The sequence below is a fragment of the Silurus aristotelis genome (assembly GCF_946808225.1).
Source record: "Silurus aristotelis genome assembly, chromosome: 5".
Lineage (NCBI taxonomy): Eukaryota > Metazoa > Chordata > Actinopteri > Siluriformes > Siluridae > Silurus > Silurus aristotelis.
In genome coordinates this window covers 11,084,336-11,372,693 of record NC_139578.1, presented here as the reverse complement: position 1 = coordinate 11,372,693, position 288,358 = coordinate 11,084,336, and the positions used below count along the sequence as shown (strand labels likewise).

Genomic DNA, 288,358 nt, shown 5'->3' with positions numbered 1-288,358 from the left:
TCATGGTGTCCACAAACATTTGTCCGTATAGTGTATTTTTTGCTTTATTGAAAATATTTTAAGATATTAAAATTGTGAATAAGAAATTAGTATATCCGTCACTCGCATTCATAAGATATTGATAGGGTAAAATAGTTTTAAATAATCTGTATTTCTTCCCATCCTAAAATATAGGACCACTTAAAAACCATGGACACACATTTGTTTTGTTTTGCTGTTTTCTTTTAACCATGGTACTGAGTTATTTTAGAGAAAATGTTCTGTGCAGAAACATTTCATGACTCAACGGTATTAGCCTGGTATTATTTTGCGAGTTGTTTCTAAGCACCTGTGACAGGTGCTTAATCAAATCTATTTAAACAAAACTATCTAAGTGGAAGTATTTTCTTTCTTTTGGAAAACTGAGGATTTTTAGTAAAGTATGGAAGCATGTTCATGTTCCATGCGCGTTAATGGCTTTTTTTTCCCCAGCACTTTATTAAAGCCTCAGGCCCATTTTGACAGACATTTCTCAGTGTCTACCATCTAAAACAAACACATAGTCACTTAGTATAAACACGAAACAAATGATTGTTTTAAGTTACTTTCCTTTAGTGAAAAATGGTGCCTGTGTTGCATATTCTCTTAATATCTAAAGTGCTTTGAAGATTCTCCTGGTTTGAATACAGTTTTTGAGGTATTTTGAGAACTGTCTGTATCTCTGATTGTAATGCTGCAGGAAAACATTCCCATTACACATTCCAGTGGCATAACAAGAACACGTTTTACCCAGCTGCGTGCTTTTGGCTGCAGCGACCTCCTGACTACATCATTAATCATACTTTTGTTTTCTCTAATCAAATCTTCATTTCTTGTGTACTTTTATGGCGTATATGTGTATGTTAGTTTGTTGTCAGGAATTCCAAGAATGTGATTCTTTCTTAGGAGATCAGTATTGCTGTTTGAGTAAAATACACTATTTCCTTTGGATTTTAGAAATATCCCCAAGCAAACAAACAAAGATATGAGACAAAATTCATTTTGTTCAATAACTGAACAGTTTTCAAAACATAACTCAAACAAGTTCAATGATTGTAATCACTGGCATGTTTTTTTTATAACTTTTTTTCAAGATAGAGAGAAAGAAATCTGCCAAAAATCACAATAAAAAAAATAAAAAATAAATAAATCACAATTAATAGTTTATTGTGCCTCTTTCTCTTCACTAATAAAAAAATACCCTAGATTGAGCTGATTCAAACTGATCAGCAGATCAGTGTTGCAGGATGGAGCCTTGTCATGGACCAGTTATTTCCACCATAAATTTTCTATTGGATTTTGATCCAGACTGGTTGCTGAGCATATCATTTAGTTGATATGCCTTTCCTGAAGAATCTTCCACCAATAAAATGACCAAAGTTTCAGTGTACACCTGTGCAATGATGTTATGGTAGTGATTTCCAGCTAGATTTTGTGTTTTCCCTGGTCCTTTACTTTTTCCATTCATGTTTATATATTTCGATCGAATGCGAATAGTTCCATCGTAATTCTCTTGACTAGTGTAGATTTGTGGTTCTTTGCTGAATATCACTTTCATCCAACCTTCCAGACTTATATAACCTTGTGTTCTTTTGTTTAGTAGTTAGTACTGACTTTCTTTTGGCCCCATCAATAGGTAATATTAATCCTATTTCAATCAGTTTCTTGCCGTTTTATCAGAGTCATACATTTCGTTTCATACATTTGTTTAGTTTGTTTTGCTTTTTTTTCCCCAAAGCATATTGCATTGAGTTTTTAATCCTGATTATTAATTATCTTCCTTGGTCTACCTGTATGCTTTCTTTTTATAACCTTCTCATTTTGTTTATACACAAATTTATATTGTTTGCACAGCTGACTGGAAACGCATCTAGCTAACACAATTAGCTCATTAAGGTCTATAAAACCTCAAATTTAAGTGCAAATGTAAGCATATTTTGATTTAGATTTGCTGATTTTTTAAAAAAAGGGATTTTTATTTATTTTTTTTCTTGAACATTTTGCGAATCTCAATTTTTTTTAACTGACCTGAAAAATGAAATATTCTATTCATTAAAAGCATCAAATTGAATTTGCTTTAGGTATGCTTTATGAAAACCATAATGTTTATGTATTAAACAAAAACGATTTCTACTTTGCTTATGTGTTAAGCAAAAATGATTTACTATAATAAAAAAGGTGGTTTCATAATATTAGCCTGGGGTGTGTTTCGGCAAGAAGTGTATATTCTATCTGATGTCATGTTCCACAAGACAGTGTGTAAGACAGCAATTATAATGAAATCATAATGCCTATATTTTTCAACACAGAGACAGTGGTGCAAGTAAGATCAACTACATGTATGCTCAGTATGTGAAGAACACCATGGAGCCACTTAACATTCCTGATGTCACAAACCTGATGTCTGACCAGCGGTTTCCTTGGACTGTGAGTAAACACAAGAAAAATTCCTCTGGCAGCTGTTTTATAAAAGGATGATAAGGATCCCAGTCTAGGGTCACAAATTTTCCCACAGTTATATAGCTCTCTTGAAACTCTTAAGAGACTCATCGTTTCTCTTAAAATTCTCCTTTAATTAATGGCAGAATTTAACTTGCGTCTTACTGAACACTGCTTACTGAACCACTCTCTTTCCAGAGTGACAACCCTGACTCCCCAACCTACCATGTAAAGAGTTTGTTGTGCACACCAATTAGGAATGGGAAGAAGGATAAAGTTATAGGTAAGTCTGATTTTAGTGACCATGTTTCCTTTTCTGCCACACAGCTTTAATATATAACACAAGCTGAATACTAGGATTATTATTTACCACAAACATATTTATGCATTGTCGTGTATGATATGGGCTGCATCAATCGATTATTTTAGTTAATCGAGTAATTGGATAAGAAGTACTTTTTCTTCATTAAAGAGCAATACTGAATATATATATATATATATATATATATATACGAGAAAATATGACGTTCTCTTAAAATTAACAGGTAATTTGTTTCCTTTTTGGAAAAATTATATTTTCTTTGCTGAAACTGCATACATAAATATCTGTGAAAACTAAACCCGTTTACTGTATTTAATTAGATCAAAATTCAAATACATAAATTATAAAAAAAAATGTAAAAAAGGTAAACGCATTGTACATCGTTTTCTTTACGTTTTAGTTTGAAATTATCCCAAACTTTGGAAACTTTCTGTCGTTTTCTTTGGCCTGAAACTTCTCCTCGTCCCTGGCAGAACTTTTCATTCAGCAGCATCTTCCGTGTTTACCATGGAATCGTTTCAGCTCTAGTTATATACAATATGCCTTTTTAAAAACAGCCCAAACAAATTCAATTACTAAAATTGTAACAGACAAGCTTTTCAAGTTATTTTTTACCTTTAGACCTCTACAGTGTCTTCTCATGCTTTTCAAAGTGACATCATTAGCAAGCTTAAAAGACACCAACCTATTGCTGTGTGCATCATATGAAACCCACTTCCCTTCAGGGTCAGTCCTGAGCAATAAAGCCCCTTTTGTGAAGTCCTGAATAGGTTTTAATAGCCATCATTAGCAATCATTTCCTTTTCCTTGGAAATTCCATTTCCATGGCTGCCAAGCCATTAAAAGATTTGTCTACCTCGTTTGCTATGTTGCTCTGTGTGTGTGTGTGTGTGTGTGTGTGTGTGTGTGTGTGTGTGTGTGTGTGTGTGTGTGTGTGTGTGTGTGTGTGTGTGTGTGTGTGTGTATTTTGTGTGTTTGTGACTGGGATTTATGCGACATTATATACTTTTGTCAGATTCTAGCAATTGATAAATACATTGTTTCATATATAAGGAATAAAACATGACATGGTTTTGCATTATCACACCAAAGTTTAAAATGATTCAACACATCCAACACATCCCCAAACAAGTGTTTTATTCCTCTTATAATACAGCAATTGGTCAGTGGCTTTTAAATGTTTATAGTAATGTTTATCATGTTGAGGAACATCTGCAAGTTATCATTTATCCCAATGTGGCAGCTATAAACAGTCATCCACTGAGCAACTCCTCTCTTTCTCTCTCTGTTCAAGTCAACAAGAAGAACACACATTGTCTGTGAAGTTCTCTATCCTGAAGGCTTTGCCATAAAGAGAAACTTGTGAACTGATACCTCTTGCAACTTTATCTTACAGACCGCCTCACCATTTGAATGATTATATGGTTCTCTGTGTTAAATACGAATGTTTAATAAGGCATTTAGTATTTAAGTATTTAGCCTAACATTCTTTAGAGATTCTGCTCAGACTAACTACACAAGGTCAGGGCCATGCTGGTATAGAAAACAAATCAACACCTCCTGACTAATTCAAGAATATTTAATTCAATTATCACTATTTATTATTAATCATAACATTACATACAAAATTATACCTATCATTCACACAAAGGTGTTTGCCAGTTGGTCAACAAGATGGATGAATCTACGGGGGAGGTGAAAGCCTTTAATCGGAATGACGAGCAGTTTCTAGAGGCCTTTGCCATCTTTTGCGGCCTTGGCATTCAAAACACTCAGATGTACGAAACTGTGGAGAGGGCCATGGCCAAGCAGGAAGTCACCCTTGAGGTCAGTGCAATTTTTATTGTTGGTTAGAAGTAATGAAAGATCCAAAAATGCAAACATAAAACCCAAATGAGGTTAAAGGGTAAATATTATTAATAGCTCCTTGTATTCAATGTTTTTGCTACTTACATTTTATCTTGAAGCATTTCAATAAGTAACAAAGCATTTCATTTCACAGAGAAGGCCACACCCTTTCACTATATATTCATCTAATCTGATTATATGCTCCCATTCACATTCAGCCCACGTAATGCCTTCTTCCTCCTTCTTCACTCCTTGCGCACTCCTCTGATCCCTCCATTCTGGAGCTGTCACAGTCAGAGGTACCCTGGTGACAAGTACTCGCTTGCAGCTGACAGAATGGAGGGCTGAACTTCAGACCTTGTCCTCTCAATCCTTCCATCACACCGTTCTTCTCATGGTGTTTCTCCATTACTAATGGATCCGCGCTGCAGCAGTTCGTAAAAAATAAATAATGGTCGGTGTCAGTGGACGAAGAGCAGAGGAAGCTGTTATTAAACATTTTGACAGTTTTGTCAGACTGAACTTGTTAGTCAGGATAGTCAAGGACAAGCATGCTGGGACTCCAAAGCAGAAGGTCCAGTGTTAGACTGTAGTGTGAACAGGATCGTGGAAGCTAGGAAACAGTTTTATATAAATACACTATATTGCCAAAAGTATTGAGTTACCTGACCTTTCCTGCTTTATGTGGTTTTTTTTTAAACTGTTACCACAAAGCTGCAGGCATTTAATTGTACAGGATGTCTTTAGATGTGCTATAATAACATTTCGTATTCACTTGAACCCAAACCTGTTTCAGCATGGCAATGCCCCTGTGCACAAAGTGAGCTCCTTGAAGATCTGGTTTACATACTTTGAAGAGGAAGAGCTTGAGTAGATTTTAAGTAAATTATATAATAAGAAATATGGAAATGTGTGTGTGTGTTTCTGTGTGCTATGTTGTAAATGTTTCTCAGGTTCTCTCTTATCATGCCTCCGCTGGAGAGGAGGAGACTCGGGCGCTCGAGGTAACTGCGGTAAATTACAGTTTGTTTATTTAATTCTCATTTTCTTTATGGCTTATTAAAAAAAATCAAGCAGCAAAACCTCAGCATTCATTTTCCAGAAATGCTGAATTGGTTATTTTATTATTATTCATTGTTATTAACTTCTATTATTATTTTCTATTTTTATTTTTTATATTTGCACAAAAAAAAAAAACATGTCTTTGCTGGATATGCCACAGCATGCGTCCTACTGGCAACTGTTTAAAATGAATGTTTTTTTTTTTTTTTTACATTATTTTACATTATTACAGAGGTCCATTCCAGAAAGCAGCATTTGTTGTTTAGCCAGATGAGAGTAACCAAATCCATCCAAATGTAAGAATTGGATGGAATAAGTACCAGTTATGCCTAAAGATCAGTAAATGATTTATTGATTTCCTCCAAAAAAAGTTATTAAAATGAATAAAATCTCAAATTTTTAACATAGTGATATAGGTTTTTATTTGACACTATTGACAGTTGCTCTTGCTGTAAATCGAACACAATTCTATTTGTGTTTTTTTTACACGTCATTAATTAAAAAAAAACAGATCGCTGCTGGCCTTGGACAGGTGACTGTTGAATTGGTTAAACATACCTACATTTCAAAATACTACTTTGGCTACTATGTTTTTATAGTAATATTAAACACAAGGCTGCAAAATGATAATCCTGAGCATTAGCTGTTAGGAGTTTGTTGCTTTTGTCTTTCCTTTTGGACATAATCATTATTTATTTTTGCATTTCAAATAAAATAAAGAACATAATAATCTAATCTCAAAACCTTCTGTTTTACGACTTATCAAGGCTTAAGTATTTTTTTTTTTTGCATTAGTAAACAATAGAACAATAGAACTATCTGATATTTTGTTTTTGAATCTGACAGGGCTTTCATTCGGCTAAATTAATTCCAGGCTTGTGATTGATTTTCGTTTTTTTAAGCTAGATTTAAATGTCCATTTAAAGCGTCATACAGTATACCGATTCATGCCACAACTCATAGTTTATCAATGCCTGATAAACAGATTGTTTGATTGAATGTAATTGACTTTACTGGTAGGTCACAAACTAAAAATAAATAAATGTTACTTGCAATGTGCATCATTCTTAGAAACACACACATGTGCGTGTGTGTTAATATGTATCTTTGTGTACATTTTGTTCAAAGGCTGCCACTGTCCCCTCAGCTCAGTCTCTGAGGCTCCTCGACTTCAGCTTCAGTGACTTTGACCTGTCTGACACAGAGACCACCCAGGCCACTATTCGCATGTTTGTCGACCTCAAGCTTGTGCAAAACTTTCAGATGAAATACAAGGTACATGTTCACACACATTAACACACAGAACAAGATCTAAATCATCATTCTGGAGAAATCAGTCATATTGAGATGTTAATGGCACACAATGGTACGATTTCAACATACTGAATATTTAACAAAGTAAAAGTGCTTCACTTGGAGTTTTCCAATGTTTTGCATATCAGGTACAAAGTATGTTTTGTGGTCCAGTATTAAAAGAATGCTATCCATTCATTAAATGTCAGGACTGCAAAATAAGTGCTTTGGCTCAGAACAGAAAGTTCTTGCGGTATTTAGAAACATAACCGTCTACTTTAATTTAGTTCATGATCGGCAGATGAAGTCCATCCCTCTGGCTATCTGAGCATAGGTACAGTAAAAATGGCTGTGTACTTGGCTCTCCTGAACAAACTCCTTTTATGGTGCTTGATGCCAGCAGAGACAGCATACAGATGGGGCACAAAGACAGGCTTTTTATTGATTTCCTAGGCAGCGCATACTCTGAGTGTAAACAGGTACTTTTTTAACCTCTCTGGCATTGAGTCCATATCAATCACAAAAATCTCTGCCAGCTGTGACTGACCACCTGCCAAGAGCCAACCAAACCATGTAGATTACACACACTGGTACTGGGTAGTAAATATATCATATAACTGAAAACAAAGATTTTTCATCCAACATTAGACTTACTGCTTGACTCATTAAAAAAAACTATATCATGAGCCTTAATAGTTTTTAATAGTATACAGCCCAACAAGCACCAGTCTACAAAAGTAAAACCTACAAGACTGGATATGCCACAGCTTGTGTCCTACTGGCAACTGTTGAAAATGAATTAGTATTCCCGCCATACCCGCCAAGAGCAAACCAAACCATGTAGATCCCACACACTGGTACTGGGTACAGAACTATACACAAACGTAATGTACTGATATTTTCTTGAGGCACTAAAATGATCAACTAAACTTGATGCACATACTGCATCACATGACAGCACAACACTCTAGGAGGCAAACAATATTTGACCTCTTCTGCCTACACAAGTTTAGAGTCTTTGTACCAGCAGTGACATTGTTGGAATTCTGTACCACAATCTTCCAGTGTTTAATTTTGTTCAGGTCAAAAAGGACTTTACTAGTAAACCACTTGTGGGCATGTAGTTTTAATGCATGTAGTACTGCATATTTTTGCTTGTTTTTTCCTTACAGACCTTCTATAATATAGGGCAGTGGTCCCCAATCAATCAATTGGTACCGGGCCGCACAGAAAAAATACATAACTTACATTATTTCCATTGTATTTATTATCTGATTCTGAACAATGTTTTATTTTGGAAAATTATCAGATTCTCTCTGCCACATCTGTCTATGACTCACTCTTGATGCATGTCAAGATGCTTTCCTTGGTCACATGTCTTACCTACATCCTCTACCTTTTTAAAGAGGCTGCTCCGGCCGCTAACACATAATACGTTGCCGCTAAATTGAAACCCCTAAGCTAGCAAAATGAACAAAAAACAACAGAGTGGATTCACGTTTATTATTATTTTTTAGAAAATACCAGTTTTTATCCCATCGTATGATTTTATTTTGTTGTATTTATCCAACACCCCTTAAAGGCCGCTCCGTGAAAATATTGTCTGAAATTAAACTGGTCCATGGCGCAAAAAAAGGTTGGGGACCGCTGATATAGGGCATGCTAATTGTTCTTAAATTTTAATTATATAAGTAAATTATAGGGAGTGTTGAGGGGACATTACAGAGTAATAAAAGGCGCATTTAACCAAGTCAATGTACTCTCCATTCAAAAGGTAATAGAAAGAAATATTTTTTTTTATTAAAAATGCACCTCTGTGGCTAAAATTAATTGGCACATAGAGCCTTCATAGCAGGCAAGGCTTCAGGGGTCTATGGGATTTGATCTAGATGTTGAAGGCATCAGACAAGGTCGGGGTTTGTGGTTAACCAGCCTATTTGGTGCTGCATGGAGGTCTTGGCTAGGGATGTAAGACAGGCAGTATAGGATGGTGGTCCCTATTTTTCTTATTTTTAAGGGAACCAAACTTTTTTTTTATTGTATTCCTTGGCCTCCTGAGATGCTGATAATTTAATCTAGGATTCAAAGAAATGGTATAGAATCATCCAAACCATGGAACAGTGGGCCAGTCTACATGTTTTGTGGATGTGGCTAATAGCTGTACGATTTGATATTTTTATGTGAGTCACTGTGGAAGTATGGGGTATCTGTTTGCTGATGATCCTGTCTTTTTATTCAATCCTCCACATTTTTATCATGTAAAACCATTCAAGATGGTTGTTGGACACCTTGTTCCTAAACTTGCATATTGTGTTTATGTTTTCATATCAATCCCTTGCCAAGGTTTAAGAGGTGTCCCGAATGGGAGGCTAATGGTAACATTGTTATTGTTATTTGCAGATATTCTCTTGACATTATTATACTAAACACAGTTAGCACAGTCAGGTTCCTGAAAACTACATAAAGGAGTGGAGAAAGGTACGTCTCTGGTGTATTTGGACATGCTGATTCTCATCCCATCCATGATTCATTCATCAGCATGCCCAAATCCACCAGAGACATACCTTTTCTCCACTCCTTTATGCAGTTTTTTTTAGAAACATGATTGTGAGACAAAGACATGATTAGAGCAGTGTCCAGTATGGGCTCTTGACCTCAATTTGAAGAGAATCCCTGACATGCAATTGAACATCCTGAAGTTAAAGCACAAGACACAGATTAGAACACAAGAATACGCTTGAGGTGATTCGAATTAATGCCTACTGTATAACAACAGGAAGACAGAAATATAGTAGAAATTTTCAGGGAACCAACGAAGAGTGGTGTATATGTAACAACAGAATAACCTATAATCCATAAAGCATTCTAATTACAATTTTTTTTTGTGTGAAAGCAAACTTAAATATTTATTTATAATTTATTATTTAAGCTGCTTTCTCTTATTGTCATACAGGGTTAACGCAAGCATTTGATAAATGAAGGCAGAATAATTCGATTTACAATTTTCTTGACAATTAAATTATAAGAACTAGGAAATTCAATTTGTCTTATTCCGATAATGATGTGCAGATGATTTAAGATCTGCTGCCATCATTAGGGTTTTTTTGTTAGTGAATTTTTAGTGTGTCTTGCGTCTGGATCCTACCCATTACTTATTTCTCTTTACAGAGCATGTGTCAGTGGATCCTGAGCGTGAAGAAGAACTACAGAAAGAACGTGGCCTACCATAACTGGCGGCATGCCTTCAACACTTCTCAGTGCATGTTTGCCATACTGAAGTCAGGGAGGTTACAGGTCAGTGCCGTTAATTGATGACCCAAGCAAAAGGTCATGGGTTATTTCCTACTGGCGTTGAGCATAGCATGAAACAAAACAGTTACCTTGTCTGACACCTATTAATATGAGTGTTTGTTTGTTGGATGTACCTAAATCCATCACGAGTAATACAGACACAGAACTGTTCACAACATAATCTAAATGGAAAATCAGCCAATGCTTATTAGAGCTTGCGTAATGCATATGTCCATTCAGCCATGTGTTTTAATATAGAAACTGAGTTCACTGAATCTAAAAACTTGTCATGACAATAATGAGCTAAATATAGTTAAAAGTACCAACTGTACTGGAAAAAGTTTAACTTGTGACCAGAAAAAAACAATTATTCTATCTTAAAACTGACAGAACAATCTAAGTGATTTGGAGATTTTGGCACTGATGATTGCGACTCTGTGCCACGACTTGGACCACAGAGGTGTCAACAACTCATACATCAAGAGGTATGTTTGTTTTATTTTTTTTATTAGTGTCCAGTTTATAATAAGCAGAACTGACTGTAAAAAGGAATGGAAATTCCGTTCTTTTAAGTGTTGCTTGACTTGTTCACTTGAGGGGGGAAAAGATACCAGGAACATCACAGGGAAAAACAGAAAAAGAAAGCATTCTGACTGTTTATTGTGTTGCTAGGAGTGACCATCCTCTTGCCCAGCTCTACTGCCACTCCATTATGGAGCATCACCACTTTGATCAGTGCCTCATGATCCTCAACAGTCCAGTAAGTAGAACACTTTCAAGGTGTTGTTGGTAATACATAACACCATGCGATTACGTTTAATTATCTATCAGATACTTTTATCTGACTTCTTGTATCTCATGCTGTAGTGCAGTTGAAAAGGAAAGACCATCATCGAGGAACAATCGGGGGTTGTTTTAACACAATTATATACCACAAGACTAAAGCTCTATACAGTAATCTCTTGCCTATCGCAGGGGTCACTTCCCCCACCCCAAGAATCAATCCGCAAAGTAGCAACCTAGTATGTATACAGTACAGTATACAGAATACCTGTATATCTTAAGACTTTATAAACCATCCAGACACTTTTATAAACCTTTCCTCTGCTCTTAAACACTTTCAATATTCTGAAGCCTACGTAATTTTAACATAAAAAAAATGTATATGGGTACTCACCAGTGAAGATATGCGTACTCACCAGTAATGATGAATGAAGGTGATGATGATGAAATGATTGTACTGCATACCCAAGAAGAGCATTACAGCTTTTTTGGAAGCTTATTTTTTTTAGGCTAGAAAATGCTTATTTTACTACAGAAATAATTAAAATAACTCTTAAAAATGCTATGTTCCAGGTAAAAACCTGCGTTACTGTAAGACTGCGAAAGCTGAACCGCGATGTAGCGAGGGAATACTGTATTGGCGTATTTTTTTGTAAAAGAAAGGCAGCTACAGTATTTTACCCGTCTTTGGAACTGTTTAACAGTAATTAACATCACTCTGCAATTCTAAGATAAAGGTGATTAACCAATGCAAAAGCCAACATTTAAAATTATCGCATGTGTATGGTAATATAAATGACTTTATCAGGCAGGGTGATACACAGTTATACACAGCTTAAGGAGCATGAAAAACATAAAAAGTCACAATTGAACAATGTGAACAATTGTGGTATTTGTAATTACTTTTTTTTTTACTTGTTCTCACCAGGAAACAATAATACCTTAATGGGTTATCATTTAATGATTTACTAAAGCAATCAGCAAACGCTTTGGCATTCTGTAATATTAGTATTACAAGGTTCTATTGCAATTACAACGTTGCTTTATTAAGGTTATGATTTGATATGTTTTTCCTAAAACTAATATGTATCCATTTTGCTTTCTCAGGGCAGTCAAATTTTAAGCAGTCTTTCACTGGATGAGTATAAAACTACACTGAAGATGATCGAAAAAGCCATCTTGGCCACTGACCTGGCCCTCTACATGAAGTAGGTACCAGCTATCAGTCACAAAGTGAATAAAAATAACCTTTCACTAACAGTGAGCATTGTGAATAAATGCCGTTTGTTTAACTGTAGTTAAATTGGCACTACAATACACCATAAATAGAAAGGAGTCTATAGTAGAGACGAAGACCTTTTTGCATAATTGTGTTTACAGCTAACATGATCTCATATAGTCCATTAACATGTTGTAGGGTTTGTTTGGAATGATCCAACAGAGGTTTATGTTTAGTTTATAACAAACCAAACAAATAGCACCTACACTAGAATAAAGATTGTATTCCAGTGTAATATTACATGCAAATATTTATTTTCTGTTGCTCTTTTTTCCTGTAGTTAAAGGTCTTGTTTAGTTATTTGTGGATTGGAATGTAATAACAGGGTTTTTCTTTACTACTCCAGGAAACGAACAGAGTTCTTTGAACTAACAAAGAACAGCCAGTTTGATTGGGAAGATGGTCATCACAGAGACTTGTTAAGGTGACTCTATGTGTAAATCCCAGAAAACACATATATACTGTATATATATATACACATACATACATATACATGCATTATACATATACCCTATTCTAAAGAGCTAGTATTTTTTTTATATTGCTGTCACACATTAACAAAGGTGTTTTTATACACTGCAGGTCCATGCTGATGACTGCATGTGATATCTCTGCCATTACTAAACCCTGGCCTGTACAAAAGAGGGTAAGAGCTTAATAAAGCAGTCATGGGCACTGATTAGACATTATAGCATGTCTAAACACAGCAACATTGTAACTGACAGTCACTTCTTAATTTTGTTTCTCATTTGTCTCACGCTACCTTTCTTTTCTCTCTCATTTGTCTCACGCTACCTTTCTTTTCTCTCTCTCTTCCTCTCTCTCTCTCTCTCCCTCTCTCTCTCTCCCTCTCTCGCAAATACACATACATATTTACAGCTCACAAAGGGCACATTTTTTTATGAATAAACAGCAAAAAGTGTAGTACTGTAATCCCCGAGATAAATGGACGCCACCCCAAAAATGTTTTTTGTTTAATTATTTAAGCCGTTAATTAAAATTCTTATAATAAATTACCTTATTTCAGCATAAAACAATTCACTATGTATATATTTTCAGCATCACCACACCACACTTTCGTAAAAAAAAAAAAAAAAAAAAAAAACACTGCATGTTCTTTGTCTCTTGTGTAAATGTATGATATTTAAATTCAAATTTTATTTGTCACATACACATTCATACAGAGTATGACATACAGTGAAATGCTTTATATACGCTGTACAGTATTTTATTTATACAGTACTGTACTGTATTAACATTTTACTTTATTTTATAATTAATTATATGTATTGTTATTAATCAATTTCATTCTTTCAACATAAAACTCCATAAAAACAATTCCCTATACGTTTTTTGGTCTGTTGTGCTATCCATGAGAAACTTAGTTATGTGGCAAATGCAATTCCGCGATAAACTGGGGGCGGCGGAACCATGGTAAAGCGGCAGATTACTGTATATTAAATATATTTTACAGTATGCCCTTTATTTCTCACGTATTTGTGACAGTTTAAAAAAATGTTAACAAGTAGAATTTATCATAAAACCATCATAAAAAATAAATGAAGTCATGCTCAGAAACACATTTCGAATGAATATTAAGCAATATGTAAAATAATATAATCTGCAGTTATATAAGATGCTTATGTAAGGTTGTGTGTGTGCGTTGGGATTTGCGTTTGTAAAAGAATAAGAACAAAACATGTAAAAAATAATCATTAAATAATTTTGAGACCTGCATGATTTGTTACTTTTATGTAAGAATGAAAGAATTTATTGAATTTTTTTAAGTTACATTAATTGTTCACATTCTTTTATTTGTTTTGGAACATCTGCAAGCAGGCTTCTGCCATGACTTTTGATTTATAATAGGTATAAACAGAAATCTTTGTCTCTTAAAAAGAAAAGTTTTAACTTTGTCTTTATGGGTTTGTGTGGGATGTCTGCCATTGTTGCTAGGTTCATATGAACCTTGCAGCATTATTATTGTCAAAGGCATGGTGTTGTAGACAATTAATCAGTTATTTGAGATAGGAAACTCTGTAAAAAATGTGCACGAGTACGAAAATAGGAATATCTATGCTCGCATAAAAATTGGGGTTGCACAAAAAGTGACCCCCTAAATATAAAACATCTAAAATGGTTTATATGCTGTAATTCGTGTTAAGTGGAGCCTTTGTGCAGAGTGCATCAAGCTGTTTTTACAGACAGTGTGTACTTGTAGCGCTGTAGAACTGTAAATCAGTGCAGATCGAGAGAAGCACAGAGAAAAGAAAGGGCTAGAATCTCAGTGCTATGAGAGAAGAAGAAGGGAAATGACTCTAGCATAAAGATGAAGGTTTCTCTCAAGAGCTAACGTCCTGTTTGTTTTTACCACATCTACCACTTTTATCTGTTTGTCTTTGCAGATAGCTGAGCTTGTTGCCACAGAATTCTTTGAGCAAGGGGACAAGGAAAGAGAAGAGCTGAACATTGAACCTATTGTAAGTTGCCTTCCCGAATATTCGTCACACTTTCCGAACAGCAGGGCCATGTCAGAAGCAGCGTTCGATTTCACAACTTTTAAAGAGTGCCATTGTCTCTAATAGGATCTGATGAACAGAGAGAAGCGTGATAAGATTCCCAGCATGCAAGTGTCCTTTATCGATGCCATCTGCACACAGTTGTATGAGGTATTCAACTTTTTTAACAAGCTTTATCAAAGTTTATAGAACTTTCAAAACAATGTTTTTATTGTGTGTTTTTTTTTTTGTTGTTTTTTTACGTTTATGTTTTGTAGACACTGACCGGTATGTCAGATTACTGCTCCCCTCTACTGGAAGGCTGCAGGAAGAACAGGCAGAATTGGAAGCTGCTTGCTGAACAGGCCGAGGAAGCAAACTTACTGAATGGAGGACTTTAAACGTCTCATCCCAGTCAGTCCACGATCAAGTTTAGCCCTTTTCCGTTACCTCCAGGTCCTTCCTCATACCACCCACCACCCACTGAAGCTTTAAGCAATTAATTATTTCTGGTTATAATTCCTGCAATGAATTCAGTTCACCAACCACTATAGCGCAAAGTCTTATTTTACGTAGCTGAATCATATTGGTTCCATATTGGCTTGGGGGAGGTGAGGGAACACAACACTAAAGCAATACTCAGACATACTCGAACTCACCTATATATGTTTGTTAATTCAAAATAATCACCACAAGCCTAATAAAGAACAGGCATGATAAGTTATGCTTTGTGTATAAATCAGATTTGGAGGTTAAAAGTTTCTTCCTGTCTGGTCACTATAACTGTCAGTAATGAGTGTAATTGGGTATTTAAAAGCAAACGCTTCATTCTAGTCACTGGTTAGGTTTTAGTCAAATATCTATTACTTGATGAACCATTTTAAAGAATCTTAGAGTAAGGGAGCTGGTGAGGGGAAAAAGATTACGATCTTTTTATGGTCAATGCATTTATTTATTGTTTGAGTCTCATGTCAGGATTTTCTGTAGCTCATTCACTGAAATGAAGATGCAGAGGTATAAAAAAAACATCATCACAACAGCGCACCATACAATGAAGCTAATATACTCGTCCACGTCAAACACACCCACTTCAGATATGTAGAAGAATGTCATTTTTCCTCCACATTGTGTTACTGTTTTCACCTGTCATTTGTATATTTATTAACTTTATACCATGTTGTGAGAACTTGGTTACTTGTAACTCTTGCAAAAAAGTAAGTAAGGGAAAAATAAAAAAAAACAAAAAAAATTTTTTTTATTTTTATATATATATATATATATATATATATATATATGTATATATATATATATATATATATATATATATATATATATATATATATATATATATATATATATATATATATACATTTGTGTGCTTTATTTGGGATATAATTGGCTGTTGACTGTTGAAAGTAAAACATTTGTTATTAAGGTGTTATTGTCCAGATGACACGTAGCATATTCACTTGAAACCACCTTTAAGACTATTTGAGCTTTTGCGTGCATGTGTGTGTGTGTGTGTGTGTGTGTGTGTGTGTGTGTGTGTGTGTGTGTGTGTGTGTGTGTGTGCGCGCGTGCTTGAGGAGAATGCCTAGTTCAGCATGGTATTTTACAGCCTGAAAAATCTTATGAAATGCATTGATCTTTTTAAGGGATTTGATGTACTCTGTGAAGATGACTTGATGTTCTTAACTTGTTCAAATTATCTGTGATAAGTTGAGGCAGTTCCAGTTTTTCTTGGTTGCTTTTAAGCATTTCTCAAAACGATTTGTACAAATACCACGCAAAGCCTGTTTCTCAAAATCATTAGTTTATCTCTTAAAAGTATTTGTGTGAATAAACAGATAATTGGCATCAGAATGACAAGTATTTTTTGCCATTGTTCACAAACAAGATGGTCAAATTGTTCAGTCATGTCTCATGTTTCAGTATTTCCCAATGTAAACTATGATTAGGATTACAATGATTGAAAATGCACAAGGCTGAATTACTACTGTATGGCAGATATGAATTTCAACAGCACAAATTTACAAATTACTGTATGTGGGATATTGATTGCAAGAGACTGTACTGTATTAGTGTTTGTTTGTTTTCTGGTTCATCCATTTTCAGAAATCGTAATTCTGTGTTTTGCTCTGTTGACAATTGAAGGTTCACAAGATTCACATTTGACCTGTTTCAGAGAACTAGTTGCTCATTGGTTGATCTTGATGCCCTGCAGTCTCCTTCATTAGTCATATAAGACACATTTACAAAATAAAGTATAATAGAAATCTAAGCTTGACTGTTTAAACCATTTTGCATTTAGTGACTTATGCGATGAACTGATGGTGAGATGTTTTGGGGGTTAAGACTGTTTAGGTGAGAACCAGTATAATATTAGATTACCGTAGATTAAACTTTATTGTCATTGTGCAAGCTCCATGTACAGAGCTAAAGAACTACGGTTAACATCTAACCAAAAGTGCATAAGTGGCCCATTTACAATAAATAAATAGCATTGCGATAAATAAGGGTATGGGGTCCAGATGTACAGAAGGTGCAGTAGGTAATAATATATGTATGTATAGTAATACACAAAGATTGTGCATAGATGTTGAAAGATCACGTGCTCAAATGTCATGATATACTTATGTACAAGTATAAATGTTGTATGATACAGTATATACCAAATAAATATGGGTGGAATATACAGTATTGTGCTGATAAACAAGTTATGGATGGAGCAAAAATGCATAGAGGACAAACAGTGCAAAAAAAAAGAGTGTATTTCGACATTGTATGATGCATAGCTGTTCAGTAACAGTCACAGTAAAAAAAAGCTATACTTTAGTCTGTTTGTGCACCTCAGGTACCTGGAGCGTAGGGTAAATAGTCCATGATTGGGGTGAGAGGTGTCTTTGATAATATATTTTGTTCAACAAGAAAAAATTATTGATAATGTAGGAAACAGCAGACAATTGTACACAATTATTTAAATAAATGTACCAAAACCTTTGTAATTTGTTTAAGCAACAAGAAATGCTTTTATGATGTGCACATGGTGTTGAGGTTGAACAAGAAGTTTTGAGAATTTGAAATCTGATTCGAGAAACTGCCCAGAAGCAACTAAGAAAAACTGGAACAGGGAGGATATTGTCTTGTGGTTAAGATGTTGGCCTTCTGATCAGAAGTTCTTGAGTTAAAATCCGAGAACCACTATGCTGCCACTTCTGGGCCCAACTGTTCATTTGCAGAAATGAGATGATTGTTAGTCACTCTGGATAAATGCTGTAAATGTAACTAGGCCAAGGAAATTAGCACTGATAAAACATCCTACAAGCAGGAATGAATAATACACGTGCTTTAGTCCACTTGGCAATCGCAAAACTGCCTTCAGCATGCATTGGAATGTGACAAACAGAAAGACATTCCACATTCCAAAATCTGGAATAGGCTTTTCAAGAAGAACGGAAGCTGTTTTAATAGCGAACTAACTCTGGAATAGGATGTTCAACAAGCATATGAGTTGGTGAGGTCCACATACCTTTGGCTGTATACTATATTTTTTATATTTGTCACAGGATACAGAAACATCAGTAAGTGATTTGGTATATTACTACCTGCCACTGTTTGTCATGTTTTGGCTTCCTCCAAAACATTCTTACCCGAAATGGTGAGTTGCATAAAGGTCTGTAAGGGTGATTCAAACCTACCGGTATTATCTTTTCAAACTAGCACCTACTAAACAATAATAAAATTAATAAGAACCCTCAGTGATTTGGTAGACTTGAAGTATTCCATTACAAGTTATAATTTACTAATTCCAGAATTAGTAAATTATTATAATTACTTGAGTAAAATGTGGAGTATGTGATTTGAGCAGTACTTGAGTATTTAACTAATTAAATGTAGGCCAAACAAGTCTTTTAAAAAAGACAAAGTAATAAAGTAATCTTTTAACCAGGTCTCTTTAATTAACAAATAGATTAACAGTTTAATGTAACAAAGTAAACAAACTTTTAGATAAAAAAAGCGAAATAAAAATTTAATCTTGGCAACACCGGGATTTGAACCCACAATATTGGGGGGACCTAGTGATGGGTAAACCAACAACTTAGCCACTAAGCTATCCCTTTCTACTTGCACAAGGAGTCAAGAAGCCTAATGAACCAACATGGCTTCCTTTCCATCCTTCAACACCATGTAACTCATTAAAAGTAGGCCAAACAAGTCTTCAAAAAAGACAAAGAAATAGAGCAATCTTTTACACAGGTCTCTATGATTAACAAATAGATTTAAAGTTTAATGTAACACAGTAAACAAACTTTTAGATAAAAATAAAAGCGAAATTAAAAACTTAATTTTGGCAACACCCAACCCCCAACCTTGTGGGGACCTACTGATCGGTAAAAACCAACACCTTACCCACTGAGCTATCCCTTTCTACTAGGACAAGCAGTCAATAAGCCTAATGAACCAACATGGCTTCTATTCCATACTTTAACAGCATGTAATTCATATTAAAAGTAGGCCAAACAAGTCTTCAAAAAGACAAAGAAATAAAGCAATCTTTTACACAGGTCTCTTTAATAAACTCTTTAATTAAAAAAAGCAAAATAAAAATTTTTACTTAGTCTTCAAGGAGTCAATAAGCCTCATGAACCAATATGGCTTCTTTTCCATCCTTAAACACCATGTAACTCATAATAAAAGTAGGCCAAACAAGACTTTAAAAATACATAGAAATAAAGCAATCTTTTACACAGGTCTATTTAATTATCAAATAGATTTACAGTTTAATGTAACAAAGTAAACAAACTTTTGGTTAAAATAGCTAAATTAAAATCTTCATTTGGCAAAACCGGGATTTGAACCTACAAACTTGTTTACAGTTTAATGTAACATAGTAAACAAACTTTTAGATTAAAAAAAGCAACCTTGTGGGGACCTGCTGATCAGTACACGAACACCTTACCCAATGAGCTATCCCTTTCTACTAAGGCAAGCAGTCAATAAGCTTAATGAACCAACATGGCTTCTATTCCATACTTTAACAGCATGTAATTCATATTAAAAGTAGGCCAAACAAGTCTTCAAAAAGACAAAGAAATAAAGCAATCTTTTACACAGGTCTCTTTAATTATCAAATAGATTTACAGTTTAATTTAACAAAGTAAACAAACTTTTAGATAAAAAAAAGCTAAATTAAAATCTTCATTTAGGCAAAACCGGGATTTGAACCTACAACCTTGTTTACAGTTTAATGTAACAAAGTAATCAAACTTTTAGATAAAAAAAAAGCAACCTTGTGGGGACCTGCTGATCAGTACACGAACAACTTACCCAATGAGCTATCCCTTTCTACTAAGGCAAGCACTCAATAAGCCTAATGAACCAACATGGCTTCTATTCCATACTTTAACAGCATGTAATTCATATTAAAAGTAGGCCAAACAAGTCTTCAAAAAGACAAAGAAAAAAAGCAATCTTTTACACAGGTCTCTTTAATTAACTCTTTAATTTAAAAAGCGAAATAAAGATTTAATCTTGGCCACCCCGGGATTTGAACCCACAACCCTGTTGGGACCTGCGGCTCTGTAAACCAACAACTTACCCACTGAGCTATCCCTTTCTACAAGTCCAAGGAGTCAATAAGCCTCATGAACCAACATGACTTCTATTCACTACTTTAACACCATATAATTCATATTAAAAGTAGGCCAAACAAGTCTTCAAAAAGACAAAGAAATAAAGCAATCTTTTACACAGGTCTCTTTAATTAACAAGTAGATTTACAGTTTAATGTAACAAAGTAAACAAACCTTTAGATAAAAAAAGCAAAATTAAAAACATACCCTTGGCAATATCAGGATTTGAATCCACAACCATGTGGGGGTCTTCTGCTCGGTAAACCAACACCTTACCCATTAAGCTATCCCTTTCTGCTAAAGGCTTACAGTCAATAAGCCTAATGAACCAACATGGCTTCTATTCCATACTTTAACACCATGTAATTCATATTAAAAGTAGGCCAAACAAGTCTTACAAAAAAGACAAAGAAAAAAAGCAATCTTTTAAACAGGTCTCTTTAATTAACAAATAGATTTACAGTTTAATGTAACAAAGTAAAGAAACTTTAAGATAAAAAAAAAAAAACCAAAATAAAAATTTAATCTTGGCAACACCAGGATTTGAACCCACAAACTTGTGGGGTCGTGCTGATCAGTAAACCAACACCTTAACCACTCAGCTATCCCTTTCTAAAAAAGGCAATGCGTCAATAATCCTAATGAACCAACATGGCTTCCTTTCCATCATTTAACACCATGTAACTCATTAAAAGTAGGCCAAACAAGTCTTTCAAAAAAGACAAAGAAATAAAGCAATCTTTTACACAGGTCCCTTTAATTAACTCTTTAATTAAAAAAAGCGAAATAAAGATTTAATCTTGGCAACACCATGATTTGAACCCACAACCATGAGGGGACCTGCTGATCGATAAGCGAACAACTTACCCACTGAGCTATCCCTTACTACTAGGGCAAGCAGTCAATAAGCCTAATGAACCAACTTGGCTTCTATTCCATACTTTAACACCATGTAACTCATTAAAAGTTGGCCAAACAAGTCTTTTAAAAAAAGACAAAGAAATAAAGCAATCTTTTAAACAGGTTTTTTTAAATTAACGAATATACAGTGGAACCTCGGAGCTAGCGACCTCAGCGCTCGCGACCTCGCATGCTCACGACTTTCATTCCGACCGGCGACTCTCATTCAGATCGGCTCGTTAGCAACCGTGAGCTGCTCAAAATGCTAGTTTTAACATTTCTAATCAAGGTTTATCTCATTAAAATTGTCTAATAATTAAGTGTTATGGAGTGAAATAGTGTTATTTACTCATTTAAATCGATTTCGTATAGTGTTCTTTGGGTTTTTACTGGGTTGGAAGAGGCGTATCAAAAGGTCGCGAAAATTCGGAACTCGCGACCGGTCTTGGTCCCTAACCCTCGCGAGCTCCTAGGTTCCACTGTATTTACAGTTGATTGTAACAAAGTAAACAAACTTTTAGAAAAAAAAAAGCTAAATAAATATTTCATCTTGGCAACAACAGGATCTGAACTCACAAACTTGTGGGGACCTGCTGATCGGTAAATTAACAACTTACGCACTGAGCTATCCCTTTCTACTTGGGGAAGCAGTCAATAAGCCTAATGAACCAACATGGCTTCTATTCCATAATTTAACAGCATGTAATTCATATTAAAAGTAGGCCAAACAAGTCTTCAAAAAGACAAAGAAATAAAGCAATCTTTTACAGAGATCTCTTTAATTAACTCTTTAATTAAAAAAAAATGAAATAAAAAGTTTATCTTGGCAACACTGGAATTTGAACCTACAACTTTGTGGGGACCTGCTGAATGGTAAACCAACAACTTACCCACTGAGCTATCCCTTTCTACTCAGGCAAGCAGTCAATAAGCCTAATGAACCAACATGGCTTCTATTCCATACTTTAACACCATGTAATTCATATTAAAAGTAGGCCAACAAGACTTTAAAAATACAAAAATAATGAAGCAATCTTTTACACAGGTCTCTATAATTAACAAATAGATTTACAGTTTAATGTAACAAAGTAAAAACAACTTTTAGATTAAAAAAAAAGCTAAATACAATTTTCATCTTAGCAACAACAGGATTTGAACCCACAAGCTTGTGGGGATGTGCTGATCGGTAAACCAACAACTTACCCACTGAGCTATCCCTTTCTACTAGGCCAAGGAGTCAACAAGCCTCATGAACCAACGTGGCTTCTATTCCATACTGTAACACCATGTAATTCATATTAAAAGTAGGCCAAACAAGTCGTATAAACAAGACAAAGAAAAAAAGCAATCTTTTAAACGTTTTTTTTTTTTAATTAACAAATAGATTTACAGTTTAATGTAACAAAGTAAACAAACTTTTAGATTAAAAAAAGCTAAATAAAAATTTCATCTTGGTAACACCCCGATTTGAACCCACAACCTTGTGCAGACCGTTAAACCAACAACATACCCACTGAGCTATCCCTTACTACTAGTGTGTGCAGTAAATAAGCCTAATGAACCAACATGGCTTCTATTCCATACTTTAACACCATGTAATTCATATTAAAAGTAGGCCAAACAAGTCTTTCAAAAAAGACAAAGAAATAAAGCAATCTTTACACAGGTTTTTTTTTAATTAACAAATAGATTTACAGTTGATTGTAACAAAGTAAACAAACTTTTAGAAAAAAAAGAATCTATAATAAAAACATCACCTTGGCAACACTGGGATTTGAACCCACACCTTGTGGGGACCTGCTGATCAGTAGACTAACACCTTAACGACTGAGCTATCCCTTTCTGTGAGGGCAAGGAGTCAATAAGCCTAATGAACCAACATAGCTTCCTTTCCATCATTGAACACCATGTAATTCAAATTAAAAGTAGGCAAAACAAGTCTTTCAAAAAAGACAAAGAAATAAAGCAATCTTTTACACAGGTCTCTTTAATTAACAAATATATTTACAGTTTAATGTAACAAAGTAAACAAACCTTTAGATAAAAAAAACAAAATTAAAAACATCCCCTTGGCAACATCGGGATTTGAACCCACAACCATGTGGGAACCTGCTGCTCGGTTAACCAACACCTTACCCAATGAGCTATCCCTTTATACTAAGGAAAGCAGTCAATAAGCCTAATGAACCAACATGGCTTCTATTCCATACTTTAACACCATATAATTCATATTAAAAGTAGGCCAAACAAGTCTTCAAAAAGACAAAGAAATTAAGCAATCTTTTACACAGGTCTCTTTAATTAGCAAATAGATTTACATTTTAATGTAACAAAGTAAAGAAACATTTAGATTAAAAAAAGCAACCTTGTGGGGACCTACTGATCGGTAAACGAACAACTTACCCACTGAGCTATGCCGTTCTACTAGGGCAAGCAGTCAATAAGCATAATGAACCAACATGGCTTCTATTCCATACTTTAACAGCATGTAATTCATATTAAAAGTAGGCCAAACAAGTCTTCAAAAAGACAAAGAAATAAAGCAATCTTTTACACAGGTCTCTTTAATTAACAAATAGATTTACAGTTTAATGTAACAAAGTAAACAAACCTTTAGATTAAAAAAAACAAAAATTAAAAACATCCCCTTGGCAACATCGGGATTTAAACCGACAACCATATGGGGACCTGCTGCTCGCTAGACCAACACCTTTCCCACTGAGCTATCACTTTATACTAAGGCAACCAGTCAATAATCCTAATGAACCAACATGGCTTCTATTCCATACGTTATTCATTCATTCATTCATTTTCTCCCGCTTATCCGTAACTCGGGTTGCGGGGGCAGCAGTCTAAGCAGGCCCCCGCCTTCGACTGCTGCCCAATCCTCACAGCACCATCCCTTACGGTCCCTCCTGCAGGTGGTGAGCCCACGGGAAGGTGGCCCCACGTCACTCCGACGTCACGGACCTTAATATTTCCCTCGTAAGGGACCCCCGAAGCATAGAGGGTTAAGGGCCTTGCTCAAGGGCCTAAGAGTGGCAGCTTGGCGATACCGGGGCTCGAACCGCAGACCTTCCGATTGGCAACCCAGCGCCTTAACCGCTGGAGCCACCACTCCCCCCCTATTCCATACTTTAACACCATATAATTCATATTAAAAGTAGGCCAAACAAGACTTTAAAAAAGACAAAAAAAATAAAGCAATCTTTTACACAGGTCTCTTTAATTAACAAATAGATTTACAGTTTAATATAACAAAGTAAACAAACTTTTAGATAAAAAAAAAAAGCAAAATACAAATTTCAGCTTGTCAACACCGGGATTTCAACCCATAACGTTGTGGGGACCTGCTTATAGGTAAACCAACAACTTACCCACCAAGCTATCCCTTTCTACTAGTGCAAGGAGTCAATAAGCCTCATGAACCAATATGACTTCTATTCCATACTTTAACACCATGTAACTCATATTAAAAGTAGGCCAAACAAGACATTTAAAAAAGACAAAGAAATAAAGCAATCTTTTACACAGGTCTCTTTAATTAACAAATAGATTTACAGTTTAATGTAACAAAGTAAACAAACCTTTAGATAAAAAAAGCGAAATTAAAAAAATCTCCTTGGGATCATCGGGATTTGAACCCACACCACCTGGGGACTTGCTGCTCGGTAAACCAACACCTTACCCGAAGAGCTATACCATTTTGCTTGCATAAGAAGTCAATAAGCCTCATGAACCAATATGGCTTCTTTTCCATCCTTAAACACCATGTAACTCATATTAAAAGTAGGCCAAACAAGACTTTAAAAAGACAAAGAAATAAAGCAATCTATTACACAGGTCTCTTTAATTAACAAATAGATTTACAGGTTAATGTAACAAAGTAAACAAACTTTTAGATAAAAAAAAAAAAGCAAAATATAAACTTTATCTTGGCAACACCAGGATTTGAACTAACAACCTTGTGGGGATCTGCTGATCTGTAAATCAACACCTTGCCCACTGAGCTATCCCTTTTGGCTAGTGCAATAAGTCAATAAGCCTAATGAATCAATATGGCTTCTTTTTCATCCTTAAACACCATGTAACTCATATTAAAAGTAGACCAAACAAGTCTTCAAAAAAGACAAAGAAATAGAGCAATCTTTTAAACAGGTCTCTTTTATTAACAACTAGATTTACAGTTTAATGTAACAATGTAAACAAACTTTTAGAATAAAAAAAGCTAAATAAAAACTTTACTTTGGCAACACCAAGGATTAAACCCACAATCTTAAAGGGACTTGCTCAATGGTAAACCAACATTTTAGCCACTGAGCTATCTCTTTTGAATGGTGCAAGCAGTCAATAAGACTAATGAACCAACATGTTTTTTTTTTCATACTTCAACACCATGTAACTTATATACCTTTGGCAGTCGTTGGTAACTCGGACTTCGACCGATCCGGTATGAAATTCTTATTCATGATCCGCATATTCGATTTGGCACATGTTTTTATGATAGATACCCTTCCTAACACAACCCTCCCTATTTAACCGGGCTTGGGACCGGCACCAAGAGTGCACTGGCTTGTGCAACCATAATGGCTTCTTTTCCATACTTCTACACCATGTAATTCTGTCTGGATTGCGGCTAATTGGATCCAACTCCACCACAACCTGTGCTGTTAAGAATTCTTGACAATCCTATTAAAAAAACTATGTAAAACTATTAAAACTTTACTGCAAAACTTACTCCATTACAAGTTATAAGTCACCAATTCCAGTATGACTTGAGTAAAATGTAGAGTATGTATTTTAAACAGTACTATCCAATCTAATCTGATAGATCTGAACTATCTAATAGTTTGTCTACTTTGTAACATTAATCTTTATATATATTTGTTAATTAAAGAGACCTGTGTAAAAGATTGCTTTATTTCTTTGTCTTTTTTGAAAGACTTGTTAGGCCTACTTTTAATGAGTTAAAGGGTGTTGAAGAATGGATAAGAAAACATGTTGGTTCATTAGGCTTATTGACTGCGTGCACAAGTGGAAACTGGTAGCCCAGTGGGTAAGGTGTAGGTTTACTGATTAGCAGATCCCCATATTGTTGGCGGTTCATACCCTGACTTCGCCAAGATAAAATTCATTCCTCTTTTGAAATCTAATAGTGGGTCTACTTTATGACATTAAACTGTAAATCTATTTGTTAATTAAAGAGACCTGTTTAAAAGATTGCTTTATTACTTTGTATTTTTTGTTTGGCTTACTTTAAATATGAGTTACATGGTATTGAAGTATGGAAAAGAAGCCATGTTGGTTCATTAGGCTTATTGACTTGCTGTACAATTGGGAATTTGTAACTTAGTGTGTAAGGTGTTGGTTTTCCGTTTAGCTGGTCCCCACATGGTTTGGGGTTCAAGCCATTGCCAAGGTAATGTTTTTATTTCTCTTTTGAAATCTAATAGTTTGTCTACTTTATGACATTAAACTGTACATCTATTTATTAATTTTAGAGACCTGTTTAAAAGATTTTTTTATTTCTTTGTCTTTTTTAGAAGACTTGTTTGGCCTACGTTCAATGTGAGTAAAATATTGTTTGCTTAACAGTCGAGTGGTAGCTCAGTGGTTAAGGTGTTATTTGGCACTGTACTCTCTATTCAACTACAATTGTGTATGTACTTTTTAATCAACTATATTGTAATTGACAATGCCTGTTAACGATTACATTCTGCACTAGGTCCAGTGACTGTTTACTCATGGGTTGAATGATGAATGTTAAATGAATTGAATGATGTTATTGTGTTGCATTACTGATCAGAAGTTTGGGGTTTTACAACCCAGCATTGCCAACTACGGTTTGGCTTACAATGATCGAAAATGCTTAAGTCTGAATTACTACTGTATGGCAGATATGAATTTTAAAAGCACAAATTTACACATTACTGTATGTGGGATATTGATTGCAAGAGACTGTACTGTATTAGTGTTTGTTTGTTTTCTGGTCATTCATTTTCAGAAATCGTAATTCTGTGTTTGCTCTGTTTGCCAATTGAATATTCACAAGATTCAACTTTGACCTGTTTCAGAGAACTTGTTGCTAATTGGTTGATCTTGATGCCTTGCACTCTCCTTTATTAGTCACATAAGACACATAAATAATATGTAATAATAAATAATAATAAAGTTGAATAGAAAACTAAGCTTGACACATGATGACAACTGTTTAAACCATTTTGCATTAAGTGACTTATGCGATGAACTAATGGCGAGATGTTTTGGGGGTTAAGACTATTTAGGTGAGAACCAGTATAATATTAGATTAGATTAGATTCAAATTTATTGTCATTGTGCAAGCTACATGTACAGAGCCAATGAACTGCAGTTAGCATCTAACCAGAAGTGCATAAGTGGCCCATTTACAATAAATAAAAAAATAGCATTGCGACAAATAAGGGTATGGGGTCCATATGTACAGGGGTGAGGGTGAATAATGTACAGATTGTGCAGTAGGTAATAATATATGTATATATAGTAATATATAAAATATTGTGCAAATATTGTGCATAGATGTCAGGAGATGACATGTAACAGGCTCAAATGACATGATATACTTATGTACAAGTATGAATGTTGTATGATACAGTATATACAGAATAAATATGGGTGGAATATAGTGTAGTGTGCTGATAAACAAGTTATGGATGGTGCAAAAATGCATAGTGGATAAGCAGTGCAAAAAAAAAAAAAAAAGAAGTGTATTTTGACATTGTATGATGTTTAGCTGTTCAGTGCAGTAACAGCCACAGAAAAAGCTATTCTTTAGTCTGTTTGTGCACCTCTAAAGCACCTGGAGCATCTGCCTGATGAGAGAAGGGTAAATAGTCCATGATTGGGGTGAGTGGTGTCTTTAATAATACATTTTGTTCAACATGAAAATTATTTTGGTAATGTAAGAATCAGCAGACAATTGTACACAATCATTTAAATGAATGTACCAAAATATTTGTAATTTGTTCAAGCAACAAGAAATGCTTTTATGATGTGCACATGATGTTGAGGTTGAACAAGACGTTTTGAGAATTTTAAATCTGATCTGAGAAATTGCTCCAAAGCAACTGAGGAAAAATGGTTTAAATGTTGGCCTTCTGATCAGAAGGTCTTGAGTTAAAATCCCAGCACCACTATGCTGCCACTGCTTGGCCCATAACCATCAACTGTTCATTTGCAGAAATGAGAGGCTTGTTAATCATGCTGGATAAAAGTGTCTGCCAAATGATGAAAATTTAACTAGCCCAAGAAAATCAGCACTGACAAACCATACTGCAAGCAGAAACGATTAATACAAGTGCTCCTGCTTTAGTCCACTTGGAAATCGCATACTGCCTTCAGTATGCATTGAGATGTGACAGACAGAGACTTCCTTAGTCTTCCTGACAGTGTTCGGGGCTCAGACACACTCTCCCAGTTCAAGTGCAGATTAAAAACGTATCTTTTTAGCAAAGCATAAAACATATGTCACATATCATAAACTTTATGCTCCAAAACATCTGATCACATGCACATTATCAACTTGTGCTGTTAATATAATGAACAGCAGCTACGCTGATTTCTCTTCACTGCTTCTCTTTCTCTCCCAATCCCGAGGCATCCTGATGTTTGGCCAGCTCCAGTCACGTCCCACCTCATGAAGATTATGGACCTTTAAACAAGTAGATGCCAAACTCGCAAACATCCCGAACCATCTAGGGACGTACGAGTGCCAATTGGATTTGACTACATTTGTGGAGTTTTGACATTGGACCTCCTGAAGTGTTTAAAGGCTCTGGCATGGAGAAGCAGTTGTTGGATCAGTGATGATCACAAATGTTGAGCTATTTTATGAGTTGCTCAGTAGCTCCTAGTTTTATAATTATAAATTACTGTATAAGACTGTAGAAAGAACATTACTTATAATCACACACTTCAGTGTTCTGTATTGTTGAAAGATTTATGTTCAAACTCTTGATGTCTCCCAAATGAGGATGGGTTCCCCTTTTGAGTCTGGTTCCTCTCACGGTTTCTTTCTCATAAAATCTAAGGGAGTTTTTCCTTGCCACAGTCGCCACGGCTGCTCATCAGGGATAAATGCACACCATTCACCTTGACTGTTGATTTCTGTAAAGCTGCTTTGAGACAATGTCTGTTGTGAAAAGTGCTATAGAAATAAACTTGACTTGAGACAGAGGACATTCCAAAATCTGGAATAGGTTTTTCCAGAAGAACTGAAGCTGTTATAATAGCGAACTATCTCTGGAATAATATGTTCGACAAGCACATCGGTTGGTGAGGTCCACATACCTTTGGCTGTATACTGAATGTTTCATATTTGTAACAGGATACAGAAACATGAGATTGGATATTTTACTACCTGTCAGTTTTCCATGTTTTGTCTTCCTCCAAAATCCTTCTTACCCAAAATGGTCAGTTGCATAAAGGCCTGTAAAGCTGATTCAAACATACCGGTATTATCATTTCAAACTAGCACCTACTAAACAAGACTGAAATTCAAAAGAGCCCCTACTGATTTGGTAGACTTGAAGAGCTTGAGTGGCTTGTTGTGTTTTGTAACCCTGCCAGATGTCTATTCAGAAGCTTCACAGTACAAGCAGCACTCTTGTCCTTTCTCATGCTGATCAGGTCAGCAGGTGTCAGGGTACCTGGGCTTTCATGTGTATCAAATGAAGAGTTCAAAGAGGAATGTGTCAAGTCTGTCAGCTGAACAACAATATTTTTCTAATACCTAAAGCAGACATGATGGCAGCAAATCAAACTATTTACATTGCGTGGACCTGATGGACATTTATGAATCATATCTCCAATTAGTTCTGTCTCATTGAATATGTATTAATCTGTAGTTCAAATACAGGAATCACTACATATCTGATTATGCTGATTAATATCCCACAAAATTTAAAATCATGTTCAAATCTCAAACTCTAACAATTCATGACCTTGCACAAGAAAGGCTTTACAGTGCATTAACATGATTATGCACTTTAAATCCAAACCTTCCTATAAAGTAGCTAAAAGAAAACTGCATAAAGTTCAGATATATACTTGCAGTCAGTTCTGTAACATTTAAAGATGACAATGTGCCTTTGCAAGGTATAAAAACATGACCATATCTTGATGTCATTATCAGTACTATGGTAAAATAATGTTCATACAATCAAAATGTAGAGATGATAACATCTTTATTTTTATAAAGAAAAAGACAGTAGAAAAAGGGGGAACCACACAATAGTTATTCCTGATCTGTGTATGTTGTACTGAGAGACTGGTGCCACCTATTGGCCATCTCCGGTTATCACATTAAAGATAAAAGCAATGTAAAAGAAAAAGAAAATACTGAACACTGTTTTAAACCAGGGCGTTTTATTTTTTATTTTTTATTTTATTTTAGAGACAGCCATAAAAACCAAAACAGGAAAAATCTATTTGGAAAGAAAAAGACCAACTATGTACAGAAAACAAACAGTCAGAGGGCAGAGGAAATTGTTACATGGAGTTTGTTCTTTTGTAGGCCACCATACTATTGACCTTATGGATGGTTGTAGTGAACGAGCGAAGCCGAACCTCCTCTGATTGGTCAATAAGCTGAGGCCCAGACTCCTCCCACTGCTCAGGGACCTCCAGATCCTTATCTGTGTAGATCAGCAGGTCGAATGCACCTGTCACGGGTCAGAGGGTAAAAATCATGAGCAGTCGCAAAGGAGGAACAACTGCAAAGGAGAAAGGTCTAAGATATTAGGTCAATATTTTTGCTTTAGGTAGAGAAGACACCAGCAGCACGACCCCATGAACTGTGCAGTTTAAGGATTATTCAGATCTACAGTTACATAATGCTGAAGGGATTTATTACTGTAAATTCTTCTGCAAAGTAATTTGGAAACTGATTTAATGTCAAGCTGAATTACTGATTTTAGACAGTTCTTTATTTGCTTTTTACACACCTGTGTGCACACAGCTTAAGGAGATTGCCATTAATATATTGTGATGTTTTTAAAGATTGTTCAGAGAGATTCAAACAAGAATGTGGTGTTGCCAAAAAATCCAGAGATACGGCAAGCAATGATATATGGATTTTACCTTTATTTACACCATGTTGACCACTTTATTTATGGCAAACCACCAAAAATACGTTTCTTAACCAGGATTTTTTTATTTTTATTATTTCTAATAAAAAGAATGTTTCAGTCTTCTTGTTGTAGTTGTTTTAAGTTGTCTAGGTACACATAAAAGAAATAATCCAAATCGTGAATCGGTCAAACATTCTGAAAAAGAAACCCGAGATTTACATTGTTTTCCATATCGCCCAGCCCTAATAGAATGTTTTAGCAATAATTATTCACTGGGACCGTTTCACAGGACTAGTTTAATGAAAAATGTATTTGCCAGGGTTGGATTAGATGAACTTCAGGTGTTCTGCACAAATTTCTGGCCTTAACCCAAATGAACACCTTAGCGATGAACCGGATGATCTCCTGACATCAGTGCCTAACTTCAATACTTTTGTGGCTAAATGGGTAAATCCCAACAGCCACTCTCCAATAATTGAACAGTGAGCCTTCCCAGAAGAATGGAGGTTATTATAACACCGGAAAGCCAGGTGTCTACAAACATTTGCCCTTATAGTGTATATCCGTTAAACATTATTACTAAGGAGACTTCTGAGATTATTTTTGGATGTCTTACAAGGAAAACAAAGGGATCTAAACGGTGTTAATGAATCTAGTATTTCATCAGTGGTGTACTTACAGGCTGTTTCCAGTAAGGGCAAGAAAGTGACTGTGGCTGTGATCTGTCTGATAACGGAGCGGATTTCTTCCTGGATGGCTTTCATTGATTTCTCTCTGGGAGCACTGAAACAAATGCACATGCAGAAATGATCACTCATGCAGGGCATGTATATTTTACACCAGAGCTGTATGCAGGTGACTTTAGTGTGCTGTACAAAAAAAAAAAATAATAATAATAATAATAATATATACCGATCGGGCATAACATCATGACCACCTGCCTAATATTGTGTTGGTCCTTCTTTTGGTGGCAAAACAGTCCAACATTAAGAGCATTATCTTTTTCAGCAATTTGAACTACAGTAGCTGGTTTGTTAGATCCCCACGTGCATCAATGAGCCTGCTGCCAGTTCACCACTGTTCTTTCCTTGGACCACATTTGATAGGTCCTGACTAATGAAGACCCTTATGTACCTCATACTTTACTGATTGAACTGGTCAATCCACCGATATTGTACATGTATATAAATACCAATGATATTGCACTCGTGCATGTGTGTGTATGTGCAGTGCAGCTGCAAAGTATTCACAGTGCTTCACTTTTTCCACATTTTATGTCACAGCCTTATTCCAAAATGGATTTAATTCAATATTTTCTTCAAAATTCTACAAACAATAGCCCCATAATGACAATGTAAAAGAAAATCTTTGCTGATTTATTCAAAATAAAAATAAAACATTTTTGAAAGTGCCATGACACTTAAAATTGTTTCCACTGATCATCCTTGAGATGTTTCTACAACTTGATTGGAGTCCACCTGTGGTAAATTGGACCAATAGTTGATTGGACATGATTTGGAAAGGCACACACCTGTCTATATAAGGTCCTACAGTTAACAGTTCATGTCAAAACACAAACTAGGCTATGAAGTCCTAGCAATTGTCTTTAGACTTCCGAGACAGGATTGTATCAAGGCAGAGATCTGGGGAACAGAAACTTTTCTGCAGCATTGAAGGTCACAATGAGCACAGTGGCCTCCATTATACATAGATGGAAGAAGTTTGAAACCACCAGGACTCTTCCCAAACTAAAGGGCCTTAGTCAGGAAGGTGACCAAAAACCCAATGGTCACTTTGAAAGAGCGCCAGCATTTCTCTGTGGTGAGAGGAGAACCTTCCAGAACAACCATTTCGTCAGCACTCCACCTATCAGGCCTGTATGGTAGCATGGCCAGACGGAAGCCATTCCTCAGTAAAGGGCACATGACCCTCAGACCATGAGAAACAAAGATTAAACTGTTTGGCCTCAACATCATGGATGAAACTAGGCACCGCTCATCAACTGGCCAATACCATCCATAAAGTGAAGCATGGTGGTGGCAGAATCATGCTGTTGGGATGTTTTTCAGAAGCAGGAACTGGGAGACTATCCAGGATCAAGGGAAAGATGAATACAGCAATGTACAGAGACATCCTTGATAAAAACCTGCTCCAGAGCACTCTGGACCTCAGACTGGGGCGACGGTTCAACAGGACGGTTTTTCAACAGGACAACGACCCTAAGCACACGGCCAAGATAACAAAGGAGTGGCTACTGGGACGACTCTGTGAATGTCCTTGAGTGGCCAGTGCAGGTACTGATTGGAGGGCTAAAGGTTTAAGCCCCGGTATTGCCAAGCTGTCACTCTTGGGTCCCCTGAGCCCTTAACCCACAGTGTTTTAGACGTGCTGTAAAATGCCCATCCCCATGCTCAGACCCCTGCTCTCTAACATCGCTGGGACATACAAAGGAATAATATCACTGTGCTTTAAAGTACATGTGATAAGTAAAAAGCACATTTTTTTCTTTAGTTCTATACCTGCTCTCCTTAGCTGTCTTGTCACACTCTATGTCAAACTGCCATCTCTCCAGGACTTCATTTGTCTCAAGGCACGTGATCACCACCACCAGCTTCTGCACCGTGCAGTCAAACAGCCACTCTGCCAGGACAATACACAAAAACAAACCATCGTAAATAGTGACAAATAATCCGATTATATCAGAGAAATCTGATTTAGAAAAGCCACAGACAATTAGAATGATATTGTCTAATGAGTGTAGCTTATGCTGAATAGGCAAACCTTTGAGTTGTGACACCACATTGGTGAGGTAGTTCTTCAGTTTGGGGTCCGTGGTGAGCTGGAGACTCATGTCATACTTGGTGACTCTGGTGAAGGTTTCTGCAGGATAGATGCCTCGCTGGTATAAAATGCTGTTGATCCCAAAAGCTGCAAGAATGAGAGTCGTAAATCAATCACAGCAGAATATCTGATCCAAGTGTACTTCAAGTTGTAGGGGGAAAATTTTAAATTTATTATCTTGGCAAAAAAGATCTGAAAGGAAGGTTTCCTTTAGAGCAGACAGGAAGTGAATGTGAATAACCAGACACATGGCTCTCACAGCCACGTTGTACAATCACAAATGCATCAGATTTAAAGAAATGCACCAGCGTCGGTTAACAAATAATAGAACGACTTTGTACGTGTGTATAAATCAATCTGATCATGATGTAAGAATGCTGTTTTACATGAACGACGAATTTCCACGGACCAGCTGGCAAACTGGGTGAATATAGGCTTTATAAGAGCTACGATTTAGCTATGCCGGGTTTAATATGATTAATAAAAAAATCATATACCAAGCATTTAATTCTTAACTAAAAAAAAAAACGAAATGTACTGAAATATATATATATATATATATATATATATATATATATATATATATATATATATATATATATATATATATATATATATATATATATATCTGTCACGTGGCCGTGAACGGTGCATTCCAGATTTCTGAGGGAAGCTAGTCAGCTAGCCAACACTCCAAAAATTAAAAAATAAATTAATAAAATTATATTTTCACTTACAGAAGAACTCAGCGACGAGCTCAGCACTTCCTTTCAAAGTAATTCCCTGCAAGGTTTTGGACATTTTGTCGTGTTTTAGTGCTCTTCTGTGTGTATGTCGTTCTGCAACAGCAGCTCACTTGTTTTCGTTTTTTTTTTTCCCCTTTTCCTTTTACCCGCCGCCCAGTTTGAATTTTGAACTTCTGCGCATGCGCACAACCAAAACGTCACGTGTCTCGCTCACGCGGAATCCTTTTTGAATTAGTATTGCCAATGCCAGTACAAAAACTCAACACGGCACATTTCTACACTCATTTAAAATGGCAGCAGCTACTATATCATTTGTGTCAAACTCACATCTGCCCCGATGTACAATTATATCAAGATCATTTAAGTAGATCTATTATTATTGTTATTAATGGCCCGGCGATATGAAGAACTGATAACACACAAACTACAGATCCCATAATGCAGCGCTTCAGCTGCCTTGCCGAACGCTAGGCTACCTGGGAACATTCCAGCGTCAATCAATTCAAGCTTCTGTTGATGTATACAACCCTATTGTACAGTTATTGCGAAACTAGAACCTCACAATGGCGAAGAGAAAAGTTGATTCTGAAAACAGAGCCTTTCAAAACCGATGGGAGGCTGAATATATGTTTACTGACACTGGCGGTAAACACGTGTGTCCTATTTGTGGAGTGAATGTGGCTGTAATTAAGGAATTGAATCTAAGACGCCACTACGAGACAAAACATCAGGAGAAGCTGAAAAACCTGAATGCAGAGCAGAAGATACAGAAAGTAGAAGAGTTAAAGAAGAATCTGACATTTCAGGAGATGTTTTTCAGCAGAGCAAAATCACAAAGTGAAGCTGCTGTGAAAACAGAGGAGAAATCAGAGGCACATTAGCTGGTTATTTACTGAGGGAGAGTTTCTGAAGAGTTGCACGATGAAGCTGTGAGACGTCTGGTGTTTGACAGGAGATATTTTTATGGAGAGCAAAATATTTTAGGTTATTTGAAGTTGAAGTTTATATTTTTTTAATGGCATAGGAGCAAAGAAATCTGATTGTTTTGAATCTTAACGTTTACTTGAAAGCACAATTTTTATTTATTTTTTCAGGGTTTTTTTTTTGCTGCATGTTCATATTTCTAACTTTGTATAATTTTGACAGGATATATTTTTATGGAGAGCAAAATATTTAAAGTTATTTAAAGTTTAAGTTGATTTTTTCCTGGAATAATATTCCTGTCTGATTTTTATTTATATTTATGTGTTTATGTGTGTTCAATAAATGTTTATCCTGTTCGGCCCACGACCTAAAGTGTACTTTGAGTTTTGGCCCCCTGTGCAATTGAGTTTGACACCCCTGTATTATATAATCAGTTTGAGTTAAAAACAAACAAAATACAAAACATTTTATAAACAGACAGACTTCTAGTTAAGATAGAACTTTATTAATCCTGAAGGGGTTTTTTTTGCTTTCATTGAAACTGCTTAAAATTACAAGAAAAAAAAAATATATATAAATGAAATAAAATTGAAAAATAAATAAACATTATATATACACAAGATGTATTCCAAAATATAAAAAGGTGCTGTTTTGCACATAATATGATATTGCACCTAGTATGGTATTGCAGAGTCAAGAGTCAAAAGGCTTTTATTGTCATTTCTACTATACACAGTGGTACACAGTACACAGTAAAGACGAGACAACGTTCCTCCGGAATCCTGGTGCTACACTAAACAACAACATAGAGCTACAACACAACACAAGCTACATAAAGTGCATCGAGTGCAACCTAGTGCAAACAGTGCAGACGAAAAACAGTGCAGACAGACAACACAAGACAACACAAGACACAAAACCCATTATAGTGCCGACCAGTAAACCTACTGTATACTTTGATTATACAGTACTGTGCGAGTAGAACTGTAAAAACTATACCCTGGCGTGAATATAAACAAACACAATGTAGTGCAATAACAGAAGCAGTCAAGAGGTGCAAAAGACAGCATGTACACAGTATAGTATAATACAGTCAAGGTGCAAAAAACAGCATGTAAACAGTATAATAGAGTCAAAGGTGCAAAAGACAGTATGTAGACAGTGTAATACAGTGAAAGGTGCAAAAACAAGCAGGTAAACCATGTAGTACGGTAAAGTATAAATAATAAAAAATAAATAATGGATTGAGATGAGTAATGAGTGTGTTAAGTGATAAGTCCAGGTTGTACAGTTCAGTAACACACATTGTGTGTGTGTGTGTGTGTGTGTGTGTGTGTGTGTGTGTGTGTGTGTGTGTGTGTGTGTGTGTGTGTGTGTGAGTGAGTGAGTGTGTGAGTTCCCTTTCAGTTCTGTGTATGATGGCTTGCAGGAAAAAACTTGCACAGTCTTGATGTGGCAGCCCGAATGCTTCGGAACCGTTTTGCTGATGGTAGGGGAGTAAAAAGTGTGTGACTGGTGTGTGGTCATCCACAATGCTGTTGGCTTTGCTGATGCAGCGTGTGGTGTAAATGTGCATAAAAGAGGGGAGAGAGACTCCGATGTTCTTCTCAGCTGTCCTCTGTAGGGTCTTGCGATCCGAGACGGTGCAGTTCCCAAACCAGGTATTAAATTAAAGTAGATTGCATTATTGTGAAATTTTAATAATGCCTGTGTTAGCTATTGAAATCTCCTGTGGTGTTCTATAGTTATCTTCAGTGTTCCCAGTCTAAGGCTGAATGTGCTCGGAATGTGCTTACTGAACGGAAGGTCAGGAGTTCAAGACCCAGTATCACCACGCTGCCACTCTTGGGCCCCTGAGCAAGGCCCTTAACCTTTTGTGCTCCAGGGATGCTGTATCATGGCTGACTGTTTGCTCCGACTCCATCGCTGGGGTAGAGAAAGAAAGAATTTCACTGTTCAGTAATGTACAATATGAAAAGTAAAAAGCCGCTTTGCTTAAAAAAATATAGTTTTCTGACCTAAAGTGCAGCTATTTTTGGTTTAAACACACACACTAAAACAATTCACCATTGACGTATTACATGTATTATTACAGACTTATGTTATTATATGGAAAATTTATTTGCACTAAAACAAATCTGCCCTAGTCGGTGCTGCAGTGTCACTGTGTCTACTGTCTTATTTTAGCTTTGATTATCACAGGTGTGCTATTTAGTAGTGTCCTACTTTGTTTTGTGTAGTTCTTTGTTATGTGTGTTGTAAAACATGTAATGTTGTTTCATTTCACTGTACTGTATACGGTTAGAATGACAAGCCTCCCACAGTCCATGTCAAGTAGTTGTGAAACAGACAGTAGCATGAGCTTGGGGTCATACCAATGATCGTTGAGCTGTGACATAGTGACAAACCCCTTAAGGTCTTGACCAGGGGTCACCAACATGTGTGTTATTTCGATTGGTGTGTATCAAACTGGTAGCCCTTCACAATAATCGGTACCCAAGAAGTAGCTCTCTGTTTCAAAAAGGTTGGTGACCCCTGGTCTAGACACTGAACTAATTTGTAAGATTCATGAAACATCTTAGGTCCCAGAAAAGAAATGCTGTTCTTGCAATTATTGCCATTTACACTGCTGGGGTGGAATTGCAAAAAAATATTTAAAAAAATGGCAAAGTATGCATCATTTGTACATAAATGCTATAGAATTTTCCTTGCATACGCGAAGTTTTTTTTTTTATTATAGAGAGAAAGTTTTTATATTATTAGAGTTAAAAAATAATAGTCCATTACACAATTAAAATCAGGTGTGTCAAAAAAATTATTTAACATTGTTTAAAAGATTATACAGTATATTTAGCAAATGTTCAAATCAAATATACAGGCCAAGTATGTTGAAATTCTGTAAATAAATTTGCAATTTTGTTTTACTTCTAGCTGCATTACCAAACTGTAGCAAATGTACTCATAAGCACAACATACAGTACTGTGCCAAAATCTTGCTCCACCACCTGCTTTCTTTTTTTAATTTTCAGAACAAAATGGCTTCTATAGACAAAAGACTAAATAGCCCCAACACCTTTTTTTGAACTAATCACATCACTAATCACAACTCTTTTTGGGAGACTGTGCTGAAGTTTTCTGAAGTAATTCTTAGGAATATAATACCAGGCTTCTTTCAGCATTAACTAGAGTTGTTTTTTAGTTTTAGGTTGTCTTTTCTTTCTTTTTGTGTTCAAGTGATCCCATAATGCCTCTATAATCTTTAGGTCTCGCCTCTTTGGAGGCCAGTCAATTACTATTTTATCAGCTGTTTTTCTCTCCAAATATAATTTCAATGCATTAGCAGTGTGCTTGGGATCATTATCATGCTCTTATCCTGTTTGTCAGAAGGAATGGAATGATGAATTAAAGCCTGTCTCCACCATGTTTCACTAAAGGCAGCACTCGTTCTTCCTTTTCACTCCAACTCTTCCTCTGCTTTTTCACTGATCTTCATTCCAGTCTTTGTGAGGTTTAGCATATCTTATCCTTTTCATCCTATTCTGGAAAAAAAGTGGTTTCTTGGCTGCTACACTTCAACAAAGACCATTCCTGATAAAGCTTCTTCGGACTGTAGAAGGGTCAATTCCAATGAAGCTGCCAGATGCTAAACCAGGTCCTTTCTGGACATCTTCTGGCCTCTCAAAAAATAAACTTAAAACTGTGTTAAATCAGTTTTTACAACATTACTTTGCCTAAGAGTCCTTTTTCTGTCCTTGACCTCTTCTGATTCTTTAAAACAGCTTGAATACTACATACTACATGATCAACTAAATGTTCCACAAACCGGTACAAATTTACTTTTGTGCCCGAAGCAATACGTTTATGTAACAAATCCAGTTGAATTAGATGAATTATTATTTAATTTAATTTAATTTAATTTAATTTATTTTTTTATTTTTTTATTTTTTTATTTTTTTATATTTTTATATATTTTTTTTTTTTTTTTTAAGGTATTAACATTTGTATGTGTGTGTTCTGATTGTGTGAAGCATCATGACAGCTTAAATTAATTGCCCCAAGGGGATGAATAAAAAAATTACTTAAAATAAAAGTGTTTATTTATTTTTATCATTTAACAAATAGAAAGTAATGAACAAAAGAGAAATCCAAATCAATATTTGGTGTGACTACACTTTGGCTTTATTGTTTACACTTACAGACTTTGGACACTTGCACAAAGTCGGGGATTTTATAGAATCAGAGTAAGCTGTATGATTAACCGATTATTCCATGCAATTGCCATTGATCATTAATTAAATAAATAGGTTAAAACTTAACTGTTAAGTCAAACAGATACAGCTGTGTCGGAGGCATAAATCTGAGTAGGGAACAGCCAAACTCTGAGGGTGTGGAAGACAGGTCATACACTATAGCAACACTGACCACAACAACAGGACACACGGTAATTATATTGCATCAGCAGGTCTCTCTCAGGCCACGATTTCAACTAGGGTTTCAAGATTTCAAGATTAAAAAAAATTAATAATTTCTGAGGATTGTAGATGCAGCAGTCAGCCAGGGAAACTTAATGCAGCAGATGAAAGACACATCATGCTTCCCTTTGACATCGGAAAAATGCCCAGCAGTGCCATCAGCAAAGAACTGGGGGAAACCAGTGGGACCCAGGTACACCCATTTACTGTTCGGAGAAGTTAGGCCAGAAGTGGTCTTAATGGAACTATTGGCTCGAGAGTGGTACAATAATGAGTGTCAGCAGGCAACAGTAAAGCACAGTGAAGGTTCCAAATATATTTACTTTGAAAAAAAAAAAGGAATCCCATTTATATCTCATGCCCATGTAAAAAAAATATAATTTGTTTATTTAAATTGGTATTTATTGTAAGCATAAACGTAAACATGAGCAAAATTGAATAACACTAGTGTCTATTTTGGACACAAGTGAACCATGAACTACATATCTCCAAATTTCAATTCATTTACATTGTGTTACCTTTATTGTCTGGTCATCATCTGGTGCATGCATGCATCAGGCTTTTATATGTTTAACTTTTACACCATATGTTCAGTAATCTTTGGGACAACTAGAGCTTAGCACTCAGTATCAGCTGCATCACACGTTTAGCTGGATGTTTACTGCATAAACTCCCCACTGAAACATGACCAGTTCATCTGCAGCCGAAACACTACACATCATTTGGCTGCCTTTTGTCATTGAACTATTTTCCTGCTTGTCACAGCTGGACAGCTGCACTTCCATAAAAGTCTAAGCATCTGGCTGCAGTCTCTGTAACCATCTTTATAGCTTGTGTAGAATTTCCCTGAGGCCGATGGGTCTTCTGACAGCCCATAAGAGCGCTATAAAGTTACTAGAAATTACAAGTTTTATAACAGGTTTTTAGAAAGTCATTTGTATTTTTTCTGTAATTTCCTTTTATTGTTTAGAGTTGGGTTTACAATCAGGACCATTTTGTTTATTATGTAGCCCTTATAACCTCCATGCCCACGCAATAATGAATCGTGTACACATTCTGTCTCGTATCTAATTATTCCTTTGCAAGTTAATCCGAATTAAATTGACACACTAGCTTGGCCCAAGTATGGTGTTTCCATATGTTTCCATTCTGTGTAGGTTTATATTATTCCTGGAAAGAACTAAATGACCGTTTCATAAATGCTAATGGTTTTTACAAACACATCTGAAATGCTCTAGGGATACAAAACTGAGGGGTGTTGGGGAAATTTTTCCCTCACTTTACCATTTGGGCCTTTCTTTCATTTATAAATGATATGAACTGATCATTCAAGGCTGGGTACCATTTATTCTGCAGATACCAGAGGCAAGTACAAATTAACTATAGTTGTAAGCAGCTGTTGTAAGAAAGCTTGCTCCTAGACATATCAATTATTTTTTTTATTAAAACAAAATTCAAGAACCATGCAAATTTCCACAATTTAATTAAATAGTAAGTTCTAGCATTTAACTGAGCTATAACCTAAAAGAAAGTTGAAATAAGTTTAAATAAGCTTCAGTATGGCCAAAAATGATGGATCATCTAACTTTTTTCGGTGTGATTATAGTTATTTTAAATTCACATTTTTTTCAACAAGTTCTTTACAGAGTCTTTAATCCAGCAGGCAAATGGCAGTGAGGCAAAACTAATCTTTTTCATTGGCTCTATGTATAGTGAAAGAGATCTAGTGTGCAGCTAAAATGGCATTCATTCATCTGATGTCAGAGGTGTATAGCCAAGCACAGCTGATTACTGAGCTTACTCAGTGTACCTCCACTCGCCATACTTTAGACGGCACTAGTCAGAGATATAAATAGCATATGCATGTCTAATGGACAGGTTTGTGTGTACAGGCTTACCAGGTAAAATCAACAGACAGTTAATTTGGGAAAAGAGACTGAACTGCATAGTCCTCATTTTGGAAATGCAATACAAAATACACAGAATCTTATATGCAGTAGATCTCTGTCTTTCTGCTGTTCTGTTTTTGCATGTGCACCCACAATCGCATTGGCCCACCATCTCAAGAAAAACAACAGGGTTTCTGTGTAGCTGCAAACAGAAAAAAACAGTAATGTGGGTGTTTGGGGGGGATTCTTCCCTATGGACTTTACTGAGTCTCCAAGTACTCCTGACCATGACAGCATGCTTTTGCTGACTAAAATCCCAGATGGACACCTAGTAGAATTCAGTAGCAAAACAGGCATTATAGGTCTATGCCTTCAGTTCATTCTGTGCTGCTTATTAACAAAATTTCTACATGACCTGTTCAGGTTTTACACCCTTTTTATGTATTACAGGTTTCATTTAATATGATTTTTTTGCCAATTTTCCGAGCCATTATTAAGGTCAGACAATTGCACCCCACATTCTGCAATTTCTTTGGTAATAATGACACATTGCATTAGTATACTTCTAACTGTCTGTGCTGATGCTAATAGTCAGTTTCTTTTTTCATTTCTATCTATCAATCTATCTATCTATCTATCTATCTATCTATCTATCTATCTATCTATCTATCTATCTATCTATCTATCTATCTATCTATCTATCTATCTATCTATCTATCTATCTATCTATCTATCTTTGTCTGTTGTCTCTCTTTTAAACCTGGTCATCTAGCCAAACTCATTACCCAACCTAGATGTGTTTTGGTCAGGGAGGTGACCAAGAACCCAATATCCAATCCAAAAGAGTGTTAGAAGCCCTGCACAGGGCTTATTTAGTCTTTCCTAATTTAATCTCTGCATGCAAGAGAGTACATGCGATGCAATAAGATGATCATGCATATTTAAAATACTTTTAAGGTTGGTGTGTCAAAGCAAAAAATATATTTTTGATTATTTTCAGCTGTATCTTGAAATTCAGCCACTGGTTTTCCCAAATTGTTACCTGTAGTATGTTACACAGCTATAGCATCCAAATGCCTGTAAAGGAGTGTAACTAACAATGGAGCTAAAGGTTTTAACTGACGGTATACACAGTCATTTGTCTTACACCTTTTTTTATTTTTTTTAGGTAAAAATGGGCTATGGAGAAAACGAATGATAACTTATCTGTTAATGGTGGTAATATATCCATCCTAATGCTCTTTTTTTTTTCCACTGACAGTAAATCCATGCCAAATACACTTTCCATTTGGCCATTTGCCAAGGGCCATCAACTAGCTTCCTCTCTACATTTGCACACTGCCACTCACTCTTAACTGCCTATTACTTAAAATTCATTATGTCATGACCTGTAGTATAAGATCAGTGTGGTAGCCTCAATTTTATGGCTATGTCGTCATTCTCCAACATGTACACGAGCCACTGCTGGGAATTAGCTTAGGGAAGCTCTCAGGCCTAGAAGTTCATAGAGCCTGTTGGTTAATATATAATGACAAACATAAAAGTGGTAATAATCAAGAAACACCGATATGGAGGCGCAAGCTTTAAGAGCTTTTCTGAACCTGACTAGAGCCATATGTCACAGTGAACTATGAGTGTTTCCATCTGGTAGAGAGGCTCTTTGCTTTTAAATGAATCATACCGAACCTTTAAGCCTCTGAATACATTGAATATAAACTTTATTTTCTCTGTGTGTGTGTGTGTGTGTGTGTTTGTGTGTGCATGTGTGTGTGTGTGTGTGTGTGTGTGTGTGTGTGTGTGTGTGTGTGTGTGTGTGTGTGTGTGTGTGTGTGTTTGTGTGTTTGTGTGTGTGTGTGTGTGTGTGTGTTTCTTTTGACCTATTGCTATGCCTGAGTGGAAAATAAAACTTTTGACTTAAAACGTGGCTTTGTTTTGATTGAACTTCAGCTCCTCGTACAAAAAAGAGAAACATGTATCATGTCTTTTTTTACAGCTCAATATCTAAGCAGCTTGTCAGAACTGTCAGTTGCTTCATTTTCGGGTACTGTCAGTCAACCCACTTATGGCACAGATTAAAGTTTTAGATTGATTGACAGGGTTAAGAGTCTGTCACAAGCCAAAGTCTGGTCCATTCAGAATACTAAGCTCAAATTCAGCACAGTCACTTGAGATTTTATTAGTTTAGGGTCAGGTGGGGATTGTGGTCCTTCCCTACCATTTTCTGTACATGTATGCCAAAAAGAAAAACAGGGCACACCTAAAAATAAACAGGTCAATAAATGTATTGGTGTACATAAACACATGCAGTTTTTTTTAGGTGAAAACTAAAGCACATGGTCCTGTTAATTCAGGGGGCATGCTAGCAAAACATGCTGTTGTTGATTTGAGCCACCTGGATAACACATTAAGCTGTCGCAGTGCAGAGGCACAAGAGTGGCTCTCAAGCAGCTGTGCACAGAGGGGGGAAGAATGAAACAATCACTAATTGATCGCATGTAGCACTAGGAAAAATAGTCATTGGGGAACAAAAATCATTTATCAATTTGAAGTAGAAGCAGATGGAACCTGATTTAATCTTTCTGGTTCACAGAAGCTAACTCATATACTGTAATAGATGTCCAATAATGACAAATCAGGCCACTAGAGATGCTTTGCTGTAACTTCAGCTAGTGATTAAAGTGGATTTCTGTCAGTGAACATGATGACCACAGTGACAGCAATTATTTTAGGATTAATTAATCAGCAGTTGAATACACTAACATGTAAAAGTAAGTACATTGTAAAAAAAAAAAAAAACCAGCCAGCATGATAAAGAAGTGTCCATCGAACAATGACACATAACTATTTGCTTTCTTTGTATGTGTAAACTATGCTAAACATTTAAAAAATGTGTCAAATGCACACAGTTCTGTTTTGTTCTGTACGCTGCAGTGTTACAACTTGCCTCTTAGACAATATACGGTAATATGCTTGGAAGGAAATAAAGACTCTATACTCAACATTATTTAATGTTTAAGTGCAGCCGTATCTCTACAAGATTACAGCTGAGCTCAGATGTGAGAATGAATTCAATACTTCTTTTGGAAGAATATACACACTTGCATTCCAGAGTCACATTTCCCAGGACTGGCAGGTGTAACAGACTTCCATGTGTCCTGCTCACTCACTACTTAAAAAAAGGCCATGAAAATTCACATACCTCCCGACTGAAAAACATGCACACAAAACTTTTTCTTTAAGTTGCTAAGACAAGGGGACATCCTGCCCAGACATGTTGGACATCCAGATAGTTGCAGTGGTGGTTGCAGTAATTGTAGTTGGATGTAACTGTCAGGCATTACTAAATTATTATTTGCCACTGATGTCTACATTGAAACATGGTGTTCTTGGTACAATGGCTTTATTAAAGCCAGTTACACCGCATTTCAGCAGGGTCTTAAATACCACTTAGTATACTCTTATAATAAATACATTAGTAACAAATAAAAACTGCGTATGTTTATTCTATTAAGGTATTTTTCTCTTCTCCATTTTCACTGCATTAATAAGCCGTTTTTTTGTCACAAGTGATTTAAGTTGTCAGCCTACAAGGAAACATGTCAATGTCTTAGTGAGAGAAGCCCAATGCCAAGTTTACATATTGTGCTGTTTATGGCTCAGCCTGCTGGGACAAGATTTTCTGGCTCATATCTGGCCTTACAACCCATTATATGCTTTTCCTCCTCTACTGCTGATTGCTCCCACGTTGCATTGAATTCAGCAGAGCTTTTTAGGGCTCAAGGCTCTGTGATAGCCAGGTAAAACATCGATTTCTACATTTCCCAAATTTACCACTAATTCGTTTGCTTTTAAAGATTGTCCCTAAATCTTGTTGAGAAGTATGTCCTTTGACTTTTTATAGGCTATGAAATGTCAAAAATGGCTGAGCATCTCTTAATCTTTACCCTCTTTAACACACACAAATGTCTATTAATGTGGATATGAGCACCCTTCATTTGTCCCTCTGCCATTCCATTAAATGCAGGAATAGTTTGCAAGATGATTTAAGAAATTTCTAGCAAATTTGAATGGACACACTACAGTATATCTGGAACTAATTGTGTAAATTATACTATTATTAGAATATCTTATCATCATATTTCAATTCCCATAAAAATAAAGTATATACAGTCATATGCATTCGAACGGCTATACCACTGATTCCATGCAACTGATATACGACCTTCAAGTCAAGTGTTACCATTCTTTATGGTTGCAGTCACAGCTGTTAATGTTTGTGAAGTGATTAAACAGAAAATGAGATGTAGAATACTGGTAAAGATTTGCTCATTGTTCTATTTTGTTTTGAGCTCAAAAATCCGGAGAGAATGGTGATGTCAGATTAATGGAAAAGGGAAATTCTGGTCTTGAGCATCTCAGAACAGCAGGATAGCCTTTATGAATGTGCTGAGAGGCCATCTGGCAGCCAGTTCGATACTGAGCGAGTCAGGAAATAGAGGGAGGATGCCTGAAATGTCTTATATTATTGCATATAGAAATACAACTATGCCTGAAGTTGACTTTAACTGCACATTACAAAAGTAACAAATATAAAAAAAAAATCTCATTAAAATGAAGAGGATGCGTTTGAATGTAAGACACATTACTGTAAGCACATGTTGTAGATGGAAAATAGGAGGCGTAAGAACAGGGCTTTGAAGGGTTTTATTGTTTTAACATAGATATGGAAAAATACAATAATACAACGGAGTCCATGTATCATCACAAAATGCACCACTGCACTGTAAAAAAAAAGGGAAAAAGAGGGAAAAAATGAAGTGTTTTTGTGACAATGAATTGATTGTTCCTTTGGAGTTATCAGATTTGGTTAAAGTTAAGGAAAAACTCTGAGCTTAATCTATGAGCTTTTAGTTTCGAATCACATGTAGCTTGATCTATCAGTCGAGAAAGACATTATACACCTTAATCCTGACTTTCAGCAGCTTATAAGGTAAATGCCAAGGCTCCGTTTCTTCTCGGGTTTTCATGAGCAAGGTACACGTAATGAAATCTGTCCAGTGTTGTCAGACTTATTTGGAAACACTAGCTAGAGGAAAAACACGATAAACTAAATAATCCATATTGTTCACATTCATTACATCCACTACTTTGTTTCACATGCAGATTCTTAATCAAGGCTGATTTAATGAGGTGTTTTAGATGTGTCAGTGAAGCAAGCTGAAAAATCAAATCTAAAAGGTGTTTCATTTAGTGTAATCATCTGGCATGACTCACTGACAGCCTGCATGATTTCCCAGCATCACTTCTTCATATCAACCATTCATTTTTTTACCAACTGTGGTGAAAAAAAGTTCTGTATCATTTGTCAACAACAAGCATGCAGACATGCTAAAAATGAACACTTGTAGACCTGCTAGTCCATTTATACTGTAGGAAGTTTCCCACATAGATTATCGACTGCCTGATCATAGGACATTTTGGAAGTTATTTTATTACCCAAATGATGGCCAGCTTTGGTCTTTTATACAAAACAGTTTGTTTTCCTAAATAATTTACAGCTGATATTGAAATGAACTCATGCATTGACTGTAAATAAACTTTTTAGATCAAGAGGGGTGACCACAAAGAGGTGGCTGGTGGACAAGCTGGTGAACAATCAGTTGATCAACTTGAGTAAACATATGGAATAAAGGTAAAATAACCGGCATGTGGGATTTATGGTAGAGTTGGGTGGCAGCTGTAACTAGGAGTATGAACAGCTGCCTATTTATTTCTACTCTAAATCACATAGTTGTTAGGTGTGTTACTGTAATTAATTCGTTCTGATTGAAAAATGTTGGGTTGTAGGTCCACTTGTATTAGAGCGATCTAGGAAGCACTGATATCCTTTACACACTCAGAACAACAGGAAACACAAAGTAAGCATTTGTCAATTGGTTGATATGACGTTGAATGTTGTTGTTGTTGTTTTTTGTAGTAGTAGTAGTAGTAGTAGTAGTATTAGTAGTAGTACGTGGTTATATTTCATCTCGTTATCACAAGAAATCCTATGAAAGACCTGAAAGAGGAGATAAACCTAATTTCCAAGTGCTTCTGCTCCACCCGCTAGCGCGCGCCGCCTCTGACTGGAACGCGCACGCGCGCGCACACACGCTTCTACATATACACGAGCGCACATTGGCTTCAGTGCAGGCAACCAGCGAGCTGTGCATATGTGTGTGCGCGCGCGGGCGCGTGTGTGTGTGTGTAAGAGAGAGAGAGCAGTATGTAGACTTTCATGAGCCACTTTGAGGTTCGCAGTGAAGGCGAATGGTGTGAGCGGCGAAGCGCGCTGAAGAGGCGGCCATGTTAGTGCTCGGGGTTCTGGCCGGGTTCTGCCTCTGCAGCGCGGCCGCCTCCGGTTACGGCAGATGGACGCAGAACTTTGGCGCGAGCTCCAACGAAGTGGACAAGCCCGGCTCTCAGCCGCACATCATTTTCGTGATGGTGGACGACCAGGGCTTCAGGGACGTGGGATATCACGGGTCCGAAATTAAAACGCCGACACTGGATTGGCTCGCGGGGAACGGAGTCAAACTGGAGAACTACTACGTGCAGCCGCTGTGCAGTCCATCCCGCAGTCAGCTCTTGACCGGCAGGTGAGCAGTGCATCCACTCTCCGGAATGTCAACTCGGACATCCTGACCTGCTGTGTTTTTTAAGTTCATTGCATGCTGCATTATGCATAATGACAGTATCTGTATGGATACTGGGGCACTTCTGCACCTGTACACAGCAGTTACTGGCAATGATTTATTGCCACAAATCTGTATAAAGCATGCCGCGTGCACTTTTTACAGTTAAAATCTCTTGATTGCAACGCATCTACACTTCAGTGTCTACATTTTACAATAAAGTCATCGATGCTGCACTATAACTACTAAAATATACATCCATGCATGTATATTAACATATTCACAGTGAAGAATTCTGAACTACATCACTGAAATCTGTACTAAAGCATGTATATATAAAAGCAAAGGCATGAATTATATTATAGCACTGAAATCTGAAGCATGTGTATGTATTACAGCAAATACATCATATATAGACTAATGTATTGAAATCTGTACTAAAGCATGTGTATATTACAGCCAAGACACAATTTCTGAACTAAAGCACTAAATTCTTAAAGCATGTGCATATTACAGCAAAATCCTAATTTCTAAACATAAGTACTGACATCTGCGCTAACGTATATATTACAGTAAAAACATCATTTCTAAACTAAAGAATTTAAATCTGCACTAAAGCGTGTACATATTAAAGCAAATGCACGATTCTTCATTACAGTACTGAAAGCTACACTATATTATAACAAGCAAAAGAGAAAATCTTTTTTTACATATCAGCTATAGGGAATACTACACATCTTGTTCTATGACACAAAAATGCTGTCATTCATATTGTCCCAATGGGCTAATTTCAGATTGCATCTGCATTCAGGATATCATTTGCTCAGGATTTCTCTTCTTTGACCTCACCGAACAGTTGTGCACAGAACAATTGTGGCCATCAGAGCAAAGTTACACAATATGCCACAGCATGAATCATACAGAAAACCAATTCACAACCCTTGATTTTGCTACATCTGACAACCAAGATTCTTTCACCAGAATCTGTGCTGATATTGCAGTAGACATGATAGAAAAACACTGGAAATCTTAATGGAAATCACCCCACCTTCGAACTCATTTTGCAGCACACATTTCCAAGCCTGCGTGCCCTCAGGTCAAATACATTCATTAAGTAAGGAATAAAACATGACAGGCTGTAGTGTTGTAGGGAAATATTCCACCAGGGGGTGGTGTAATATGGCCTGCAGTCTCATATCACAGTCATTGGCCAAGTATTCAAAATTTATAAATTTAATAATGAACAAATCTTTACACTTTTAACCATTTGTTCAGTCTAAAGATATCCAGTTTTTACATTTCTATTCAGAAAGTCTAACGACTATACTAAAAGACTCGACTTGAGCCAGGACCACACTCTCTCTTTCACAGCACTGACATTCACACATTTACAATTGGGGCAATTTATCGTTCTTTTGTCTGCTCCGATTGACCTCTGGGCATGTTTTAAGGAGGTGGTAGAAAAACAGAGAACCTCAAAGGAAACCCACAAAGATAAGATAGGTTCAAGGGTCAAGGTTTTTGTTTGTTAATGCCACCATATGTGCAGGCATACAAAGGAAATGAAGTACCGTTTCTCTTCTCACTCAAGTGTTTCCATTGTCAAGGGAATATAGAAAGTTTGTATAGGCAGTCAGTGCAATATCAGCAGACAGTGCAATGTAGAACAGCTTGTGCAATAAATAGACATATATAAGTGAATGTGTAAGGTGCAAATATACATCCTAGTATATGTAAACATACTGAAGTTCTGAGTATAAAGGCATTTTTAAGATATTTTAAGGTGCAAGACAGATAGCAGCAGTATGACAGTAGTAGAAAAAGACTGTAACATGTAATAGTGTAACAGTCTTTTTCTACTACTGTCATACTGCTGCTATTGGTCTTGCACCTTAAAATATCTTAAAAATGCCTTATATCGAATTTGTACATGTAACGGTTTTTAAATAGGTGTTAGAAGTAACATAGATAAGAAGTACTTTATATCTTGAGGGCAAATATATGAGGGATGTGGGAGAACATGCACTGAAAGACCACACAGCCATGACTCTTTCCGTAACTGTTAAATAAACCTACAGAAATCTACACCATTTAAAGCATTTAAAAATGTTCTTTGTTAAACAACAACTTTAAAAAAAAATCAATTTAATATTAAGCTTTAATTGTATGGAGCAGCCTTCATAAAAAAATCTCTTCATACAATAAATACTGTTGATCGCTAGAGTTAATCAACACTGGATCCCATCTGATTCAATAGTTCAAAAACACTTGGAAAAAAAATCACATTGGATGGTTGAGTGAATTCTTTAAAGACCTCCACAGGTCAGGAAACTTGCCAGGCTTTTGCTTTGAAGGTAATGAAAAAGAAGCTCCACTTTCACAATCCTCCATAACTAAAGAATAAGCAGGAGGGCCTAGTGGTCATGTTGAAAGCTCTTGTGACTTTAATGAAGTCTCCTCTAAGATAAAAGAAAGTGCCTGCAGGGTACAAGATATTTGGAATAAGTGGTGCTATTGTGTGGCTGGGTTTGCTTTGTGCTGAGGAATATTGAAGAGGTCCTTCCATCAAGAACCAACGAGCGAACTTTAATTTACTTTTATGTTTGATATAGGCGCCAACCAATATCAGCAGGTAGCCAGGTAATGTTCTGGGATACAAAGAATCCAATAACCCAAAGTGAAAGTATAGTAGAATGTCATTTAAAGAAGTTTGAAACAAAAACATCTCTAGGTTACTTATGTGACCCAGGTTCCCTGAGGGAAAGAGACATTGCATCAACAACACTTTGGGAATGCTTCCGCATTGTCCACGGTCTGAATCACGTGTGTAATCTGTCCAACGGAGAGGCGAGACGTCACCGGCAGGGCTTGAAGGAAGGCTTAGACAGGGCCTCCAAAACAACGGGCAAGTCCCACACAGGCCCTCTGGGGTGCGTCCCGGGTCTCAGCCTCCGGGTGGTGGGTAAGAAAATCTGTAACCAAGGGGTTCTTTCCCAGCGGCTGCTCAGCAAGCGGAGCACAATAAGCCGTGATGGCAGACACGTAACCTTTCAGGGTTGGAGACAACCCTGCGGCAAACTGCTCCTTTAGGAACATCAGTACTGAATCAGTCGGGCAGTAAACTGGGTCCAACTGGTGATGCTCGCACCTCACAGAGAATTAGCGCTATTTAGCTCATGGAGGGAGCTCTGTATAAAGATGCACAATGCCCCTTCCTTGCAAAATCCCCAGACAATCTCGTGTCAGTATTTCTTGGCCGAAGCCCTCCTATTGAAGATGACGGTCCTCAGATCCATCACCCCACGGGACTTTGACCCAAAGCGTCGCACAGGATCCATTGTGGGGATCTGTTTCTGAACCTCCCGGTGCCGGGAGGTGCTTTTTTGTGTCTAGAGCCGGAGCTATGCCCTGGTGCAGCTCTATGGATGTCCTGAGAGGCGGCGAGCCCTTCAGGTCCACTACGGTACCGGGGCGGTACTCGCTGGAGCTGGTTGTGCCCTAAAGCACTGAATGTGGCAGGGTTAAAAAGCCTGCTCCCTGGCGTAGGCCCTGGCCACCAAGCCCATCCGTACAACCTCGGTTTTGGTGGCCAGGGCCTACGCCAGGGAGCAGGCTTTTTGAGGGACCTTGAGGGCCTTGAGGGACGATACCACACCTGGGGAGAGATAGCCTGCCAGCGTCTCATCCGGGGGCATTATCCTGTAACCGCACTCATTTAGCCCTACTACATTTGTGCTTTTGTTCACAGTCAGAACGATTGCTTGCTTTTATTTCTTTCTATATTTTTTTCTAACATTTACCACTTACCAAAAACCTGTAAGGGGACAAACACACAGAGCGCTTCCTGAGCAAACAGAAGCTAGCAATGGCTCCACTGCTTGTTTCATAGCTTCTTGGTCGTGACGTCACCGACGCCTCTCCGTTGGACAGATTACAAACGTGATTCAGAGCGTTGACAACACGGAAGCGTTCCCAAAGTGTTGTTGACGCAGCTCGAGTTCCTGAAAGGGAACTCAGAATTGCATTACACAAGAAATCTTGGATGCTATGAAAAATTACGTTATTCCATTAAGCCTTAAATCAAGAATTGTGAAAATGTTTCAGCATCTGCAATAAACAAATGAAAAAGAGAGTTTGTTTGGTGCTTGTGGACATGGCAGATGTTGAAAAATGCTGATATACGTAAGAGGGTCTTTCACCCTGTCTGATGGAAAACATGGTGAAAGGCAGTGTGTGTCATTTCAATCCCAAATAAACATCTTTCCTATCAGCTTCTTGATGATTAATGTACAGGATGATTAAATGTTGATTAATTAGAACTAGAATGGCCAAAAAGCATCTGCAGTGCCCTACCAAAGTTCCTGTTGAAGCAAATTTCACACTTCCCATGGCAGACAAATAAAGGTTAAACCGTGATTAAAAGATGTTATTAATAGGGGTATTGCTGAGAGAGGGGGTTCTCGTCTGATTTGATTTTGAAACTTGATTCATGAAATCCAGTTGGTTGAGAAATATGTTTTTGTCTAATATTTCTGATATGTTGAAAATGTAGTAATGTAAGCCTCATCTCATCTCATCCGATTAACATTTTATCCTTGTTTAAAAGTTAGTTATTTTATTCATTGATTGCATTATTAAGACTTTAATATAAATTTATGGCTAGCAGCACCATAAGTGGATACTTGTCTATTATGCCCATATTTAGACATTCCCCCAAATTGTAGTATGAAACAAAAAAATTGGTCTAGAATGTCTTTCAGGGTTGTAGCATTACAATTTCCTTTCACTGGAACTTAGAGCCCCAAACATGTCCCAGCATGATGTCCCTGTGCACAACGTTAGCTTTATGTAAACATGGTTTTACAACTTTGCTGGGAAGAACTTGAGTGGCCTGCACAGGACACTGACCCCAACACCTCTGGAATGAACCTGAACATCAATAGGCACAAAGGGGGACTAAATCCAAACACATATGTACTTCAACAAGCACATGTGGATGTGATGGTCAGGTTTTTAAGTACTACTAAATACTTAGTATATTATATTTATTTAAAAAAAAATGTAACGAGGCGTTTTTAACAAATAACAATATAAATTCAATAAGAATACCAGAAATTCTCCCAGATACAATGGTGGAGTGTGTATGTGTGTTTGGATTGTAGCTGACATGCTACAGTGTTTGAGCCACGTTACTGGAAGAATAGGAGGTGTTCCTGTCGTTTTAGCCATCACTTGGTCAAAATTATTATTATTATTATTTTTTTTTTAGTTGCACTCACAAAATAAGCCGTGCTATGAACACCTTTAGTAATTAATGGATAATTGCTATGTAATAACATACATCCAAAGACATTTCAAAGCCCAGTCTACATTTAAAATAATTTTTTTTTTTAATCTTTCAAGAGAGAGTGATCTAATAATTTATTTTTTCTCACTTCAAATGATGACGTGATTGTATTGTATTGCACGGTATCGACTTTACAACAACAATATTCAATGTGTTTCCAATTTCCGCAGTTTCTGCTATACTTCAGTCATTTGTTGAATTCAATACACGAAGCAGAGCAAAATGTCTGTCTTTCATGACTTAACTTTGCAGTAATATCGTAGTACATTAGATCACATTCTTCATGGGTTAGAAAATCGTTGAGGATTATCGAGCAGTACCCAGGAAGATTGAATGATCTGTTACGAAGACTCAGAGGCTTAAAGAAGGTGTGACTGAATAACATTTGTTGTAAGGGAAAGACTGAGAGAGCGGTTTTTGTTGTGTCAGGGTCTGCATGTGATTAAGTGGAGAGCGGAGTTTTATATGCTTATTTAGACCAGATGTAGGGTGAACACTAGTGAGAAAGAACATAGGGCTGGCCGAGGTTTTAGCACAGATTGGGTAAGATTTTTTTCAGAGCCAGTCGCTTTGGTGGTCAAAAGACATATGTCCTGGGGATCACTTTGATTGCATACAAGGAGAGCGTTTTGGTTTTACTGGGTGTGTGATCGGCTGGAAGTATGCTCCAGCGGTTACGTCAACACGCCAGCGGGACAAAGTGATTTTAAGCAATGACAGTACTTTGACAGCAGCTTTTAACAATTAAAGCTCTTGGATTGTTGTCCACTTCTCTGTGGCATCTCTGACCACAGTTATAAGTCCATAAAAAATGATGAACTATAAAATTTACTAATTTTTACCTTAACCTCTTTCTCAAACACACACACACACACACACACACACACACACACACACACACACACACACACACACACACACACACCATTTTTAGTCCTTTTTCAAAACACATTAAGACATAACTTGAGCTAATGAACCTATATTGCTACAGCTGTATTGGTCAGTGACCTTACAGTCCAGAGGGTTCTTTTGCAGATTTATGGTATTGTAAATTAAACTTAATGTCGCATAACTCGTTGGCTCATGTAGCTGCTGGCCTGTTCAGTTTTACAAGCGTCTTCATGGCATCAAAACCTATTTATTCATGCGATATAGGTTTGCTGTATTTCTGTATAATAATGCTGTATTAGAAGAAAGTTACAAGAAAACTGTAAAACTTGGAAAGACAATCCTAATTAATTATTAAAGATGAAGCGGAAACCTTTTACACATTGAACATTATGTGCCTACCCCGAATTGCTTACACCTATCTGACCCTAACCCTATCCCTAACCCTTAGTGTTCTGTTTTTGTCATAATTATTAACGGACAAATCAGTTCCTTCCGTTAAACCATTTCTAGTTTGTACCTTAACTTGATTCTATCATCATATTCACCTTTTCATCTATCAGCATATTCACCTTTACCATCTTTTACAATTATTTATTTAGTTAGTTATATGGTTTCTTGTTTGCGTTTGTGAAAAGACAATGCTATGAAAAAAAAAAGCAGATTTGGATTTTTGATAAAAAAAAAAAGGGTGAAAATGGTAAATGATTGTATATTGGATTTTTTTGTTAAGAAACATATACTTAAACACTATGTTTCTAGTACATAAAAACTCAAATTAAAAGGGAGCCAGTCACACTATTTCTGTACATGACCAACAAAACACTTAGTGGATTTTGTTTGTCTTTCAAGCCTAGCTATATCACTGTTATTCGATTCATTCAATTTGAATTTTCAAACGTAGTTTTTAGGTTTATTAATATAATATTTTTCATATATTTTGCATCAAGTAGTGTTGTCTTACAGCACTAGGCTTCCTGGCTTGATCTGACCTTGAATTATTGGCCTTGTGGGTATTCTGTGCATGTTCTCCTTATGTACATCCCAGGAACATGCTTTAGATAAAGATAAATTGCCTCTGGATATGAATGTGTATGCATTGGACCACCTTTCCTTCTAGTACATATTCCCACCTTTGCACTAGTATTCCTAGGACAAGTTCTGCATCCACAGGATCCCAGAACAGGGTGAAATTGTGAAAGAAGACGAATGATCTTTTGTATATGAAGTTTGGATTAAGCAGTCCTCTCACAGAACCCCTCATTCTTAATTAGTTTGGATGGAGTGTGTCACTACATCATAATTCTTTTTAGAGATGGCCAAGTCCACACTCGAGGACATTCGACTTGTGCCGAATTTATCTTGGCTTTGTGTTTTATTACACAGTGATCCGTTGCCCCTTTCTGAGGTCTTCGGTACCTTTAAGCAACATGGGATTTTCCTTTCCTCCAACTCAGCAGGCTGCCTGTTTTTGCTCCTGAAAAACATCCACATAGAATGAAGAGTACCTATGACTAATTCTTAAAAAAAACGAATTCTCATCTTTTAATTTAGAACATATACGATAGAAATATGCTGATATGTGTAAGTGTTGTTGATGTTGCGTCTCTACATTTGCCACAAACCGTAACTTCTGTTCTCACATATACATGAGACCACCCACTTTTTTAAACAATCTTCGAAATTGCAGGAAGGGCAAGGACTAAGGATGTATATACCCCTGAGATTATAGAAAGCCACTGTGTTCTTCCAGCTCTCCAAATGTTGTATACATTTTTGACTCCTTCCTCCAGATGTGTGCCTCAACATAATCCTGTTCCCAAAGACTACAGACAGTTCTATTGATCTCCTAGCCTGTTTTTTTTTTTTAATTGCTCTGAAATGCATTGTTAGTAGGAGGCTATTTTACAGACAGAGATTTGCCTTTATGCATGATGTCAATTCATTTTAATGGACCATAGGATAACTTGCACCCTTTATTCATTATCCACTTTGTTTATACTAATATAATGACTTTTTTCATGTTGAAGCAAAGCTACATTATGAATGAATTAGAGAAAAAAAGAAAGCAAATTAAATACTTTGTCAATGAGTACACAATGATAAGAAAAACTGAAATAGGTAACAAAATGAGCAAGTCCTTCTTTATGATTGTGCAATTTAAGCTCCTTTATTGCAAAGTGTCTCATAGCCTGTTCAAAATCTGCATATCTTGCATTACCATCACCCCTACCCATACAATTTCAGTGTGAGTTGATGTTGTACGGGCTTACTGTATGGACAGTTTAGAGCCAAAAAGAAAACCAGCCAAGTGTGTTGGCAGGATTTCTAATAAAAGAGCCCAAGTTTAAACACATCCAGTGTGAGGATGTGTTTTTCTAACTGAGTGTAAAAAAAACCTCTGTGGATACATCTACAGTACATGCAGTCACAGACGTGCACTTTTAAATGCCATGTCTCTCAGTATATCTAGTTTTCTGTATTAGCTCACAAGTATACAGTACAGGGCCTAAGATACATTCTAATTGTTAATAGAAAGTGTATGATCAGTTTGTGTTTGCAGTAATATAATATTTACAGTGTAGAATTTATAGTTTATTAGATATTAGATGTACAGCTCCACCATGTACTACTCCCAAATATTTTTGATTCTCTTCAAAGCGCAAGACATAGGGAATCTATAAATTACCTAAACCATGGGATGGAAGCCAGCACAGCTGTGGTGTGTGTGTGTGTGTGTGTGTGTGTGTGTGTGTGTGTGTGTGTGTGTGTGTGTGTGTGTGTGTGTGTGTGTGTGTGTGTGTGTGTGTGTGTGTGTGTGTGTGTGTGTGTGTGTATGTGTGAGAGAGAAAGAGAGCGAGAGAGAGATGTTTTTACAGTAAAAGAACAGCAACCCGTTTCTTCACATCCATACTTTGCACAGCTCTAAGAAAACACATCAAATAAAAAAACTTTTGCAGGATATTTATTATTTTGTTTCAAATTCTCATTAAATTGATCACAGATTTTAAACATTTTAGGTTGATTTTTATCTAACGTCAAGCAGCAAACTGACAGCCATGCGTGTCTAGTCTTTCATTCCTCTTCTCACTACATACTTTTTCTTTTAGTTTAGACTGTAGTTGAATAATTCATAGTAGGAATCGAAAAATATGCACTAAAAGAAATACCATGGAAACTTTAAGGGATTAAACCGAGCTGAATGTTACCGACCTGCTGTTGAGCAAACACACAGAGGTATAGATAAGAAAAAATCGAACAGGAACAAACAGAACCAAATAGAAGTTGCTTTAACTGCACAAGTCGGAAATGTAAAATGTTTAATTCACAAATGCATCATGCTTGGCCTTAAATGATCTTTTAAGTAGCATTCTAAAAAACGTAAACACATTACATTTAACCTTTTTATACCTGTATATATTATTATTGTACCTCCACGTGCTGTATATTTACAAGAGATCGTGTTATCCCATGTAATGCGGTTAAGGGTTGTCGGTAGCAGTGTGGGAGCAACTCAAATCACATCTAGTTCATTAAATAACTACTACACCGTGAAGGGTGAGATCGGTTCTTTTGAATATCCTATGTAGTACAGAATAATTAACAGGGGTTAAAATGGTCAGAATGTCCTGCAACAATCTGTTGAAACAACTGTACTTTGGCAGTAGTTTATTAAAACAAAGATATCTTTATTTTTAAATGTTTCCTTAATATACTCAAAGGAAGAAATTACTACAGGGGTCTTGTGTCTTTCAGCGATGTAGTTTAAATGTTTTACTTGGCAAAGTTTTGTTTTACAGCTCCAGAGTCTGGGTCAATTCTGAGCTTAGGGTACAGTCGGAGTTATTTCAGGTTGTCTGTGTGTGTGTGTGTGTGTGTGTGTGCGTGTGTGTGTGTGTGTGTGTGTGTGTGTGTGTGTGTGTGTGTGTGTGTGTGTGTTTTGCTGTTCAAGTGACCAGGGAGTATTCCGGTCTTGTGTTCGGTATTTCCCGGGATAGGGATTTACGCTCCACCATAACCCTGACCTGGCGAACTGAAGACTGTCTGGACAATATCATGCAGTTTATTTTCAGTTTAAATGGTGCATTAATAATTATTCATATCTTTGTCCAACATGTCCCCTTGAAACCCCTTTCATTTCTCCTCAGCAACATGTGTGCTTGTTGGTGTTATAATTACTGTTTGTTATTGCTCACCAAACTAGAAACTAGTAGATTGTGAATTCATGCGATTATTTCCATGTTGTTCCTTACTCTGTATGTGGCCACAAACCCTGCGAGAACAACTAAAGCTCTTATTCCACTCCCTACCTGATGAGAGGATGCCTGTTCATTGGGCACTGACAGACGGGGCGAGGGGGTGATGTAGAGAGGGATAGATGACAGAGATGAATGGAAAGGAGAAAAAAAAAATGATGGAGCCTGGTTGTCTGGGGACTCAGAAAGGCCGACAAGAGGCACTAATACTTCTTTTTTCTGTGTTTTCCAAAGAGAAAAACAGTAAAAATTGTTGAGGTAATTTTGAGAGTGTTTGCCAGCTTTATGTTAAATAATTACATTATTATGTTTTGTTTTTTTTAACTACATGATAAAGTAATACCCAAACCCTAGGCTAGAAACAATGAAGGCTAGAAGAAAACAATGCATATTAATTACTGATCATTAATTTTAACATGTCGTTATTAGAACATTGTTTTAGCAAATGTATTTAGATTTTATGAGGGACTTAATGTAGGAAGGTTACAGCTGTTGGCTTGGTATTTTACTATAAAGGTTGTTATATTTGCCTTGAAATTCTTAGTGACGTTTCCTAATTTAGGCAAAGTGTTAAATTACGTAAGATTACTTTGGTAAATGTAGACAGATTCACATTTGTCTAATGTGTGTTTGGTATGATTTAATTGTTGACATTCAAGAGGCAACATTTATTGTATAGCATTTAGCTGAAATTAAGTTAACTGACTTATGTTCTTACTGTATATTGAAGCTTATCATAAAACTTGTATTTTGTAACCTTGAGTGATCTGTCAACTTGTTCAGAAGTCATTAGAAGTTAGCAATACTTGTTACTTATTAAAAAATACCCAGCGATTTAATAGAGAAAATCTTTAGTTTTTCTTCTTTTTTCTTTTTTTTGGCTGCTCCAGTTAGGTTTCGCCACAGCGAATCATCCGTATCCACACTACTCTGTAATCTACATCTGCCTCTTTCAAACCAACTATCTGCATGTCTTCCCTCACCACATCCATAAACCTCCTCCTTGGCCTTCCTTATAAACCTCCTCTTTTCTTGGCAGCTCCATCCTCAGCATTCTCCTACCGATATACCCCATGTCCCACCTCTGCACATGTCCAAACCATCTCAATCGTGCCTCTCTCACTTTGTCTCTGAAACGTCCTACATTTGCTGTCCCGCTAATAAACTCATTTCTAATCCTTTCCATCCTCATCACTCCAAACAAAAACCTCAACATCTTCAGCTCTGCTACCTCCAGCTCCACCTCCTGTCTTTTACTCAATGTCACTGTCCCATACAACATTGCAGGTCTCACCACAGTCCTATAAACTTTCCCTTTCACTCTTGCAGATACTCCTCTATCACAAATCACTCCTATTTCTCTGCTCCACCCACTCCACCCTGCCTGCACTCTTTTCTCCACTGCCCTCCCTCTCATTCGCACACATGAACTCTGTCTAACTCCTACTGACTTTTCTACATCACATACCTTCACTTCTCCAGGCTCTTCTCAACCTGCTCCCTACTCTCACCACAAATCACAATATCATCCACAAACATCATAGTACACAGAGACTCCTGTCTGACGTCGGCCATATACCTGTCATTCACCAGATAAAATCTTTATTTATTAACACATACTAGACTCCAAAGTTTTATTTAAGATCATAAAATTGTCTGTGTGTATTTTGTTTTGTTTGTTTATGGTATTCATCTTAGTGTTTTGTCTTCTTAGTAACTGAGGAATGCATTAAACATCAGGCAATGCACAAACACAGCAACTACTTTCAGACAAAACAATAAATGAAGATACTTTAAAAGATGAGCTTACTCCATAAAAAAAAAAAAAACATGGAATTTCAAGAAATACCACCTGTTGTCTTGATATAAATGATATGTGTGCTATGTCTGCAGCTTTTCAGATTCTACCCATTAATCATAGATGCCTAGATATGACTGGTATAGATTTGTGCAGATTTTACTGTATTGTTAAAGTAAAGCAGTACTTGTGGAAGTTAATCTTAAAACCATCATTATTCTTAAACTAGAAAATTTTTAATTTTGAATATAATTTGAGTATATTTGTTTCTACCATAGGTATCAAATCCACACTGGGCTCCAACACTCAATAATCCGCCCCACCCAACCCAACTGCCTCCCATTAAATAACGTCACGCTGCCTCAAAAGCTTAAGAATGCAGGATACGCCACGCACATGGTTGGCAAGTGGCACCTCGGTTTCTACAAGCGTAGCTGCATGCCTACACAGCGTGGCTTTGACACCTTTTTCGGGTCCCTTCTAGGGAGTGGTGACTACTACAGCCACTACAAGTGTGATAGCCCTGGAATGTGTGGCTTTGACCTGCACGAGGGTGAAGAAGCTGCATGGGAGCAAGACCGAGGCATCTATTCCACACACATGTATACTCAAAAGGCTGTACGTATTCTTGCATCACACAACCCCAGACAACCTATTTTCTTGTATTTGGCATACCAGGCAGTGCACTCGCCACTGCAGGTTCCCGCTCGCTACCTTGAGCGCTATAAATCCATCCCCAATCTGCAACGACGCAAGTACGCAGCCATGGTCAGCTGCTTGGATGAGGCTATGCGCAACTTAACTCTTGCACTCAAACGCTATGGCTACTATGACAACATGGTCTTGGTGTACTCTTCTGACAATGGGGGCCAACCTATGGTAGGTGGCAGTAACTGGCCACTAAGAGGTAGTAAAGGGACCTATTGGGAGGGTGGTATACGGGCAGTGGGGTTTGTGCACAGCCCCTTACTTGTAAAAAGAGGTACATGTAAAGCCCTAATCCACATTACTGACTGGTACCCAACCCTGGTAACACTCGGTGAAGGTACACTTGATGAGAATCAAAATCTGGATGGCTATGATGTCTGGGAGTCGATCAGTGAAGGGCTTCCCTCTCCACGTCATGACATTCTTCACAACATAGACCCTATCTACGCCAAAGCGAAAAATGGCTCCTGGAAGGCTGGATACGGAATCTGGAACACAGCGGTCCAGGCAGCACTCCGTGTTGGTGACTGGAAACTCCTGACAGGTATGCCAGGCTACAGCGACTGGGTTCCACCACAAACCTTTTCCAACCGGATGTTGAGCAACCGCTTGCACAGTGAGCGCGTGCGCTGGGATCGAGGCAAGACAATTTGGCTCTTTAACATCACTGCTGACCCTTTCGAGCGTGTGGATCTGTCGAGACGCTACCCACACATAGTAAAAAAGATGCTTCTTAGACTTATGCAATACAACAAGACAGCCGTGCCATGCCGCTACCCACCTAAGGACTATCGGTCCAATCCGCAGTACAACGGAGGGGTCTGGGGACCTTGGTACTCTGATCTTGATGAACAGGACAACGAAAATAATAGCATTCTTTCCAATAATGTACGGAAAATTCAAAAAGAGAAAAAAGCTAAACATAAACGGAAGTGGAAAAGGAAATCTGACAACTTCTCGGTGCTCCATTTGCAGTGACTTGTTTTTACTTTTAAAGACTCCAGTACTCAGGGACTGATGGGCAGGCTCATTCTGCTCACATGATTTTTCACTGACAGAGTTTTATATTTAGATCACTTTACCTCTAGTTAGTTGTTTTAGATGTAAGCAAAAGGAATCAGTGGTTAGGCATCTGATTCTTATGAAGAAACTTACTTAAACACTGTTGTTCTTTCAGCTTAGAATTGTTACTTAGAGCAGAAAAAGAAAAATATCTATATTTATTTTTAGCATTTTATTGCATGATTTTGTTGCCATCGTATCATTTTATGACTTTTAGGACTAATAACATGTTCAAAAGAAATACAAGAATATTGTGTTCCAAGCCTGAGCATACACAGTTTAGTTCCAGAATAAAAAACCAAGTGAGGCTTTAATAAAAGTTAAACTGATTAAAAAGTTAAACTGATCAAAATGTTATGGTCGAATACACTTGATGTTTCACACACATTTAGAATTTTCCAGTACTGTCTTTGTCTTTCATTTGCTCTTTTGTATTGTGTGGTCCAGTACCATTTGAATGTAAAGCAATAAAACAAATAAATGTAAACTCGAAATCTTTCCTTCCATCTAGCGTGCTGTCCCTCCTCATCCTGTTTAGACATGTTCCATCTGTTGGACCCATGTGTGCTTATATTTAGGGATGTGATACTTTACCATTGAAAATGTTTATCATGCTTTGCAGTATGAATGGATTGTCTTGGGTCTACTTGCACAGGAAATATTACTATTCCTTAAAATGGATTCTGACATTTTGGAAGAGAACAGATGCTGCTCTGTGGCAGTTTCATTGCAGCCCCACAACTACTAATAACATAATAATTTCTAACAACATTAGTTTTATACATTTCTGACTGCCCTTTATCTATCAACATATGTTTCCTTTGAGATATAGTAAATGTATCTAGTTAAACAGGGGGAAAAAACTTATTTTTATTAACAATGTTGAAACTTTCAATAATATTATGTACTTAAGCTTATGGGACACTTTACTACCACTTTACCACTATTTGCCTAGCACATTTTAATCTTACAACTTGATAATAAATATCAAATTGCTGCCTGGTTACATTAGTCATGTAATTCATCCTGAATTAATTATTTATATTTTTTATATAATATAATTATATAAAATAATATAAAATAATATAATTATTTATATAATTTATATAATATAATTATTTATACTCTGACTTTTGTGAGCAAGTACACTGTGACTTTGGTTGCTAAAAGAGAACGCCAGAAGTATTTGTATTATTTTACTTTCAGGTACTATTCTGTTTTTAGACCTCTGAAATTTCTGCTGAGGTGGATAAAGTACACAAAACGTGTACTTGAGTTAAAGTAGAGATACATTCGGTAAAATATTACGCCAGTAAAAATAAAAGGTCCCCCATTGAACTTTCACTTGAGTAAAAATACACAATTGTTTGCCTCCAAATTTACTTAAGTATCCAAATACTATGATTTATTATGGCTATAATGTTTCTATTATCATTTTCATCACAAGACTCTTTCTTGCTTAATTAACTCAGTTTATGTGAAAAGACTCTAATGTTACGCTTAGCACACCAATCTACAGTATTAATAGAATGATATTAATGAGTCAAAGACTTTTTGATAGCTATTACAATTATCATGAGCCCAAAACCTTCTTTTCTACTATATATTAAAAAAAATCGTCCAAATAAAGCCTTACTAAGGGTGTAGTGGCTAGTTAAAGTCAGGAGTTTCTTCCATCATTTATTCCTCTCAAAATGTTCTGCTTGCTGTTGAACTGATGCTGAACTGTATGTTTGTGTTAAGTAGATACCACCAAGAGCATTCAATACAAGTTCCTTTACCAGTTCTTTACCAGTGCATTGACATGCAAAAAAAAAGCTTATTAATTACAGTAACAAATCACATTTACTTCATTATTGTTCACCACTGAGTTTCTGAATGTCTGTAGACTCTTGCAGAGGTTACAAGAAAATAATTCTAGCAGGCAAAGAGCAATATTCACTAAGATTAATATATTGCAAAGCAGAAGTCAGAGGTGAGTGCACGTTTTTCTCATCTTTCAGTCAATTGGCTTATCAGCCTAGTAAATACATTTTGTTTGGTCTGACCACTGAAAAAAGTTGTAGTTTTAAGGTCATCAGCATGCCAAACATTGCTACAACTGCTAAAAACAATTTTTTGAGTAAAACTTTGTTTAAAAATTACAGATATACAGATATTCATGTGCCATGAGAAAACAATCTATAAAGTACATCAATAATGCAAGCTCAGTTATTTATACAATATTTACACAAAAATTTTACACAAAAAATAAACAATAATCTTTAAACATGATTTATAATGATCTCAATAGTCACTATATGTAGGTAAAGCCAATGCTCTTCAACAAAGTGTTTTTCAGAAGTTGTGCAAGAATCACTCTTATGGCTAGTAAACAGAAATGACTTGAATCTCTGTCTTCTGTTTGTGTTTAGTTGCCCTAAAACATTGTGTGCTTCCTACTTAACACTAAATGGTTTAGCTCCAAATTATCTTTCCAGTCTTCTAACATGCTACAATCCGTCACGCTCCCTGAGATCTCAAAACTCCGGACTTCTAGTAGTTCCTAGAACAGCAAAGTCCAATAAAGGTGGTAAAACATTCTCACATTTGGCTCCTAAACTCTGGAATAGTCTTCCTGACAGTGTTCGGGGCTCAGACACACTCTCCCAGTTTAAGTGCAGATTAAAAACATATCTTTTTAGCAAAGCCTACACAAAACACACGTCTCACATAATAACCTTGTGCTCCAGTACATCTGATTACATGCACATTATCAACTTGTGTTGTTAATATCATGAACAGCAGCTACACTAATTCCTCTCCACTGCTTCTCTTTCTCTCCCGATCCCGAGGCATCCTGAGGTTGCTCCAGCCCCAGTCACGTCCCACCTCATGAAGATTATGGACCTTTAAAGAAGTAGATGCCGACCCCGCAAACATCCCGTACCATCTAGAGAAGTACCAGTGCCAATTGGATCCCACTTCATGTGTGGAGTTTTGACACTGGACCTCCTGAAGTGTTTAAAGGCTCTGGCATGGAGAAGCTGTTTTATGAGTTGCTCAGTAGCTCCTAGTTTTATAACCACAAATGACTGTATAAGACTGTAGAAAGAACATTACTTATAATCTTACATTCCAGAGTTAATGTTATTTCTCACTCTCCAATGTTCTGTATTGTTTAAAGAGTTATAATCACACTCTTGATGTCACCCAAATGAGGAAGGGTTCCTCTTTTGAGTCTGGTTCCTCTCAAGGTTTCTTACTTATAACATCTAAGGGAGTTTTTCCTTGCCACAGTCGCCATGGCTGCTCATCATGAATAAATACACACCATTCACCTTAACTGTTAATTTCTGTAAAGCTGCTTTAAGACAATGTCTGGTGTGAAAAGCGCCATAGAAATAAACTTGACATGACTTGACTTGTAGTAGAGAGGCGCAGTGTTTCTGTATAAAAAAATATAGTTAGCTTTAATGATATAATAATAATAATAAAAATAATTTGCCAATAAAGTACTTGAACTGTTGTTCCTGTTCCAACTCTAAATATTGGAGTATGCCTTCCCAAACTTATTAAATATACACATTAAGTCTGCATGCAGGCATTACTCATGTTGAGCTATTCTACAAGACCTCCCATTCAGGTGCAAAAGATGTACAAAGCTGTAAAGCTTTTGTGGTTTCTGGATGACAGCTCAACCTCATGAACTGAGGGTTAGCACACATTTATCATCCATTTGAAAAAGCCAGATTCGTTTCAGAGGGAAAATATTAATGACAAATGTGGGTGTTGGTTGCAGAATACATGTGGAATGATGTAATGTTCCTGTTGGAGAACTGTATCTATTAACAAGCTCGCTCAGAAGAATTGTGATCCTGATTACTCAGGAAAAGCCATGCCAGCATTTTACAAACCTAACTAGAAAGAATTTTTATGGGCTTGTTTAAGAACTATCCATCACCAAGCGTGACATTTCAGATGCATTAACACAATGAAAAACAAAACAAATGACTTTAAAGAAATTCTAAAGGGAATTGGTTCAAGATTCAGTTGTCACTTTCATTAAAGTTCCCCATGTTCACCCCCACCGCAAATAAACAAAAAAAGAAACATTACCCCTTCAGGAACCATACTGCAAGGCTTTTTCTTTAATTAAAACATTAAAATAAAAAACACCAATATAAACACTGAAAGATTCAATCCAGCATCAGATCCAAATGCAAATTTACAGCCAAAAACACACGGAAAATATTTTCCACAGGAAAATTCACGAGGTACTTTTGCCTTGAGGCGAATCAAAACCTGGCCATCTCCTATGAGGTAAATCACTTAGAGTAACTAGTGTAAGTGGTTCTGGTAGGTATTCAACATCATTACTTAATCTCCATCTGTTCAAAGTGAGAAATACGTTCTTAAAATAAAATAAAAATGAATGTACATATTCATTTAATTTCCATATGAACCCCTTTATTAGTTATATATTCTATTTTTCTAATATATACACATCAAGATATCAAATGTAAAACAATTATATTAGGATGTATGATTTTTTTATTCCACACATTATCAGACAGATTGTGTTGTTTTTAGGATGTTCTGACACATATAAAATACTACTTCTACTATTACTACTACTACTCATACTACTAAAGACAAATTGATGCTTGCTGACAGAAAAGTTAATTGGCTTCAGCAATTAATGCAGTACTGAATCAGCACCTCTGTCAAACGCTTCATAATCACTTGGATTCAAGGCATGAGAAAAGGTGGAGTAACATAAAATGACATAAAATTCATCATGACACATCATAATGGAATCACATGATGGAAAACCAACAGCTGGGTTTGACCCACAGTATGTGGCACCAAGCGTTATACAAGGAATTCAGATTTATTAGGTTTGCCTGCTCTGTATTTTTTCTAATGAAACATAAGCCTATTTTACAAAGTCTTATTGCCACAGAAACACTACTGCCACTCCTTACAAGATACACAAGTCTAAACAGTCAGTGGTTTCTTGAACAGCTAAATGATATTAAAAGCCTCGCCCAATTTCTAAACTCTAAGATTTTACTGAATGTTTCACTTCTTACGTTTCTCAGAAACGTGCTTAATCTTAAAAAGAAAAAAAAAATACATTATTTTACACAAATCAAATAAAATTTTATTTGTCACATACACATACATACAGAGAACGACATGCAGTGAAATGCTTTGTACGATTGTCCGGAATGAGGGAAAAGGATGGGATGAGGGATTACTTTTACACAATAATTGATGCATTTTAGATGATGCATTAACTCTAACAGAAGCATCAATATTACCCTTACTAGATTACCCCGGGTTTTATGAGCATTTTTTGCACTTTCTCCATCTGTTACAGTTTTCCTGAAGATTTGAAATGAAGGCAAATTGTGTGTTTTTGTGCACATTTTATGGGAATGAAAATGCAAAAGTATAAATGGTCCAGGTAAAAGCTGAAAAGTTAAAAATCGGGCCTTCCCTCATGATGCCCAGCTTTTCTTAAAAAGTCTATCTCGTAAATGTCCTCATAAATGTCTATCTGCCAGTAAATCTATTTTCCTTTGTTGGCCAATGTGGAATAAACAAACAGTTTAAATATAATCTACACAAATCTATTTGAGCTTGTGCAGTATGTGACAGATGGTTTGCTAGCTCTGACAATGCCCCCTAGATGTCCCTGGTTTGGCCAACTCGAATTCTGATTGATTAAAGCAACAGACTTTATGCAACTGGCTCCAGCACTGCTGATTGTAAAGACCTCTTTGCAGATTCCTTTGACCCCGGCAACACATAATGTGATGGCTGAAATGTAAATGGATAGAAACTTAAACCTAAATATTCACTTGGTTGCACTGGGCCTAGAAGCAGCACAACCGATACAAAAGCTATGAAATGAAGACTGTTGGGAATAATTGAATACATATTCACAGACAAAAATATATTAAAACGTAAGTCGGTTTAGGCTAGCAGAGAAGGCCTTGCCAGCCCAGATGGCCAACCACTGATTATATATATATTATATATATATATTGCTGTAGCAGTCAGACCAAATTTAAACATGCCTACGTAATCTTGCCAGCCTTTTTATTTCAGAAGATTTCATTGTAATTCACTGCAGCTGTCTCGGAAACACAAACCTCATGTGAAGTGAAGCTGGTATGTACCAAAGCTCCAACCACTTAATGCACCAAAAGACTTGCAGACAGACACACTCTTATCCACACATGGAACTAAACCACTATGCTTTCTACAGTCTCTGATCTTTATTTTCTGATTGTGTATCTAGCTTTTCTGAAAAACCAGTCACTGCTGTACATTTGACATATTTTCTACTATAGGGCATAGAACTGACATTGGATACTCATTTGCATATATACACAATTCTATCAGAAGTAAAGTCATATTTTGAAGTAAAATCTGGTTATGGACAAAGTTATAAAGGGAGATAAATCATTAATGTCATTTCAATGGTCTCTGTGAATGCATGTTTCTATGTATCATAGACATTTTGACAGCTGGAACATGATTTCAGACTAAAACACAACGCACACCATTTTATACAATAAACTTCAAAATGAAAATAAACAAAAACAAAAACCTATACTTGCCATTTCTTATTATTGCATGACAATACCTGACAGTCTAGGCAGGGTTACAAGTTAGCCAGGCTAATCGCTAAATAAAAACATGTCAGTTTTGTTCAAAGTTTTCTGCTAACTGAGATGTCAAAGAATTCTAATAAACCCCAACTATTGGTAAACACCTGATTTTTTACCATGTTTGGCTCTTTTTCTAAAATCCATATACAACAATATAAAAACTGATGATTTTTGCTGTCTGCTAAGCAAAAAGTACATGCGTATATTTCAGCTTATTTTCTCTTTCAGGAAAATTACATATGTCAGTTGCCCTTGTTGCCGTTAAACCTTTTACACAAAAAAGGTTATAAAGATTATGAGTAATAGGTTAGAAAAGTGAGTAACTTGGCTGATGTAAGAATGAACCCACACCCACACACACACGTGCATATACAGGTGGTGGGTAAGAGTTTAAAAGAATTACATTATGCTATAATTATTACAGCTCCCATGACCAAGCTAATGCCAGGACCGACTGATTCATTCTAATGTCCATGAGCTTCTGATATTGAAGGTGTGTGGGCCTGTATGAATGTGTATGCATGTTTGTATGTGTGACAGTGGAGAAAATTCATGCTGAGCAAAACAGGATTTATGAGGACTACGTTTTGCTGGATTACCCTTGTTTCAGTTCCAGAAGCACGACATGGGAATATCCTGCAGTGAGCAATTTCTCCCATGCATAACTGGAACTCTCCTTGGCAGGTGGCCTCGATTCACCCCTTCTCACTCTTTCTCATGTGGTATCTTCTCTCCCTTGCTTGTTATATATTGTTCCATGGATTAAAACTTGTTTTAATTTGTTTCACTAAACACGAACATCAATCCCAGACTCCTAGAAAGTTTCAGACTGCATTACTGTAGGATTCTTCTCTTCCACTTAAAATATATTAGGAGAAAGAGAAGTAGAAAGAGAGCCTGCTGCCAAATCAGCTGAAGTTCAGTGCATAATGCCAACAGGAGCATGTGTCATCACACTGCAAACATTTTGTACAGTCAGCCACTGTTCTACTGCATGGACACAGACAAAAATAACAGACAAATGTATCCTAGAAGAGAAGAGAAGAGAAGAGAAGAGAAGAGAAGAGAAGAGAAGAGAAGAGAAGAGAAGAGAAGAGAAGAGAAGAGACAGTAGAAGTAAAGAGAAGACAAGACAAGACAGTGGAAGAGAAGAGATGAGACGAGACAAGACAGCGGAAGAGAAGAGAAGAGAAGAGAAGAGAAGAGAAGAGAAGAGAAGAGAAGAGAAGAGAAGAGAGAAATTTGTGATGAAGGTGTGGCAGAATGGGTGGTGGGATGGATTGGATGGATCGTTCATGAATTTCCTTTCTGTAATACTTTCAAAATGGGCATAGTATAGACAATGAGTTACAGATACACCCCCCCCCCCCCCAACATCTGGTCTCTATTCACTTCTTTTTCTACAAAAAGTGCAACCCAGGACATTATCAAGCCTAAAATGGGGGTTACAACTTTGGTCAGGTACATAGTAAGTCAACACAATCCTCTAAACAATCACATTAATATGTAACATACAATGAATATATGCTCCTAAGATTAAAAAAAAAAGTGTTTCATGTTTTCAGGCTTAATCTAAATAAACCACACCCATTCCATCCTTCTTTTTTGTGGGAACCTTTTTTTTTATGAAACCATGATTCATTCCAACAGTGTGAATAGAGAGGATCTGCCCAGCTGCTGTTTTTTTTTTTTTTTTTTTGGGGGGGGGGTTTACACACATAATCAGCTGGGAAAGGTTGTTACTTATAATCCCTTTCACAGGAAACACAGAATGTCTTGTGGAATGATGACATTCTTATTGAAGTTTCAAATTTCAAGGATTTTTAGGGTTTCTTATCAGCCTATGTATGAGTGTGAGGTGGAGCACAGTGGAACAAATGGAGCACAGTGGAACAAATTGCTTATTTTGATCTTTCAGAAATAACTGGTTTATGGTGATACCTCGAAGTATACATGAAATGTGAAATTCAGTATTGATACATAGGTTGTTCTGAAAGTAAGATATGATATAATAATTTTTTTTTTACTGATCATATTTAAGTAAGACTAGTAAAAAAACAATAAATGATGTTATAGGGCACAAAACAGCACAAAAGTACTTTGTAAGCTTAGATAAGCTTTGGCTCTTATACAAGCTTAAGCTCCAGTCTGACATTTACAGTTATTCTTGGCTGTCAGAGTTTTCAGCTGAAACTCCAATAGAATAGAAGGAGAGCAGCAACAGTGGCTTTTTACACAGATTACCAACATGAATATTGCGAGAGGAAGGAACACAACCATTTCCTACTAATCTCCAAAAACATTTATTTTTACACAATTTTTAAAATCATTACCATTAGTTTTATCAATATCTCCAAAAAGGTGCATATTTTAGCTATTTCCTTTTTTAATGGTTATTTAAATCACATGATAAGATTATGCCTTTTGCAACCAAGGACCCCTTTAACTGTAAAATAAATCCCATAAACACATTTTATTTATTTTATTTTTATAAAAGCATTTAATTCAAGTGTTTAGTCTAAACAGGCTAATAACACTAATAATTTAATGAGAATTATAATAACTGATAATGGTGGGATGGGCTTTGCAGGACTGTTGCAAAATCTAAAGAATTTCACAGACCCCTTGACTATGCATCACAAACCTCACTGTAATAAATGTCTTAGGACCCTTTTCTCCCATTTTTTTCTTTACACTCTTTCCTGTATCCAGTCATTCAGTTCACTATCACTATTAACACAGAAACCACAATTGTTTTCACTAGAGTATCCATTATTAGCTATTATTTCTTATCATTTTGTGTCAAATTATCTGGTGCCAGAATTAAATATTTAGTCGAACAGTCATGCAACTAATTTATGCAGGTCAATATTGAAGCTCACATACTCAGGTGTGAAGTTTGGGTATGATGACCACATGTCCACATAATTTGGCCAGATAATGTATATACGTTTCTTTCGGCTTCTCCCATTAGGGGTCGCCACAGCCGATCATCTGTATTCGTGATCCGCATGTTCGATTTGGCAGATGTTTTACGCTGGATGCCCTTCCTAACGCAAACCTCCCCATTTATCCAGGCTTGGGACCGGCACTAAGAGTGCACTGGCTTGTGCAATCCTAATGGCTAGGTTGGCCAGATAGTATATAATTTGCTGAATGTCTTTATAGCCATAATATATGGTTGTTGAACATAAGCTCTGTACTGGAAGTACTGCATAGTACAATACATTCTGGGATTCTGTGGTGTAGCCAGAGACAGTCCAGGTAGGAATACAACCTAGACTGACTCCATTACAGCACATTATACACACATTTACTTCTAGCCAATCCACCTTCTGGCATATTGAGTCCACCTCCATCATTAAGTTCATACTGTCCTCCACCATCACCATCTGCTACACTGCTGCCACTGCTAAAGACAAAGGCAGACTGCTGCATGTCATCCACTCTGCTGAGAAGGTGATTGGTATCAATCTTCCACCTCTACACAACCTGTACACATCCAGGACCCTGAAATGGGCAGCTATGATTGTGGCTGACCCCCCTAACCCTGGATACAAACCATCTGCAACTGACCTCATCAACAATACCAAGGTCCCACCATCGTCTCTTATCTGCCTCCATAAACACTAACATTAGTGTAAACCTCACACTGTCATCTCATATGCATTACATTAATGTAATCAACAAGGACTATTATATCACAACCCTGCACTTTTAGACTTATTTGAGAAATATGATTATTTGCACTGCCTTAATTTACATACCCTGCATAAATTGTATAGTTAATGTCTTAATCTTTATTAATTCTTAATAATTTATTATATAATTTTCCTAGTTTTTAAAAAATTTTCAGATTTTTTAATCACCAGCCCACCATGACAAATTTTATTGTACATGTAACTCATGATACTTGGCAATAAAGATGACTTTGATTTTGACTTTTAGGACGAAACCAGAGAACCTAGAGGAAACTCAGCTAAGCATACAAGAACATGGAAAAAACTCCACAAAGTGAGCCACTGAAAACTGAGTGTACCTTAAAATGTACACACATAGATAGTGTCTGTACTGTGAAATCACAAGTACATATTTTCACTTTTTAAGTGGGTGGCACAACTTCTGTAGGTTTCCAAGAATATGGAGTCGGACCAGGTGCACTCTACTTCCTTTACTCCCCTTTGGTAGTCGCTGCACTATAAATCACTTCATATTTGCATAAACATTTTTCAACACCTTAGCCTGTTGCTGGACCGTCCACATCCTTTTGTATCTGAAAGTCGCATTGAAAATGAATCTCCAGTTGCCACATGCATGCAAGTAACTCAAACGTGGGCATGTCTAGTGATGCAATTAAGTTCAGAATAAATTATGCAAATATGGATCGACTTGTATCAACAGCTAATGGGCCCTTGATCTGTGTTATACTGAAATGTAGTCGCGCCACCCACGTTACTATTGCAACTAGTGTGGCAAAAAAAACACCTACTGACGTCTTTATTACACGGAACGTGGTGCCAAGGTGTGAACGTAGCACGAAGTCGAATGCTTTCACGAGCACCTCCCGTGTTCGCCGCAAGGGGGAAGTGTTGTATAAGCGGATATTCAGGTTTTTTATTACCGAAGCAGGAAGAGGCGAAAGCGGATCATTTACGTCCGAGCAGCCGCAGGAGCAGAGGTGCAACTGTCGACGCTCTGAACTTCACTCCGAGCGCGAGCCACCTGCAGAACACAGCCACAGCACACGTGCCCTTCGTGCATCGCTGAAACGCCGGACTTTTCTCTTTTCCTCCTCAACATTCAGGCGTTTACTTTCATTTTGCCAAAAGGAAGCGACGTGTTAGACTTGATTGCTGCTCAGATTTCTCCTGGCTGTCTCTTTTAGCATGGCTGCGACCACCTGTACCAGGTTCACCGACGAATATCAGCTCTATGAAGAACTCGGCAAGTAAGTTCCGCGTGCACTTTAAATCACATAGTTAAAAAAAACCTTTGCACATTCTCTTGTGTTGCTGATTTAGTGTTTGTGCATGCATTTTCTTTTTTCTTTTCATGCGTTGCATAGTTTTACTTTCAACCCCCTGAGCTGCAATTTGCATTTATTTGTACTCTGTGATTGCACAAGAACAACAACAGAAAAATTATTTGTGTGCAATTTTTTGCAAGTAATACACTTTTTAAATACTTTGTTGGAATCTCTCTCTTTTTTTATTTATTTATTTTTTTAAATATATAATGTAAACTCCGACCTTCCAAACAGCTGCACGGTCTTACTGTTTATTGGATTATTGCCCCAAGCACTAAATACTCCCCTGCTGAATAAAACATCAAGCCAAGGGCTTTTCCAAAACCCAGGCTTTCAACCAATCAGCATCAAACAAGCGCTGCTGTGCTGCATTCTCATTGGCCAGCACTGAATGAAGTAGGTATTAATGTATACTGCAGTCTACATTAGCCGATCTAAGCGACAGAGCAGAATCAGATATACCCAACCAGAGATGCCCAAACTAGGGCCAAGGCCAAAATTGGTCAGTGATAACCCTTTGATTTTACCTGTTATGCCATAGCTAAAAGTCTAGGGGGGGGAAATGCCCTTAATGCAGATGTTCATTTCCAATTCAACACAACATTTTGTACATCATTACTGGTTAATAAATGTAGAGAATATAATTGAATTTGGTTTCTTTTTATTGAATGTACACACATCTATTGTTCAGCTTTCCCAAAGTATGGTAAAGAGAACATTCATGCATTATTTACATTCAACCCACGGACCTCAAACAATCAGATTTTTGGCAATTTTGTATTAAAAAGTTTGAATACCTCTGGGTTAAACTACCGTATCTTTCGGACTATAAGCCGCTACTACTAGAGAAATAGTTGAAAAAGGAAGAAGGAAGACAGTGAACAATGACTTTCTTGGTCGGCTACTGTTTAGATACAAGCCGTTGTAACGTGTTGAGTCTGGGTGAAGGGAGAGCTCACTAACTCCAGTTGCAACAGAAATCATATAAGTACAGACAGGTTTCCAAAACTCGTGCTTTTTTATTATTCTTGGCAACAGCGTTGCGGGTTAGTCAAAGAAACTTAGAAATGAGAATCAGAAAATAATAAGGACATATTCCTCGGTCTTGCACACATGCAGTAATATGCGGCGGCAGGCTATTCCCAAAATGCTGCTCTGCTCTTAAAGGAGCCACAACATATTTCACTGTCTTTCGTTAAAACCTGTGTAAAGTTCATTAGTTTCAATGTAGACAATTTCAGTGGGTGTGGCTTATATATGGGTGCGCTTTATAGTCCGGAAATTACGGTATATAAATGTCACATCTCCAATTTTGGTAAAATAATTCAAATAAAATAGTATTGTTTCTCAGCAAAGAATAACCTCAAGGGTTTTTCTCCAGGTTTTCTGATTTCCTCCAGAAACTCTTGTGTTACTGTAGCAGTACAACATTACATATCATAACTCTAAATTAGAAGTGTTTTCCAAGACATTAGAATCTTTACTAAAGTACCAATGATTGCAGTTTAAATTATTGCCTAGAAGCACAGATCCATCTAATGTCTCCGACTAGAGCTTATTAAATGCTCTATCTATCTGCATTAGCTCACAGTATTGCACTTTGTTGCAAGCTTCTGTTTTCCATTATGAGATGGGACTTCATCTAGACTATTATAAGCCTACTTATCTATGCATCAAGCACTAGATGTGGACTCCCCCCCCCCCCCCCCACTGCTAACCTTCACATCTGCGAGAGGGTGATTTGTTTAGAAGAGTAAAAAGACAATTATCTAACATAAAGTTCAAATAAAAGTGTACAGTCAAGAAGAACCCCCAAACAACCTGCACATATTTAACAGGAACATCATTAATGTCAACAGGAACTTCAGGCAGTCAGAATATTTGTGCTCTGGAAACGTATTTCCAATCATAGACTTCTTTTTCAGCACCAAATTGTTCTTCATGCTTCATATGCACATATTCAGTTATGAATGTAAAAAATATTCAATAACTATGTTATTAAAAATCTGTATATAGTATTATAACTGTAGCCATATTTACATGATCAAAGTTACTTATTTCACTTAAGTGTCTAATTATGCTTTTTAATGGTACGTTTATGGGGGAAAAAAAGCTTTTTTGTGAAGAGGGAATTTCATAAGCTTGTATAATATGATATTTAATGGCATGTGTTTATTCAATACTAATTGCTAGCGTTTCAGTTAGGATCAATTAAGCATTTATAAAAGCAATTCAAAGCAGCATTGCTAATAGGATGGGGCTCTGTGAACAGCATAGCACTGGTTTATTCATTAATTCATTTCAATTCAATTAACTTCAAATTACTTCAGTGCTTGATTTAGGGAAGTGTGAAAATGAAATATATGAAATAAAACCTGTCATTGTATGTGCTACATGCTATAAAGGACAAATTAAACATTATATTTATATTGGCATAATATTTATTAGGAACGCCATAAAATAGCCTTATCTTGATTATAGAGCATTTTTGAAAGCTTTGAAAGTCTATTGTTTGTAAAAAAAGATAAAAAAAATACAATAGGTCATTCTTTTAATAAATAATGGAAATGTAATCATGGACAAATTGACTAAAAAATCACTATGTGGTGGTATTGGAAAATTATCAATGATCAAAGCATTGCCGAATTAATCGACAGAAACGATAAAAAAGAATATAAATAAAATGAAAAAATAAACTGCTAGTACTAATACTACCACTAATAATCAATTAACCAATCAATCAAATAAATAATAAATAATTTAATTAATAAAAAACTGCAGCTATACTGCTACACAAATAAATAAATTAGTTTGAATGCAATTGTGATTATATTTATATATATATACTTTTGTGAAATCACATTTAATTGTCCTGGAAAAGATGTTTTCAGTTGTTTTTTTTTTTTTTTCATTGTTACCTGCAGTGTCTATAATACAAGTGTACAAGTGCAAGTAATTGGTGAATAAAATTAGTGATGGCTACTTATAAAAGGTACAAGTACACATTATAATACCTCATACATGTAGAAAGAATGTCCGCTGAATAGAGCAGTCTGTAACATATTGGCTTGATTGGTTTAAATGAATACAAAACTTTGTATAATATCTAACTGTAGCTATATATACACAGTCGAACCTCGATAGTTGGCGACTTTTCATTTGGAACTGGACTAAAAGTAACTCGTGTAAATTCTGATAGTTTGTGAGAAGCTGCGAGTGACTTGAAAGTCCGAAATAACATTTCAAAACAGAGTTTGTACTAATAAAGAAATGTTTGTAAAACTATTCATTTAAAGTAGTAAATAAAACATTTGTCAAGTAATACACAATTTTTTGTTGAGTTTACAGAACAGTACATATGCAATTCCCTACAAAACCATCCACTCGCCATTTTTTTTGTTACTCGCGAGGGGTCATAGAATGTATTCTTGTTCACCTTCTCATTTACAAGACGATTTGAGAGCTTGTTGAGGTATTATAAATGTTTAAAGTAGGTCTTTGCCTTTGTTTTTACAGAGGAGCCTTTTCAGTGGTGAGACGGTGTATGAAGATCTCCACTGGACAGGAGTACGCTGCCAAAATTATCAACACCAAGAAGCTGTCTGCGAGGGGTGAGCTCTATAATCTGATCATTTAAAGCGTTCAATGTTGAGAGAACTTTGAATCTAAGTGACAGGCTGAAGTATGTGTGGGTTTGTCATGGGCATGCTGTACGTCTTTTCTTCAGTGTAGGTAGGTAGATGGGTAGATAGGTAGATAGACAAACAGACAGACAGACAGACAGACAGACAGACTTTACTGATCCTGTGATGGAAGCTATTGCATTACTGCAGCAGCTTATACAAACATAAAAAAAAGCAGGATGTAATTAATAATTGTAATTAATAGAAATAATACAATATTGCATTTCTATTATGCTACATCATGCATTCATGCAAACTGACAATTCAAAAAGAAAGAAAAGAAAATGAAATGAAATGTGCAGATTGTCAGTGAATGTTGTGTAAAGTAAAATAACAATGAATAATGGAATATGTATATAACACTTATCACTGTACTGAGAAGCATAATGATCAGTGGTTTTTAATATAATTGTCTTGTCATATTTACCAGAAAACAAACATGAGGATTTTACATAATATTCGCTTAATGACCTCAATGATAATTCTATTATAAAAAGAAATGCTGTAATAAAAACTGAATCGCACCTCAGACTGCAAACAGAGACGCGATGGAAATGATATGCTTTAAAATGGCACTGTTTTGCTCACCACGTCTTGGCCCACGACCCAGCACCCACGCTGTGAGCTGTCTGGCTAGCTTCCTCACCTCTTGAGTGCATAGTGACTCAGTTTGGCAGGCTCATGTTGAGGCTGGGCACTAAATTTCTGTGTCTTTTCATGTGTGTCAGGGCTTTCACTGGCAGCTGTTTACCGTCCAGAGTATGAGTGTGTGAGAGTGTGGGACGGCTCTGATGCCTCTCTGTTGACTCATATTGAATCTTTAAAAGAAACGGAGGTCCTGTGTGCAAGGAGAAGGTGGCGCATCTGGTTGTTGTTTTGCATGAGAAGATGTGGTTGAGTGAGTAGCGTGTTTGTGTGTGTGTGTGTGTGTGTGTGTGTGTGTGTGTGTGTGTGTGTGTGTGTGTGTGTGTGTGTGTGTGAGAGAGAGAAACCTGAACACCCAATAAGTAGTGATGTATGCTGATTTACCTGTCATTTGTTAGTATAGGGAGTTAGAGCTGAAGAAATGGAGAGAGAGAGAGAGAGAGAGAGAGATCATGAAAGGAAAATGGAGGAAGATGTATAGTCAGAAATGGAGAGAGGAAGATAGAGAGGAATATATAGAGAAAAATGCAGACTGATAGAGATGCAGCGAGAGAGGGATATGAGAAGAGACGGAGGGAAAGTGGAAGATAGAGAAAGGATCATAGACTATGCATGGAGAGAGGGAGAGGGTAAGAGAGATCTATAAAGGAAGATGAAAGAGAGAAAAGGAGAAAGAGAGATAGAGGAAAGGAGATGGAGAAAGAAAGATGTGGAGAGACTGAGAGATTTTTTTAAGGAAGATGGAGAGAGATGGAGGAAAGGAGATGGAGAAAGAAAGATGGGGAGAGACTAAAAGAGATGGTTTAAGAAGACAGAAAAACAGAGATGGAGAAGAGAGATGGAGGGATGGAGATGGAAAAAGAAAGATGCGGAGAGACTAAGAGAGAGATGGATAAATGGAAGATGTAGAAAGAGAGAAGGACAAAAGAGATGGAGGAAGGGAGATGGAGAAAAAAGATGGAAAGAGGCTAAGAGAACTGGATAGAGGAAGATGAAAAGAGGATGATGGGATCTGGAGAGAGAGTGGGGCATGGAGAGCAGGGCTGCACGATTTGGGAAAAATTTTTATGTGCGAATATTGTGGTCTATTTCCCGATATGCGATTGCATTATAATAAATGGTGTTATAAATGGTTACGTGTTGGCGTCAAGAAAGATGTAAAGATGTGCGTTACTGTGAGTGGGTGTGTACGAGGAAAGGAAAGCGGTGGGCAAAAGTGAATGAAAGAGCAAAGAAAGCGCTGTCTGTTGAACCATCGCCTGTCGTCTCTTTCCTCCACCCCGAAACATGTGAGATTTGTTACAGATTTGTTATATTGCCATTTGATGAAGCAACTTTAATTTAGCGAATCTTGCACAGTTCCTCTCTCTGCTCAGTGTTGGTGACCTTAAAGCTAAAATATCGCCATATAACAGATTGGCGATTATTGGCTACCAGTTCAGTGTCGGCTGCTTGGCATCCATCCTCACCTGGTCTCTGCGCGGCACGCCGGAAAGTCACATGACCACACGCCACACGTGCACTGCCTAAACTGAGACTATCAGATGGTTTTTTTTGTTTTGTGCGAAAAATCTGCAAACTGTTCTCAGAAAGTGTGTCCACACAAGCACTTATTTATTTCATTAAATCGCAACGTTTGCCGTCATATAATCGCATAAGCCGACATCACGATTGCGATACAATTAATCGTGCAGCAGAGTGACTGAGAGGGAGAGATTGAGAGAGAGATAAATCCCTTTCTGTCATATGTTGAAGGTCAGCTTAGAGACTCAGAGGAGGGGATTCCCCTTATTTCCCAGCGCTGTGCTCTGAATAGAAATGAAGCTCAGAAGCAGGCAGGGAAATTTCTCGTGTTGATTTTAAAATGACCTGAAAGCACCAGGAATGGAAATTTTTAAAAAGGTCTTTTTGGTGGTCATTGTTCTGGTATCTCTTGCTTACATTTTTTTTTTAAACAGGGAAACTGATGTTCTGAATCCAAGCAGTAGAGGAAAGTGTGTAGAAAGTCGTTTTTGTTAAGTGATTTTGCCTTAAACCACATGAATAGAACTTTTGAAAGCCATTTATGTTCCTCTTGCCTTAAGGGAGCCCAATTTGGGTCACCACCTGAGAATGGTGACTGGAATTGAGAGCAGCTTCAATAATTTTTGTTAGCCTTTAGGGTAAGCCGACTTGCTAACCCAGACTACTTTTGGGTTCTTTGGTATAACTTAAGAAGATTAATCAATTCTGGTCTCTTGTGAATTCTTTGGGTCTCACAGGGCATGTCGATGCCCCTGTGCTTCGATTGAATTTAGTCTGTAAGGCAATTTTAGCTCCATCAGTTCCTTCACTAAATCTGTTTGGTTTTAGTGTACAGGTTTTTTCCCTAGCTTTTAGCGAGGACAGAAGTTGGATGGATTTACAGTTCAGTTTTGAGCGCCCCTCAGATTTAACATCCTCTAATCAGCCCAAAGACTGCCGCTTCATTTGGTCTCTTGCTCAAAATCATTAAGGTGTTGTCATTGTCTCTTGGTATCTGCTTGGAAGCAAGTTCATTTTGGAGAAAAAGGACGATCCAGTGCTCTGTGTGCATTGTGAAATAGTTTCGTATCTTGACCTCTCCTGGCACAAAGCAAACAAACAAAAAAAAAGTGTAGCATTTTGCTGTCGGCTAGCGCACTTCCCCACAGTGAAGTGGGTGGCTGTGAATGAAATTCACACATCTTATGTTGCATTATATTTTTTGTGGTTCTCTGTTCTGTTTTTTCCATACTGAGCTTTCTGGAAATTTCTTCCATGCAGAAATACAGGTTGTTAGTTTTCAGTCTTTTGTATCTGTAGAAACATTGGAAAAAATAGACTTTTATGGTACTTTGTGTTTGACTACAGGGTCACGAACAAACTCAACAATGCTTGTGATATGTTTCAGTCTATGTCAACATGTCAGTGAAACACAGGGGACTGGCAGCGTATTCGGACAGTCGAATTTGGACTGGCTGTGATTACATCAAAGTATGGTTGAAACGATTTCTCAAGTAATTCAAATAAAAATAAAAAAATAGGCAAATTATTTGGGCCAATTCTGATCTTATTTCTTGCAATTCTGAAATTTTTTTCTTGCCCTTTTTTGGCTTTTTTTTTTGTTTTTTTGCCAGTCGAGCAGCATCACCACCCCTGTAGTGCCAGAAAGCTTTACACATTGAAAATGAAATGGGCTACGATCAATAGAATCGCATGGTATCAAACTACGCCTCTGATCCCTGGAGAGAGCTCTGTCTAACAATCAGCTCTAGAGGAGATGAAACAAGACAGATGAAGTAGAGGAGCATCTCTCTCTCCATCGTTCATACACCAACATCTTTAGGCCCACAACATGGTTACTGGGGGATGCACCAGAAATTTTGGATGTTTACGAGAAATCAAGTCGGAATTTCTAAAAAGAAATCTGAATTACGAGGAGTAAAAAAGTAAAAATGACGAGAAATACGATCGGAATTGCGAGAAAAAACTGTTTGAATTAAGTAAACTAATATGCAAGGTAAACTGGTATGCAATTTTAGCAATAAAATGTTGCTGAATTAAGATTACAGTAAACTTTGAGTGCAAGTCAATAAAAATACAGAAAGTCATCCTTAGTGTTGATATTTTTTTCGAAGAATTCAAATTAAAAAAATCAAACAAACAAAAAACCAACAACAATTTGTCAATTATATGGATCCCACATGGCTACTCTTAGCACACACCTCCTTACATAACATTCTTATTAGCCTTTGCTTAGCTCATTAGACAGGAAACCACAGCTGGACGCAGGCATGAACGAATAAAAGTATTATTATGGCAATGGCTGGTGGACTCCTGAGATGTAAAGCTGCTCATTTTGTTCCTTAGAGGAATTCCATTGAAGACCATTGTCAATTTTTCTTTTCCTCACAGGCAACCACAGCATAAAACAGCTCACCATTATTCCAGTTTATCATCCTCTACACACATGAAGCTCAGGGGAATAAAGACCAAAAAACAACGTCAGAATGCTAAGCTTGAACAGTAACAAATGTCCTTAACACTCATGTAGTTATTGGCATTTCTGATTACTAAACAAACTACCTGATGAGTCATATCTGTGCATTCTGGCTTGCTCAAAAACTCATCTGTGATGCATTACATTAACCCAGAGCATTTTATTCCCCACGAGTAATTTACAGGTTGCTTTTGGCAGAAGAACAGAAATAATGACTAATTGTTTAATCAGCTGCTAACTATGTTGGTTTCCGTATAAATGTGCGAGACCACAGAGCTCTTTGAGCTTTTATGTGATAAAAGCCTCACAGTAAATAGCATAAATAATTCGAAATGTGTTTGAGCTGTTTATTCACAAACATCTGCTAGGAGACTAAAGCTAGCAATATAGTTTTGCTACAGTAAGGCACAAATTTTTTCTGAGTTCTGAATTTGCTCAGATTTTGAGCCGACTTAATGTATCGCTAGTACATCATGTTTACTGTCGGTGACATTGAGGCCTGCCACACAGTACCCCCGTGGCTAAGCACAGCATGAGCTGGCTAAAAATAGCTCTTTAAGGCGAGTGAGCGCGGCGAAGTGAAAGACACTGATGGATATATACAGGGATTTTGCTTGAATTCTCTCTGAAGGAATCCTTCATGCCTTGTTCTCCGTCTCCCTATCTTTCTCGATGGCAGATCACATCTGTTTGTGTGAAGACTCGTGTCTGACAAGACAGCCTTCAAACAGCGAATGCAAAAAACATCTTTTGCTGAATTTCAAAGGATCAATTTGTGAAAATAAAAAATGAATAAAATGTTCAGATGCGACACAACATTAACTGCACCTTCCTGGATTATTTTTAAGGCATGAAGCAGTTCCTTATCATCATTTGTCTCTCTTTGGTGTTTGCCTTTCTATTTGTGGAGGTTGAGTCTATGGAGAGATCCATTCAGCCTGCCAGATGAGGGAGGGAGAGCAAAAGAGAGGGAAAGAGAGAAAGAGACGGAGGGGTAGATAGAGAGATATATATTATATAACCAGGGATTTCTCTCATTCACAAATTTAACAAAGTGAGAACACGATCACATATGCTTCTTTATTTCAGTCTCGTGTTATTTGTGTTGCTGTTGAGCACGTTGGTATATTTTTTGTTGTGTTTACTGACAGAAATGTGGGTTAAGGATCTGTACATGAATTAAACTTTGAATACCTAATTATGTATTTATTGTGGAAAATCCAATAATCGTTGTCAGAGCTTGGGTCAAGACATAGGACATAAAACTTTAAGACACAACATTGTTAATTGGGAAAATATGCATTCAAAAACAGGAAAATTAGAATTTTAGAGAATGAAGGTAACAAATAATTCAAGCACAGTTCTGGAAGGTAATGTGCCTAAAACAGAATAAAAGGTATGTCAAGGTCGAAAACGGTACACTCGTGGGCAGAAAAATGGAACAGGCTCATATAAAAATATGAACCTTTTAATGGTCTTAAAACAAGACCTTAGTAAAAAAAAATACCAAGCATTAAACAAACAGATACAATAATTTATAATAGATATAGATTTTTTTTCTAAGTAGGAAGTTTTGGGGACAAGGTGAGGGAGGAGAGACATGGGGTATATCGGTAGGAGAATGCTGACAATGGAGCCACCAGGAAGGAGGAAAAGAGGAAGACCAAGAAGGAGGTTTATGGATGTGGTGAGGGAAGACATGCAGGTAGTTGGTTTGAAAGAGGCAGATGTAGAGGACAGAGTAGTATGGAGATGGATGATTCGCTGTTGCGACCCCTAATGGGAGCATCCGGAAGAAGAAGAAGAAGATATTGATTTTTCTTAGATTTTTTAAAAATTTGGAAGTGTTATGGGTAAACATTCAGACAGCTATTTACAAGGTCACTTTTGAGCTTGTAACAGTTGATAAATCTTTTGAAAAATGTTGTGAGGCCAGATGTGTTAAAATTTGCGTTAAACATTTTACTATTATCATGATTTTGCTGTTTGTACAATCATTCTAGATAATTGCTTCATTAGGTGTTGATCAATGCACACATTTCATTACATGTCGAGTAGATGATTCTTGAAATTGAAAAGTGCTGAAAATAGAAATAATAATATTTCATCTAATCATTATCAAATGATTTATCAGCGCTATGTGTTAGATAATGAAGTAAGTCCACAGAAATGGACGAATCACAATATATCAAAAAGTCAAATAAGTCATTGGCATTAATTCAAGACCCCTCGAACTAAAAATATGCAAGCTCTAATTCATAATAATGTGTGTCTGTTTAATGGTCATGTTGTCTGCATTGTCAAAAAGTTCAACGTTGAAGAAAATATAAAAAAAATTTAACCTAAAGCAGGTTGATCATATATCTTTACCATTTAAACACACACTTGGATCACAAGCTAAAGTTCAAACAACTTGAGGGTTGATCCCTCGAGTGTTTAGTTGACATCCTAATTTGCACAAGTAGGCCAGTGGCCCTGAGGAGAGTTTTACTTGGCTTAATTAGAACCTTTTTTGTCTTTTAGAGTATCAGTCCTGTGAGGTCCAAAGATATTAATCCACATTAAAATCAACAATTATCTCCACCTTAATTCTGGTCAGGATTTCTCATCTTGCACTTGTCAGGGAGTGCAACTGGAAGGACCCAAATGCAGGATGCAGGCAGAGAATAATGTTTTAATGAGTAGAGTAGAGAAAAGTACAGAGCGTCAAAATGAGCAACAGGATAATATAGGAGTGAAACAAAAACAGTGAAAACTGTCGAGGGTCTGAACACAGGCAAAACAAACAATGATGGGCAGACAGAATCAGATCCAATAACAGTTCCAAAAGGTCAGCCACAGCAAACAAAGCAATATAGGGCAGAGCAAAAACATAAACCAACAGACCTATCCAAAGTCTAAACCGGTGAACAAGGTCAGGCCGGCAGAATAGGGAACAGAGGAAGGGATAGGGATAGGGACCAGGAAAAGGTGTAGGCGGCAAGGCAAGTATATACTCAGGGACACGAGGAGCCGGTGAGATAATCTGGCAGTGAGGTAATGTCTTTGGTGTGCTTAAATATTGGGCGGCGCGAAAAAAACGCCAAGATAGCCACCAACACACAAGTGCACGCCGTGAACCCGGAAATGTGCACCACGAAATCAGAAGTAAGTGCCGTGAGCCCAAAACATCCTGACCGTAGACCCAGGCTTTTTGGCTGACGTGATGAAGCTAAGCGACAGCCTGAGGTCTGAGGCTGAGCAACGCCCTCTGCGGAGGTCTAAGGCTGAGCGGCCCCCTTTTCAGAGGTCCGAGGCTGAGCGGTGCTTTCCGTGAAGGTCTTAGGTGGAGACATGCCTTCTGTGAATGTTTGAGGTGGAGAGACGCCTTTCGTGAAGGTCTGAGGCAGAGCGACGCCCTCTGTGGAGGTTTAAAGTTGACCAACGTCCTCTGCGGAGGTCTGAGGTGGAGCGACATCCTCCCCAAGGCATGGGAGCGGCCCGATGCCCTAAAAGGAGCGGTACAATGCCGTCAGCTGTCCTCAGGGACCGGTCTCTGATAAACACCCAGGCTTTCTGGCCGATGTGATGAGGTCTGAGGTGGAGCGATACCCTCAGCGGGGCTAACAAGCGCTGCAACCCCTTGGTGAGGCCTGCGAATGGAGCAACGCCCTCGTCGGGGCTCGGGAGTGGTGCGACGACCTCGGCGAAGCTAACAAGTGCTGCAACTTCTTGGTGGGGCCTGCGAATGTAGCCACACTCTTGGCGGGGCTCAGGAGCAGAGCAACACCCTCAGCATGGCAGGCAGGCTGGGAGACATTCTCAGCAACGCAGAAGGACCAGGAGGCGTTCATGGTAGGGCTGGCTGGCTAGACAGAGTGCTTGGCAAAGCAGACTGGCCAAGGGGCATGCTCGGGTGGGCAGATCTTGGTTGAAATCCCAGGTTGGATGCCTCCTGAGGCTGTGCGACGCTCTGAGACCCCACCCCACCACTGCCACTAATTTGTAATGGATTATTTTTGGAGGTTATGAACCCTTTAATTATCTTAGGAATTTTTATGGTTTTATAAAAAAATTTTCAAAAAAATTTTGGTCATTATTTATTTATTTGTTTATTCATTTATTTTAAGATTTGGTCATATGAATGGACACGCTTGTGTAAACGATAATGCCGCAAACTAACACCTGGTATAGTGTAGCCTAATTTTGTGGCAAGATTTTACACCTGTGAAGTAACAGTGTCCACATTTGTCTTGGTTTTAAGAGGCTACAAATTTCAAACACAATATATATAATCTCCCAAGTTTTCCATTTTTTTGTGCAGACTTTCCTCTATTTTTGTGTGATCCAGTATAGGGAAACACTGCTTAATGGGTATTTAAGACGTTTAGAGTGATTTAGGGACAAGTTTTCACATATTCAGGAATGGGCCATAATTACAGCTTAAACTGACACAAACAGCTCAGGACACCTGGCTCTCAGTCTTTAGCTCACAAGATGTTGCTGCCCATTAGACAATTACATGGTGTTGAGTCTGCTGAAGAGTTGAGATGTGAGCGAGGAATGGGTAAAAATGTCGTCTCTAGTAATTACACCTGTCTAAGATAAATAGCAGTGAGAGGCTGGGGGATAAGGAAGTACATAAAAAAGAAGCAGAGATTTAAAGATATTTGTAATCTTGTAATCATATGTTTAGGTCATTATGTTGACCTTTCTAATATTCTCTGATCATCTTTCTCGTCACATGTTTGATCATAAATGGTGACGTCATTTGAATATAAAACGCAGCCTGTTTCTGTGTAGAGGGATGTTTTTGCTCTCAAGGAGCTGGTAGCAAATTATTTAAAGGAAAAAACCCACCGTGACTTGCATAACATGATATTCATTGTTTGAACCCCGCGGCTTAAACAGCGGCTAATTTATGAATTTTTCCTGGGTTTTTCACCCAGGTTTCACAAACTTCAAGCCAAAAAACTGAGCGACATAACATTAGACCAATGAAATTTCCGAACGGAAATGAAAAAACGAACTTCACCTGTTTTCTGAGCTGCAAGGCTTTGGGAGAAAAAAATGTTTTTTTAAACGCACGATGATGCCAAAAGATAAACTCCCAAAAGTGAGAACTCCAGAGAGAAATAGTTGTGAAAGGAAGGAGGAAGACAGTGAACAATGACTTACTTGGTAGGCTACTGTTTAGTTACAAGCCGTTGTAGCGCGTTGAGTCTGGGTCATGGGATAGCGCGCTAACTCCAGTTGCAATAGAAATCATATAAGCATAGACAGGTTTCCAAAACTCGTGCTTTTTTATTTTTCTTGGCAAAAGCATTAAGGGTTAGTCAAAGAAACTTTGAAATCAGCATCAGAAAAATAATGACATAATCCATGTCTTGCACACATGCAGTAATACTGGAAAAATGCAGTGGCAGGCTATTCCCAAAATACCGCTATGCTCCTAAAGGAAGCGCAACATATTTCACCCGTTACACTGTGTTTAACGTGTCTTTCGTTAAAGCCTGTGTAAAGTACATTAGTGTAGACACCTGCAGCTTATAGACAGGTGCGGCTTATTTATGTTAAAAATAAAAATATTTGTAAAATTCAGTGGGTGCGGCTTATATATGGTGCGCTTTATAGTCCGGTAAAAGAGTGATATCAGTACATTTTAAATTTTAAACTTATCTACAACTATAATGTCCATCTAATATATAGTACTAATGAAATGTAAACTGAGTTTAAAAAAATTTATTGTTGACAATGCAGAAGTGATTATACAGGTAGTCCTCTAGTTACGAAGGAGATGCATTACGATGACCCCCATCGTAAGTCAAAAATATCGTAACTCGAAGATGGTACTATGACAGCCTGTCCTGCTTCATGCTGATTTATAATTTTCATTTTCTGCTGTAAACTGCTGGCTTTGTTCGTTTATTTTTTCACTACAAGCATTAGACATACTTCAGTTTAAAACAGAAAAACAATACACACTGAGACAACTTTACTCTGTCGACCACTAGCGAGAGTGGGGCATCTCGCAGGGTGAGAGATATGCTCATCCCATTTGCGCATCCAACTTATCGTACGCTGCTTCATGAAATTCTTTATATTTTTTTAATTTTGTTGTATCGCTATCGTCATCGTGAGATTGAAAAAGTCAACCATCGTAACTCGGACCATCTGTTTTTGTAGCTCGTTAGATATTAGATCTTGTCTTTTGATTATTTATTACACCTTGTTGAATACCCATTTAAAAATATCAAGACTGTTACCATATATATTAAATATTAGATCTTAAAACAGAGTACAATTTAGCTTTGTCTTTATATGAAAAAACGAATCTATAGTCTTGTACTCTGTCAAGCTTCATCACTACTCCAACTGTACATTCCAATAAAACAGATAAGGATCCAATGTTTCAAGTCTGACACCAGTAATCATGTGGGGGCCATTTTGTATATTGTTTTTAATGCAGATTGCTAAATAGTCAGGCCAAGTTTTCCCTATAACTTACTGTGTAGCTGCAGTGCATTCTGGAACTCTAAAGTCCAATATTTGCTTTTGGATTTTTCATTGCTACATAAGGAAGTTTTAACTGCAACATTTTGCTGTTGTTCTGTATATTGTAATTCAATCATATTGAATTGACATTGTAACTGGGCCAGCAATGTTGTCTTTTTAAATTCATGGTGGGTCACATTGGCTAATTTCTGACAGATAGGGCAAAAAATACAGCACCATTTAACAAATTAGCACCATTTAAAGATTTTTTTTTTTTCCCCAGAGCTGAGAACAGCTCTCACTGTGGTCTCATATCTTTGAGACTTATTTTGTACATCTAAATTCAATCTAGCACATCTGCAATCAACACCCCATTGGGGTACTTCATTATTCATCCTATTGAATGAGTAGTTTGACTGTTGCTCAGCATGCATGAAAGCCCCATAATTAGGTTATTAACACATTTATATTTTCATTTATGGCATTTAGCAGATGTTTTTATTCAGAGCGACTTAAATAAGTGCTTTAAAGTCTCTATTAAGAAATACATTCTGACACTAGATTACTAAGATTGAAAATAATTAAAGTGTAAATACTCTGTCAAAGAATACAATATGCAGAACACACACGTAGCAAGGTACATAGTGCTAATTTAAGTACTTCAGGAAGACGTAGGGTTTTGATCATCATTTGAATACTGCGACTGACTCGGCCGTTCAGGCTTTGGGGGGAAGTCCATTCCACTACTTTGGTGTCAGAACAGAGTTGAGTCTTGACGCATGCCTTTCATTGTACTCTTTAAGACAATGGTCCCCAACCCCTGGGCCGTGGACCAGCACCGGTCCGTGGGTCAATTGTTACCAGGCCGCACAGAAAGAATAAATAATTAACATTTTTTCCGTTTTATTTATTTTCTGATTCTGAACGATGTTTTATTTTGGAAAATTACCGGATTGGTAATTTTGAAAAGGTTGGGGGCCGCTGCTTTAAGAGATAGTACAGTGTACAGGAACATAGCACAGCCAATACATTTGCACACAGATTTTATGTTTGATCTAGGATTAGGGTTCACCATGTATCTTTGCTAGAAAAAAAGTTTTTATATTTATATTATATGTTATATGGCTTTGTTTAAGCTTACACTTAAAGTCTGGTCAGATAATTGTGGTTTGCTAAAATGTTCAGTGAGGCCAGATATCAGAGTTCTACCTCCCTGATTCTAATGAAAGGAGCAGAGGTCCAATTGAACTTTTGTGGATCTGAACGTCACCCAAAATAATCCTAGCTGATCCCATGCCTGCAGGTCCACTGGGTTTAATGTATACCCAGCACACTCAGAACAACCCCCCTGGGTAAAAGCGTGTTTGAGACACCTTTAGGTATGACGTGTTTGTATAATAAAATCTGTCAAAGCTGTAATAATAACAAATATAACTGTATGATTTCCCTACAAGAACACACATGCCTTTATTTTATGGAAATTCTATAAATTTCCATAAAAGTCTAACTTGAAACATCACATGTTTTCCTATTTAAACATTTCTGATTTGCTTATTGGTCCTATTCATGGTTGACAAGACTAGAACCCAGTGTGGTCTTTAGCTGTTCTAGCACATCTGCCTCAAGCTTTAGCACTTGTTGCATTTTGAGATGCTTTTCTCCTCACCTTGGTTATAAAGAGTGTTTATTTGAATTCATGCAATTCTTTTCACAACTTTGATCCAGTCCAGGCTGTTTTTCTCAGACCTCTCTCATCAACAGGACATTTCTGCCCACAAAACTGTTTTCTAATAGATGTTTTTTGTTTTCTGCACCATTTGGTCTAAACACTGTGTGGGAAAATCTCAGGAGACCAGCAGTTTCTGAAATGCTTTAATCGGTCCATCTGGCACAACCATTCAACCCACATTCAAGTAACAGAGATATAAATCCCCCAGTTTCTCATGTTTGTTGTGAACATGAACTGATGCTCTTTACTTGTATCTGCACATTATTTTTGTGAATAAGCAGCTGTACAGGTGTTTAATGATTTAATTTAATTTTTTTCAAGTCTAAATTGCCCAAGTAAAACCCAAGGACACATTGCATCACTTTTTCCTTTGCCATCTGTTGTCACAGTACACTGATTGTATCTGATAGCTGTCTCCTGACATTATCTTTTTATACACCGGCACGTTATCTTGCATTATGATTCACTGAAGCGAGATTATATCTGAAAGATTAATTTATTCATTCATTCATTTATTCAAATGTGCCTTTAATATTTTTTTTGGGTTCTGGTTAAGGCACATTACTCATGATATATGTGGCACAGACCTGAGGTGAAAATTAGCCTGGTCACTTTCAGGCACAAATCATTTAATGTTGTGCTGATGATCATAATCAATTTTTACTCTACAGTAAAAAAAAAGCAGCATGTTCCCTAGGCTTGGCGAGATTGTGCACATGTGGAAAACTAGCAGATGTTGTTTGATTTAGGCTTCACTGATGCTGAAGTTGTTTGCATTCAGGCTTTCTTTTTGTGCTGTGTACTTGGTCAGCAATGCTGCCTGGAATTTAACTGAAATCTTATTGCTGTGGCAGCCACTTGAAAACTTCAAAAATTCTCATTTTAAGGGCTGAACAATAAACCAATCTTTATTTTATTATTTTATTATTATATTTTTTTTTTTGTAGTTTAAATTATTCCTAGCTTTAATTTAATTTCATTAATTCAGTATTTAATGTGGGCACATTTATGGAACACTGTTATAGATAATAAAAAGAAAAATCTATTTATTTTCAGAAATATAAGTCAAATGACAAAAAAGAGAGTATGTGCAATGTTTTAAATAATAGATTTCTGACAATGGCCTACACTTATTTTTCAAGGAGCAGCAATGTCTGAGACAGTGCAGACAGGTGGCTACCTGAATGGAAACATGTTAATAATCTGCAAATTCTGCGAGCCATAACCTGTACAGATGTTAGCATTTCATAGCTCAACATCCAGAGGAAACATGTACATGGAAACTGTTAAGTAGCTGAGGTGAGCCAGAATAGCTAAAACGTTGGATGTTTTCCAGTAAGAGCTAAAATGTCACTATGATATATGTTAGGTATCACTTTTTTGTGATAAATCCATGCAATTATTGCTGCAGGCTCTACTAAACTCCTTCAGAAATGTGAGGTAATAGTGTCGCTAGACTCGTACATGAATTAGCATGAGCCTTGCTAGCTAGCAACAAACCTAGCATGTTACTGAAATACACAGCATGTGTCAGCTCCCTATTCTAGTAGTCAAAGCACTGATGTGGAAATCTGTGAATTTTAAGAACAGTCTTAATCACAATCATTTTTACAATGCACTACAAAAGCCAGAAAGCATTAATTAACTCGTAGAAGTAGAAGAAATTGTTTTATATCTCAGGTAAAAAAAAAACCTGAGTTTCTTATGTGTATGATGATGAGACATTTCAATGTTTGGTAGGGACTAAAGAGTTTATTTATTTAGTCACACCTACATTCAGTGGCCCACTGTTGAGCTCTGACCTCAACCCTAACGTACACCTTCGGGATAAACGCCGACTTCACCCCAGTGCTCCTCACTCTACATTATTCGGCTAACATTAGTGTTCTTGAGGTACTGTTGATTGATCAAGGTAGTGTTCACTTCAGTATAGACTCATTTTTTGTAAAATGTAATTTTTAAATAATGCTTTCCTTAGATTTAGAATATTAAAACATATATTTTTTTTTAGTTTTTGGATTTAAAACAAAGTGATTTTAAATGTACATTTGTAAACGGAGAACATAATGATTTGTACGTTTACTTGAGTAAACCATGACTATGGTAATAGTGGTTTTTACTGAAGTCACTGGGTTTTGTACTCTTTCTACCAATGCTCATTTTGCATATGGATGAGGTCAGAGGATCAAGATTGGCAGAGCTGGACTTGACTCCTGATGCAAATATACCTCATGACTTCCCAAAAAAATTTTCTCCTTGTTTTGCATATCAGGAACATCAAATTACTTGCTTTCACATTCGTTTTTATTGCAAGTGATTTTTCTATGCTGGTTTCATGTAGCCTAACCTGATTATACATATATAAGTATAGTATATACTGTGCATCCTTAATACACGTGGGGGTTACATGTTATGCCCCCTCGTGAGCAACAAAAAAATTGAGGTTTTGACTCTCTCCTTTAGATGGTTTCTTTTTCAAGGGGAATTGTACATGCACTGTCAACTCAACAGAAATTGTAAATTAATTGTCATAAATGTTTTATTTACTACTTTAAATGAATAATACAATAATTCAATTGTTTTTTAAAAATGTTTATGTAATTTATCAGTACAATTTATCAGTTTTAAAATGTTACTCTGGACTTTCGAGCCATTCACGTCTTCTCGCAAACGATCAGATTTTTCGCGTTACTCTTAGTCCAGTACCAAATGAAAAGTCGCCAACTATGGGTTTTAAGTATTGAGGTTCCACTGTATAAGTATATTATAATGTGTTTTTTTTACTCTTTATTTCCAGTATGGTATTTGTTGTAGAAAGACACTGCATGGCCTAAGCCTATAGCTTTAAAATAATAAAGCCAAGTCTGTATGCAAAAGAGTTTATTTACATTTGGTGTGAGATGTTTACATAAATGAAAATCTGCACTTTGAATAGAGAAACTAGTGCACTTGGGTGGTGTTTCATTTTGTGCACAAACTCTCTTCTTTACTAAAAAAAAGAAAAAACCCTGTTTGTCATTAAAACCAATTAGATGCTGTTTTAAATTCAGAAGTAGATCTAAATTCAGAAGTAGATCTAAATTCAGAAGTAGATCTTTCAGGTGTGCAGAACGGCAGCTGCAGCTGCACGGCCTGCTAGACGCTTCAATGGAGCAGTGGAGCAAAGCGTGAAAGATGATAAAAGTTTATGTTTGAAGAAGGAGAATGTGAGAGAAGTTAGATGTATTACACAAGCGTATTGTATTTTGCCAATATTTCTTTGAAGCTGGCAAGACTAATGATTCATGCTTAAAAAGTTGAAAGGGTTATGATTTGTCTAGAATGGCACATGATTGTGGTTGTAACAGTGCAAATGGGAAACTTCTAACCAGGGCTGATTCAAACTGTCTAAACCACCACATTAGCAGGTTAGATCAGGTGTGACGGTAATCAAGCATCTCTAGTTTAAATGCAACTCACTGATGTTGGAGGTTTTTTTTCTTTGGGAGGAAGCAAGAGAGGATAGAATGTGTGTGAATGCCTATATCTATGTGTATATGTGTGTGTACAGTATGTGTAATATATAAAATCTGACCACCCCTGTTGTTTTATTTATCCTTTTTTATTTTAGTGTCTGACTGTAATACTGCTACCTGACAATGTTTAGATTTGTATGTTTTATTTATTCAGCATTATTTATGTCGTGTAGATAAAGATGTTAGGTGAAGATGAACGTAGATGCATTATAAATGATGACATTACATCAGTGCATTTGTTCTTATACAAAATGGTTTCATTCTGTGGTAACTGCTTTTTTTTGTGGTGGGCTTGCATGATTGACTTCATATTAGTTTTATTCTAAACAGATTTTCTTAAGCTGCTGTTACCTACATTATATGGGCAAAAGCATTGAGACACCTGACTTTTCTAGCCATATGTGGTTCTTCCTCACACCTTTATCATAAAGCTGGATGATTTTGTGTACATTAGCATAGAATTCTTCATGTACTGGAAGTTGGACATCCAAACCTGTTTCAGCATGCTAATGCCGCTGTGCACAAAGAGAGCGCTGTGAAGATATGAATTTGGAGTGGGAGATCTTTAGTGGCCTGTTGTTTTCAGTACCTGGCTTTAATAAACCTTCACAACCACACTCCACAATCAAATGGAAAATCTTCCCAGAATAGTGAAGCAAATGAGGACTCGCTGTGAAATGAGATGTTCAAAAAGCATATGAATATTATGCACAGTTGCCATGACACAAACGTTTGTCCATATATTCTATCTGTGAAATGTTATCCTTTTGTTAATTTTAATTTTTTTGAAGGAATGTCTCCAGACTGGTGATGTATTTATTGTTTCTATCGTCTGTAAAGTAACTATATATTCTATAAAGAAATTAACTTACACATATCAATCTTTGACAATATTAAAAGCATTGCATTGTTTATTACAAACTTTTAATTGTAACTGTTCGCAAGTCAGTGTGTTATACACACTTTTCCAATTTGTTTCTGTGAATAAAAGATCTATCTAACATTAACGGAAGGAGACTCCAGTGCCAGTAATTTGTAACAGTTAAATGGGTGGTTGTTTCTTTAAAAAAAAATGAGGGAATGTTTTAGAATGGAAGAAAAAAGCAAAGGTATTTATCATTGCGGGATGAACAGACTTCAACTGCTTTCGGGCATGTAATAACAGACTAGCTTGTTTGTAAATGTAACTAGAAGAGAAAAATAGGATTGGATGTCATATGTTATATAGAATATATTATAATATTTAATTTGAAGGTATACACATTTGTTATAACGCTACTTATCTAATTTGTCTAAATTCTTGGGTACTTAACTACTGTAAATACATTGAAACCCACTACTGCTTTAAACATGATCACAATCATGACGACCTATTTTACTAGCCCTTTTTGTTTTATTTCTTTAAGACGGATAATACAATGAGGACCGCAATGTCTATATCTATTGACCAAGCTGTACTGATACCTCAATGACCACCTTCCTGAATGTCTGCCAGTCTATTGTGTTTATTCCGGGTTACCATGTTTTGTTTGCTTAGTGACTCATGTTAAGTCCACTTTTCCAGCCACAGTGAGTCCCGCCCTGATCAAGTTAACTGAAAATGTGGTTCAGGAACCTTCACAATTCACATATTATTGTGCACAGTTTTCCTGTGTAATCGGTTATAGCGGTAGAGGACATTGATTTTTAGAATATGAAAAAATAAATGAACAAGCAACCTCAAATATTTCGCTTTTTTGCTACTTATTACATACATACATACTTACCGAGGTGGGAAGTAATAAAGTACAAATACTTTGTTACTATACTTAAGTATTTTTTCTGTTATCAGTACTTCTTACTTTCCTTCATTATAATTTTACTTCAAATTCGTACATTTTCAAATCAGGCTCATTACTTTACTTTAAATCAATTTGGTGACACATGTGCCAATCTGGCTGATTGTGCTCTCATGTGCTATATGACTGATGATACCAGAACATTTGGCTTCGGCTCTGGTCTGGCTGCCTGAAATCTGTGTAATTTCCCTTTGTGTGCTTAAAACCTTTTTTGCAATCCATGGAATTGAACATGAAAACTGAATATTTTGCCATTTCTCAGCATGAGTTTGTTCCCTGCCTTTAGAATCTCGGGTGTGAAGAATGGTTGGTGTGCTCTTATGAGGTACTGAACAATGATTCAGTGATGACTTCTTTCTCCTTCTCTTCAGTCATTGTGTTTATAAAATGTCAGATTTCTCATATGGACCTTGAGGTCACATATCTATTGTATATAATTACTGTCCTGTAAAAATCACTGAACAAGTCATGCAGGGATGACTCCAGCAAACCAAGCCTTGAACATCGAAAACACAGCGCACACACACACACACACACACACACACACACACACACACACACACACACACACACACACACATTCTCCTGGTCACCAAGTTTACTCATACACTAGGCTCACCTAAAGATGCACCACTTTCGCAGTGTTCAGCATTGGTTTATGAACAGCTTGGCTGAACCTGCGTTTGTGAGGTATTTCTGAGTCAGACTGCCAACGCAAGTGTAAACATGAAGCCCTCCACTTTAATCCCTCCTCCAGCTTTCCTTTTTAATACACCCTTTAGATCTCTCTGGCTTTCCCTGTGCGCACACATGCACTCCTTCACACGTACACACTTCTGCCCTTTTGAGCTTCCCCTCTAGGGACACACACACACCAACACTCGTATGCACTTCCACCCTCCTGTGTCCCCACTTAAGCACACACACACACAACCTCCGCTCTCCGGAAACCCCTTTAGAAAACAGTTATGCTTGCACACACACACACACACACACACACACTGTCCATATTGATTCCACATCTGGCCTTCCTCCTCTGTGAACACACAGTCTGGTTCTTAATGGAGATGTCTGTAAACTCTGTAGTCTGTCTGCCTTAAACACTCTTCACAGAAGCTTAGTTTATACAAGCATATCTGAGATAATAACAAAAGCCACATAATGGTACATAGAATATAATATCTAATCATCGAATACTTGAAGTCATAATATGATAAAAAGCTAAGGGAGTTAGTAAGCTGCAGAGGAGTGTGTTCATTTTAACATCTGCTGTATGGGACCATTTCCATTCCATTGGTGGTCATGAGCTGGATAAAGTAGGCATAAAAGCTTCTATTTGGATAATAGCACTGGGAAGGCAGAGCGTGCCATTAATAGATGTAACCATTGGTAATAGTCTTCATCACAGTTTCTCATTGGTGTATTTATTCATTTGGTCATGGAGCTGGAATTCCTTCATGTGCTTTTTACAGCCCTCTGTTTTCCATTTCTGTGTAGTTAACAATGACAAATTTGTTTCCACATTCATCACACCATGAACGACTCATGTGAAGGTTTCCTTACACATGTGTAACCCTCCCTCCTGACCCCCTCCCCTTCCACTTTTATAAGTGTACATACCAGACAGCAGGAAACACAAGTGTGGACTTGCGTGGAATCCAGGTGCAGTTGTCAAAAATCCAAAAATGTTATAGAAACATAGAAGGATTACCTTGTATGGGCCTTGAAACCTTGGCTCAGCTCACTTTTTCTTGCGTACTGTCAATTATCTGGCTCAGGCAGGTTCTCATGCTTCGCAGGTTGTAAGTTTGGTTGGCTTCCTTGATCAGGTGTTTGAGGTGTGCTGTGATTTTGTTCTTGCACAAGGCAATTATTTTTAAAGTTCGTTAAGAGCTATTATGGTACTGACAGTAATACCAGATGAATTACATTTGAATTAATTATAGGACTATTTATTTTATGCTATAAACTTTGTCATTATTTCTAGTGAGGTTTAAGTGAGATCTTAGTGTGTAATGACCTGATTAAGAAAAAAAGGCTGATTGAACAACTTGTTTGGCAGCTTGAAATGTAATATCATTACACAATCCCTTTAATGGGTTACAATCTACTGGATGTATGTACTTGGGCTACACAATACGTTGTGTGATAACTTGTTAAATAATGCAGTTGCTCTAATGCAAGATGTAATATATATGCAGGCACACACTGAAAACGATATATCCAGCATACATGTTTAATGTTCTTTTGAGGCATGACTACAGCTATTAAAATGAATAGCAATATTTAATTAAATTGTATGTATTAAATATTAAACAAAATGAATGTACATGTAGACACACAACAAATAAATATATAAATTTTATATGGATGGGTGGTTGGATGGATGGATAGAAAGAACATCCCACCTTCATTCTTCTGGGCTGGGGTTTCACTATAATGTAGAGTATGGTTGTAGAGATTTGTGCTCATTCAACCAAAAGCAGTGACTCAAGATCTTCCACTCAAATCCATGTAAACCATAATAATCATGGAGCTTAGCTTGTGCACAGGGGCCTAGTTTAAGTAAAGGGAAAATGTAATGTTACTGCTGCCAGAGACATCCTGTACTATTGTGTGCCTCCAAACTTGTGATAACAGCTTGGGGAAGAACCACATATGGCTAGAAAGTCAGATGTCCACATCAGCCCCAACACTTTTGTCTATATTGTGTATGATATATATTAACATGCAAAGGATAAATAGTGTGGCTAAACCTCTGAACACTTCTTGTTTGTTAACAAGTGGATTATATTACTTAATCTTGTATGTTTCAAAGATCTCAAAGGAAAACCAAGCTGCAGGTAACCGATCAAATCTCTTTCTTGGAAAAGTTAGTCAGCCATTGATATTTAAGGCCAGTTAGACCCACCTATAAAATTATTTGTGTGAGCAGAAGTATAATTTAGAAGAAAAGCAGCTTCTGAATGTGGGAAATGATTTGAGTTGTACACATTTATATAACATGCTCAGATTATATTTGCCACCATGCACACCCCAAATAACAGTCATGTGCCCAGTCTAGTTTTTGATATCTACACTTTATCCATTACTTTATCTACCTTTTTGAAGTGATAAAATCATTCGATATAATTATAGTTTTGGAATATATGAGGTATAATATTAATATATACTAATAGATTTAAACTAAAAACTCCATGCATCTCATCATCTTAAGCATTCATTTTTATGGTGGGTCTGGAGTTTGTTCTGGGAGCACAGAGCAGTGAGACTGGACCACACCCTTGACTGGACGCCAGTCCATTTTAGGGCGCAATGCACATTTACACTTTAAAATGCAATTAAGAGTTACTAGCCCACATCGTTCTAAATGGTGGGAGGAAACCTGGAGGAAACCCACATTGACCTGGGAGTAAAAGAATCTAACTCCCACAGGTACAGACATTAACCTGGCCTCAGGCTCACAATATGCTATGCATGTTAGTTAACATTCTTCAAAATAAAGCATTCATTATCCATTTTCGAAATGTTGTTTGCTTTTTCTCACATACACACCCATAACACTGGTGTAAGTGAGGAATTGAGCACTCACTTGTCTTACAGCTGGACTTTGTCAACATGCCAAGGTACACACACACACACACACACACACAGGCACACACGGATACACACCGTCGTATATATACAGAGAAAGGTGGGGGGATGAAAAGGGGACTTCAGAAATCCATAGTGGAATAATCCTTCGTCGTTGCTATAGTGACTGTCAGACAGTCCGCTGAGCCATGACATCATCCCAGCTTCTTACAAGCAAACATGCTCAAATCTATGACTATTGCCTTTATTACTACATTGTTGTTTTCTCTGCAAGCATTGGTGTTCGTGTTCAACATGACCGGCTAGGAATAGGGGAACATTTTTTATAGATTTTAATTCAGTTATTGATAGTTATTATTAAGCCAATACTGCAAAGTATTAGTGAAATTAGAAACGATGTAAGTTTTTTTTCCCCACTCTTACACAAGTATTACATAGGATTCTACATTGAGCAGCTATGCTGAACCCCATGACCTCCACTAGAGTATAACATGGTGCTTCATAGTCTCTCTAGTACACAATGTCTCATAAAACGATACTTGACATTTAATTACAAGAAAACTGCATGACCCTGGGTGCAGGCTCCAAAATGTTCTACTTACATATGCCACATTTACATACACATAAAAAATAAAAAAACAGGCAGAACACAAAATGGCAAAATATTACGCTTTACTGGCGTTGAAAACAAATCCATGATCAGAAAATTTGCAAGATTCCAACAAGTAGATAAATAATGTGGGTAAGAACATCGACAGCTTTTTACAGAAAGAAAAGTCAATGTGATCCCGTTCAAGGTTGATGAGATTTAAACAGTTGAATATTGAACTTTGAGCTATTTAACTTTAAAATGTATTTGATTATTTTAGTCATCATGATTTTACTTTTACATACATGCAGACTAAGTGCAAGATCCCATTAGTTACAGTCTTGCTCATTTCCTGACTGATTAGTTTTAGAATTTAGAAGACTAAAAGCAAGGACATGATTTGGTAACATTTATACATATGAACATCGAAAAGTATGGTGTAGATGAAGAGCTTTTTTCTAGCCTCCCTTTTGACTTGATACATACATTTATTTATTTTTTACTTTCTGAGTAAATAACAGTTAAAACAATTATTTATTTTTTTTTGTACCAGTCTAGTGCTTTCGAAACAAAAGAAAAAAGATGATATGCTAGTGGACAGGGTGCTTTCAAAAGTAGAAGGCATAATAATTGTTTTCCGATCGAGTCTTTACTTATTAACTGGAAATTAGATCATGAGAGCTTTAAAAACTTCTACCTATCAAGGTGAATAGATTAAAAAGGGCAGTGGAACTAATAATAAAAGTAATAATAAGTCTGCATGTGTGTCACACAAATGGCACAAGGACGCACAAAAAAAAAATTCTGCAAAGGTTTATATAGCATTTACACATAACAATAGAAAAGTATGGTGTAGATGATGAGCTTCGTTTGCCTGCTTCGTTAAAAAAAAATTTAGCTGTGTCCAATGTGTGGGGAAATCTTACATTCCTTCCGGATGAAAAAGATTACGGGCAGGCAAATCATAAATCCATTAACTACCTCTCCAGCAAATGAAAGCCCTTATTGTCCTACCCAGTTCCTGGTTTGGAGGCCAAATGAATTAGTAAAAATGTGGTCATGTGTGAATGAAGGTGTAATGAACAAATGATGTACATTTAATATAGACCCTGGAAAAGCAGTCTACTTCCCTGTAATGCCAGGAAAGATTGCAGTTACGTAAGCAGTCTTTATCCTCTGCTGATAATGTCTCTAGAGATGAAGCCTTGTGGCTTTAGCAAAAAAAAAAAAAAAGGCCTGAAGTATTTGTACATTGGTTGGTATGTTGTCGTGTTCCCTTATTGCAATTTAAGATGTTATTTGAGTCTTCCTCATTTTGATAAATGGATTAGATGCATGTTATGCTTTCATTAGTTATATAACAGTTTTTTGTCTTTCGCTGTTCTGTGTTTTGTTACCTTCAGTCACTGCTTCTGAATTCCTGATAATATGCCATTTAACAGTACTGAGAATTATACCATATGACCAAATGCATATAACCATCACAATGTTTTGTTATTATTATTATTATTTATTTATTTATTTATTTATTTCATTTATGGTGTTCAATCAGCTGAACAAATAAATGAATAATTTAGGTCATCTGTTATATATTAAAAGCGTACTAAATATGTATTTCTGCAGGACAATTGTGAATTAAATACAGAGGTCAAACAATTACATCTTAGCGAGAGGAAATGCCTTGAATATAATTCAATTTTCTAGTACTTCCTTGTATAGTATTTTAATAAAACAAATACAAGAAAGCTTGAAATAATCTTGTTTTATTCGTAGTAATTTATGTGCAGACATTTTACTCATTTAAACATTTGTTTCTAAACTGAAGCCAAACTGTTTGCTTCTTGAAATTAGTAATAACGTCCAGAAATAGTTTAAATGATCTTATATTTGGGTAATCATGGGTAATATTGTGGTGTATGTACATCTACTTATACCACCTCGTCCATAACCTGTTATGGCACTATAAATGAAAACTTTTATACAATTAATAAAAAAAAAGTATACATAGAAATTACTGCAAATATATATGATATAACATTATTATGCACTATGTGGACAAATATATGGTTACACCTGGCCATCATAGCCATATGTGGTTCTTTTTTATTAACCTACCACAAAGTTGGATTCAAGCAACTGTAGCAGTATAGATTGCCTTCACTGGAACTAACAAGCCCAGGCATGTTTCGGAATAACGATCTTCCTATTACAACGCCCTGACCACCACCCAGTTGATCACCTTTTCGATGTATTGCAGCCCAGATCTCCTCTTCAACAACTGTGCTGTAGTTGTATGAGCACAAATCCCCACAACCACACACTAAAATCTAGTGTGCAGCCTTCCTAGAAAGTGGAGGTTGTTATAACAGCCACTTGACTTGAGGTGTCCAGATCTGAAAGCACCACCTTAATTTATCCAAAGAATGTGAATCTTTATAATTATATGAAAATAATTAATTGATCTTATAGATACTGATTAGACAGATGAAAACAATATCTCTGGCTTTCTGTCAATGTGTGTGTGTGTGTGTGTGTGTGTGTGTGTGTGTGTGTGTGTGTGTGTGTGTGTGTGTGTGTGTGTGTGTGAGCATTTTATGTTACAGCCTTATTCCAAAATAGATTGATTTCATTATTTACTTAGAAAATCAAAAAATCACATGTACTTAAGGATTCACAGCCTTTGCTCAATACTATATTGAAGCAACTTTAGCACAAATTACAGCCTCAAGTTTTTTTTACTATAAAGCTACAAGCTTGGCATACCTATATTTGGGCAGTTTCTCACATTCTTTGCAGAACCTCTTAAGATCTATCAGTTTGGGTGGGAAGTGCTGTGCACAGTCATTTTCAGGTCTCTCCAGAGATGTTCAATCGGGGTTCAAGTCTGGGCTCTGACTGGGCCACTCAAGGACATTCACAGAGTCGTCCCGTAGCCACTCCTTTGTTTTCTTGGCAGTGTGCTTAGGGTCGTTGGCCTGCTGAAAGATAAAATTTCGCCAGGTCCAGAGTGCTCTGGAGCAGGTTTTCTTCAAGGACGTCTCTGTACATTGCTGCATTCATCTTTCGCTCGATCCTGAATAGTCTCCCAGTTCCTGCTGCTGAAAAACATACCCACAGCATGATGCTGCCACTGCCATGCTTCACTGCAGGGATTGTATTGGCCAGGTGATGAGTGGTGCCTGGTTTCCTTCAGATATGACACTTGGCATTTAGGCCAAAGAATTCAATCTTTATTTCTCATGGTCTGAGAGTACTTCAGGTGCCGTTTGGCAAACTCTAGGTGGGCTGTCATGTGGCTTTTACTGTTGAGTGGCTTACATCTGTCCACTCTGTTATACAGGCCTTAATAGTGGAGTGCTGAGGAGATGGTTGTTATTCTGGAAGGTTCTCCTCTCACCATCAGGTTCTTGCTCACCTCTCTGACTAAGGCCCTTCTCCCCTGCTCTCGCTTTGTTTGGCCGGGCGGCCTGCTCTAGGAAGAGTCCTGGTGATTCCAAACTTCTTCTATTTGGAGGCCACTGTGAAGGTCATTGGTACCTTCAATGCTGCGGAAATTATTTTGTACCCATTTCCAAATCTGTGCCTCCATAAAATCCTTTTTTTTTTACACAATTCCTTGGACTCCATGGCTTAGTTTGTGCTCTGACATGCACTGTTAACTGTGGGACCTTTTATAGACAGGTGTGTGTTCCAAAGTATTACATAGAATTCTAATGTAATAAGTCTGTAACATAACAAAATTTGGAAAAAGTGAAGTGCTGTGAATACTTTTTGGATGCACTGTGAAACACCTACTAGTGATACAATTTAGTGTCTGAATCTTGAGGATGAAACTCGAAGTGTGACAAGTACATGCCGAAAGAAAAAGCGGTTGGTTGAATGTCTCTTTGATTTCTGATAAAACAACAAAGGATGGAAGGAATAGGTGGAAAATTACTGCTTCCTCTATTTCCTTATTAAATAAAGCACATTTAATTTGCATTCAGGCTGTCCATGTTGTCATGCCATGTTTTCCCTAGCCAGCTCCTTCTTTATTACGCTTGAAAAAACATTTTGTTCCTTTTATCCCAGGGTCTTGTTTCCGTGTACACAAATCGGAAAGCAGAATGTAGTAATACTCACAGGACAATCGAATGAGGACATTCACAATCTACAATTCATCCAAGTGTTTATTGTGATCATTTCCATATAATGTAATGAGCAGTCATTTGAGTCAACAACAGTGCAAAATATTTTTACTGTAAAATCGAGCAGTCGTGGTTTTGGGGCCAATCAGAAGCCCAAAAGCTTAACCACTGAGCTACCAATTCCCCATATACTGTTTTGTGGGGAAAAATATAGTAGTTTGCTTGAATGTTTTACAAGCTGTGTATATGATATATATTTATGAAAGAGATTCAATACTTGTCTAATAAAATGACTGATAATTACTCCTGAATATGAAGAAGTTTGTAGTGCCCCCCCTCCTCCCCCCACTCACTTTTTTGTTTTGTTTCTCAATCGAATTTGTTCAATGGTGGGGGAAAAAACAATGCCATGTGTGAGTCTGGGGCTCATTTGCATAGGCTTGGTGCTATCAGATGAGGATTTGCATATTCATATGTGGGGGAGGTAGCCAAAATTAGAGCAGTTAAAAAAAGCTCTTATGAAAACCCAAGAAAAAAAGAGAAGTGGATAAACTTGTAGAATGTTGAGAGAGAATGAGAGGGACTGAGGAGAGACAGTGAGGAATTAAAGGGATTAAGGGAACTTGAGGAAAACTAAGGGAGATGAATAGAGAGAGAGACAGAAAGAGAGAGAGATGTGAATTGATGCTGCAATTTACAAAGTGCATAAGATTCATACTGAAATAATGGATGACTGCGATTTCATAAGCCTCAAATTTGGGTTGTTCAGGAAATATCAAAGATTCTTCATCCTGTACAAAGTGTAACACAATAAAGGACCTGTGTCATAAAAAGCATAGGAATGTGTGTAGGGGTAAAATGTGTGTGTGTGTGTGTGTGTGTGTGTGTGTGTGTGTGTGTGTGTGTGTGTGTGTGTGTGTGTGTGTGTGTGTGTGTGTGTGTGTGTGCTAACAGCAGGTGGTCTTTTCCTATTTATGATCATGCTGAGTGTTTTGTATGCTTTTTTCTCTCCTTGTCTTCTGTGCCCAGGCAGTCAGCCTCATTTCCATAGAGAGACAAACATAGCTAATATTTCTGTCTCATACTGTATATCTGTATTCCTGGAAGATGAATGAATCTCCCACAATGTGCCAGTGTATATTTGTCCAAGCCGATATTATTATATAGGCATCTCATATGCAGTCACAATCATGAGGTTACAGTTTTGTGTGAGCACAGGGATTTCACCCTTGGAGACCAGACGATAAAGCCTTAGAAATATTTAACACCATTCCTAATGAGGAGCTAATGGTGTTTAATTCATTCCCATCCAGGTTTTTTCCTACAACTCCAAAGGCTAAAGACATGTAATATGCACTATATGGACACAACTTTGTGGACACCTGACTTTTTCAGCCATATGTGGTTCTTCCACAAATTGTTAATGCAAAAAGACAGAGGCGTACACATATTGTTTTACACAAACTAGTGCAATTTATTAATCATACTGTTAATTGCTCAACATTTTCTGCACATTCTCTCACTGTTCATTTTATGTTTTTTTGATGTGCGTGTTTGGATTTGCATGTTTGTGTGTGTATAAAAAAAAAAATCATATCTTTCCATATATGTATGTACTGTGTATGTATATGCAAACATACAAACTTCAGAGTGATATATTTTAAGATGTTTGAACCACTTAGTCAACTCAGATGAAATAATAATAATAATAAAAAAAAGATGCATTTGACCCTATAAAAGCTATTCTGTGGGGGTAACTGTTATTAGGTTGCAAATTATAAATTGTAAACGAAAATCATTGAAAAATCTTCAGAAACCGGAAAAAATATAATGCTCTTTTCTTATTTAATGACATTCATAACAGGAGCTTAATGTTGCAAGGCGGAGACTAAACATACTTGTGGTCCGCCACTTAATATGTTCCTGAGGGAAGTCGGATTTCATGTTCTGCACGTAAAAAGGATTGCATTTGGCAATGTGTACCAAACTGAAAGACCTGTACCAAAATATTTTGGTACAGATATGTGTACCGTTACACCCCTAATATTATTATTATTATTATTATTATTATTATTATTATTATTATTATTATTATTATATATTTTTTTAAGTCTAAATAATTGCCATCTTTCTAAATTAGTTTTATTCTCTTTCTTTCTCCCTCTCTCTCTCATTCTCTCCATTTCCCATTCCCTCCCATCTCTCTCTCTCTCTCTCTCTCTCTCTCTCTCTCTCTCTCTCTCTCTCTCACACACACACACACGTACACGCTTGGCTTCTGAATGGAGTTATTTTTAGCTCTTTGCATGTCTACAGATGTGAAGTGTGTGTGTGTGTGTGTGTGAGAGAGAGAGAGAGAGAGAGAGAGAGATGGCAGGGGATTTGTACAGATCATTATTTTAAAGTCTTGGACATCTTTTGTCCACTGATACACTGATTAAAACAGCCACATTTTCCACATCAGTGTTCTTTGTGAGCATTTCTGTTCTCTACTATGTTTTTTTTTGGTGAGGAATTCAAGTATATCTGTGAAAATAATCAAGTGTACTTCAATTCGAACTTAAAGCCCCACGGAAGATTTACATCCACTACCCGAAAGCAGCTCAGAGATATGCACAAACACGCTGCTGCCACACGATCCTATTAGTGGAACACACAGTATACATGTACGTGCAAATACTCACACATTGCTATTCTGTATTCAATCCAGACCGTTTTTGTTTTTCTCTTTTCTCTTTTTATTAGCCTGTCCAAAAATGCTTGTTCCTTTTTTCTATTAAAGAAAACAAATAATTCCTTTTGCATACTTACACAAACATGCCTACTTTCCTTAAAAAAAAAAAATTATGGGAAGTATTATACCTTTTTTTTCATTCATTGCATTGCTGAATGACAGTTAAAGCTTCACAAGTTTAGTGATAAATCACACATTATTTGTGTGTCTTTTGTCTTAAAATTATCACACCAATTTGAGAGCTGACCCAGAAACTATCCTAAGAAATGCTCATGGGACTGAATGTGTCAAGCTATTGTATACTAAGTGCAGATGAGAGCGGACAGACAAGAGACAGTTCTTACTATTAGCTAGAGGTCAGCCGATTCATCAGTTTTGCCGATAGCTGGTTGCTGAAACTATTGGAATCGGGAAAATCTATACTGATAGTTTTTCAGGTTGCCTCTGGAGTGACTGAGAAGGTCCACGGTCACGGTAACAATAGTGGCCTTTAGAGGCGAATCACTGAAACCACTTGCTGTTTGTTTTTACACATGGGACAGCATGCTGCACGGAGAGTGCAATATTATATTTATAACTTGTACTTCATTAATTATATTATTTATATTTATTAATAAATGCAGTGCATTCATTCTATCCATATTTTAAGTTACAGCCTTATTCCAAAATAGATTATATATTTTTTTATATATACTGGACTAGTTTCCGGACTATTAAGCGCACCCTAATATAAGCACACACTGAATTTTACAAAGTTTTTTATTTTGGACATAAATAAGCAGCACCTGTCTATAAGCCGCAGGTTCCTACACTGAATCAAATTAACTTTACACAGGCTTTAATGAAAGACAGTGTCTGTAACACGGTTTGTATCTAAACAGCCTACCAAGAAAGTCATTGTTCACTGTCTTCCTCCTTCCTTTCACAACAATTTCTCAGTTTATCTTTTGGCATCGTCGTGCGTTTAAAAATCACCATCGGTGAAGCTTTTCTCCCGATGACGTGCAGCTCAGAACACAGGTAAAGTGCGTTTTTTCATGCCCGGTTGTTTTCAGCGTGACGAATGATTCGCATTTCCTGTTGACAGTCCGATTGAGCGGCAGGTCAAACGTCAGAGGAACCACATCCATATTTATGATGTGGTGCGGCCCGATTCAGTGGGAGCGTGATTTTATTGTTTTATTGGTTCACCTGAACCCGTTCGGCAATTTCATTGGTCTAATGTTATGGGGCTCAGTTTTTTGCCGGCTTAAAGTTTGTGAAATCGGGAAAAACCCAGGAAAAATCCATAAATTAGCCGCTTCATTGTTTAAGCCGCGGAGTTCAAAGCGTGGGGAAAAAGTAGCGGCTTATAGTTTACGGTAAAATACGGTAGCTGTCCTGTGATAAGATATTCCTATCTAAGATGTGGATTTTTTCATACTTTTCTAAACCTGTTTGTCTCTGTTTAATGGCTTTTTGACCTGGTTACTGAATTGTGTACTACTCTAAGCAAGCAAGTTCTGATTCTTTTCATTGAAAAATTAATGGTTTGGGGATTTTTCTCATGGATTTTTAGGGGATGTTTATAGGAGGAATTTTTATATTTTTAGTAAACGAATTTTTCAGAAATCAATAAAAAAGTGATCTTGGTGGATTAACTTTACTTTCCATACATTGTCTGTAGTTATTAATTGGCCTAGGTTATGTAAGTCAAGTCAAGTCTATAAGTTTATTTCTATAGCGCTTTTCACAACAGACATAGTCTCAAAGCAGCTTTACAGAAATTAACAGTTAAGGTTATTGATGTGCATTTAAGAGGAACCCGACTCAAAAGGGGAACCCATCCTTATTTCATGTACAGTAGATTTTTTTCTGTGGTTCATTTTATGTATATGTTTTATAGCATTAATGAACTGTTTCAGTGTATGTTTGCATATACATAATTAAGAATATGTATGCCATATACATAGTTTAGTTATTGAATCTGAATTTGGAGAGTCATTTTTCTGTTTATCTCACTTTTCACTATTTCTCTCTTCACAAATGGGCAAATAGTCATACAGCTGTTGATGTGCGTATAAACACACACACACACACACACACACACACACACACACACACACACACACACACATACCATGCCTCACCGCGTTTGCAGAATGATAAGTGGCACATTGCCATGGAAACATTTGTCTATTTATAGTTTCTGCCAGTATACAGTAACAATTGAAATCATTACCATATTCATGAACACACGTCACCTTTTTTAGATCTTCAGATCTTCAGTGTCCACTTTTACTTCTACTCCTCCTGTAGTTAAGACGGCCTGCATTAGTCCTTTAGTTCCTCTCCTTTTATTCATGCCTCCAGGCTAAGACAGACAATGTTCTTGGGAATAGCAACATTTATAGACCTTAAACTAGATAATGTTTAATATGATTTTTAATGAAGGGGACTCCTAGTTTCTGTGGGGTTTTTTTTTTTCTCTCGCCATTTTTAAAATTGCTGCCTGCTCCTTTTTTCCAGATTTATTTTTTCTGCTTGGTTCGGGAATGATAATTGGGTTTATGGCACTGAAAGTGATGGGTGTGTGGGAGAACATGAATATGTTTTTGTCCTGTATTGTAATGTGAGAATATTTGGACAGCCTTTCAATATAATTTTTGGTGGTGGATGAAATATGTCAGTTCTTGTACTTGAGTAAAAGTGCAAATCCACTGCTTAATTATTATTCCAGTAAAAGCACACCTCTTACATTTTCACTTGAGTAAAAGAACAATGAACTACTTGTGTTTGAACATACTCCAGTATCAAACGTAAATGTACTTATCTATGAGAACTCTATTGTATGAATTGATGCATTACAGATTTCCATTCCTCTGCACGTTATACCTTCAGTGAGGGTTCCCTTACTCCATGCAGATTCTTGAAAGAACCACAGAGTTACGGTTGAGGTTTCGCATGAATTCGCATGGTTTCGCATGAACACACAATTCATGTATTTATTTAAATGTAGCAATAAATGTAGTGGAGTAAAATGTAGGATATTGTGCATTAAAATATAGTGAAGTAAATGTTTCCCAAAATAACGCACTGATAGTTCTCCACATATATTGCATTGTTTACACTGTAAGTCATTTATATTTATGGTATTTGGCAGACCCCCTTATCCAGAGTGATGTACTACTGAGCAATTGAGGGTTTTGAACTAGTGACGATCCGATCCATAGTTCAATATCTTACCACTTCCCATAAGTCTAGCATTTTAGAATCTCTAATACCCATTATACATTATATAATTTTGGGCTGAAACAGTCATGGTGATCCCTTTGGTCATGGCTCCTAAACGGTTGTCCTACGTCATACTGTGACAGAGGTTCAACCATGGCCATTGCCATGGTCTTGCAATCAAAGGTAGCTAACAAACATGTTCTGACAGTGACTGAAATTCTACTGACTAGCCAATATTAAAAAATTCCAACTTTATTGTAGCCTATAATTGAATAAGTGCCATCACCATGCGGTCTACATACATGTCGTACTCAAGTTTATTAGATCCGTCTTGCACAATGCAAATTGTAACAATAGTGTATGATTGCTGAATTTTCACATTCCGTTAATAAAATAATTCATTGTCTCTTGGATAAGAAAGATTAGTAACTCTTTTTTATACACTTTGGTTTTAGTGAAAAAGAAATTGTCTTGAAAAGAACTGAATTGTTGTTTATTATAGAAAAAACTGCCTGCAGGCGGTTCTAAAGAATGGCCAATTGAAAAGGAGCCATAAGAAAAGAGCTGTTAGAGCTTTTTTTTTTTGTTGCTGTTAAGGCTTTTAAAAGTGCACAGGATTGTATCTAGCATTGGGAAATTAACCCAAGATTGAAGAAAGTGATTGTTTGAATGGTGGGGAGGTGGCACTTTGCTTTAAGTTGTTGTTTGAAACAACATGGGCTCCATGATAAGAGAAAGATCCTAGAAAGATCTTACTTGGAAAAAAAAAAAAAGAAACAAACAAAAATTGGCCAGATTAGAATTCTGAAAAGATAGATTCATTCTTGGCAAAGAAAAGGATTGTATATTTACGTCAGACAATGAGGAGGCCTACTGATTTTTTGGGAGTTCTATTTTTCCTCTGGTGTTAAGTATCGTAACCATGTCAGAAGGTCATGTCTTACTTATAGGTCATGGGTCCTTCAGCAGGATAATGACTCTAAACATACCTTTTACAAGCAACCAGAAATGACTAAAAAGAGACTATGGGCTGTTTTGAAGTGTCTCACTATGAATTCTGAATCCTGTTGAACATCTGTGGAAAGAGCTGAAATAAAAAAAAAAAAAAAAAAAAAATTGAGCTATTTGCTCGAGAAGAGTGTTATGCTTTAAACATGTGGTCAAGAAGTGTCGAAATCTTACCCCGAGCCACAGAAAGCACTCAACTGCAGTTATTGCCTCCAAAGCCTCTGCTGAATTTGGGTAATATAGCAAATTCAATATTTTTCTCAGTGCCACTGGGGTTCTTCTCAAGTCAGAACTCAAATGCAAAGTTTTTATTTTATATGAAATAAAAAAAAAAAACGTTTGTGCCAAATAATTCAAGTTTGGTTTAGTTTGACCTTGAGTACCTGATCTCAGAGAAGCCTGTTGTTTTGGGAAATAAAGTGTTGCAATACACAGTACAGTCTGTAATACTGAAGTTTGAGTGTAAGGGCAAGTGTTTGTGCTCCAGGAAGTTTTGTGTTTGTAATTTCAGATTCATACGGAGTTTACATTATAATATTTATTTATCGCTTATAAAGCAAACCCATATACAAAAACAAAAAAACTTTTAAATCACCTACAACCTGAAAGATTAATAAGATGCCAGGTTCAATGAAAGTAGGTTATAGTGTAATAATAATAAAAAGAAAAAGATGAAGAAGAAGAAAAAGCTACAGTGTGCAGTCAGGAACTGTTTGATGGCAATGGCAGTCACAAAAACTGTTTTTTTTTTTTTTGTTTTTTTTTTTTGGGTCTCGTAATACTGCATGGTAATTTTTCTTTTTTTAATAATGTACATTAATTGTTAATTTTTTTCAATAATGTATTATGCGTAATATATATTATGTGACACTTTGTTATAAGACTATACATAATTGTATTATTTTGTGCTGAAATGTTTTTTTTGCTAACCTCTTATAATTATGTATTATAGTCCTCTTAAATTAAACTGTTATAAACAACTGCATGAATCTTTTGAATGTGTCGATTTGCTCATCTGTTTAATCATGAAGAATGCACTTCATTAAAAAATGCCTCAGTGTTGCCTGATGGTTGACAGGTCTGGAAAATCAGTTTTTTTAAATGAGTAAACTTTACTAGAATTAATACATGCTACACTATTAAAGCTGTTCACATTAGCAAATGACTGTAGAGATCTGATTTCAGCCCTACATATGCTTATATATTGAGTTATAACAAAAGTAAATTGTTGATCATTAATCATTCAAGTTTTTCTTTAAATACAGAATATATCTGGTATGTAAGTTTTTTTTTTGTACTGTGTTTATGTGGGTGTCACTGTCCAGTATTGTACCTAACAACACGATGTTCGTTGACGAGGCCAGTTTGACATGATTGAAAATAGACGCTCTATTTCTCGCATTCTCTCTCCATCATTTGGGATATTTGTGAACTGGGTCACTTTTAATACGTGTAAGATCTAGATCTCGATGTCGCTCATGGAGTCTATAACAATGACTGAGAATAATAATGTGAAGACACAATCATGAGATGCTATCAGGAGATAATTATAAGAGTTGATATTCTTCTGGCAATTAAAGCATTGTATTCCAAGCAGATGCTCTAAGCAAGTCACTATACACTGTGTATGTTGCAAACAATCCAGACGTTAAAAATGATCTAGGGAGATAAGATCATAAGCATACAGACATATTTTTATATAGGTATTGAAGTGCGTCATTGGTAGTAATATAGTGAATTATAGAGAACATACTGTATAACGATATATACAATATACTGTATATTGCCAACATATTAAATTGTACAAATTGTGTACTGTAGAGTTCATAAGAAACAAATTCAGACTTAGCAGACTTGTTTGTTTTCATTCTACAGTCTGTTGGATTTAATGTCCATGTTAAGTGCAACCACATTCAATAAGGGTGAGAGATCTAAATATAGACCATTGTGTGTAATCCGGCTATGCTGCAGATTACACCTCATCCCTTGTGAGGACAAATAAAATGGCTGAATTAGTTTTAACTGGATTATGACTGTCAAGGGGGAATTGATTGGATAGAAAATATAGTGTTGTGAATTTCCTTAGGCACTATTGGTCAGAATTACCGCTTAGGAATGGAAGAGGAATGCCTCTGTGAGGAACTTTGATTGGTTAAGGAAACGTGGAAGTAAAATCCTATTGGTGTTTTACTGCTCTGAAGTCTGACACTGTGATCATAATCTGGATTATGGGACTCCAGAGTTCAAGGTTTACATCTTTGTCTTTTATTTTATTTTCAACCTTTGACAGTGGGCGTGGAAATAGAAATCAATTCATTTTTATTTGTATAGAGCATTCAACAATGAACATTGTCTCAAAGCAGCCTTACACAAATAATGTGGTGATAAAAATTAATAAGCTGTTGTTAATGAGTGGAAGTCTGTCCCTGATGAGCATTTAACAATTTTAATTCAATATCCAAATTTAAATAAATGTCATCTGTTGCTTCCTGGGTTTGATTCAGAGGCAGCGAATCATCCCAGCCATTTCAAGGCCTACACAAGCTATTACACAAGCCATCTCTGTGCCAAATAGCAGAGCCAAAGGACAACGGAAAACTCTTTGTATTATTAGTGAGGTAACCAAATATGAATACATACATTGGGATTTAAATACCAAGAGGAGTATGAGGGAAAATTTGTTTTGGTGGCTTTAAAAAAAACAACGAAACATGCTAGAAGGATCACGCAGCATCTGCTTGAGACTGGGATCTTGTGGGACACAGCAAAAGAAGGTAAAAATGTTTCACATCCGTGTGGGTGTGACACAGGAAGCTAACAAGATGTACTTATATCGGGCAACTAGTTTGTTTAGACTTTGTTCTATAGAAGTCAGTTTGTTAGAAAATATCATGAGCAGGTACTATGCTAAAAAATTACTTCTTAAGATCTGTGTACTGTCTGTATTTTGTCTATTTATTTCTTTAACTTTGTCTACAGCCCACAAGTCCATGTTGGTCATTTACTTTTACCAGCTCCCTCACTTTGACACTGGTTAATATATGACTCAGCTCGACCCAAGCAGCTGTAATAGTTATTAAACATTACTAAACGGAACAAGTGAAGGATCCAAATAGAAGAGCAGTGAGTTCATTTGTAAGGCAGACGTAGTAATTGTGCACTCAAATGTAGGAAATGATTCTTGTTTTTTAGTAGAATCTGCAGCTCATTTGAAGAGCTGCAGTTAGTCTGGCTGACCTTGGACTTGCATTCCAAATTCTGAGACCTGGCTGATCATGATTTTGATTATAATCATGATTTATTATTTTGATTATTAAAATTACTGGTTCTGGACTTTACAATAAACCAGGTATTCCCAAGATTTCAATCTCATGGTGGTCTGGGTCTGTTTATTTCAAGAGCTTGACATCTCTATGGTTTTGGGAACAAGAACTGCTGCTTTAGTGTAGCTAACAGAGGTAAAGGGGGTTTATAGGGTTATAGGGGAATCAAATTTATACATTAGAAATGTCCCAAGTTGTGCACCTTATTGACATTGATTCCTTCCAAAGGTTAAAAAAAAATTATGTAATTCCTTTTTTCATGTCCTGAAATATTTGGACTAGTTTTCGGCCTGGTTTTTAGATCGGCTAAAACCTGACAACCCTGGATAAATATAACTAGAGCATCTCACACACTGGAAACAGACTGTATTGGAAACAGTCGAACAGTAAGTACTGTCCAAAATGAGCTGCTAGATTGTAGGCTTGTTGGTTGGATATTGTTGAATCTTAGCTGCCTATTACAGGGTCACACGAAAGAGAAAAGCGTGCACCATGATCGATTCTTTTTTAAGATGCACTTAACAAACGTACATGTTCTTGAAGCTTTGAGCCTGTGGAACCTCAAAGAGGCCTTGTTGGGACGTGCTCATCAAAAGCGCAATTACAATCAAGAAAGAATGTGAAATAGTATCCATGCCATGTTAAAGTGACTGGCCATATTTACATGTATTTGACCTCAAATGTTTGTGACGTATTTCTTATTTAATGGCTGTTTCTATTTCCATAGATCACCAGAAGTTGGAACGTGAGGCTCGCATATGTCGTCTGCTGAAACACCCCAACATTGGTGAGTGTTGTCATGCACAGAATACATTTGCTTTTTCAGATCCAGCTCAGAACAATTAAATATGCATTTACACATTGGACATTGGTCCTAGCATAAAAATTAAACAGCGACAACAGATTTGAACCTCTATGTTAAAAGCACAAGAATAAATTTCCCTTTAATAAAGAGGTGTAAATATATGGCATCAAAGCATCAATGAGTAAGATAGGCTAATGATCCTTCCTCACAAACAGTTGCTCAGCATAATAAAGGCTGTTGGAATATACCATGTTTTGCAATATACCAGGCTCCAAACACAAAACGCTTATTAATGCTTTAAAAAGTAGACAGTGTATAGGCAGTATTGAATAATATTAGTGGATTGATCAATAAAAAGCAGTCTGTAATTCTAGATTTATTGGAGGAAAAAAATTAAAGCTTTGCTGATGTGATTTATTATTGCCTTGCTTTTATTTGACATATTATGAGATTATGTATGGGTATATATATTTTCCATTTTTCACTCCACACCACATATAACCAGCTGTAATGAATATCAATCAGGCCTAGGCTAGGCACTATAATGTTCGACATCCTATATCAGGACAGGTTTTCATGTGAAATGCATCTCACTAGTTCCACATTAGGCTTTGCAATCAAGAGCCAAATTATTTAATATTATAATTGCTATTAAAAATCAATATTGTTTTACAGCAGCGTCTCTTCTCACAGAGATTCTCCCAAATTGTAGCAGTTGCTCTCCCTTTTTTCCCCATTATAACAGTTGCTGGGAAAGCCTGTCTCCCATAGTTGCTATGGAAACTAGAGCGAGAGAGAGACATGGTGAATCATTGCTGTGAGGAAATGCTTAAGAAATTGAGACTAAGGGGATTCCTCTTTCTCCTTTCTTGGTTTTCTTTAGCTCGCCTATCAAAACTCCATACAACCATATGCAGGTTTATTTTTAATTTAAAGCACTCAGTATTTTATTTAAACATTATTAATGATTTCACCAGCTTGAGTAGGATAGTGTCAGGACACAAACACAAGACTGGGCGCGTTACGAACCGTAATGCGGGTATATTTCGTAATGCGTGGATAATCCGTAAAGCGGGTAGGATCCGTAACGCGGGGATAGTTCTAATAAGGAGTAGAATCCTTAGAGTCGAAACCAGGAGCAGGAACCAGCAGGGAATGCTGGCGGTACGGAGTCCTGTAGATCACTGTGGCAATCATGTAGATCCGACAGCGAGTGGGGTCGGAATGGGAGCTTATGAAGGGGAACGCTTTCGGAAGGACTTGGGAGTGTGACGGCACCTTCGGAGGAGCCTGGAAGCATGCCGTCGTCTTGGTAGGAATTGTGAAGTGTGACGTCGCCTTCGGAGAGACCCTGAAGCATGACAACGCCTTCGGAGAAACTTGGAGGCATGACGTCTCGCCTTCAGAGTACCTTGGAGGCGTGACGTCTCGCCTTCGGAGCAACTCGGAGGCGTGACGTCGCCTTCGGAGCAACTCGGAGGCGTGACGTCGCCTTCGGAGCAACTCGGAGGCGTGACGTCGCCTTCGGAGCAACTCGGAGGCGTGACGTCGCCTTCGGAGCAACTCGGAGGCGTGACGTCGCCTTCGGAGCAACTCGGAGGCGTGACGTCGCCTTCGGAGGGGCTTTGAGGCGGAGGGATTAAGGGCCGCGACGTTGCCTCCAGCAGAACTTGGGACCGCATCGTCGTTTCCCGAGTGTCCTTGTAGCGCAATGGCGTTTCCGGAGGGTCCTTTTAGCGTGGCGCCATTTTTGGAGGGTCCTTGTAGCGCAACTTTGCCTACGGGAGGATTTTGAAGCACAACTGCGCCTTCGGATGAGCCTGGAAGCATGGCGTCGCCTTGGTAGGAGTTGTAAAGCACGTCGTCTTAGGAGAGACCTTAAAGCGCGACAACGCCTTTGGAGGAACTTGGGACCGCGTTGTCGGTTTTAGACGGATTTTGAGGTGCGGTATCGCTTTCAGAAAGGCTTTGAGGCGCGGTGTCGCTTTTAGAGGGACTTGGAAGCGCGATGTTGCCTCCAGCGGAACTTGGGACCGTGTAGTCGCTTCCGGATGGGTCCATGTAGTGTGACAGCGTTTCCAGAGCGTCCTTGTAGCGCAGCGGTGCCTACGGGAGAATCTTGAAGCGTGACTGCTCCTTCGGAAGGACTTGGGAGCGCAACGGTGCCTCCGAAAGAGCCTGGAAGGCAGGCTGGCGATGACTCCAGGGGATCTTGGAAGCCAGGCGGTGTCCGCTCTGGGGCTTGAAGACTGGGGCTTGGGTTGGCACCTCCTGACGTCAGCCATCCGGTCCGGGGCCTTCCCAGAACTGTGGGGGGCTGTAGCGGAAGTCCGCTATTGTCATCCCAAACATCCCCATTAAATGCACGATGAAATTGGCATACGAGCCAAAATCGCCTCCGTTTGCTCTCTTGCTGGCCCAAGAGAGAGCATCCCAGACAGGAGAGAGATGAAGATCTTGGCTTGTTCGGTGGGGAATTGGGATAACTGTGTCCCGATGTATTTGCTGGTACTTCCGCAGCGGAAGCGGAACCAGGCTGCTGATCCATCACGGTAAAGCGATTCCTCCTTTTTTTTCGGTTTAGGTCGGATCTTCTGTCAGGACCCTGACCACGCAGAGGAAGCGGAAGTAACTCAATCATGTTTTATTTAACTTTCAGCACAGAAACGCAAGACTGGGAGCGTTACGAGCGGTAATGCAGGTATAGTCCATAATGCGTGATAATCCGTAAAGCGGGTAGGGTCCATAACTTGGGGATAATCCGTAAAGCGGGTAGGATTTGTGATTCGGGGATAATCCATAAAGCGGGTAGGATCTGTGAGGCGGGTAGGATCCGTAACGCGGGGATAGTTCTAATAAGGGGTAGAATCTTTAGAGTCGAAACCAGGAGCAGGAACCAGCGGGGAATGCTGGCAGTACGGAGTCCTGTAGATCACTGTGGCAATCATGTAGCTCTAACAACGAGTGGGGACAAAACGGGAGCTTATGAAGGGGAACCGGTAACGAGTGACAGGTGACGGCGATTAGCACTGGGAGCGGCTGAGAGAGAGCCGCGGAGTGGCAGGAGAATCCCTGACAGATAGTTTGTTGAAATGGAGTGTTTAAAATTATAAGAAAAGGCTTTTGTCTTATCTGTATTTTGCAAAAATATTTCCTTTTGATTTTGGACTTCTTTACTTTTTTCACACTTTGTATGAATGGTATTAAATTGCTTTTCATTGGACATTAATCTACACACAATACATCCTGACACCATGGGCATGTTTTGCACATGTATTACAAACAACAAAAGAAAAACCAAGAGTCCCTTATTTAGTATTCAGACCTATGACTAAGGCACTCCACATAGAGCTCAGGTACATCCTGTTTGCTTCGATTGTGTCTCTAGAGCTCAACTAAATTCCTGTGGCTAATTCAATTAATCAGACATGATTCAAAAAGGCACCCACCTGTGTGAATTTGGTACCACTATTCACATTGTAAGAGGTCAGACCCAAGCCATAAAATCCAAGGAACATTAAGACATTGATAGGGATATGGGGTTAAAACACTTTAAAGCTTTGAATATTCCTATGAGTTCTTTTATCAGTATGAAATGTAGGAGGTTTTGAACCAGGTTTTGAGTCAGTTACTGTGATCAAAACCGACAACCATCCCATAGACACTTATATTAATAAATTCGAGAGGCAAGATGGATGCTAATTTGGTAAAGTTACACGCATAGAAATGACTGTCAGTTTAGTGAAGCATGGTGGTGGTAGCACCTTTTTGTGAGTTGCTTCTCAAAATGTACTATGCATCCAAATTTTGGAAGGTCTTCTTTAAAGAAGCATCCATAAGACCTGACTGGGATGATTTTACACTTTTCAGCACAGTCCATCCATCCATCTTCTCCCGCTTATCCGATGCCGGGTCGCGGGGGCAGCAGTCTAAGCAAAGATGCCCAGACTTCCCTCTCCCTAGACACTTCTTCCAGCTCTTCCGGGGGGACACCAAGGCGTTCCCAGGCCAGCCGGGAGACATAGTCTCTCCAGCATGTCCTAGGTCTTCCCCAGGGTCTCCTCCCAGTGGGACGCGCCCGGAACACCTTTTCAGCACAGTGACAACCCAAATTATGAAGTGAAGACAATCCTAGTGTAGCTTCTCTGAATGTACTTGAGTGGCCTCGCTAAAACCCAGACTGAGCACTTCCCATGCAGTCTGATTGAGTGAAATTCCTCAAAACTTGGTTTGCAAAGCTTGTTGAGACTTACCCAGGAGGAAACTAAGGTGTGACTGCTGCCACCGGTGCTTTCACAAAGTACTGTACCTAAAGTTGGTATACTTGTTTTTGAGTTTTCAATAAAGTTGAAAAATTTCGTCATTATGGGTTATTGTGCAGTGAGTAATGTCCAAAAAGGTACAATAGAAAGACTATATAATAATAATAATAATAATAATAATGATTATTATTATTATTATTAACCATCCCCAGCCACTCTCGGTGCCGGTCCCAAGCCCGGATAAATTGGGGAGGGTTGCGTTAGAAAAGGGCTTCCAGCGTAAAAACGTGCCAAATCAAACGTGCGGAGGATCCGCTGTGGCGACCCCTAACGGGAGAAGCCAAAAGAAAGTTATTATTATTATTATTATTATTATTATTATTATTATTATAATAATGTCATCTGCTTTTGAAATTTAATCTATAACCTGAAAAAAACCTAATGTTTCAAACCCGCTATATATAAAAAATGCATACAGATGCTATTTTTATGGTTGTTTATTGCTCACCTTTTTCTTTTTTAAGAGACAAGCGATAACAGTGAAATATTTGACTTATATGGAGGTTTTTGTCAGGACGTAATAAAGATGGATGTGTTTATGTAACCTTAAAGGGTGGTTTGAAGATGAAATATAGAAGGGTCAGGGTATAGTGTGGGAATTGAAATTGGTCTAATGAATGAGAGAGTCTGTCATAGACGTCCGTCTGTAGGGCGCTATCTTTCTCGCACACAGGTTCGTGCACACACACGATGAGACTAAATGATTTGGAAAGCGGGTGTGTCTGTATCCTGTGTAAAATCTAATCAGCCTTCCATCTCTCTGCCCCTTACAGTGAGACTCCATGACAGCATATCTGAAGAGGGATTCCACTACCTTGTGTTTGATTTGTAAGTAATTGTGTGTGTGTGTGTGTGTGTGTGTGTGTGTGTGTGTGTGTGTGTGTGTGTGTGTGTGTGTGTGTGTGTGTGTGTGTGTGCGCACGCTTATCATGGTGGCTAGTAAGAGTGTACATACACCACACTGGCATGTAGTTCAGGGTCGGCTCCTCCTCTTACCAAATATAACCAGAATTAAGGGTCTGGCAGCCTGCTAATGAACACTGTCGGCAGTCTGGATGAACCCACACTAATTGGGTATGTTTGTGCGCGTGTGTGTTTCCAGGTGGTATGTAAAGAAATATAACTGAGCAGCTAATCAAGTCCCTTTTTGGACAACTATTCACCTTCAACTGGTTGCTGCCCAGTGCAATACCTCCCTATTTCTTTATTTAAGTTCAACACAAAACACAACACAACAAACCTGGAAAACCTGGAATTTAAAAAAAACCCTATATAAAGAGTCCATGATGAGGATAAATCCGCTAAACATACATTGTGCCTCTCTGTGAAACCATGTATATTCGCCCTGTTGGCAGTCATGTGAAATCTACTTGTGTTGAACACAAGTAAGTTGGTTATTCTCTGCCTGTTGTCTTTGGACAATGTTTTCAGCACTAACATAGCCTCAGAAATGCATAACTAATGCAGACAAAATTGTTTGCCTTTTTATGATATATGCAGTGACCTTTAGAAGCAAGAATAATGCATTAAGTGTGAGGGTGAATGTAGCTCTTATGTGTGAATTGCATTTTGCCTTTTTTTCTGTCAGTGTTTCTATGGAATTCTGACTGACAAAGTACTGAGATTTGTCACTACAGGTACCTCTTATTAGCTAAAGGCTTCACCTCGTAAATCTCTTGCTGTATTTCTATTCAAAATATATTTCCCCCCATTATATTCTATGTAAAGCTGTTTCTTTAATTTTGCACGACAGGTAAAAGATCACATTGACCAAGACTTGCATATTGACGAGTCGATTGACATGCTTCACACTGCGACAATCCAAATGCCAGCAAATGTTTTGGCCTTTACTGAATCTGTATATCGATATTCTCTCCATACAAACGTTTGTTTCTACGTCCTCTTTCCTTTCACACAGGCTGTCTTTGTCCGTGCCCCTCAGTTGTAACAACGCAATCTTGTCTTGTCTATATTGTTATTGTGGTTTCAAATATTTAGACTCTCTTTTAACAAGGTTGGTGTGATTGCTTTAAAAAAAAAAAAGAAAATGTAGCCAATTAGTACACACACTTAGTTAAGCATGAAAAACCTCTTTGTTGCCATTCAGTGTGTCTCAGTGGTGCACGCTTTCACTTGCTTAAAAAGCTCATATGCTAGTACAGCTAATTAACTTTGCATGAATTATAACTGAATCACTTTTAGACTAATAGTTGTGCTGTTGAAACATCACACATTGATGCAGAACAATGGTGGGATTTCCATCGTAGACAAAACTTACATTACATTTACGCCATTTAGCAGACGCCCTTATCCAAAGAAGGGTGATAGAAGGGTATCTGCAAGAGTGAAAGGGAAAGTTTATAGGACTGTGGTGAGACCTGTGATGTTGTATGGTTTAGAGACAGTGGCATTGAGTAAAAGACAGGAGGTGGAGCTGGAGGTAGCAGAGCTGAAGATGTTAAGGTTTTCGTTGGGAGTGATGAGGATGGACAGGATTAGAAATGAGTTTTTTCGAGGGACAGCGCATGTAGGACGTTTTGGAGACAAGGTGAGGGAGGCGAGATTGAGATGGTTGGGACATGTGCAGAGGATGGACATGGGGTATATCGGTAGGAGAATGCTGAGGATGGAGCCACCAGGAACGAGGAAAAAAGGAAGGCCGAAGAGGAGGTTTATAGATGTGGTGAGGGAAGACATGCAGGTATTTGGGGTGAAAGAGGCAGATGTAGAGGACAGGGGGGTATGGAGAAGGATGATCCGCTGCGGCGACCCCTAATGGGAGAAGCTGAAAGAGGAAGAAGCAGACGCCCTTAACCAGAGCGATGTACAAAAGTGTTTTGAGTCTCTATTAATGAATAAATCAACACTGGTTCGCTAGATTACAAACTTAAGATGCCTTCAGCTTTTAATTAAATTTATTATTATTATTTTTTTATATATATAAAACAAAGACAAAGCAAACCGGGAAAAGTGTTAGTGTTTCAGGAAGAGGAAGGTCTTCACCCATCATTTGATGCTAGCCAGTAGCTCCGCTGATAGGACGTCTAGGGGAAGTTCATTCTACCACCACGGTGCAGGACAGAGAAGAGCCTTGAAGTATACTTATCTCTTACCCTGAGAGAAGATGGTACTAGTTTAACAGTGCTAAGAAGTGATTAGATCTCCTTGGTAAGATGGTGCTGGTCTATTATTGGCTTTGTTTTTTTGCAGTGTGTTGAATCTGATGCATGAAGCTACCGGAAGCCAGTGAAGCAAGCGCAGTAGTGGGGTGGTGTGGGAGAACTTGGGTGGATCGAACACAAGTCGCACAGCTGCATTGCGGATCATTTGCAGTGGACGAATAGCGTTCAGAGGAAAACCTGCCAGCAGAGAGTTGCAGTAGTCCAGTCTTGAAATGACAAGAAACTGAACAAGCATAGAACTGGTCTAATACTTCTAAAGTTGTATTGAAAGAACCGACAAGTGCAAGTCATGTACTTCAAGTTGCAAGTCAAGTTACTTTCCAAGTCTATATATATATTTTTATATATATATATATATATATATATATATATATATATATATATATATATATATATATATATATACACTATATACTGTGCATGCATACCTATTAGTATTTTTAAACCATCATATATGCAATTATTACGTGTGCTACAAGACTGTATGCTAGTTTTATTGGGGTCTCTTAATTTCTTTGAACCACAGAATTATGTTTAATTTAGTTTAAGCTGGTTGTATACTGTTTACTATGGAAATGGGACTTATCTGTATTTTTCACTTTTTACTTCATTCAATCAGTAATAGGCAACAATTTTGGATAAAAAATCCTGAAATATAATAAAATTATTAGTGCCGAGACCAGTCAGGTCAAAGATGAGGATGGAAATTGGTATGAAATTTCAGCTGTAGTTAGACAATACCAAACCACTCTGAAATATTGCTATATTTTATCCACCTCAGGCTTATACAAGACAAAATTAAAGCACATTTGGTTATGCATCCTTTCAAGCAGGTAGCGTTACCATTAACCGCCTTGTTCATTTCTGAACATTTATGTTGTACCCTGCACAGTGTGGGTTTCCTCTTGGTCAAGTGACTTTCCACCACCCACAAACATGCTAGTAGATAGATTTTACACTTAGATTGTGTGAAAGTAGATAAATATTGCTTTGTCAATGACTGGATTCATGTTCTGCCTCTCTGCATTCCCTGATGCATTGCATCTATTATCTGAATAAAGTGGCTACCACGTGATACTAAAGATGAAGTATGGCCGCTATTAAGAATTTCACGTGTTCATTCTAATACGTTTCAGAGTCACAGGAGGGGAGCTGTTTGAAGATATTGTGGCCAGGGAGTACTATAGTGAAGCTGATGCCAGGTCAGTCGTTTCACATGATGATAATGCGTGGTTTATATATACTACTGTTTACATAAAATAAATGAATTACTGACAATGACTTAAATATATTATTTGGGTCTCTTATGAAGAGTTCCAATGCTTTTCAAGCCCAGGAAATGACTGTGTTTGCTCTTGACTAGACTAATAAAATGTCGTAGTGATTAACACCTTGATTAAGCTATATAAAAATGTGATCTTCATATAGAATGTGAGCAATGACTGCTAAATGTGTGTTTTTGTTGTGTATCTTGTTTGCTGTGCACATATCCTTTCATACTTTCTTGTCGTGAGCTGTACCCTAATGTTCGTTTTATGCCTAGATAATATAGATAGAATTGCTTAAAGGAAAAAATTTTTTACTCTACGCTGTTTTATATCTGTTAAATGTTTTGTTCTCATCGTAAAAAGTCTGTATGTTGTATTTCACTTAAACAACCTTGCAAACGAAAGCATAGATAACCAAATATAAAACGGAAGGATTCTTTTTTCCCTTCACGTTGTTGTTCCCCTTTTGTTTGTGGGACATTCTGTCATATGTGTAATTGTGCTTGCTGAACTGTACTTCTCCTCTTTTGCTTTCCTGCCATGTCTTTCTCTTTCTCAGTCATTGCATACAGCAGATTCTAGAGAGTGTAAATCATTGTCACCTAAGTGGTATTGTCCATCGAGACTTGAAGGTTAGTATGACAGGACGGAATGTATGAAATCCTGGCTTGGCTCTCCAGATGAACAATTAACAACCACTTTGAGATTGTGGACGCTGTGCTCTTTTAAACTCACTTCACCCACCTTAACTTCTTCTGGTCTGCATTTTGGGGGGGTGTAGAGGAGGGGAAAAAATAAAAACAAATGCAAAAAAATTTGCATGTAGCGTCAAAGAGACATGCTCTAACCAGTGGCTGAGAGGTTTGACTCAATGGGAAGTTTTGATGGAGTAGTTTGCAATCAGAATGAGTGGTTTTAGCAAATATTTAGCAAGTAATTATTAATTGAATTTGAAAATCAATATCCTAATAGGGTCAAGCCCCCAGCCACCCTCTAGTGCAAACACCACTTCTGCTTTGGGATCAGGGAAAGCAGGACGGCAACAACAAGGATAGCAATAATGGCTGGAAAATAGGGTTAGCTCCACTATTGGCTGAGTATTTAAAAATTATTGCAAAAAAAAAAAAAAAAGTCTATTAAGTACAATTCTTATACACTATAAAACTGAAAAAATCAAAGCTCCTATGTGGTCAGCTACATGACGTCTCTAGCTTCCCTGGTCTCAGTGTGAACGCAGAGTGTGTGTGAGCTCATGACTAACCCACACCCCCCTGGTGTTTGCATGCAGTCATTGCATTCAGCAGATCCTTGAGGCTGTTCTCCACTGCCACCAGATGGGAGTGGTCCATCGCGACCTGAAGGTGAGTAGATGCACTAGGGGGTTTTCAACACCAAATTCCTTTCTTTTTCTTCTTCAGGCTATGCTCTCATAAATCAACTATGGGACTTTTTTCTGGGGAGTTCTTTATGCCCCAGATACTTGGTGTTCATTGAGGTCACTGATATCTTGTTAGTTACTAATCTTAGAATGTTTATTGTTCTAAAGCATGCAAAATAGCAATTCAAAAAAAGTACTGAAATCATTTAGAAAGTTAAGCACATAAAAAATAATCCATGCCCTTTTCCATTGATAATTACATTGTTTTTAGTGATTTCCTCTCTAATCAATATCTAACTTTAGTTAAATTCACAAAACGTTTTCATTTCTAGCTTAAATGGCCTATTTAAAAAGAATACAATAAACCTGAAATTTTAAAGTTTTGTATGACCCGAACTAAGCGGCTAGGAATTAATAATAGTGTATGCAAAGATATATCTTTGCCTAGTGCATGATAATGTTATCTTAGCCGAAACTACAACATTGTTCATCCCCAACACACCAGCCCCAAGGTTCTGAGCCCTGAACATTAATTTGCTAATCAAATGAGCCAGGTGCAGTTACGAGTATAATCCTCCTCCTGCATTTAGAGTTCAGATTCTGTCATACGATTAGTCGTCCCTACAGCGTTTCCATGGCAAACACGCAGAGGGTTGGGTGTAGTGGTGGGACGAAGTCATTTGAGACAAAACATTTAGGGAAAAGAGAATATTGTTTACAAAGCGAACCTGATTTAGTTATCCATGTTTACGCAGATATGTCTGGATGGTGGTGTGTTACGTTTGCAGCACGTGCACACACGCGCACACACAAACACACACACACACAGTGCAGTTACTTTTATCCAGATTCATCCATTCTTGTTCAGTGAAAATTAAATAATCACACAAATTTATTTCATTTTCTACTTTGACCCCACACTACTTTAAGGATTTAAGACCCTACTTTTCACTGCTTGTAAACCCTTTTACACTCAGGTGTTTGTGGTTTATTTGTTTAAGCTCTTCCGAAGTAGAAATGGGGATAGTTATGGAGATAAAGGTACACAGAATAAATTTTCCATGCCAGTAAAATGGGTTGTTGAAAAGCCATTGTTTTACTTAGCACAAAAGCAATTCTGTGCACATGTCTATATTTTGGTACACTGCTCTATAGATGTGTTCAGCTGTTTATGACATAGACACATTTTTAGAAAGGTAAGATTGGTTTTGTAGGTCAGGCATACTGTGTGAAGGTGTTTACCCTGGCTTGCAGTGACATGTCTGCATCCCTCAGCCCCAACCCTATACATATGTGAAGAATGAGTATAGGAACACCATCGTGGTTTGCTAAGGTTTTTTTTTTTTTTTTTTTTTTGAGAGCATGTTTTCTTTTACATAAAAGCTTTTGTATAAAATACTATGTGTCCTTGATTTAAAGTAAAATTACTGGTGTTGTATACCAGATTTAGTCTGAGCTATCTGGGTTTAAAAGGTATGCAAAAGCAATGGCTGCACTGTTGATGCTAATGTAGCAATGGCTGCGTTAACATTGATTGCACTCCCTGTAGCATGTTAGCACTTTATTAGCGCACATGTTTCTGCATGAGTCACAGAGAATGACTCCCCACCTAACTGCTCCTGAATGACCTCATCTTTGGAAACTTTTGTTTGAACATTAGTTCGGCCTCTTTTTGTACTGTAAACTGTACCTGGATGCCATAAGTTATGTACAATCTCAATTAGATATTATTGAAATCAAAGCTGAATGCCACACTTATTGATTAGCTAGCAATTTTAATGAATTATTACTTCTGAAAATAAGGACACGTAAACAATAGTTACAGTGTTCTATTGGTTATGAATGTACAGTATTTAAATGTATGAATAAGCCTAATTTCAATGCGCATTCTTAATGGACACATCTGTGTTTGAACAAAGTTGCCAAATTGGGCAAATCATAGATTTATTGGCATTAAAGATTTTCTGCAGTTAAAAACTAAAGCTCATCTATTGCACGTTTGTTGCATTTGAATTATGGTAACAATCATTCGTTATATAAGTACTTTTGTACATTACTTTTGCACGTTTTAAGAATTTGTGAGAATTTCCTGTATTGTCTGTGTATACATATGTATACACATGTATATCTGTATTGTGTGTGTGTGTGTGTGTATATATATAGCATACACTGTTTGTTTTGTTCATATTTCTTATTGGGTTGTGCATAAGTCTGTCCAGGTGACACAGACACTGTATGAAAAATAGTATTGTGACACCTGACTTTTTCAACCATATGTGATTCTTCCCTGAACTGTTATCACAAAGTTGGAGGCACACAATTGAGTAGGTTGTCTTTGAATGTGGTAGCATTACATTTTGCATCACTTATGCTTTACATGGGTTTGGAGGTGAAAATCAGCACCCTTGTGGTTGAAAGAGCACAAATCTACAAATCTCCACAACCACACTTCAATATCTAGTGGAACATTTTCCCAGAAGAGTGGAGGTTATTATAACAGCAAATGTGGAATAAATGTAGAATTTTATATTCAAAAAGCACACTTGAATTGCATGGTCAGGTGTCTACAAACTTTTTTCCATATAGTGTATATTAGATAGGTGATCATACCATTAAATTTGTTTAATATCATATTTCTGAAGCATATTTCATTCACAGCTTCAGCTCATATATATATATATATATACTTAGACTTATTTGGCAGCACCTGTGCATAACTCTGAAAATCTGTTGAGAATGACCTGGCTCAAAAATGATTCTCAAAAGAAGAATTTGTGAGAATGCATTCCAAATCAAGCACCATTAGGGTTAAGCTGTTGGTCATGTAAACATGTAAAGCCATGGTGGGTGGGAGTATTATTCATAGTCTAAAACCCTGATTTATATTTTCAATTTAAATCAATATTTTGGGCTTGGCTATGTTCTTTGACACGTGCAAAATTCGTTAGAATTCAAGAATTCTATAAACATTTTTGATCCAGGTCTTGTAAAAGACAATCTCAACACAGTGGCAAATATACAGTAAGACACTCTGGACCCAGGTCATTTCTAAAAAACTTAATTATTTGCTTTTGCACTTAAAGCCAGAGAACCTGCTTTTAGCCAGCAAACTCAAGGGGGCTGCAGTGAAACTGGCTGATTTTGGCTTGGCCATTGAGGTGCAAGGAGACCAGCAAGCATGGTTTGGTACGTATCTTTCTCAAAACAGATCCATTATGTTTATTTAAATTCAAATTACTCCTTGCTGAATTCATTGATATCTTCCTGTCATATGTATACAATTGTGGCAGCAGTGTATACTGTAAAATCATGCAGATAAAGGTCAACAAGTTCACCTTCACCTATTCACATCATCTGAATGGAGAAAAATGTGATCTCATTAACTTTGGCTATGGTGTAGTTGGAGTTGCCAACTGAGCATTATAAAAATATTTTGGCATGTCCAAACACAGAAGACTACAGTTTGAGAGAGATAAATTGGCTCACCCTGATAGTAGTAGAACCAGATTTGGGTTTCTGCTGTTGTAGTTCATCCACCTCAAGATTAGATGTGTACACTTTTCTGTTCTCCACTGTTGTAAAGAGTGGTTATGAATTACCATATCCCTATTATCTCTAATTGTTCTAGCTGTTGATTCGGCTGTGAACTGCTTCTGACTGGATGCTTTTGTGGAAGATTTGTATGTAAACATTAGAGACACTGAACCCACCTGCTAAAAAAAACAGTATATCAAAGTCAATGAGATCACATTTATCCCTATTCTAATGTTTGATGTGAACTTCAAGTGATGCTCTTGACAAATATTTGCAGTGTATTCATTACATGTAGAAATTGAATGAGCATAAATGAGTAGATATACCAAAGTTTACCTAATAGAGTGAAATGTGAATGTCCAGTATATTACAGTGGTAAATATAAGCATTCTTACCACATTAGTGCTTTTTTATAAGTTGAGCTGATTTTGTTTTGTTGAAATTGGAATCGGTTCATATACAGTTTACAAACGCTTAATATAAAAGTTTCTTTCCTACCTTTTCTGCCCAGGTTTATTCTGTCTCATGCACTATAGTGTTTGTCACAGTATCAAATACACAACATGGTGGTGACTGTTTGGTTAACAATTGCATTAATTGTTTAATATAAATCTGTGATGCAAACACATGAACCGAGCACGTCTTTCAGACCCACCCTGAGCAAAGAAGCAAAGGGCTTTTGATTGAAAATCTCCAGTTATTATATATTCCAATAACATAATGCACAGCCCTGGGTGTCACAAAGCAGCCAACTCTTTAATATACAATGAGGCAGTTAATACTTAAAAGGAAAAGGCTAAGCCATAAAGCAGAAGCCTTTATGTGGGTATGTGACATTATGGCTACCTTATGTATACCTACAGTATACTTGTTTCTTATGGCTTGAAGGAACATCATTTCAGAATTTGTTAAAAGAATTATAAAAAAAAAATATGTGACAGAATTTTGTCGACTGTGCTAATGGTGACTCAAATTAAATCTTAGCTATTAAGTCAGCACGACGTATTGTGTGATTATTCTTTCTCTCCTTTTTTTTCCATTTTCTTATTGTTTGCCTTCAGGATTTGCTGGCACTCCTGGTTACTTGTCTCCTGAGGTGTTAAGGAAGGAACCCTATGGGAAGCCTGTTGATATGTGGGCTTGTGGTATGTATTTTATACATCTGGTGTATGCCTTCTGTCATATATACACTCCAATATTTTTATCTCCCTTTTTCTACACTCAGTGTGTACATGATAACAGTCAAAAATCAGCAGGCATTTATAGGCAGGCAAATGATACTAACTTAATCATAGACAATGTGACCTAAAGGTTACACTATCCAAAAGACAGTTGACTTTATATCCCTTATCTTTCTATGATTACACAAATACTGGAAGGTCACAGGCCCTGTGACTAACAAGGTGGCCTTTCACATGTAAGTTCTGTTATCAGTATTTCGTTCAGTCTTTGCCGGTCACCTGTTAAACATTAGACAGTGCAAACCTGCTCGGAATGTGCTATCTGCATTACAATTTTCCTGTCCAAAAGTAGTCTTTAGGATTAGAATACTAAAATAAATTTGTAGACATTTGGAATTGATTTAATAAACGTTATTTTTTCCTTCCAAAGCATTTGGACAGACATTGTGCTTTTCTTATCTTTTTATACTAGATATATAATGTATATATGTATTAGAACTGTAGCTATCAATTATTTTAATAATCAAGTTTTCTACCAATTATTCCAACAATTAATCCATTAATTGATTCAGAGGTCATTTTTCTTTATTAAAGAGCAATACTAAGTATTCAAGAGAAAATAAGACCGGTATCTTAAAATAAACAAGTAATTTGTTTGCTTTTTAGAAAAATTTACATTTTATTGCTGAAATTGCATACAAGAATATCTGTGAAAACTAAACCCAATGAGTGCATTAAATTGCGAGATTACATTAAAAAGCAAAAACAAACATATAAATAAAAAATCTATTTCAGAGCTGAGTTCTTTACAAGGATCAGAGGCTTAGTTTTCTGGCTATACAGAAGCTTTCTGGCACTACAGTGGGGGTGATGCTGCCCGATTGGCGAAAAAAACCTTGGAATTGTGAGTAAAAAGTCGGAAAAAAATTGCAAGAAATTAGGTTGCAATCGCGAGAAATTGCGGAAACGTTCTTACATGTGAAACATCCCCTCGCTGTTTTCTCTCCATTTTTTTTTTATTTATTTTTTTATGTATTACCTGTCCAGAGCGCTTCATAGTTTAGTGTGCCAATAATAATGGTCCGCAGGGAAACACAATGTCTGTGTGTAGTTAAAAGTATTAAAAAAAGATTTTTGTATTCGAGGTTCTCTGGTTATTTAAAGAATCGTTTCAGCCCTAGTATGTATGTATACATGTATATATTAGGGCTGTTAATAGATGAAAATATTTAATTGTGATCAATCGCATGATTGTCATGGGTTAACTCTAAATGTACAACAAAAAAAAAGGAAATCAGTAGAACAAATGTGATTAAAAAAAGAAATTCTTTATTAATTTTTTTATATAATATTAAGGATTAAGGCAGTGCTAGATTATTAATGGAGAGAATAGAAGAGCAAAAGGTACAGCTATAAGATCACAGCTTTCACAGTCTTGTATCTTGTGTCCTCAATCTTATTCGCGAAGGACTGGTGTGACTGCAGGCTTTCATTCCACCCGAGCAGTAATCTTGTCCCGCCTGATTCTATTTATTTAGTTAGTTGATTTACTGTCAGTCTTTAAATGACAGTTTGGCATGATACACATTATTCAAATACACATCATTCACCTTAATTCTCAAATTCTGTAATGCTGCTTTGAGACAATGTCCATTGTAAAAAAAAAACGCTTTAGCAATAAACTTGACTTGACTTGACACACGGTCCCTTTGGGGAAAAGATTAAAGAATTCCAACATATACACTGCCTTCCAGAGTTATAATATATATTAAATCAAAAAAGTTAAATTATTTAAGGAGATGCTTCAGATAAGATAAGTAAAAAAAATAAATAGGTATCACACGTCATTTGTTCCAACTTTTTTTTCAGGATCACAAAAGCCAAATCAGAAATGTAGGTTTATGAATAGCTGTAGGTATGTATACATTAATGTGTACATGTAGGAAGGTATATATTTGTTTATTTTCAAATATAGTGTAAAAGATTTAGTTCATGTTTAAAATTCATGTTGCAGTCAAACTTTTTCCAAGTTCCCCCCCTTGCCAGTCAAAGAGGTCCCAGGCTTTGTGTTCAGGTTCAGTTCATTTTATTTGTATCGCGCATATAACAATGGACATAGCCTTAAAGCAGCTTTACAGGGATAAAGCAGGTATCAAGTTGTATATAAGAATGTATAAGTGTAGTGCTTATAGCTATATAGTTTTGATGACTCTTGATAGGAATTCAGTTATTGCATGTTATGAGATGTTCCCAGATAGGACTTTTGTTTTTCTTGCAGGTTTTATTACTTTTATTTTAAAAGAAGGATTTTTTGGGGTCTGTTCTAACCAGTAATAAGCTATATAGAGTACCGGACAAGTTTGCATGTGTTATCATCAGCATAGTTAAATTGGTTTAAGGGCCTTGCTCAAGGGCTCTGCAGTATGAGCTTGGTGTGGGTGGGATTTGAACTCATGACCTTTCAAATCAAAGTCCAACAGCTTAACCACCGAGTTCCACTTCCCTTTACGTTGTCACACTGTCAAACTCAACATTTCTACAAAGACCACGCACCTGTATAGCTATTAAATGATTTGCCTATCTGCTTTAATAACCATATCAGAGAGTATCCTTCTTAACATCTTAGAAGAACGGCCTAAAGTGCACTTTGATTTTCTCAATCTTAACGTATTAGTTCTATTCCACTAGCTTTAAAGTAATATGTCCAGGTGATGCCTAAACAATAAGGATGTAGAATAAAAGGAATAGTGTGACCTAGCAGCTGCGTTTTGTTGGCTGTTTTATAGACTGGACGTGTGTGAAGGTCCTGATCAAGGAACTTCACCAGTTACAAATCTTGTATTTGAATCTACATGAGCACAAATCTCCATAACCTTATTCCAAAATCTAATGGAACATCTTTTCCAGAAGAGTGAAGGTTATTCTAACAGCAAATAGAGACTACATGTGGAATGGGATGTACAAAAAGCACATACCAATATCATGGTTAGGTGTCAACAAAGCAGTCTACAATGTATATTAAATGGTTCTGTATATTGGCTAACTGAAAAAAATAAAAAAGAGTCAGCATGTGTTTGTGATTCTGTGATTCAGGTGTGATTCTATACATCTTGCTGGTGGGTTATCCTCCATTCTGGGATGAGGATCAACACAGACTTTATCAGCAGATCAAGGCTGGTGCCTATGATGTGAGTTGTCACACACAAACATACGTGCGCCATATGTTCAGCAATAAAATACGTTTGGCAATTTCTAAACGTTTAGATAAACTGATACAGAGACGGGTGAGATCGGGAGCAAACACTATTTTTCCAGCTCGACTGTTGTAAACTGTATTTCAAGATTAAACATTTTTCCCCAAACCTCTTCACTTTTCATTTCCTGTAAAAGGTTCCTCTTTCATTCTGCAACTGTTGGTTTTGCTTTCCTAATTAAATTTAAAGTGCTTTTTGTTGCTGAATTTCTTTTAAACAGTCTCTGTTTGTGGTTTGCCACTTTCATATCTGTTGCGTCTGAAGACTCCTGTTTTTAGTGTATAGGCTCTGTACAGTGTATACACAGTATTAAGTTTGGGACATTATTAGGGATTGGCACTCTGTACGTGGACCTTTAGTACATGTACTTGAAAAAGAATGTGTAATGTTACAGAAATACACTATATGGACAAAAGTATTGGGAGACCTGACTTTCCCAGCCATATGTGGTTCTTTACCAAACTATTATCGCAAAGCTGAAGGCACACAATTGTATAAAATGTCTTTGGATGCAGTAGAATCATTTTTTTACTTCACTTCAACTAGGAGACCCAAACCTGTTTTAGCATGACTATGCCCCTGTGCACAAAGCAAACTCCATGATGATGTGCTTTGCATGGCTCGGAGTGGAAGATCTCCTTCTATAGAACTCTGACCTCAACCCTATTGAACACCTTTGGGATGAATTGGAACGCTGACTGCACCCCAGGCCTCCTCACCTCCCCTACATCAATACCTGATTACTAACACCCTTGTGATACACCAATTTTCACAAGTTTACTCCAAAATCTAGTTTAACACCTTCCCAGAAGAGTGAAGGGAATTTTAAGAGCAAATTGGGACTTAATGTGGAATGCGATGATCAAAACACACATACCATACTTATAACCAGGTGTCTGCAAACTTTTGCCAATATAGTGTATACCTGATTCTATTTTCCAGACTATAAGTCCAGACCAAATTCAAGATACAAGTTTAACCCTAACCCAATAGAAAAAAGTATTGTGATAGGGTCAGTCTTGCATTGATGTATCCCTTGACATTTGTTAGTATAAATCTGGTCACTTGTCACAATTAGCATTGCTTTATACTCTTGTAGAGTCACATTATGCATAACCTGCTATGAGCTACCCATGTGTATGCTAACCATTACTAACCATATGCACACAGTCTTGGACCTCCAGCTTATTCATGTATATTTTCTTTTACTGGTTTCCAGCCAGTAACCCAATATCAGCAGCTGGGTGCATTAGCAAGCAGTGTTACATTCACATTAATTATCCATGTAAAAATCTTACACATTTCCTGTGGATAGACTACACATTTCATTAAACTTTACATACTTGTCCATGAGGAACATATAATAGGTTTTGTCTTTTATGTGCAGTTTCCTTCTCCTGAGTGGGACACGGTGACCCCAGAGGCCAAAGATCTGATTAATAAGATGCTGACCATCAACCCTGCCAAACGCATTACTGCCGCAGAGGCCCTCAAACACCCATGGATCTGCGTATGTATTGTTTTTTTTTCTTCGTTTTGGACTACGACGCATACCATACTCACACATACAAAAGCTCAATCTTTCAACTAAATCTGAAGGAACAAATTATCCTTTCAGCCCTGCTTATAATTATTACTAATTCCCTTTCTCCTCCTACACCTTGTTCTGATTTACTTTAATAGTGTGTTATCTGTCCAATTGTACAGCCTTTTGTGTATCCTACTTACAGTGTACCGGCACTTTATCTTTACCGATGTACACATACCTTTGCATTAGACAGTAATCTATTATTACATCTGCCTACATGTACTATGTATAAACATATCCAGCGAGGTACTATCTATATATAGAAATGTTTTTTAACTAATTCCTCTGTTTCTATAGCAACGCTCTACAGTGGCCTCCATGATGCACAGACAGGAGACCGTGGAATGCCTGAAGAAGTTCAACGCTAGGAGAAAGCTAAAGGTGATGCACACACAGACAGTTGGCCAGAGGCTTACATTGTGTTTGGTCTGTTTTGGTTAATGCACTTTTTGCCCAGATGTAACAAATGCTAGGAAAAGAATTAATCATCCAAAAATTGGTGGACTCTGTCCACTCTTCTTTGACTTAATCATTGCCTCTTAGACTAATGTTTTACATAATAATGACCTAAAGCAATCTTTCACACTTTTTTGCTGTTTATTCACTCTTACAGGGCGCAATCCTGACCACCATGCTTGCCACAAAGACCTTCTCAAGTAAGTTTTATAAGATTTTTTATAAGTTGTTTTGTGAAAGGTTTTCATGAAAGCTGATTTTAAAAGCCAGAACTAACAACCAATTAAGGAACCTTTAAGAAACCCTTTTTAAAACATTACGCTGTCTAACCACTGTGGGAATTACTGTTACTGTATTGTATACTTTACTATCGTTACGATACTGTTACTGTTTTCCGCAACAGAAGTGAGTATTATTGTAGTAGCACTGATTTGGCAAAATCATTAAAAAAAAAAATAAATTAAAAGGAACTGAAGTCTTGAGCTCAGTAAAAAATTCAGTGTAGAGGTAATGAAATTCCCCAAAAGATAAACCATAAAATTGCATTTAATAGACTATTAAAGTGAGTTTCAGAAGTGACAGCGCCCTGAGACAGCAAAACTATTCTGTGAAAGAGTTCTTAAAAATTTGTTTGGAATGAGTGTTTACCAGAGATGAATGATTTACTGTGAAGCTCTCTTTTGTCAAGTGCTTGTCATAATAGGGGTCGAAGTATTGTGAATTTGCTTCAGAAATCTCTATATTTTATTTTCCTCTTTAGAGATCAGTAGATGCAAAATTTTTAAGACTCGTTACATATATATATATATATATATATATATATATATATATATATATATATATATATATATTATTATTTATTGTTTTGGTTAAAAAAAATTGTAGGAGAGCGAATGTTTCAGGGTAAGGAAGAACAGTGGGGCGGCTCCCAGTTCCAATAGAACCAGGCTTCTTTATTGAAGTTTTTACACTTTCAACAACACACACACACACACACACTAACTGCATAAGAGAACACTGATTATATACATTCCCAGCAGATGTGTGATTCTTACCGCTTGCTTCCCTCAGCCCCTCCGCCTTTTACAAACCGGTGCTTGGCCACGCCCCCGCTGCCACAAACTCTAATCAGACAAGATAAAAAACCATGATATACACAGACCTGTGGCATCATGATGATGAGTGACTTCTGTGTTTAAACATAGGTTTTGCCCCTGATTTGGTCCTGCCAATTTTTTTACTTACTAGCTTATAGTTCTTCTTTATCACATGACACTGGATGTCTCAAATGCATGTTTCCTCTGAGACACCCAAAGACAAACGGTGTCATATTGAACTGCTGCTTATGCTCCGTCTTACAGGTGTCCATTATTGGTTAATGTTAGTTGTAAGAGTATATTATTGCTCTAACCCTAATGGCATGGTTGTGGCATCATCCGGATTCAAACTCGCAATCTCCAGACAATAGGAGTAACTTTCACTCTGGATCAAAGCATAAAGTTATGCTACATTAGGTCCATGAAAGATATTATTTTGTCTGTTATGTTGCTTAGCAACCATAGCTTATTAACAGTAAATTTAATTCTTTATTTAAACCCTGGATTCTATCTTTTTTTTGTCACTGTTTTATAAAAGACTTTTCACATCAAGCATAGAAATGCTCTTACCTGTGATAAAATCATATAAAAAGCGCATGCCCTCGGGTGATTTAATACTTCGATAAATTGTTGTGCTGTGAGATTGTGCGCGTGTGTGTGGGCCTTACACGCATCTCAGATTTTCACAGATAATTACACAGTAGTTTGAATAATTATAGATGCATTACATAAATTGCATTGTCAATCAAAAGCAAATTTTCTCCTTTTATAAGCACATTTTTTAGTCAACACCTCTACACCTCTCTCTCTCTCTCTCTCTCTATAGAGTGAGAGAGAGAGAGAGAGAGAGAGAGAGGTGTAGAGGTGTTGAATAAAAAAAAAAATATATATATATATATATATATATATATATATATATATATATATATATATATATATATATATATATATATATATATATCCTGATTTCTTATTTTTTTGCATGTTTGTTTCCATCTTTAATATTTAATATAACACAAGTGAACACAACATGCAGTTTTTAAATGAAGGTTTTTATTATTCAGGGAAAACAAAATCCAAAACTACATGGCCCTGAGTGGAAAAAGTGTTTGCCCCCTGTTAAAACTGTTGTTTATCACACCTGAGTTGAATTTTTCTAGCCACACCCAGGCCTGATTACTGCCACACCTGTTCACAATCAAGAAATGTCTTAAATAGGACCTGCCTGATAAAGTGAAGTAGACCAAAAGATCCTCAAAAGCTAGACATCATGCTGAGATCTAAAGAAATTCAAAAACAAATGAGAAAGAAAAGTAAGTGAGATTTATTGTATAGTTTGGAAATTTCTAAAGCTTTGGGACTCCAGTGAATCACAGTGAGAGCCATTATTCACAAATGGCAAAAACATGGAACACTGGAGAACTTTCCCAGGAGTGCCCGCCGACCAAAATTACCCCAAGAACACAGCGATGACTCATCCAAGAGGTCACAAAAGACCCCACAACAACATCCAAAGAACTGCAGGCCTCACTTGCCTCAGTAAAGGTCAGTGTTCACGGCTCCACCATAAGAAAGAGACCGGGCAAAAATGGTCTGCATGGCAGAGCTCCAAGACAAAAACCGCTGCTGAGCAAAAAGAACATAAAGGCTCTTCTCAGTTTTGCCAGAAAACATCTTGATGATCCCCAAGAATTTTGGGAAAATACTCTGTGGACTGACAAGACAAAAGTTGAACTTTTTGGAAGGTGTGTGTCCCATTACATTCGGCATAAAAGTAACACCGCATTTCAGAAAAAGAACATCAAACCAACAGTAAAATATGGTGGTGGTGGTGTGATAGTCTGGGCGGTTCTGCTGCTTCAGGACCTGGAAGACTTGCTGTAATAAATGGGACCATGTATTCTGCTGTTTACCAAAAGATCCTGAAGGAGAATGTCTGGCCATCTGTTCGTGACCTCAAGCTGAAACGTACTTGGGTTCTGTAGCAGGAAAATGACCCAAAACACTCTGAATGGCTGAAGAAAAACAAAATAAAGACTTTGGAGTGACCTAGTCAAAAATCCTGACCTGAATCCTATTGAGATGCTGTGGCGGTTCATGCTCGAAAACCCTCCAATGTGGCTGAATTAAAACAATTCTGCATAGATGATTGGACCAAAATTCCTCCACAGCGCTGTAACAGACTCATTGCAAGTTATCACAAATGCTTGATTGCAGTTGTTGCTGCTAAGGGTGTCCAAACCAGTTATTAGGTTTAGGGGGCAAACACTTTTTCACACAGGGCCACGTTCACACAGGGCCACATTTGGATTTTGTTTTCCCTCAATATTAAAAACCTTCATTTAAAAACTGCATGTCGTGTTTACTTGTGTTATCTTTTACTAATATTTTAATTATTTTGATGATCTGAAACATTAAAGTGTGAAACATGCAAAAAAAAAAAAAGAAATACTTTTTCACACCACTGTGTGTGTGTGTGTGTGTGTGTGTGTGTGTGTGTGTGTGTGTGTGTGTGTGTGTGTGTGTGTGTGTGTGTGTGTGTGTGTGTGTGTATATATGTATGTATGTGTATATATATATATATATATACAGAGAGGAAAATGAGTATTTGAACACCCTGCTATTTTGCAAGTTCTCCCACTTAGAAATCATGGAGGGGTCTGAAATTGTCATCGTAGGTGCATGTTCACTTTGAGAGACAGAAAAAAATCCAGAAATCACAATGTATGATTTTTAAACTATTTATTTGTATGATACAGCTGCAAATAAGTATTTGAACACCTGAGAAAGTCAATGTTAATATTTGGTACAGTAGCCTTTGTTTGCAATTACAGAGGTCAAATGTTTCCTGTAGATTTTCACCAGGTTTGCACACACTGCAGGAGGGATTTTGGCCCACTCCTCCACACAGATCTTCTCTAGATCAGTCAGGTTTCTGGCCTGTCGCTGAGAAACACGGAGTTTGAGCTCCCTCCAAAGATTCTCTATTGGGTTTAGGTCTGGAGACTGGCTAGGCCACGCCAGAACCTTAATATGCTTCTTACAGAGCCACTCCTTGGTTATCCTGGCTGTGTGCTTCGGGTCATTGTCATGTTGGAAGACCCAGCCTCGACCCATCTTCAATGCTCTAACTGAGGGAAGGAGGTTGTTCCCCAAAATCTCGCAATACATGGCCCCGGTCACTCTCTCCTTAATAAAGTGCAGTCACCCTGTCCCATGTGCAGAAAAACACCCCCAAAGCATGATGCTACCACCCCCATGCTTCACAGTAGGGATGGTGTTCTTGGGATGGTACTCATCATTCTTCTTCCTCCAAACACGTTTAGTGGAATTATGACCCAAAAGTTCTATTTTGGTCTCATCTGACCACATGACTTTCTCCCATGACTCCTCTGGATCATCCAAATGGTCATTGGCAAACTTAAGACGTGCCTGGACATGTGCTGGTTTAAGCAGGGGAACCTCCCGTGCCATGCATGATTTCAAACCATGACGTCTTAGTGTATTACCAACAGTAACCTTGGAAACGGTGGTCCCAGCTCTTTTCAGGTCATTGACGAGCTCCTCCTGTGTAGTTCTGGGCAGATTTCTGGCCTTCCTTAGGATCATTGAGACCCCACGAGGTGAATTCTTGCATGGAGCCCCAGTCTGAGGGAGATTGACAGTCATGTTTAGCTTCTTCCATTTTCTAATGATTGCTCCAACAGTGGACCTTTTTTCACCAAGCTGCTTGGCAATTTCCCCGTAGCCCTTTCCAGCCTTGTGGAGGTGTACAATTTTGTCTCTAGTCTCTTTGGACAGCTCTTTGGTCTTGGCCATGTTAGTAGTTGGATTCTTACTGATTGTATGGGGTGGACAGGTGTCTTTATGCAGCTAACGACCTCAAACAGGTGCATCTAATTTAGGATAATAAATGTAGTGGAGGTGGACATTTTAAAGGCAGACTAACAGGTCTTTGAGGGTCAGAATTCTAGCTGATACTAGAGTACAAGGCTACTGTACCAAATATTAACATTGACTTTCTCAGGTGTTCAAATACTTATTTGCAGCTGTATCATACAAATAAATAGTTTAAAAATCATATATTGTGATTTCTGGATTTTTTTTTTTTTAGATTATGTCTCTCACAGTGGACATGCACCTACAATGACAATTTCAGACCCCTCCATGATTTCTAAGTGGGAGAACTTGCAAAATAGCAGGGTGTTCAAATACTTATTTTCCTCACTGTATAAAACACATATAAAATGTGTGTGTGTCACTGAGATGTTGATAATTGTGCTTAATTTATGCAATTATACCTTTTTTTTCTCTCTCTCTTATTTAGAAGGGAATCCATACAAGAAGCCTGATAGTGTTAAGGTAGGTTGAGCACATTTTCCTTCCACCAGCCATTTAAAATTATATAAAGATGCACAAAAATAATGCATGGTGTTATACCTTGAGTTTTTTTTTCTTCTTAATTTTATCAAGCTTGTCTCTTAGAGACTACTTTCTTATCTTGCATTGCATTTCAGCACTTTGCAACAGATTTGCAACTGTTCAGGTCACATTTTATAGCTTCCGTCAATGTACAGTCGATCAAACACTTCCTCACTGTCATCCCTTCACATTTGTCCTTTTTTGCCCTATACCAGTCAGCTATTTAAACTTCCTTCATAATGGGAAATTTAGCTGTAACTCCTAGTGCAGTATTGTGATGTGTAGCAAAAGGTTGTACATCTGCTGTGTAAAAAAACAAACAAAAAAACAAGGCCAGGCATGTGCCATTTACTGAGAGTAGTTCATCATGAGTGTGGAGCATCTGAAAGCTTCCTTCCTCTAAGATTCCTATTTGATAGGTTGATAAAAGCACTTTAGATTGCTGTACCAGAAAAATGAGAACTTTATTTATTTATTTTTTTTCCCCCTATTCAATGATGTTTGGGAAAGGATGAGTTTATTTTTTAGTGCTGATTAGTGTGTACACGATAATCATTTCCTGATCACCAAATGAGCAGGTTTTTGTTTTGGTTTTGTGACTTAATGCAGAAAAGGAAGTCTCATGTTGCATTTGCAGCGCTGCAGATTTTGAGGTGAATGTGTAATGGCTTGGTTCTTCCTTATTAGGTTTTCCTAATAGAACAACAAAAGAAGTGTGCAGTAGTTTTTCAGGGCTAAATAAATTTATATTCCATTTCACTTTACAGCTTTGACTTTTGTGTCTTATAGAGAGCCATTTCGTTCAAGCGAAAGGGTTCTGATATAATTTTTCATCCCGGATCTTTTTTTTTTTTATTCTTTACTCTTTAAAATCAATTCCAGTCGCTGTAAGATGTCCTAAAAGTCTTTGTATTCAAAGAAATGAATACTGAATCACTTAAATATGATCAGCATGCATAATCTTTTCTGGTGTGCAACTCTTTTTCTTGGAACGATTCAGACTGACCTCATTCTACCTATAAAGAAACAGCAGGCTGGAAAAATGAGCTGTATTGTGTCAAGAAAAAACTAAATTTGTTCTAACAATGTGGTCAGGCTTTTTGCTTCCTGCAGGAAAGCAGCTTACAAGACCATCTTGGTTGTCAGCTTAATCATTTCTTCGATCACCCTTCTTTTTCCACCTTTGAAGTCACACTCTTTAGTCAGACATTTTATTTAGACATAGTTACCCATAACCTTGTGTGACATTCACCTGGGCTTCTATTGGCATACAATGTTTTTTCGTACTTCAGCTGTAACTTATGATACATTGTCCTTGTCAATTTGAAAGTAAATGGATGATTATTGGGAACAGTACAACTGTACATACTGCTTAATGTTTAGTAGCCCCAAACATTTCACATATGCAGAATGGCTCGCACCATTTCCTCACTGGACAGCTTTGCGTGTCTTGTTTCTGTGCATTCCCTCTTTTTAGATCAACAACAAAGGCAACGTAGTCACCAGCCCTAAAGAGGCAGTCTCCTCTCCTGCTCTGGTACTCTCTGTCTATGTCTCTAATCTCATTATGCCTTATGATTTCTGCCTTTGTTTCAGCATTTCATTCTCTTTCTTGTTAATAATCTGTGGCATGGAAGTCAGAGGAGTGGCAATTATTAAAACAACAAAGCACAGATACAATATATATCTATACACGCCTGGGCAAAATAAAATGACTAAGCCAAAGCTTTTAATCATCTTAGCAACAAATCATTTGTCCGAAAATTTGCAAGGATTAAACAAATGCACTAATGAGAGCTCGTGTGCCACTAATTTCTAATTTCAAATTTTTAACTGTTAAGGGAAAAAAGCTTGAAACAGGGAATTTCTATTATATAGGTTTTTTTTTTTTTTAATCTATTTCTTGGTTTACAGCATTTCTGGTTGAGGATAATAAACATTGAATGGAACGACTTTTTTTTTTTTTTTTTTTTTTTTTTTTACAGATAGAAAAGATATCTCCAAGTTTGACCACAGTTAGTATAACCACAAAGCTATCAAATGTAAATATGTTACTATAATAATGAGTTACGGTATCTATTTGTATCTACTAATTTCCTGACCATTGATTTGTTGACAAGACCATTAAAAGCTTCATATTTAGTAATTTTGTGTTGGGCTTTGCCAGTTATTTTATGTTTTCTAACTTTTGTAGTCTGATTGATTTGCCTTTGGAGAGTATTAATAACATAGAGCTCACAAATCAAGATGAATTTTAAAACTTAATAAAAGTAACATACACTTAGTAACACAGTCGCAACTTTCATGCCTTCAATTAATGTTGTTTAAACTCGAAATTTGCTCCTGTGGTTTACTCACAAACAAAATATTACACTTGAAGGTGAACTGCTCCGTCATGTGTGGATTCATTTACAGTGGGCCATAAGTGCAAAACACAAACAAACCTAAAAACACAACAACAAATCAGAAAACCTTAAAACCAAAGCGAAAACATGACCGCATTAACTGAAACAGAACGGCTAGGTCCTTATTAAACATAACATGCTCGTTGCTGATTGGACACGATGTACAACTACGATCAGGGAGACGAATTGCGCTTTTCCAATCTGTTAGCTTAGTGCAAATGATTTGAATGTAATTATATAATTAGAGTGAAAAATGATTGATTCTTCTAAAGTTACTCCTCATATGATCACTCTAGAAAAGGAAAAGCATGAATGAAAGCATCAGTAGATACATTTAGACTTACATTTTCTCTTGTAAACATTCTCCATTTCCGTCTTACACCGTCTTAGTAACCAATCAGCAAAAAGGACTTGCCCCATTTATGTTTAGTGTTGATGTTCATGATTCTTCTGTGAAGTTTTCACATTTGTTGTGCTGTTGTTGGTTTTGCTGTTGTTGGTTTTGCTGTTGTTAGTGTTGTTGTGTTTTGTGATTTGCTGTTGCGGTGTTGTAATTGTTGTGGTTGTTGCTGTTTTGCCTGTATTTTGCCTTACAAACCACCAGCTCTGGCTCTACTTCAAACAGAGCAGCTGTATGTTAATTTCATTTGTCATTTTTTTCATTAATTTCAGGTACTTTTTTGTGTCAATGTTATGATTAAAGTACTTGCTTGGTACTTGGTTTCCAGCGTATTTGGACAAACCACACACAAGCTGCTCACATTTTACTACAGTTCATTCAGGTTAAATCATTTTGTCACACATTTCTCCTACCTGCAGTGTTTTGTGTGCTCCAGATTGCACTACTGGAAAAGCACTTAATATGCCACAGTCTTTTTCAATGTTGTATGGTGTTACTTAATCCTGGTAATCCTGGTCAATAGGAAGTATGAGTTTTTGTTCCTGATAATAGAAGTGCATAGGAACTTCTCACACTATTTCTGTGATGTAGTTTTATTGTAAGCAGTATTAAAGTTTCTCACTATAATGCTTTCTCTACCCTTACCTTTATTAGACACTTTGGTTTAGACAGTGGTTTAGAGGGATTTTAATTATTCACCAGCTTCTGATATTTTAAGATTTGTTAGCATTGCTTAACATTGGAGTCTTAAAGCTAATGTTGGACAATTTTAGAAATTGATTGATGATTGCTTACACTGCATGTTTGACTTGCCTGCACTCTGACACAAATCTACTCATTTTATCCTCACACTGTACAATGTTTAATTTACTTGTCAGTCATTTGTGCAGTAAATTGGATATTACAACCCCTTCAAAGTGCACACTATCAAACAGCTTGTGGTCATTAACTATCAACAAATATTAAGTATTTATTATACAAATATTATATAGACTATATGGGCTATATATAGACTATATTTTAAATAAGGTAGCAATAAATGTTCCTTTACTTTAAGAGGGACCCAAACCAGTGTACAAAGTGAGCTCGATGAACATATGGTATACATGCGTGAAAGTGGAAGATCTTGAGTGACCTGCTATAGAACTCTGACCTCAACCCTATTGAACACCTTTGGGATGAATTGGAATGCTGACTGCACCCCAGGTCTCCTCACCTCACATCAGTATCTGACTATGCAAACGCCTTTGTGGCAGAATTGCCACAAATCTTCACAAGCACACTCCAACATCTTCCCAGAAGAGTGGACGTTATTATGACAGAAAAAAATAACTGCCCATATAGCTGTACCATATATAAAATAAATATATTATCAACTAAGTAAATTTTTTTGACATATACCTGCTTTCTTATAATTCCTCTGCTGTAGACTTTCCCCCCCCAAAGACCATCAAGTATATTTTTATTAATTCTAATTTGTCCAAAAATGTCCCTTTTTGCTTATAAAATATGTGTTGCTAATGGATTCTGGGTAATGCTTTAATGGCTTTAATTTGAAATTACCGTAAGTATGTTTAAAATACGTTAAATAAAATGCGTTCGATGCAGAACAAAGCAAATCTTGGTGACCTTTTTCCACTTTCACATTTCAATATACGAGTGTCATTTCTCACTCTGTTTCTTTAATCCTCTTCACTTTTCGTCCTTTTCTCTCTGCGCCTCTCGATCACCTCAGGAGCCTCAATCTACTGTTATCCACAACCCCACTGATGGAAACAAGGTATTATGTATATAAACGGGTTTGCTAGGATTGAGCTTGCTCCATTGTGAATTTGACCTAAAGGGGATTGCTGGTTTAATGACTGATAGCTGGCAAAACTGGTTTCTGTCCTACATCCATACGCATCTCCTCGTTAGAAGCCGAGCGACAGATTTTCAGCATACGGTTCCCTTAATGTATAGTGAACGCTGTGCATGCCTCTGCTGCAAGCCAGAAATGTGTGTGTCAGTTTGCTTTTTTGTATGTTTTCGTGCATGGGGTTTGCATTTTTGTGGCATGCTTTATAGGGAAAACCTTCTGTCTAGAAAGTATGGCAACGGTATAAAAGGTCTTATTATTCTGTCTATGAGGGAAATGCAGGCTGCTAAAAACTTGTCTCTGAAAATAAACAAGCTACATAACATCAAGGGCACTAAAGTAGATTTGAAAAACTTGATCTTTTTAAATTATTCTTACGTCGCTTCTGAAGCGTTAAATTCATTGACGTAATAAGTACTCGCGTGGAATTGACATTAATGCTTTTTTTTTTTTTTAAGGAATCCTCTGAGAGTGCCAACACCACCATAGAAGATGAGGATGTGAAAGGTATGTCTAGCAGGTTGATTTTGGCTTTAGAATGTTGTTCATTCTATTTAGAACAATCAATTCCTAATTTACTATTAAATTAGGAATCCCTAATCTACTGTTAATTGTTTTTTCATCAGGTGAATATTTTTTTTTTTTGACTGTGATCAGATCTGAACCTGTAAAATCACCTTTTATACAAAAATAAAACTGATTAAATACGTTAATTTAGTATGCGAAAACATTTGAGTGTATCAAGTGTCGTTCAGTGGTTTCAGTTCACTGTATCAGTCTGCATGCTTCACTTGAACCAGTAGGTCATGGGTTAAGTTCAGTGTTTTAGTTCTTATACACATTAAACCTTATAAATAGGACTGGAATGAAGGCCATATAGATTTGACATTTTTGGGTAAAACTTAATGTTTGTCTTACTAGACAGTTTGTTAAATTATATATCGTGACATTCACAGTATATCGTAGAAATGTAATGTGTCACAATTTATTATTGTTATATTATCCAGTCCTATTTATAAAAGATTCTTTTGGATTTATAAGTCGAATTCTTAAAAAAATAAATACATTTTTTGTAGCTGTATTGTATAATGACGCACCGATGCTCGAATAGCAGACACGGCGAAAGCATACTGCTGTTTCCCTTTCTTGTGAAGCAGCCTATTAAAGAGACGCAAGGCTTACTGGTGCTTATTAACAAGAAAGTGTTCCCTGTGCGCTCCTTATCTCACTCCCTGTCTCATCCATTTTTCTGTTCCTGAAGCCATTATGAGACGGTGTATTGAAATCAGCCCCAAGCAGCAATTGTGTGTGTGTGTGTGTGTGTGTGTGTGTGTGTGTGTGTGTGTGTGTGTGTGTGTGTGTGTGTGTGTGTGTGTGTGTGTGTGTGTGTGTGTGTGTGTGTGTGTGTGTGTGTGTGGGGGATCGGAGAGAATGATGTTCATAGAGCCTTAATCTCTGTCAGCTCATTAGTGAATTGTCTGTGCAATGTGCTGTACAACAAGGCAATTACTGTCTGCCTATGGTTACAGCCTGGTCCTTTTACAGGAGAGCAAAATAAATAACTAAATAAATATTTAGAATTTATTTCTTTGCTTTTGCAAACCTGAGGTCCATGAAATTAAGCTTTGCTCTGGCACATACATTTTTGGACGCACTGACATTTGTTAAAGAATTGATAAGTTGTCTAGGCTTTAGTCTCCTGATCGAGGTCTTCTGTGATCTGATGCTTGGTGAGTTGCTTGCATTGTAATGTACTTGCATAGTAGAATATCACTGAAGAGTACCTAAATTGTATCTTCTAGAGCAGACTGATGGACTGGAAAACCATGTCGGGCTGGATTTTGGTGGCGCAGCAGACAATGCAATGTACTAGTACATGACTAAGAGTATAAGAGAGCAAAAAAAAAAGAAAAAACCTCTTTCTCCTATCAATCAGCCAAACTAATTGTGGCAGTCATTGTGTATGCATTTTATCCAAGTGTGTTCAAATGCCTTAAGCAGGGACGTTTACATTTATGCCACGCCTATCTAAAACAACTTGCATTTACCTCGTGTATACAACCGAGTAGTTGAGGGTTAATGTCCTTGCCCAGCAGTGAATCTTGGTGTTGCTGGGAATTTAAACTAATGACCTTCCAAACAGAAGTCCAACATCTTAACCACTGAGCTACTACTTCCAGAAGAAAAATGATTCAATGCAGTGGCCTGGTTATATATTTGTTACCCTTAACCCAACAGCTTTGGGACAAATGACCAGACTGGAAGAAAAGTGATATAAGAACAGTTAGAACTTTTTAGATTTAGCAATGTGCATTCTCTGTTCATTGCATCCTCCAATTATGACTGGATGATCCCCAGTCCAACACCATGCTAATACACCTACAGCAATTGGCTGTACATAAACAGAAATCTAAAATAAAGTTACTGAACCATGGCGCATACATTGCAGGTACACACAAAGCCAAACCTACTCGTTAACTTCATTTCCCTTTTTAATCTAAAAACAATGAAAACATTGAAAAGTTGGAAAGTCAGTCTTAATGCCAAAATATTTGGAAAAATTTCCTTAACTACATACAGATTCTAAAAAGCTGTGAGTAAAATTGAGTGAATTGCAGGAATAAAAGTACCATGTACTTTTTTGTTTGGAAGTAAAATGTATTCATGACTATATATATCATACTCTGTCTCCACTCATTCAAAACCTTTTTGTCTTTTCTTTTTCTTTCCCATCACAATTTTTTGCTCTTTTATTTCTGTTTTTTTATTCTACTTATTTTAATTTTTTATTTTTCCACAATTGTCTGCAATTATGTTCATCTGCCCATACACCTTTCTACCCCAACCCACTCATCACCTTTTTACTCTTTGTTTGTCTGACAAGTGCACCACCTGCTGGACGCTACTAGAACCTTCAAGCGCCCTCTCTCTTCTTCCCGTTCCTCCTCTTCCTGCTCTTCCTCCTCATCCTTTGTCTGGTGTCTCCCTAGCAAATTTCCAATAGCAGAGGAGTGCTATAGCTACAACCTCAAACTGCTCCTGGTCGTTTATTTGTTAGTCTCCGTCTCTGTTTTTCTGTTGTTTCTTAACTGTGTAGAAAAATGTGGTCAGTGTTTTATCCTTGAATCTCCTATCAAAGAGCCTCAGGCACATCACAAGCACATCGCCAGTCAGTGTAAGTGGCACAGAGTTACACAAGAGTTCACACAGATCAGAGCAGATTAGTTAGAGTAACAATCATTAATGTAATTGTAATATCTTCAGGATAAAGATTCTTTATTATAGGGTTTTAGGTCAATATAAATCTTTCTAAAACACTTACAATTATGAAAGTTGGAGATTTATTTGCTGTGTTAGACCTCATTGTTTAATAGTTTCACTGCTGTGAATGCATTTTCAGCAGAACCTCAACAGCAACTGAGTGCTCCGAGCTGAATTAATGCTCAGATAAACGTATTGTAGCAGTGCTCTCTGCTGGTGAAAGTGAAAATCACCCCACTTACAGTCTACACCATTGTGCAGTGTTGAGATTTAAAGAAAATTAAAAATTGAACGTTGAGACTTGTTAATGATCATCTTCAAAGGTTTGCCCGTGATCTTAGCATTGCTCATGAGACTGTGTTATATGTACATGTGCAGTTGGTTAAAGATGCTCATGTGTAGGACTTAATGGTCTTTTAAAAAAAAAAACTTCTTTCTCAGTTTGAATTGTTGATCCTTATGTGCATGAAAATCCATGGGCTTGCATTTAATCAATAATGTTAATATATGGACAAAAGTGTTGGGGGACCTGACTTTTCCCACCATATGTGGTTTTTCCCCCAAACTGTTATTACAAAGTTGGAGGCATACAAGATGTCATTGTATGCAGTAGCAGGAACATTTTCTCTTCACTTGAACTAAGAGACCCAAACTTGTTCCAGAATGGCAATTCTCCATGAAGGATATGGTTTACATGGGTTGGAGTAGAAGATCTTGAGTGGCCTGCTTTAGAGATGACTGCACCCCAGGCCCCCTCACCCAAAATCACTACCTGACTTTTCTAGCACCCTTGTGGCTGTTACAAGCTCCACAAAATCGAGTGGAAACTCTTCCCAGAAGAGTGGAGTTTATTATAACAGCAAATCAGGAATAAATGTGTAATGGGGTGTTGAAAAAGCACATATGAATCATATAGTCAGGTGTCCACAAAATATTGTTTGTAGTGTAGTAAACACTCAACAAGCTTTTTCCTACAAACTCACCCTCAGAGTGTTTCCGCAATAGATAACTGTTTTGACTGAATAATTATGAACAGTCGCACAGACACAAACATCGTTTACTTAAATAGCATTGTGGCCAATGTGTTTTTTAGCTCATGAAATTTTTTTAATGATTAACATTTTTAAAATTCTTTCTTCTTCTTTTTCTCTTTACATTTATGTAGTGTTAATAAAAAGCTTTTTTCCTTCCTACCACACATTTGTGATCCATGTTCAGTATCATTTATATAGTAATGCTCAGAGGAGTGTAACTAATACCCTATTTATATTAATGACCTCATAATGGGCATAGAAGTCATGATTAAAATGTACAAATTGATATAGTAAAGAATTAAACACGTGTGTGTGTGTGTGTGTGTGTGTGTGTGTGTGTGTGTGTGTGTGTGTGTGTGTGTGTGTGTGTGTGTGTGTGTTTTGTAGCAGTACCAGTCACTCTATGCCATTACACCATCCAACCTCACATGCATTGTTTTTATTTATTTATTTTTGTTTTAATTAATCTAAAAGCCACTTTGACCTTTTTCACACTTGTCACTTGTTTTCTTTTCAGCGAGGAAGCAGGAGATTATCAAAGTGACCGAGCAGTTGATTGAAGCCATCAACAACGGAGATTTTGAAGCTTATACGTATGTATATGTTCTCTCCATTCGATCGCCGATATTACAGCAGTCCTTTCATGTTGTAACATTTTTTGTGTCCTGCTTATTTTTTCAGCAAGATCTGTGACCCCGGACTGACCTCATTTGAACCCGAGGCTTTGGGAAACCTGGTGGAGGGAACAGACTTCCACAGGTTCTACTTTGAGAACTGTAAGTTATCAGTGAATAGTTTAAATGCCAAAGTAAAACACAGTTGAGTGCAAAAGGTCACCTGTTGAAGTGTTTTGTTGTTTCGAGCATGTACACCATAGCTATTTTAAGGCAGCACAGATTGGGTCAGTATGCTCCAGAGTTTGTTCTTTTTAATATGTTATTTTATTACAAATAAAGCTTTCAGCAGTGATTTTTGGGGGAATAAATTATAAAATATAATATAAACACTTGGAAACTAAACCATGAAGAAAAAAGAAAAAAGAATAATAAATGAGTTTATTTATTTTATTTTATTTTTTATATAATTACAACAAATACAGCAAAAAAAGCTTCCACACAGGAAATCGGAAAATCAGGAAAGTTGCCATCAAAACATCAATCTTTTCCTGTAGCTGTAGAAGAGGTTAAAAAGTCACCATGTCCAAATTCATACTGTAATTAAAAATGGAGAAAACACAGATGTAAGGAACATTTCCAAAGAGTAAAAAGCTGTTGACAGACAAATGGAATAAAAGTTATGTTCTATCACTGACCCAGAACCAATTATTCATTACAATACACTATTTGGACAAACGTACTGGGACACCTTTTTTACATACTGGGACTTTTCCAGCCATATGTGTTTTTTTTCCCCCAAACTGCTACCATAATAGAGCATCACTAAGGCTCTGACCTCAGCCCTATTGAACACCTTTGGGATAAATTAGAACAGAACACTGACTCACCCCAGGGCCCCCCCAACCTACATCAGTACCTGACTTTACTGATGCCCAAATCACACTCCAATATCTACAGAACATCTTCCCTGAAGAGTGGAGGTTATTATACCAGCAACTGGGGACTAAATGTGGCTGAGGACCATACCTGAGCATGTTTTCTTTCTCTCTTTTTGCACTTTCAGCTCTCTCCAAAAGCCACAGACGTACTGTCCACACCATCTTGCTGAATCCTCATGTGCACCTGCTGGGAGAAGATGCTGCCTGCATAGCCTACATCAGACTCACGCAGTACATCGATGCTAACAACATGCCTCGGACCATGCAGTCGGAGGAGACTCGGGTGTGGCATCGCCGTGACAGCAAGTGGCAGAATATTCACTTCCACCGCTCGGGCTCACCGACCGTGCCCACCAAGTGAGCGTGTGTAGCGTGTGTTCATTTCATATAGCTGATTTTTTTAAAATGAGAAACGCTGATATCACTGCTAGCAAATGATTTTTTTGTAGCCAGTTGCATCATTCTGATTTGTGGAGAATAATACAAATTTCCTCCTTCCCATAATCCAAATGTATGTGGACACCTAACCATTACAATCATGTGGCATCAACATTCTAGACACGGCTAATACTTCATCCATTCTTTTATCTGCAGGGCTACTACACAACATTATTGTTCAGATTCTACTCTCTCCTTTTTTTCTATTAAGCATAATTTTTTTTATTACGGACATGAATTTATCAAAAATCAGCCATTTTGCATTTTTGCGCATCATCTTTATTTTCTCCAGATTTTTTGATTTATAAAATATAGTGACTCTGGTTGCTGTGAAGGTTGTGTTGTTATTTTTGTATTTCAAAAATAACAATCAACTGTCATTTAGCCGACGCTGCTTTGACACACAGATAAACACTGGCCACTGTATGCAAACGTTTGTGCACCAATGCTGTGTGTGTGTTAACTATAAATGGTTTGCATGGTTTTCTCTCGGAATGGCTATAATGTATGCTTTCCTGTTCCGCAGTTAACGAGACGTCCTGAGCAGCGCAGCTCAATCTAAGGAACTTCATGTTCGATGGCCACTGAGTGTCTGCTTCATTCAAACTCCACCTTTACCACTTCTCTACCCTGTCAGTCTTGTTTACATATCGTTACTGCTGGACTTTAGCCTACACACAGGTGGGGAGTTAATATCATTTTGTATTAGGACGTACACGTGTGTGTGTGTGTGTGTGTGTGTGTGTGTGTGTGTGTGTGCGCGCGCGCGCGCGACTCACACTCTTTCCTCATAAATCACTGTGTAAGCGTTTTTTTCTTTTTTAATTATTATTATTATTTATAGTGTGAAAGTAGGGAGTCACGCTTGCTGATATATCTTTGGGTGTGTGGGTACAGCAGGAAATAAAATATTTGGTGTTCACAATCAGAAACAAAGTCAAACAGCACAAGGACGAATCTGGGTGCACATGTGACACGATTCAGTTAGAGTAATTAGTGATCTGGACACGATGTCCATCACTGGTCTTGAAGATAGGATTAGCAGGAAATCAGTGCCAGTCTTGTTTCAGTGCTTTTCTATTTCAAGTGCAATACAAAGGAAAAAAAACAACACCACAAAAACGCATTAGACAAAAGAGCTCGCTTTTGTATTTTCAGTGATGTGTTTGTGAAGTCGTGTAAAGTGCTATATCTTTTAGAGAATTGACAGTTTGACCTTAGTTATGCGAGCTACGTTCTGGTTTAGGCTGCAGCGGGCCAAATGTGTGAAATCGACAAAAGGAAGCACATTAGGCTGCATTTTGCTCTTTTATGCTTTTCACCTTATCACATGAGCACACTAGATAAAAATGTTGTTCAAGAATGTACCTTAACAACTGACACAAACCACCGCTAACCGCTAAATCCAACTATTTTATTTCATTCACTTGTTGTGAGTTTTTTTTTGTTTTCATTTCTATATTGTTTACTAACACTTAATGGGGGTATTCTGAAAAAGAAAAAAATGTGTTTTCTGAAATGTTTTCATTCCTTTAATTGATTAGCATTAGCCTTTATCATGTAATGCATGAAACATCTTTTTATCAACTTATTTGACTTGTATGTACTAGTTTTTTCTCCCCTCAGTATCGTGTATATGCTCTTGTGATGGTTCCCTGTTCAAGGGTGAAGTAGAATAAACGGTTTACGCTTTATATTCCTGTCCATTTTAACCTAAACATGAGACGAGTAGTCGGTGTGATAAAATGGTTTATATTACTGATATTAATGTAAAGGGGGATAATGGACAATAGGAACATTTGTAAGTGGAAATATTTCAGGGAAAATATATTGTTTTGTTTTTTTAACCCTAGAGTTGATATAAATTGGTAAGTGTTTTTTCGAAATAAACTTGTGTGTTTGCTCTTAAGACTTAACGCTTCAGATCATCAGCTTGTGAAATCCGTCTGGAAGAAAACAGAATTTAGGACTGATTGTTTATAAATACTGACTTTAGATTCAGAAAATCTGATAAAGAGTCTCAAATAAAATCAGTTGTTATCTTATTCTGTATTTTCTGTGGGTAATTTTGTTTTGTATTTTTTTTTTTTTAATTCTGATTCAGTTTCCCTTTGAGCTTTTATTGCTGTAACTAGAAAAATAAATGCTCAATCGCTTAAACCTGTACACTGTAAACAGACGTACCAGTACTCAAGCAGTTAAAACAGAATCAATAAAGCAAATAAATACCTTTTGAAAACACCCTTGTTTTTTTTTTTGTCAGTAAACAAATATTTAATTAATGAACATTTTATAATTAATATTTCAAAGTTTAAAAATGTAGGAAATGTCAAGTTTTATATGTGAATGCTTAAAACAATATATTAATGTTCATAGAAAAACATCAGCACCACAATGTATTACTAAAACATTCCTGTTATTTTTTTTTTTATATTATGTGAACTTTCTTGTTGAGTTAAAATGCATTGGAAAATGATTAGCAGCTTTTGTTGTTTTTGTTTGTGACTTTTTTGCACATAAGGAAACAAAGTAAATAAGAACGCCCCCACAACACCCCACCCCACCCCACCAAGCGTGTTAAATAAAAAGCTTCAGGCACCAGCATGTGATCTACATGATATCATTTATTATCCATCATTTACACACTGCAGCTGCTGTTTTTGTTTGTTTCTCTCTTGTTGTTGTTGTTGTTGTTGTTTGTTAGTCATGAACACATGCTTTTTATAGATGTTCATCAGCCTAGAAACAAGATGCTTATTCATGAAACGATTTCAAACAGTAAATGTCCTGCGCTGCCGAAATTATTAATCACACGCTCCGACTCTGACTGTGACCCCAAGCTTTTTTTCATCTGAAGCTTAAAATATAATTTCAAGAATGGTTTTATAGTACACATGCTTAAATGTCCATTTAATATATATATATATATATATATATATACAAGGATAACTTGCTACTCGTAAAGACCACTAAATACACACTTGTACACATTCTTTATGGGCGATGAACCAAACTGGAGGTTTATTTGGATGCTCATGCCTTGAGATACGGTGTAACTTTTACGGCCTTCTGTGCCAACACGTGTTCTCCAGTGCCACTGTAAATATACCATCAAATCACAGATTCACAAAACATGATATGATAATTAAACTGCTACTACTGCATTCACTAAAACTGTTGTTTATAGCCATAAACAGGTATATTAAAGGACTCGGCACAACCAGGAAGGGCGATTTTACAGCTTTCACAGTCCGTCTACGCATCAGTGATAAAAGCTTCGCAGAGCGTACAGTAGCCGTGATCCTGATATAAATATGTATAAGGCAAGAGAAATACAAAACCATAAATGAGAAAGTAGGTGGTGTTATTTAGGGTCTAAAAGCAGGTCAGTGTATCTGCACTACAACTTCAACTCTTCTGCTTTGTCGTTTTTGGGTTTTGTTTTTGATCGGATAATTTGCAGCATTTAAACGTAAAGTCATGTAGAAGCCTTTCAATAAAAATTTTTAATAAATCAATAAAAATAAAGAATGTTTCTAATAATGGGAAACATGCAGTTCATTTTAAATATTTCTAATTGGATCCTGTAAACTCCAGGATATTTTACATAACAGTAGTATATTTCATCTTATTCATGTCATTTGTTTTTTACTTGATTATTGTTGTGAGCCACAATGAAATACATGTTTTAGATTTGCAACACATCGTCACGTTACAGCCCTGTGAAACTCTCTATTCATTTTGCTCTTGTGCCACTAGTGTGGAAGGAAATGACATCAAGTCTGAAACATTTTAGATTTAAGAGTTACGATTATGAATCGTGGTCATGAGTCATTACTAACAGCTGTCCTTTAAATACAGTAATCCCCGATTATCGCGGTGGTTACGTTTCAAATCCGCCCAAAACGCAAACCCAAAAATACTATTTTACGTTTACAGTTCTGTACTGTATTAACATTCAACTTCATCTCATAATTCATAATCATATTTTTATTTCATTATTTCAACATAACACTCCATAAAAAAACAATTCCTTGTAGGTTTTGTGGTCTATCGTACTATCCGCGAGAGATCGGAAAAACTCAGACTAACAGATTAGTTATGTGGCAAATTAAATTCCGCGATTAACCGGGGGCGTGAGATTCGAACCGCGGTAAAGCGGGGGATTACTGTATTAGTGAAAAGTGTTGGAAAAACTGAAGGGAGCAACAAGATCATCTGATAAAATTACCTTTAATGAGTGCTACTTTCTTACGTGCAAGCGAGGAGTAGCAGTGTAGTGACTGGAGGTTAACATGGAGAAGAAACATCCACACGCACACACATACACACACACACAGAGTAAATAGGGCAGACTGGATTCACTGTGCAAAGCTGTTGTCGCCTTTTTATAACAATATGTGTGGGACCAACAGAAAAAAAAAAAACGAGCGTGAGTAAGGAACAATGTGCCAAGCATTCATTCAACACAACTCCCAAAAAGCACATTAAAAGCTAGCAACTAGCAATTTTTATGTGAATTTTACATTTAGACTGCATACAAATTACTCAAGCTCATTCTGGGTATCGTGATAAACTACACATTCGTTTTCTCTCCCCCCTCCCCCCTTTCTTTTTTATTTTGCTTCTTCTTCTTAAACACAATCTCAATACTGTCCTAATGTAAGCCTGCGTTTGTGGTGTGTAGTAAACAATGCCCCCTGTAACAGACATTAAAAAGTCTGTTATCCAAAGCCTGTGGACAGAATTGAAGCGAAGGAACTGTAACGGTGCAGTTTATGGACATTACAGTGCATGTTGGGAAATTTTCAGCTCTGATATTTACACATCTCATTACATCAGCTCTAAAAGAAAGGGCTTTTTGTAAAGATGGTAACGTCCAAAATGTTTAGCTATGTTTTTCTCTATTTAGGATTATTTTCTAGCCAAAATGTTTTGTCAAATAAGGTGAAACTATCTTTGGTCACAAAGTAAAAACAAGAGGAAAACGAAATCAACAAAAATCCCCCCAAAAATTGAAGCACAAACCTTTTTGCAAAGGAAAACAGAAAAAGAAAGAAGATATAAATATAAACACAAAATATATGGATCTGAAACACGGGATGTTGCTGCCTTATTGATAGTGTGAAACAAATGTGACGAAAGAGGATATGGGTCACAATCTGATCTATTCTGCTAAGGTTTTTGGGAGGCTTGCCACAGCGCAAATTAATAAAAGGGTGATAGAAAATCAGTCGTTTGTGTCCTGCTTTTCTTTTCTTTCCACCACCTCCCCTGCCTCTTCCACCTCCTCCTCCTTCTCCACTTCTGGTGTGCAGTAGCGATGGAGCAGTTGGTGTAGGTGCTGCTGCAGGTCGTCAGGTTGTAGGGACTCCGGAGTGTCCTCAAGTCGCTCCAGGTGGATGTGTTTGCTCTGGCCGTCCCTCACCACGGTCTTTTTCTGAGTGCGTGTCTTATGCATGCGGGTCCTAAAAAAAAGAGATTCACACGAAAAGTCAGTATACTTACATAGTATTGTTTATTCTCAACTTTATTCCTCCAATTAATACTTGCAAAATACAGCAGTGAAATTATTAAGGCACATTGTTTATATATTCATATGCGTTTGTTAAGTTAATAAAAGCCAAACAATGTTAGGTTTTTATTCTGCTGATGTTAATGGGATACAAAACCAATTTGTTTATATTATCAGGGTTTTCATTTGAATTCTCTAGAAGATCTACACACGCTTTTAGTGAATGCAGTAGTAGGATTTCTGTTAGGGAGTTTTCACACTTGCAGGTTAGTCCACAAAAATTATACATTCATTTAAGAAAGTTGTCTCATGACAAATTAGGAATGTGAAAGCTGTCATGTGGGCCAGGAAGTGTATCATGGTACCAAAGCCATTGCCTGTATGTTTGGTTGCATTGGATCAGTGGCGTTAAATTTTAACCGATGTTATCATTTTTTTGTTTGTTTTACAATATATGTTTAAATTAAAAGTGTTCAAGTTGTGTCCAACAAAAAGCCCCAAAAGAAAAAGGTGTGGTGTTTGGTCTTTCATACATGTTTTTGTTGCACAAATGCACTGGGTTTATCTAATTAAGTCTAAAAATCTAATTAAGTCTAAAACCAGACCATTGTGAAAAGCACCTTAGGAAACTTTCAGCTACTGGGTTTCCTGAGAGCCGCTTTTCTAAAGAACTTTGATGCCACTTTCTATGCAAGCATGCTTAGCAGGTATTAAAGTTCTGTAACATACATCAGAGGTCCACAATCTGCTTTCACGCAACATTCATTCTTCATTTTATTACACTGATATGGCACGCCAAAGCACAATCCAAACCTTCTGATCATAGATCCATCCTCCTTCACGATCTCTTTCTCCACTAAATGAGGTAAGAGCACTTTGTCAAAGCCCCCTGCATAACTCAGAGCCTGAACAGTATAGAACAGGTGCCAAAGAAAGCAGTTCAGAGGTTGGGGGAAAAAAGTCCATATTGATAACCTGAGATAAATATTTTTTACTTATATTTAGAATTAACCAAAATATTTTATATTTTTTAAATAAAAAAAAAATATATATATATATATATAATATATATAAAAGAATGCACATGTTCATTGTATTAAATATTTTATATTAGAGATCCTGCATTATTTTTTAATTTCCTGTTTAAAATGTAAGCAAAAGTGCTATTGACCATTTATAACTGCTATAAACAATTGTGTCTTTTGCTATAGAAATAAGTTCAAGTATGTCGGATTTGATCTAAAATATATTCAGATTTCAGTGCACATTGTCATTAAAGAAAAAAAGTGACAAACCAAATACTAAGAAACTAAAATATCTGTGTTACAGTTTTCTCAGTTGCTTTGGAGCATTTCTCAGATCAGAAATAACATTCTTAAAACTACTTGTTCAACCTGCACATCATGTAGTCACTAAACAAATTGTGACTGCTTTGATACATTCATTTAATTATTTGTGTAACAGACAATTGTCTGCTGTTTCCCAATGTACATTATCAGTTGTTTGTCATGTTAATCAAAATATATTATACTTGTTCTCACCCAAATAGTCTTAACCCCCAAAACATCCCCCAAACAGTAATTGAATGCAAAATGGTTAAACCAGTTGTCATAAACTGTCATGATGATCAAATTTCTATTAAGATTTTTATTGTAAATATCTTGAATTGATTAATTGTGCAGATTTTGAATGTCACTAATGATGGAGAGTGTAAGGCATCAAAATCAATCAAGGATACACTATTTCTATAAAATACGTCAAAGGATCTCAGGAACCTTTAATTGGCGAGCGTATACAGACAGAACTACAATTTTACAAAACTGAGGTTTGTCCTAAACATTTTGATGATTTTGTTTGTTCACAATGATAAAAAAGACTTGTCATTCTGATGGCAATGAGATGTTCATTGACAAAAAATATTTACTTCTAAGAGATGAACTGGGGATCTTGAGAAACGGGAAAGGCTTTTGCAGGATATCCAAAGTGTAGTGCTGTTTGTACTAATTGTTTTGAGAAATGCACCCCCTGGTTTGCAAATATTAAGGATGATTTGAGAAATGCTCCAAAGCAACTGAAAAACACTAATATTTCAAAGCTTCTACATTTTAATAAAAATTTTTGTTTTAAAATTTAAGAAAAAAAGAATGCAAAATAGAAACATTTTCACTAGCGTGCTCACTAGACCCTACTGTATATAATAAAATATAAAAATGAGTATAGTTGTAAGCTTTGACAATAATAAATATATATATATATATATATATATATACTGCTGTTCTTGTATTAGAAGGCAATTTTATGGCTGCATTGCTTTTTGAATAGTTTAATCATGAAACCCTCTACAAAGAACTTTTAAGGGTCACTGGAGAGCAGCTAATGCTGTTCTTAAAAACTTCTGGTACTTCACATTTTATTGTTGTTGTTTTTTTTCTCCTGCTCATTTAAAGGTTAAATGTGTAAAACAGGGTTCTCTATGCTCATGATTTGGTAAACCGTAATTCAAAGTAAAGAAACTTCATAGCTTTCTAGATTTAACTCTATTTTGTTAAAATATTCACATATGATGATGAACATCCAGGTTTCTAATGAAAATAGTACTATGCTAAAATACTAATGATTTAAATGTTAAATATATTTGACATAAGGCAAAAAGCTCAAGCTGTGTTGAATAAACACCACCAGATTCAGCTGTGAACCTTTTCAAAGTCATCTTTTGCCGAAGGGAGGTCTGCTGACAACGAAGGATCACCAATTTGCTTTTCCATCCTCTCCCCCTTCACCACCATGGTTTTGATGACCTTGCTTACTTTGCGACCTTCAGCAGTATCGCCTTCAAACTCAGAGGTTGTCATCTCACCAACAGGCAACGATTCAGAAAACATCACCTGAGATTCAGCATGTTTTTAGTTCAAATGGCAACCTTTTTTTCATCTAAAAGAGAAAATGTTGTCTGAAAACACACATACCTCGGTCTGGTCTCCCGCACTCTTCACCACTGTCCTTTTCACCACTTTGGAAAAACCATCAGCATCATCTACAGTGATAGCTTCTTGCGGAGCTCCCTCCACCATCACTTCCTCTCGCTCCACTCCATCTGCAGATACGTACTTACGGATAATTTTCCTTGTGACCTGTGGGAACGCAACAGAAGACATAACGGCATCAGCACAGAAGAAAGGAAAGACGGAACAGGAAAAAGAACAGATTGTATTCACTATGGGGTGGTACATATTATATCACCGTACCTTTGTTTCAGAAGGAAAAGTTTAATTAAACACAGTCACAGTGTGTTCACTGTAGTGATTATACCATATCACTGTACTTCACTTTATTAAACTACTGTCCTGACAACGAGAACTTTTTGATAGGACTCAAACATGGTTAGAAGTCTAAAGCTACAGTCACACAAACGATGGCTCACAGCAATATACAAATGGAGACCATACATCTTGAATAAGAACTGGTTGACTGGCACCACTGGCTAGATGAGTGCATGGCCAGTGACATAACAACGATTTCTCATAAAAATATAGTAGTAGAGTGCATATGATGTCCCTTCTGATTTGTTCAGAAGGGCAATCAGTCAGTGTTCCAATTCATCCCATATGTGTTCAGTAGGGTTGCAAAGACGTCCTATACAATTGAGCTGCCTCCAGCTTTGGGGTTAACAGTTTGGAGAAGAACCACATATGGCAGGAAAGGTACGCTGTCCAAATACTTTTTTATAGTGTACATTAACAATTTGACTCCAAATAGGGATTATGAATGTACCTTTTTGATGACTATGTTTCCATGCTCATCTGTGTATTGCTCTTCTGTCACACTGGGTGGAGAAATTTCAGGCAAATCATCTCCCTAAAAAGCAAAAACATATATTGAAATGACAGTATACAGGACAGTCTGTGTGTATTTGAAATTAGCATATATGTTTAAAACCCTAGACTGCATTAGCCATTAAAATCATTAAATATTATTTTGACACCTGGTAGGAGAAACCTACCAGTTTCTCTAATATATTCTCTCTGCATCAACATCAGCTTAGTCTCCCTTTAGTGAACAGTTTATATTCTTAAAGATGAAACTATAATAAATAAATAAATAACAGATGTGTTCCCTGTTGAGTCTAGTTTTAATCTCTGGACTAATTTATAATGATAACATGTATAGCAGCGATCTATTTATAGGTGAGGAGGTAGATTTTTATTGAGGTGGTAGATCAGTGGTTAAGGCTCTAGATTACTGATTGGAAGGTTGGGTTTCAAACTCTGGTATTACCAAGCTGCCACACAGGCCCTGAACAAGGCTCTTAACTCTCTGTGCTTTAGGGATGCTGTATCATAGCTGACTCTGTGCTCTGACCCCAGCTGCTAACATTGCTGGGATATGCAAAGAAAGAATTTCACTGTGCTGTAAATGACTGTGTGTGTGATGTGACCAGTGTAAAGCACCTGTCTTTCTTTTTTTCTTTAATTTTGTAAAACTTCATTGGGACAATGTACATTTAGTTAAAAGTTCTAAACAAATACCTTGACCTTAATTGTATACCTTATCTTAATGTAAATCATAAGCAATTTATTGCAAGAACACCACTGTACCAATTATAATGTAACAACATTTATTTTCTTATGTGTTAAGCACACCAAAAACCAAGTGACGATATATTACTGTATGCATGTCTAAGTAGAACAAAAAACAGAATGGAAATTGTGGAATAAAAGTGTAAATCATGTGTTATTCCTAAACAAGCCAAAATTGTATAAAAAATCTGCCCATTTACTGTAACAAAAGATTATTATAACTTACATGCGATATTATGTATTTTGGCACACCTAAACAAATACCTGGATTATAACTCTGCGTCGTACCACTCGGGTGGTCAACACCTCTTCCTCTGAGCTATCAGACAGCAAACCTAGCTCTTCAGCTATTTCCTATGAGCCCAACACGTGTAATTGTTATGAGGAGAAAAAAACAGTGTATTCTTAAATACTTGCATTATACACACACCAAGCCAGTGCACTACACAGCTACTATTTTAGCTCTTGCTTGCATTTCCTGTTAGCTGGTTGCTCTCACTAAGCCTCATTTTTCAAATTGTTTACATGCACATTCGTTGTAAATAATTTGTATGAATTTCACAAGATGTATTTATATCAACATACTACAAGGTTTACTATTCATAAACATTCTGGACATTTTTTTAAATCATTTTTATCCTACTCACGACTGATTTATTGCAATCGACTGATATCATTTAACTTATGATTTATAGTTCATTATTTCAATACTAGTGTGTGTGTGTGTGTGTGTGTGTGTGTGTGTGTGTGTGTGTGTGTGTGTGTGTATATATATATATATATATATATATATATATATATATATATATATATATATATATATATATATACACACATTTATATGGAATCAACTAAAGAAATATTAAATATCAATGTAAGAACAATAAAGGAAGCAAGTCAAATTAAAATCAGAAAGCGCTGAATAAAAGAAGGATATGTTGTAATGGCTCAGGTAAAAATCTCTGCTTTGGTTCATCTTAAACTTTTTCACACAATTTTACAAACATTTTAAAAAATGAGGCCCATTATGAGTAGTTCATCTCTTTAACAGCTTTATTCACACCAAATGAATTAATATAACTAATTTGCACACCTCACCCCATCACATGCTATCCAGAAAATGATACAAATAAATAAATAAATGCCGTGCTTTTGTGAAAATATATTTTATGCTTGTGTGCCTGCACTATTGAGGGTATAGAAAAGTAGAGATAGAGAGAGAGAGAGAGAGAGAGAGAGAGAGAGAGAGAGAGAGAGAGAGAGAGAGAGAGAGAGAGAGAGAGAGAGAGAGAGAGAGAGAGAGAGCTTTCCTTGATATAGTTTTATTTTGATTTTGATATTTGATTATTGTCAACCAGCAGTTACTCAGTGGAAAACCTTATTCTCTTAGCAGGAAAATTGTTTTAGGTTGAAAAACAAAGTCACTGTGAGCACATTGCCAGTGCAGCATTCTGGGATTTGAGTTTGAGTTGGGTTGAGCAACGTTTTTTTAATTTAGTGTGCCATTTCTCTGATTAGCTGTTATCTGTCAACCTTAGCCCTGTCCCCTCTCTGACTCACAAGAAGAAGTACTTTGGATGATTTAATATTCAATAAAATCATGGCTTTTCACTTTATCTCTACTAAGCAAGTACTGGGTGTGTTATTCATCAATGTTTCACCACTCAGATGTCAAACTTGTGCCTGTTAATACAAATATTAATAATCCCATAAAATTTTGCAGGTAAGTAAATTAGATTCAGTCATGTGGCAGCCATTCTTAAACTGTTCATGCTTTAGATTCACACATGACAGTCTTACCCTTCCTAGAGAATCATCATCTTCATCATACTGGCCTCCCTGCCTTGGAGGAAGCTCTTCAGCATAGGACTGTTCATCTGCATACCCAAAAGGATATGCAATCGCTTCATCATGCTCGCCTAGACATTCATCCTCTGGTTCAAGAACAATTGGTAAATCTAATTCCTCACTACCCCAGGACACTGGGCGTGGGCTATCGTGACTGTCTAAATCAGACATTGTTGTTATTGTGGGCATGGCCGACAAATAGTCATAGGCTGGGGAGGTTGGTAAAGATGGGGATTCTTCAACATGGTAAACAATCTCAGAATCGAAAAGTTGATCGGACCTCACTTCTGGTTCAGACACATATGAAAATGTTTGCTGACAATCAAAGAACTCAGCATCTGACTCAAAACTATCAGCTTGGACAGGCCTTGGCCTGGCTTTTAGATCAAAATTCATCAATGTCTCATCTGTAGATTGAGATATCTCAGATATAGTAGGAGCAAAAGAGGTTTCCATGGAACATGTTTCACTGAAGACTAACTCTGGGTCATCAGCACTGAGTGCAGACACTGTTTTCTCAAATTCAGAAATTACAGGATGAAAAGTCTGAAGCTTCTCAATAGATAATGGTGAATTAGTAAGTAGCTCTTGTTTAGAGCATAATTCACTAGACACAGATGTCAGAGAACCCTGATCAGTGTGTAACATTTGACTACCTAAAAGTGCTGTTCTCACAGAACTTGAGCTCACATCTCTGCAATCAAAGGAGGGAGAACATGAAATGGATAAATTAGGAGTCACTGTCCTGTGAGATATTTGGAGATTAAAATGGAATGGAGTTCCATGTATTTGACATAATCCAGATGTTTCCTTTGGCTGCTCAGGTGACTGATTAAGATGTATCATGGAACATACATTTTCCAGATCAATGCTAACAAATGTTGTTCCCTCAGGTTGTGACTTTGGGCCACTTATGCCTGGTTGTATTTGACCTTTTTGGGTTATTGTAGATGGAAATGCTTTTTGTTCTAAAATGATCACATTGGAACTTTGGTTTTGGATTTGTGAGGAGGTGACGTCTTCCTTACTGACAGTGCTATTTTTATTTTTAATTTCTATATTATGCTTTTCTGACTGAATATCCTTTTTGAAAACGCTATCCTGCAAAGCCTGAAAGGTAGGATGAGCATAAAATCAGATATATCATTTGCTACATTGTGTGCAAATCATGCAGACATATGAACTCTCACAATAATTGCTCAGAATGACACGACCTGTTTAACAGTTGAGTAATGCTTCAGAATTAACCATGCAGATCTTAGCTATAAAATCTCTTAGGACATGTTAGGTGGCATTCACAGATTTAGCATACTGGGTAAATCTGTTAGTGGATCGAGAAGAATCCAAAAGATCTTTCAGTCATGACAAACATTACAGGATTTCTTCAAGGTGTCACACACTGCAACTAAACCGTGAGGCATGCTATGCTGCTTACCCTTGTTTTGAATTCCTGCTGGCCTATTTCAGAGGCACAGCTGTCAGATCTTTCTTCAAGACACTGCTTGTGCTGAAGCTTCAATTCCTGTTCAACTATTGCAATTCTCAGATGATCTTCTTGGGGGCTTAAAATAAATTTACCATCTTCATCCCCTGATGACATTTTCTTTACTTGGTTCAACGCTGGAGGTGGTGACTCTTTAGTTACACTAAACTTTTTATTTCGTTCAGGTTCTAAGACATATTCATGCCTGCATGGTGGTGTTTGGCTCTGTGCAGATGTTGCCAAGTTTAATTCAGGAATTATTTCAATTTCTGTCCTGCCCTGTTTATCTCTTATAACAGGAAGTAATGCTATATCACTTGTCCGGTGAGATTTGTTGTCTGGCATGAAGTCTTTGTACTGTGCTTGAGATGATACTGACTCAGGGGATTCTGGGCGGCAATCAAAATCAAATATGAAAGAGTCTGGTGTAATAGATACAGTGGGTTCAATTTCTCCCACTGTTTCAGGGGATGGACATCTGTATGTCAAATCAAAGGAAAAAGTAGGCGACGAGAATGGTCTTGAATTGCATTCTGAATATTCATAACAAGGCGAAACAGGCCTTTGAGTAGTCTCAGGGCAAAGTGTGGTATATTCTGACGACATCCAATTTCTCTCACATTTTTGTATATCAGACATTACTGGTAATGTCACAGACAGTTGCCTAAACTGAAGATTATATTCATTTGGAACTGGTGAAGCGGCTAGAAATTCAGGTATCGGAGAGTCTGGGGTAAGTCTTTGAAATTCATTGACAGATGACACAGACTCTGGAGAAGGGGGTCGACTGTCATACTGAAAAGTCATTGTATAAGGTAATAAGATCATATGTTCAGGTATGGGAGAATCAGGTGGGAGAGGTGTGAAATTATTTACAGACCTAATGGACTCTGGTGATGAAGCTCTAAGATCGTCTGAAATCTCCAGATATTCATGCCCTTCAGGTGTATGCAAAGATTTAGCATAAGCAGAGTCTCTTTGAGGAGATTCAAACGATTTCATGTTATATTTCCTTGACAGCGTTGTTGAGGATGCTGTTTGATTTTTAGAAAGAGGTATTGTCCAAATCTTGTGAGTAAGAGTTGGTGTAATATAACCGCCTTGGTCAGTGATACCTTCAGATTTATCTAGTTTAGAAGCCTGAACAATTTCTATTCTACAGCCAGTATATTCAAACATACCTGTTTTGGGGCAGAATGTTTCACCCCTGTAATGTGGGTCATATATGTGAGATATAAAGTTCAATGGAATAGTTTTGTATACAAGTTTGTATTCTGGTACCATTTTAATAGTCTCTTGAAGTTGGGGGTATGATGTAGCTCCAGATGAATCAACTGACTCTCTTCTTTGTTCAGCAGTAAATCGATCTACTTCAAACCCTTTACAGTGTATCGTTTCTGAATATAATGATTCAGGTGAATGAGATTTATATACACATAGTGGCCAAGTACTGTCAACAAATGTCTGAAATTCTGGAATAGGTGAGTCAGGTGACAGTGGTCTAGTTTCTTCTGCTGATACTACTGAATCAGGTGAAGCTGGTCTATGATCTGGAGGCACAGCAGTGAAAACATTAAAGTCATAATCAATATCTGAAACCAGAGATTCAGGAGAGGATAATCTATTTCCTGTTAAAGACACAAGCTCAACCAACATTGCTGAGTACTGTGGGATTGGTGAATCTGGAGACAATGGTCTGTGTGCAGTAAATAAATCTGGCGAAGATGATGCTGAGATCAACGGGGACATAGCAACGAATTCATTTATAATTGAATAAGAACAAACTGATTCATGTTCTACTGAACTGGAACATACTGATTCAGGTGAACTTGATCTATATCTAGAAACTGGCAAAGTACTCTCAAAGAGGGATGAACTAAATGCTTGGATAATAGGTGAGTCCGGTGGTAAACGTGTCTCCTCATCAATTGATGCCATCGAGCCAGGAGAGGAAGGTCTATGATCAGAATCTGCAATTCTGACAACACTAACATCACAATCTTCATCTGAAGCCATAGACTTAACAGAGGATGAGCTATGTCCTGTTATTAAATCAACCAACACTGTTGAATACTGTGGTATTGGTGAATCTGGAGGCAATGTTCTACATGAGCTTACAGAATCTGGTGAAATTCCTCTAAATTCTGATGCCATGTTTATAGATTCCAGTGACATCGGCCTGTACTCTGGGATGGAGTCTGGGCTAAAGGGTCTAGCATCAAATTCTGATTGAAATGAGTCAGGTGACTCAGGCCTTTGCTCGACAATTAACAAGTCTCCAGAAACTGAGTCATGATCTATAAAACTGGAACATGCTGATTCAGGAGAACATGATCTATTCCAAGAAACTGGCAAATTATGCTCATAAAAAAATGGTCTGAATTGCCATATTCGTGAGTCAGGTGATAACGGTCTATTGTCATCGGTTGATTTCACTGAATCAGTCGATGATGCCCTAGAAACTGCCAGAGTAACAACATTTAACTCATAATCATCCTCACTATTATCATTACTTTTATCTGAGGCAACAGATTTAAGAGAGGGCAATCGATGTCCTATTACTGGCATTAGCTCACAGAACAGTCCTGAGAACTGAGGTATTGGTGAATCTGGTAACAGTGGGCTGCCTGCACTGAATGAATCGGCTGAAGCTCCTCTTTTCTCTGATGCTGAGTGCATAATCTGTTGTGACATAGCAAATATGTCATGTTCTACTGAATTGGAACATACTGATTCAGGTGAACATAATCTATATCCAGAAACATCACAATCTTCATCTGAAGCCATAGACTCAGGAGAGGATGATCTATGTCCTGTTACTAAGACTAAATCAACCAACATTGTTGAGTACTGTGGAACCGGTGAATCTGGGGGCAATGCTCTACATGAGCTAACTGAATCTGGTGAGGATCCTCTAAATGCTGATGCTATGTTTATAGATTCAAGTGGCATAGCCCTATACTCTGTGATTGAGTCAGGGCTAAGGAGTGTAGCATCAAATTCTGATTGAAATGAATCAGGTGACTCTCGCCTTTGCTCAACAACAAATATGTCCTCAGAAAATGATTCATGTTGTATTGGATTGGAACATAATGATTCAGATGAACATGATCTATACCCAGAAACCTGCACACTTCCCTCAGTAAAAAAGGTTCTGAACTGCTGTATAGGTGAGTCAGGTGATAATGGTCTGTTCTCGTCTGCCAATTTCATGGAATCAGGTGAGGATGCACTAGAAACTGTGAGAGTAGTAACATTTAACTCATAGTCATCATCTTTCTCAAAACTTTTATCTGAAGCAATAGGTCCAGGAGAAGACAATCTATGTCCTATAACTGGCATTAACTCACAGAACAATCCTGAGAACTGGGGTACAGGTGACTCTGGTGACAGTGGTCTATATAAGCTATATGAATCTGGTGAAACTCCTCTAACATCTGATGCTAAATGAATAGATTCGGGTGACATAGGCCTGTACTCTGGGATAGAGTCAGGGCTGAGAGGTCTATCTTCAAATCCTGATTGAATAGAGTTTGGTGAGTCTGGCCTTTGCTTTACCTCAAAGAGGTTTTCAGAAAATGATTCATCTTTTAATGAATTGGAATATATTGATTCAGGTGAACATGATCTATATCCAGAAACTGGCAAAGTACTCTCAAAGAAGGATGATCTAAATGCTTGGATAGGTGAGTCGGGTGGTAAACATGTCTTCTCATCAAGTGATACCATTGAGCCAGGAGATGAAGGTCTATCATCAAAATCTGCAGCAGTTAGAACAGTAAACTCATAACCTTCATCTGAACCCACAGACTGAGGGGAGGGTGATGTATATCCTGATACTGTCAGTAAATCAACCAACTTTGTTGAGAACTGTGGTATTGGTGAATCTGGAGGCAGTGGTGTAGATGGACTAACTGAATCTGGTGAAGATCCTCTAATATCTGAGATTAAGCTCATAGATGTGGGTGACATTGGCCTGTACTTTAAAATAGAGTCAGGGCTAAGGGGTCTAGCTTCAAATTTTGATTGAAGTGTGTCAGGTGACTCTGGCCTTTGCTCAACAATAAACAAGTCTCCAGGAAATGATTCATATTTTATTAATTTAGAATATATTAATTCAGTTGAACAAGATCTACTTCTAAAAGCTGGAGGTGTAAACCATGATCCAAAATCTGGTACAGGTGAATCTGGTTGTAGGCACTCTTTCACAACTAATGATGGTAATGATTCAGGTGAGGACCTACAATCAGAAGTCATAAAACTAAAACAATTTAGCTCAGAATCTGGACTCGATGCCAAAGACTCAAGTGAAGAAGATCTACATCCTGTTACTGGAACTGGTTCAAAGAATGGTGCTGAGTACTGGGGTATCGGTGAATCTGAAGACAGTGATCTACATGCACTAATTGAATCTGTTGAAGATCTTCTAATATCTGATTGTAGGTTAATTGACTCAGGTGACAAATGTCTGTATTCAGGTATAGAGTCTGATGAGACTGGCCTATCAACAGTGTCTGACACCAATGAGTCAGGTGATACTGGCCTCAGATCAACTGAGAAAAATTCTCCAGGAAACAGTTCATATAGTATAGAATTAGAACAAATTGACTCAGGTGAACATGATCTATATCCAGTAACTGACAAAGCACTCTCAGGGAAAAATGGGCCGAATGCTTGGATAGGTGAGTCAGGTGATAATCGTGTGTTCTTATCTATTGATGCAACTGAGTCAGGTGATAAAGGCCTATGATCAGAATCTGCAGTACTGGCAATGTTAACATCACAATCTTCATCTGAAGCCATAGACTCAGGAGAGGATGATCTATGTCCTGTTACTAAGACTAAATCAACCAACATTGTTGAGTACTGTGGAACCGGTGAATCTGGAGGCAATGCTCTACATGAGCTAACTGAATCTGGTGAGGATCCTCTAAATGCTGATGCTATGTTTATAGATTCAATTGGCATAGCCCTATACTCTGTGATTGAGTCAGGGCTAAGGGGTCTGGCATCCAATTCTGATTGAAATGAATCAGGTGACTCTCGCCTTTGCTCAACAACAAATATGTCCTCAGAAAATGATTCATGTTGTATTGGATTGGAACATAATGATTCAGATGAACATGATCTATACCCAGAAACCTGCACACTTCCCTCAGAAAAAAAGGATCTGAACTGCTGTATAGGTGAGTCAGGTGATAATGGTCTGTTGGAATCAGGTGAGGATGCACTAGAAACTGTGAGAGTAGCAACATTTAACTCATAATCATCATCTTTCTCAAAACTTTTATCTGAAGCAATAGATCCAGGAGAAGACAATGTATGTCCTATAACTGGCATTAACTCGCAGAACAATCCTGAAAACTGGGGTACAGGTGACTCTGGAGACAGTAGTCTATATGAGCTATATGAATCTGGTGAAACTCCTCTAACATCTGATGCTAAAAGAATAGATTCAGGTGACATAGGCCTGTACTCTGGGATAGAGTCAGGGCTGAGAGGTCTATCTTCAAATCCTGATTGAATAGAGTTAGGTGAGTCCGGCCTTTGCTTTACCTCAAAGAGGTTTTCAGAAAATGATTCATTTTTTAATGAATTGGAATATATTGATTCAGGTGAACATGATCTATACCTAAAAGTTGGCATTGTACACTCAGGAAACAAGGATCTAAAATCTGGTGTAGGTGAATCTGGGGGTAAGTATTCGTCATCAACTAATGATGTTAAAGACTGAGGTGTGGTCCTGCACTCAGAATCTATAGAACTCCATATATTTATTTCACAATCTGATTCTGATGCTAATGATTCAAGTGAGGATGATCTACATTCGGTCACTGGAACTAAATCATAGAACATTGTTAAATACTGGGGTACTGGTGAATCTGGAAGCAGTGGTGTACATGCACCAAATGAATCTGGTGAACATCCTCTAATGTCTAAATCTAAGATCTTAGATCCAGGTGAAGCAGGTCTGTACTCTGGTATGGAGTCAGGGCTAAGGGGTCTATATTCAAATTTCGATTGAAGTGAGTCAGATAATTCTGGCCTTTGCCTGACATTAAACAATTCTCCAGCAAACGATTTATTTTCTATTGACTTAGAACATATAGATTTTAATGACAATGATTTGTATTCATGAGCTAGCCAACTGCCCTCAGGAGAAAATGGTCTTAACTGCTGTATGGGTGAATCAGAGGATAATGGTCTATTATTATCAGTTTCTACACTGTATTCAAAAACAGTGGTATTATGGCAGAATGTGTCACATTTGTACTGGGGATCATGTACTTTACTTATAAGATTACGAGCTTTTCTTGTACTTGCTGCAACATCCCTTAGCTTGGTCAAGAAACCCTCTTCCATGACACTAGGATTAGCTTTCAACAACCCAATTGCTCCTGGTTCATTGGAGTCACATGGATCTGTAGTTAAGGTTTGAGTATCTGCTCCTTTTAGTGCTATACTTAATTTACCATCTTTGGGACTGCAAATTCTATGTGTCAAAGTAGATTTAATCTGTTCAGGTATCTGGACATTCTGTTCAGTTATCTGGACTTTTTCTCGTGCTGTATTCGCTAACTTTTTTATCTTACGACTTGTTTTAGCAGGTTTTTTCACGGATAAATTTAAATGCAGGGGTTTTGCAAAGTTTTCATACGTTAACTCTTTTTGCGATTCCATGTTTGCTGTGTGTTTGCTTGAAAGTTTGGTCGAATCAGGAGGTAACAGGCCCTTTAAGGCATGTTTACCTAAGCTGCCATTAATTTCCAAATTCACATGGGATGGCTGCCTGAAACAATGGCTTTGTAATAGCTTAGGTTCAACTTCAGATGTAAAAATATCTGACGATTCTTTCTGTAATGAAGATATTTTGTAGTCATGCAATAAGACATCACAATCAATCCCTTTCTTTTTATATTCGGGTAATATTGAGTCTGGTGAAAATGGTCCATTGATATTTAACGACGATACTGAGTCTGGTGAAGATGCCCGATTCTCAAACAGTAAACTCGTGGGTGAGACCGGTTTGTGCTCTTTGTCTGAACTCACTGACTCAATGGACTCAAGTGATTCAGAATGAAATTCTAAAGATGTGTACAATTCACAAAGTGGTACTGAAAACATTGGGATTGGGGAATCGGGTGAAAGAGGTGTGCATTCACTTACAGATGAAAATGAATCAGGCGACAAAGGTCGTAATTCCTCTAAAAATACTATGGGTGAACTGAGCTCACATTCATTGTCTGAAAGATCAGAATTTGTTGATAAAGATTCTGGAAAAGGCAAAATTTCACACACATTTTGAACAAAACTAGGTAAAGGTGAATCAGAGGAAAGGCATTTAAATTCATTGACCAATGCCACTGATTCAGGAGATGATGGTCGACCATCAAACAACCATTCTGATGACAATTCATACCCTAAATCTGAAATCTCAGATTGAGAGGATAATGCTGATATAGATCTCTTCACCTGTGTAAAATAATCAGATAGTTCTGGTGTAAAACTGGGTATAGGTGAATCACAAGAAAGTGACCTATACTCATTCACTGATGTCGTAGAGCCAGGACTACATGCTCTTCCCACAAAGATATCAGCAGAACAAGGGTTATGTTCAGAATCTAGGGACAATTCTCTGTTTAAACTTTCAGTGGTACAGGACCCAGGAGAAAAAGATCCATTCGATTCAGATGTAAATGACCTACATTCATCCCATGATCCTGGTGAAATTGGTCTGTCTATTTCATCAGGAACCATTAAAAGGGATCTTGGAGAAAGGTATGTTCTCGGCATGTCCATATGCATAGTGATTTCTGATGCTGCATATTTGTAATCTGGTGGCACAGGTGAAAGTGGTCTAAAATCAGGTACAGGAGAATCAAAAGAGATTAGTCTTATTGATGCTACAGATTCAGGTGAATGTGCTATTAATTCATCCATCAGCATACATGAATCTAGTGAGTCTGATCTGTACTGAACTGGAATTGGTGAATCTGGTGGTAGTGAAATAGTAGACTCAGGTGATAAGGATCTATATTCATGCAAATATATTTCCATGTCAACTTTATATTCAGATACAGAAACTGGTGATGAAGATCTACACTCAGTGGAGGGCACTAAATAATCTTGCATAATAGGACTATAGTCTGAAACTGTTTTAGAGTTTACACTGGAATACTGAGTTTCATCCTGGGAATTTATTTCTCTGAGCTTAGATTCGGGTGTATCTAGAGATTCTGTCTCATCAATGATAGGCTTTGATAAAGAATTTTTCAACCCTGTGGCGGAGTCTTGTGACAACTGAGTAAGTGCAGGGTCAATATTACTTGCAACAAATTCACCCTCATGCCAAGGCAAAGGTTCTATCCTAACATTTCGCAGTTGCTCCCTGGTGGAAATATTTGTGTTGGTTGTTTCTGAAGATGCAGAATCAACTTTTTCAAGAGTTAATGCACCTGCCGCATCCACTTCGGTCTCAGTGAAGCCCTCATGTTCAGGCGATTCAAAATTCTTTGCAACTATGTTAATATCTTTGCCAATATTATTTGCCAAAACATAATCTTCACCAAAAAGCGCTCTGTAGAATTTATCAGAAATCTCCTCAACATGGTGCTTCATGTACTCATCACTTGGCCTTTGGTTACTTGACAGTTCACTAACAGATTTGGCTTCTTCTGGGTTAGGCATTTCCAACTCACATTGTAGATTTTCATTTATTGATGAAGGAGAAACATAATCATAATCATAATCCTCAGTTGCTTGTTTGAGCTCCACAGATAGCTCACTGAAATATGCCTCGCTATCCTCAGACTCCATCAAGGTCTCTTCAAAATCTGTGACTGTTATTTCCTTTGGTTTTCGTTTGTAGTCTCTTGGTAATTCAGTAGGTGTAATGCTTTTGCCATTATTTTTATAAATGTGGATGTGCCCAGCTGCTCCTAACTCTTGTAGAACCTCATCATGGGTGGGATTTGACTGTTGTGATGGAATTTTAGATGGTAGTTTGGGAACAGCTCCCTCTTTGTGAACTGGGCCATATTGTTGAGACTGGAGCTTCCATGGGGCAGTTTTGTACAGGGTAAAAAAAGGACTTACTTTTTTGACAGTGCCAGGGAACTGCTGTCTTAGTCCAATCATCTCAACACCAGATAGTGTTGAGCCTGCAGCCACCCTGTAAATAAATTGTTATATTGTTTTTAAATAGTTTTAAAGCTATTGGTTTAATAGATAACTGGGTGAGTTGACAAATGACTCACTCTTCAGCTTTATCTTTGTGCAGCTGCAACTTCTCTTTCTGCGTATCACTTAGTGAAGATGCACTAGAAGAGAGATCTTCAACAGATACTAACGGAGGTTTGCTCCCAGACTTTGGCCTTCTTGAAGCAAGCTCGGTTTGACGGAATGGTCTAGGACTTCCGATGTCCTCGTGAAGAGCGGAGAAACCTGGACAGGATTTAACGCTTTGTAATTCTGGCTTTAAAAGAATAAGGCAAAACATTGTGAGCTACAATTTAAGCATGAGGATCTTACCTTGGCGTTACAGTGGCAGTTATATTTACCTAGTCTTATCGCTTCTTCTTCTCAGTTATATTTATTATTTTTCTAATTAGTCAAAATAGACATTATGGTTACCTTCACTGTGGTCTAGTGATATAGACTGCTCCATTTCTGCATAGGTATGTGATGAGTGGTCCTGAGTGGACTGTATGATCTTTGATTCGATGAGATGTACAATGTCCATTCGGTTAATCTTTGTAAGTTTTAAGATCAAAATACTTTCTGCAGAGAGATGGAAAGAATTCAACACATCAGTGTCTTTGATTCGATAAAAAAGTTACCTGATGGTTAAAGAGTTTTCGATACAATAAATGTATTAAACTGACTGTTATTTCTTCTAAGTGATAAACAATCCTACCTGTAGCATTTATCCCCTCTCTTTTTCTCCATAGTCTTATGAGTGCCTGGCTTTGGTCTTGTAATGAGTTTGGATTCTTTACTCGTATCTGATTGACCTGCTCTTCATCAAATTCAAGTTCACGAGCCAGCTCTACATAAAAAAATAAACAACACAATGTTTGAAAGAAAAAGCCATTAATGCAAATATAGTAAGAATTTTCAGAAGAGTAATCTCTCAAATGCCAAAGTTCAATTTAAATTGTACATACAGTAAATATTTATAGAAAGCTATCATACAGTATATTAAACTAGCATACAGTATATTAGTTATTTATTAAGCCAGCATACATTATAAAATGTCTTTTCAAAATTTGGTGCAGGGGATATGGTTAATATATTAATCTTTAGACCATAAATCTTTATCCCGATATATCTGTGATATCACCAAATGCTAAGGCTGCTTTTACCTGTCCAGCTGAAACCAAGATGATCAGCCATTACAGCTAATCGTCCTTCCTTCCTGTCAAGCTCATCCTGTGAATCCACTGTAAATGCCATTGTCAAGACACACAAGATGCCATCACCAAAACAAATACTAAAGAACTAAAAAAAATGGTCCGTATAATATAGAATAGAAGGGGTAACAAAAACATTCATATCGACCACTAACGTATACAAAAAGTAAATGAAATACAAGTAGGTGACAAATAAAATAGGGAAAAACTACCGGACAAAGTCACTGCGTGCTGTCAGCTATTCTTTGATACATGTGTCTGGAACTATAATGGAGGGATGGAGTGGTTCTTTTCAGAAAGATAATTGGTTTGTTGTTTTAATGATTGGGTAAAAATTTCCCATTTACGTATAATTGGAGCCATTGGCTGCAGAGACCAATATAATGTATAAGGCATAATGTTAACCTCATGTTATCCAATCCAATTCTTCACTCTAAGGTGACAAGCTGATACAGGCAAAATATTTCCCACAAAATAGTAGAGCTTCCAGTTTTTCTCCTTTCATTTGTCACCCATCTGTATATAATCACTGGCTTTCTCTTGCCTTTATTATACACTTGTTTTTGATTGTGTTTGAATTATGTTTGAATTCTAACCAAATGTTTAAATATCAGAGATCATTAACTAAATTAGCTGTCATTAGGTAGGATTTCCCCCTGAATGTACGACACATTCTCTGAGAATAATATACAAGTTTTTATTTACTCTGTTCTGTTGCATACAATGAATTCTAATGTTGTGCAATTTTCCAGTAAACTTGAAATTGTAAAGGGGCAAACATCATTCCACAAGTATGTCTACAGATGTATGGCAGCCGCCATTTCAGCATGCTCTGAAGATTAACTCTTTTATACAAGTAGTATTTATACAATGAGTTATTACAGTAATTCTAGACAATACTCTAACACATACAAGGAAAGGAGACAGACACAAACACAATTCAAACGCCACAAAAGCACCAGAAAGAGTTGAAGCTTTAGCTACAAGACAGAGAGGCAGCACTGTCATGGCTAATGTGCTGAGGCAGAGGAGAGAGAGAGAATGGGCCCCTTATGATGGGGATACCTTGACTTTGGGCTTGTGCTTTATCAGCAGGGATTCTTTCCATCTGCGTCTCAACAGGATCGTCCCATCGAGGCCTAATGACCAATGGGTCCTCAGGAAGAGGCATCTGCATGTCAGGGAAAGGCTCACTTTCTATTACTGAGACATCTATGGTGCTGCTTTCATCATCCGACATGGCAGCTGCCTCCTCTTTCTCTGCTTGTGCTAACCTCTCCACTAGCTTAGCTGCCTCGTCACTAATCTGTTCAAAAAAATCAATAGACTTCTTGCGTCTCTCAGAAGGCTGATCTTTTTTGTTAGTTGTAGTGGTATGAGTTGGTTTACCGGTCTTTCCCCTGACAGGTAACTTCGATGGTAATGTCTTATATTTGTTGGGCAACTCAGTACCTGCTGGACGACCCTGGTCCTTTTTTGATGGTTTCTTTGTAGAATCACTTTCACAGAAGCTCTTGGCTTTGATAGACCTTGTCACTCTGGAGCTTACAGAGGGACCTGTGTCTGTCTCAGATTTTCTCCTTGTTTCAGGTTTTATAGGCAATTTAGACTTTTTCTCCTTAGAAGGTTTCACAGATAAATCATGTTCTGTCTCTGATTTGTGGGAAATAGCTTTTATAGGGATTCTTGATTTGGGCTTCTCCACCTCCTTACAGATAGAAGACTTTTTCTGAGTAGATGTAGCACTACCTTTAGAGTCAGGCTTTGTTTTTGACTTTGATATTATTTTGGATGTTTTACATGTCTTTTCAGGGGCTTTGGGAAGTTCTATCACTGAGTGCTCATCCTCTGGGGAGGAATCTGAGGACTCCTGGTCCTGCTGGGAATATACTGATCTGGTTACTGTTGTCAATGCTGTCTGGACATCAGTTATGATAGTGTCTGAAGAACCAAGATCAGTCCCGGAAGAACCATCTTCAACTAGCTTGTCTGTTTTTATTTCTACAGCTTCTTTTTCAGTGTAATTTTTACATGTTTTGTGTGAAGCAGAAACAGCCAATTTATTGGGGATTGTGGACTCGAACACATCTGACTCAGAAGCTACACCCGATTGATCATCATCACATTTGGATTGAAGGAATATATCTGTATCCTTTTTTAACACTTCCTCTGTGTCTTCTGGTTTAATTTGCACAGTAAGGTTTATGTCAACCTCTCTTTCCTCTCTATTAAAGTCTGCAGCAGGTTCTTCTATAATATCCTCTATAAGTGCTTCTTCAATTGGTTGCTCTCCTATCTGAAAATAAGCAAAGCCTTCCTCCTCATATCCTCTTTTGGTCATGTCTATTGCACCACTTCTAGTCATTTCAAATAGTTTACCCTCTTGAAAAAGAAAAGGGTTTTGTTCACTCATTGGAGTGCCTTCTTCTGTGGGTGTCCTTCCTGGTGTAGTGTCTGGAGTTGCACCTTGAGACTGTCGATCTACTGCCAGACCTAAAATCTTTTGCTCCTCTTCTTTGACTCTTGCTGCAAACGCATCATCATCCTCCCGCAAAGCATTCCAGTTGTCAGTCAGACTTTTTGCAGTTACCCCTCTAGATTTTGTTTTAGGGAGTTCTTCCTCTAAATCAGCTTCTTCAGTGTCATCATAAATACATATTTCTGGTTTAACTGTTTCCCCAGCTTGCCCACTAATACTAGTCAAAGAATCAGGTTCGGTCCTTAAACTTTCTCTGTTTAAACCAAAATCAGATGTCCCTACAGATCTAACGTTATCTTTTATATTACCTTCCATCTGGCTATGTGATTTGCTATAAACTACCTGGTAGCTGGATGCATCTTTTTGCTTTTCACCCTTGTCATCATATTTGTTTTCCCCTGACTTTTTCTCATTTTCTTTGTTTACTTCAGGTGGTATATTAACCATGCCTTCATTGCTTATTGTCTGTTCTAACTGTTTCATACTAAGCAGCGGCATTTCTTTTTGTAGAGAGGTCTGATGGGGTTTTGCTGTAAGCTTTTCTGAGACAGACTGAGGTCCCTCCAATGCTGAATCATCGGTTGATGCTGCAGTGTGGGCCATGTCCTCAGATGTTTGAGGGATCTCATGCACACCTGCTGGAAAAGGAGAGGGAGGTTGTACTTTAATAGTAGGTTCAATAGATTGTGCTACCTCTGACCCTTGTTTTGTCTCAGTAGGCCCAAGGCCATCCACTGAGGCTGATTCAACTTTGGATTCAGGCCCAATCAATATGAATCTTTCATGTTCTCTTTCAGACTCATTCATGGTCTGAGAGAAGATATTTTTGCTATTGCCCTTTCTGTCTTTTTCATCTTGCTCCATCTCATCAAATGTTTTTATTTTGGCAGCCATTTTAAACATCTCTTCCTCAGGAGTGAATTTCTTCTGGGTCATGACACAGTCCAACACATCTCCCTCTGCATCTTCAGGTATGACAGATGGAATTAGCAACATGGACAGGACCATAGGGTCTGGGGTTTCGGGATTGACCTCATAACTTACCTCTTCAGAACTTGGAGTGTCTGGGGAAAATGGACTCTTACCCGAACTCGTCAGCTGAGATGTCTGCTCACAACTGTCATTGTCGACACTATCGTCCTGGTGTCTGGGGACTCTATGCAACTTTTCTGGGAGTAATTCAGGAGCTTTGGAGGATGTCAGGTGCCCTGCAGTCACACTGGGTTGCTCTACTGTAGAAGGCAAAGGCATGGTGTTTTTCTGTTCTACAGGGCTGCTTTCTAGAGAGTCACAGCATGGGGAGTCTTTAGTTGGACTGGGTTCAATTGAGTCTGGGGATTTATGGGAGGAGTTGTCTTCCATAAGGGGGCTACCTTCTAATGAGTCCTTATGACTAATGGTTATAGAATCATCAGCTACTGGACTAGTGGTCTCTGAATGTTGATGTCTAAGAGGCAGTACTAAACCAGTACAACCATGTGTAGCCAGGTAATCAGCTGAGGTTGATAGTTGTTGACCATCTGATGGTTCTTCATCACTCAAAAAACTGTCAATAGTTTCAGAACCCCTTTTCGTCAGTTTTCGGGATTTTGGTGGTTTATATGATGTCAAATGAATGTCCTCATCAACAGAGAGTTTTTCTTCAACAAATTTAACAGTTTTGCCCTGAGAAGCAGACATGGACTCACTTTTTGTAGGATAATCCACTGCATTTTTCACAGACAAGCATCCAAGCGTTGACTGATCATCAGCAGTCTTTGTACAAGTGGAAGAGCAGTAAGACAATGTACATGTCTCATCTTTGGCTGTAACCTTTTCTACTTTTGAGCGCATTTCATCTATACATTGACCTGGCTGTTTGGTTGGTGACGAAAGGCTTTCAGGACTTGTATCCAAAGTTTCTGCCATGCCTTCATGTTTGTCACTGTCCTCTGAGCTCATGTGGACGTCACCATCACCTATGCTTGCACAAGGGGAAACAGCTAACCCTTCAGTTTTTTGACTATCAGAGCTGTTACCAAGTGCATCACTGTCTTTTGGTTTAACTTCTACTTTGGAACATAAGTCTTGAGAACTTTGTATTTCTGTGTTTGTCTGAAATTCTTTTACATTCTGTGAGTCAACACATATTGTAGTTTCAGGTGACACTCCTTGTCCAAGTGCTGATGCTTGAGATTGGGGCTGTGTAGACAGAGTATCCTTTATTTGACCTTCATTTGCGTGCTTTAGGCCTGAACTTTTTTTATGTTCAAAAAGTCCAGACTTTTCCTTCGAAGGATCTTGTCCTGTCTGAAAAGCCCTCATGAGTTCTTTTACTGACATTGTTTCTTCTAGCCTCTCTGACTCATTTTTGGTTGGTTTAATAGGAACTTGTGTCTTATTAATGGTTGGTGTTTTTTGATTTTTAATAGCAGGAGATGATTTTTTTTCCAAAGGCCCAGGAGGGGGTTTGCTGCCAGTCTGCTTGTGGCCTCTTTGTTCCTCCTCCACCTTCTTTTGAAGTGCTTTCACTTTGTCTTTGATTGAGCCAATGGGTGTTTCTTCAATTACTGGAGATACAGGTGAATTTTTTTGGTTTGAGGGTGCATGCAATAGGCCATCCTCTCTGTGTGTTTTTTCTGCTCTTTCACTAGAAGCTGATTTTAAACTGGACACATTATGTTCATCACTCTGTCCATGAGGCCCTTTTCTTCGTATGGGCTTTTTCACTTCAGCCACAGGAATTTTAGTATCTTTGATCCCAGTTGGTACAATTTTTTTGCCACCTTTGCGCAAAACAACTTCAGTGAACTTTTCCTGTACCATGCTCTCCTGCACTGCAGCTCCAGATTTCACGGGTGCATCTAGAAGGTACTCTTTATGGTCTATAGCCTTTTGTGTCTGTGACCCACGGCTACCGCGAATATCCTTAAGAAGTGCCACCTGGGTGTCAAAAGCTGCCATCATTTTGGCCTCCTCAATTTCACAGTCCGAAAGAAGAACCCACTCCTCGTCCTTTCTATATGGACGACATTCAGCTTTTGCTGACTCTTCAACAACCTTATCTTCATATGTCCCACTCCTTAGGATTTCATTAACTTTCTCCAAATCCTCTTTAACCTTTTCCATTATTTCAAAAGGCTCCCCTGACACCTCCTCCACCCCTTTCTCTAGACTATCCCCATGCATAGAGTTTGACTTCTCAGAGGCATCAGTGGTCAGAATGGCCGTCATTTTGATCAGATCTTGTTTCATCTCTGACACCTCAGAAAGTAAATCTGGGCTTGCAAGAGCAGGAGAATCTTGAATCAAGTGAGTTTTCAGGATGGATGTCTCTGTATCTTCATCATCTTCAGTTTATATGGAGAACATTTAAGGAGTAAATTAAATATAAGGTTGAAATTAAAGGGAACAGAGATTTGAAAGAAGAGATCAGGTTTTGGTTGGTACAATCAAAGAACAGAACAGGATTTAATGTTGCAAGAGTGAAACACAGAGTAGACAGACAGATAACAAACTTACATGGATGAATAACAACTGCAAAGCAAATATTTGCCAAATCCTATAGAGCTTAAGGGAATAAGCAGGAAATAACTTGCTTATATGTAGTTTGAACATAAGCACATTCACACATCCAAGACAATTAAAAAATCTGTTAAAAAACAAATTATTTAATTAATTACAAATAAAATAAATAAAAATATACATAGGTTCCTATGCAGTGGAGGACCAATACAGGGAAATATTTGCTCATGTAAACTCACAAATAAACTAAAGGAATGATTAAAGGTGAATGAGAGAAACAAATGAAGTGTTCAACTTTTCCAAAAGAAAGCCAGTGATATAACACTAGTGTTTGTTTTTCAAGAATAAGGTAATGAAAGTAATGACCTATCACTCTTTATCTCTGTGAACTAGTCAAACTTAAATAAATAAAAAATAACATCAAATAAATAAAATATAAAAAGATATAACTCAAACAAAACGCAAAGAGCAGAAGGCAATGTTAAGCAAGCTATCAAACTTAAAGATGATCATACTGTTTGCACCCATTCCATCATACACACACTTAATGTAAGTCAAGTTATTTCCATGCAAAACTTGTTAACTTCTAATAGGTTAGGGTAAGTATCTAGTAGTTACTGATTCCATATAAAGTATTAAATGCTATTAATTACATTTAATAATGTGGTAATGTATATAATGTGATCCTAACTGCAACAAATATATATAGTAAGTAATCAAATCTGTTGCTTTAATCAATCCATGCAAATGGGTGTAAAGTCTATTTCAATTTAAGATCATGTCAGCATGTTTACTTTCTTATATTCAAGTGCACATACATGCATATTCATTATTTAAATTACATACTAATGTGATGTCAGCAATATATATACAGTTGAGCGGAATATTTACATTCACCTTGTCTCATTCAAACTAAATTTGTAAAACTCCAAACATTCCATATTATCAAGCATTTCCTGTGTGAATTTACTTTATTGCAAGAATAGGTAATTCTAAAATAATATCTGAGAGATTGATTTTAGCTTCAACTGACTATTTCTTATTTTTAGCATTTCAATCTTCAGTGGAATTCAGAGGGTAGCCTCCCACAATTTTCTCCCAATCCTGAAGATTGATTGGATGCTGGAATGTTTTTCTATTCTTCCTGACAGAACTGATTTAACTCAGTTTTGGGTATTTATACATGCATGTAAACACCTTCAGTTGTTTGGAGGAAGTGGATTTGTTGTGGTCAACATTATTTTTTGAGGTCTTGGTTAGGTTACTTGGATTTTTATCTCTTTATCATGGGTAAAAGGGCACTAGCTCATGATAGAGCCACAAGCAATCTTCCAATTAATCTTTAATTATAACAATTAGGCAGTCAAAAGTTTATTAAATCAATTCATGTGCACTTCTTCAACTTGGTATATGTAAACATTTGACCCACTATTATAGTAAGTATAGTAAATAGTAAATATGTCAAATACTTATCAATTGTTGTTATATTACCTAATTGAAATGTGGCAAATAAAATATATGGTTACACAAATACATTGTAAAAGATATTGATTTTTCTTTTTAGTCTAGGCATATGTAGATATTTGGCTCAAACTGTAGATAAATAGATAGATAGATAGATAGATAGATAGATAGATAGATAGATAGATAGATAGATAGATAGATAGATGGATGGATGGATGGATGGATGGATGGATGGATGGATGGATGGATGGATGGATGGATGGATGGATGGATGGATGGATGGATGGATGGATGGATGGATAGATAGATAGATAGATAGATAGATAGATAGATAGATAGATAGATAGATAGATAGATAGATAGATAGATAGATAGATAAATAAATAATTAATTATACTGTAGGGAAAGTGAAAACTACTTTGCTTTGCAGTCTGTTATAATATTTAATGGCAGATGGGACACTATTCAATGACACAAATATCACATTATGGATTGAATTTTTATGTTGCATGCTCATATGGAGACAGCATAACAATTATTCTATTTAATGCTTACAAATTGAGAAAACCAAAGATGTGGGAATGCATTTTACATTGCGGAATTGCTGGAATTTTAAGCAGCATTCACGTTTTACTTTTTTTAGTACATTTAGTACATACTTTTATGCCATTTAATCTAAGTCTAATTATAAACATGAAAAAGCATATACTAATTTATATGGTGATACTTTCTATTATGAGACATTTACCAAGCATTTATGGAAAAAGTCTTGTCAGCACTTTGTAAAATCCTGTATATTTCTTGACAGTTCAAGTTAGATCCTGTTATTACTTAGCAGGTATACACAGTTATTCCCTCACCAGCATCTCTTTTTCTCTCTCACAACAAATTCTTACTTTTTCTCTTTTTTAAAATCAATTCTTCATTCGAAAATACAAACTTACTTGTCATGTTACTGTGAAACCAAAAAGTGAAGTCTTAAGTCTCATGGATGTAAAGGTAAATATAAGCAGCTGACACAATGTGTCATTCATTAACAAATATTAAAAACTAAATGACAATCAAATTAATAAAAATGATCAGTTATTTTACTTTCTTAAAGGAGAAATACTCTTTGATTTTTCATCATTTTTATATACAAAATTGAAAAAAAGTACTCAAAATACTATAGATACTTATTATTATTATAATAATTATTATTACTATTATTATTGCATTTGCATTTATAGGAATCCTGAAAGATGATGCTGTTAAAAGAGCACTAGTGTAGTCCCCACATCCCTGGAGGTGACAAACTGGAAAATGAGCAAAAGCTTAAAAAAATTATACTGTCATCCTTAAATTGTGGCAAGCTAGATATGGGTTAAATAGGATACTTTGAAGTACCACATTCCCACTGCTATATTATAATTTGCTTATTTATCCAGCACACTCTTTTGTAGTTAATGTGTATGTGAGTTGGTTATAAGCAAACTTTTTAAAGAGTGGCAGATTAAGACTAGAAAAAGAAATGTCTTACATCTTTCAAGTGTTCCGCTAGTCTGAAAAAAAAAATTAAAACAACTGCGATTAGTTATAAACTACTGATGAGAAAGAAACATCAATAAAGGAGAATACAAACAACCAGGATACTATAAGGGTTGGCTTAAGAACAGGGAGAAACACAATGGGCAAATAATCAAACACGTTTTTCTTTAAATAAAATATGAATTGTGTATATAGTTTGTGCCATGCCGACTTGATACAAGGACCTTAATCCATAAATTAAAGAATTAAAAGCAATTTACTTCAGATAAAGATAAAAGCTTCAAACAAATGAATAAACTGTAAATTCAATGTGTTGTTTTGTTTTAAAGATGAGTCTCTAAAGCTCTAGTAATCTACATATGAATAATCGAAATATATATTAATTTTTTAATTATCTGTGAATACAGTATGTAGTCAATTTTGTAACATTCCAGGCAGGCCATGGCTGGCTATAATAAAAATTAAAACTATTTAATACTACAGAGTATACGATTTTAATTAATTTTTTTGCCTGGCCAAGACAATTAATGAAATATATGCAGTATACATATAAGTGAACTAATTGAAAATAATAATTGTAAGTAAACAAACAAATTAATAAATAAAAAAGGAAATTTTTTTAATCTGTTAAACAACTGAATAAACAGAACATCCAAAGGTGAGGATGTTAACACAATAGAGGTAAATATCTCCACAGTTACCTCCTCATCATGCTCTTGGTCTGAATCTGATTCCTTTAGGGAGCAAGAAGCAAATAAAGAGAAAAAGTATGAAGAGAGAGAGGGAGAGAGAGATACAGATTGAAAGGGAGACAGGGGACAGGATAGAGTTAAGGAAAAAGAGAATGGGAGAGAAAGAGAGAGAGAGAAAGAGAGAGAGAGAGAGAGAGGGAGGGTGGGAGAGAGAGAGAGCACGCAAAGCAGTTACCATAGCAACAGAGCCTGCAAGGTGTAGTATATAAGGGGTTGTGTGTGGAAGAATTGTACACCCTAAAATGCTCATACTGAATTATTTTTTATAGTTACTAATTAGTAATTATATGTTAATGCCCTTATTAACTTGCAAATAGCTATTTAACTAACCATAACTAAAACATACATTATATAATTATAATTACAATAATTTAAATTAACTAAATGCCCAAAAATAACCAGCTGGGATATGTTTGTGAAATATTATGCTTTAACATTTTGTTTATTTTATTCATACTATACTAAAGCATAGTTTATTATATGAGTGTGGAGAAAGTATGACAAACGTTTAACTTGAGTATATAATAGTTCATTTGATGGAAAAAGTGAAGTATAAACATAAATGTTTCAGAAAAACACACAGAAGCTTCGTTGATTGATGTGTGTTTTGTTTTTGTTTTTTTCTATTGTGCATTATAAAGTGATTGGGGGTTAAATTACCTTAGCATATGTTGGTAGAGCAATATTTAGGTTGCATATAGCATTGTGGGCCAAACTCCTATATGTCCTTGGTTCTTTCATGAAGGACAATCGACCACAAGGCTCCTGCGTGTTATCTCGTATCTGGAAGAATATTTACAAATATCCAAACGTCAGCAACAATATTAACAAAAATTCTACTTAACTGACTCCTACAAAAAATGAATGGTTTCAAGCATCATCATATGTTAGGAAGTTTACCTTTATAAATAGAGAAAGTCGGTTTTCTTTAAAGGCAAAAAAGCTGAAAATATGATGTTGGCCACTCTTGGTAAGGGGGACTAGATTTCCAAAGCAGTCCGCATAAATGGGTTTTCCTTCTAATACCTTTAATGGAACATCACATAAATAAAACCATTAAAAGCCCTAAAGATTTATACAGGCTTGTACAACTTAAAAGTAATTGTAAGAAATATGTACAGTATAGAACTGTATATTTATGTTCTGTACTGTACATCTGTAAAAAGTTAATTATCTATAATGCAGGACACGAGCTAAATTGCTGTACATACATTTGATCACACAGAACTTAACCTTACCTCCACATCTCGACTCCGAGCCACCTCTGTGAAGTTCTCCTGCTGTTCTAGAGTTTTATCTATCTTGTCATCGGTCATGCAGAAACAGCGCAGACGTGCTTCTATCGGATCATGGGTTTTGGCAAAGATGACAAATTTGGCCATGTACGGCACACAAATGATCTCCCGATACACCTGTGTGGCGAAGTTGACTGATTCATGGGCCTGTCGACAATCTATTAGCCAGAATCTAAATAGTGAAAGTTAGAAAACACAATAAGTGCAGCGAAATATGCAAAATATGCTAAACTGAATGGTATTTAATAGAATGACACAAAACTACCAATCAAAACCTACCTTGCAGAAACATTTGTAGTAAATGACACACAGTCATTAATGAAAGTTAAAGGTGTGGTTCCAGTAATATCCTCCCACTGAGCTGGTGTTGTTCCACCTGGTTAAACACAGTGGGGCAGAAAAACTAGGAACTAAGTTCTTAATTTTCTTAATTCTTTTTATTTATTAATATTTCATAATTAATGTGTGTTGAATAGTAGATTAAAAATTGTCAAATTTACTTTTTTGTAGTAGATTCATTTTTCAGACAAACATGTTATCCTTAATGTATTTCTTTATTGTTTATCAATGTATATTATAATGTAACGGATAAGATTAGCATCCTACTGAGTAGAGATGCATATTAAAGATCATGGGACACAACCTCCAACTTTAAATCTAACTATTATAAAATAACTTTTCCAAATATAATAATATAATGACTGATCATTCGCTTGTACAATTTTGCTCACCTGTGATGCTGCATAGCAAGCGGAGTGTTGGTGTATCTCCTCCAAAGCTGTTATGTATGGGGTCAGTGGATGTCTTGGGGACAGGAATGGTCATTGTGATGGGTTTATGAAACTTTCGCCTACGGGGTTCCAGGGTGACTATAGGACTAAATGTAGCTTTGTTTCCCAAGATCTTTCTCACCATATCTATGTTCACAGGCTGAGCCTAATTAAGAGAAATAAATATACACAATATGCCAGGAATCTTATTGTAAAATACAATTGATTGAAGAGAGAATTTTCCAGTTTCCAAAAAAGGAATCCAAAAAATTATTGAAATGTCAATAAAAATAAAAGAAACTGAAATGTAAAAATGAACTGCTGTACCTGTAATCCCACTCGAATGCGTTTTGTAAGTGCACCTTCTGGAAAGACAGCCTGAACTTGTGGTACCACTGTGCTGCTCAAAATCCCACCTTCTGGACCAATCAAATTACTGTCCTGTTTGATCCTTGAGACCACTGCGAAGTACTGTGGGAAGTCCCGGGTGATTAGGCGGCAAATACGCTTCCTCTCCAGCTCTTCTGGAGGATCCAAGTCTGAAGATACAGGTCAATACAATTATTTTGAGGTTTAGAATAACAAATTTAAATAGTTTTGTAGGCTAGATAAAAACTAGCCACAACCTTAAAGAATGCATAATTAATGGACAACTGAAAAGACCAAAATTAAATAGATTTTATTCCATAATGAATGGCCAGAGGTGGCAAAAGTACACACATCCTTTACTTAGGTAGAACTACAGATACTCATGTTTTAAAATACTCGGGTAAAAGTTGAAGTACTGATTAACATTTTTTGCTTAAGTGAAAGTAAAGAAGTCTTGGCTCTGACATGTACTTAAGTAAAAAGTAGTTATTACTTCCACATGTTTTAGCTGTTAACTGGACCTCACATAGATAGATAGATAGATAGATAGATAGATAGATAGATAGATAGATAGATAGATAGATAGATAGATAGATAGATTAGATAGATTAGATAGATTAGATAGATTAGATAGATTAGATAGCCTAGTGGGTTAATGTCAGTATCCCCACAAGGATGAGTTTGAGAGTTTGATTTCTGGTCGAGCTGCTTGCTGTGTTGGTAAATAAAACTTCTGGACCTTGTCCCCTCTAAAAACATTTCAATTCTGTCCTTTCTGTGTTGGATTAATTTCTTGATTTCCTGGTCTTTAATGAAAGGTAACTCCACCAAAAAAAAAACTGTGGTAGCTCAGTGGGTTAAGGCTTGTGCCTGAACATGGTCCTTAATATAGTCCACGCTGGTGATAAGGTTTCGAAGCCAGTCCTACATGCCTTCTTTCTTACTGTGCTGGCATGAAACAAAGTATAAACCCTCCAAAAAGCACACATGCTTTTCAGCAGCGGTCGCTCAGTGGTTTAAGGCTTGTGCCTCATCTAAACATGCTTCCCCGTCTGATCTCTTCCATGGTTGAATGGGTTAAGGCTGGTGCCTCGCTGATAGTGAGGATCAGGGTTTGAATCCTGCTAGTTGCGATGTAGGTTATCTTTCTTTAGCTTTATATTATTTTGTTGATGGTTTAAAGATAGATAGACCTGTTCTAAACCTGCTCTGGCCTGTCTTCCCTGATGGTTCAGTGGGTTAAATCAGGTTTCATGCTTTTGGTGGGGTTCAGGGTTCGAATCCTGCTTTCTGTCTGCCAGTCACGATCAGGATTCACTTCCTACATCTTTCTTTAGCGATATATTTTTGTTTTTAATGGGTTGAAAAGAAAGATAGACCTGCTCTAAATAAGCTTCCTAGCCTGTCCTCACCAATGGTTCAATGGGTTAAGGTTGGTATCTTGCTAGTGGTGGGGATCATGGTTCAAGTCCCACTTTCTTCCTGTTATTTACAATGTGGGTTCAACTACGTACAGTACAGACCAAAAGTTTATATATATTATATACAGTACAGACCAAAGGTTTGGACACACCTGCTCATTCAAAGAGTTTTCTTTATTTTCATGACTATGAAATTGTAGAGTCACACTGAAGGCATCAAAACTATGAATTAACACATGTGGAATTATATACATAACAAAAAATTGAACTGAAAATATGTCATATTGTAGGTTCTTCAAAGTAGGCATCAAGAAAATGCCAAGAGTGTGCAAAGCAGTAATCTAAGCAAAAGGTGGCTACTTTGAAGAACCTACAATATGACATATTTTCAGTTGTTTCACACTTTTTAAATGTATATAATTCCACGTGTTAATTCATAGTTTTGATGCCTTCAGTGTGACTCTACAATTTTCATAGTCATGAAAATAAAGAAAACTCTTTGAATGAGAAGGTGTGTCCAAACTTTTGGTCTGTACTGTACATCTGTATTTGCTTCCTACATTTTTCTTTACCGTTAAATTCTTGTGTTGATGGTTTGAAAAGAATGATAGACCTGCTCTAATCAAGCTTCTTATCCTATTTTTTTCTGATGGCTTAGTGAATTAAAGCTGGTACTTTGCTAATGTTGGTGGTCAGGGGTCAAACCTGGCTTTCTGTCTGCTAGTCATGAGGTAGGTTAAATTCCTGATTCCTACATCTTCATATTCTTGTTTTGATGTGTTAAAAAGAAAGATAGACCTGCTCTAAACAAGCTTCCCAGCTTGTCCTTCCTGATGGTTCAGTGGGTTAATGCTGGTGCCTTGCTAATGGTGTGAATCAGGGTTCGAACCCTGCTAGTCACGTCATGGGTTTGCTTCCTATGTCTGTCTTTAGCATTATATTCTTGTGTTGATGCTTTGTAAGAAAAGATAGACCTGCTCTAAACAATCGTCACAGCCGGTCCTTCCCAATGGTTCAGTGGATAAAGACTGGTATTTCACTGTTAGTGGGGTTCAGGGTTCGAATCCTGCTTTCTGTACATTCTGTCTGGTCTGAATTTCTTGCTTTGAAGCCTGAAACAAACGATAAACCCCCAAAAAAAAGAAGGTGTGTTGTGGGACTTGATGGCGTTGTGATAAAAGCCTTGCCTCTGTGCTCAGAAGTTGCTGGTTCAAATCTGGCTTGTCCCCACACTGGGTAAGCTGTGTGGAAAGTAGTGTCTGGTGAGCAATGAGGTAGTTGACTGTAAACAAAGGCTGTGTAGACCTGCTGCTTCACAGCCTCAGAAAAAGTGAGGGTGATAGGTTTTTGGCAGAATTTTTCCTTATATATGCAAAACTAAGTCGATACTTTTTTTAACGTTTTTGCTTCATAACCCCCTGTTTTCAGCTTCTCAGACGCCGGGGGGGCAGATGCCCGGAAATTGCCCCCCTGCTTCAGGATACACCCTCCGAAATCACATCCAACCTTCCACGCAGCCATTTCTGACACCTTCCTTACTACAGCCAACGGAACCTTCCACACTCTTAACTTTGAGCCCTGGCCGGGGTTTGAACCGGCAACCTCTCAAACCAGAGGTAAAGCTCTTCCAATTGAGCCACAGGATCTCCTGCAAGAACCTGAATTTTAGGACCTTTTTTGTTTCTTTTTAAAAACTTTTTAAACAATTTAAAGGAAAGCTAATCGGTAGGAATCAAACCGGGTAAGTCAGATAGCAGCGACCACTTCACTGACCATTATACCAACACAGGAGAGACCAACAAGCCTTTGCCACACCTCCAACACCTGCACCACTGATATACCATGATTTGCCAGCAACCAATTTTAATGATCTTTCATTGTTCTGTTTTTAAAAACTTCTTATAATGTTCAATTTGAAACTAGAGGTAAGAATCGAACCAGGGAGGTCTTTCATCATAGATCACTAATGGCATTACTTCAAAACTCAAAACTTTGTTAGACATGTAAATAAGCAGGAAAGACAAAGACAAAGAGACACAGACACAGCTTTAGAAAGAGTAAGAAACAAATAGAGAGACAGCAAGAGAGAGAAATATACAGTGAGACAGAGACATTTACTAAAAGAGACACAAAGACAATTAGATAGAGAAAATAGAGAGACAAAGATAGCGAGATTTAGCCACTTCCTTTTGGAAGTGTTTATCCCGAGAGACTCTTAATGATCTCATTTACTAAATGAGCAGTAGTGAGTTAAGGGCTTGCTCAGGTGCCCAAAACTGGCAGCTTGGAGGTGTTAAACATGTATCATATGTACAGCATGTGATATAAATGTAAGCATATGTACAGTGATTAAATATAAAGGCTATATCAGTGCAGAGACGTGTGGACATCATTTAGACCCTGTGCTATGTTTCCACACGGAGTGAGGTGTTAGTGAGGTGATACCGGAGAAAATGCACCTCTTCATGTCAAGTCAGGAAGCTTATATATATATATATATATATATATATATATATATATATATATATATATATATATATATATATATATATACAGTGGGTACGGAAAGTATTCAGACCCCCTTAAATTTTTCACTCTTTTTTATTTTGCAGCCATTTGCTAAAATCATTTAAGTTCATTTCTTTTCCTCATTAATGTACACATAGCACGCTATATTGACAGAAAAACACAGAATTGTTGACACTGTTGCAGATTTATTAAAAAAGAAAAACTAAAATATCACATGGTCCTAAGTATTCAGACCCTTTGCTCAGTATTTAGTAGAAGCACCCTTTTGATCTAATATAGCCATGAGTCTTTTTGGGAAGGATGCAACAAGTTTTTCACACCTGGATTCAGGGATCCTCTGCCATTCCTCCTTGCAGATCCTCTCCAGTTCTGTCAGGTTGGACGGTAAACGTTGGTGGACAGCTATTTTTAGGTCTCTCCAGAGATGCTCAATTGAGTTTAAGTCATTGCTCTGGCTGGGCCATTCAAGAACAGTCACGGAGTTGTTGTGAAGCCACTCCATCGCTATTTTAGCTGTGTGCTTAGGGTCATTGTCTTGTTGGAAGGTAAACCTTCAGCCCAGTCTGAGGTCCAAAGCACTCTGGAGAAGGTTTTCGTCCAGGATATCCCTGTGCTTGGCCGCATTCATCTTTTCCTTGATTGCAACCAGTCGTCCTGTCCCTGCAGCTGAAAAACACCCCCACAGCATGATGCTGCCACCACCATGCTTCATTGTTGAGACTGTACTGGACAGGTGATGAGCAGTGCCTGGTTTTCTCCACACATACCGCTTAGAATTAAGGCCAAAAAGTTCTATTTTGGTCTCATCAGACCAGAGAATCTTATTTCTCACCATCTTGGAGAACTCCATGCGGGTTTTCATGTGTCCTGCACTGAGGAGAGGCTTCCGTCGGGCCACTCTGCTATAAAGCCCCACTGGTGAAAGGCTGCAGTGATGGTTGACTTTCTACAACTTTCTCCCATCTCCCGACTGCATCTCTGGAGCTCAGCCACAGTGATCTTTGGGTTCTTCTTTACCTCTCTCACCAAGGCTCTTCTCCCCCGTTAGCTCAGTTTGGCCGGACGGCCAGCTCTAGGAATGGTTCTGGTCGTCCCAAACGTCTTCCATTTGAGGATTATGGAGGCCACTGTGCTCTTAGGAACCTTAAGTGCAGCAAAAAAATTTTTGGAACCTTGGCCAGATCTGTGCCTTGCCACAATTCTGTCTCTGAGCTCTTCAGGCAGTTCCTTTGACCTTAATGATTCTCATTTGCTCTGACATGCATTGTGATCTGTAAGGTCTTATATAAACAGGTGTGTGGCTTTCCTAATCAAGTCCAATCAGTATAATCAAAAATTTCTGGACTCAAATGAAGGTGTAGAACCATCTCAAGGATGATCAGAAGAAATGGAGAGCACCTGAGTTAAATATATGCGTGTCACAGCAAAGGGTCTGAATACTTAGGACCATGTGATATTTCAGTTTTTCTTTTTTAATAAATCTGCAAAAAGGTCAACAATTCTGTGTTTTTCTGTCAGTATGGGGTGCTATGTGTACATTCATGAGGAAAATAAATGAACTTAAATGATTTTAGCAAATGGCTGCAATATGACAAAAAGTGAAAAATTTAAGGGGGTCTGAATACTTTCCGTACCCACTGTATATATAAACGCCACCCAGAGGGTAAATTGTGAGAATCATGGCGGATTGTGGTGTTTGATTTGAGACTCAGAAATAAAACAAAAGTTTACTGATTAAAAATATTTTTATCTGGAGGTAATTTATTAATTTTATATCTAAGTAAAGAAAGGAAAAAATTTTGTGCTGTCAAAATAATTTAAATTATATATATATATATATATATATATATTAATACAAAACTAATTAAAAATGTTGTTACCTAATGAATGTTTCCAGGCTGAAGATCCACATATAGAACACAAGCAGAAAAAAGGGATGATGATGATCAGGAATGTGTCTGTTCTCAGTCATGTTTACATCACTGACTCCCTCTGTCTCATCCACATTAACCCCAAACTTCTTACTGCCTTCTGTGGTGAGTGAGAGTCAGGATTTTATACACCAGTGGATTGAACGCGCAATGACAGGAAATCGGTTGTTCGGCTGAAATCGGCGCGCAGTGAAAATAAAAAAATAATATTTCACCAAATCAGTGGATTAAAACTAAAGTAACGAGTCTGTTTTGAAAATTTAAGAAGTAAAAAGTACAGATATTTGTGTAAAAATTTAATGAGTAAAAGTAAAAAGTTACCGAAAAATATATTTGTACTTCGTTACTTCCCACCTCTGTGAATAACATTATATTCTTGTCCAAAAAAGCAGAAATTCCTTCAGATCCACATTACTATTATAGATGAAGAAATATGCTATTTTATTTTTTTCTTTCCTGACCTACAGGTTTATTGGGCAAGTCTTTAGATATGCAAGGGCTAGTGTAATCACTTTCTGTTTTCCCACCCTAACAGAACAATTATTATGCTATTTCAGCACAAGAGGGAGATCCCAAACCTGTGTTTAGAGTTATTATGGCCTTTAGGGAAGAACTTTTCATTTAACTTATTACAAATATTTGTAATAAATTTATGAGACCCAAAAGAGGCATTATCCTCAGTACTGTGGAATGCTGAGAAGAGTAAAAAGTCAGTTGGACCAGGTGGCATACCGGTAGAAGCATGGAGATGTTTGGCAGCGATGGCAGTGTAGCTTTTAACAAGATTGTTTAACAATAAGGGAGATGTGCAGACCAGCAGTAACTACAGGGGAATACAGTTGAACAGTCACACCATGAAGAGTAGTGGAACCCAGGCTGAGAGAAGCAGTGACCATCTGTGAGCAACAGTATGGTTTCATGCTGAAGAAGCGCACCACTGACGCATTATTTGCTTTGAGAATGTTGATGGAGAAGTATAGGGAAGGTCAGAAGAAGTTGCATTGTGTGTTGTGGTATTGTATGAGGGAGTCAGGTGTGTCAGAGAAATATGTAAGGGTGGTGCAGGACATGTATGAGGACAGTGTGACAGCAGTAAAGTGTGCAGTAGGAACAACAGACTGGTTCAAGTAGAGGTTGGACTGCATCAAGGATCGGCTCTGAGCCTTTTCCTGTTTGCAGTGGTGATGGGCAGGTTGATGGACAAGGTCAGACAGAAGTGTACGTGGACTATGATGATTGCGGATAATATTGTGATATTGTGAGGAAGGCATGATTGAGATGGTTTGTGTATGTGCAGAGGAGGGACACAGGGTATATGCTGTAGAAGAATGCTGAGGATGGAGCCACCAGGAAGGAGAAAAAAAGAGGAAGGCTAAGAAGGAGGTTTACGGATGTGACGATGGAGGACATGCGGGTAGTTGGTTTGAAAAATTTGTGGCCTTATTTGCGCAATCTTTTCGTTGAAAAGAAGATTTTGAGCTCATGATAATATATTTTAAAATGTCTATAATAATATAATATAATATATATAAAATATAGAATAAAATGTTATAATAATAAACTCATAAATCAATTAAATAAATAATTAATATAATTATACAGTGGAACCCGGTTATGTCGATGTCCTAGGGGGTTGCCAAAAAGCATCGAGATAACCGATGATCAAGATAAACGAAAATCAATATGGCGGCAGTATATTAACGTGCTTGAAATTTCTTTATGTACATGATGTGCGTCAATAAATGAGAATGTGCATGCACGTGTTTTTGGAGGGTTTTTTTTACACAACAGTGTTGCTGCGATTTGTTTGATGAAAGCATGCTATAAAAATACATACAGTACATGTTTGTTAACTGTCAGGAATCCACCTGCCGCGCCCCCTTCGGCGTGGCAGGTGCTTTCTCGGCCGCTTTCTCTGAAGCTCCCCGCTTCAATCGCGCACATATGGTGCTCGTTTAGCATCATCACCAGCTCCTATTTAAACTTCCACGCTCTCACCGTCCGTTATTGTTGTTATTGTTGGTATATGCTGGTTCACGGCGGTCGTTGTTATCGTTCATGTGTATCCCGGTACGTGCCTTCCCACCGGCACTCTCTCAACGGCTGCGCATTTCTTCCCAAAGCGCATCGCGGATTCCCCCCGATCCTGCCGGTGTTTATTCTATGTTTTTGCTGCCCATCCCACGTTCCGCGCCGCGCTCCTACCAACTAAGAATTACTTGCTGCTTCTGAGAAAGGCCCCACATGGACAGTCTTAAAGACTAAAGACTGCTATAGATTTTACCACATGGGCACAATAAAAATTACTGCTGACAGTCTCACTAAATATTGCACTTACTGAAAACACTCTACAGTACACTTAATCTCCATGCCATTAACCGTTTGGTTACTGTTTGGTAAAATCATCTTCCATTAGATACTTCAACATGTGATTAACACCTCCTAAGTTCTTTAGCCTCAACCACTGACTTTCACTCATTAGTACTGATTGCCTTATAAGGATCGCTCAATTTACTGTTAGCTGATTATTTACAGTTTTACAGTTCAGATATGGATGCAACACTTGAGATGACAAGAAGAAGCAATAGGAAAATGGCTGTATTTATTGCAAATACTTTGTTGATTGTGTATGTGCACACAAGGCTGTCAGATGTCAGAAGCCCACCTTCGTCCATGCCATTAAGGATTTGATTGAGTTCCTCTTCTGTATATTCACACTGATGCTCTTTCCAGCTTTCTCCTGTCTCACTGCGCAGGATCACCAGTTCTCTCTCCTTCCCCCGCAGAGCAGCAAAATGTGGAATCTCCACAATTACTGGGCTAAAACAATTACACAAAAATGGGTTTAATCAAATTGTATTCTACAAAAAGATAACTGGAGGATCACTAATGTCATTGTGCATGAATTATATGCCAGCTATATATTAGTAGATTGTACATGAACTGAAACACAAGTTACACACCTCAAACTCAAGATATAACACAAATGTAGAACAAACACAGATAGAACTGGAACTAAATGTACCATTCATTTTAGATGTTTTAGTGCTATTGTGAAAGCACACAAAATCATCTGAAGGCAGTCCAACAATGCAATACATAAAAGTGAAATAATGTGCAATTTACAGGTAAAGAGTATACAGTAGCTGTGTCTCTTTAAACACAAAATAACTACAGAAACTGTATGGCCATAGATATAAACATGATAGATGCCTTTTTAGCCTAAGCTAGGACTTAGATGCCTATGAGTTGGGCAGCTTGTTATATGAACATAAGTTATAACTTTTCATAGGTAGCATAAAGTTACCTAGCCTCTGTTGATTTACATTTACGGCATTTGGCAGATGCCCTTATCCAGAGTAACTTACATCTGAGCAGAGGAGGGTTAAGGGCCTTACTCAAGGGCCCAGCAGTGAAATCTTGATAGTGGTTGGATTTGAACTTATGAACTTCAATCCAATGTCCAATGCCTTAATCACTGAGCTACCACCAGACTAGTAATTTATGTAATTTGTGTAATTAAATTTAAATTTACCAGTTAACATTACCAGTTTATCAATTCATGAAAATCTATAATTGTGTTATTGCTGATAATCTTGTTATATGAAATAAATGCCTTTTAATAGTCTAATATCCAAACAATATTAAGAATTTGTGTAATATATTTGAATGTAAAACAATACAATACATAGTTTAAGAAACAAATTATAATGTATATTACATAATGTAAATTAGGGTAGCCATGCATCTCTTTTAAAAATGGCTAGCAACCAAATGTAAGTTTCCAGGTTACTGGATGTGCTGGTGTTATACTGTAGGTAGCAACAGAGACTACTGTGGCATCTACTGTTTCCATATCTATGGCAGCAACACAAACCATTTAAATGCATGTTTGAAAAGCCTGCCATGCTCTGCATGAACTCCCACTTTATTGCAAGTGGTTTAGACATATGATGCAAGGCCAAAAAAAACTTAACAAAAAACACCAATATGATCTCAAAAAACAATAAACAAAAAACTCAGTGAACAAAAAACTATTACTGTTACAGTCTACTATCCAAACACACACACACACACTAACACATGATCAAGGGGAAAAATTAATCAACAAAAAGCCGGGATATGGGACCAGCATCCATGGATTGTTTCATATGTCACTCCTACCCCAGGAATTTGGTCCCTGGTGGCCCCAGCTGAAGGATGCGGCTAACCAAACTCTCGCCCTCATTCAGAGGGGGCGGGGCAGTAGGGAGATGGAGCTTACTGTCATCCAACAGCAGCAAGGGAAAAAGAGAGCACAAACAGTTTGGGGCTGAATCTCCAATCTTCAGTGACATTTTCTAACTAGGCCTCCCGAATTATGGGTTAATTATAACCCACTTTTATAAGGTTGCTTCAAGAATATTTAAAACTGTGTTGTTGTTTGTTGAAAACAGAATCACAATAATTTATTCAAAAGCAAATGTTTTTAGGGCCATATTCAAGGTTATGCATATGTTGTAAGTTAGGTACTTAAATTGTGCACTTCATTATCTGACCACTGGATAACAGACTTATATAGTACACTGACTGTTTTACCACAGAAATGTTTATGCAGATATGAGTTTTCCAAAAACATTTCTGTGTCTCAGTGTCTGTCCTTGAACTTGTTCTTGTCTAATTCGTTCTTGTGGACTGAAATTTATGTAGCCTGCTGATTCTTATTAAAATTAGGAACTCCACCTACTTAAATGTACTATTTTTTATAGCAGGTGGATACTTAGTCATTTATCCATTCATCATTCATGGACATGTTTTTGCTAAGAAGTGCACAATTACCCAAAACGTTGGCATTTTAACCACTGCTTCAGCTTTATAAGTTCTGCCACCATCAGTACAAATACTTAGTTATTTCTAGTTCATTGTGCAAAAATAGGATGTGCTCTGTCAAGCACTATTTAAAGACTTGCAATCGATGTATATGGAACACAATACTAAAATAAGACATTAGAAAGTAGTCATGTGATTATCATAACTAGAACCTTTTACATGTCCTGATCATGACAATTAGCCTTATTTTATACTTATTTACAGTATATTAGACTACTATTAGACATGTTAATACATTTTTTATGTTAGACTTTATATTGCAATTGACAGAAAAAAAAAACTTTTGACTTAAAGTGCAACTGAAAGCCTGTTGTATAAAATCTGGAAACTACAGACAGGTAATTTTTATACTCTGAATGGACCTCCCAGAAATTTACCAGTATAAGCTGACTTTGAATACAAAGACACATATTGGTCTCACTCTTGAGCTAACCTTAAACATGGCCGTCAAACCAGAAAAGAGATTCTGCTGGCATTAAGTCACTCACAATAAACATATCAAACCAATCATGGATTGTGTTTTATTAGTGGGGAGCTTTGCTTTGCAAAATGGTTAATCAAGCCTTAAAGTTTTCCTTATGGCAAGCTGCGAAGCAAACAAAAGTCTTGAGTGTTACTGCAAATGTCTCTGTTTAAGCGCAGATAAGAAATACAAGCTGTTTAAATGGAGGCAAAGGTGAAGTAAGTCTATAAATCTAAGCAAAAACAAGAAAAAGGCATTGAATATAATGGTATATAGTTAGACTGTACAGATGTTCAGCCCTTAAGAATTACTGTATATAAACCATTTAGAATCAATAAAAGGTTTTTATTTAGGAATGAGTTTCCAGGTGGTCATCAGCTTTTGGTTACATTTTTGTGTCATATATTTTACATCAGTTACTGCAAAATTAGAACAACTTACCCGAGAAATTGAGCACCAGATGGTCCGACCTCAATAATTCGGCTAGCTAGCCCATCTCCCTCAACCATCGGGGGCATGGTTGCTAAACGATGTCGTTTCACTAGGCGACAGGTTACTCGTGTTGGAGCGCCACACTTCCTGGGAGGGATGATGATGCGCAGGCCATTATGGCGGCACCCTCGCATGGCACCGCCTCGGGCATCCACCATGAAACTGACAAGAAAGCTGTAAATCAGACAAACATTTATGTCAGTATAAACCACCTTTGATATATCAGTGAGGTTAAGGTTTGTGTTCGTTTACATGCAAATACAAGAAGGATAAATGTGGCAGGGTAAACCTGTGTGCACAACACACACAACAACAATACCACACTCAACAGCAGAAACATTCCCTGGCATGCTTGAAATGTATGATGCTGGATACACTGCCAGGATTCACATGAGCACAGCATTCTGATGAGTGTGTGTAAACTTATGGAATGCAAGACGGTCATAGTGAGGTAAAGAAGAATACAATGGTTCAATACATCTTGAAAGGTGAATGGGTTTTAAAGCATTTTACACATACTAAAAAAATTTAATATAGTGGTCCCCCGGAATTTACGTTCTAAGACCCCCTGCGAGTTCAGAAAATCGGTGAATTATGGACGCACCCCCCACCGCCCCTATGGTACCTTAGTAAATTCATTTAGACATTATGTCACTTTAATAGAATAATGTGTTTTAAAAAATTTTTATGAAATTTGATAGTGAAAACATAGTTTAAAATGTTATTCCTAACGTTCCTGAACATTCGGTCTTGCTGCGGATTACCGCAAATTTTAAGATAATCTGCAACTTGCTGTTAATTAGGTTCCAAATAAGAAGCAGGGAATTTCCCGAGCCAACGTGAATTATCGGGGGTTGACTGTATTATGCTTTACAGTTTAACCAGGTGTACACAATTGCAAAAATTACTTTATAATATTTAATAGACATAGTTAGCATTCAAAATGACTACGATTGAACATTATTAATTACCTAACAGGCCTTAGAGAAATAAATGATAAAACAGGTAAAAGTTGTGTTAGTGGGATTATGTTACAATGCACATATTAATAAAAATGAGAAATGCATTCACTCCCAAAAGTTTGAGATTTTAACCCTCAATGCTTCAGGCAGATAATAATGAGTCCATATTAGCAAGCCACAGCAAACAAATGTAAATATGTTTCTGTGATTTAATTTGAGATCAAGAGGGCTGACAGGCAAAACAGTGATTAGAGAGCTGTCTGTATGGGTTGCACAGTGCAAGTAGAAGGGTGTCAATGGTCATATATTAAAATGCAGCCAGTCACCTGCTGCTGTCATGTTCATGGCACGGAGAAGAATGGCTGGAGAGAGAACAAAAAACCCATCAGAATAAGGAAGATATTGAGATAGATAGATAGATAGATAGATAGATAGATAGATAGATAGATAGATAGATAGATAGATAGATAGATAGATAGATAGATAGATAGATAGAGAGAGAGAGAGAGAGAGAGAGAGAGAGAGAGAGAGAGAGAGAGAGAGAAAACGAGAGAAAAAGAGAGTTGGAGAAGCAGAGAGGCATATAAAGACCAAAAGCCAAAGTTGAGAAATTTGTTAGGGAGTGTACTTTGTAATTGAGAAAATCATAAAATCTTGTATTTACACCAAAAAATCTGAGAATGATATTGTCTGCAATAATCTGTTTGTAGTCAAACAGAACAGCCACTTTAATGTCTATACTGACTACACCCCAATACAAATCCAATAGGCTAGTTTTTCTATAACATCACCATATTACTAGAAAACTTTTTGTACTCAGGCAAACATTTTTCTCCCATTTGGCAAACCCATGCTTTTTCCAGGTTCCATGATGACCACAGTGGTAGATGTCATGGCCAATCTGCCCTCATATGAGGGCCACACCACAGTAGTGGTTATAGACCCTCCAGCTCATTCTCCTTCCTGTCTTACCCACAACATTCTAAAGCAGATACATTTCTTTTAGAACAAAATGACTGGTATCTGTTCATTTGATCCATTCCCAAGCTAACACACTGAAACTGTTAATGGGAATTTGAATGTTCTAAGATTTCTGCAATGCAATCACCAGGCTCACAATTTAACCACAATTGCTGAATTGCTTTTCATTGTATTTCCATTGCTTACTGGACTATCAGCTTCATCTCTTATTATGGAATTCAACACTCAGATACATCAGCTGTTGATAAAAAATTTTATATATATATATAATTACTGTATGTTAAACAGATCAATGACACCTTCATTAACAGTCACCACTCTGAAACTTCCATTTAAGATTCTGTTGACTTCAGATTTAAAAAAAAAAAAAAAAAAAAAAAAGAACTCAGCCCACAAAACGGGGATATTCAGATTCATTCAACCGAGCAGTAGTGTTAACTACAAGCTACAGTCAGAAAGCAGATCTCCAAGCATCCCTGATTGGTGGATCAAAATCTTGGTCCAATTTAAGATGTTATCTCAGTAAACCTCCTCACAAGAGCCCAGATGTGCACTGCAGGGTTTAGGACCACTCCTAATATTAAAATAGTTTTTTGATATGGAACTGGTAATTAAGTAGTAAGGCAACAGGTTTAATAACAGATCAGGGGAATAAAATGATCTGTCTACAATACAATCTTTTAATTCGATATATTAAGTGTCTATCAAATAATTTGCCTGATAATGATAATATGGTTCTTACTCATCTTTAATTAAGTTCAGTCCTTTTTAGACAGAGAATTCTGTGTATAACAATCAATGAATAATTCACAATCATATTTTCAGAAATTAAAGTGTGTGTCTGCATGCCATACCCAGATTGAGCAGCACTGGAGGAGAGTGCAATATTGTCCAGGTTTTCCGTCTCCCAGTTCAGTCTAAATGGGTCTTTCTCATTAGCAAGAGATGACACCTGGACACAGTTAGGTAAAGATGGTACATAAACTCCTGTTTAACACTCAAAAAAGTCATAACTCACTTCCTTCTACAAAAACACAATAGTAATTTAGAATAATATTAACACAAAATATATATTTTTTTGTGACAATTACTCAGACTGTATGCTTTTCAAGTGCAAATATACAAATATGCATTAACAGTAATGCCATGTAGGAAAGATTTATAATTGTGATTTTACCTGGTAACTGTTGATTGTATCATCCATCATGCCTTCATGTTTTGGTGAGTAATAGCCATAACGATTAGACATGTAGGACCTGTCCATACTGAAATGACACAAAGAATTTGTAATGAGCTCCGGATTGTTGAAAAATAGTAACAATAAATTTCTAAATGATTGCCTTCATACCTGTGGAAGCGACTATGTAAGCATTAGAAGAATTAAAAAAATTAGCAGTTAGAAGGAATTATATTCTATTATAGAATTTGATGTGACTCAACAAGCACTGTTGTGTAATCTAAAGATGTTTTCAGCAGGAATACAGAAAACACTGAAAAGCACAACTGAACATAGAACATTAAGATACATATAAGTGTTGTGTTTGTCATTTTAAATTTAATTCACTTGGTCTATAGTGTAAAAAAATATTTTGCATTTTCTTATTACATAAATATAAATTATTTTATTACATAATTATTTTTTCTATGGTACATGTGATACCTTTCAGAGCGGCTGCCTTCTAGACTGAACCTGAGGTAATTCATGCCATCCAAGTATTGACCAGGCAAAGAATCATCTCCCAACTCCTTTAGGTCCTCCGCTCTCAGATATTCTCCTCCGTCGCCCGTCATAGTGTCCTCACCTGCGACAAAAACACAGAGGTCATAACCTGAAGGTCGTAACTAATAAAATAAGTACTTTTTTATTATTTGAAATTTTAATGTTTACCTAATATACATAAACAGCACATACATATTGAGCCATTCTCGTAGTAAACAGCACACGCTATGCAATCCACACACAAACAAAAAATGTGTGTACTTGTAATAGGGGTTACTGCCTCTAAATTTTAACATTTAACACTAAAAGCTGACGGGACACATATTCTCTTTTTGCTGGCATTAAGAAATGTGGCGTATGGTTTCAACAGCTCACTGCTGACACAATCAGGAAAAAAAATCAATAAAGCACTATTGCTCCTGTTACCAGGTCTGACCAGCAGGAATAGTATTTCTAGGGCTTACAAGCAGGGAATATTCACAATAAATAACAAACATACTGAAGCCTGAAAGTGGACTTCTGTTGTCAAAGCCATAGTGGCTGCCTATAGGGTAGAACAAGAATGGATATTTATATAAGAGAATAATTGGCCCACACAAGAGGAATATGTGTCAAAAATAGTAGAATAAATAGTTTTTTACAAAAAAATATCCATTAAAATGTTCAACATATCTAAATCAAAAGACATGTCTTAAACCAGAAAGTAAATATTTGTAAGGCGACACTGCAGAAATGTGTCACAGTGGATAGAATTGTGTACTACCGCAATTTCTAATATATTACGTAACAAATTAAATTTCAACCAGCATTAAATGTTAATCATGTATATAAAATAAGCTTGTCTCCCAATCAGCTAAATTTTTTTACAAACAGCAGCTTAATTCGATGACATCAATAGAATTATAAAAATAATCAAACTGCAAACAATTTAAATATTGTCTCATCATATCTAGGTATGAAATATGTGTGTTATATAATGCTCAGTGCAGTGTCTGGTGAAAGTTATGAGGTCTATGGCCAAATCCTATTTATCCTTCAGAAATGCACTCATGTTGAGTAACAATCATCTTACCTAATTGGGTCTTGAAAAGTTTTTCCACACAGAAAATACACTACACATTATCAGCACCTCATTTTTATCCGCTGTTGAATTATAGAGGGTTTTTTTTACATGAAAAGAACAAAAAAAATCTAAATAAAAACCTAAAATAAGTACCGTAACTTCCTTTAGGAGCATAGCGGTATTTTGGGAATAGCATGCCACTGCATTTCCTGGTATTACTGCATGTGTGCAAGACCGAGGAATATGTCATTATTTTCTGATGCTCATTTCTAAGATTCTTTGACTAACCCATAACGCTGTTGCCAAGAAAAATAAAAAAGCACGAGTTTTGGAAACCTGTCTGTGCTTATATGATTTCTGTTCCAACTGGAGTTAGTGAGCTCTCCCTTCACCCAGACTCAACGCGTTACAACGGCTTGTATCTAAACAGTAGCCGACTAAGAAAGTCATTGTTTACTGTCTTCCTCCTTCCTTTCACAACTTTTTCTTTCGAGAGTTTATCTTTTGGCATCGTCGTGCGTTTAAAAAAAACGTTTTTTCTCCCGATGCCGTGCAGCTCAGAACACAGGCGAGGTGCGTTTTTTAGTTTCCGTTCAGAAATTTCAATGGTCTAATGTTATGGGGCTCAGTTTTTTGGCTTGAAGTTTGTGAAACCGGGAAAAACCCAGGAAAATTTCATAAATAAGGCGCTTCGTTGTTTAAAAAAAGTGGGAAAAAAGTAGCGGCTTATAGTCAGAAAAATACGGTACCTATCCCTTAAAACTAGTTAAGGCCATGGTTACAGACACTTCTGCAGAACGATCTAAGGCAAAGCGAGCACTACCTCATCAATATCAAGAATCTTAAGTAGAAATAAATGACTCACCATGCTGCATTACAAATAAATAGTTTATAAACAATTTATAAATACATAAATAAATACAGTAAAAAAAGATATCTAGTTAATAGGATATTCAGTATGCCATGAGGTAAAACAGTTGCTGTGTTATAAGTTGAAGGGAAAAAAAAGGATTCCAACTCCATGCAAAGCACACTTAGTATATGATAAATTATTGCACACAGTGCTTTTTGAAAAACACCTTGCAATTGTGCACAGCAACCAAACACTAGTACACGGCCTTGTACCTTCATCAAAGGAGTCATCAGTCATTGCACCATCAGCAGTGTGCTTGAGTGCTATATTATATGACATGTCATATCAGTAATAATGAGTACAAGTTATTTAAGAACACAGGCCTGCATTTAAAAAAAAAAAGAACCTTCAAAAGGAAATACTTTGTTTAATTCGATTCATACCTTCCTCATCAGATACATCAAGGACCTCAGTCATGGTCTCTGGCACGTTCAGTTTGTGTTTCTCGGTCACAGTCTGTGTAAAAATGTAAATAAATAAAAATCAACTCATTAACAATACAATAAACAACAACTTTAATACTTTATACTGTAATGTGCTGATTTTCATCTTGGACTTACTGTTGTTGTGGTAATAACCTCCTCTGTAACTACTTTTAATGTGTCTACGACTGAAATGTAACCCAGACGACGAGCAATGGCAAGGGCCGTGTTTCCATTCTGAAAAAACACCTTTCGTGAATTAGCACATGTCTTTTGTGTGTGTGTCTCTGTGAGAGTTGTCACGTACTCACCGCAGTGGTAGCATTGGGTTTGGCTCCATACTGCAGCAGAACGTTGATGATGTGTGTGTTGCCCTGTTGTGCAGCTTGGTGGAGAGGAGTGTATCCATTCTTGACACAGGATACAAAGAAATGTCATCTTCAGAACATGGTAGTCATGTTTCTTCATGCTGTTTTAGAACTAAATATACCTTTGTTTTGGCATTGACACTGGCATTGTTTTTCAAAAGGAAGTTGACCATCTTGGCATTTCCATAGTGGCAGGCGACGATTAGAGGTGTGTAACCCAACTAGAAGAGAAATGACTCATCTTTATTTCTCAACTAACAGACAATGCAGCTGTCAACTATAGAAATATAAAGCTTTATGAATTATTTAAGTTTTCATTTTAAGTCAAAAAATCTTTTAGCACCTTTAGCATTGACATTTAGCAAGTAGGACATGTGGTCTCCACATATACATATGACCCTTGCTCGAGGTCGCAACATGCTTGTCTAATGACAGCCTTGTGATTACAACTTACAACCTTTCAACTCATTCTGGTGTTCTTTATTTCTCTTTTTATATTCCACATTGTCACAGTGTAATTTGCGGATAATATTATCACTATGCCTAAGCTTCACAATGAGATTCACAATTTTTGTTAAGGTTTTTTTTACAATGAGTGCAATACAATAACTATAAAATGACTTACTTTAGTTTGAAGGTCAAGATTGGCACCATGTTTAACTAAGATTTCAGCAACACTGACTTTATCTTCCTGGGCAGTAAGATGAAGAGCCGTAAGTCCACTCTGAGGAGAAAATCAGGCATGTGATTAATAAGACAGAAACTATAACCTGAATTGCTGATATATACAGTACTAGTGAATAACACCATAACCACAAAGCAAATATTTACTAAACTAAAGAACACAGAAAGTTATCATAGAGAGTGACGGTACAATATGATTTTGCATGTTGCCCAAATGCTGAATCCAAAATTTCTGAATGCACAATCTTAAATAAATGAAAGGAACCAATTTTTGATTATTTTCATCTATAAACAGGTTGCAAATAGTTTTTATTATTTAATATTGTAATATGTACTCGAAGTGATTTTAACCAAGTAGACATTTCACATCATCATAAACTGGTAAAAGTATGTATTCCATAGTATGCAGGACAAAAAAGTATAATGTTCATTGGCAAATTGAAGGATGTGGTTTACATCAAATAGAGTAGATATTGTATTATACCTGGCTCATTGAGGAGAAAATAAGAACAATTCGGTACTTGCTGTTATATGAAAATAACCAACAATGAAGTAGGTTTTATGAGCAAATCCAAATAGTTTCATAATATTAAACACATGCTTTTAAAAGTTTATAATGTTGTGAAATGTCTGTGAGACAAATACGTTTGTTGTAACACTATAAGCATTGGTTATAAATAGTTTTATTTGCTCAGTAGCATCTGTTTTGTCGAAGTTAATACACCCCACAATATGCAGAGTGTCATGTTACAGAGAAAAGACTATTCTTTGGACTATCCTGAGATGGAAATCTTACTGTACATCTGAGATAGCAGAGACTGCTTACATAAATGTTAACTCGATGTCTACTAACAAAAAACAATTAACCATGTTAAACAACAGGCTTTGAATTACAGTATATCTGCATTATATTTTCATAGTTTTGGTGTTATAAGAAAAAAAAAATTTCATCAATTCCTAGCAACAAATCAAATGGAAAATTAAAATGCTAATATAATAAAGTATAATGTTTATCAAAAAAAAGTTTGGTATAAGGGTCCTAACTGCAATTCTACACAAAGCCAGGATTACATTTTATATGCTAGTGCTTTGAAAGTAGTATTTTTATATACTATATTTTACTGTACTTATATCGAGGCACCTTAGTGGGCACATTAACATTGGCTCCTTTTTCCAGCAGCAGGGCCGTCATGTCACTGTGGCCCTCCTGGGAGGCCAGGTGAAGTGGTGTCACCCCTTGCTTGGTCAGGATGTTTGTTTCAGCTCCATACTGCAGCAGAGTATTGGCAATCTGCATCTGGTTTTTCTTTGCCACTATGTGGAGGGGAGTATATCCATTCTGCATATATAGACAACACAGAGGAGCATTACAGACAGAACTTGAGAGTTTTGCATTGAGCACCAGCAACAGAGATGTGTAGACATTGCCATCTAACATTAAGCAAAAAAAAGACAATCATGGTAAACTCTTACCTTGGCCATGGCATGGGGAGAAGCCCCTTTATCCAAAAGCAGTAGTGCCACCTTCTGGTTATCATAATGTGCAGCGACATGGAGAGGTGTGAGGCCGTTCTATAGGAATGAGGGTCAGTGCATATGGTTTAGAAAGAGCTGTTAGAAGTGCAAAATCAGTCAAGTACACGCACACACATATGCGTATATAAGAGAGCTGTGTTACCAGAGACAGATGTTAATATGTTAATCTTATAATAAAATGTTATTGTTTAGAATAAAGTGCAAGCGGGGCAGGAGCTATTATCTGGTTTCTTAATAAAGAAAAGAGACAGAAACAATTGGTTTATTATTTTACAAAGAAAGATCGTATTATCACCAAATGAATTATGCTTACCAGGGCTCTTATGGTCAACATTGTCTCAATGGCCTTTTTTTAAACAACAGTCCAAAAGAGTCTATGAATTAGGCTTTACTGACTAGGCACAATAACGCCGTCATGTGTATTATATAGTAAGTATTTTTTTTTTAAGAGCTGTTTTCTAAAACATTTTGTTAACATTAAAAAGGGATGGCTTTCAATATTTTTGTCATCTTGTTATTTTTTTTTTTTTTAGAAAAACATTTATTATTTTGCTTTTTTGTTTAATGTATAGATATTATCATGAAAATGTTGCTCTTACTTTCCCTGCTGCATCTGGAGGGGCTCGACGCTGCAACAAGAGCTTTGCCACGTCAAGGCTTCCATACTTAGATGCAACATGTAGAGGAGTAAATCCTTTCTGGAAAGAGTAAAAGAAACACAACAAAGTCATCTTTTTGACAGAATTATATTTGCATGGGCACCACATAAATCCTTTATTGTATGTTACTTACAACAATATTTTGCTATTCAGTTCAATGCAATTTTTAACAACAAATATTAACGTTTTTTTTTGTTTGTTTGTTTTTTTTACAATTTGTTAATTTGACATGTTGAAGATTCTAGATTGTTATAGATCTTAAGGCGTAATGGTGCATGTGAACTCAATGGGTGATTTAACCAGGTTCTAATCAATGACATATATTTATTCAATGTTCAATTAATGCCTTATGTTGCGCTTTGACCTGCTTTGTTTGGTAAATATAATTTTATGATTTTCCCTTATGTATTCTGTGCCCCACAAACAAATAGAATGCTGATGCAATGTGATGCAGTCAGGTTTCTATCACAATGAAAACTGAAGTTCTCAGAAGCACACAGCAGAGGGCGCTAGTTAGTCAGTTACTAATGCTGGAAAAAGGTGTGTCCATGCAGTCACATGATCATCATGTTATGCTGAATTTTTACAGAAAGATCACACTGAATTCACAATCATTATAGTTGGAATACTAATGAGGAATGGAACTGAAAGAGCTTTCAATTCAATGCAGATTAATTTATTAATCATATTGTGCATCTGCGTTGTGTGCTTTTAACAATAGATTCTTGTGTATGTTGTGTGGTGTATTTTTGTATATTGTACTGAGATAATTTCTCAGTAAACAAATGAATATCTTCTTACAGTTATATGAATAGCTCAAACACAAAAAGACATGGGCAAGATCATATTAAACATAGTCTAAGGATGTACAGTATAGAAGGAACATTCCATTCCACATGCTGCTCATCTGGCACCTTAGTTGGTAGGGAATGAGAAGCTCCAGCCTCAAGGAGTACTGACGCTACGTCCAGCTGCCCCTCACGAGCAGAGATGTGCAGAGGTGTGTAGCCATTGGTTGTAGAGGCATCTGGATGAGCCATATGCTGCAGTAGCAGCTGGACAATCTCTGTTTTTCCCAAACGAGAGGCAATGTGAAGTGGAGTCTGGTCCTCCTAGTAAGAAAAAACAACAATAATAATAATATTAATAAATAATAATAATAATAATAATAATAACCGTTACACTCCTAATATATATATATATATATATATATATATATATATATATATATATATATATATATATATATATATATATATATATATATATATATATATATGTTAGTATTAATATTTTTTAATGCAGGGCTTTCATTTCATTACACACATGCACCAAATGTAATCTTTTTTTATGGGTGGAACATAGAGCTTTTTTATCATTATTATTATTATTATTATTATTATTATTATTATTATTATTATTAATAATAATAAACTTGACACAATTATGAGGAACAGTATGGTTTCATGCCCAGAAAGCGCAACACAGACGCATTATTTGCTTTGAAAATGTTGATGGAGAAGTATAGAAAAGGTCAGAAGGAGTTGCATAGTGTGTTAGTGAATATAGAGAAAGTGTACGACCGGGTGTTTTGGTATTGTATGAGGAAGTCAGGTGTGTCAGAAAAGTATGTGAGGGTGGTGCAGGACATGTATGAGGACATTGTGACAGCAGTGAAGTGTGCAGTAGGAACGAAAGACTGGTTCAAGATGGAGGTTGGACTGCATCAGGATCGGCTCTGAGCCCTTTTCTGTTTGCAGTGGTGATGGACAGGTTGACAGATGATGTCAGACAGGAGTCTCCGTGGACGATGATGTTTGCAGATGATACTGTGATTTGTGTTAGAGAAGTAAAGAAAAGAGTGCAGGCAGGGTGGAGTCTGTCGAGAAGAGTCGCAAGAGTGATTTGTGATAGATAGGTATCTGCAAGAGTGAAAGGGAAAGTTTATAGTACTGTGGACTGAGGCCTGCTATATTGTAAGCGTCGTTGAGCTTGGGGAAGGCGCTATATAAATTAAACGTATTATTATTATTATTATTATTATTATTATTATTATTATTGTAAGGTTTAGAGACAGTGGCATTGAGTAAAAGACAGGAAGTGGAGCTGGAGGTAGCAGAGCTGAAGATGTTGAGGTTTTCGTTGGGAGTGACAAAGATGGACAGGATTAGAAATTAGTTTATTATAGGGACAGCACATGTAGGACATTTGTGAGACAAGGTGAGGGAGGTGAGATTGAGCAATTTTTGTGATGTCTGTGTGTGTGTGTGTGTGTGTGTGTGTGTGTGTGTGTGTGTGTGTGTGTAGATCACTTACTCTAGCTCTTGCATCAACCATTGCACCATTTCTTAGCAGGCAGCGCACCACTTCCACCTGACCAGCTCGAGCAGCCATATGCAGGGCTGTCTCACCACGCTAGAATTAAAAGAGATTTAAAGTTTTTCACACACACACACACACACACACACACACACACACACACACACACACACACACACACACACACACACACGCTCTCTCTCTCTAACAGTACTCACTATGTTGCTGACATCAGGAGATGCTCCATTCTGAAGCAGTAAGAGAACAATGCTGAGGTGGCCCATGAAAGCTGCCACATGTATAGGGGTGAGGCCAGACTGGGGCAAAGAAAAGTAAAAGGCAGCATAAGAGAAGGGTCACATGATCTTAAAGGTCATAAAATGAGGGTCTAAAGGAAACATTCTGATATTTATATATATTTCAGAACACTAAAAAGAAAGAAAGAAACGAAGAAGGAAAAATATCCTTTTGCTTTTGCTGGAATTGCAGGTGGACATGGTTACAGTGCGGTTTTTTTTTTTATTAATTTTTTGAATGCTGTTTCGTTTTCTCATTTCATTCTATAATAACCTTGTTTGCAATAACCATTAAAGTCTCCTATTTTGTTCTACATGCAGGAGGGTCAGACTTTGACAGTCTTTCCAGAAAAAAGACAGAATATTATTTGCAAAAAAATGCTGATTTCGAAAAACATTCGACCATATACATCATGAAGTGTCCCAATAATTCTGCAGAGTACTGTACTTTTGTCAGTGTATCTGTATTAAGCTATGCATACCTCAGTGATGGCCTGAATGGAAGCTCCGTACTTGACAAGAAGCTCCATCACCTTCACTCTGTTCTTTTTGCAGGCGATATGAAGAGGTGTGAAGCCATTCTGCGAAGTGTAAAGACGGGATCAATAAGCAGGCGATGTGTAATACTGTCATGGATTTGAGTAACAATTTACTACCTAAATCTTAAAGTCATTCAATCCTGTGCATAGGAAGCTTATGTTCTCTCTCTCTCTCTCTCTCTCTCTCTCTCTCTCTCTCTCTCTCTCTCTCTCTCTCTCTCTCTCTCTCTCTCTCTCTCTCTCTCTCTCTCCTTTTACCGTTTTAAGTTATAATCTGACTTCCCTTTAGGAACTTTTTAAGTGGTGGACCACAAGTTTGTTAAGTCTCCGCCTCGCAGTTTAAGCGAATTATTTTATTATTATTAAAACATACTAAATATACCGAAAGATACTAAACATACCATGACTTAAAAACCAATGTACATACTGAACCGTGAATTTTGTGTACCGTTACACCCCTAATATGTGTGTGTATGTGTGTGTCTCAGCCCTGTTTTATTGTCTGTATAATGTATTCCATATATATTTATATATATATTTATATATACTGTATATATATATATATATATATATATATATATATATATATATATATATATATATATATATATATATATATATATATACAGTGAGGAAAATAAGTATTTGAACACCCTGCTATTTTGCAGGTTTTCCCACTTAGAAATCATTGAGAGGTCTGAAATTGTCATCATAGGTGCATGTCCACTGTGAAAGACAATCTAAAAAAAAGAAAAATCCAGAAATCACAATGTATGATTTTTTTTACTATTTATTTGTATGATACAGCTGCAAATAAGTATTTGAACACTGTGAAAGTCAATGTTAATATTTGGTACAGTAGCCTTTGTTTGCAATTACAGAGGTCAAACGTTTCCTGTAGTTTTTCACCAGGTTTGCACACACTGCAGGAGGGATTTTTGGCCCACTCCTCCACACAGATCTTCTCTAGATCAGTCAGGTTTCTGGCCTGTCGCTGAGAAACACGGAGTTTGAGCTCCCTCCAAAGATTCTCTATTGGGTTTAGGTCTGGAGACTGGCTAGGCCACGCCAGAACCTTGATATGCTTCTTACAGAGCCACTCCTTGGTTATCCTGGCTGTGTGCTTCGGGTCATTGTCATGTTGGAAGACCCAGCCTCGACCCATCTTCAATGCTCTAACTAAGGGGAGGAGGTTGTTCCCCAAAATCTCGCAATACATGGCCCCGGTCATCCTCTCCTTAATACAGTGCAGTCGCCCTGTCCCATGTGCAGAAAAACACCCCCAAAGCATGATGCTACCACCCCCATGCTTCACAGTAGGGATGGTGTTCTTGTGATGGTACTCATCATTCTTCTTCCTTCAAACACGTTTAGTGGAATTATGACCCAAAAGTTCTATTTTGGTCTCATATGACCACATGACTTTCTCCCATGACTCCTCTGGATCATCCAAATGGTCATTGGCAAACTTAAGACGTGCCTGGACATGTGCTGGTTTAAGCAGGGGAACCTTCCGTGCCATGCATGATTTCAAACCATGACGTCTTAGTGTATTACCATCAGTAACCTTGGAAACGGTGGTCCCAGCTCTTTTCAGGTCATTGACCAGCTACTCCTGTGTAGTTCTGGGCTAATTTATCACCTTCCTTAGGATCATTGAGACCCCACGAGGTGAGATCTTGCATGGAGCCCCAGTCTGAGGGAGATTGACAGTCATGTTTAGCTTCTTCCATTTTCTAATCATTGCTCCAACAGTGGACCTTTTTCACCAAGCTGCTTGGCAATTTCCCCATAGCCCTTTCCAGCCTTGTGGAGGTGTACAATTTTGTCTCTAGTGTCTTTGGACAGCTCTTTGGTCTTGGTCATGTTAGTAGTTGGATTCTTACTGATTGTATTGGGTGGACAGGTGTCTTTATGCAGCTAACGACCTCAAACAGGTGCATCTAATTTAGGATAATAAATGTAGTGGAGGTGGACATTTTAAAGGCAGACTAACAGGTCTTTGAGGGTCAGAATTCTAGCTGATAGACAGGTGTTCAAATACTTATTTGAAGCTGGATCATACAAATAAATAGTTAAAAAATCATATATTGTGATTTCTGGATTTTTTTTTTAGATTATGTCTCTCACAGTGGACATGCACCTACAATGACAATTTCAGACCCCTCCATGATTTCTAAGTGGGAGAACTTGCAAAATAGCAGGGTGTTCAAATACTTATTTTCCTCACTGTATATATATATATATATATATATATATATATATATATATATATATATATATATATATATATATATATATATATATATATATATATATATATATATGAAATACATTATACAGACAATAAAACAGGTCTAAGAGGGAGGGGAATGGGAATAGTACCAGTGCCCGAGCGTTGGGATTGGCCCTTTTGTCAAGCAGAAGCTTTGTGACTCTGTAATGGCCACAGTGAGCAGCAACATGGAGTGCAGTCAGGTAGTCCAGTGTGACATCATCCACCGGTGCCTTGTGCTGCAGCAGGTGTTTAACACACTCGACATGGTCACCCTGTGCTGCCATGTGGAGAGGAGACAGGCCATTCTATTGTGATACAAAAAAGCGAGGGAAGGAAAAAATTAGTCACACACTCGCATCATCCTGCAAAGCACAGATATATTATGTATTCATGTATGAGCTGAAAAACAAATATAAAATAGCTTAAGTGGGTCTGAGTGGTGATATTTGTTGGAGGCTAATACTCTTTTAAAGGCATTTGATAAAAAAAACGAATATTTATCTTAGTTAGGGGATGAGCTGGCTTTTGCAACATACAGCTACAGTTATGCACAGTCATCAGGAATAACCCTAACTGATAATAATATGAAAATGATTTTAGTGTGTGTGTGTGTGTGTTTATACTGTACCTTGGTTCTGGCTAGAATTGGAGCTCCTCTTTCCAACAAGAGCTCCACTGCTGGGTCGTGTCCACTCCTTGCTGCACAGTGTAAAGGTGTAAGGCCATCCTGCAGAGAGAGAGAGAGAGAGAGAGAGAGAGAGAGAGAGAGAGAGAGAGAGAGAGAGAGAGAGAGAGAGAGAGAGAGAGAGAGAGAGAGAGAGAGAGAGAAACACACACACACACACACTAAGCATAAACAAGCACTTTATTTCAATACACCACAGAATATGACCCACTTGCCAGCACTCTCTCTCTTTCTCTCTCTCTTACACAGACACACACACACACACACACACACACACACACCATGCCCTTGGACAATCTAAACTGTCGTTGTAATCAGTGTCATGTAAAAATAACTCTTCAGGTTTAGTAAGTGTTAGGTTTCTGAATGTCTTTCATTTCAGTGAGGTTCAGAATTTGTGGTCAAAAGCACATTTATACCTATATTCATCACTTTGCACTATTATATCTATTTAGAAGTTGATCTGGGTTATGTAATCCATCATGGTTGCCAGGAGTCAATTTCCTGTTGCTAAAACCTCTTGTTTTGTTTGATTCTTTCTTATTTTCAACTCTAACACCAACACTTCAACTGAAAGGCTGCATGAAAGACATAATGAGGAAGGAACACACAGAAATGGGCAAAACAAGCCTAAGATACCAGTGTTGAATTACTTATTAGTGCAGTTGAATTAGATGTAATGGTTCACCAAATATAGATCTAACTCCAATTCAAATTAAGCTCAAAAGTCTGCGTTTTAATCAGGATTTCAGTTCAGATCCAGAGTGTTATGATTAAGAACTGTAATAGCAAATGTATTGAGTTGCTTTGGGTATTTTTCCTTCATGCTTATTGTAACTGCTAAACATGTAATGCAAAGGTAAGCACCAGATATGCCATGAAAAATGTACCCTTGTTTTGGCATCAATCTTTGCCCCTCTGTCCAACAACAGCCGGACCATGTTTGCGTTTCCCCTCTTAGACGCCACGTGTAATGGTGTAATTCCATTCTGCAGGAAATAAGACAGAAATAAATGAGAATGGTAACCATACTGATCTTTAATGGAAGTTAGGGAAAAAAAATAATTAAATAACACAATAGGTGAGAACAACTCAATAGGTGTGTTTCATTAAGTTCTCGTTGTGCAAATAAAATCCTGTGTCCTATACAGAGTCATTTTATTGCTTGTTTATAATGAACAATGTCCAATCCACTAATATATTCATTTTACACAATGATGATGTGCATGAAGCAGAGTGCAGTGAACTTAATTAAATGCAGCAATACGTGGTCAATGTTAATTTTACTTTTCCTAGTAAGCTGATTAATTACAGTCTGACCACATGTCAGGCTAGCAGTTATTTATTTAATGGTTGTTTTCCTGTAGTTGGTAAAAATGTTTTATACAAAATAATTTTTTTAATGTGATTAAATATAAGGCAGTAACATTTAGGGCATTAATCATCGTTTTTTCAAATGCAACCATGCTGTACAGTAATACTGTGTATGTTATATAATAGTGTCTCGGTTGTCAAATCAACCCTTGCTGTGTTACTGTGAGCAATTTTATCTGTAGTTTTAGACATTTACGGGGGCTTGGAAACTATTTTGAACACTTGCATTCTACTGTGTGTACACTGCATATATACACATCCACAGTAGCCCTGAAGAGAATTAATTGTTTATAAGAATGAATGAATAAAATATCTCTCTTGAACCAAGAACACCCATAACAGGACAGTAGATTTGATCAATGGTTAATAAGACCAGTGTAAGACTGCAAAAAAAGTACATCTCTTTAGAAAATGTGCAGACTCTGGCACTCCAGCATGCTGAAGAGGCATTATATCCCCTGTCTGATATTCTTTTCAGTCTGAAAGAAAGTATGCGTGTGCATATTTATGTTTGTGTGCGCACTCCACGTCCCAACACGCACCCTTGCAGTAAAGTCCACAGCAGCTCCTCGATTTAGGAGTAAGGTCGCCACATTGACATTCCCATAGTGAGCTGCGATATGCAGTGGCGTAAATCCACTCTGCAACACAAAGGGAAAACAGAGCGACACAGGAACACACCACTTAACACTTCACTCGAAACACATGCGCCAAAGCCACACCGTCATGTAAGTGCTGATCTGAGAATAGCTTGCCTGTCCCCTAACATCCCACTCAATATTATTCTTATGATTTTATACCCATGACTTCTCAAATCTGCACTTACTGACAACATGGGCTTTAAAACGTATGAAGAAATGTAACCCCTGACTTCACTTCCAATCTACTTTAGTGGCATGCAGCAGTCAAACATGGCAACGCATATCAAAAAATGGAACAGAAAATACATGTCTAGAGGAAGTTCAGTAAAGTTATTTAGTCCTATAAATGTGGAGTAGAAATAAAAACGAAAGATAAAAAAAATGCAAATCTTAAAAAGATCCCACATATATATGCACAAGTCTCAGATACACATTCACATAAACATAAGAGGTCACAGGCATGCAAAAAACAAAACACATATAAAAGAATGTACATACAGAACACTTTGGATAAACATTCTATTTTGTGGAACAGAGGACAGAAAATAAACAGAAATGAAAATCTATAGAATAATGAGAAATCCACAAAAAAGGAGCAATGACCCATAGTAGTTTATAGCAGGAACCAAATCAGGTTAGGTATATGAATAGAGATTGGCTGAGCAATCTGAAGAATGTGAAACTCTGGCCTTACCTTTCCATTCTGAAAGTCACGGTCCGATTTAATGTGAAAACATCATTTATAAAAATATGAAGGATATATTGACTATGTGATACACATTCAAAGCTGGTGCAAAAAATTATATTTTTTAAAAATCTAGGTGGTGCATCATGCTATGCATTGCAGTATATGAAAATATTCAGATAACCACAAATGAATAAGTCATCACACAGTATGGTCTACTTTATGCTATTCAATCATATTTGTGGACATTTTTGTTTGAAATTCTTGTGTGGTTTTGCTATTAAAATCTGTGCATCTCGTTTAAATCTGCTATACATGTTACCATAAATGTTAATGTTGACAAAATTGAAAATGTTAACTAATTACAGTTAAGTTTTTTTTTTTTTTACATAAAATTATTTAAGCATAAAGATAGGAATAAGTATGCAGTCAACAAAGACACCATGCAAAATCAAAAGTATTCCACCAATGCAGTGTAATTGACTGAGCAAAGAATATCACATTTTGACCATTAGGCGTAATCCGAATGCCATGTATTTGCCCTGGAGTTATCGTGATGCTTTAAGTTACAACCATTGTCAGTTAATATGGGCGTATTGTAGAGTCACAAAAGTATGTAGGTTTTTTTTGTGTTTGATTGTTAAATTTCACAAGCACAACCTTAATCCAGAATGGAGAAGATTACACTTGCTCGGAGGATGCTGATTGGTCGATTGGATCTGCATCCTCAGTTCTTACCAACACCATACTGAATCAAATAAATATTTATAACCATGGCAGTGAATAAATGTTTTAGGCAAGCGCAGGTATGATTATAGAAATAATGCACATATTGCAGCTCATTGAACCCAAAATAATTCAGAATGATGCATACGCAAATACAACGCTTAAAGAGCCAGCCACATATAAAAAAAGTCAAAATATTCCAGAAAAGTAACAGAAGAAATGTCGCATGCAATGTTAATACGTTTAATGTGTGAAATTAAACATGTAAAGTATAAAAGCAGACAACCTGCTGAAAAACATTTATAATTAGAGATCTCTACCTCAGTAGTCCTATTGACCATCATCTGTAGCGGTAAAGAATGTGAAGGGAGAAGTATTGTTATGTTTTACACACATAAAAACAAACATACACACACAGACACACACACACACACACACAACCACAAACATATAAATATATAGAGAGAGTACACACAAGTATTAATTGTCTATGCACATAATTTCCCATTTTTCTTTAGAATTATGTGCTTATTGCTTTATGTAATTTGCACATTTGTTGTTTTGATATTGTACTAGTAAGTCACATACTGGCAAGTCAGCATTTATAAAGTTGTAATGGTAGTATTAGTTTATACTTAGTACCAGGATATAGCTTAACACTTTACTGCCCAACAATAATACTTTACTGCCCAACAATAATACTCTGGATTTAAGATCTACATTACAGCACAGCGAATAATTTTATTTATATATCCCAGCTTATAATAAAGCAAGGGTCAAAGCATGGGGTTACCATAATACAGCACCCCTGGAGCAGAGAAGGTTAAGTGCCTTGCTCAAGGGCCCAAAAGTGGCAGAGCTGAGGTTAGAACCCTCGACATTCTGACTAGTAACTCAGAGCCTTAAACACTGAACATCCACTAACCCTAGTTAAACCCTACAAAAAACTGAATTAAATACCAAATCACTGAGAAATGTGCATTAAGCTGTGCAAGATCCTCAATTTGTGTCTCAAATTTAGCCATATACACTATATGGACAAAAGTATAGGGAAGCTAGGTTTTCCACAATATGTGATACTTCACCAAACTGTTACCACAAAGTCGGAGGCATGCAGTTGCATAGGATGCTTTTGGATGTGCTAGAGCTACATGTTCCCTTCACTTTAAAGACCCAAACTCGTTCCAGCATGACAATGCCCCTGTGCACAAAGCCAGCTCCATGAAGATATGGATTACATGGGTAAGAATGGAAGATCTTGAGTGTCCTGCTAGAGAGTTCTGACACCATCCTATTAAACAACTTTGGCATAAATTGGAACACAGACGGCATCCCAGGCCTCCTTATACTACATACACCAATACCTGAGATATCTAACACCCTTAGTTACTAATTAGTTACTAATTTTACTGATACAATGATACAATACACTCTATGTTCCCACAAAGCTGAAAGCACACAATTGTATAAGATGTTTACAATGTGTTTTCTCGTCAGTGGAACTAAGAGGCCCAAACCTGTTCTAGAATGACAATACTCAAATATTTTGTTTATTAAGGTTTGGGTTGAAAAAACTTAAATTGCCTGCACAGAGTACTGACCTCAACCCTTCTAAACACTGAGAACTGTATTGCCAACTGCCCATTACTCTCCATTAATTTAATTACTTAATGAAGGGTTATATAAAGTAGTTAAGAACAGAACGAGAAGATTGTGCTTCAATTCCAACCCTCATTACACTTTACCTTTGGCTAAAGATGAGTCATTACTGATTTCCATAGAAAAATGGGAACATCTAAATCAGTACATGCACACATTCTGTTTGTAACCAATTGCTTTGTGTAACCTTTACAGAGAAGTCATGCAGAGACTACATATTTATATGATTTAAAACTGATATAGTGTATACAGTAGTCTCATAGACAAATGGATGATAAGAGAAAGAGAGAAACCAGAATAGCATCAGGATGAAGACACAGCACACAGGCACACTGAGACTGGAGAGGAGAGACAAAGAGAAATGGAGACACAATCTAGCGAATGATCAACAGTACAACATACAATGGATACTGTAATGAAAAACACTGTAGCACTGCAGATCAGAATGCTACCAGAGCTACCCAAAAGTAATGAGAGATTTAGAGGAGAAATGGACATGATGGCATAGAAGCACCTAACAGACAGAGGATTAACTGTTACACCATGCACATTTACAGCATATTGCATTTTATATTCGAAACAAAACTGAGTGCTAATCCTCATTCATTTATTGTTTCCTGTTCATCCTACCTTGGACTGGACATCAGCGTTGTGGTCATTCTGGAGCAGCAGGGCAGCTGACTTCGTGTCATCCTTACGGGCGGCAATGTGCAGGGCAGGGAGACGCACCTTACCCTTAGTGTCATTTTCCAGGAGGACGGAGACAATCTGATTATGACCCTGCTGTAGAGCGATGGCTAAAGGAGTGAAGCCATCCTACAAAAATACGATATAGTGTTAATCACATATAATTTAATATAAAATGGGGTTTATTCTATGTTGTAAAATATCTGTATCCTAACACACAATTCTAATCATTTGACAAAGATCTGATTTTTGTTGCATACATGTAAAACCTGACCTAAATGCACAGGCAAGCTTTTTTTCTACCAGTAGCATCCTAGCCTTATAAAAGAGGAAAAGTGGTTTTGTTGTTTTAAGATTAATTACATGGTCGAACTTGTTTGTATTTTGCCTTGAGGCTAAAATCAACTGTTTTATGTTCTTCTATATCCATGTGCATTAATGGACCAGATATTGGGATTTAGATGTGGTATTAAGTATGAAAAATGTTGGCAATAACAGGGTCTTTTAAAATACATACCCAAAGAAATTTCTGGCAATAAAATAGGACATTTCTTTTTTCTTTTTGTTGCTTACCTCTGTTGCTGTGCTCTGGTTTCCTCCATTTTCCAGAAGGTAGCGAACCACATCTAAATGGTTCTCTTGAGCAGCCATATATAAGGGGGTGAAACCATTCTGTAGCATAATGATATAATAATTACCTTTCAGTTAGAACTAAAACAATAGCAATATGAAATGTGACTAGACACGATACTTACCTGTGATTGTGAATTGATGTCCGCTCCACGTTTGACCAGGATCTTCACCACATCCCCCTGTCCTGCTAGAGAGGCAATGTGGAGAGCTGTGTTTCCTTTCTGCGAGACAAGAAACACACCTTGTTTTACCAAAAAAAATAGAAAAACATATTTTACTGTTGATGCCTAATTTAAAATACAATTGTTTTGATACAATTAACACACCCATATCCTTACAAAATCTTCCTTTGTGTTGTAATTAAATGCAATATTACCAAACAAATATCAAAACATTGCTGCTTCATGTAATAGGTTTAATTTATTATTTCACATGAACCTAAAGAAGCAGCCAAAAGACAACATAGGTTAAATTTGTGTAGGCTAAAACATTAACATTAATAAACAAAATTTTAAGACAAAACATCACCTATTCCTATATTATTTAGCTATCTTGGCTACAGGAATGGAATCTGATGTGGTCTTCTACTGATTATTGATGTTCCTGTGATAGATATGGTTTACATATGGCATGGCCTGCTATAGAGCTTTAATGTTAACCCCATTGAACACCTTTGTAATGAATTGGAACGCTGACTGCACCCAAGGCCTCCTCACCCTACATCAGTTTTTGACTTTACTAACGCCCTTGTGGCTGAATGAGCACAAATCTCCTCAAGCACAAAAGAGAGGAGGATATTTTAAAGGCCAACGTAAAATGGGGTTTTTAAAAAGGTGTCCGCAAACTTGTCAATGTTTCTAGCTATCAATATCGTGCATTTATTACTGCATGATGATGTGAGCTTATAACCAGACGGCTCTTCAGTGTAAGTGATTTAAAAGCTGAGTGCTTGTATCAGCACTCTCTAACTGATTGGAGAAAAATAATGGTAAGAAGGTCTTAATTAGAAAGGCTTATAATGATAGAAACTTTTCTACTTTTTACTTTTGAAATTGTGACAATTTATCAATTCCAAAAGAGACTGGAGTATCCAATTAAGGGTTTAACTGATGCATGTGTGTGTGTGTGTGTGTGTGTGTGTGTGTGTGTGTGTGTGTGTGTGTGTGTGTGTGTGTGTGTGTGTGTGTGTTAAAGGCTAATGATTTCCAGTAACTAAGCTTAATGGTTATATGCATGAGCATGTGCTTTCAGTAATACTATAAGACGCATGCGTTTCATCACATCACGACATCTAAACCTGATTCTTGTGCCTTGGCAGGGTGAGGGTAAAGTGAGTAAAGCTGGTCTGATTCCCATGCTTGAGATACGAAGTCATTTCTGAGTGACGATCTTTTGCCATGCTGTCTGGCTCCATCATTCCAGCAGTGACAGAGTGTGATCATGTGACATAAGTATTAAGTTCAGGGGGTTACACTTGTCTGAGGTAACCAAATAATTGCTCTTGTTAGTATACTTAAAATATATTAATGGAAAATAGACATTTAATTTAAGTAGATGTTTGTTTGTACATAAAAAGCCTGATGGTGTTTTTCAAACGTGCATTCTTAAACATGTCCATATTTCTTTCATCATAGAAAACATAAAACTATCCAACTAGAAGGACCTACGCTGTATATGAGCCTGTTTTGCCTTACAATCCTATTCAATGAACATGTTAAGTATTATTAAGTTTTACTCCACAAGTCAATATACGAACACAAACAAATCAATTCATCAATGCGAGATACATTTATTAAGTGAATCAGAGACTTAAACACTAAAAACAGTATTAATAAACAGGACAATGAGGCAAAAATTTGTTTTGTTTGTAACACAAACAAAATTGTAATTGAATTAAAACAAATATCTAATCCGACATGTTAAAACAATGTGTATCCCGAGGCTCAAATTTAAGACACTGGCACTGCAAAGTGGACACGCAATCCACTGCTACACCACGCCATGAATCACTGTACTAGTCAAGTTAACACTACAAGAATGTATCACACTCATTAACTGTGATGATTTTTATATAAAAATTTGTGATTTATTTGTGGTAAAACGACATTCCAGCTCTAAATAACAAATAGGTCAGGCTACTCGTTAATTAATGAATGAGTTCCCGCTCCGTGTTAGCAATCATTAATCAAAGAATGTTGCCTGTTGAAATTCACATTTGGTCAAAGCAGGAAAACGACTGGGTATAGTGAGTTTATAGATAATGTGTAGATAACTGTGAATAATGCATTTTTTTTTACTACAGCATTTACTAATTTTTTTAATTAATGGCAAGACGTAAAAATATGTTGGCAGAAAAAGTCTGATCTTTTGTCATTTCTGTTAGAATGTGCTAGAATTGGCCAGGCTTTCAATATATATTACAAATCCCAGTATATGCGAACATACCAATTAATAAAGTGAACTAAAGCCCTGTATGTTCACAGTCCTTACAATAAGACATCATTAAGCCTTACATTAATAGAAGGAACATAAACTAAGGTGAAATAATATGAAGTTTTTAAATGATATATATAAGAAAAAAGCCTTTTGGACACCATTTGTCCTCTTTCCTCAGTATACAGCTGTAAAGCAAAATATAAATTTTTTTTAGATTAACAATGTTAGTTCTCTATAAAAATAATCACTGTTAAAACAATGTTTTCAGAAAAATTTAATGGCATCTTGAGTTCTAACAATTTAAGAACACATCCTACTCACTCACATGAAATAAACTATTTTGTCCTGAAATATTTTAGTTCTTGGGAAGAAGAAATAATAATAAACCTGTTAAAATCAATCAAGTGATTAACATAATCCTGTAGCATTATTCCAGAGTAAGACCCCACATTAGTTTACTAGCCCAAGCTATCACAGCATTTCCCCAAGGTCTATTTCACTGCATTGGCTCGGCTCTAATCCCAATAATAGCTAGTGGGTAGTCGGTATGTTTATTTTATGTGGTTGCCAGTTCTAGATATTATTGACTGCCAGAGCACTGCTGCTTCAAAGGCCTGTCTGTATATGACTCTACACCCCTCGCAATCAAAATACAGCTAACCGTAGTTTCTTTTCATTCCTCTCTCCTTTTTGCTATTCCTCAGAACAAACTCACCTTCGTTGCAGCGTCCACTGCGGCACCTCTATCCAGCAGCTCTTGGACAAGATCCATGTGCCCCTCCTTAGCTGCCAGGTGCAGAGCATTAAGTCCATTCTGTAGAGACATAAAAAACAACCAGGAATCAACCCTGACTATAATTTAAAAAATGAGAGGCTTCAAAAGACACTATGCTTCTTTTTGTGTACCTCCTCATCCATTTTCCAAAGTGCTTCTTGCCAGTTAGAATGCGCAACACGATTGCACATAAGAGGTTTGAGATAAATACGAAAGCAGATATGGAGGATTCCATTTTATGCTGTGTCATTTTGGCACAGGGACGTGCCAAAGGATTTTAAAAGTTCATTCAAGATATTAATAAAGCTGGTAGTGTCAGTGTATCTGTCAGCTCCACACCTAGTTAAGTAATAAGGTGTAATATGTCAGAATTACGGACTACAATTCTGAACAGCCACTACAACCTCACATGTCACTGATCACTCACACCTGTTTCTTGTCACTTTCTGTGTATAGACTTATCCTTCACAGCAGTCAATTTCTTAGGGAACAGCTTACTTTGTATAAGTCCTATACCTTAATCCTTATGCTACATACATTGGTGACCCAATTGCAGGAGAAATTAAATTAAATCAGTCAGCAAAGTGCATCCAAAAGTCAAATTAAATGGGCATTTATAATGACAGTTATAAGAAGCTAGAATCTAATACTGTATAATATAGGCATCTATAATAATCTTTGCCATCTACTAGTAAAATTAAATAATTAAAAGCTAAAAATGATCTTTATTGTGAAAAATTATTCGAAAAATAACAAGCTGCATTAACTTTATAGTAAATTTATTTCCGGTTGTTTTTAGATGGTTTTATTTTTCATTTGATATCCCAAAGTTTTTTTAGAGAACGATATTATGATTAAGGATGAATATTGCACATATGACAAAATGTGGCTATTCTGTATAGAATATTTAGCTATGCTAAATAGAATCAGATATGTCTAAAATTATATGGGCAACTCATTTATTCATTCATTTTCTCCCGCTTATCCGTAATTCGGGTCGTGGGGGCAGCAGTCTAAGCAGGCCCCCGCCTTCGACTGCTGCCCAATCCTCACAGCACCGTCCCTTACGGTCCCTCCTGCAGGTGGTGAGCCCACGGGAAGATGTGGGCAACTGTTTGCCAAAATTGAAGTGGAAGACTTTTAATCACTTGCATTGAGCCCTGACCTAATCTCCATTATGCATCCCAGACCTTCTCCTCCAACACCACTGCCTGAACTCATTAATGCTCTTGTTGGTGAATAAACACAATTCACCATAGCCATGTTTCAAAATAAATCTAGTGGAATGACTTCCCCCGAAAAGTAAAGGTTATTTGACAGCAATGAGGGCAAATTAGAACTGAAATAGGATGTTTAAAAAAACATAAGAATGTGATGGTCAGGTGTCTACATATATTTGGAAATATAAATATGCAACTTCACATATTCACAAATTCTAGAGCAAAAAAGAACAGAATACAAAAGATTGAACTCTAAAGCACATAAATATAAAAATTAACAAAAGCATGTAGTGTACTGAGGTAATGGTTTGCTAAAACTAAAAGAATATTGTAAAATATTTTCTTATTTCTTTTTTGACATAATGTTCATACTGAAAGATTAAATCACATCAGTGAATAACAAATTATGTGAATTTTTTATTATTATAATTTTTTTAATCTAATCAAATTTTTGATATAAAACAATATTAACACTGGTGTATAAGCCACTGTATAGTCACCACAACATATAACATATTACCTACATTTTTTCTCCCTAATTTTAGGATAGAATCAAATTAGTGACCCGAGCCCATGAAGCTCTGTATCAGTTTGTGTAAGTCTGTAAAAAGAATGGTGCTAATCTAAGGCTGTTCTCAGAGAGCGGTGCTGTACTGCAGGTGGGCAAAATTTATGAGGATATCGGCTGCTCACAATCGAAGGCACTTAATCCATCTCACTGCCTACACCCCCACTCTGTCCTACATACAGCCAACACAGCAAACAACACAGCAACTTAATCACTCCAGACCGAAGCATCAAAAAGAGCACCAGCTGAAAAGCTGCATTCGATTACCATGTCCTCTCAAAAGCTTATTCTTTTATGCTACATAATTGCATGTGCAGTAGAATGTTCCTAGTCACTTCTTCAACTAAAAAAGTATGAAATGTGATTTTTGAGAGATAATGAAAAATAAGAAAACCCTGGATGACTGATTGTTCTTCTAACTACAGCATTCAAGTCAATTTAAATACACACTGCAATTCCTTGTAATAACTTTATGGACATAAAATGTATTTATACTATAATATTCTAAAATTTTTCTTTTTTTCTGGGGACAACTAATGATAAAATGAGTGATACGTTTGCCGTAATCGTAATGATGTCAGTCCCTACATCAAGCCAAAGAATAATCAGGTAAAAATAAATACTTTACTGGATTTATGAGCAGAGATGCTCTACAGCCAGATGTGCATGTGAGGATTTATTATCCACAGTGCATGAAGTGTTTTGACAGATCACGGTCATAGGAACTGACTCTTAAATCAGCACATAGGAAGGAATGCCAGTAAATAAATAAACAAACAAACAAATAAATAAATATTCGCAAACTGCGAAGATCAGAAGATCATTAGTAGATAACAATGATGGGTGAGAACATAAATTAATAATATTTCCTAGACAGTAGAATATTATTAATATTTCCTAGACAGTAGAAATTAAAATAAAACCTTAACCCTAACCATAGCACATGGCAATCAGTAATGAAATTGAATATGAATATAAAGTAAATGAAACTGATGTTTTGATTCAATTAGGGCATTTAAACATTAAAGAGCTTCAAATGAGTGTAAGACAAATGTCTTTATGTATTTATTTCATTTGCATAATTCTTTTTTGGACTAATCATTTTATTCTCTCTGGTCAGAGCAATTGCAGTGCAGCATGTGAGTCTTTCACTCACTAGAGACTGAATTATCTTTCCTCATAGGTCATGGTTCTAGTATTTCAAATGCCTGGTCTGCACAAGGACACCACCCACATAGTGAATATAAAAGGACAAATGGTCAAATACGCATGCAGGTATGCAAGGTAGGAATGAAGACTAACAAGCATGCTTGTATCCCATTAAATGAGAGAGTTACTACCTAAAGTTCCCTTATCATTATGGATGCAATGATTTGAAATGTTAGTGACATTTGGGATTGTAGGTCACTCCTGGACAGTGGATTAGGAGCGAACACTCAACACCCCAGTCAGAATGTGACTGGTTTTTAACTAGACTGCAAACACTCTATGGTGCTATCTATTTTCACATGTTAATACCCAATGATGAAACACAAAGCAACAATTTTCCCCCCAAGCAATTTACACAAGAAAAAAATGATGAAACTTTTTTTTTTTTTTGCTTTTGATTTTCTAGGGATAATTTTTTTCTAAAATTAAAAACAAAAAAAATTTTTTTTTTTTTTTTATATCATTATAGCTATTTTTTCTGTTTAATCTCTGCTTTTTTCAAGGAATTCAACCAGAAAATAAAATTAACCCCAAACCATTGCTGCCGAAGGTTATAGTTAATTAAAATAAAATGTGCATCTCCTTCCATACCGTCAGCAGATATGCAGATCAAAGATATATGTAACAGGAAATATAAAAAAGAAATGCATAATATGCTGGTTTTGAAGCAGAAAATTGGGCAGCAGTGGAAAGTTGAGAGGAGTTAGATTTTGTGAACGATTTAGATACATAGTCAGCACAAAAAATACATAGAGAGCAAAATCTATAGAGCCTGAGCATTTGGGCAAGAAGACTGGACGAGTTTATGTTTGTTAAATAATTTAGATTTATTTTATCTTTAATTTCGGAAATATTGAAGATAAAATTTAACACGTAGCCCTGATTCAACTGCTATTTTATGTACATTGTGTTCTTATATTTTATTGTCTATTTATTTATTTTTACTGGAAAGCGCCTTGTGCTCTTTTGGTCGTTGTAATGCGCTTTATAAATAAAATTTGATTGATTGATTGAAATATTCTGCAATCTTTACTTATAAACGAATAGCAAAAAGCTAATCTATTTGAGCACTAAGGTGATCTAATGGCATGAGTAAGTGGACTTTCCTGGTCTTTAGAGGTTTTTCTAAAAATGCTCCAAGTACAAGTGCCATTGTGGGTCACATAATATGCACAATTTTAAGTAATGAATTCAGCTTTAAACACACATTAAAACATTATATTCACAAAAATTGTAATTTAAAAGATTTTCAACTATTATTTTTTTTTCGAAACACAGTATATTCAATGCTTCTGAAGTTTTGCTATGTGCTTTTGTTTCGGTTTTGGCACTCGTCTACCACGTCATTGGCTCGTTCCATAACTGTTTTTGTTGACGCTTGATTTAAACCCGCAGCGTGTCTATATCTTGTCCATTGTATTACTGATTTCGAGCCATTTGATAGCTTTCTTTCAATTTTTAAACCCTTATCTGTGCTACCAGCCTTGATTATTGATTAGTTTTTTGCCCCCCACCCCATTGTTATTTTGATCGTCACAATCGACATTGATTAGGAATATTGGATTGTACTCGATAGAACACAATAAAATTGAGCACCTGCATTTCTGACCCTTCTTATTCAAATAGATATTACAGATTGAAAAATCGAATCACATCCATTTTATTAAGAAGACATATCCTTATATATAAAATTAGTATGTGATTGTAACTATTTAATCAGTTCCACTCAAAAAAAAAGTCTAAAGGCTATAAGTATAAAAGCCAGGATAATTTTCATCCCTATTTGCATTACACTGGAAGTCTTCTTTAAAAGAAATCAAGGGAGACCCTTGGGATGTACTGACCTTTGAGAGTGTAGCCGGTTGCTAAGCAACACCCTGCTTCACTGATTGTAATATAAATGATGTACTAATCACATTTATTAACTGTAAATGTTTACATCGTTCATCATATTTCAAGCTAAAGGAAAGGTATTCGAGTAACTAGATTATGTTTAACATGAAAAAAAACTGTTAGTGATTAAATCAGGACACAAAAGCTATTAAGATATATTTCTTATTTTCAGGATTCACAAGAAAGGTCATGTGTCATTTAGGACTGATGGACTGATGCAAAACCTTTAGGCTTGATTAGTTATTGAACTGAAACACATGATTCGTGCAGGGGAATACAATGTTGAGTCTACTAATGGGCTTCAGCTCAGTATCAGAATAATGAATCCATTTAGACAAGGATTATACTGCGTGAATTTGTGTGGGAAAAAACTAACCTGATTGCAAGTGCCAATGTTCACGCCACCCTTAAGGTACTCCAGAACCTTGTCGATGTTCCCAGCTCTTGCAGCCCGTAAGAAACTGGTGTTGCTGTCCGACTGGATAATAGAAAAAAAGAAAATGTTATTATTAGTAAGAACATATATTAATTTGATTAATTGATCAGGGGTTTTGAAGTCCTATTCTGAACCAGGTACATGTGGAGATGACAGCTTTTTTAAGAATATAATCCCGATACTTTGCTAATATCATATGCAACTATGTATTAGTATAGACATTTTTCCTTTTAATGAATTCAAACAATATCCAATGTTTCTAACAACATTTGCAAATAATCTGCTTAGTCATTCAGATGGTTGTGAACACAACACACAGGTCTGGTTCGAGCGCTGTGATGCTAAAGATGCTGCCTGCATTCAAATAGTTACAGCATTGCAGATACAATTGGAAATGAAAACAAGCCACAATCATTCAATTTACATTTCAACAACAAAATGCACTCCTAATAACATACCACTGTAGCGCAATCGCAGTATTGCACAATAACCTTGATTACTGCTTATTATAGCAAGATGCAGTGTAGAGTATCAGCTGCATCCAAAAACACAAGGTGACATTAATTAATATATATATATATATATATATATATATATATATATATATATATATATATATATATATATATATATATATATATATATATAAACATGACCATGCAAATATCAATATTATAGTTAGCACAATAACACATTTCTCTACAAACCAAACAAATAAATGCTAAGTAAAGCTGCAGTGCATACATAGCAGATGTGTACATTTTGTATAGAAAGTATACTGTATACAGTGTGTACTACAGTGACTAAGCTTCTAAAAAAGTACTTTAAAGTTTAAAAGGGAGGTAACTAGCTGCATTATTAACACAATACCTGTTTAATGCAGTGAATATGCAATTAGCCAATGTTAGCAATAGTTCCCTTGCTAGCTTTCTCTATCTCCTCACTAATAATGTCAATTTGACAGAGGAATACATTTAGACCAATCTACATTTATGTGCATTTCAGATGCTTTTCGCCCCACTTTCACAACCCTAAACATGAAACATAATTTTAAATCGGCATATTTAATGGCATCAAGGAAATAAATGTTTGCTATACATTAGATACACATGATTTTACGAATTCACCATATAGTGTGTCCCGCACTAAGCTGAAACTGAGTCCTCATCAGGGACAAACTTACACTTGTAAAAAACATCTTATCATTCTTTATCACCACATTATCTGTGTAAAGCTGCTTTGAGACAATGTTCATTGTTAAATTGAAAAGCCACATATCAAAGCGGCACAGAAATAAGATGTCTTTGGGCTCATAAAATGTATTACATGTTTTCGTTAACTTTTGTGTAAAACAACTGATAGTCTAAACTGATAGAGTCTGTTGTAGATATGCATATGGAAAGACAATATTAAAATCCATGAATACATTACATTTTTTTTGCATATTAATATTGTGCATATGTCTGGTGGTGGGACCACATATGACCCTTATGTTGCCTGGACTAAACAGTCCTCATTTTTAATAGAAAAGCATCATTTCCAAATATTTATGTACCCTAAATAAGAATCTCACAATCTGTCAATGTATTTAAGTGTTTTTATAAATGTTTCGGGTGTAAAAGAATTGTTACTCCTTTTTATGATTTAAAAAATGTGCCTCAGTGAATGGATTATTGTTGGTTTAGTCTCAGGGGGGAATCTAGAAAATTATTAATGGGGTGCCAAAAGGATAGCATGAGAATGCTATCCTTTGAGGGATGGCAACACTAAAGCAAACATCCATGCATGGTTCTTGTGGCTTCAAGGAATGATGTACATATTCAGTATATAATGCTGAGAATTCTGTGCATATAATGCTAAGAATAGCCAAACTTTACAGTATACTCTCCACCATTGTAGACCTTAGGTGATTTTTGATTATCTTCAGATGTTCATATGTTGTGCTGCCAACTGGTAACACAACAATTCCAAATGTTTTGTTGCCCCGTGACGTCACTTGTCAAAAGTTACGACGCGAGCTACTGAACAACATACTTTTGATATAAGATTATGTTAAGCTACCAATTCACACAAAGATACCATCATAATTAACTATAATAATACTAATAATATTTTATGTATGTGTAATATATTATATAATAATTTATAAGTATTCATAAGCTCTACTGCTGTAAATCAGTCAAGAAAACAGATTCAATTTCTATTTTATACAATTGGCTACCAGTGCCGAGGTAGCAGATGCGGCGGTAATGCCCACCCGTGCCACCCTGATAGATCTGCCCCATTCAGTCTAATTAAAGTTCAGCTCAGCTTTCTTATTTCATGCCCAGGCAATAACACAACAGTTTGTATTTCCCAGACCTGCAGTTGAACAAGACATGGACTACATTAGCGTACATGCAGAAGGGTCACATTTTTTTCCCAATGACACAGGGACACAATTAAATCTAAGTATGTGTGCAAAATGCACTAACAGTTATTGTTTCCATCAGTTTCATTAATAAAGTGTGTGCACTTATGCTGAAAGGGAAGACAAGTATCTGAGCATGCCAAAAATGTGTTTCATTTCTTTAGTTTTGACCACATTATTCTCCATATGTTAGATTGTATGAAACCAACATTTTTGCTCTCTTGGTCTCCTGGTCACAAGTGAAAACAGCATTTGCAGGATTTATATTCATAATCTACTGATGATAGGGCTTATAGTTTTCCAATAGTTCTCATATGAGCTATGAATTACAAACGGCAATCAAAAATTCAACAAAAAAGGACATATCAAATAAATTATATACAATGTTATAATGATGTTGTAATAACTTCACCTTGTTGTTCATAAAGTTACCAAAAGTTACCAATTTACTAATTTTCCCATGACAAAGTATAGTCTCAAATATTTTAAGTTTTAACTAAAAAATAAACTGTAAATTTTTTTCAAGAATTAGAAATAAAATATAAAGATGCAGCATTTTGGATGTATTGATATTGAGTAATGCAAACAGATTGAAACCTTGTGCTGGGTTGGCAAAATCAACAGAAACATATAACATCAATTTAGCAGATTATTCATGCTCATTCAGTTGTTATTCTTTATGACAAACAGCATTCACAATAATGCTCTATTATCCTCAGACCTGTCCATACACCGACCAGGCATAACATTATGAATAACACTATTATCTCTTCATCATGGCACCTGTTAGTGGGTGGGATATATTAGGCAGTAAATGAACATTTTGTCCTCAATGTTGATGTGTTAGATGCAGAATAAATTGACCAGCATAAGGATTTGAGCGAGATTAACAAGGAAAAATTGTGATGACTAGACGACTGGGTCAGAGCATCTCCAAAACTGCAGCACTTGAGGGAAGGCTGACCTACGTAGCTCGATCCAACAGACAAGCTCCTGTAGCTCAAATTGCTGAAGAAGTTAATGCTGTAAATATTCAATGAGTCAGGACTGTTTTGGAAGCAAAATGGGGACCAACACAATAATAGGCAGGTGCTCAAAATGTTATGCCTGATCGCTGTATATTTATATGTAATTTATTTTTATATGTATGCAAAAATATTGCAAATAAACCCAGATATCTCAGAAAACAGATATTACTGAAAAAAGCTGCGTGGGTGAAAGAGCAAGAGTGTGAGAGAGAGAGAGAGAGAGAGAGAGAGAGAGAGAGAGAGAGAGAGAGAGAGAGAGAGAGAGAGAGAGAGAGAGAGAGCAGAGTTTAAACCAACAATTCAGACCATTTTATTAGTCACTGCTGTAAGCTTAATGCTGAAGGCAGTTTACTCTAATGTCTATCTGCTCCCATTGTTAATTTAGACAAAAGAGTTGCCCAAATGCATTTAAGAAGAGCTCTGTCACTGAGAATGATGCAACCTGTTTTGGTGGTTCCACTCCCTCAGGTGGTATCAGCATTCACCAGGATCCAAGCGTCTGCCTCTCATACTGAGCATGAAAACACCCTGCTGTGCCTGCTATATACACAGGAGTGTCCCAGAATAACACCAAGGAGAGTAAACTACTGTATCTCTCCAGGGAAGAGAGATATTTAACCTACCTACACATCTTTACCCTCAAATGCCCCCTTAGCTTGCTTTGTTTTAATTAAAAAAAAAAAAAAAAAACAGGAATGTCATTATTTTCATTATTTAATATTTAGATTTGGACCTTGTTTAAGAAATTAATATTGTGCACCTATAAAAGCAAGTGAACAATTACATGATGCCACCCACTGACAAAAAAACAATTGCAGCTATGAAAATGGCTAAAATTCAATGCCCTGTATTGCTTTTCATTAGTGACCTACAGAAAATGCTTCACATTGAAAAGCAATATTCTGGAGGTGGGGGCGTGGCCAAGTGTATCCTTGGCTACAGTCCTACTATACTTCCACTACCTATCTTGTGAAATCCTCATGACAACGTTGTGGTAATTTAATGCACTAGTTACACAATCTTTAAAAAAATAAAAATAAAAATAAACAAAAAAAAATTAAAAACATTGCCTAAAAGACAGGAGGTGGAGCTCCTTTTTTCAATCTTTTTTTAAAATCTTTCATTAACCTTTTCAAATGTAAAAGGTTTCAGTCCAAGTGTTCCAACAGATTCTACAGTATGTGTCACAACAGTTTCTACACACAAATCATCTAGTTCATTACTGACAAAAAGAAAGTGGGATGATTTTTTTTTTCCGTATTCATGAAATGAAATCGAATTACATTTGCTGTGTGGAATATAGTAGATAATTGTTCTAAATTCACAATGGTACCACTGACAAAGCAGCTGATTATTTTCAGTTGATGCCTGATTAGGTTGCAAAGTCATTCAGAATCCAAAACCATTCAACATATTTACTACAGATAAAATACCTTCAAACAATAAAGGTTTTGTGCCCTAGACTTGGAGCTGAAGAAAAATGCCTGATTGCCCTCAGACCCATACATAACAATTTTGCAGTACAATTTTCTTTACATAATAATACATTCTTCAAGAAGAAGAGTAAATAAAAATAACCCATAAAGAAATCAATGGCTTTTATATCAGAATCCCTTGAATAATTCAGAGCAAATTAGAAAAAAAATGTATAATCATTTAATTCTTGCTCCATACAATCTAACAAAATAGCTTGGATATTTGTACAGAGAACTGTCTGTACACCTCTAAAACAGGATTGTATTGAGGCACAGATCTGGGGAAGAGAACAGAAAAATTTCTGCAGCATTGAAGGTCCCAATATGAACAGTGTCCTCCATCATCTGCAAATGGAAGAGGTTTAGAAGAACCAAACCAGACTCTTCCAAGAGCAGGCCGCCCGGCCAAACTGAGCGATCGGTGGAGAAGAACCTTAGTCAGGAAGGTGACTAAGAACCTGTGGTCACTCTGAAATAGATCCAGCGTTTCTCTTTGAAGAGAGGAGAACCTTCCAAAAGAACAACCATCTCTGCAACACTTCACCAATTAGGCCTGTATCCTCAGTAAAAGGTACATGACAGCCCACCTGGGGTTTGCCAAAATGGAAACAAAATTCTCTGGTCTAATAAAACAAAAATCCTTCTTTGGCCTAAATGTCTGGAGAAAACCAGCCATCGCTCATTACTTGGCCAAAACCATCCCTATAGTGAAGCATGGTGGTGGCAGCATCATGCTGTGGGATGTTTTTCAGTGCTAGGAACTAGGAGACTAGTTAGAATTGAGGGAAATATGAATGCAGCATAGAGCATAGAGACATTCTTGATGAAAACCTGCCTCAGAGCGCTCTGGACCTCAGACTGGGGCGACGGTTCATCTTCCAACAGGACAATGACCCTAAGCACACAGACAAAATAAAAAAGGAGTGGCTATATGACAACTCCTTGAGTGGCCCAGCCAGAGCCCAAACTTGATTTCAAACAAAATTATTTTATGTTGTCATTATGGGAAATTGTTTGTAGAACTTTTCAAAAAAATAATGAATTTGATACATTTTGGAATAAGGCTGTAACATAACAAAATGTGGAAAAAGTGAAGTGCTGTGATTACTTTCCCGGATGCACTGTATATTTTGGATGGCAATGGGATTGAGGCGAAGTGTATTTGTGGTGCACACTTATACTTTGGTTTGTTCTATGTTTACCGACAACATAGAACAAACATTTCCCGTTTAATAATTTTGGTATCTGATTGTCTGGGGTTTGTTCAGTTCAGACTCAGTGGATTCTGACAAGTAGGATGATGTGAAGTGTGTGCAGTGGATGCACTCCCTGGTACGTACGTTGACTATAACCAGATGGAGGCAAGCAACAGGGTGCCTCTTGGGTAGAGACCAAAAGTAAGATGAGACATGGAAGGGGGAGCTACTGGCCATTACTCTCTGCTAATATTTATTGGGATGTTCTTACACTCACTGCTCTAAACATAGACAGAGGAGAGGAGATTACTCTTGGGTGTCTGGTAATGACTTACAACCTTTTAACCTCACAGAGGTCCAAAGGCTGATTGTGCATATGGCAGTGGCTGGCTTTTTTTTTTAACCTTGCATCACTTGCTGCATTCTGCATTTAGTATGCCAAGTGCATGAGTACTAATGGAAAAGCTCACATGAACTCCTGCACTGACTCTGCACTGTTCTCTGTGTAATGTACTGCTTAGATTGTTACACAGAAAAACCCATGCACAAGAACAATAATATCAGCACTCTCACGTTGGTGCAATTTTAGCTTGGTTCATAGGTTTGCCGATGATAAGAGTCACTGTGTTAACTGGCTCATCAAACAGAACAATAAAATATAAAAGAAAATATTATATTGTTCAAAGGCTGGTGTGTGACTAGTGTTGCGTAAAACGTTTATCTGCAGGCCCTTGATTAGAAAGAGTTATGAATAATACAACCTTTTACAATGGGTAACATTGCTAAAAACATCAGAGACCACTGTCTTGGAAAACATGACAGCCAAACCTTTCACTGGACAGATATGCTCTTATTGTATATTTTTTTTTCTAATTTGTGTTGTTGCATAAGAGATGAACAGCATGAATCATACAGAAGAAAGGCTTTTTTTCCACATAAGGAGGTGCTGTATAACCACAAGAACACATCACAGTGACATATCCCAGTGACATTTTATTCTCTTATATATATTTGGAAGAGACAAATAAATAGAAAAAAAAAGTCAAAATTGAACAGTGACCGAAGAAATGGAAGAAATAAATAAGCTGCATGTAAAAATGTCCCTGTGCAATGAACCATCTCTGTGCCAACACGATTGACGGTCATCTTAAAACTGCACCCGACTGCCAAGTTTTGAATTAGGCTACTTACATTTATCTTAAATGCAACATAAATCTTGCATACAACACTCACACACATACACATGAACACACACACAAACACACACACACACACACACACACACACACACACACACACACACACACACACACACACACACACACACACACCTGCACATCGCTCAGATCTATTTCTAGAAGTTCTATCATCAGTCTAAAGCTTGTGTGTTTACACACCACCCAGCAACTATCTGTATGACATTCAAGGTTCCTTTGGGCTGCCCAGGCAGCCTATAAACAAAATAACATTCTGCAATAACAATTATACTTTCTTTGGTAAGACTGCAACTGATAAACAAAATCTCAAAATCGATAATAAAAATGATTGGCAAGAATCAATTAGTGTTATAAAGATTGCTACAGTTTGTGCTTCATCACCTCAATGAAACACATTTGATTGCAAAATGGGCCCTTAACCCTCAAGGCTCAGTATCTAGGAAAAGTCCTGGTTGTTCCAAACATTTAGAGAATTATGGAGGTCACTGTGCTTTTTCCAACACTTTAGTGCAGTTTATTGTAGCCTTCAACCTGTCAGTGCCTCAATACAACCCTGTCTCTGTACAGGCAGCTATTATGACCTCAAGGCTTGGTTTTATCTCTGAAATGCATTTTCTGATGTTGAATCTTGTGTACACAAGTGTGTGCCTTTTCCAAATCATATTCAATTAACAGAATTTGCCACAGATGAACTGAAGTCTAAGCATCTGAATTATAATGTCAGTGATATATCATTTTTTTTTCTTTTAAATAAAGCAAAGTTGACACAAATATATATATATATATATATATATATATATATATATATATATATATATATATATATATATATATATATATATATATATATATATATATATATAAACTAATTCCATTGTAATTTTATGTAAGTAATAGCATATGTATTTGACAACTTAACTAACATTGGAAGCATGATGTCCCTGCTTGGATCATCCATTCTTACCATCTTAACCCAGTTTTCTAGCCTTAACTGATTTTCTGGCTTCATCACACAATTATGGTCATACGTAACTTTTCTGCCCTATCGTAAAATTTTATTTGCTACTAATTTCATGCTACTTTGGTGTCGCAGAAAGTAGTTTGTATAAAAACTTGATGGTTTCAAAATGAACATTGTGCAAAATGAATGATTAGCCAAACTTGTGCCATGCAAGAAGCAAAGCTCAATTGTTTATCAAACACAATATATGTTTTTGAAATGTCTTGTGTGTCAATTCAGTAAGTTTCCTCGGGCTCATCAAAGTCAAGCCCAAAATGAGTCGATTTGCTAAATATGAGCCCAAGCCAACTATATTCCACACACTGAAAATGATTCAGCATGCACATTTTAATGGCAACTAAATGAATTTAAAGTCTGTAAATTTCTGTTTGTGACACATGTAAGTTCAGATTTTGCCTTTATTTTTAAAATGTCTGTTAAACAAAGAATGGCTTTGAATATAGATAAGTCTTACAGTTGTTATGAAGTGTACAACCTGCATTCGCCATTCCATACACATAGAAATACACTTCTAAATAACTTTAGATGGAGCAATCTGGGTAAAGATAAATTTTATGTCCTGGTTTGATTTACACCACTAAGCCATGTGACATGGTGTGATTTCATCTCTTCAGCAATATGCCAACCTCAAGGACACAGGATGCGATGAGGACACTTTATCTGAGTCACAGCCAGAAGGCTGAAGCACAGTTTGGCAGTTAAGATGAGCAGAGAGTCTGGCACTCACTACACCTTCTTTGTATTTGGACTTTAAAAAGTTGTAAAAAGCAGGGGATTAATGGTAGCATGTTTGATTAGCATACAAGCTGCAGTCGTTCAGTGCGTTAGTAGTAAAATAGAAAAAAAGACACAATAGCAGGTCTTCTCTGGTCAAAATCCATCCTTATTTGAGTAACACCTAATATTCATTCATTATAGTTTAATCATTAATGAGGTTTTTGACATTTTTTGTTCACTATCCAGAGAAATGGTGCCTCATTTTGACTGTATTCCTGTCTCATGCCCAGTATTCCAAAAATTTCCTACACTCCAGATCCACTGAGACCGTGAACATGACAAAAATTGGTTGCGCTGCGAGAATTTTGCCAATGTAAAAAAGAAGTCTTTGTTTAAAGAATATACTGTACTTGTGCACATGTGTATTTCTGCAACATGTCACACAAATAAATGAGAACCCAGCAGGTACAGCTTTACATTAAAACATCCAACTTTCCTCAGCCAGGTAGCTTACATTACCTAACCCACAAACACAGTTTTAGAGACCTAAAATAAGTCCCAACATACCATTAAACACTTCCCCTGTCTAACTCAGTGAGGTCAAACCACTTCCAAACTGTCAGACAGTGTTCTATTCTGAGGACAGTGAATAGTGCCATGTAGGGATTTAGAGCACCTATGCACCTAATTTTTGTGCATTTTACAAGTGAGCGAGTAGTCAAACGATTTCTGGTAAACTAGTGCCCAGCTGTCTAGGGTTAAATGTCATCTGAGTACCAATGGCAAAAAAACCTCCACCAACAAACAACCTGAATTGACTGCAAACTAGTAGCATTTACAGCTCTCCCTGATTTCCCAAAGACACCATGAGGTTTCATCATAGAATGCCGCAGTCACAGTGTACAGTAGGGTTTGTAATCAGTTTCTTGCCAATTCCACCTCAACCCTCTCCCATGACATACCAAAAGATACCTGTAGCACTGTATATTATAAATGTGATTGGAACTCTGAGCATCATCAAGTGTCATCCTGTAAAAGCTACAGACCTACACACCTATAACAAACTCACTCAAGTACACAGCGGTTGGGATTTTAATTACATGAATTATGCATTTGCTACAATGGAGATGAAAGTTTAAACACATGTCAAGTTGCAGTTGCATGGATCTGATCAGCTGTTCAGTCTCGTAACTGATTCAATGACGCTGTCAAAAATAATAACATAGACCAGCCATGAAACCTATCTACACAAGAGTGACCAGAAAACATGTCAAACTTATTTGCTATTGACAGACATAGCAAGAATCAATTGTTTAATTGCTCAAAGTTTTGTTAAATATGTGTAATAGCATATTTACATTTTATGAATAATAATTAAGTGCAGCTGGGTTAAGGCTAATTCCTAAAGTTTGCAATATAATGATGCAATTATGACTACAGGTCCACACCACCAAGTAATGCCATTTAGACACAAATCTGCTTATTCTTACCGAGGGGTTGGTGCTCCAGCTCTGTTCAGAACCATCATCAATGAAATATGGATTATTCCTTTCTGAAGTGTCCTCTGTATCCTTGGGCATTTTATTTATTGCTTTGTTGCCCATGGCAACTGCAGCTAAACTTCATCTCATTAAAAAGTAAATACTAACAATACTAAACGAATACTCTGTAAACTCCTGTCCCACTGGAGAGCACCATGGCACTTTACTCACTTGGTTACTTGCTAGTGTGACATCCAGCTTATTCCATAAACAGAAACGACCATCTACTTCTGGCTTCCTTGCTGTTCATTTGAGCCTCAGCTATTTTTACATGCACCAGCTATGCATGTGAATGGAGGGTCAATGGTATGTTTGGAACAAGAGAGTGTACAGGAGTGCATCAGGGACTGGTGTAAAGGCCTAAAGGCGGTAGTGACTCTAAATAACTACAACAACACCATAGCACCATGTACAACTCATCACTCATGTCTTTAGTGCACCGGGTAATGGGAAACTAAAGCTTCATGATTTAAATGTATAAAGTTAAATATAAATATAATATAAATATAACATTTTAGTAAAACAGCATGTGATAAATGATCTGATCAAATGAATGGGCTGGTTATTTTTTTTGTCTTAATCGTCTTTTTTTCTTAATTTCTGTATTTATTTTGTACTGCTTTCGTTCAAGACTAGAATTAATATACAAGTGAATTTCTTTGTGTAGTTGAAATACATACGCTATTTAAACACAACAGTGTATTTAAAGTGCAATAAGACATCAGCAATCATCTAAAGAATTGATTCATTTCATATTCATTTCAAAGTAAATGTACAAAAATGCAGGATATTTTAAACTGTACTTTCATTAATTCTTGTGTAGATTCTGAAACAAACAAAATAATTAAAAACATCTGGTTGTATCCTGCTGTACATGAAGACCCACTGCAGGTAGCATGCAGGTACACTCTTTAGGGCTTAGTTTGAAGTATGGGGTAATGTAAATACTATATTACATATATGTAATGTACGTAAAATTTATGTGACAAATAAACAACCTTGAACCTATCTAGGGTAAAGTTGAAGTATGCGATCAACCTCCTGTCATGCTTTTTGTAAAACTGGACAAATGTCATTCAGCAACATGCTACAATTTAAGATAGAAATTGAGATAAGTTTGGGAGAAAGACCAAGATAAAAGCTTCACTTTCTTTCTTGTTAACCTCCTATATTAACATCACTATCTCACTCCTACTATTCCACTATGACTACACTACTAACTCCTACTCAACAGTTTGTAGTGGGGAGCCTGACTATTAAACCCCAAAGCAGAAGCCTTTTTCTGTGCACAAGCAAAAGTTAAAATTAAATGCTTACGATATAATGGTTCCCACACTACCCGTTTAATGGTATGAGATCCTCTGCTTACAGTAATCTTACATTAATGATCAACAATTTGCAACACATTTATCGTATGACCCCAACATGGACCCTACTCATGTACTTCTAATATACAAAGTAGTCCTTCGAGATGTCCTATGATTTTATTAAAACTATAGCAGGCTAACATATAGGTACTGTACTGTATGTGTGGGAGGAAGAGGTAAATGTCTTTGTGACCTTTTATTTCCCTACCAAACACTGACAGACTGGTAAACATAACCCAACATTATACTGTCTTGACATATGGGTTAGGGTTACTGTGTAGAAGTATTGTGTAGAACGCACATTTAAAGGAATTATGCTAATTCGTAAGAAATTATGTCAATGATTTAAATGTTGTTTCAGGTTAAATTTTAAAGAGCTCTTTGGCTCTTTTTTCTTATGTACTGTTACTATAATGCAACATTCAACATTTATTGTTTTTTAGATAATTTACAAACTATATTTACTCTAACAAGTGACAAAGCAACCAACTCCTATTCATTTTATATTCTTTTAAAAGTGAAAGATACGGTGTTTACTGTCTTTGTATTGTGTTGTCCTTTTTCTTTTCTTTTATGTTCCCTTATGTAGCATCTTGGTTTTGGGGGAATATTGTTTCGATTCACTGTGTATATGGTTCAAATGACAGTAAAAGCCTACTTGACTTGACTTGAGACACAAAGCAATAATTTCAGCAACAGTTGTAGGCAAAAAAAGCATTAGTACAACCACTTGCATAAATTTTTTTTTCTTTCAATTCCATACAAATCATATGTGATGGGGGACACATTTAAACAACAATGCAATAACTGCCAGGAATATCACTTTTGCAAGATTATAAGCTCTCAGAATGCTTTACAGCAATTTGTGTTTAGTTTGCTTTGCCACATCTGCTTTTTTTATTCCTTAAATATCCACCCATGTCCAATCATTGGTTGTGTCCCTTACGTGTCCTTTTTGTCTGCGCTTATATTGAGTTTCCCGCCTGATTAATATGAATATGTATAGCCCTTGTGTCCTTTGTTCCATCATAAAGTTTACCATCAGTTTTATCGTTGTAAACCTGACTGACTGATGCCTGTGAATGATTTTGAACCTTCCAGAATAATTCAATTTGTCTGCTCTTTAATAAATATGTCCTTTAATGCACTTGCATTTGTCTCAATCCTCCTTTACAAGCAGCCCCCATTTCTTGAATTTTCACTCGCAATTTTAGTCCCTTGTTGCTTTTATTGTTTTATGGTATCATAGGAAAAAATGCATTGAAGTGACTACACCCCTCACATTTCAGCAACCAGTTTAGTATATCATCTTAAAGGACAATAATATAGAAAAAAAACTTGGATATATTTTAGAGTAGTCAATGTGCAGCGTGTATAGCAGTACAGATTTAATGTCCTCTGAAATTAACTCAACATACAGCTATGATTGTCAAAATAGCTGGCAACAAAATTGAATACACCCTAAATGATAACAGCTGTCACTTAATCATGGAAATCCACATGTCCTATTCATCATGTTCATGTTTTTATCTGCTTGACAGGACCATACAAATGTGTGTATCTTGCATTAGAGCAGTGAAGGTGATGGAGTGGACAAGTATGTCTCCAGACCTAAACCCTATTGAGCACCTGGGGGCATCCTCAAGCGGAAGATGAAGAAGCGCCATGTGTCTAAGATCCAGCAGCTCTGTGATGAGCTTATTATAGAGGAGTGGATGAGGATCTCAGCAACAACCTGTGCAGCTCTGGTGAATTCCATGCCCAGGAGGATTAAAGCAGTGCTAAATAACAGTGGTTCTCAGACAACATATTAACACGTTGGACACAGTTTTGACAGTTTCACTAAGGGTGTACTCACTTTTGTTACCAATTATTTAGACATTACTCATCATACATATCTCTGTATGTTGAGTTATTTTTAGAGGACAGTAAATCTATAATGCACATTGACCACTCTAAAATATATCATATACCTGTACAAGTTTCATTCCTAAAGTATTTTCCTTTGAGAACATATAATAAAATTGTGCTGCAATGTGAGAGGTGTACTCACGTTTCTGAGATACTGTAGCACAAATCATTGTGTCTCTGGTGATTTTACTAACTGTCCTGTAGCTTGCTTGCTTTGCTAAACTACACAGTTCATAAGTAAACAATAATCAATGCTATGCAAGCTACATGTGCAAAGAGACAAACTATAAGAGACACATGTGAGTTAGTGTGAGGTTTGAGTTAATTCAATTATAAGGAATAAATGTTTTATAGTTTTAATGCTTCACTGATATATCCTCTTTCAATTCTTGATAACACACCCTGTTACACAACAGGAACCACCAGCAACGTATGAGCAAAAAGAAGCATGCGATAATATAGTTTTATGCTTGGACACAAAACCAAAACAATCATAAATATTAATCACTTACATAACTCTTCCATGTTTTTCTCACAATTGACCATAATGTTGACTCCATCAATTAGTCTGAGCACTGCTTTATCCTGGGAGCAGATTTAGCTTTACTCTCACTGCAACCAAATCGCAGGGTTTAATCCTTTGCTAGGTGCAGAACACAAACATGTTTATTCTGTGGTAAACCACAAGCCAGGTTGGGTGGGTAAAAAAAAAGTATAAATAAATGGCTACTGTACAGCATTTATTACACATAATCAGCAGGGTGTGGTGTAAAAACATGCAGAGCTTGTAGTTTGTTCTGTTGGAATTCAAGTTTTCGATCGACAAAAGTGAAATTTTTTAAGTGGAAAAATATATAAGGTGTACAGAACCATTTAAAAGTTTGGACACACCTTCTCCTACAGTGTTTTTTATTATTTTTTATTATTTTCAACACTGTACATAAGCTACACTGTACTAAAGACATTAATACTATCAAAGAATATGTATGACATTATTTAGTAAGCAAAAGAAATATTTAAACAACCCAGAAGTTTTAGCTGTCCAAACATTTAGCTTTGATGCCAGCTTGCTAAACTCATTTCCTGTCTGATGAGTCCAAATTTGAGATGTTTGATTATAATCGCAATGTCTTTTTAGATGTATATGGATGTGTGGTTCCCACTGTGAATCATGGAGGAGGAGGCGTGATGGTGTGGGGTGCTTTTCTGGTGACACTGTTAGTGACTTAGTCAAAAAGGTTAAATCCCACACTTAACCAGCATATCTACCACAGCATTTTGCAGAGACATGCCACCCAGGACAACGGCCCCATACACACCTCTTGGTTATGTAAGAGCTATGTGTCAAAGAAGGAGAGTGCTAAATCGAATAACCTGGCAATTTAAAATATAAATATCATTATAAAATAAAAAAAAATAAAAAATAATTGCTAGGTTATTTCACATATTTTGGTGGACTACATAATTCAATATTTGTTCTGTCATAATTTCAATGTCTTCAGTATTATTACACAAGGTTGAAAACAGTAAAAAATAAAGAAAAAACTTTGAATAAGGAGGTGTGCCCAAACTTTTGACTGGTACTGTTTATGATGTCAAAAATGTAGGTCAATTTTGACACAAATCTATTTATTTTAACAATGTAGTCTTGCTTTGACTATCTAAAAACAACCCAGAGTACTGCAGTCCTCATCATTTACCAGCAAAAGAAATGCACTGAGTAAATGAAAAAGCAACCAGTAAATAGCAGGACAGGAGTCAGGGCCTATGTTGCCATAGCAACTCAGACATCTGAACTGCAAGAGTTTATTACAGAGCTTGGTGGTTTTTTTTCTGTGTTTTCAGCATTTAATCTGTATTACACTGCACATATCGGTTTGCTAAGGCACAGTGAAAATAGATTAACTAAGCAGGACAATTTGGCATTTACGTTATATAAAGAAAAAAAAAAGACAAATGACCTAACTACAAGGATTAAAGTAAATAGAGCAGACATTATATAGTAATCTGGAATTAATAAGCATTAATTCATTATTCAAGACATTTATGACATGTGACTATATATATATATATATAAATTTACCAATTAAAAGACTATTAATATTTCTAAAAATATAACATTTAGAATTAATAATAATAATAATATGTTAATAATCTGATGATAATATAATGAAAATGACATGTTTTTTAAAATGACTCTGTACTGTAAACTGGGTACCAGTGTACTGTATTGCAAGACATGTACATATGGAGAAATTCACCGCTTGCTGTTTTGCATAATGCTCTTCAGATTACTGTCCAATGCACAAATGGGTTGAAAGTGTATTCATTTAGATTGAAAGAGGATAGATTTTCAGCTCAGACCACAGAGCCAGATGTGAAGGATTTTAAATCAGTTGATTTAGGTTTTAAAGCTAGCAGAGATTCACATATACAGTAGTTCTCTACCTCCTTTATATCACAGGACCCTGCTGAACAGCAGGCTGATCAGATCCGCTCACTCATATCGCAACACGTTTTGGGTTTTTTGCCTAATTATGTTTGCTAAAGATACATGTACAGTAAATGCAAAACATGACCTGAGAACATTCGAAATTTGAATTGAAAATAAAATGAGCAGAAAACAGTAGTCAAACAAATTAGATAAAAACATTAAAATTGTGTTTGATTTGTTGTGATCTTGAGAACAATGAAGACGAAAAAAAAAAAAACCCTGGTGAAAGCCATTGCTCTGAATAAATTATGACTTAGCAAGTACATGTTCCAGTTTTTTTGCTACTGTGTGCTTGGCTCCTTTTTTGCTTTGATCACCCTCTTCACAATATTGACTTTTAAGTAAACGCCGAGGTCCTCGCATGTCCTCGCAGCACTATAAATGTGATATTCAGATCGCAACACATTAAAAGGTTTCAGAAGCATACAGTCTGCATGTATAACAAGTTTCTCAAAGATACATTTCCTCACGACAACATCATTTTGCAATTTCTCATTACGTATAAGGTTTACAAACAATAAATACTTAAAATTAGAGTCCCATCATCTTTGGTAAATTAAATCAACATTAAATAATGCAATAAACAAACAAGCACACTAATATCTTTATATTGATCTATATTTCAATAAATATTTTTAATGTTCTTATTATATAAACTTAATTGAATTAAAAAAAAAATTGTTACAGTATTTTTCTTTACTTAATATAAAATATATATGGTAGAGAAATGAACATTCAATTAATGGGCAACAGCTCTGGTGGACATTCCTGCAGTCAGCATGCCGACTGCACGCACCCTCAAAGCCTGCGACATCTGTGGTATTGTACTGTGTGATAAAACTGCACATTTAAGAGTTTGCTTTTATTGTGGCCAGCCTGAGGCACACCTGTGCAATAATCATGCTAATCAGCATCTTGATACGCCACACCTGTGAGGTGGATGGATTCTCTCAGCAAAGGAGAAGTGCTCACTAACACAGAATTAGACAGGTTTGTGAACAATATTTGAGAGAAATAGGCATTTTGTGTACATAGAAAAAGTCTTAGATCTTTGAGTTCAGCTGGGGGCAAAAACAAAAGTGTTGCATTTATAATTTTGTTCAGTATATATCTATAATACATTTCAGCAACCATTTTAGTATATCTACTCAAGGGACAATACTGTAACAATTAAACTTGGATATATTTTACAGTAGTCAATGTGCAGCTTGTAAAGCAGTATTTGAGAATTAGAACTGTTGCTCTCCACAAAGATGGCCTAGGCCAGGGGTCACCAACGTGGTACCCACAATGACCACATGAGTAGCCCTTTTCTAAAAATAGCTTTTTCCCACTTTGTTAAATCATTGTTGATAATTATTATGATAAATCATTAACATGATCAGTGTCTTCACATAGATAATTATTATTAATTATTAATAATAACATAATAAAAGGTAAATTTAGCAAATGTGTTATTTTAGATCAAACTGAAAACTGTGTGTATCAAACTGGTAGCCCTTCACATTAATCGGTACCCAAGAAGTAGCTTTTAGTTTCAAAAAGGTTGGTGACCCCTGGCCTAGGCTATAAGATTGGTAACACTCTGAATCAGTTACAGTAAAGTGGATAGGGTCATACAGAGGCTTTCCAAAACGGGTTCCACATGAAACACACCTTGCAAGGGTCGAGTCCTTGTGCTGTGCATCATGTTGACTTATTTTTTAAATGGTTGCTGAAATGTGATGGTGTACTCACTTTTGTGATACTGTAAAAGAAAAATATTTTTGGAGTTCCTCAAATGGGTGGTTTGCCAGTTTTATTTTATTCTCAAATGTATTTGTGTAATATTTATGTGTCTATACAGAAAGATCAATACCAAGTAGCATTAATTGAAGTAGGTTTAGTTTACTTGAGAGTCATTTACGTGCAGCTGTTGAAATAAAGCGAATCTATCTCAAAAGTCTGACTCGTTCAGCATTTGCCTTAAAAACTCCCATAAATCCAGAGCAAAATATGAATTTGCATTGCAAGATTGTGAAACAGAGCATTAACATATATATCTATATGGTTAAATGTTTGTGGACATTGAACTATAAGATTCGGACATGCTTTTTGAACATCTTATTCCACATTTAGTCCCCATTTGCTTTTATAATAACCTCCACTCTTATGGGAAGATGTTCCACTGGATTTTGGAGTGTGCTTGTGGTGATTTGTGCTCCTTCAGCCACAAGGGCGTTAGTAAAGTCATGTACTGATGTAGAGTGAGGAGTTCTGGGGTGTAGTCAGTGTTCTAATTCATCCTAAAGGTGTTTAATAGAGAGGAGGTCAAAGTTCTATAGCAGACCATTCAAGTTTTTTCACTCCAAACAATGTAAAGCATATCTTCATGAAGCTGCCTTTGTGCATGGATTCATTGTCATGCTGGAACAGGTTTGGGTCTCCTTGTTCAAGTGAATAGAAAATTCAATGCTGTCACATCCAAAAGACATCCTATGCAATTGGAAAATTGCAAAATGTGTTTCCAACTTCATAGTAACATTTTAAGGAAGAACCACACAGGTCTTCCATGTGTGTCAAATATTCAGCACATTTATAAATAAGACCGGAGTGAACTGCACAGAAGGAGGTAGACTCTCTATGAAAGAGCAGAAATTCAGTCCCAAGCGTTTTCCTAAAACATTAAAAATGTCTCGGCACTTTTTGCAGCTTTCATCCACACTGGGTGAGCTTCCACATATTCTAGCTTCTCATGTGAAATGAGTCTAGAGCACATCAGAAATCACAAAAAGAGAGAAGAAGTGGGGAAGGTGATTGTATTTCTGCTACAGCAGCTTTTACTTATTCAGATCAGGGAACATCGGTTAGATTTCACTTGGGGGAAAAACCTTAATAATATCTGGTCTAGACACAACACACCCACACAATAAAGAATAAATAGATACTTTTGAATCCAGGTTGATATGCAGCCACAACTAAATATGTCAAAATAAAAGTACAAATAAAACACCTTTACCATTACAGCTACATAACATTTACAATATTACAAAATATTACAAGCCACTGTTTTAAGACACATTAAATAACTCGGGACTAAAACTGTCTTTAAAATCTAATCAGCCACTGCATTTCTTTTGGTACCGACACTCATGTTCTTTATTTTCATAAACATTTTTCAATTACTTTCCAGAAGCATGGCATTGCAGCACTTTTCAACCATTTTAAGTTAATAGCTAATATCATGTTTTGAATTTGTGTATAATGTTCCCAGTAAAATCACTGCACAAACATTAGACCACCATTAATTCAGTTTTATCCAGTCACACAAACAGCTGATATTTGTACTGACAGTGCGTCCGAGGAATGACACCGATATGAAATATCCAATTTCAACAATTTGAAATATAACCACGAGAGTTTACTACAGCCATTATTGGCAGCAAACTCATGCCTCGCATTTATTCTACAACACTTTATGCTGCCATTCTACACAAGAAACAAATCCTAACAGATCCTATTGCTTTGCTTTATTAGCTACAGACTTGGCAAAACAAGTACCGAACGTGAAACAGTGGCATAAATTGTACCTCCTTGTACCTTAACGCGACAAGTCAATAATTTGTGGTGAAGCTTTCAATGTTTGATGTTTTCCCCTGCAAACCACCATTTAAAGTACGCTTTAGTTTCCGTCCAGTATTGATGTTACATAAACATCAGTCTCTGTACTGAGTGAAATTCCATTCTTCTTCTTTTCTGTTTCAGATTAGAAAAAGTGTCCTGTGTATTTATTGAATTGGAAAGTAACATTAGTTAGTCATTTATTTATTTTCTACAAAGCTGTCTACAACATTCGTGATTATAGTAATTTATGCAATGAGCACCTCGGCAAATAATAGACACATGCCACTATACATTAAACTGCAGGAAACGTATCCTGAAGTAAATGCTGCGATTTTTGTTTCTTAATTCAATGATTTTAATTTTGACTAAAGACCATGACAACTTTGTGCTGTTTGCATTTTTTTTCATACGTAGAAATAGAGCTTTTCTTCTGAGAGATTGAGGCAAGAATGATGAACACGTTTCAGTCTCCTTAGAAACAAAAACATGGGCATAAGATCATATGGAAATAACTGTAAATCACGGCGCATGTCTTCTTTTCCTGATGCATCGCATTTATTCAAACAGCCTTTCATCAAATATTAGGAATTCAGTGTTAGTGGATGCATTTTACTGCTTTTCTAAGATATGCCCTTGATCAAATGTTCCTGTGTACAATCGGTGGATTCCCAAATACACAGTCGCATAGCAGCAAATGTACTGCATGCATATGCGATGCTGCAGTAGGACTCAAACTAGGCTCAGTGTGACACCGGCCAGTGTGTTATGAAGAGATTAATGAAGCAAGACAAGACAGAGATGCTGGCAAATAGCTGAATGGGGTCGATTTTTTAATCTAAGAGGTACGCCAAGGGTGCTTTCATACAGTGTGATCCCGAGAAATGGTGTGATAGAAATAAATATATACACATGAACAGAAACAGGCACAAGCTGGATGTTAACAAATGCATAAATAAGAAGGGACGAACCAAATAATGGCATGAGGAATAAATCTATGCTGCAGCTGTGTAAAGGCTGCATAAAGATGTGTACATGACTAAAATACTGAGATCTGTTTAGTGGGGAAAAGGAATATGAAAGTGGTAAAAAAATTTCCTGGAGATCCCTGAATTATAAGATGGTGTAACTGAAAGTAAGATGGTATGGGTGGGATGAAATTCTGGGACTCTAGGAAGCATCGGTGCCCATGCTGCTGATGGGGGAGGCATGAAAAAAAGCCGGCTTGCCGTGTGGCGTACCTTGCGTCTGCGCTCAGCCCGTTCTCGAGAGCGTCTCCTTCTCTCACGTGCCTTCTCCAGCGCCTTGGTGTCCGGCTGCTGGTCCATCTCCATCCGGGCCTTTTTGAGATGCGCTGCCGCGTGCGCCATAACGGATACGTATTCTCCACGAAGAGATGAAAAATACCAGAGATGTCCAACTTACAACAGCAGGTGACTTTCCTGCCCAAGGGCAGAGAAGGACCACCTGCACTCTTTGCAATAGCGCAGAAAGAGAACGAGACAGTCACACGAGCTTTCTGAATTCACTAGTCCAGACTCAAGAGCAGCCTCCTCCTCACTCTGGGTTACAGCGTCCAACTCAGGTGGTGGAGTGTATGCGAGAGAAATAATGCAAAAAAGGAGGGGTATAGGATAAGATCAGAAGTAAACCAGAGTGAAAGAGAAAGAGAGAGAGAGGCTGTAGTCCTCCCACGACAGCTCTCTGAATAGACTAGTCCATCTCTGTCTCGTCTCTGTGTAACAGCGTAAGACAGATGACACGATTGTGTAAGATATAGGAAGATGATGGTATGGGAGAAGCTCAATAAGTGATCCCAAGAGAGACAGAATGAGGGGGTAACCTATCCCTCGATGGGCTACACTGCACTGCTTTAGGACTACATTAACAACCATCAGAAAAAAAACACCATAATGCGACCAATCACATTTCTCACTTCCACACTGTACCCACTTGGTAGGGCAAATGGATGCAACCATGTGTGATACACAGAGGGGGAAGAAAGATGACATTTTCTAAGCGAGCACCTTCCCTAGCATCCCCCAAGCATGCCTGTAGATGTCCTTCCCACCCGTCAGGACAAGAGAATGGTGCAGTCTACTTTCACATGAAGGCAAACCGAGCTTGTAAAATCCCAGCACACACATACAGAATGTGTGAATCCCCCTCTGATATATTTCTGGCTTGTCCTCACATTGAAGAAGACCCAGAAACCACATCAAAAGAACGTGCCTGTGTGTACCACCACATCCATCATATTCTTCATGTAATTAATACAATTTGCAGTATACAGTCTAAATAAGGATTAATAAAACATATTTTAATAATAACTAACCAATAAAAATAAAAAGGCCACGCCTTTGGGCATTTATATTTAGCTAAGAATAAATTCTTCATTAGAAGCTATCAAAAAAATCCTGAATATTTTATAAACCCTCTTCAGCAGGCATATAAAGAGATGCCAACAGTAAGATGGTAAAACTGAGATATCGATGTAGAAAAAACTATTTTGGCACAGCGCTTCACCACGTCACGCACCTTGTTTTGTTTCACTATGATGCCATCTGCTGGCTGGTTACCTTTTTTACATTTATTACTGGTATAGAAATCAGCCACATGCATACACTGTCTGTGTATCATCAGAAGACATAATCAATACTGCTATTGCGATGACGCTTTACTATACAGTCCACAAGTAGGAATATATCAATATTTGAGTAATGTGCTTATTATGATAATACACAAATTAATCCTTAGCCCATCACGAAATAATCTATATTATATTATATAGTGTATACATAGACAACCAATAAGTTAAATATCATTAGTAATGACATCTTATTAACTCATTGTTTTAATTAATGTTAATATTATAATCTTCTTCTTCTTTTGGTTTCTCCAATTAGGGTTTGCCATGGCGGAACATCCATCTCCATACCGCCCTGTCCTCTACATCTTCCTCTTTCAAACCAACTACCTGCATGTCTTCCCTCACCACATCCATAATCCCCCTTGGCCTTCCTCTTTTCCTCCTTCATGGTGGCTCCATCCTCAGCATTATTTTACAGCATATACCTCATGTCCCTCCTCTGCACATGTCCAAACCATCTCAATCTCACCTTCCTCACCTTGTTTCCAAAACAGCCTACATGTGCTGTCCCTCTAATAAACAAATTTCTAATCCTGTCAATCTTAATCACTCCCAACAAAAACCTCAACATCTTCAGCTCTGCTACCTCCAGCTCCACCTCCTGTCTTCTAGTCAATGCCACTGTCTCTAATCCATACAACATCACAGGTCTCACCACAGTCCTATAAACTTTCCCTTTCACTCTTACAGATACCCTTCTACCACAAATCACTCCTGCTGTCACTCTTCTCCACCCACTCCACCCTGCCTGCACTCTTTTCTTCACTTCTCTAACACACTCTCCATTACTTTGCACTGTTGACCTCAGGTACCTGAACTCCTCCACCTTCTCCACCTCTTCTTCCTGCAACCGCACGGCTCCACTGCCATCCCTCTCATTTACACACATGTACTCTCTCTTACTCCTACTGACTCATTCCCCTTCTCTCCATCCCGTACCCCCACCTCTCCAGGCTCTTCTCACCCTGTTCCCTTATCTCACCACAAATCACAATATCATCCGCAATCGTCATAGTCCACTTCTGTCTGACCTTGTCCGTCAACCTGTCCACCACCACTGCAAACAGGAAAGGGCTCAAAGCCAATCCTTGATGCAGTTCAACCTCTATTGTGAACCAGTCTGTCGTTCCTATTGCACACTTTACTGCTAATACACTGTCCTCATACATGTCCTGCACCACCCTAACATACTTCTCTGACACACCTGACTTCCTCATACAATACCACAACTCCTCTCTCGGCACCCTGTCATACGCTTTCTCTAAATCCACAAACAATGTAACTCCTTTTGAACTTCTCTATCCTTCTCCATCTACATTCTCAAAGCAAATAAGGCGTCTGAAGTGCTCTTCCTCGGCATAAAACCATACTGTTGCTCACAGATGGTCACTTCTTCACTCAGCCTGGCTTCCACTACTCTTCCTACTACTAACTGATCAACTTTATTCCCCTGTAGTTACTGCAGGTCTGCACATCTCCCTTATTCTTAAAGATCAGTACCAGCACACTCCTTCTCCATTCCTCAGGCATCCTCTCACCTTCCAGAATTTTGTTAAACAATCTTGTTAAAAACACCACTGCCATCTCTCCTAAACATCTCCAGACTTCTACCTGCTCAAAATACTCCCTCCATCTTCTCAATACACTCTCCTCACTAGTCAACAAATTTTAATCTCCATCCTTTATTGCTCTAACTTGCAGCAAATCCTTCCCAGCTCGATCCCTCTTAATGGCCAATCGGTATAAATCCCTTTATCCTTTCTTAGTGTCCAACTTCACATACAGAATGTTAATATTTCTGAACATTTGAATAGCATAAACACACACCAATAAGACATCACATTAATGACACCTGTCTAATATCATTTAGCTCCTGATTGTGCAGTCTCCTCTCCACTCCTCGGATCCACCCGCTTCGTCCCAGCCTGCCTCCTCAAATCCACCTGCGTCGTCCCAGCCTGCCTCTGGATAATGTTCTCTTCGATTGGAGGCCACTCTGTGCAGCTGGGGATGGTTTCACATTAATGGCCTGGGGATCCATTAAATTACGGAGTAACACAGGAGCTTTGAGGATGGATTTGGACTCTACTTAATGTCAACAGTCTGCTACACTGACTCAGGACTACAGTTTGCATTTGATCACAATCACTGCACACCTCAACATCGTTTAACTGTAATAAATGGACATTCGGTGCCACCCAGATGAGGATGGGTTCCCTCTTGAGACAATTCCCATTATTAAAAGTGCTATACAAATAAAAATTTATTGAAGTAAATCGAATTGAATTGGATTGCAGTCAAAACAGTTCTAAACCATCAAGGCCCATCGAGATCTCTGAAGGTGTGCTGTGGTATCTGTCACTAAGGCATTAGGAACAGATCATTTAAGTCCTGTAAGTTGCGAGGTGGGTGGAATGTCAATGGTTTAGGCTTGTTTGCTAACACATTCCACAGATGCTCGATTGGATATGGGGAATTTGGAAGCACTTTGGAGGAGCTTTTTGTCATTTTTCTTAAACCATTCATTTTCATTTTCATGTGGTCTGCAGCAATATTTAGGTAGGTGGTTTAAGTCAAAATAAAATCCACATGAACACCTGGTCCTAAGGTTTCTCAGCAGAACATTGCTCAGAGCATCACACTGCTCTGCAGTCTACATTCTTCTCATTGTAATATTTCTTCCACAGGTAAGCAAAGCACACACACTCAGCCATCCATAAGATGTAAAACAAAATGTGATTTATTTATTTATGTCTCTCCTTCAATTTCTCTATGTTCACTTCCATTTCTCCATATTCTCCATTGGTCAAGTTTTAATGCCCATTGTAGGTGCTTTCAATAGTGAACAGCATTGGGTCAGCATAAACATTCTGATCTGTCTGCAACAACACAGCTCAAAACACCTCAAGCTGCAAAACACGGTGTGTTCTGACACCTTTCAGTTATAGTCAGCAATCTTTTTTTTTCTCCAGAATTTTTTCCTCAGGAGTTCTTCCATTTAATCGTACCAAACAGGTTAGCCTTCCTGTGAGCCTGACACCATTTCACTGTTTTTCCTTCCTTGGACCACTTTTGGTTAGCACTAAGCACTACACACTAGACATGCCACAAGACTTGCTGTTTTGAAGATGCTCTAACCATCACAATGTGTCCTTGTCAATGTCACTCAGCTTTAAACACATACATTTTGAGTAGTGAATGCTCAATTGCTGTCTAATATAGCCTACCTTTTGACAGGTGCCACTGCAACAAGCTATTCACTTCATCCTGTCCAGTGGTTTAATGTCAGGGCTGATAGGTGCATTTAAATATGTATTGTTATTAGATATTTTTCCCACAGAGTTGTAAATTTTTTTTATTATTAATTAATATTTTGATGAGGTGTTTTATATAATAGCAGTTCTAACAGAAGTAAATAGTAACAGTCATAAGTAAAAAGTAAATTTGTCAGCAAATTTACAGGTGCCTTTTTTAAGAAAAAAAAAAAACAGGTACATAAATAAAACGGTAAAAAATTAATGCAAGTACAGTCGAACCCACTTATCTCGACCTTGGTTAACTCGCCAATCCTATTAAGTTGACGTTTTTGAAGTGGAACCGCCAACTTCTCGCTTTGTCTTAGCATTTTCTCATCGGTTATGTCGATTCTTGTATGTCGCCAAACCCTAATATCTCGAGCACAAGGGGGGACAAATTTGCCACTTAGCGTCGGTTATCTTTTTATTAATTTTTTTTTATTAATGTTGACACTGGTTAACTTTTTGTAAAAACGAACTACACCCCGCAAGTTTTTTTGTGATTTTGTGAGCGATCTTTGTGTTTGCAATGTTGGAGAATATAATAAAGATTTGTTTTCAGGAATTGACGGTGGTTTGTATTGTATACTGGTAAATCTCTGCTGTTAGTTGGTGCACATATGCCTTTTGTTGTTAACAAAAATGTATGTACATTTTCATAGCATGCCTTCATCAAACAAATCGCGGTAACGCTGTTGTGTAAAAAATCTCCAAAAACACGTGCATGTACATTCTCATTTATTAACGCACATCATGTACATAAAGAAATTTCAAGCACATGTTAATATATTGTCGCCATATTGGTTTTCGTTTATCTTGATCATTGGTTATCTCGACGCTTTTTGGCAACCCCCTACGCCGGCGACATAACCGGGTTCCACTGTATATGCCAGATGCTGTTTATAAAGCTGTTTTATGTGCATTAGAAATATGTATATGGATTCTAATTTTGTGCTATCAGTGAAGAACACATCACTTATGATGACAACTTGTGATTATCAGGCTGAAAGGCATGGTGGGTCCAACACATGCAGTTTTAAATATCTTGGTCATACACACACTTACATGTGTGACACCCCCCCCCCCCCCAACACACACACACACACACACACACACACACACACACACACATGCACACACACATGCATACTGTAAATACAGAACTAAAATGACACAGAAAGTGAGAGAGAGAGAAAGAGAGGGCAGATGGCTTTCCTTTTTGCCACTTCCTGACACACACACACACACACACACACACACACACACACACACACAAACAGTGGAAATGATTCTTATTGGTTTCTGTAAATGAAATAAACTAAGTGAGTAATGATACTATGAAACTAGTCCCTCTGACTGGTCTGTGGTGTTACTGTATATAGAACTCTGATGTTTCTCTTAGTCTCCTCCTTCATGACCTATAAGCACCACAGCGAGCTTCAGCAGCATCAAATGTCAGGATTTTTTAAACACATTGATGTTTAAGCTGCCACACAAATCAGTGAAACTTTGTCTAATTAGAGCAACAGTGAGCATTATTATTGCAAATAACACACAAACACAATACAAAGTAAATATTTTGTTCTCAATTACATGCCTTTTGCTGTATATTTGTTGAATAGTCATGCCATATTAAACCCAAAATAAGAATAAAAATAATAAAGGCAAAACTATTAGCATCCTACATTCACAATTCTTGTGAAATTTAAGCAAGTAGCAGTGAGCACTGTTCAGATTAGCCGTGTGATGGTAGTAGAAGTCGGGCTATTTTAAGCACCACTTCCTCCTTCGCCTCTTTGCAGCTTTGAGTCCCCATGGAAACAAAGCTGAGGCGTTTCCAAAGGAGACGAGTGGTCCTCTGTGCATTTTCATCCTGACTGGAAGTCCCTAGAGTTTAAGGGCATGAGCCAATCAATTAACATCTGAAGAATAGACAGGAGAAAAAGGTAAGAGATGGAGTTTTTTGGGAGGGTAGGATGTTGTTAAAATATACTATACACACACACACTATATATATATATATATATATATATATATATATATATATATATATATATATATATATATATATATATATATATTTTTTTTTTTTTTTTTTTTTTTTTTCAGGTTATTTTATTTGATTTCTTTTTAGGTTTCCCTTAGATATAGACATAGCATTCTCTAGCTACAATACCACACATGAAAGGAAAGGTGTGTGTGTGTGTGTGTGTGTGTGTGTGTGTGTGTGTGTGTGTGTGTGTGTGTGTGTGTAAGAGAGAGAGAGAGAGAGAGAGAGAGAGAGAAACAGGGACAAAGAATGGAACCTTCAGTTCACACCCAAGAATAAAAAAATCCCCCAAATCCCACCTACATAGATGATCTCATTCATTGCCTGCCTTATACACACACACACGCACGCACGCACACACACACACACACACACACACACTTTGTTTTGCATTGAATGCATTACAGCTACAAAAGAACAAAACAGGCTCTTGGAAACACAATGTTTAACGCACACTTTAATTATATTGATTACTCTGCACCCCAATGAATATAATAATAAATGTAATGATTAATAATTAATCTAATCATTAATATAATGATTAGGATCACACTCGTTCAGTTCTACTATTGTCCCAAGTTTGGTCAGGTGTATAGACTGTGTAGTGTAACGCTTAGATACCCTATGAACTGTAGTTACTGGTGCATGATAAAGAAACGAACAATGACTAAATACGCACTATGTTTCCCCTCACAAATTAAAACATACACTAGTTCTGCCACAAAAGAAGATTTTGTCCTTCAATTAATGCCTGTGCTAACAACTGAAATAAGGGGCACAATTAGAACAGGGATTAAAGCTAATCTGGTGGTTGCATTAGGACCCACCCACTCGTGTGCTCTTCACTGCTCTTTCTCGCTTGGGTTTGTTTAATTAACAACTTCAAGTCACCAAAGGAAAGCAGGCACATTTGGACTAGAATAAACAGCTTGAAAATGTGGCTCGTCAGCTAAACAACCCCCGCACCCACACACACACACACACACACACACACACACACACACACACACACACACACACACACACACAAACACTGCTGCTGAAGATTAGAATTCACAAAGCCACAAATATTACTAATGGCAGATATATAGTTACAGCCACCAAGAAGCCGAGGGAAATTAAAAAAAAAAACAGCAGATGCAGGTGATACAACTCTGAAATGGTTATTTCTACATAACTATCAGATATGGTTTAGTGTGATGCATCAATACATCAGCGTAACAGCTCTCATATATATATACATCAGAACAAAGTACAGAATGTAAAGAATTTGAACTTATGTTACGCATTTAATCAATCTGCATCTATTTTTCTTTATTTAGTGGACAAAATATTCATATTTGTTGTCAAATCCCAGAAAGCTTTGTATGTTTGTGTGTATTCATATAGCCCTCACTACTATACACCAGAAACAGCAATTTGCTAAACAGAACAATATTCAATGCTTGAACCAGAAACACTGAAAAAACCCACATACTCTCTAATGTAACTAATGCAATTTAAAGTTACTCAGACTGAGCAAGCAAGCTTTTTTCTGCCCCACTGAGCTTTCTACTCAAGCTTCTGCTAAAAGTTAAAACCTAGCCTTAATGTGAAACAAATACAGCACCTCCCATTTCTATTCATATTTTAGTTCATTTAAAGCATGTCTTTTTTGAATCCATATAATATGTTTATATTTGGTTTCATCCCTACTGTTAACAGACACTGGATATCAGAAACAAGGAATTGATCCAGTGTTCCTGTTTTCTGTCCAGAATCATGGCTGCCATGGTTACACATATGCAAAAACCAGGTAGATGACAGAGGGGGAGTCACAGTCAAAGCAACTTCATGTGCATTAAATCTATTGAAAATATGATTAATCTTCCGAATTCCTATGTATTTTACAGGAGACTGGGTTATCCGTACCTGGACAGTTGTTCGAGCCACAGTCCATCCACTCATATGTGTTTAAGGACTAGGGACGTCCTCTGAGCAATATCCAGACACAAAAGAAAGGGAGGAGGATTTAAAAACAGAGGTAGAGATCGGACAGGTCCAGAGTAAAGGAAGGCCATACAGACGGTTACTGAAAGTCGAGTGGATTACTGTTCATCAGGCTGGAGGTATTAGCATGCTGGGATATCTTAGACTCACACACACACACACACACACACACACACACACACACACACACACACACACACACACACACACACACACAAACACACACACACACACACACACACACACACACACACACACACACACACACACACAGATGCTACCGAAGCAGCTTACAGGATTAAGCCGCTAGATATCCTGAAGTCTTTTCATCTGATCCAGAATCAGGTCTTAGCCTGAGGAACAAACTTACACAGCCATGCCACACACTTTACACACTCCACACAAACCTACACACAAGACACACACCCAGTGTGCACAATGGGATGGTTCCCAAAATCCCTAGCATGGAATTTCTGCATAGATGCCATGTTTGTGATTGTATGTTGATATATAGTATTTGGTATTTGTATGTGTGTGTGTGTGTGTGTGTGTGTGTGTGTGTGTGTGTGTGTGTGTGTGTGTGTGTGTGTGTGTGTGTGTGTGTAAACATCTATGGAGCCATGGTTAAGTTCTGATATCAGGTATGTTATAGCAGCCACAAAAAAATACTTTTTCTTTCTTTTCTCATGTTCTTAAAGTAAAAAAGAAAAAAGCATTGTCATGTTATCAAGGAACCAGAAAGCGAAGAGACCTCTGCCCTAAGCGAACAACTGTTCCTTAAAGCGCTGCAGTAATGTCTCCTTTACACAATGATAAATAAGAATACAAAAAACATAAGCATAGCGATGACTACACATCTTGCATAAATAAATAACACCAAAATCAGGTTAATGTTAGATTGTGTTAAAATCAGCTATCCAAATTCCTGTGTCAGTTGTTACGATCGAGTTAAATCATTAAAAAAAACCTTCAGCCTGCAGGCAGTTTCAAACCTGCAAATAACTGATCCTAATTAAAATGAATTGGAAGCTTTCCAGTCCTAACAAGTTAATACATCATGAACAGCCAATATGATAAACTTTATTAATGAGCCAAAACTAGAAAAACTGATAGGCGCAGGCAATAGATACAGATCACACATACAACCAGTCCCTTTGCAAATAACACACTGGGAATGCAAGCTGCAAGATGCATTTCTTATTGCATCATGGCCCACAGTCCATACATTGTACTATACTGTATGTTCACTGATTTATAAAGTTTTAGACTTAAAGTTTTAAATTGAAACTTGTTTAATAAATGCAGCAATGTAATATTATAAACAACCAGCCACTATCTAGACTTACTACATTTGCATATTTCCTTATAGCTTGCTATTCCAAATACAAAAGAACAGTAAACTCATAAAAAAATCCCATCCAGATTTTGTTAGACTAGAAATTTTTGATTATAGGCATAATGTGATACATTGACACATCCCTCGAAGACCACAATTAGACCCAAAGCCTGCAGAAAGACAGACAGAGACAGACAGACAGTGCTTTTTCCAGAAAATTTGTAATACATTACAATCCCCCATACTGTTGCTTAGTAAATTCATAGGAAAAATGAGTCCAGGTGCACTGAGCCAAAAAAGATTTAATAAGTGAAATTCATCACCATGTGTCTAACATTAGCAAGCTTACTTGGCACTCTATAAAAGAGAACGAGATCTTTATACTAAGCATGTCAAACTGCCGCTAATATGTGTGCTCCACATGGATAAACTTGATAATAGACGTTAGTGTCACGGTATTTTCGGTTGCTCAGAAGGACAGGCGTAAGTGGGAGGAACTTTTTTAAAAGCGTTATTGCAGGTTGCCAAACTGACACATGAAATGCAAGCAGCATTTAGTGTTAATTTATAGTCCACACTGATTGTACCCTAAAAGGCTAAACAGCTAACTTTAACCATCTGCTCCTAAAAATACCATAACAATGTCTAGGTTCCCAGCAACTGCCCTATTCAACGACAGTGACAAATTGTTGACAATTTTCACAACAAAATATTTCAAGAGAGACAAATAGACAAATACAGTGTAACCTGTCTCATTTCTGCCTTTCTTTGCAATGGAAAAAAGAGAGAGAGAGAGAGAGAGAGAGAGAGAGAGAGAGAGAGAGAGAGAGAGAGAGAGAGAGAGAGAGAGAAAGAGAGAGAGTGAGAGAGAGAGAGTGAGAGAAAGAGCAAATAAAATTATTTTTAGGCCCTTCCTGAAATCCTGGCAGTAATATTCAAGCTACACATTCAGTATATATACGAACATGCGTTTGTTACTACGTAAATTATCTTTTATGATAACCTTTACTCAAAACCACATAATCGATAGCCTGCTGCTCTTTTCTATAGTACCTCCTTTTTTTTCATAAAGCTTTTCATGATAACGTGGATATGTTGAGTCCATCTACGTCTAAAACCGATCAACTGTCTATAGGTCTGAAAATAAGCATCAGCTACTGTAGCTTTTCATAAATATTTACACCTCTGTGGAACAGCAGTCAACGTGGTGACATTTGCTCAAGTGGCTTAAGTCCCAATTTCCCATTGCTGTTGTTAGACACAAGTAGCACCCCACAGTCCCCATGACATAAATAAATAATACATCAATGGATTGGGGCAGCAGACGGACACATTATTCAAAATGGCCTGAGGCTTTCTAAAAGTGCCGGTGTGTGCCGGTGCTCATTAAGCCTAGAATTCATTTCCATATTTTCAATTTCGAAGGGTTTCGAAATTCTATGGTCCAGTTTATACAGGAAAAGCAGCAATGAAAAAAAAAATTGGGCACCTCTGACACCAGCTAATAACCCTCAGAATCTGCATAAATATTTTATAATGCTATATCGCTTCTGGCAGACCATATAAAGACATAATTCTGGATCTTAATGTAACAGCTGAGGTGAATGTGAGGTCTTACATCATTGAGTACGTAGGCTTTTATACGCTGTCTGCTGAGAACAGTTACAAGTTTAGAGCCAATTTGCTAATCACTGCTCTGCAATCCACTGTAAATCATTAGGAAACTTCAGAAAACACAAATGTTGCATAGCAGTTGTGGTTTGCTTTAAAAATGCTAAGCTGCATGATGTCTTTATTCATAACGTCATTCATTTAAAACTCTATTGACAAATAGTAAATTTTGTGCCCTAATAATAAAAATATCGGAAATAAGCCATGTTTTTATTAACTAATTTGCTCTAAATGTTAAGGTGGTTTTTTTACAGGTACCTTACCGCACCCTGAATTTTTTTCTTTGCATATTCACGGGAAGCACAGAGGGTTAAAGGTCTTGCTCAGGGGTCCAAGTGTGGCAGCTTGGCGATACTACACCTTAAACCCCTCTGACCTTCCGATCAGTAACCCAGAAGCTTAACTACTAAGCTACCATCCCCCTTTATGTTATTATTACAATGGTATTATTAGATCTAGTGGTCAAAAATTTGAACTTATATAACAAGTTGTCTATCAGGATCGAAATCATGCTGCTCAATGTACAAGGGTGGAGCAATGGACAGAAGAGTTAATAAAAGGGCTGCTGCCAATAAAATACACAGAGTATTTTCTCTTGAAAGGGGAAAGGGAAAGGATTATAGAGTGGATCTTGTCATTATGTAGAAAAGCATCCTTGATTCCTTTACAAACACCTGACAAAAAGAGGGAAAAAGTATGTTTCTTTTTCAATAGCTGATTTTTTTTTGATAGTGTCAAATCTACTTAGAATGGGAAATATACCTGCTTTATTGAACACAGTCAGAAAGGAGTGCATCTCAAACCAGTAAGCTATTAGTTATAAAAGTATGTTGTTGGCTCTTAACTCTATCTATTACAAGGTTATTCAGGCGTTTTAGCATAGCCAAATCTGAGAGCCTCCTAAAGTATTTTGTTTGTTATAAATGCCATCCTGCCCCACTAAAATGTATGATCATAGGACGCTCCTGTTACAGAGAGAGACGAGTCTTTGTGAATCATCGGAGCAAATTTCATTAAAGCAATATGGCAAAGTTGAAGCAAAGTGAACAAGACAGTGTGGCATTGTGTGAGCTGAACGCAACAATACATGAAGACAGCATGAGGCCTGAACAGAGGTAGAAAAGTCTTTCAATGATGTCCCCTCAGCATCAAAAAGTACATTAATAGCATTTCAACAAAGGTTTCCAGATGGAAAATGACACAGTGCCCAGTGTTTCAGCCGTCTGACATTTTCAGAAAGAGAAACCAGGCTCAAGCTTATAGTTGAATCATTATGCACATTGACACACACACAGTCAATGGCTTTCTTGTTCCTATGGAACTGTCTGAGGACACCACTCACTTTCTCACACTCTCTTCCCCTGTGTGGGGCATGCACTTACAGTGTATTCCACACAAGTGCAAGAGAAAAGAAAAAAATGCCTCAGAATACCAGTGGGATGTAACATGAGTTTTAAACAATATACATGACACAAGCAAATGCGCCATTCTGGAAAATATGTTTGGCAAGGAAATATCTTCCATTTCAAGTAAAACCCTGATGGGGATCATCCATTACATAAGAATTCCCATGCTATTCAATGAACTCCTTCTCAAACACAACCAGTAACAAAGAGAATCTGATAACAAAGCTTTCGTTTGGCTATTCTTGATTTTAGTTGCATTGTAGATAAGAAACCAAGCTGTCGCAGGACTCTGTAGTCATTAATCACAATTAGCTGACAATACACCACTCTGACAGCAGCAGTGCGCCAAATGCAGTTCGCTCTCTAGCAAATGCGCAGTTCTCTGTCCCAAAATAGAGCAAGCCGTGTTATATAGTACGGCCTCATTAGCATATATTAATGCGCTAATCAATAGGGACCACTTAAAAAGTAAAAATGGGAAATGCTTTGAGGGAAGAAATTACCATTTCAGAAGACTGAATTTGTTTATTTATTTACTCATGTATTTATTCATTAATTTTAGTTAGCAGTATTCCTTGAACAGGTTTAAGGCATAAGTATCTACTGTACAGTTTTTTTTATTTTAATTATTTACACTTTTCTCTGTGTGTGTGTGTGTGTGTGTGTGTGTGTGTGTGTGTGTGTGTGTGTGTAATCTTCCAAAGAAATTATTCATTCATTCATTCATTCATTTTCTTCCGCTTATCCGTAATTCGGGTCGCGGGGGCAGCAGTCTAAGCAGGCCCCCGCCTTTGACTGCTGCCCAATCCTCACAGCACCGTCCCTTACGGTCCCTCCTGCAGGTGGTGAGCCCACGGGAAGGCGGCCCCACGTCACTCCGACGTCACGGACCTTGATATTTCCCTCGTAAGGGACCCAAAGAAATTATATTCTTTCCAAATAATATTTGTACTCATTTTTTGACTTTAATGCATCATGCATTGGGATCAAACAATGAGTGCTTTATGAATTAAAAGCATATTAGTAGGAACCTTTTCAAGCACCACAGAGATTTTAATAATCCCTCCTTGAATTTAAAACCTAAAGCGAATCATGCGTTTAAAAAAGCAGGTTTGTCTTAGGGGTTTAAGCTCTGTTTCTGTTTCATTTGTTAGCAGAAAGGAGAACTAAGAAAAAGAGAGAATAATAGCAGAACAAATAGGATTGCGTGCTACTACAGCACTGGCTCTGTAACTGGATTACATCTAACACTGTGAAGATGCTCCTTGCTACAAAAGATGTGTTTATATACAAATGCTATGTATGTGTGTATGTATGTATGCATGTACGTGCAGTATTTCAGTGTAAGTATGTGTGCATATGTATACATGTCATCCCTCTATGACAAAAATTCAAATGAGAGACAGAGAAAATACGTTTGTTAATAGAACTGACCTGTATAATGAACACAAACATAATGGAAAGGAAGAGAAACAGGAAATGAGGAGATATGATTAAAGAGTACCAGCCAAGGTGAAAGCACAGAAAATGTGACACCATTGAGGCTCAAAAGGGAGATGTGTGAATGAGCTGAAGTAATTAAACTTTGGAAGGCATAGAAGCAAGAAGGGGGAAAAAGAGAGAGAGAGAGAGAGCTTTCCGGATATGGAATTGTAATCAATCAATTTAGACAGGAGATCCCATTTCCCAACCTTCTTCATAAGATATGTATGTGTTGGAATAGTAAGCATTTCCTAGTTACTCACGCATTTCCTTAGATAATATCCAGAACTGAAACTCTTCTGTGAGACCAGAATGAAATAAAACAGATCCATTGTGTTTCCAGTAAAACAGATATATTTTATGACAAGAACATCGCACACATTGCGTGTGTATGTTTGTGTGTGTGTATATGCGAGGTGACAATTTATCTGTTATAACACAGGCCTAAATATAACACTTTGTGATCAGTGTATAAGGAAATGCATGCAATTGAGATTTTCACCATCTATCCTGTCAGAGATGATTAAGTTTAAACAAATCTAATTCCATTAGACATGGCTGCCTGAGTTTCATTTTATCTCTCCATGTTACCCTTTCTGTCATTTACATAAACTGGAGCCTTTATGGCATTTTAACAGTGACAAAGATTTGAAAGATAGAAAGTGACTAACCCTAACCCTAGCTCTGTCAAGTCAGTTCTGAATGAACTTATCTATACAGAGGTATTAAAAGAGATTTATTTAAAATCAATACACTACAGGTTTATTCTAATAGGAGTGGTCTCTTAAAAAATGACCCACCCTTATCGGCAGAGCACGAGGGCTCACTGAGTGGTTTGACGAGTATAAACTATATATTAATTATATACGACGGGTTTTTATTATCATTCATCCACCATATAGGGAAGCTATCATAGAATAGAATAGCCTTTATTTGTCAAATATACAGTACAGACCAAAAGTTTGGACACACCTTCTCATTCAAAGAGTTTTCTTTACTTTCATGACTATGAAAATTGTAGATTCACACTGAAGGCATCAAAACTATGAATTAACACATGTGGAATTATATATGGAATTATATACATAACAAAAAAGTGTGAAACAACTGAAAAATGTCATATTCTAGGTTCTTCAAAGTAGCCACCTTTTGCTTTAATTACTGCTTTGCACACTCTTGGCATTCTCTTGATGAGCTTCAAGAGGTAGTCACCTGAAATGGTCTTCCAACAGTCTTGAAGGAGTTCCCCGAAAGATGCTTGGAACTTGTTGGCCCTTTTGCCTTCACTCTGCGGTCCAGCTCACCCCTAAACCATCTCGATTGGGTTCAGGTCCGGTGACTGTGGAGGCCAGGTCATCTGGCGCAGCACCCCATCACTCTCCTTCTTGGTCAAATAGCCCTTGATGCCTTCAGTGTGACTCTACAATTTTCATAGTCATAAAAATAAAGAAAACTCTTTGAATGAGAAGTTGTGTCCAAACTTTTGGTCTGTACTGTACATTACAGCACAGTGAAATTCTTTCTTCGCATATCCTAGCTTGCAATGAAGCTGGGGTCAGAGCGCACGGTCGGCCATGATACTGAGCACAGAGGGTTAAGGGCCTTGCTCAAGGGCCCAAGTGTGGCAGCTTGGCGATACCGGGGCTTGAACCCCGACCTTTCAGTAACCCAGCGCCTTAACCACTGTGCAACCACTCCCCGGTGCACACTCATGTGCTTTCTTCAACATTTTATTCTGCTGCTTCTGCTGCATCACAGGGCAGCAGAACACATTTTCCTTCATTACTTCCTCAGAACAAAGTGACTGAGGAATACTAAGGTATACTAAGGTTATTGAAGTTTAACTGAAAAAGAAATAACAGAAATAACTAGCACCCTGTGAAACACATTTAAGGGTTACATCACAAGCATTATGTGTAATTTGGATTTTAAAGGACGCAAAAAAATGGTCTGTTATGCAAAAGCTTTCAGTGTTGCTGTGCAGGTAAAATTCTGCCCTCTTTCTGTGCCAATCCCATTCATTCATTCGTCCATTCATATGCAATCTGAATTGATTAAAAGAAAATAAAAGACAAGGAATGAACACATCCATAATGTCAGCAGAAAATGAGCCCTGTACATTTCAAAGAAACCAATAATTGCATTAACACGAAAAAAGAACTTTCAAACATGAACATCAGTGACACTTTCCAGACATCCAGCTCTTTATTATTTTTGTCTGGCTCTCACTCACTGCTCTAATTTTCCTTGGCCTAAGAGTCATAATATAAATAAAATAGTCCATTAATAACTAGTGCATTAAATGTTAAATAGCAGACTGTTCCAGACCAACTTGTGAATATTGTTCAAATTTAGAATACTGAAAGGCAAATGACTTATCAAATTTTGTATTTTTATATTACATACATTGTACTCTTTTAGTATTATGTATATAATATTATTTTCATGTGCAGTGGCCAATTTCTATCTATAAGGTACCTTAAACACTGTGCACATTAGTGTGTATGCATGTTATTAATTTAATATAGAGTACATTTGATCCCCACCACAAAAAAAACCCAAAATCTTTCTGACAGTTAATAGAAATATCCAAAACATTATTATGACCACTGAAAACGGATGATTACCAAACAGAACTCTTCACATTAATTTGCACTACTCAAATGCTAGATGGCCATGCTAAAGGCAATGTCATATGATTGACAGCGCAGAATCTAATTTGGAAATAGGCACCGTTAGCAGTTTACTCTGCACATACATAAAAATGTTGTGGGGTAGTACGGAAGAAATATGAATTTCCCTAAAAACAAAAACATATCCCAAAAGGTCTTCCATTTAGTTATGTTGATCACTAAGCATTGAATCTAAACATAGCTACATCCCCTTAACATGCCAGTGATTTGGACAGAATGACCCATTATTTCCTTATTTTTACAAATTAATTAACAAAGTCTAGACTTTTTAAAGAATAAATATTAATAAATGGGCCTGAACTACTTACCATTTGTTCACAAATTCAAAAGAAAACCTTTTCCTTATGTCTTAGTTTTACATTCATATATATATATATAATAACTGATTCCATACTATGAATGAAAGTGAAAAATATATAGTCTTCTTTGTAGAAGCAGCAGTCGATCTGATAAATGCCTCCTCATCCACACAGTACACAGACATAGAGAGACATTTATCCTCAGTGTCAGTCTGGCACATAATTTTACCTGACATTTTTATGGGTCAATCTTTTTACTAATGGCAAGTTGTCACTGATTGAAAAGGTATAGAAATCAATAGCTGTAATTATGCTGTACAGTAAACATTTACAGATAGTTGCTGAGACGTTTACAACGTATTAACTTACTAATTACTAATTTAGCACATTCAGTATATGTTTAATGAAGGAGTCTTACAGCATGACTGAGGCTCTGGGAAAAATCATTCATAAACTCGTTACACTTTGTAAAAAAAAATAATAATAAGGGCACTGCTTATATATTTTAGTAATTAGTAGTGATTTCAGGACCAAATTTCTCAGTTGATATAATGGGTCCAGAGTGGCAAAATCCACAGATAAGAAAAATATTAGAGAAAAAAAAAGGATAGCTCTTGACTTAAATTGTGGACAGACAGAAATGCTTTAATATTCATTTAAACCAGTCGAATTTCTGTTCGGGAATGTAGCGACAGGATGGCAGAAACAGGTGCCATGGAAACAAGAAGACTGACTTTAACTTAAAAAAATGAAAGGGAACGAAACGAAAGAGAGAGAGAGAGAGAGCGAGAGAGAGAGAGAGAGAGAGAGAGAGAGAGAGAGAGAGAGAGAGAGAGAGAGAGAACTGTATTTAATCTGTAATTAATTTATGTTTTGATTGTATTCAGAGGTCAGAAGGTAGAACTGTTTTTATATTTGTGTACATCAGGCTTCTACAATTATCTTCATGATGTAATCAAAGCCAGATTTTAAATAAAATTTGAATTGTTTCTTAGAGTGAAAAAAAAAAATATTTTTTTTAGATAATTAATTCTGTGTTTGCAGTCTTTCAATGAAATACTTTATAGAATGTATTTATTTTCTTCCCCAGAGTGTGTCTTGCTCTACAGTAGCAGCTTAATTCCAGCAAGCATAGATCAAGCTTTCCATCCTTTCTAATCATTAGTTGGTTTATGTATAAAGTTTATTTATTATAATTAGGGTGGAATGAATGCCTTCCTACCTGACTGAGAATGTGATTTCACCTGTATGCACTGTCTGGGCTTCTCCATCAGCAATATTTAGCTGAACCTAATACAGTAGTTACTTTTTTAGCCTACTAATTGCCAGATGCCACCCAGGGATGATCCCATGTACAGTATAAATCCAAATGCGCATGGCACCAACTCACCATCTAGCTTATCAGGCTTGTTGATGTTCACAGGCTTGGTTGGGTCCACAGTTGTAAAATGCCCTTTTTAAACTTTCTACTATTCTCCACATTTAGCTACTTGGCAGAACAACTGTAAAATCAATTACTTCAACACTCCATTAATCTGACTTTCTGTTTCAAAAGGAAATATGCGAAGATCAACTTTCTAATCACTTCACCGGAACTTAAAAAAAAGCATGAACAGTACAAAAGTACTCCTGAATATATTCACTATTATTCCTCAGGCTTTGCATTCAATTGACTGGAGAAGAAGGACTGAAAATGAAAAATGAGAAGTCAGACAACACACCTGTGACTGGTAGTTGACAGAGCTGCAAATAAAAACCGACCCTCATACATAGGATTATGCATATTTTTCAACAAATGTTGGTGTTGCTCTTGCTTTTGATTCCAGAGAAGATCATAATCATCTGCCTTAAAGCATTTGTCAGCAGCAAATAATCTGATGCCAAAAACAACCTGTGACGTAATTATATCTTTAAAAGTGAAACAGCAAGGGCTTAGCCCTGTTACTCCATTATCATTTATTATTCATTAGTACTAATGAATTTTCGCACTAATGCTTTACAGTGCTATTATTTACACACCCTGTCACAAAACATAAAGCAATTTGTGTTGTGTTGTGAACATTTGTGTTCATTTAAACAATTAATAATGCAGCAACTGACATGCAGCTAAACCTTTGAGTGAACAAAAACAAAAAAAATGCATGCAACTGAGCGTGAACATTGGCCTCCATATGCATCTGATGCTTGTCATTAAGGGGTATTAACTGTGCGCCTCAATAAAAACACTGCCAGCCTACTTTGTAGCTGGTCAGACCGCAGGTTCTAATCGCTAGCTGCTTTATGAGATGTGAATAGATTGATGGTGATACATTAAGTGACTTCTCTTTATTTAGATACATAAATAAACATACACTGCTGATTCATTCAGAGTGATTTTTTTTTCTTAAATCTATCTGTTTCTCTGCCTTCAGACAAAGAGATTGGTTATAAGCAGGGTGGGGTCTCTCTCTCTCTCTCTCTCTCTCTCTCTCTCTCTCTCTCTCTCTCTCTCTCTCTCTCTCTCTCTCTCTCTCTCTCTGTATCTCCTTCTCTCTCAGATTTGGCATTAATTACAAATTAGACATACTTCGTGCATGCAGTTATGTCAACGATAATCAATATATGTCCCTCACACCAACTCCTCTTTCATTGCCTCACTCCATCTTCTTCCCCTGTTCCTTTTGCCCCACAGAGAATGGGACTGTTGTCTAGGTTACGGGCCCCACCCTGTCTAATGTAGGTAAGCATACATTGGGCAATAGCATCTGGACATGTCATTATATATTGTTTGTCATGTGACATATTAGGCACATAAAAAACAACAAATAGTTAAAAGTTCGGTTTTGATGCAATTCGATCTCTGATCTTTTCTTTTGCTACGGCACTTTGTTGCCATGGAAACTGATGAGCTTCACGGGTATTTCCCATCTGTGTTGCTATTTGCCTTCCAGAAGAGACTTCAGGAAGGCGTCATGGTGAGATGGTCAAGAGAGCATCGGCGGTAAACAAGCACAGACACAAGCACCAGGTCTTTCATGTAGTGCGCAGATCACCTGACCTCATGGCCAAGCCCCACCCATTGTGCTCCCAGATCGAACTTTAAATATGTAGTGTTCTGACAGCTTACCTGTTTTTAATTATTTGTAGTCAAACAAGGAGAACACAGGTCTGCTATATTTTTTAAGATGAGGCATGACATAGGCTATACAAAGCAGAATGACATTAAGACAGAGGTAAATGATCACCTGCACAACCAATGCAGAAACCTTCCAGACAAGTCAAAGAATGTACTGAAATCCTAAATGAATGAGTTTTGAAAGTCTTCGCTTCTCAGCAACTCGCACATCATGTTGTGCTTTGCTTTTTTACTGTGAAATAAAAGCTTGTGGGTTCAATACAGAAAACCGGCTTACACAGTATAACGCTTTCACAGTGTTACAACTGTGAAACAGTTGGGTACAAACTAAATACAGGCCACATGCATGGCAACAGTTTCAAGAACTGCAGGATTCCTTTTTTATGCCCTTTGGATAAACTCTATTACTAGTGCAATGCCCTGAGCCAGAAACATATCGCCTACAGTTTGTACAGGAACAAACTCCTATACAGCAACGTTGATTCTGCTTAGCCTGCTTGTTGAGGCCAAGCTAATCAACTCACTGCACAAAACAAGCTAATGAGTAAAACATTATAATAAATAAACTCTTAAGAACTACCTAACCATTTCCTGATAGCTTTAATTGAATATGTCACAACTCCAACATATTAATAACCAAAATGTGGGCCTGTATCCAAAATATGAACAATGGAAACATTAATATTCCATATTCAAAGATTTACTCCACTCTAAGTTTCAAGATCTAGGTTGAATAAGTTATAGTGAAACAAATTAAATCAGGCCCATCTGTGGCCTAGTAATTCTGTAGTGTCGATCAATACCTTTTCTCCAATTAGGATTGACTCATGCTAGCACTGAATCCCACCAATGCTCCCTTTCACCAAATCTATCACACCAGTGAGAAGGCTTGGTCTTGAATGCTCGGTTTAAAAATAGTCATGGGTTTCTGGCTTATACAATTGAATCTTGCTAAACGTTTTTTTTTGCAAGAAACACAGAATTGTTTTAATTAGTTAAGCTGCAACTGCACATTTAGAAGTTGTGTGCGTGCAAGCCGTTTGAAGTCAAAGATTATCATTTGGTTACACACTTTACTACTAAAATAGTGTAATTACAACAAATTATTCAGTAGTTACAGCAGACTAGTCTAAAGACACATGATAAGACTGGGACAAAGCAAACTTTATACCTGAGTTGCACATATTTCAACCTGCTATACGCATCTCCATTTTTCTCAGGCGTTACTCCAGCAACATATAACTGCACTTTGGATTTCTACACTGTTCAACAGAACGAGAGCTTCTTTGTCAGCAACATCTTCATCAGCCTTCAAACCTGCTGCTCAGCATACACTGCTTTGAGTGTGATATGCTATAGCGCTAAGCATTCCCCAGGGAGCACAATGCTCTAAAAGATGATAGATGCCAAGAAAATCATCTATACTTTGCTCCTTAATTATACATGCCTTCAGGAAGATTGCCTAAAGTATTTTTTTTTTGCAGCTGTTTTGAAAGTGTTGCAGCCACTTACAAGTGAAAGCCTGGAAATTATGGAGGCAAAACTGTAGCAAATACTGTCTTACTGGCATTAAAAATAAAGTCTGTTGGTCTAGTGATAAATAAATCTTTGGCATGTGCATATATATATATATATATATAAATAAATATTTTTATTGCCTTTTTAGTGCTCCACTCAGGCTGGATTGATGCAGTTGTCAACATGCAACCCATGCAATGTGAATAACATTGTAAAATTTTACACTTTACACAATGTAAAAAAAAAAAAAATTGAAAATGACTCATTCTCAATGAACTCAGCATTGAATCGATGACATTCAACAATAACAAAAAGCAGAATAAACTAAGTTCATTCATTAATTTAGCAGCAGTAAACCACTTTATTCTGGTCAGGGATTGCAGAGGATCTTGAGCCTATTGCAGCAACACTGGGTGTGAGCCAGGAATACACCCAGGTCTGTATGTTAGTCTGATGCAAAGCACAATACACACACACATATATTCCCACCTAGGGGCAATTTAATGTAGCTAATCCATGTACAGACAGATTTTTGGGAGGTGAAAAAAAAACAACCAGTAGACATTAAGAGAACATATGAACCTTTTCACAGACTGTAACCCAAAGCTCCACATGGAACTATGGTTTCTGGAGCTACTTGTCAGTATTTCTATATGAAATATATACATATAATAAGAATATAATGTGAACCTATGATTCTGTCAATGATTATTTAAAGTCTAGTAAGGTCAAAATTACCTTAACAGGCCACTCCTAAGATAAATATTGTAAATACCTGTCATAAAAAACAAACAGCCTGTCTTTCTTTCCCTCATTAGTGCTATAAACAAAGAAACACCACTTCACTTCAGTCTTCTGCACTGATTAAACCCCAGTCGCCTTGCCCCCTAGGCTATGCAGGGTTCAATGGGGGAGGGCATATCAATAATTCAAACACTGATCCCTCTTTGCCCTCTGCATCAAGAAAGAGAATCAGGATCAACTAGGGTGTGCTCTTCAGCTCATAGCCATTGTTTCTGTACTGCAGTTGTGACAGTCACAAAACTGGAGATCACTAAGGTGTCCCTTAAGCCCAGCCTTATAAAGCTAAGGTACATTTTACACACACATATATATTTCAATCTCTTGTATCTAAGCTAACAAATCTAAACAATATTGCTCATACTAAAAATTGAGGTGAATGGTGGATATATTGAGTAAATTCTATAACTATATATGTTTCTTTATACCCTTTCTATCATTTTAAAATCCTGAACTAAATTGTCCTGTATTATAAGCTGAAAATGTTATTATCATACTTATAGAACAGTAAGCAATGTGAAATGACACTCATACTGTACCTTATGCACAGTTATAATGTGTAAATAATACAAAATAAATGAGATTTCTTTCCCCCAATTAAAATCATGTGATGAGTCACTAGGACCGTAGCCAATCCGATAAGCTTAAACTGTAGTTCGATTGGTTCGTGAGGTCCACTGGATTTGCTGTTGTCGATGAAATCATACACAGAAACAAAGAACATACATGGGAACATCAAATCATTCCAAACATCCAGCAGCAATTAATTACGAATGCATTATAAAATGCTTTTCAGGAGAAATTAACTATTAATACACAGGTGCAAGAAACATAAACAACAGTTTCCTTTTTTTTTCCTTTTCCCAGATTAACAAAACACCCACACCCCAGTGAATTGAACACTCTAAAATAACACGAAATGCATTATTTAGTCTCGACTTTAAGAACAGAGGTGATGTGTGCAATAACAACCACAACGAGACGTGGACCCGCCCCATATTCAGCGCTGATCTCCACCACGAGGAACAAAGGTGCTTCACGACATTCCAGAATACAAGAGTGAGAGTGTTAGAGCCACTGTACAAAACTCTCAATATAGAAAAAACAGTGCATCATATATTAAACTAACCACAGATTAGATTACCACAGAGAGAGAGAGAGAGAGAGAGAGAGAGAGAGAGAGAGAGAGAGAGAGAGAGAGAGAGAGAGAGAGAGAGAGAGAGAGAGAGAGAGAGAGAGAGAGAGAGAGAGAGAGAGAGAGAGGTAAGTACACTCTGGAGGATATGTAGCAATAAACACAGGGAAGAACAAAATGATCAGCACTTCTTTTGGACACACACACACCCAACAACAAAAAAAAAATTATCATTACATCTTTATTCCCAAAACAGATTTCTCATTAAGGCATGCACCCTGGTAATAATAACATCTGGGCATCAAGCCACACACCCACACCCAAAACCACACACACACACACACACACACACACACAAACACACACACACACACACACACACACACACACACACACACACACATAGCATGGGACCTGCCTATCAGTCAGCCTCATGGGACAGCATCAGGCACTTCTGGCCAGAAATGAATCTCTAAGCAGAGCACAAACAATCCCTAATTCCCTCCGACCTGCTGCTCCATATACAGTCCTAAATTTCACCAGGTCACTAAATCAAATATAAACCGTTTCTAAAATATTCCTAAGAGCAAACCAATTGTTCACCAACTGTACCAAAACTGTACAATTAAAGGAAAACTAGATTCGCCAATACTAAAAAACCTTTCTCAAAATCTCAGGATGTGCACACATCCATTCCAGAAACCAATTACTCCCAACTGGAGTTGGCATTTACCTTTTTGGGTTTCCTCCTTCTTCCTCCGAGCCCGTTTAACCTGTCTGTAGCCTCCATCCTCAGATGGGACTGGGTGTCTTCATTCATTCCACCACAAAACTCAACTTTTTTTTTTTCTTTTTGTTATTTTCGACCTTTTAAGTCACTAAGAGGTTTGTCCACTCCTCCATCCAACAGAGCTCCTTCCACTCCCTCCACTCAATTACTCTGTACTGACACAGGCAGCAAGAGGAGCGCAAAGCCCTGGAAAAGGGGGGAGTGGCTCAAGAAAAAAAAGAGAGTGAGAGAAGAGAGAGAGAGAGCGAAAGATACAGACGGGGGAGGGAGAACGGCAAAGGGGAAGAGCACAATGGTGTTGCCATGACAGCAGCTGCCACGAATGTTTATCTGGAAGCGTAAGCGAGGCAGCTTAATACACCAGCTTATGGCACGTACATATTTGTGAACATTTGGCGTATGAAAAGCAAAAAGTGGAAAATAAATAAATAACTGAATAATAATAATATATAATTATTGATTCAACTTTTTGTCCATGTAAAATTTATGTTTTAAATATATATAAAAAATATCTACATTTTCCCTATTGTTTGTATATATATATATATATATATATATATATATATATATATATATATATATATATATATATATATATATATATATATATATATATATACAATAAGGAAAATTTAGATATTAAATATTTATATATTAAATTTATAAATGCATTAAATTTATATATATTTAAAATATACATTTTACATGGACAAAAGTGGATGGATGTAGAGGAAAAAAATCACTGTTTTTATTTATGCTACATTCCTGAATGATGATGATGATGATGATGATGATGATGATGATGATGATGATGATGTTGATGATGATGATGATGATTTCAGTTATCAAGCTAGCAAGCGTGTGTGTATTGGCACTAGCTGTCTAAATGTCTGTGATGCTCCTGCACATCAGCTCTTATACTTATAATTACTGATAAATTTCTTCTTCTTCCTTCTTCCTTTCTCTTTAGAAATATTTGCACAGTGTATATTGTACTGTTTCAATTAAATGTGGAAGAACGCAGGGGATCTTGATTAATCTTTAAATAAAAATGTACTGCCATGACACTTTTTAGGGATTTGATATCCTGCTATAACTTTCCCTCAGATACACATACATTCACATTGCAGGAAATTATATACGCAGAGTATTTATTGATGCAAAGCAACCAAAGAGTTCATATCCAGTTCTTCTATAAATCCCACTCTGACTCTTTATACAGTATATCATTCTGTCTCCTTCTCTCTAACTTAGTCTCTGCTCACGATTCACGCTTGTTTTTCACATTCACACTGAAAAGCCTCCAGCAGTATATAGCATGTGCTCGATGGCATGAGGTTTCCCCTCTACCAAACACTAGCAGTGGATAAAAGATGCCTGGTCTTAATGAAGGAAAAATCAAGCTTTGACAACTGTGTGTTCAAGGAATGTAATTACCATTGTACCTCTGTTAGTCAGAGCAGAAGTGAGCTGAGAACTTGTCTAATTGTGTTAATTGGAGCCATTAGCATAAGGGCATGATGCTTGTTCTGCCTTGCTGTAAAAAACAACAACATCGACACTGCCTCCTTGTGGGGACACACTTTTAATTACATGTAAACAGAACAACATGTAATATTTAACTTTATTGAAAAATAATTTTTTATAGTGCTTTTAACATTGGACAATCAGCTTTACAAAAATTTACAATTTTAAATCAGTCTTTGTGGTTACAGTCCTTAAGATGGTATGAGGTAGAAACCTTGAGGTTGAGCGACTAAGGTGGCAAGACGACTGGGTAGCTCCAGAGCATCTCCGTAAAAATATGTCTTACGAAATGTTCCTGGTATGCAGTGGGTAGTATCTAACAAAAGCAGTGCAACAAAGGACAAATGAAGAAACCAGTAATAGGGTCATGGCATTGTGCAGCAAAGGCTAGACTGTCAGTTCCAGTTTCTGCTACTGTAGCACAAATCGGGAAAAAATGTTTATGCTGGCTATAACAAAAATGGGTCAGAACACACAGTGCACTGCAGCTTGCTGTGTTAAGGGAACATTAACATTAGAATTGGACCAGTGGGCAATCGAAGCTGGTGGCCTGATCTGACAAACTATATTTTCTGTTACATCCTGTGGAGGGCCAAGTATATACTTTGCATACCTAGGGCAGTAATGGTGTACTAGGACGCACTATGGGAAGAAGCCGGTCTGAGGCAGTGTGATGCTCTAGGGAATGTTTTGCTGGAAAAGTTCTGCAGTGTTCTGCAGGGATGTTACTATCATATGTACCACCTACCTACAAACTAAGTGCCCTGCCACAATGTAAACATTTATGTGTAACATTAGAAAGAGTTAAAGATGTTGACTTAACCTTCATGTTCCCCAGATTTTAATCTGAATAAAGAACAGTGGGCTGTGCTGGACAAGTACAATGCATGGTGGACCCATCTCTCATTTTACTGGATTTTAAGAAACTGTTGCTAACGTCTTATTGCCAGATACCACAGACAAGTTCAGAGGTCCTGTTGAGTCCAAACATAGACAGCAGCACAAGGGGAACCTACATGATATAATTTAATGTTACGGCTGATCAGTGTACCTTTATATCTTTATCTTATTCAAAGAATAGTCAAGGATATCTGCTCTTTGATTCAATAATAATGTATTCCAAATGTAGATAATAGGCACTGAAAACTATAAAGCACTCCATAAAGCCTTAAGATTAAAGATAAGGCATCTCAAAAACTCTCGGAGCGCTCCTACCACGGGTGAATGTGTACTCTCTAGTACTTACTTTATGTAACAGAGATCGATAAAAGGGGTATTTAATGCTTCTATATGTAAGCCATGTAATGCTATTTGAGCTCAAGGGGTTAAGAAAAAAAAATCAATGCTAACATGCGACATTTGACTACAAACGACATACGCGACAGACATGTAAACAGTGTATGTCTTTTTTTAACACAATCCATACATACAAAAGCAAAGTAACACAGGCATAAAATATAATTTACTGTAAGTGTCTTTATAGATTATAAAGAATTAAACTTCAGACGTATATATTTATATACATGTTACATACTACAGCCCAAAAAACCCAGAAATTGTTATCTGAAAGATTTTTGTTAATTATATATATATATATATATATATATATATATATATATATATATATATATATATATATATATATATATATATATATGTAAATATAAATGTGTGTGTGTGTGTGTGTGTGTGTGTGTGTGTGTGTGTGTGTGTGTGTGTGTGTGTGTGTGGCTGTCGACAAGGCAACAGGGCTCTCTCCAAAAAGCTTTAAACCTCTCTCCAAAAAGCTTTTAAACCACACACACACACACACACACACACACACACACACACACACACACACACACACACACACACACACTTGACTCACAGCCTTGCGTTATGTGTGAATCAAGTCCATTTCCAACATACAAGTGGTTTGTTACCTTTCCTTACATGGTTATTCCCTGTGGAGTGTGTGCTCTATACAGATATTTACACACAAAATTGTCAAATTCATCATTTAATTATTCATTACTATAAACACGGAGACAATGACAAATGAAAAGACAAATATTTGTGCATAGTAAATAGTTTCCGTTCAAAAACAGCTTTTGAATGTTGAAAAAAGGTGTAATTTCTGACCCCTATCCAAGCTATTCAAAGATTATTTTATAGGAACAAAAGACATAAAAGTAAGCATGATTATCACTTTTCCCCTCTTCTCTTTTACACCCACAGTAAGAGGGTTCTTTAGCAAATCTTCTGATATCTAGATTTGCTAATTGCCTGCATAGTGTTTAAAAAAGATATGAAGGGGTTAAATTTACTTTATGGAGTTGAAATAAAAAAAAAATAAAAAAACAATAAAATGCCCAAAAATAGATAAACAAATGAACTAATTAATAAATGATGTACAATAAGGAACCAGACAGAGGCAGAAGAAGTTGTCAGTCTGTAAATGCTTGAATTAGCTTCTAGATTATTATATTTTGACTAGCCTGTGCCTAAGGGCAAGACGGAAACTCTTTGGACTAATTATGTCAGAAAGTGTGTGTGTGTGTGTGTGTGTGTGTGTGTGTGTGTGTGTGTGTGTGTGTGTGTGTTGGTTTTACCACCACAGCTACATGAATACAGCCCTCCCTTTTAAATTGTAAAATCAACCTGCAGGCTGATATTATGAAAAGTAGGGATGGTAAGATTCACCTATTCACATCGGTGTACAGCATAAAAGTTAATGATGAGATGCATCAATTTAAATAAGTGTACATCAGACACAAGTGCGATGCATCATATCGTATAAATGCAAATATTTGCATTTGCATCGTTAAAAAAACAATTTATTTACCGTATTTTCCGGACTATAAGCCGCTACTTTTTCCCCACGCTTTGAACCCCGCGGCTTAAACAACGAAGCAGCTAATATATGGATTTTTCCTGGGTTTTTCCCGGTTTCACAAACTTCAAGCCAAAAAACTGAGCCCCATAACATTAGACCAATGAAATTGCCGAACGGGTTCAGGTGAACCAATGAAACTGTATATTAAATCAGATGTGCTTCCACTGAATCGGGCCGCACCACATCATAAATATGGATGAAGTTCCTCTGACGTTTGACCTGCCGCTCACTCGGACTGTCAACAGGATATTCGAATCATTCGTCACGCTGAAAACAACCAGGCATGAAAAAAACGCATTTCACCTGTGTTCTGAGCTGCACAGCATCGGGAGAAAAGCTTCACCGATGGTGATTTTTAAACACACGACGATGCCAAAAGATAAACTCCCAAGAGAAATTGTTGTGAAAGGAAGGAGGAAGACAGTGAACAATGTCTTTCTTGGTAGGCTACTGTTTAGATACAAGCCATGTAGCAGGCACTGTCTTTCATTAAAGCCTGTGTAAAGTACATTAGTGTAGACATGGAGCGGCTTATAGACAGGTGCGGCTTATTTATGTTCAAAATAAAAATCTTTGTAAAATTCAGTGGGTGCGGCTTATATTTGGGTGCGCTTTATAGTCCGGAAATTACAGTATATATAATTATAAGTAGATGTGTTATTATTTCGGAAGTGACAAATAATTTGTGACCAATATTTTATATGTAGACTGATTTCTCCTCGCTAAACTGTTTCTCAAACGCGTTCTCTCAGCACCACTGCTGCTACACTGATACCTACTCAAATTAACTCTGCAATACTACATTATGTGCACATGTTCAATCAACTTTTTTATTGCGCTCACACACATATACACACAAACACCTACACATTCACAAAAAATGTCAGACGTGGTTACCAACTTAAAAAAAAAAAACCAACACAATAAGCACTGAACACCTCCTCAAAAGCATCCTTTCAGGAAAACTATATAAATCATTACACACTTTTTTTTGTTCTTGCTGTCTGTCACGCTGCACACTGATTTTTTTCGCAGGAGGATGCACAATTACCTGATGTGGGTACATGCAGGCTAAATTATACTTGCATGTGTAAAACATAAGTTGAATGCCAGTGCCTACTCTCACTCCTTCTTCTTCTTCTTCTTGCATTTTTCTTTTGTCTTCTCATCCTTACTGCATGTCCCATACAAATCGGCCTGTAGGAGGTTAACAGGCTCGGAGTTGTTCTGGCAGTGTGAAAGCGTGTAGTCAATAGAGTGAGAGTGAACTCCAGGCCTACACTGAAAAAAGGGGTAATTGACTCAGCGGGCACACCCTTCCCCCACAACAATGCTCAATGGATCCTCACACACCCACACCCACACCAACACACACACACACACTTACTTTATTGCCTGCTTCTGGACTCCGCAGGGACTCTGAGGCTCAGTTAATATCCACCCCTGTTGTTTCTTCCTCCTCTCCTTGCATTTGCATCCAAATACCCTACAACCATGTCATTTTTCAACTGCACTACAAAACCGACATTTTAGTACATCTATATCAATATACAGAATACAAGATGATTAAATCAAATTTCCTGTCTATGTGTAATACCAAATCTTATTTTTTAGACCTTTATTTATAGTAAGAACCTAAATTACTTTGCCAATCTAAAACGAGGAATGAGCAAAATCATAAAAGGCAAGCTTAAATTTGATTTTGCAATAGCACATAATAATGTGTAGAGGCTTGTCTACTGAAAAAGATCAAATAAAATATGATTTATTCATTTATCTTCATTAACTTTGTTACTGGTCAAGTTTGCCAGAGGTTACATCCCATGGATGAAAGCATCGAAAATGCAGAAAATAAGAAATGCCACCATGGATGGATCAGTCTAACAGTGACACCTTTAGACCTAGGGGCAATTTAGCACAAACAATGCCTGCCATTTTTGGAGATACAAGAGAACCAAGTTTGGAAACAAAAAGGAGGCCCAGACACTATGCTGCAACACCTCCCTGTTACCTCCTGCAGCACCATACTTCCTAAACAATAATAATTAGTATTGTTTAAATTAAGATTTGTGTAGCTGTACTGATCGAGCCTGTAGGAATGGTTAAAGGAATGGTTAATAAGTGTAATTTCTGTTCTAGCAGTACATAGTAATATTGTGATGATTGTAGCTCAGCAGTTGTTGGACTTTGGATTGGAAGATCATGAGTTCAAATCCCAGCACCAGCAGACTTGTGGGCCTTTGAGCAAAACCTTTGCTGTATAAATGTGCTAATTGTAACTCAATTTGAATAAGGGTAAATGAAATGTCACTTTTTATAATTCATTATTTTATTCAGTAGTGGCAAATTTGTAGGATGCATTTGTTTTCATTTAATGCACTAATAATGTGGAAAAGTCAACAGCAGTGTTTTAAAAGTTTTTGTAGGATGTGATATGCTAAGTGTTGAAGCATTTGTTTTTAGGGTCAAGGATGTTGGACACAATCTAAGCAAATGAAAGTCATGATCAAAGCACAGGGTCACTGTGGCAAGTGGAGGTGTATATGTTGTGTGTGTGTGTGTGTGTGTGTGTGTGTGTGTGTGTGTGTGTGTGTGTGTGTGTGTGTGTGTGTGTGTGTGTGTGTGTGTGTGTGAGACAGGCATCACTATTAAGGACAAATAACTGGGCATAACTATCTGACAAAAGATGTGACTTGGCAGTAAGGCTCTGTTTGGATTGTGTAGTGACATATACAGTATATGAATGCACATGATCTAATCTGAAATATGTAAATCTTTAACAGAAAGTGGTTTAAAATATGTTCTTAATCTAAATGAACTCACACATACAGCTGTACTGATTGCTACTAGTGAAAACTATATGGCTGTTTAACTGTCTCAACTGTTTATCTGTGTGTGTCCTCCACTAGATAGCAGCATTGCTATAGTAGTGTACTTATGAAGAATGAAAGAAACAGTATACTGCAGATACTGTATCTGTATAACATAAACAATTCTACTATATGTACAATGTACAATATTCTACAATATGTTCAGGAAACATGTTGGTAAGTGTATTGGCCATACAAAACTATACCTTTTATACATAGTGTGACCAGACACAGTAGGTCAGGATAAATTGGTTATTGTATATGAACACATGAATGAACTACTACTAAGCATGAATATTAAGAATAAATCAGAAACAGCACAGTCCAGGATTCTCTAATGCTAATGTATGGGGTACTAAAACCTCTAAACATGGTCATGTAATCAAGGTATCCCCTCCGAAACAATATGAGCCATTCTTGGCCCACTGCCATGGAAATTGTGGCTCAAGTGGCTGTTGGCAAGGCAACCTGAGCCTCCCCAGGTGACTGTTGGCATGTCAACCTTAACCGTCCCAGGCAACCATTGGCAAGGCAACCTCTGCTCCTCCAATATATTACCTATATTTCCGTAGTCTACAGAGCATCATTAGACAGATGCATATGAAACAAGTGGAAACATGCAACAAGCTCGATAAGGAGCTCGTTCAGCAAAAGACAATAGCCTTCTTCAAAGAGTTCAGTAATCCTCAGGCTGTTATAGTAGTTAATAAGTGAATGTTTATTCCATTTTTTCTACTACAATTGTCTGTAAATAATTTATCTAATAAGTCAAGAAAAAAGGCTTGTAAAGTAATAAAAAGTAAATCTCTGTAAAAGCACTTGTATTTTCTTTTTAAGAATAAAATCTTCTGTCATAATTTTGGCATTGTGACAGATTTCTATTTTTTTTTATTAAATGTTGCAATTTTAAAACATTCACAATCTGCACTTATCTGCCTTATTTTTTGCTTTTTATAAGGAGTGCTATAAGAGGATAATAAAAACATTCATTTATAAAATGCTGGGCATCATCTGAAAGTAATTCCCAGCATAAAGAGCACTGCTTGCTTTTTATTTAGTTTATTTTTTTTTGTTTTGTATTTAGTCCTGCCTCCACACTCATCCTCTGATTGGTTGGTTGCCATACGGTGTTCACCTTTTCTGTGGTAATTCCCTTATTATTTTGGCTATTGATTCCCTGTTTTGTCATCAGGTATTATTGATTGCTTCATGCATTCGGAACCTAGTGTTTTCTTTTGGTTTTCAGGCTTTCTGACTTGAATATATTGGAAATCCTTCTAAAATACCGTCATATTTATCGATATTGTTAAATGGGCAAAAAATTACTGAAAATATTATGGTGTTCATATGATGTGGAGATGGTGAAGCAGGAAGTGGATAGGATTAGTAAGGAGGAAGTGTGAGCAGCTATTAAGGGGATGAAAAGTGTAAAGTTGGTTGTCCCAGATAACATACCAGTAGAAGTATGGAGATGTTTAGGAGAGATGGCAGTATAGTTTTTAACCAGATTGTTTAACAAGATTTTGGAAGGTAAGAGGGTGCCTGAGGAATGGAGAAGGAGTGTGCTGGTACCGATCTTTGAGAATAAGAGAGGCTCAGGCCTGCAGTAACTACAAGGGAATTAAGTTGATCAGTCACACCATGAAGTTATGGGAAAGAGTAGTGGAAGCCAGGCTGAGAGAAGAGGGGACCATCTGTGAGCAACAGTATGGTTTTATGCTGAGAAAGAGCACCACAGACGCATTATTTGCATTGAGGATGTTGATGGAGAAGTTTGGAGAAGGTCAGAAGGAGTTGCATTGTGTGTTTGTGGATTTAGAGAAAGCGTACGACAGGGTGCCAAGAGAGGAGTTGTGGTATTGTATGAGAAAGTCTGGTGTGTCAGAGAAGTATTTGAGGGTGGTGCAGGACATGTAGGAGGACAGTGTGACAGTGAAGTGTGCAGTAGGAACGTCAGACTGGTTAAAGGTGGAGGTTAGACTGCATCCAGGATCGGCTCTGAGCCCTTTCCTGTTTGCAGTGTTGATGGACAGGTTGACGGACGAGGTCAGACAGGAGTCTCCGTGGACTATGATGTTTGTGGATGACATTGTGATTTGTGGTGAGATCAGGGAGCAGGTTGAGAAAAGCTGGAGAGGTGGAGGAACGTGATGGAGAGAAGGGGAATAAAGGTCAGTAGGAGTAAGACAGAGTACATGTGTGTGAATGAGAGGGAGGGCAGTGGAGTGGTGCGGTTGCAGGGAGAAGAAGTGGAGAAGGTGGAGGAGTTCGGGTACCTGGGGTCAACAGTGCAAAGTAATGAAGAGTGTGATAGAGAAGTGCAGGCAGGGTGGAGTGGGTGGAGAACAGTGGCAGGAGTCATTTGTAATAGAAGGGTATCTGCAAGAGTGAAAGGGAAAGTTTATAGGACTGTGGTGAGACCTGCAATGTTGTATGGTTTAGAGACAGTGGCATTAATTGAAAGACAGGAGGTGGAGCTGGAGGTAGCAGAGCTGAAGATGTTGAGGTTTTTGTTGGGAGTGATGAGGATGGACAGGATTAGAAATGAGTTTATTAGAGGGACAGCGCATGTAGGACGTTTTGGAGACAAGGTGAGGGAGGCAAGATTGAGATGGTTTGGACATGTGCAAAGGAGGGACATGGGGTATATCAGCAAAAGAATGCTGAGGATGGAGCCTCCAGGCAGGAGGAAAAGATGAAGACCAAGGAGGAGGTTTATAGATGTGGTGAGGGAAGACATGCAGGTATTTAATTTGAAAGAGACAGATATAGAGGACAGGGTAGTATGGAGACGGATGATCCGCTGTGGCGACCCCTAATGGGAGAAGCCGAAAGAAGAAGAAGAAGAAGACTGTGGTATTCTTTACATTCTTACACGATTCTGGAGCAGTGCGGTGTAATGAATTTTAAGGCTTCTCAAAGGATCTATAAAACCTTTACTGCATTCTGTAATAGGGTCAAAACTGTGACAGTTCAATACTTAAATTACTGAATACTTGAACACTCGACAGAGGAATCTTTCCTGTTAGTGATTTGCCTCTATCTGCTGTTCTTCATTTCTTCAGCAAAACACCACAGTTGTTAATGCCATATAATGCTATAATATTATAAAGTAAAAGTTATTTCAGTTCTTTTTATTTTGACCTACGGTCATTCGCCATTTGATATTCTTCCCCCCGATGGTAGTGATGCCCAAGCTTGATGCGATATTTAATATCGCATCAAGCATGATGACATAGCTTCGTAGGCTTTTCTTACCTCCCTGAGGGGGGCTTGATTGAATAATGCCAGGGTAACAAGAGCTTTAAGCTTTTACCAGAAACTGCCCCAGTACTGCATTAACATCACCTTCATAGAGATCAACACTCAACATAACAGCCAGAAAAGAGAGGATCGAACTAATCTCAGATCAGAAGCATGTTGTAATGACTGAACTCAAACTTGAGAACTTCAACAGACCATCATTCTGCAACAAGATCCCCAATTACACTATGATGTCAGATCTGGATAAGGGCACACCAGAGAGGTTTTGATAAATTATGCCAATAGACTTTAATTTGTTACACACATACTACATTAAGAGGACATTTTCTGCTATATAAACAAAAGTATTGGGACACCAATTTTCCAGCTATATGTGCCTCTTCCCGGAACAGTTACCAGAAAGTTGTAGGCACACAATTGTATAAGATATCTTTGGATGCAGTAAGACAAAATTTTCTTCTCTTTTGCACCTGCGTACAAATGTGTGCTTTAAGTATATGGTTTAAATAGGTTGGAGTGGAAGATCTTAAGTGGCCTGCTATAGAGCTCTAACCTCAACCCTATTAATACCTTAGGGATAAACCGGAATGCAGACTGAACCCCAGGCCTCCTCAGCCTTCATCAGTACCTGACTTTACTAACACCATTGTGACTTAATGAGCACAAATCTTCACAACCACACTTCTGGAAGAGGGGCTAATAAATTTTGTTCATATGGTGTATCCAAGTCTGAGGGTACAGAGTGACTCTGTATTCTAAAGAAAAGTGCAAATAAAATATAATATATGTACAGAGTATTTACTAAGTAAAAAACAACAGGATAATTGTATGAAATATCGGGTAAATCTTGGCAGACATTGTGGGTG

At 37.0% G+C, this 288,358-nt stretch overlaps 5 protein-coding genes and 2 long non-coding RNA genes across 75 annotated transcripts in view; 5 read left to right on the top strand and 2 right to left on the bottom strand.

Annotated features, from left to right (window-relative positions):
• pde5ab (phosphodiesterase 5A, cGMP-specific, b) overlaps positions 1-15,575 on the top strand; it is a 39,082-nt gene extending 23,507 nt beyond the window's left edge. For 6 of the 7 annotated variants that reach the window (XM_083542161.1, XM_083542164.1, XM_083542160.1 and 3 more), the window contains 14 exons: positions 2,328-2,445; positions 2,656-2,740; positions 4,431-4,606; positions 5,581-5,640; positions 6,818-6,964; positions 10,151-10,276; positions 10,664-10,758; positions 10,946-11,033; positions 12,164-12,264; positions 12,682-12,759; positions 12,918-12,981; positions 14,741-14,815; positions 14,921-15,004; positions 15,112-15,575. In XM_083542161.1, coding sequence (XP_083398287.1) covers positions 2,328-2,445; positions 2,656-2,740; positions 4,431-4,606; positions 5,581-5,640; positions 6,818-6,964; positions 10,151-10,276; positions 10,664-10,758; positions 10,946-11,033; positions 12,164-12,264; positions 12,682-12,759; positions 12,918-12,981; positions 14,741-14,815; positions 14,921-15,004; positions 15,112-15,234 — 1,420 coding nt within the window. In that variant the 3' untranslated portion in view covers positions 15,235-15,575. The remainder of the gene's footprint in view (positions 1-2,327; positions 2,446-2,655; positions 2,741-4,430; positions 4,607-5,580; positions 5,641-6,817; positions 6,965-10,150; positions 10,277-10,663; positions 10,759-10,945; positions 11,034-12,163; positions 12,265-12,681; positions 12,760-12,917; positions 12,982-14,740; positions 14,816-14,920; positions 15,005-15,111) is intronic. The other variant, XM_083542159.1, reaches the window with a different exon arrangement.
• A 14,995-nt stretch (positions 15,576-30,570) lies between these two features.
• On the bottom strand, positions 30,571-35,233 carry mad2l1 (MAD2 mitotic arrest deficient-like 1 (yeast)). The gene is made up of 5 exons (XM_083542232.1): positions 35,051-35,233; positions 34,254-34,400; positions 33,992-34,112; positions 32,152-32,255; positions 30,571-31,064 (listed from the first exon to the last, which is right to left on the bottom strand). The coding sequence occupies exons 1-5, from the start codon at positions 35,112-35,114 to the stop codon at positions 30,892-30,894; spliced, it is 609 nt and encodes a 202-aa protein (XP_083398358.1). The 5' UTR covers positions 35,115-35,233; the 3' UTR covers positions 30,571-30,891.
• A 13,259-nt stretch (positions 35,234-48,492) lies between these two features.
• arsj (arylsulfatase family, member J) lies at positions 48,493-63,558 on the top strand. The gene is made up of 2 exons (XM_083542188.1): positions 48,493-48,982; positions 61,586-63,558. Exons 1-2 carry the CDS (start codon positions 48,690-48,692, stop codon positions 62,991-62,993), a joined length of 1,701 nt encoding a protein of 566 aa, XP_083398314.1. The 5' UTR covers positions 48,493-48,689; the 3' UTR covers positions 62,994-63,558.
• A 10,768-nt stretch (positions 63,559-74,326) lies between these two features.
• Positions 74,327-154,919, top strand: camk2d1 (calcium/calmodulin-dependent protein kinase (CaM kinase) II delta 1). 14 transcript variants are annotated; one of them, XM_083542195.1, is made up of 20 exons: positions 74,327-74,690; positions 78,285-78,379; positions 115,968-116,027; positions 121,141-121,195; positions 124,686-124,751; positions 126,106-126,178; positions 129,279-129,381; positions 130,791-130,874; positions 134,004-134,098; positions 135,552-135,674; positions 136,050-136,133; positions 136,366-136,408; positions 141,633-141,667; positions 143,205-143,264; positions 146,268-146,315; positions 146,849-146,897; positions 151,203-151,278; positions 151,367-151,461; positions 152,366-152,597; positions 153,205-154,919. In XM_083542195.1, the coding sequence occupies exons 1-20, from the start codon at positions 74,629-74,631 to the stop codon at positions 153,206-153,208; spliced, it is 1,542 nt and encodes a 513-aa protein (XP_083398321.1). In that variant the 5' UTR covers positions 74,327-74,628; the 3' UTR covers positions 153,209-154,919. The 14 variants fall into 14 exon arrangements, with proteins under 14 accessions (XP_083398321.1, XP_083398319.1, XP_083398315.1 ...); XM_083542193.1 differs by having other exon boundaries at positions 152,366-152,603; XM_083542189.1 differs by lacking the exon at positions 126,106-126,178 and adding an exon at positions 125,377-125,449.
• On the top strand, positions 138,338-139,518 carry LOC310726539. Its single transcript, XR_014533788.1, has 2 exons — positions 138,338-139,052; positions 139,103-139,518. It is a non-coding gene; the product is annotated as an uncharacterized lncRNA (long non-coding RNA).
• Positions 154,920-156,052: 1,133 nt separating the features above from the next.
• ank2b (ankyrin 2b, neuronal) lies at positions 156,053-277,276 on the bottom strand. Of its 50 annotated transcripts, XM_083542059.1 has the most exons (54): positions 251,964-252,603; positions 230,686-230,787; positions 225,360-225,458; positions 222,331-222,429; positions 222,149-222,247; positions 221,519-221,704; positions 219,550-219,573; positions 217,720-217,818; positions 216,694-216,792; positions 215,747-215,845; positions 215,226-215,423; positions 212,784-212,882; positions 212,224-212,322; positions 212,003-212,101; positions 210,601-210,798; positions 209,627-209,725; positions 208,965-209,063; positions 208,633-208,830; positions 207,433-207,531; positions 206,930-207,028; positions 206,751-206,849; positions 206,578-206,676; positions 206,401-206,473; positions 206,230-206,280; positions 203,982-204,123; positions 203,670-203,681; positions 203,499-203,586; positions 203,176-203,273; positions 201,667-201,702; positions 200,328-200,552; positions 198,719-198,817; positions 197,220-197,374; positions 188,632-188,843; positions 188,266-188,470; positions 187,814-187,910; positions 187,478-187,706; positions 187,140-187,265; positions 186,900-187,022; positions 186,189-186,221; positions 185,480-185,501; positions 180,078-182,321; positions 177,579-179,627; positions 176,466-176,543; positions 176,018-176,149; positions 175,735-175,881; positions 175,359-175,545; positions 175,198-175,273; positions 164,571-165,728; positions 163,035-163,124; positions 161,965-162,048; positions 161,160-161,324; positions 160,890-161,078; positions 159,007-159,098; positions 156,053-158,146 (listed from the first exon to the last, which is right to left on the bottom strand). In XM_083542059.1, exons 1-54 carry the CDS (start codon positions 252,090-252,092, stop codon positions 157,909-157,911), a joined length of 11,475 nt encoding a protein of 3,824 aa, XP_083398185.1. In that variant the 5' UTR covers positions 252,093-252,603; the 3' UTR covers positions 156,053-157,908. The 50 variants fall into 50 exon arrangements, with proteins under 50 accessions (XP_083398185.1, XP_083398207.1, XP_083398196.1 ...); XM_083542081.1 differs by lacking the exons at positions 163,035-163,124; positions 164,571-165,728 and having other exon boundaries at positions 177,579-179,630; XM_083542070.1 differs by lacking the exons at positions 163,035-163,124; positions 164,571-165,728 and having other exon boundaries at positions 177,579-182,321.
• On the top strand, positions 165,723-169,979 carry LOC310726533. Its single transcript, XR_014533782.1, has 2 exons — positions 165,723-168,839; positions 169,719-169,979. It is a non-coding gene; the product is annotated as an uncharacterized lncRNA (long non-coding RNA).
• Positions 277,277-288,358: the final 11,082 nt, after the last annotated feature.

Excerpts from the sequence above, each read along its gene's own strand:
- mad2l1 (XM_083542232.1), bottom strand. The coding sequence starts at position 35,114 with ATGTCCAAAACCTTGCAGGGAATTACTTTGAAAGGAAGTGCTGAGCTC. Across the intron at positions 34,401-35,050 it reads GCTCGTCGCTGAGTTCTTCT|CTTTTGGGATCAACAGCATT; the intron begins GTAAGTGAAAAT and ends TCATTCTTGCAG. Across the intron at positions 32,256-33,991 it reads AAGACAGCTAAGGAGAGCAG|TGCTCCCAGAGAGAAATCAA; the intron begins GTATAGAACTAA and ends CATTTGTTTCAG.
- arsj (XM_083542188.1), top strand. The coding sequence starts at position 48,690 with ATGTTAGTGCTCGGGGTTCTGGCCGGGTTCTGCCTCTGCAGCGCGGCC. Across the intron at positions 48,983-61,585 it reads AGTCAGCTCTTGACCGGCAG|GTATCAAATCCACACTGGGC; the intron begins GTGAGCAGTGCA and ends TTTCTACCATAG.
- camk2d1 (XM_083542195.1), top strand. The coding sequence starts at position 74,629 with ATGGCTGCGACCACCTGTACCAGGTTCACCGACGAATATCAGCTCTAT. Across the intron at positions 136,409-141,632 it reads TGCCACAAAGACCTTCTCAA|AAGGGAATCCATACAAGAAG; the intron begins GTAAGTTTTATA and ends TCTCTTATTTAG. Across the intron at positions 151,279-151,366 it reads GGAGATTTTGAAGCTTATAC|CAAGATCTGTGACCCCGGAC; the intron begins GTATGTATATGT and ends TTATTTTTTCAG.
- ank2b (XM_083542059.1), bottom strand. The coding sequence starts at position 252,092 with ATGGCGCACGCGGCAGCGCATCTCAAAAAGGCCCGGATGGAGATGGAC. Across the intron at positions 206,281-206,400 it reads TGATGTATCTGATGAGGAAG|CACTCAAGCACACTGCTGAT; the intron begins GTATGAATCGAA and ends CATATAATATAG. Across the intron at positions 161,325-161,964 it reads GAAACATAGTCATCAAAAAG|GTCACAAGGAAAATTATCCG; the intron begins GTACATTCATAA and ends GCGTTCCCACAG.